This window comes from Melospiza georgiana, chromosome 16, assembly GCF_028018845.1.
Source record: "Melospiza georgiana isolate bMelGeo1 chromosome 16, bMelGeo1.pri, whole genome shotgun sequence".
Lineage (NCBI taxonomy): Eukaryota > Metazoa > Chordata > Aves > Passeriformes > Passerellidae > Melospiza > Melospiza georgiana.
Genome location: NC_080445.1, coordinates 11,108,147 through 11,396,504, shown reverse-complemented (window position 1 = coordinate 11,396,504; position 288,358 = coordinate 11,108,147). Strand labels below are relative to the sequence as shown.

Below are 288,358 nucleotides of genomic sequence, written 5' to 3'. Positions count from 1 at the left end.
GCTCCCAGCTCCTCCTAAGGGAGCTCAGCCTTGTGCCTGTCTCAGCCATTCCCCAGCTCCTTCCCCAGGTGCAGCATTGGTGATGGCTCTGGTCCAACAAGGGTTGAACCATCAGCTGAGCTGATCCCAGCTCCTGCTGGGATGTGCAGAGTGTGGAGCAGGGGAACCACTGCACCCCACTGCCACCCAGGTCAGACCTTCCCCTGCACAGATCTGGACAATTCTGTGTCCCCTCTGGAGCAGGAAAATCCTCTGTGCCACAGCAACACTGGCACCACCTTGGCTGATGCTGCAGACCATGGATTGAACTCTGGAAGGCTCCAGTTCATGGTCTTGGCCAAAATGATTGTCACCACATCTGAATCACAACTCCCCAGGTCACTCCCCAGGACCCTCTGCACCCAACTTCTGCTCAGCTGAAGGGGCTGTTACAGCTGAAAAAAAAATACTTTGAGTAGCATCTCCATTGGTATTCAAAACAAAGATATGCATGTAGTTTGTTGTAGCTAAAGATTTTTATTATTAAAAATATTTTCTGCTTACCGCTTTCCATTCTCAAGGTGTTCATTTATGGACAGGCCATTATGGACTATATTTAGCAGTAAAAGTGAATTTGGAAAAAATTACATTTTAAAGTAAAATGTGGTGAAATTTATTACCTGGAGAAACATTTATATAGCTATAGATCGACAGGTAAAAGAGATTGTAACATCTCAGGGCACACTTGTGTGTGTGAAAAGATATGCATGAGTCTAAAGAGACAGTGTGAATAATACAGACATAGCTATATGCAGAAATCCAAGCAGTAAAGACATCCAGGCTGGAAACAATGCATATATTTTTGCCTGTGCTTACATTGTATTTGGAAAGGATCGTTCTAAAAAAAGAGACAAGCCAGGAGCCACAGGTGCACGTGTAGGTGCATGTCTGCACACAGCAGGGGTGGCAAATTGACTCAGCCACCAAGGAAAAACTCCTCACATGTTTAATGCCAAGGGGTTTTCATTGCCCTTTGTTGAAGGCATCTTTTTCTGGTTATAAAATTACAAAATGGGGACAGTGATTGTCCTGTTAACACTCTGCAACCTGTGCAGGTGCCAGTGACAGAGATGTTCTGTAAGAGCTGGATTCAGACACTGGGTATGTTTGCAGATCTTAAGCCCCTCTAAAATTCTACCTTTAAAGCAAGCAGATTTCTCAGAAAATGAGCACTTAGCTAAATAAATAAATAATGCTTTCTAAACTGTTGCTGTTTTTCCAGCAAATTCCCCATTTCTTTCTGAGGACATAAGTCCTTAGAGCTTGGACTTCTTTGCAGTTCTACCAGCAGACTCCCAAGCAATCCCACTGGAGCTTTGGGCACACTGGGGAATGTCTGAGGGTGCCCAGATGAGATGTTTGTGCTCCATTTCCCCACCTGTGAGAGCCCTAAAAACAGGAAAATGTAATGGAATGCCTGTCTCAGAGCTTACTGTCGGTTACTTAGATGGGGAAGAAAGCACAAGGAACTCCATGCCTTGTATGATGCCCCAATAAACTATCAATTAAAGATAATAATATATAAGAATAATAATAAAAGAAACATATAAATCCATATTAGCAGCAGAAATAGTCACATTTTACCACACTTAAATCCAGCTTAGTCCAGCTTGCCATAGCAGATGTCCAAATCTCAAGGAGCTTTAGGGAATGTTGGGTTCTAGAAGGCCAGGTCTCTTTTAGATCTGGACATCATAACTCAGCTCCAGCTAGTGCCTGGGGTATGAATAATTCATTAGTATTTCTCAGTTTGGAACTAAACTTCTCAGAGAATTTAGTAAGTGTGAATGTTGCTGCAGTAAACATATGCCGATTATTTTTTTAGAAGCTAGAAAATGAGGTTACTCCCAAAAAAGTGGGTAAAATAATTAAAATGTAAATTGAAATAAATTATTCACACTACTAAATTTAAATAAATGACTCGAACACCTAAACTCAATTAAGGCAGTGGCATGTTGTTAGTTAGAATACTCAGTATTGTACAGCAGATGTACAAAGCCAAGAACTGGCACCAAAAAAGTGTTCAGTGTGCATGAATGTTTTATAGGTAACTGAGTGTATACCCTAAGGGCCTTGAATATTACATTAAATTATACATTTCTAATAAAGCAAATATAAATGAATATGGAAGAAAAGTCAACTTTCAGCTCAAAAGCCCAAATACTTCTTTCAAGTGAGAGCTTTACCATTGCATAACAGTTGCAATATTATCTTGTTTAATAGCTTAAACACTGTTGTCAGCTAAATAACTGTGTGTATGCACGACAAGGCATAAGTGCCATTGGCAACTGTTGTGTAGTGTTATGGAAACCATTCTAAAATAAGACCACATTTACTGTCACTTAAAACTCTTTTAAAATTTTAATAGAAATAACATATTCAGCAAAACAGACTTATTAATTTGCTGTAACTCTTCCTGGTTTGGGTTTTTTTTTTTCCTTTTATGGCTCACTTGCAATCACAAAAGGAAGCTGCTGTCAAAGCTTAGCTGTAAGGATGGAATATTCCTGGCTCTACAACAAGCTCCTAGTGTCAGGAGCAGGACTGAGGGGGAGGAACCTGGCAAGAAATCAGTATATTTTCTTTGCCATGGTTTTATAAAGTACAGAATCACATGGTGAAAGTTCATGTATATGTACTATTTAAGCCTAGAGCCTAAGCTCCAAAATAGAAAGGATTTTTTTTTTTGGCTGAAGAGGGGGAAGAGCAGCTATAGAGAAGCTTTGTTAATATTTTTGACATATTTGGATGCTCAGCCTGACTCCACACTTTAAGTGGGCTGGGATGTTCCTGTTGAGCAGAGTGAGCAGAGAAGGACCCCACATCACACAGAGGGGAGCACAGAGCTGGGCATGCCGTGACTCAGAGGCAGTTCTGGGGACCACTGAGCCACAACCAGGGCCCAAGAGACCTGTGTTCCATCAGCCTAGGAACCACTGAACTGCTGCCAGGGGTCAGGAGACCTGTATTCCATCAGCCCAGGGGTCAGGAGACCTGTGTTCCATCAGCTCAGGGGTCAGGAGACCTGTGTTCCTTCAGCCCAGGGGTCAGGGGACCTGTCTTCCTTCAGCCCAGGGGTCAGGAGACCTGTGTTCCCTCAGCTCAGGGACCACTGAACTGCTGCCAGGGGCCAAGAGACCTGTGTTCCATCAGCCCAGGGACCACTGAGCCACTGCCAGGGGCCAGACGACCTGTGTTCCTTCAGCCCAAGGACTACTGAGCCACTGCCAGAGGTCAGGAGACCTGTGCTCCTTCAGCCCAGGGGTCAGGAGGCCTGTGCTCCTTCAGCCCAGGGGTCAGGAGACCTGTGTTCCTTCAGCCCAGAGGTCAGGGGACCTGTGTTCCTTCAGCCCAGCAGGGCTGGGAGGGATGGGTGTGTGACCCCAGGGGTGACAGGACTCAGTGTCCCACAGCGAAGGGACTGGGCAGCCCCTCAGAGTGTTTGTCTTGCTGCTGTGGACACACAAATAAATCCAAGCATTTCCAGAGACAGAGGAGATGATGCACTGGGAAAGAGCTGCTGAAAGATTTTTTCTCTCTCTCTAATCAGTTAAGATGTAAGCCAGTTTGGTCCTTGCAAAGCAACAGAACAGATATTGAACTCAGCCCTAATTGGGTCTGTTAACCACCTAACGAAGCCACTGCACATTAACCAGCTTCAATTACAGCAGCAATGAGTGCAAGGCAGGAAAACAACGAGGGGATGTTTTAGTCCAGGGTCCCAGACTGAACAGGGGTTTGTTCAGTCATTATATTGGGCCATAAGGAGAGGGGAGAATGTGGAACATCAGCTCTTTCTCTCCCTCAAAAGAGCAAGAGCCCAAACTGGCTCACCACAGATACAAATCCCTAAAGCAGGTTGTGCTCTTGGCCAGCAGCTGAGTGAATAGTTGCAAAGAAACATGCAACATTCAGCCTTCTAGAAAGCCAAGCTCTGATCCTTTATCTCCACCATAAGCACAGACTGGAAGCCAGCCCAGTGCAGAATTCTGAGGAGATCTTTCCCTTGACAGCAGGCAACCTTGGGGTAGAACCCATGTGTGGAGAATGATTCCTTCCCAAGCCCTACATCCCCCATCAGACGGGTGATCAGAGGAGAGTTAATGTTCTTTGCCTTGGCAGAGGACACCTCACAGCTGCCTGTCCTCATTTCAGGGACTGCCAGGGAACCCTGCCATGGGGAAAGGAGGAGGGAGGGGGAATTTGTGCCTGGGCCCAGCTGGAGTGATTTGCCATATCCCACAGGGAGCTATAAAACTCCTCTGGTGAGGCTGGCATTTCTCCTGGTTTAACTCTGCAGCCAGGTCTTTCCCAGAGGAAAGATGAGGAACCTTTCCCAGAAAGGAATACTTCAGTGCTAGGAGTGAATGAATCAGTTTTATGTGTAATTTTTGCCTAGCTTTGATGTGGTCTTGAATAAAGGGGAAATACCTACACCAAGTACCAATCTTGGCTTCATTATTGATATATGAGTGGTAATAATTCAACTAATATTGCAATATGCAAGGAAAATGAAGTTTGAACCAGCACAGAATACAGTGGTGCCTTAAGAAAGTTGGCTTTTTAAAGCCAAAAAGCATTATGAGCATGATCAACTGGAAGAAGGAAATAAGGCAGAAAATATGAGAGCTTTGTAAGAGCAACTTAAGGATATCTTATTTTAACAGGAGAAAGAAGGCTGTATCTGTGTCAAAACACAACAGAATAAACTCAGCATAATAAATCAAAAACCTCTGCAGTAGAAAGTGAATGCAGCCATAAAAGTAAGTCTTACCAATAAGGACAAAAAAGACAAATGAGATAGTAAAAGAGGATAGATAATTGACAACAAAAACAAAAATGTGTCATTGAGAACATTAATAAGGGAACAGTTTTTGCAAAACATTTCTGGAGTGGAAAAAAAACCCACTTGAAAGAGACCGATGGGTCTGTTCACAAACAGAAACAACAGATACTTCTTTTTTATTTAGCAACAATGCAAAAAAAATCAATAAAGATGTCTATTCTGTATTTGCAAGAAAGGATGAAGTATTTGTTAGATGATGATGGTAATATACTTTCTATTCCTACTGTAACTAAAGACGATATTAATCAACAGCTACTGTAGTTAGACATACTTAAATCAGAAGTTCTGGGTAATTTGCATTGAGAAATTTTAACACAGCTGGCTGCAAAGCTTTTTTGGCAGGTAATGTTCATTTTTCAGTAACTCATGGACAGGAAAGATTTCCAGAAAACTTTGAAAATGCTAGTTCCTTGTTTGTTCATTAAAAAGTATGGGCAAGGTGGCTGAGACAAGAGAGCCTGACAGGCTGAGTTCAGTATGGGACAACAAAGGAAAAGCTCATATTTAATTCAATTAACAGAGACTAGAAGGTGCATGCTACTGATAATGCTGATCAAGGATGGAAAACATATCTGCTCAAGGTAATCTTAGAGAGATTATTAGCCTAGTTCACTTAGGAAGAGCATTTAACAAATACACCAAGGCTTCAGGAAAACATTGCTATACAGCTGACAAAATAAAACCGTGGACTTGGGAAGTTTAAAAGAAAATAAATCAATAGGTGTACTAAAGGTCAAACAGAATAGAAAGGCACATAATAACTTGGCTGTAGAGTAAATAACTGGAAAGGTAAAAGCCACCAGAAAGCAGAAACCTGTGCTGAACAAGGAAATCTGTGGTAGAACCAAAATTGCTTCAACTTTAGGCAACTGAAATTTCGTATGTTCCAGACATATATTTCTGACTGCTAACAATGGTGCTTCCTAAGTAGAGGAACAATTCCATGAAGGTTGTGATAGTTTTCCTCACTAACAATCTTTATATCAGAGGTGGATATTTTTCCCATCTCAGGCTATAGTCCCATTATCACTCCTGGAAGGAAATAAAGCAGACAAAATGTTCCAAGCCCAGCAGTTTGCCCCTGTGGCTCTTGATGCTCTGCAGGGTTACAACATGTATATTCCACTGGGAGATCCTCACCTCTCCTCACTTGCTTTTCTTCTAAATGCTTTTTTTACAGCATGTGGCAATGACTCTTGCAACAGTATCCTGAAAAGTTTATTTATAATGTACTAAAAGATGCAGTCTTTGCAGCTGAACCAAATTTACAATAGCATCATTTTGGGTGATGAAACTGTGCTCCAAGTTTTGTGACTGATGCTGTACTTGGCTTGGGTTTTTTATTTGAACTCAAGTAGAACAATCTTGTTTGGCATTAAAGAACAGTGGAAGCAGAAGTGACTAATTTGATTCCTCCTGACCAGCCCCTAGAAATTAATATTCTTCAGTGCTGGGGATACAAATTTCAGCCAGCCATACAAAATCTAACCTCTTTCCTGGGTGCTTTTCCCTGCCTCAGTCTGACTCCTAAGAGGGAAACGGATGCTGAGCATGTGAGCTTTAGGGACAAGTCAGCTGACCTTTAATGATCCTGTAAGTCCTTCCCTTGCTCTCCATCAATAGCATGCTTATTGATCACAGAGCTGGCTGGTACTGAATTCCTCTGGAGAAATTCAGTATCAGAAAGGCTAAGAAAAATCTTTAAAGTGCATTGCTTAATTCTCTGGTCTGTTGTCATCAAAACTGAACATCTGAAACTGCACTTTGCCACCCAAAATGGACTCTCTTCCCTCAACCCCCTTGGTATTGCTGCTTTGGCTTCCAAAGTAAAATCTTCCCTTCTGCTTAAACCTCCTTGTAGGCAGGTGATTCAGCATGACTTCCCAAACTCACATCACTGTTTGGGAGCTGGGATGCATCAGTTCTTCAGGGAATCTCACCTGAGAGTTATCTATGAATTATGTCATCTGAGAAGGCTCCAAAGGAAATATTACTGCTGTGATGATTTGCATCTGTATAAGCTTCCCATGAAGACAGCTGCCAAATAAAAGAAATAAAGAATAATTAGGGATGAGAATTATCTCTAATTTTTCCCTCCAATTACTTGTCCATCTGCATGCATATCAGGTGTAATATCACACCATTATTGCAGAAGTCTTGGCTGGCACTCCCAAAATAGTTTACAGGCCCTCTGGCAGTAATCACTGTCTTAGGAACAGGCTGAGAAGCAGTCACAAATTAAATTGAAAGCCCCCTGACCCTGACCTATCATACCAGGGCCCTCCACATCATTTTTCCGTATTATTACTACAAAGAGACAATCACCAAACACCCTCACATGGCAGTGAAGGATGGTGAAAACCTGGAGAGCTGATTCCCAAGCAGTTCCACCACTCCATGGTCTTAGGAGTCTTCTCCAGCCTAAATGAGCCTGTGATCCTATTCTATGATGGTTTGCACTCTCATATTCCCTATAGATTTTGAGTATTCAGAGTAAGAGCCCATTTCTGCAGTAGACACTCCATGTGCAGTCCCTGCTCCACCCCATATCCCATATGCTGCATTATGTCAAACCCTGTGTTCAGAGCATGTACAATGAAATTTGCCTCTTCCACTAATGCCTAAACTCCATTGCCTGCTGATGGATGGGCACAGTGCATCACTGGAGTGATGAGGATCTGATGGGATATTGCCATCATTTATTACTGGAATATTATCACTGGCATATTATTGCAATGTATCACCAGAGCAGCAGCCAGCAGGGATGGAGCTGCACCAGAGCCTTGTATGTTTTATTAATTCCTAAGTGATAGCTGTAGGATGAGGATGACACAGAATCAGCATATACCCTGCTTTCCTCTCATTCAGATCCTTCCAACATGAACTAGAAGATTTTGTTTGCTACTTTCCAGCTGTGAATCATTTCCTTGCTGAAGTTTTAGATTGAGACCTTTATTCTGGAAGTTTTGTTAGCAATTATGAAATAACAAGGACCAAAAGAAAATGGAAATCTGATCTTGTCTGTCTTGTTTTATCATCATCTCTATCATATATTTTAGAATTATTTTGTGGCACTATTAAAGTTTCATATTACCCAAGGTATTATACAAAGACTTAGAAAATGGACATTTCATTAAGATATAATGTCTATTTACAATGACTTTTTTTTGTTGTTGCATTTGCATGAGCATTTAAAAATTCAGTATCTCATTTGCTGCCAAAAATAACATACAAAACCCAGTATATTCCTGCCACTCAGTTACTCAAATTGGCAAAATGACATCAGATATTTAAATATTTTGATGAAACCTGAGGGTTCCTTCTCCCATCAATGTTAATTCTGCCTGTCTCACCGTGCTTTGCACAAAGCAGGAGTGTGCTTATATTACAGTGCCTCTTCCACAGTCATTGCCTGGAGGAATTCTGAAAGCTCTCCTGCAAATGTCCCCTGGATTTATTTCATTGTACTACCAGAAAATAACATTTGCTGCAAGCTTTATATAGAGCAACTTCTGCAAAGTGATGCCAGTGTCAGGCTGTCTGATTCAGTCAGGACTCTGTTTTACTTTGTGATAAGGCTCCTATCTGCATCCCACTAGGATCAGACAGAGATATTGGATAACTACAGCTGGTGCTTGCTACTCACTGGAGGATTGCATTCATCATATCTCTGCTACTTCTGGCCATTATCTATCAGTACATAAATATCTTCATCTTACTTAGCATCACACGTTTTTAGGCTAAAAATGTCTCTCTGATAGAGCCCTTCAAATTCCCCTTATTTTTCCTCCATCCCTAATCTATTGCGGTAGAACACGAGGGATGAAATGTAGAGCTGCATATTTTTTAAAAACGCTGATCTAGTTTCAAGTTTCTGCCCTGGGTGAGGCAGTCCCCCTTGGCCAGGGTTGTTCAGACACAGAGGGGCAGGACCAGACAGCCCTGGAGAGGAGCCCCCTGTGTGCTTGAACAGCTGTGATCCCCAATTAGAGATAACCCAGAGCAGCACAGCCCCTTCTCTGGAGTTAGCTTTGGGTAAAGCTGGTGCTGTGATGTACCCCAGCCCCAGAAGATCCTGAGGAGCAGAGCAAACTGTGAAAGGGGTGAGCAGTGGTAGGTGAGGAGCCAGGGGCACACAGACTCTCTGGAGAGATGCTGAGGAGCACTTTGGTAGGAAGGAGGTCACACTGGTGTCACCAGCTCCCTCAGAGCCCCTCTCAGGGCTGGCCATGGTCACTGAAAAGACAGGGCAGGGTAATGGTGAAGTGAAATGTCACAGGTTATACCTGCCTGTCTGAAATCAATTTTTGAACAAAGACTGCACAGGGAGGTTTTGTAATCCTCCCTTTGTGTCTCCCAAGAAATGGTTAATGCTCATGTAGCAACATGCAGATCAGGAGGTTAATCACAGAATGTGCAGTGATAAAAGTGAACAAAACAGCAACATCTGTTCCAAATGACAGCTTCTCATTAATCTGCACATCCACTGCGAAAAATATGGATTACACTCAGCAGGAACTCTACCTAGATTAGTAGTTTGGAAGCCCAAGTCCCCTTGCCTATTGTCAGCTAGATTGCCCCTTGCTGAACACTGTGGCTTTCCCAGGACTGACTGCAATAATAATGGACATTCATTTAATCACATTGCCTGACACATTGCAGGGAATTCAGTAAAAACTGGTGGAAGGGACACAGAACTAGTGAAGATTTGATGTTTTGCTCTTCTTTTTGCATATGATGGCTGGATGAAAGTGTTTAAGCTCAGCCTTGATGTCATTGTCTGACCAGCAGTAGCTGTTCTCTTCCAACACAGTGTGACTTCTGCCATCACAAGAAAACATCTGCAGGATGGCACAAGTTTTGGCATCCCTTCAGAAGGGTATTTAAAACCTTTTGTCTTCTTTCCCCTCAAGAACTCAGTGCAAGACTAATAAATGATGGGTTGGGAATTGAAGGAAGGTCCTGAAGCAAGTCTGATTAGAACTAGGGAAAAAAAACCCCTAAACCCACGCAGCACAATTTGTACACTGCTACCACCTAGTGAATTACAAGGAAACAAAATCTTCCTCTGAACTAAGATGAGCCAAAGCTAAGGGTGTGAACCTTCATCCCTGAGGTCACTGGGATTTTTACCATTGACTTTACTTGGAACAATACTTAATGGGACAGGCCATATTAAACATCAAGCATTTGAACTTCAAGGGCAATTACAGAGAGTACCAGAGAGTTTTACATGTATTTGTGAGCTAGATAATTGCCTTAATTTGTCCAGAATAACACTGAACCAAAAGCAGCATTAGCAATTATGGCTTTAACTCAGTGCAAATAGGTTGAACAGGATGAAAATACCCATTTGAAGAGTGGAAAAAAGGGGAGTTTTTCATGGGTACTGCATTTTATTTTTCAAATTAGGTTAAACATTAAGAAAGAAGTTTACACAGCAGCTCTGGAAACCTCAGTTCTGCAGTGGTGCAAAGAATTCCTCCAGAGAGTTTGGCCAGCTTTCCTTCTTGCTCCCTGGTGCTTCCCCAGAGCAGGAAGGAACCAGTCACTCCCACTCAGTCTTTAGTTCTGATTTAGTGGGCATTTTTCTCAGTTAGATTGGCACGTGGTAACTCATCTCCCCAGTCAGTCACACTGAAATGTCAGTGCTAACATCCAGTGCTATTAAAATCCACACTGATTTTGACACTTCCTCCTGCAGAGTCAGCATTTTATTTACCCCAAGGCATACTTTCACTTGCAATGTGAATCACAGTACAAAGTGTCAGGATTAAATGATTCATACCTTATTTGCAGCACTTGATCCTTTCTTCCCTGTGCCATGCCAAGAGAAATCCCTTCCAAACTGCTCTGCAGGATGGACCTGAAACCAGCTGACTGGTGCCACTGCTCTGCTGCCCTGGGACTGCCTGGAGATGCTCAGTGTAACCATGGCACATGGAAAAGAGGGGCAGAAGAGGCTTTTCAGCACTTCTGGAGATGCAGGTATCAATGTCACTGTGATTCCTCTTACCTCTCTGTAATCATAGCTAGGAAGGATGCGAGGACTTTGATTAGCTAATATTAATAATACAAATGCTTTTCTGTGCTTTAATCACTTTCACAATATTTATCATTGTTAGCCTCATGTCATAGTTCAGCAAAGATCTGAAGTGTATTCTTAACTCAAAGCACCACTGTTTTACCCTTTATTTCTCAGGTTTAAAATGAGGAACTTTATTTGAGGCTGAGCCTAGAATCAGACCTCACAACAGCCCTACTTTTCTCCCAGTTCTGCTGTGTTTATTTGGAGCTCAGATATGTTCAAAAGAGAATGTTTGTAGCAGAGTAGAACACCCAATTAATTACCTCTCTCTTTTTTTATTTGCAATGGAAATAAAATGGAAAATGCTCATGTTAAAGTCAGTTGCAAAAGAGCTGTGTGGAACCTTCTGCAATGCAGTTTTTTGTCACAAAAAGAAAATTAACCTTGCAGTAATTAAACCTTCCACAGGTTTACTATTTTAGAAAGTTTACAATTTATGTATCATAAAAATCATCCTTTAGAGGAAGAAAAGAATTTTAACATTTTATCAGCGTTAGTCTCAATTTGAAAATAGCTTCTTAAATGGTGTCTATTAGAGAACATGATGTTGAAAATAAAATCAAACCCTTTGATTTTTTTTTCCTAATTTTTCTGTAATATAAGTTTCATAATATAGGGGGTGCCCTCAAAAACCTAATTCTGATATCTTAAAATTTCAGGGGAAACTGCAGTGTGTACAATCCTCCTTGCATCATCCTCCGAGCTTCCTTTAAAAATCCTCTGCTTTAAGCATCCCTTTCAAACCTGTTAAACACCTTCCCAGTGGCTGATGTGCCATTTCACAGCAGCCCTGCCTCACTGGCTGCCTCCCCCTGAACCTCCTGCAGTGCCTCACCCAGATTCATTTCAACTTGTACTTTGTGTTGCTACATAAAGCATTTTTTTTTTTCTTTCTTCAGGGCAAATGGATGGGATCTGTAAAGCAAGTGATTTTGAAATGCATTTTAACTTTCAGATCAGCCTTTGAGAAATTAATTTCCACTTAGTTTTTGGAGTCATTCCAACTCATCCTCATGAGTGAAATATGGGCATCAGAAGGTGGAACAGAAAATACAAAGCTAATGATCTGGTTCATGTTAGTTAGTTCTCTCTTAATCCTTTGAAAGATTGCATTTCCCGTCTCTGGAATTTCCTCTCACCGACGGTTTTTAAAAGAAACAAGACAATATTTGCCATGCATTATATATCAAGATTAACTCGAGAAGCGAAGATGATCTATTCACCATCCCTCTAAGCCTCTCATAATTAGGTCTACCAGCTTTCAAGGACAGCACTGTCAGAGCTTTAAGAATAAGAATTCCCACTGAAATTTAAAATGTCTCACAGAGTAAAGGTTGGAAAGGACAAAAGGGACCTAACCCTCACCCCTTATCCACCCTGACTGAGCTGTGAGTACCCAAGGGCTGCAGACCTGCAGTCACCCTGCTCCTCCCCAGGCAGCCTTGGGCCACAGAATTTTCATTTCTGCTCAGCCCCATAGCAGGGACCACAGTTCCAGTCCGACCCACTGCAAGCCCCCAAGTGTTGTAGGCTTTCCCATTTCTTGTAAACCTGCATTACCTTCAGCTGAGCTACCCACAGTGTTTCTGCTAGAGGAACCCTCAGGAGGGGAGGTGGGAGTCCATGCTCAGCCTTCCAGCAGTGCCTGGTGTCACTCTGTGCAAGGTGGGGAGCTGACTCCAGCAGTACCTGGGGACATCTCTGCATTCCTGCCCCGGCAGGAGCAGGTGACACAGCACACTGTGGTTTGGTGGCCCCAGCCACACCTGTCCTGCAGAAGGGTTTCCTGCAATTCCTAGAGAGGATGGGAGCTTTCCATCCCTCAGGGGAGTTTTCCTGACCAGTCCCCTCCTAAGGCCCACAGGTACAGCTGTGACACAGCCTGGACAGCCTGGCCTCTGGAACAGATGGGGGGTCCAGCCCACACTGGTCACTCTGTTTCCCCTGCAGCTGGCTCTCCCCAGCCCTGTGCCAACCCCAGCAGTGCACAGCAGAGCAGCCACCCTCCTGCTGTCTCCTCCAGGAGCAGCCACCCTCCTCCTGTCCCTCTCCAGGAGAAACCACCCTCCTCCTGATCTTCTCTGAGATCAGCCACCGTCCTCCTGTCCCTCTCCAGGAGCAGCCTCCCTCCCGCTGTCCACTCCAGGAGCAGCCCTGCTCCCTGGGCACACCTGCTGCTGCCTGCAGAAGGTCCAGTGCAAACCCCAGGTACAATTCCCAGGAAGTTTGAAGCAGCCCTGAAGGCAGGACAGAGTTGGTTTTGATTGGTATCATGGAAATATGTTTATTAGAAATGTATCTGGATGAGAAATGAGAATTAAAATTGTAGTGAGAGTCCTATGTATATCTATATTGTATTTGAATACATCTGTTAGTAATAGAAAAAAGGGGGAAATGTAGTGAGAGTCCCTACAAAATCTATGTGTTGGATAAGTGGGTCCTAGTTGCTCTAAATGAGCCACAGCTGTGAAGTCCTTAGTTGGGCAGCAGCTGTGGCTTGCAAAGATAACTGGGATAAAAGGGGGTGGGTCGAGAGCCCAGGAGGAGTCCCTGTGAAGCCATGAGGAACTGTGCAGCAGAGAGGAGCTGCATGGCAGAAAACCAGTTAGAAGGTATGGACTTTAAGAATATCATAACAAGACTATGGGACTCTAGAAATATGAAATACAATAAGATAGCAACAACATAAAATAGTATAAGGTATTTCTCCTTCTGTCCCCAAATGTCCTTTACTGTCTAGCCAGTTCTACCATCAGAGGTACAAAAATAATGTAGGAATGGAAGTTGCAGCAGTATTGCTGATATGCAAATATAATAACCAACATTTGTTGATGTTGTGAAATGAGCAGTGGATTTAAAGAGATAGCAGGTTCTTCTGTTTACTTACAAATATGTTTGCAGGGAGAGGGGGATATTTGCATGAAGCCATCTCAGACATCATATTTTTACTGTCACATTTACAGTCCTGCAGAACATTTTTAAACTATCCTCTTAAAGAAATAGCATCCTATCACAGTCAGCTGAAAAAAGGTAAATTTGGAGAGACAGTCTATTCAATTTTGTTCCAATAGAATTGCAAGCACTTTGCTTTTGTCTACTATTATTGTAAATGTTGGGCTGCAAAATTCAGTTCAGCTCCCAGTTCTGGTAATCAGAAGCTGCAAGGAAAATGCATTTGTTCCTTTCCAAACAGTAAGGAAGGTTTGAGTTTTTAAGTGAATGAAGTTTCCTGGAAACAGCAAATTTCAGTGTTCATTACTGGAGATCAAGATTTAGCATGGAGAGGCTTTTGTAATTTCTCTCTAAAAAGGTAGCTTGTTTAGAATTTTAGAATTTCTCATCTCTTTCCCCCTCCTCCCCACAGAAGATACAGCTGGTAGGGGTCTAAGACTATAAAATAAGGCATTAAATCAGAGAGCCTGTGTTTGCCCTACTTCCTTCACTTTTTTACATTCAATTCCACACTTAATAGGAGGGAAGACAAAAGAAGGAGACATTTTCAATGCTCAGCCCCGAATAACATCCCTCTGGGATTACCTGCAGCTCAATACATCATTCAAAAGCAAAGATTAAAAGTAATAGTCACGTTAATATCATTTCACAATCCACAAACATAAATCCTCATTTGTTATTCATGAGCTTATCACACACACCTCTTAAGGAGCAAAATATTGCAGCATGTGCAGAAAACAGGAGCACAAAGTAAACAGTGAAGGGGAGGCAGACAACTTTATAGCTCATTTAAGGTAAAGATATTGCAGGTGTGTTTGCTAACAGAGTAGAAGTGTCTCTGCCTGGCTTTGATGATGCATCTTGCAGAAGCATTTACTGTTTTCCTAATCATGACTTAATCAGACCCTGAGGTGCCCACATCCTAAGAGTGTTGTTTTGAAGTGATGGATGCCTGTGGGATGAGGGGGTGGAGGGCAGCAGTGCCCTGCACATCCCCCTCCTGTGGGGTGACAGAGCCGGGAGTGTCACAGGATGCAATGAATGAGATGGACTCACCCCCTTGCTGCAGGAAACCCACCCTGACCCCCCAGGATATTTCTGCACAGGAATGAGCTGCTGGCCTGGGCACAGAGTGCTCAGAGCACACTGCTCCTGCACACAGGGCTGCTCCAGAGGCCACAAGAATCACCCACAGGCACCCCCATGGGTGCTCCCTGCCTAAACACCCCATCAGAGGCTGCTGCAAATTCAGAGCTGAATTTTATTTCACAAGTGAGCTCCTCCAGGGGCTAACCCATCCCTCACTGCCCACCCTGTGACCCCCTGAGCCCTGAGGGGTTCAAGGCAAAGCCACGGGGTGTGTGGGTGACACACAGAGCCTGCCATGGGGTCTGTGGGTGACACACACAGCCTGCCATGGCTCTGCAGCCATCCAGCCTTGAACCCCAGCCAGGAAACACGTGCACAGTCCTTCTGATGGTGGTTACTGTAGAAACAGAGAGGAAACTTTCACCAGTGTTTCTCTCTTATTTCCCAATAAATAGCAGCATCTCCCCTAGAAACTATATCGATCTCTAGTTGTTCAAATAACTACTATTACAGAAGTAGATGAACTCTCCCCTGATAGACCTGTCAGACTCCCTGCTGATGAGAAGCCTTCCATGCAATCCATATCCACAATTGCTTTGGAAGTCGACAACTGATGTTCCCTCCCTTTTCCCCCTCCAGCTATATCCCTGTAGCTTTCTTCTGTTTCAACCTCCCATGCTTTTTTAAGCTGATACTTGTTTTGAGAAACTGCTGGAGTTGTGACAGAAACTTCTGAGCTCTCCCAGTAATTGGCCTGCCTGTGTGCAAGGGAGGGGTTGAGAATGACAGTGCAAGGGAAGAGAGCCTTGAAAACTTCTTGTCTTGGGAAGCTCCTGCCATGAATCAGGTGGCGTTGCACCAGCTTGCCTTGCACCTTCAGTGGTCTGTGCAATGAGTATTTCCTCTCAATGTCTTCTCACATATTCATAGATACATGGTTTGATTTTACACATTAAACCTACTTTGTCCATGTCTTTTATTTCTATAACTATTGCAAACCTTTTCCTCTGGCTCAGAGGAAAATGTACAACTTGTTCAGCTGGAACAGTTGCAAGTTTGCTGATGAAGACTCAAACACCAAGAGTTCAAGCAGAATCTCATTATTACCTGGAACTACTGAGAAACCTAACACTCATCATGTGTTAAAACATTTTGTTGTACAAGGCTTAAGGAAAAATGAGCAGAGGCTGTATCCTCAGGCTGCCAGGTTGCCCTGGCTGTGCTGGAGCAGCTCTGCTCTGTGAGCACAGACTCTGGCCTGCAGCAGCCCTGTCCCAGGTGAAGACAATCTGCATTCCTCCTAAAAATAATTAATTGAAAGCTGTTTGGTAGCTTTCCTGACAGATGGGTAACACAGTCCACTGCCTGATTTTCTGATGCTCATGAAGTGACCTGACTGAGCCAGCAAAGTTCTTAATCCTTCACCACCTCAGCACTCAGGGAGTGACTGAGGCATCCAGCTTCACAAGTGTTCTTGTTTTGTTAACTCTTGAGTGGGAGAGACAGAAAAGAAGTTCTGCTTATGCTCTTCTTTTTTTCTGACACAGGGGATGAAGGAGCACCCTCCTGAGCACCTGTAATGGCACAGTCTGAGGGTGGCTGAGCTAGAGCTGCCAGGTTTGCTGTGCATCTGCCCTGATGTTGCTCAGGGGGACAAGGAAAGCTGCTGGACAGCATCACCTCAGCTGCCCAGCAGCTCCCACCACACTGAGCTATCAGCATCCTGAGCCTTCCCACAGAAACTGCTGCAAGTGAGGTAACTGGAAAAATGAGTGTATTCATCTGTCACCTATGTGTGCAGGTAACAAAATCCTTGGGAAGTGGAGAAGCTGTAGGAGGAAAGGTGAGAGAAACTGTCCCTAGAGACACACCTTGATGCTGTTACCCCTGTGGCTGCCCTCAAATGGTGCAGAAGGCTGGGTGTGTGCTGGAAATCTATTAGCTTGCAAAAGAGGGGGATACATTGATTATCCAGTTTCAAACATCTCTGTATGGAGTTGGGCAAATGGGAGGTCATAACCATACTATGACAATAAATTTCAAATTCCTCAGGTGTGAGCCACCTGCAGACAAGCTCCCCACTTAAATGTCACTTAGCAAAGCTTTTGGCACTGGTGTTTTCCTAAGTGCATTTCCCTATTCGTCTTCCAGATAATTTCATTATCTGCCTGAGTGGGGCTGATAAAAAGGCTTATGTAAAGGTTCCTCCTAGCAAGACACATCCCAGTTTGAAGCTGACTATTCCAGACCTTTTCAGGATTAAAACCAAGTGCTCACTCCCAAATTTTCCTTCTTCAACATAACAGGCATCCCTTTTCCACATTTCCATTTTTAAATGTAAAGAATATTGCTGCCAGTCAGACGTTGCAGCCTGTCCCTCTCTTACTTTAAGAATGAACAACTTTAGTGTAGAAATTACTGCTTGCAGACACCAGAAAGGATCAGCAGATACCTCTCCAAGTTTTTTTGGTTTTGTTTAAAGTGACATCTGCTTGAAAATTTTCAAGTGTCTGGAAAATTACAATAGGTCTCCTGGGAATGGATTAATAGGCTGCAGACATGCTAGGCAAAGCTAAATGCTGAATAAAATACCTCACCTAGCACTGCAGTTCATCAGCTGGGCTCCCATACCTGCAATAAACCTCTCCCATCTGTGCCTGCCCATGCAGCTTTCAACCTTCTCCAAGGAGGGAGCTCCAGTCACAGTAAGGTCAACCCTGGCACAAATTCTTTGATATTATAAAGTACTCAACCCATTTAGCAGAAAAATGGTTATTGTGTCTCTCAAAAGTAGAATAAGCAGGCAAGGATTAAGTTTTTTAGTTACTCAAGAAAGTAGAGCTCCAAAGCCTGTGGGTGTTAATGCACTCTGGTTTTGCCAAAAGGCTTCCAAAGTGTCCAGGCTGTAATCTCAAAAATGCTGTCTCTATATTTGGTACTTGATTACTGAGTGGAGATGGGGAACAAGCTCTGAAAAGCAAGACAAGCTGTAGGAGTAAAGGTGAGAGAAACTGTCCCTACAGACATACCTAAATTAATAGACAAAAAACCAAAGCTCAGGCCAGAGCTGCAGGAAAGAGCAGGACTTTTTTTCCTTCTGATTAGTAACAACAATTAAAATAATTACCCAGTTAAAACGTTGTGCATTCTACAGTGACCACAACAGAGTAGCTTGGTAACCCTGCCCAACACTGATGGTTTGTAATACTCTGCCACTCCTTGGAGAATATCAGGGATTTTTGCTGCTGGTTGAGATGCTTGGTCTGGCAATTGAGATAACTGAGATATGGCCATCAGAGCAGTCAATGTGCATGCACAGGGAGCACAGGGAAGCTGAGCTGAGCCACCTCATGCAGCCCAAACCCATAAAGAAAAGGAGAGGACTTTTCCTGTAATTTTGGAAAGAGTATTTGGAGAGTATTTTTCAGTGCATCCATCCCCACATCAACAGAATTCTGACATTAGCTCCACTGAGCCTACTCACATCCTTATATTTAAAATCTGTATATAAGTACTTTTCTAGACTAAGCACTACAGTGCACATTCCATGTCAAATTAAACCTTTACTACATGATTTACTGCTCTATTTTTTGCCCATTAAAAAAAAAATCCTTTCAACTCTCATGTCTTTTTATGTTTTTATATATCTATCTTGCAAGATTCTTTGTGATGCCCATATAAAATGCTTCATATGAGTGAGATTTCAACCTGACAGGCAAATTCTTTACTCAATCCTCATCTGCATCACTGGTCCGCTTTAAAAGCCATTTTCAGCCTCCTCTTTTGTCAGGTACCTCTAAAGAGTGATGCCACATGGACATGAGTGCACAGATCATGAGGCAGGAGCCACCAAGTGACACTGTGAGAAGTCAGCAAGGAAGGGAAGGGATGGGAAAGGAAAAGGAAAATGAGAAAGGAAAAGGGAAAAGGAAATTGGAAAAGAAAATTGGAAATGAAAATGGGAAAGGGAAAAGGAAATGGGAAAGGGAAAAGGAAATGGGAAAGGGAAAGGGAAACTGAGGGAAAATTAAGATGCTTGAAGAAGACAAAAAACACTGGATTTTATGTGTGAATCTTAGTGGAAATAAGAGACAGGTAGAGAGAAGTATTTTTGGTAAATTCATCAGTTATTTGATGATGGCCATCACACAGGTCATGCATAAGTGCATGTATATATAATACATAACTTTTAGTTTGCCATTATTGATTGAAATCCTTTCGGTTTGATGAATGGGTGCATTGTGCAGTGACCAGTGAAACCAGCCTTGATGAGTCATTGGCAAGATTTTCCCAAGTTTTTGAAGGCATTCTGTCCTGTGGGCTAAAAGTCAGAAATGTCCTTCCGGTGTGTCTGACTGAGCTCAGTTTTTGACTGTGACAAGTCAAGCCCAGGTATTACTTCAAGTCTGTCAGTTCCTCCCACCTCTCGAAATCCCTCTACACCTATCGGGATATCCACATGGAGGATCAAGGGATGGAAAGTCTCCCAGGGTTCATTTGAACTTGCAATGCAGCTCTTTCATGTTAATTTTCCTTTTCCCTTTCCTTCACCTCGATTCACTCTGACGCCTTGCCACAATGTTGTCAGTCTCAGAGAAAACAACAAGCCAAAGCAGATGTGCTGAACACATGGTCACCAACAGGAGCAGTTCCCAAGCAAAGTTAGCATGTGAAATCATTCCAAAAGAGGGATGTCTCATCCAAAAAATAATCTACATCTGCTCCTGTTGTTTGGTGGATTGGAAAAATACCCAAACAACTTCCATGTGTAAGTTTACAGTTTGAATTTACCCAGTGCTCTTACATTAGAAGGGTTATGATTTTAGGCAGTCTGATACCATTAGAATGGGTATCTCTTTTGTTGATTAACAGATATATTTCTAGTACTTTTTTAATACATGGTATCATATTGTAAAGGTCCCTTATGTTTTGGTGCCACAGAGGTGATGAAGGATAAGACCATAATTCTGTAGAAATTCTAAGAAAAAGAAATCTGATAAAAAATTATCATTCTTTGAAAGAAAGATGTGGTTTCTCAATTAAAAAATCAAAAAGGGGCTACTTTACTTCTAATGTTTCTTTATTCGTTTCCTTTGTCCTGTAGAATTTAGGTAACACAGGACTGGCAGTGACCTGATCCAAAGACAATGTACAGAACGCCAACTGGACATTTTACTGCTGCTTCTCTTCTGTTTGAGAAATATGAGTAAACACCTGGAGACCAAGATACATCTGGCAAGCTCTAAAGACAAGCTCAGCCTGCCAAGGAGAGAGCACAGGGTGCCAAGGTCTGGCTTGGGTGTGAAGATGAGGAGGGCACTTCCCATCCAAATCCTGACCTTTCAGCAGAAGGTTTGTGCTGGGTGAGTCCATTCTCCCTGATAAGGGCCACCACTGCCCTGCAATATAAATAAAACAGAAAAACAAATCACAGTTAAAGAAATGTAACAGCAAAATCCATGCCTGTGTTTGGGAGGAGTGGCCAGGAAACTGAGACAGTCAAAGCATGGAGCCTCTGAGTCACTGAGAACTTGTCCAAGTTGAACACACCGCCCTGAGAGACTTGCTCTGCTTTGATTACCCACACATTCACACTGAGTACGTTCCACCTGTTAACATAAAGAACAAAGCACTTCCACCAAGAGCATTTGGTAAATAAATGACTTGGAAAATATTATTAAGCTCAAAACCAACATTTTACCATGTTTGATTTGCCACCAGATGCTGTGGGATCTGAAGATACAGGGAGAATAAAAAAATGTCAAACAATGGCAATGAAAGACTGAAATACAAGAAAAAAAAAAGTTTTTGTTAAATTACAGTCAGAAATGAATGCAAAGCTCTTATTCTACCCTGGACTGTGTCATGTACAACAAATATTGCCTTTTAATGGAAGGTACAGGTCCCTGGCAGTCTTTGCCATATACCTTACAGAGGGTATTGTGTCTCACTCAAAAAGAAGATAATATATGAAATTGACACAATTTTCTGTAGTGCATTACCCCACATGCTGGGACACATCGATGTACAGATCAGTGGCAAGGAGGCAGTTTCTCCTGTTGAAGGCAGGTAATAAGCCTTCAAAGTGTTTTTTACTGAGAAGATGGATGTCAGTAAGAGCAGCTGGAGCTAATGCCAGCTAAACTTGCATCTTTTTACCCTTTCCCTTTCCTTGAGGAGGAGGGACTGTTAGTATGAGCCAGCAGCAACATTCCCCTTAAATGCCCTCTTTCAGTCTTACAGGGTCCTTCCTTCTACTCATAAACATTTTCAGCCTCCCTTTGAGAGTGACAAGTGTGTGTGATTCTTGGAAAATTTGGTTAAAAACTTGAATAACCTGCAAAGGACTGTGGCTAAAAATGAGCAGTGGCCATTGCAAGGATACAGTCAGAGCTGGTTGAGTGTTCCCAGATCATCCTGCTTGGGATCTTTTCATCCTAAACACAATGGGGTGAGCAATGAGTTCACAATGGGGTGAACACCCCCCTCACAGTCCAGAGAAAACCCTTGGAAAGGCCATGTCCAGCTGATGTGCTGCAGCTGGGGAGGGAGATTCCATTATCCAACACCTCTGCTGCTCCTCAAAGGCACTCTGCCTTCTCCAGCAGGGAAGTGTTAGTGTTGGACAACTCAGCCTCAGTATCACTGAACCCTTTCACAGCTCTTAGCCTAAATCTGGGCCCCAAACTCAGCTATAGCTCTAGGCACCAACAGCAAATTGAGCAAAATCCACCAAATAGCTTCAAACTGAAACATGTACTAAGGTGGTTTTTTTTTTATTTTAAGCTGATATTCTGCTTTACAGGATCATACCAGAGAGCAGCAAAAGCTCTGCCTAGGAGCATGGGCTTCCCAGCCAGCTCAGCTGGCTGCAGAGACCAACACCAGCTACTGTGCCAGTTTATTCTCTTAAATTTTATCTCTTTTTATTATATTTAATCTGAAAGTTACTCCAAATCAAACCACTGACAGGGAGATGAGGCACAGTGGATGTGTGCTAAGCAAACCTATGTTATGCTCAAACCAAGACCGTCACTGGAGTCCTTGCTGGTTTCCAGGTCATGGATGCTGCACCAGCATCCAGGTCCCCAGCAGAGATGACACCAAGGAATAATATTTCTCCAAGTTCTAAAGTTTTCCAGTGACTTGGGAAAGAGAATTTTTTTCCCTCCCCCTTTTGCTTTAAAGCAAGTGCAGGACGAGGTTATATGACTACTTGGAATCAATGCAGGTTCTTAATGATGCATGAAATGAAATATTGCTGTCCAGTGCACAGTGAATATTCAGAGTTCTGCTCTATGATAGATACATCCTGTGCTGCTCTGACAGGGCAGAAACACCCCCACAGCAGCTGCAGCCCAGCCTGGATTTTGTGTCAGATGAGTTGCCATCTTCTGCTGCTACTCTCTCTTCTCCAGCTCATACATCTGGCAGCCAGTTCAGTTCCTTTAGCCAAGGGGTAAATAGAAAGTATTTCCCATATTGTGGTTTCTGCCCAGGGAAACAACACAAAAAAAGTCATGGACCTTACAGAATTTCTAAACAATCTGGGAGATCTGAAATTCTGGCCTGATTTTCTGTAGATGGTAGTCCAGCTATTTGCCCTTTTAAAAATAGTGCTAACATGGCCTGATGAAGCTGGACTGAGATGACTTAAAGCACTGCTCAGTCAGGGCAAACACATCTGTAGCTCAAATACTGAGTTTCTGAGAGCTTTTCACATCAGAAAGGAGAAGCAGTATGGAAAAGATTAAGTACTTACAACTCTTGTGGAAATGAATTTGTATGAGGCAAAATAATTAAATAAACAAATGAGGAGAGAAAGGTGTAGATTTCCCTTCAGCAGAGCCCCATCTCCAGTGTAATTTCCTCCTCCTTAAAAGAGTGGACACAAGCAGTCAGGAGAAGAAGCTTTTCAAGACCTAATACCAAAAAATCAGCCCACTTATCTGATGCAGGTTGCTGCATTGTTTTAGATTTGTGACCTGTGCATGGCCAGGTGGCTCTGACACTCTGCAGTCAAATCCTAAAATGAAGGCAGGGAGCTCAGAGGGAATCCACACAAATTTCAGAAAGAGGAGTTATTGCCCTTTTCCCTGGGGTGGAACCAGGCAGAATGGGGCAAGTACAGCAGAAATCTCTGCCTGCACACCTTTGCCTTTATTTGTGGGCATCATCTGCTCAGGGCAGCCAGAGCCAGACCTGGGAGGAGCAGGGCGGGTCAGGCAGGGCACAGAGCACTGGCAGTGCTGCCTCCAGATCTCCTTCCCAAAGCAGCAGCCCTGCTCCAGCTGATAAACCCTTTGAACAGTGATGGCACAGCACCTAAGCAACAGGAGAACCCATCCTGGTGCCTTTCATGTTTAATGGTACACACAGATTTCCATACTCCTCCTGTTTCTGTTGATAAATAATCTGGATGTTCCTTCTTGTTGCTTTTATCCAGACACAAAGGACAGTGCAAGCTACCTGCTGTGCCTCATCTTTTCTCCTGATCAGCTCTATTTAAAATGAAAATCCAGCCAGCAAAAGGACACCAAGGGCTGCTTGTTCAGTATTCCCTCTGTGCTCAGATGATTACACCAGGGAAGAAAAAAGAGGGACAACAAAATGAAACAGTAGGAAGCCTGGATACAACAGTAGGAGAGAAGAAACCTTTTATCCCCCAACTACTGCAGAAAGTCAGAAGAGGATCTGTTAGTGAACTGCAATCTTTTCTCTCCTGTCCCTTGTCCAGGGAGGACTGTAGTTTTACTACCTCATTTTCAAGTATTTCAGCCAGTCTATGCTAATTTTCCACGCCTTCCTGCCCACCCCCATCAAGTCTTGTTCCTACCTACCTGATTTCAGCTTTATCTTCATCTCTTAAAGCAGCTTGAATCACCATTCCAGACCCACCAGATTTATGGTTAAAATTAAAGCTCTGGCAAGCTTCTGTCACTATGTTGCCCATTAGCGTGGTACAATATAATGTAATTAATGTTTTTATGTTTAAGGAAGAGGAGGCACATATGTTCCTCAGCTGCTGAAGAACAGATTTATAGGTAACACATCTGAGGCAGTGCCCATGTTTAGATGTGAGCCTGACAGACCACTAATCATTCTCTAAAGGCTGTGCACCACTGCCCTGCTTCCCTGGATTTGCAAGCAGGACTGTGCTGGGATGCCATAGTGAGATGATAGATTTCAGGTGACACAAGGGGAGGAAGCAAAGCATCAGTAAATGTTTCAGCATATCTATCTCTCCATAAGCAGATGTTCTTGCTTAACACGTACCATTAAGCTGGAGCACACCGTGTGCCTTCTTAAAGAGAAACCCAGCCTGCTCAGGGCAGGGCTTGAAAAGCTCTTCTACCCAGCCAGCCTCTCTTCTGGCCTCAGAAATTCAAGGAAATTTCCTTTGCATGGAAGAGGGGAAGCTGTCCCACTCACAGCCACCCAAGAGGACTGAGCTGATCCTAGGGAGAGCCTTCCCATCCCTTGTTGCCATTTTGGCTTCACTCAGCTGAGGGGCACAGGAGCTGGAACGGTGATGGGTGGCACCATGGTCCCTCCAGGAAGGCAGGGCACACAGATGGGGCTAACCAACCCCCCAGCTGCCTCAGCAGATGTTCCAGGTGACCACCAGAGCACTGCCACATGCCTTTGGGAGGGGTGGGGGGGGTGTTAAACCACCACCAGTCCTCACAGCATTTCTCAGACCTGCACTGACCTGACCAAGGTGAGGCTCAGACACTGTCACACCCTTTTCCTCAACAGGGAATAGAATGGAAAAGTTCATAGCTCAACATGAAGGAGGGAGATCCCTTCCCAGCTGCCTTCACAGGCAAAAAAGTCTTTGCTTGGGGAAGATTAATCTAATTTATTGCCAAGTAAAAATAGAGCAGGATTGTGAGAAATGAAGAAAAACTAACACACGCACCCCCATAACCCCCTTCCTCACTGACCTCACCCTCACCCCTTAATCCAGGACCCCTCTAACTGCTGTCCCCCGGTGGCAGCAGCTCTCTGGCCACAAACACACAACTGTCCCAGGTATTGTCCTGGGGAAGGCTGTGAGAAGAGCAGAGAAAAGAATGAGAAACAATTCTTGTCTTGCCTTGCTGCCCCTGTGCTTGTGAACATGGAGATTTGTTTACCAAAGGGTGGTTTCCTTATTGGCCATTGGTGATGGTGTTTAGATTGGTGGACCAAGTAGGTCTACCTGTAACAACTAGGACATAAAAGAGCAATGGGTTTCTTAATAATGATATCACAGAGTCACAGATTAGTGAGGTTGGAAGAGACCTCTAAGATCATCGAGTCCAACCTATGCCCTAGCACCTCAACTAGCCAATAGCACCAAGTGCCACGTTCAGTCTTTTATTAAACACATCCAGAGATGGTGATTCTACCACCTCCCTGGGAAGGGCATTCCAGTACTTTATTATTCTTTCAGTGAAAATTTTCTTATATATAATAAAGAGATTGATCAGCCTTCTGTGAATCATGGAGGCAATGCTAATTCTCACCCAGCTGCAGTGCCCTCCCCCTGCCCTGCTTGGCTCTGCTGTGCCCCAGGAGGGCTCCCTGGGCACTGCTGGCCCTGGCTGGGCTGGACATGTGTGGGACCCAGGGGTCAGCATGAACAAAGTGTGGAGCTTCCAGCTCATTTTCAGCAGTCAAGCCTTCCTTTAGATTTTTGGTGTTTTATGAACTCCAGTAACAGGAGTTGGTAATGTGGAACTTCCTTTTCCTTCCAGCTCTGTTCCTGGGGGATAGGGTATGGATCCAAGGCTCCAGCCCACTGTCCTGGACATCAGAGCAAGGAATTCCTCTTCTTTTGAAAAGTGCAAGACTAAGCTCCCCTTTAGGGATTTAATTAGCATGAAAAATGTGAGTTTTCTCCTATACTTATGGCTGGGGGCTGCTTATGCATTTTGGTGAGTCATGCTCTACTTCCAAGCACAGGCTCTCTTTCAGAGCCCACTGTACTCAATCTACTGACTTACTGGCATTAAGAAAAAATAACGCAGTTTAAGAAAATCTTTGCATAAAACAGATCTTTTAACCTATACTAAAGCCCATTCTGGGCACTCTCATTCAGAATTAAAGTGGTTTTAATTCAAGTTAGTGTTTGAGTTAAATCTAAATTAAATTTGAATTTAAATCATTAAATCTGTGCAGGGATTTAATGCAGTTTACATAATCAATTTTAGGTTCATACCCTTCATTAATTTGGATGACTATCATCCAGTCTTTGCTTACTTAAAAATAGTTCTAATGCATTTATTAGTATTATACTCCTCAAACTGGGTTATTCTTGAAGAAACAGGGAGTTTGAGCTTTCTTTGAAGTTTCACAAAATGAGAGTATCTTGCTGAAGAAAGTCATTTTGTTCTCACGCATATTAAGGGCAGGGAGGGCTTTTAATTCCACTCAAAGAGCTTCTGTGTTGTCACAGCCAGTAAAGCAGGCACGAGGAGCAGGGCTCTTCCCTCATTAGCAGCAGCAGAGCTGTGCTGCACCCACAGGGGACATCCCCAGCCCAAGGACCAGACACCAGCGTGCACCAGGGTGGGCAAACAGCACATCTGCCAGCTCCTGCAGACCAAAATGATGGGGTGTGTGTGGGCACTGGGGATCCACAGCACATCTGCCAGCTCCTGCAGCCCCCCCAGACCAGAATGAGGGGGTGTGTGCACACTAGGGATCCTCTCTGCCACAGTTTGGGATGCATTTGAGTTGTGATTTCACCCCGGCCAGCAGCAAAGAACCACCTTGCCCCTCCCTGACTGCCCCAGCAGCAGGAAGGGAGGAGTAAAATGAAAAAGCTCCTGGGTAGAGGTAAATCAAAGCCATGTGTGCCAGCAAAGTGAGATAAGCAGTTGGTTCCCCATCTCACATGGGCAGGCAGGTGTTCAGCCACCCAGGAAAGCAGGGCTGTGTCCCAGGTTTGGGAGGACAAACAGCATCCCCCCAAATGTCTCCCCTTCCCCTTCTTGTTGCCCAGGTCTGCACACTGAGCATTCCACACAGTCTGGAATTACCCCTGTGTGCCCCCCAAGCTCTTGTGCACCCTCAGCCTCCCCCCAGGGCTGGGGTGAGAGGCAGAACAGACCTGGATGCTGTGTGAGCCCTGCTCAGCAGGAACAAAAACATCTCTGCAGCATCAATTCTGCTTTCTGGGCAGGTCCAATACTGTGAGGAAAACCAACTCTAGCCCAGCCAAAGCCAGCACATTTTGCAAAATGCAGCCGCTGGTGTATGGCTCCTGCTTTTTGCCCTTCTCCATGCAGTGCCAGCCATTTGTGGCTGGACTCCCACCTGTCACCAGGTTTCAGAGGAATGCAGAATGGATTTGTTTTACAGTATCAGAACCAGCTGCTCACAACAACAGCTTTTTCTCTCCCAAGGTCTGGTAATCATTTCAGGAGACAAGCAGAGAAGAGGATATCTCAGCTGACACCGGAGAGCACAAATGTTGACACAAATATGGATCTGAATTTCCTGACAGGAGTTGATTGTGTTGCTTTAGAAGGTTTAACAGACATGCCACTCAGCAGACAAGGCCCTGTTAATGCTTCACTTTAAGGATTTGTATGATCTTTGGGGCTGTCAGCTCTGGGAATTGCAGTGCTTTAGAGCCATTGCAGCAATCTCCCTGTGTGTTACACCTGCTAGAGCACAATGCTTCCCTCTCAGCCTGGGCTCTGCTAATCTGGAATCCCGTGGCATCTACATGCTAGAGTGCTGCTAAATCTTTTCCAAGCTTTCCCTGATTTACAGCAGCTCATTTTCACTGAGGCCAAGTGCCCCTGACACCAACCAGGTGTGTGCAAATGCAGCAGGTGTGTCATTGTCACAGAGGATGTGCCTGTGCACAGCCTCTCCACTCCATCTCCAATTGCTCCTGCTTCAGAGCCTATCACTAGAAATCTATTAACCTGCTCTGTGCTGTTTCTAATTATCTGTTGACTGGGGAAATCTAGTTTCAAACACTTTCAGCATTGGAATGTTTCAGTATAGTGAGTTTTGTCCTGCCATAAATTTTTTTTTCATGAATTTGCAAATAGCCCCCTCAAATTAGAATTTGGGGCAACTGGAACATTTGGATGAAGTCTGGAATGCTCCTAAGAGAACTGAACTGCTCTGTTGTACTTGCAAGCTGCATTTCTATGTTGCTTGCTTCTGGGGATCTGAATTTTCATGGGAATGCACTGAAAATTATTAAAAATTAAACTTTGTATCTGCTCTATGTACTCAGCATTAATGTTGTCTTTCATTGTCTTCTAATAGCGATAATGAGGTGTTGGGTATGTCTTGTAGCACTCCTGGGAGGGTTTTATGCACAAGATAAATACTAAATACTAAATGCTGTATACATGAAACTAAACTTTGTTGAGATAAAGCCTCTGTTGCTTTCATTTTTATAATGCTGGCTTTCACCTTCTTCTTCCAGACCCACAAAACTCTCTTAGAATTTCCCTTTATCAGCTGTTTCTTATTCCTTCTATGTCCAAGGTTCTGTTTATCTTAGGCCTTTCCTTCTGCACCAGTGCCATCCTCACCATGGAATGAGAGGCAAGCTCTCCTCACAGTGAGTACAGCAGCATTTTAAGTGCCAAACAGTGAGAGCTGTGCAAACTCATTAAGCCTGGACAAGCATCTTCTTCCACTGCAGCCCTCCTGGTCAGTGGTGCTCTTCACTGGGGACAAAAAATGGAAATTGGGTTGTAGGTAATAATAATAATTACAATGATGTTGATGATGATGAAAATAAAAATAGGATACAGAAGAAGAAGATGTAGAAGAAGGTAGGCCAATAATGATGGTATCTGCAAATTTTCAGCATTTCTGGACACCTAGTGGTTTTGTTAGCCTAACTTCTGGCCTCCAGTTTAGAATTCCTGGCTGTTACATGGCAATCTGAATGCCTCACATGTACCTGCAGAGGCACAGTGTCACAAAATGCTCCACTCTGAGTGGTATTCAGTTCTTCTGTCAGGAGGGTGGGCATAGGGAAGCCAACTGAACACTTAATGTTTAGTGAAGCTGGGAGAAATGCTCCAAGAATACTGGTGTCTTACATGCCTAGTTTAGAAAATTTTGCTGTAATTCCTAGATGTTTTTAAATGGGTAATGTATTCCTACTTTTAGGGTCTACAATACTCTAGCCAACACTAGGTGCAGCAGTCAAGTACAATAAAAAGGCACCCTGGAGCTCCAGGAAAGCATCAGCTCCATCTGATCTGCAGCTCTTGACTACAGGGGTACACGGGTACAAATCTCAACCTTCAACAACAGAAAAATGAAAAAAGTGATGATAAAAATAAAGCTGCAACAATAATTGTCTGAGGTGACTTGTAAAAATGGGCCTTCAGCATTCAAACCCCCCGTGATAGAGCACAAGGGTTGCTGGGGTTCTATTTATTTAGCATTATTGCTGCAGCTATTGTAACATGGAAGTCTGGAGCTGAGTGACCACCTGCTGTTCCTGTTGATGCTCAATTTGCAAACAGTCAAGTACCATTTGGTTTGTGCCAGCTTGCTGCATTACTTCAGCCATAAAATATATTGTGTAACCTAACAGCAGCTTTTTAACTAAAAATAGGTGTTCTGCTTATATCCAGTAGAAAACTGGTATTTAATGATTACAATACAATGTATTCAGATTCTTTCATCTGCTTCAAGCTGTAAGAACAGCTTTTTTAGCTGCAACAAATGGGGCAAACCTCCTTAAAGAAAAATTTAGTAACAGCAGTAAGCTGAGAGACAAGACAATTGGCCAAATTTACTGCTGCCACAGCACTGCAAAGGCTGTCTGTGTGACCTTGGGCAAGCCTTCACATGTGGCTTTAGGAAGGTTAAGGATTTAAAACTCGTCCTGAAGTTACTAGCAGGCTCCAGGTCTAAGCACCTATGGAAATCAGAGCCTTTAATCTTCACCATTTGTCATTCTGATACCACAAAAGGCTAAAAGGGATCTTTTGCTTTGTCCTCGGAGAGCCAGACCAGGCCCCCGCTCACAGGGTCCAGTCTGAATTCCAGGGGTTTTATTTTTCTTATTATGACAGATTGCCTGTCCAGAAAGAGGTGAGGAAGTGCAGTTACCTGAGAAAGGAACTGTGATCCTCTGTTTACAGGGAGCAGCTGACAGCCAGAGCTCCTGGGAGCTGCTATTATATCACATTATGGCTTTGGGCAGGAGGCTTTACCTCTGTCTTTCATCCAACCCACCTGCAACACTTCCATCCCTGAGTGTGGTGATACTTCATGGTTATTTATGAAAAGCTCAGGGATGGCTGGGGATTTAGCCACCCCAAAATTAAACCACAATCACTGGCAGGGAAGGTGCAGAGGAAGGGATCTGTGTCAGGGCAGGCAGAAAAGCTGCTCAGCCAGGTTCCTGTGGCCACTGCCTGGGCACAGAAGGTGTTAAATGCAGCAGCAGAGACCTTCCACATTCATTAACAGCCCCTCTGTGTGGTGATAGCAAAGGCAAACCCTGCCACCATTTTGCTGATGCTCAGCATTTGATACACATAATAAATTCCATGTGAACGTTGTTGCCATGCATCCATCCCAGAACTCAGCCCCTGGGGGGCTCAGTCATGCTGTTCTCCTGTGGCTGGGAATATCAATGCTCTGAAACAACCAGCTCCATCTTCCTGTGTCTCATCAGGAGGGCATGGAGAGCACAAAGGGGAGGGCAGCAATGGGGCCCTCAGAGTGAGGGCAGCAATGAGTGAGGGCAGGAATGGGACCCTCAGAGTGAGGGCAGCAATGAGTGAGGGCAGCAATGAGTGAGGGCAAGAATGAGTGAGGGCAAGAATGAGTGAGGGCAGGAATGGGACCCTCAGAGTGAGGGCAAGAATGAGTGAGGGCAGGAATGGGACCCTCAGAGTGAGGGCAGGAATGGGACTCTCAGAGTGAGGGCAGCAATGAGTGAGGGCAGCAATGGGGCCCTCAGAGTGAGGGCAGGAATGAGTGAGGGCAGAAATGGGGCCCTCAGAGTGAGGGCAGCAATGAGTGAGGGCAGCAATGAGTGAGGGCAGCAATGGGGCCCTCAGAGTGAGGGCAGCAATGAGTGAGGGCAGCAATGGGACCCTCAGAGTGAGGGCAGCAATGAGTGAGGGCAGGAATGGGACCCTAAGAGTGAGGGCAGCAATGAGTGAGGGCAGCAATGGGGCCCTCACTCCCCGCCTGGCCAGGGGAGAAGGTTCCTGACCTCATCATCAGTGCAATAAACCCCACGCAGGGGGCAGCCCTGGCACAGCCCTGAGCCACAGGCAGCCCCACACAATGAGAGACAGCCCATGCAACTTTGATCAGGATTGCTGGCTTGGTTCTGATGAGGAGGAGGAAGGAGGAGGCTGCGTGCCCAGGGCTGGCAGCACCAAGGCTGTGCTCACAGCACCCTCGTGTGCTCTCAGCTGAAAATGCTCTGTGGCACTGGGGGACTGCTGTGTCTTTCAGCAATGCTGGAACTTGTTGAAAAAACTAATTTAAATTAAATAGGACAGCCAGTACATATTAATTAAGTATCAATTGATTCTTAAAAGAGTACTTATTGAGGGTTCTCAAGTTGGGAAGGGATAAATCTGGTTGTCATGTAATTAATTCAGAATGACACAGGCAACAAATGCATATTACATATTTTTTTCCTCTGAACATTAACTTGTAAAGAATGTTTACATATTCAATTAACATTTAACAAGATAACCTTATACCACATTAATTAGCTATCTGCTAATTAAAAATGTACCAAAATTAATATAGACATTAGACAAGTCAACTGTATAACTGGTAATGCATAAGGGAAAATCAACATGAAATATCTGGAAAAGCTCTTTGAGAGAAAATGTGTGAGAATCTAGACCTATTATATCCCTTACAATGACTCTGGAAACCAGAGTAAGGAGTGGTGGAGTTTATTTTGCTTTATGTACATATTTAATGAAGTCCTTTCTGGCCACACCTCATCCCAGTGCTTTTGGGCTCAGGTTCTGAAGGTTTATGAAATTAGATTGGATGCTTCTCTTTTGTTTTGGAGGATCAAAAGCTGGGGATTTTGAGAGCTATGCAAAAGAGAGATAAAAAGAGTAAATACGAAGCTAAATAACAGTTTGACCCCTTCAGAGGATCACTGCTGCACACATCTGCCCAGCCCTGAGCTCACAGAAATGGATCCTCCATGCAGGCTGCAATAAACCAAATGCTCAATGAACAATAAAGGGAAAATGAGTGGTTGTCACCGTGTTCTAAAGGACAGAAACAGTCCTTACCCATTAAAATAAGACATTGGATAATACTCCTGCTTGTGCCTATTGCAATGATTTTAGCATCTGACCATGTGTTTGACACCTGTGAGGAATTATAGGAGGTCGTTCTCTGAGGCATTCTGTCTTGCCTTTACCAGTAATTGCAGCTAACTGGAAAATCAAGCCTGTTTCGATCCTAAAATGGGCTGTGGTACTCTGAAACAGTGTAAATTGGCCTGTTTTTAAATGAATTAACTCTGACAAGCAAAGCAGAACTACCAAAAAGAACAAATCGCCTCTCTTGCACATAACAGACCTCCTGCTTTCGAAGGCCCACATAGCAGCAGTTCAGCCTCCAGCCAGCACACAGATGAGAATAGATGCCTGTGTGGATATTTCAGTGTGCCAGAAACCTTTGAAAAATGTCTTAAACTCATCAGTTGAACAGTCAGCTGCATGGGATTTATTTCTGGGTGTGAATCTGCACACATGTATGTGTACTGACACACACATGATCTTTTGGCATGGTCACCCCTTTCCAAACTGTAGCACTGATTAAAGTGCTCTGAGATCCAACTGGTCCCTTTTAATGCAATTGTGAAGCCATTTACATTTAAACATTCCCATATTCGATTTTCATCTGAGTTGAATCATAATATGGATATAATTTAATCCCTTTTTGTAATAAATTTAAGACCTGTGTAGTTCAAAAGCTGATAAATTGTAATAGAAGTGAAGAAGAGCAAATGTGAAGCAAAGGGAGAGCTGGGATTTTATAAGGAAAGAATAACAATTAAACGCAGGCATGACAGTGAAAGGGAGTGGGGAAAGATGCCACAGAAAGTGAAAGCAACCAGGATGAGAACAGGACAGGAGGTGGAAGATGTGCACAAAAATAATGGGAAAAGCTGAAAATAGAAAGTGATTCTGCAGAGTTTGAGTGATCAGCAGAAAGACAAGGAGGACATGGGAGGGAAAGACAGATGTCATGTTCCTGTAATGGAACTGACTGTGCTAATACCCCTGTGGAGCCTCCCAGCACGCCCCTTGTAAATGAGATGTTTTCAGAAGCCTGAGAAGATTCAGGCAGAGCTGACAGCCTCTGTGGCCAGGAAAAAACCTCTGGGCAGAGGCTGTGGCCCCTCTCTGCTGCTTGCTGCTCCCCTGGATCTTACAGAAAGGCAGAGTGCTCCTCAAAGCCTGTCCTGAGCTATAGAGAGGGACCTGGGGAGAGCTCTGAGCATTCCCAGCACACGTGCCCTGCTGAGGAAGCCCCTCAGCCGCGCCCCTGCCATATTTTCAGCTGTGTTAATCAGCCAGTGACCAGCTTGGTTCCAGCTCAATGAAATCCAAGCAGCTGGCTTAAACAGCAGCGTCAGGCTGGAGAAATGCAAGCAGATGTTGGAAGTTACAGAGCAGTGCTGAGCCCAGGGAGGGAACAAAGGCTGCTAGTCAGCAGCTCTGAAAAGGAAGAGATGAATGCTGGCACTTGGGAGGCCTTGACTAACAGAAGCATCTTTCTCCAGAAGCAGCAGGGACCTGCAGGCTGAGCTGGGGCCAGAGCAGCACCAGCATTTCTGCAGGGCCAGGCATCACCTGCTGGTTTGACTTGAAGAGCTAAACCACAAACTGAAATGAGAAACAGCAGCCAGATGAAACCAAGGCAGCACATCAAGTATGAGGAGAAAGCAAAAGCTCAGTGATTCCATACAACAACAGACAAAGTGATTTCATAAAAGTGAAGGCATGATTGGGGAAATCCCGTCCTGGAGGCAGGTGGTGGAAAGGACATCCTTTTTAAGGTTCTGCTATGGTTTATGTGGCTGTCTGAGGTGAATACTGCAGTGGGTAATGCTAGAGCTCTAGCCAGAAAGAAACAATTTTTCATTTCTCTAATTGAGGAAGAGAAAAATATACAAAGTAGGCCTTGGCCTTTCCCTTGGTGAGCTGCTAAATCCTGATTATACATTTGTAAGTATTGCATATATTACATCAGTGATATTGATATTATTATATTATATCAATAGAGTTGGTGACTGTTATCTAGGACTGGTCCATAGGATGAGATTCTAGAGCTCAGAACTCCAAGAGCAAAATCATTTTTATTGAGAAGAAAGATGCAGATAAATAGCTTAATCTGAGGTCTCTTCAGGCCTTAGAAGGTTTTACCATCCTGTAAAACCAGGATGGTAAAACCAGTTTTGTAAGATCAGTTTTGTCCTTCACCAAACTCACTGCAAAATTCAGCTTTTAACTGGGTGGCAGCCTTCTCATGGACCTTTCAAGGCATACAATAGTTCAGTGGTCAGTAATGCAGGAATTAATCTAACAGATTTTTCCTTTCTAAAAGACTGCTTCAAAACCATGGGAATCAGTAAGTTCTCCTTTGTGGGCTTAAGCACCCATTTGGAAAACAGCAAGGAGGCAACAGGCATCTACACTGAATTCTTTTCCTAGGTCTGGGAGAGAAATATTGGTTTACATGGGGAAAAAGCTGTCATGGATATTGCAGTGGGGAAGAATGTTAGCTTTTGGAGGGTTGCTAAATGTTTTGTTCCAGCTGAGCCTGGTCTGAGAATTGTGATTATCTCAAAAAACTTCAGTGTTCTTTACAGCCTCTGAATTAAATTATTTCTATTTTCCTTGGGGTGTTCTTGTTCTGTGTATTTCAGTGTGAAACATGATCCTGGAACTTTTGGGTGTGTTATTATTCCAATAATTTCAGGCAGTGAACTGAGGTAACAAGATCATTTACCAGTCTTTTTTTTGCCTAAACACATGCTGCTTATTTGATTCTTGGTCTCTCTGGGTGCCACTTCCCCCATCTGAAGAAAAGAAATAATGATACTACTTACAGATGAGTCATCAAGAATAGTTATGCTCATGTTTGTAAAATTCTTTACAGACACTGAATGTCTTGGCTTATAAAACCCTTTCCTATTATTAGATGTTCAGCTATCCTTTTTTCCAGAAATATACATGAACATTTGAAAACAAAGAGGGAGAGCTGCTACTCATTTTTAAAACATAATGTATGTACATAATCTGCTGGATTCCTCATTTCTCAGCTGATTTATTCACTTTCTTATACTCCTACCAATCCCAAAAATGGCTCAGTGAGGGCTTTTCAATTGTATCTTTACGCAGGGGGAAATTTTAAATGAGACTGTCCCTGAAAACAAGGGGGCACGAAGTAGAGTGGAAAGACAGACAAATAATTATATTTTTCAATCCTAACTCATCAGCAATTGTCACCTATCAGGTGTTTTTAAATATGGAATAGCAGGGAGGAGCAGGCTGCTGGGGATTTTGGAAGTGTTATTACTGCTTTTATGCAAAGCTGTGTAAACAGAAGCAATCTAAGATTTCAGGTTAAATTATGCATGTTCCAGTGTTTTCCCCCAGAACTTACAGTAGGTGTGTGGTCTCTCACAGCTCACCACAGAGCAGGAGACTCCTGGCTGGAAGCGTGATAGCTGTGGTCCCAGAGGAGACAACAGTTCCTGCTATTTATTGTTACAGACTGCTGCATCACCACAGGGATTTGAGGACATTTAGCACAACACATGCACTCCATAAGCGAGTGAAATGCCCTTTTGCAAACACATCCTCCCCTCTCAGCTCTGCCTGCAGCGCTGACACTCCCAGCATTTCCTCCTCTGACACCTGTTCCAGGGGAGCAGGCAATCCCAGGGACCTGTCATTCCCTTCTCCTGCTGCCATCTCGCCTCCCAGGCTCCCAGGGGCCCTGTCACCCCTAATCACAGCTTTCTCTCTGATGGAAACCACAGGTGAAGGACCAGACAGGTTCCAGACTTGCCCACAGCAGAATTCTTTCACTTTATTCCCTGGGAAAAGGATGGGGGAAAGTGGGGTGAAAATGCAGATGTGCTGCAATAGACAGCTACACCGAAAGCAAGTGAGCATGAGTAACTCTCCTGCTGGATTTTCTTCCTCATTAATTCCTTTCTCCACGTGGAGCTCAGGTATGCTCACACTCCAGGCAAGAATCCTGGTGTCACAAGGGCTGGGCTGAATTAAATACTTGACTTTGCAAAGACTGAGAAATGGATTTTCATTCAAGCACCTCCAAACATCCACATGCCAGTTCCATTCAGGCCAACAACAGCAAAACTCTGATTTACCTTTGTGGAGCCTGAATTCCCATTAATTCCTCAGGTTCTCAGGCGCTCACCCTACATTGAAACTTTTCTTCCATGTAGGTGTCTCCACGGAAACAAAAACAAAGTCCAGAAGCAGTGTTAGGACAGTGCTGGCCAGATTCTATACATCCAATACATTAAATATTTGGCAAATATGGCTGTGCTGATGGTGCTTTTGTGGAACCTAGGCATCAATAATAATTCATTACTTCTAAATTAGGATGTAATCTAATGTACAGATTTTGGGACACTTACATGCCTCTGAGAAGATAAAATAAGATTTTGTAGAGACAAGGGTCAGTGAGATAAAGAATTCCCTCAAATTTGGCAGAGTGGAGCTTGGACTGGCTAGAAGTTCCATTAATCATTTTTCTTTCAAGTTCACAGTTTTGGCATCACTCAAAACTGAAATGTTTTACTTTGATCAGATGCATCATTCAGTGAAGGACTCTGCAGACACAGCAAACTTCACCCAATTGCTGTTCAAAGCAACATTCAGCCCAGGTCTGCTCAGGTTCAGGCCTCAGCCCCACAAAATGATTTGGGCTGGGAGATGAATATTGTTTTCAGGGTCCAACCTTACAGCAGGAAAAGCTAAGGCAGAGAGTGATACCCTTCTCTGAGTGTCACTCTAAACCATTTTTCCTGCTGTTACATAAAAAAATAAAATAAAAAGGAACTTTATGGAGAATATTTTGCCTAATTTAATAAAAACTGTAAGAAAATGCTCCCAGTTCAGGATTATGTGAGTTTACTGAAACTCCACTGTTTGTGAACGACTTGGTAAAGGCTCCTGTTACCTTCAGTGGCCTTTGGATCTGCTAAGTGAGGCAGCATAAATAGATCAGTATTTGGAGGAAGGTTTAACTGTGCACCATCAATTTCATAGCACCTTTAAACCAATATTTACAATAGCTAGCATCAAGTGATTCACTACTTAAAAGGCTCCCAACCACACTATTGACAAACTTGCAATTTGCCTTCCATTTCCAAACTCTGGATGGGTATTTTTGGCACCCCTCCCTCCCCTTTTCTTTTTAAATATATATTGACACTTAACTTTTTCAGCACAGAATGTATATTGACGGAGCCATCAAGACAGCAAACACATTAAACATAAAACAACAAGAAAATAAATAATACAAAGCTGGACCTACAAGCATGCATGCTGAAGAGCTTTAGGTAACCGGGTGTGCAGAGAGACCCTCAAGCTTCCATTTGGGCTTTTATAGCAAACAAAACAAAAATAAATCTTGCAATTATACAAACAACAACAATGCATGGTGTCAGGTAAAGAGCAGACTTGGCTTCTCTGGCTCCAGCCATCCAGGAGGTTGTTAACCACACAAAGAACTTGGAGCTGCTCAGAGCTACCTGCTAAAAACTTCACCAGCAAAGCTTCTGCAAAGATTCTTATCCTGTAAAATGAGGTGTTCCTGGTTTAAATGGTGATTCTCCACTCAGCCAATGGACAAGGCAAAACACAGCTCTTTGCTTGCCCAGAGTGGACCTGCAGTCAGCCAGGCTTGGGAACCAGAGGGCATCAGGACTTCATTATGCAGCATCTGGGGCTCGCCAAGGCCTCGCTTTCTTTGCCAAGAGAGGAGAATCTGGCCTGTGGATTTTGGATTTTGTTTGATTTCTTTCATGTGTTATTTGTGGGAGAGAAAACATCTGCAGGTCAGGAGCACCTGGGGCAGTGCAGAGCAGGGATCACCCTGATGGTGCTGGGAGGGGACAGCAGAACCCCTGACAGGTCAGGACACCTCCCTGGGCAGCACAGGAGGAGCACACACGCAGAACAAAACACATGCAGACAAAGGTTTTCTCACAATGCTTGGAGAAGGATGGACATTTTCAACCCTCTGCCTTCATTTCTGGACTTTGATTTGCTTCTGTGTCTTTTCAATCCTTCACTCAGCTCGGCAATCTCGAGGCAACAGTTTTGAGTGCCAAGCTGTGTGTGTTTTCTCCTCTACAGATCATCCCTGTCTCAGTAGGATGCAGTGTTACAGCCCAGCCATTTGCTTCAGGAAAGGGTTTCCTTCCCTCTGGCAGTATGATCTCCTCTCATGTTTGTGGATCTGGGCTTATGAAATAAACATTGGTTTCGTAACCTCAGAAAGAAAACTCCTTGTTCTTGTGCTGCATGAGGAATTCTGGCCTGATTTTAGGCCTCTCAGAGGATTAAGATTATGGCTGGAGGTTGCAGGGTATTTTCTTTTGGGAATTTTCTTCATTTCTTTCACACAGGATCTGTCACCATCATATTTTCTGAAAAATCTCTTTGCCCAGTACTTTGCTCCAAGGAAGCTGAGAATCTTCACAGAAAAATGAAAGCAATAATTATCTGATTTGCTTCTGTTTTGCTGCTTTGGAATGTGTTTGGACATTGTTTATCAACAGGTGGTTGTTTCATTGGTTTTGTGTGAATTGTTTTGAATTAATGGCTAATTGGGGCCAAGCTGTATCAGACTCTGGAGAGAGCCACGAGTTTTTCGTTAGTATCTTTTAGCCTTCTGTCTGTATCCTTTCTGTATTCTTTAGTATAGTTTAGTATAATATTCTTTAATATAATATAGATCATAAAATAATAAATTAGCCTTCTAAGAACATGGAGTCAGATTCATCATTGCCTCCCTTTGTCAGGGGTCTGAAAATACAAGAAGGATCTACAGGTTGAACATGCAGAGGCTGAGCTTCTTCATACAGCCAGAGAGGTGCAGGTATTTCTGTGTCAGGATGGGAATTGCCGGGGCTCAGCATTACAGAGTTGGCATCTGAGTCCTACTGCCTTTAGTGGGGCCCTAGGGAAGGAGAGCAGAATGCTTTTCTCAGATTTTATCTCTTCTACAGGCTGGAGATGCGGGAAAGCATCTGTGAAATAACTGTAATCACCACAAATCAGGGCAGCAATATCAGGAAAAACACAGTGGCCTGGGAGTCATCCTGCACCACACAAACCTGGCAGGAGCAGGGCTGCTCCACACTGGAACGTGTCCCTCAGCTGGGGGGCTGGAACTGGAGGTGGATGAGTAAACCTGGCTTGAGAATGTGCACACAGCGCCTGGTGTCACCTGCAGATGGAGTGTGGCCTCCTCCTCGCAACCCCAGGCCCATGGAATGCCAGCCAGGGGATGAAATGCCCTGCCAGCAGCGCCCAGCCAGGCTGCAGCAGGAGGATCTGGTCAGAGCAGCAGGCACTGGGGGGTTGGAAGCACAGTAGGAAGAGGGATGGGGAACTCTTGCTTATAGAGTACTGAGTGCCACAGAAAGTCTGCACTTGATAAATAATTTTCAGACAATGTGGGAATTGCTGAAAACTTGGCAAAGAGTTGTGAAGAAGTGGAAATATGTCAGTACTTTTAGTGGCAGGTACAGGAAGGGGATGCTCTGTGCTACACAGCTTTTGTGACCTGACATAGCTGATGGAGTGTTGTGTTTCTAGAAAAACACCTTTCAACCTCCTGGCTCTACAGGAATGCCAAACTTGCAAGGTCTTCATTTCTAAAATCACGACATAACACTCCAAAATCTCTCCTTTTCCTGGAAGGAATAAATGCTCTAAATCTGAGAAGAACATGATGTTGCTCTTGCAGTTTGATTTGAGCACCTCGTGCTTCTGGTCTCAGCCCCCACAGTAGCACCAAGAGCAGGGCATGGTGTCATTGCTGCAGGACCTGGCCATCAGGAGGTTCCATGCCCTGCCACATTTCTCATGAAGAGCTGGCAATTCCCACAGGATCTGTGATCCCTGCCTAATAACCACTCTCTTTTTATACATTTAAGGGAAAAAGATGGATGGGTTTTTCCGCACAGGCAAAGGAAAAAGGGAAAGAGCAGCATGTATGGATGGCCTCTGGTCTGGGGGACAAAAACTCCCCCTTTTTTCATCCCTTGGCTTGCAGCACATTTTCTCCCCTTGACTGAAAAGGCAAACAGACTCTCCCAGTCCTGCTCCCAGGCTCTTTGGGCTCTCTTGTGTGGAACAACAGTGACGTGCAGTGGCTGCTCGGGCACAGCACAGCAGAGCAGGGCTGGGAGTGCTGCAATCCATCACTGGGGCTGCATCTCTGGGAAATGACATTCCCACAGAACAGCTACCAGGAAGCTGGGCTCCCCACGCCATGCTAACAGCTCACAAATGAGTTTGGTGAAATGCCAAGTTATGATTATGTGTGTTGCAAACCCCATTTTGAGCACTAATTTATACCGTGTGCTCCTCTCTCATGTAACAGTTCTATTTAGAGGGTAATCACGTTTTAACCTAATTTCCAAATTAGTAGAAAATATTTGTATTGACTTGCAGTATATGTATGGGTTGCAGCTGACAGTGTGGGCTGAATTCTCGACATAGAATGAAAGAAAAGCTGATGAAAAATATTCAGTCTCTAAATGAGCCATGGTGGGGGTTAGTAAAGTCAGTTATTCAGCTCAAGGCAGTTGAGTAGGAACACTGCCATTAGAGAGGGTGAAGCACAGAAATGGATTCTGTTAGTCCTGTGTCAAAAAGACAGTAGACAGGTAAGATTTTGGGGTAGCATGTGTCATTTTGGAGAGACATGCTGCTTTCTAAAAGTCTTTAGTGTTTTCATGCTTGTCATGTCACCTTGTTTCCAAAGGAATGTGCAGTTACAGGGGGATTTACTGTGTGTGAGGTTTGCTCTCTGTGGGGTTATTCTCTGGACTCCTTGGGGCACTGCTCCTCCAGGCAAACCCAAGAGGACAGGGTTAATCACAGGGCTTTGAAAAGACTGAGGCTTTCCTGTATCCAATTCAATTCTCTTTCCAAATGGGTGAGTAAATGGTTCATCAGGCTTTGGAGATAAAATGGCAGAGGCAGCTTTAGAAGGAGTGGGTGTGGGAGTTACTAGTCCAATAAAGAATGTGGAATTGCTCAGGGAAGGATTGATGGGCTCTGGATGATGTGTAGGAAGAGGCCCTTGAATTTAGAGAGAGCAGTTTGAATTATAAGACAAATAGCCCAGTTGTTATGGTGACAGAGGGTCCCCATGCACTGCCACCATTGCCAAGGAGGAGGGAAAGGACTTTCTGGTGAGCAGGAATGCAGGAAAGTGAGCCCCAGAGATTCTGAAGGACAGTTCTGTGTCCAGGAGAGGCTTGGAAGCAGGAGAGTGGTTTTCCTACTGGATAGCTGTATGGGAAGAGGACTTTTTTCTCATTTATATTGCTGATTTTCCTGCCTAGGCACACAGAGACCCCTGAGGGGGAATAACAAATCCTGTTTTCGGGGAAGCCAGCCCAGCAGAGCTCCCTGCACAGGCTTAGTCCTGTGTCTCTACACACTACTGTGACAAACAAGAGGTCCTAAAGACTGCACTGTCCCCTTTTTGTTAGTCAGCCCATCCAGCAAAGGCGTGGATCAGCTGGATTAGTGACAGCACCTTCCACTGACAGGTTCACTTATGTAGAACTTCTCCATTTTGTCAGAAGTGCCTTGGAACTAATAAAGGTCTTGTTATCCATGAATTTTGCCACAGATAAGGAGATACAGCTGCCAAGTGCCAGGCCTGGAAGGTACTGTTCATAAAAACAGAAAGACAGACAACTCAAAAGACTTTTTATCCACTCAAAAGACTTTTTATTACAAGTCCTAAAAACTTTTTTCCATCTACGAATGTTGCTTGACAGATATAAAATTCTTTTTTATGGTGGGTGTTTTTGTTTGGCTTTTTGGTGGGATTTTTTTGCATAATTAAATGTTTCACTGTGTGATACTACTCAAGTGGGAACTGTGGCAATAAAGGGTTTATGATGCCAAAGGATTTTCACAGCACTGATGCAGTCAGTTCCAAAAGGCTGTGAAAATAGAGACTCCTCCACAGTGCAATTTGGTTCAGCCTCTCTGTATGCTGCAAGCATTACAGAGAACATTAGCTTATAAATATTTGAGGGGGCCAGGTTAGATGGAGAAATATGTTGGCCCCATCAGCAGCCAGATGTGTTGTCCAGAAGCACAAGCCATTAGCAAATGCTCTTCAGCTCTTGGCACAGAGATTCCTCTCCACACCTAGGGAGCATTACACTGAGAGGATCCCAGCCTTCCATGACAAGTGTTGGCTTTGTCCTTGGCAAAAATGAAAATGGCAACATTATGAGCCAAAAGATCTTCAGGGAGCTGCCTCCCATCCCTTCAACCCCAACCAAGGTGTCTTTCAGCTGTCTTTGAAATGAGGCAAACAAGCAGATTATCACCAAAGTGCTTCTTTTTGATACTTCACTGCTCATCATCTCTGGTCTGCTCCAAATGAAATATTAACCCAATAGCTTAAACCATTGTGTGAACAGGACCAGGCTGAGAGATGCTGTGCTGAATAAATGCATTTCAACATCCAAGAGTGATGGGAGGTGGCTTGGGAGCATAAATGCATTTGATTGTGGCAGCTTGGCTGATAAGCTGTAACTCATTAGCTGATGGAAGCTTGCCCTCCTAAAGCCTCACATCCCTTTATCTCTGGCAATTTTACAAGTGCTAACTTCAGTGCCTGGTCCCCAGTGTTGATGGAACCTGAAGGGTTCCTGTAAGATCACAAGGATGGCTTTCCTTCACCAGTAGGCTGAGAAACCTGGTCACACAGAACAAGAGATTTGAGTCTGCCAGTGCCACTGCAGTTACAATGGGGTATGGCACAGCTCCCTCCTCCTTTCCCTCTAATCCTGCAGATCCAAACCAGCTGCTGTTCATCGGCCTGGGACCTCAGCCCAGGGATGAAGGAATTACCCCCAAATAATCCTCATCCAGCATGTAAGTCTAGCAAGTCAAGGCTGCACTACAGCTAAGGATTTTTTTTTTTTTTCAGGAGATGCTGTATTGGTCATTGGGCTTGTGAGAATTACAGCTGTGTCTGAAGAGACTGTGCAGAGATTTATTCATAGCTCTGGCGTGGATAATGCTGCCACAGTTACTGGGAAAGGAAGACTGAATCTCATAAATGTGAGAGGCTAGATTTGGTCTCTCCTGCTTTGACAGTTGTTGCATAGTTTCAAAATTCAGTAATTTTGGGAGTTTATTCAGTCAAAATTCAGTCATACTGGGAGCACAGCTTCCTGACTTTCTTAAAAAGATAATTATGGAGAGAGGTTAAAAATTAAGAGCCACAATAAAATGTTGCACATTGTTTCATCCAGAACTTCTCTTAGATTGTCTGAACCAATCCTGAAGTCAGGTTCAATTGTTCAATTCTTAGACAGTCTGTCATATCATGGAAATAAGCCATTATATAAAACTACTTTTTTTTTTTTATTATTGTTTGCATCCTCAGATATTCAATTTGATTAGCTCCAGCTATTAATTTCAACATTTATGCCACAAATGTATTTAAAAACTGTTCTGGTTGATCTAAATCAAAGCATAACCATCATTGGCATGGCTATATCTCCTAAGAACAGCATAGTAACCTTTAAGAAAGTTTTGTGTTTATTTTGTTTTTAAAGATGATCAGCATATTTTTCAACATCTGACATTTTAACTCCAGATGGCAAGGAGTAACTTTAATCCAGGAGCAAGGCTGTAGTGAGCATGACAGCTTCCCCTGCTCTTCCAACCATACAAAAATTAGCACAGAATTACAGAATAGGCTGGAGAAGACCTTGAAGATCTTGAAGACTTTCACCAACCCATGGGCTTGTCTGGCTGTCCTGCAAGTGCTGCAGGCACAGGAATGAGCGGGTTCTTCCCAAAGAGAGCCAAGTTCTCAGAGCAGCCATGAGATGTCAGCACAGACCACTGCTTCTGTGCAAACCTCTCCAAGAAGAAAAGGTCTCGGCTGAGAGCATCCGCGGTGATTAGTGCCAGTACAAAATGGGATTGAACCCTCAGGATAAACGGAGAGCATCCAAACTTGGCCATGACAGGGACAGGGCTGCTGCAAACACTGCCAAGAAGGGAGGGCAAAGTTTGAGGGCTTCAGTAGGGTTAGAGCTGATGTGTAAAGCGCAGGAAGCTACTGCAGCAAAACAGCACTACAATGCTTTGGTAACAGGAAAAAGTGTAATTTTTGCAATTTAAGTAGAATGGCAATCCAGTAATTAAAGACCCATTACCTAAGCCAGGGATAACTCAAACTCTGGGCAGAACCTGGCCTTCAAAGTAGTTTTACCTGACATTTAAGAACACCTGGCCAAATTCCTGCATGCTCATAATTTCTGTGCTAACAGCTGTGCCCACTTAGAAGCAGCAGGGAATCTCTCTGAGCATGGTTATCAACTCTGGGGAGAGTTTGCCTCTCTAACACAGAGCATTTACTCTAATATTTTTCATTCTGGCAATTAAATCTGTTAATATGGAAATGACAGTTAGGAGGCATGGGGACATGGGGGGTTTTTATTGATATATCTTGGCTAACTAGGCACTGCTTCACTGCAAGGAATTTACAAAAGGAACCAGAGAAAAGGACATCTTTATTTATGAAGCAGGCTCAGATTCCTTCAGGTTTTGTTTTTCCACTTTAAATAGTTGAGACCATTGAATTTCATTTGAAAAAAGAGGCAAGGCCAGCAGCTCCAGGACAGACCCACCTCTGGCTGGGTCAGGGCAGGGCAGCACCTCTGGGATGGCAGATTTGGGATGGGGGAAGAGCAGCTGGGCAAGGACAAATTGCAGCTGAGAGAGGAGTGAGAGCTGAGGGAGGAGCAGCTCTGCGGAGCCCAGGGCAGGGCAGGAGGGGCTCAGGGACAGAGCTGGGATTGCACAGGGGCAGCTCTGCAGAGTCCAGGGCAGGGCAGGGGCTCAGGGACAGAGCTGGGATTGCACAGGAGCAGCTCTGCAGAGCCCAGGGCAGGGCAGGAGGGGCTCAGGGACAGAGCTGGGATTGCACAGGAGCAGCTCTGCAGAGCCCAGGGCAGGGCAGGAGGGGCTCAGGGACAGAGCTGGGATTGCACAGGAGCAGCTCTGCAGAGCCCAGGGCAGGCAGGAGGGGCTCAGGGACAGAGCTGGGATTGCACAGGAGCAGCTCTGCAGAGCCCAGGGCAGGCAGGAGGGGCCCAGGGACAGAGCTGGGATTCCCTGGCTATGCCCAGGGAGCAGCTCTGGGAGGCAGAGATGCACCAGGAGCTGTGGAGGAGCCCACACTGGAGAGGGGGCATGGCCAGAGGGGCTGGGATCTGCTGGGCAGCCCAGGCTGGAGCAGGGTCCTGGGAGCACCCACAGAGAGAGGAGCCCAGGCTGGAGCAGGGTCCTGGCAGCACCCACAGAGAGAGGAGCCCAGGCTGGAGAAGGTCCTGGCAGGACCACAGAGAGAGGAGCCCAGGCTGGAGCAGGTCCTGGGAGCACCCACAGAGAGAGGAGCCCAGGCTGGAGAAGGTCCTGGCAGGGTTTGTGACCCAGCTGGAGCAGGATGTTCCTGAAGGACTGCAGCCTCTGGAAGGGCCTCACCCTGGAGCAGTTTGGGAAGAACTCCAGCCCAGGGGAAGAACATTGGAGGAGTTCATGAAAGTGTGGGTCCTTTGGGAGGGCCCCCGTGCTGGAACGGGGCAGAGTGGGAGGAATCCACTCCCTGAGGAGGAAGATGCTTCACAAGCAATGTGTGATGAGCAGACTGAAACCCCATTCTTTGTCCCACTGTGCCATTCAGGAGACAGAGAATTGCGTAAAGTTAAGCCTGGAAAGATGGGAGGGGCGATTAGAAGGTGTTTTTAAGATTTGAGCTTATTTCTCATTCTCCTACCCTGACTGCTAATAAATTAAACTAATTTCCTCAAGCTGAGTCTGTTTTGCCCATGACAGTAATTGGCAAGTGACCTCTCCCTGCCCTTTTCCTGTGCCAAACTCAGCAGATTTTGTGTCCCCTGTCCAGCTGAGGAGGGTGTGACTGTGACAGGCCCCTGCCATCCCCACAGGAGCTATTGGCTGTGGATAACAAATCCCTGGGGCTCCTTTGGCTGCAGCTGTGCCCAAAGCAGTGCTGTCCCCCTGGCCATCAGAGGTGGGGACACAAAGGTGCTCTGTGGGGACAGCACAGACACACACTGAATCCTTGTGGTGTCATTCATCAGCATGGCCTCTAAACATCCTGTATATTTCCACATTTTTCACATTCAAGGATTCTTCTGTCCTCCCCTGTCCTTTTCTGCCACCCCTCAAGAAGTGGAAGGAGTGCCTGGGGCAGGGCAGGAGCTGTGGGCACTCTGACAGTGCTGCTCTGCTCTGCACATCTGTTTTTCTTCACTTTTGATGTGGCAAATTACCAATGAGTTTGCAATTCACCACAGAGCAATGGGAGCAGCCTCTGTCCTCATCTCAGTAAAGTATTTTGGGGAAAACACAGCAAAGGACATGGTATTAAATAAACATTAATTTAAGCAAGAGGAAGAAGCTGATAAGGTCATTTCTTTCAAATTACATAAAGTCCTTTCTAGAATGTTTCCTCTTCCCAGTATAATTTTTCAAAATGTTCAATGCTAATTTGACTATTCCAAACCATCTTTTGTTCTTTGTGTTCAGAAGGAATTTCAGAGAAATTCAGGGGTTATGCAAACGTTCAGCAGCAGAAGATACTCTTTATTAGCATTGTGCCAGATATTGCAGGAAGCCAGAATGAGAAATTTAGGAGAGGCATGGAAATGAGAATTGCTCTAATTCAATAAGAGATTCATTGGCTTGCTAATTAGATTTGATCACTTGAGTATTTTATATTGTAGCTGTGTAAATGTCTTTTAAATACCTATCACATCTGACACAGGAACTTCAAAAGCATTATAAAAACAGTAGAATAAATCTGTAGAAAAAGGTAAAGAAAAATAAATATCTTAGCTCTTTCATGTCTCAGCAAATAATTCCCACTCTGAGATGTCATTTTATTTAATTTTACAACACTCAAAACCACTTTAAAATAACATCTGTAATAAATATTCAAAAAATAACTCAGATGATATTTTACTGTTACAGCTTGCAGTAATGTCTGAGTAACATCATACAAATTGCATTATAAATAATTTCACCAGCACCAAAACAGAGAATTACATTTTACATATTTCACTTATACACATGGAATTTTTACTACAAAGGATTTTTTTTTTTCTTACACTTCTTATAGAGCTGATTTGGTATGCTTTAACTTGTAAAATGACTCAATTACATGGTCCCAACATAAGGCAACATGGAAAATACCTGAAACCAATGTGGGAGCAGCTAAGATTACAAAATTGTACTAGTTAGTCACAGAATTTCTACTGCTCAGTCTATTGAGGAATTTGAGCCTTATTTAATTCTGATAACAAGCAAGATCTGACAAGTAAGGTCTTAGCCCAAGATTCAGAAACTCTGGTTTCATGTGACCTTGGACAAGTTTCCTGGCTCAGTTTTCCATTCACAACATGGCATTAAAATGCTTTCTTCAATCTCCAAAGTCTGTCAGCTCTCAGAAGCTCCCTGCCACTATTTTTTTCATAAAAGAAATCGTACTTTGGGACTAAGATTAGAGCTGAGCTTGGTCAGACTGGATGTGCAATCTTAAACACAGGACACACTGATAAAATTGTTCTGGTGTTTAACAGAGGTAGGTGAATGATGCCCTTTGTGCTGCTGGAGAATGTACAAGGGACTTGCCCAGTGACAGAGGGTGCCTGACAGCTCCTGAGTCACAGTCCTGAGCTGCAGAGTGCTGAGGGCCTCCAGAAATGCATGATCCAACAGAAAGGTAGTGGAGCTGTTATCACATTCAAGCCCCTGTTCAGCACAGCAGTCAGGGGGAAATTCCTTCAGTAACTTCAGTGGGCACTGAAGAGGAAAAACTGGATTGCTTGGCACCCAAAATGGAATTCATGTGTCCTGCATGTACAGTTTACTCAGCAGTTTCAGCACAAGATAAGCATTCTAGCATAAAGCACGTGCACGAGCTTCATGAAAAAGAAGCATCATCAAAACTGCAAAGTAAAAACTGGAAAATACATCAGATACATCTCCTGCATTGCAGAGCTGAAAAAGCTGAAGGAGAGAAGTATGTAGGCTGATCATTGAGAGATTGGGGCTGTCCCCAGCAGTTCATTAGAACATCTGGAAAACAGCTGTATCTTCCTCTTGCAGTGCACTCACCACTGCACTGCTCTTGAGAGCTTCAGCATCACAGCCACTACTATCTGCTGGAGTGCAGGATTATGGAATGGTTTGGGCTGGAAAAGAGGTGAAATATCAGTTCCAACCACCAGGACCCTGCCCAAAGTCCCTTTCCAGCTCTCCTTGAGCCTCTTTAGGTGTTGGGAAGGGCTTTAAGGTCTCCCCAAAGCCTTTTCTTCTTCTCCAGGCTGAGCAGCCCCAGCTCTCTCAGTCCATCTCCAGAGCAGAGGGGCTGAGTCCTCTGAGAATCTCCATGGTCTCACTCCAACAGGTCCCTGTCCTAAGAGCTCTCAGGAGAAACCAAAATCTGGCCTGCAAGGTCACTCTGCTGAGACAGCAGAAAAGAGAAAGGAAAGCAAGAGATCTGCCTTGTTCTAAGCAACAAATGGAGATGTCTGATGAGCTGCCAGCTGAAATTATTCTGGAAATACAAACACTGCAATGCACTCTCTTCTAAGGACACAAGGATTTCCTAATTGACAACACCTGGAATGTTTTACTGATTTACCAGAGTCTTTGTGGTTTACAGCCACCTGTGAGGAAAAAGGCTTACAGCAGCTGACAAGACACTTAGCCTTGCACTCTTATTGCCCCTGGTGACCAGATGGACCAAATAATCTGAATTTTCAGGCTCTGCAGGGCTCTGTGGCAAAGGCACCTGTTGCTCACAGAGCCTGCTCCCGCTGCCGTTTCAGACCCACCACTCTTGCTGCCAGCAGGAACACGGCCCCAGTGAGCACTTCTGCCACAAAGGAGATCCAGACCAGAGCCAGGGACCAGCCAAACCTGATGTCGATTTCCACCAGGAGATCCTTGCTCCTCAGCAGGCAAACAGCTTCTTGGAAGGCAGCAGCTGAGTATGCAATATAGACACTGATCCCTGTCAGGGTAACGAGAGCTGAAAGGAGAAACATGCTCAGCTACTTAGCAGCCACTGAGGAAATCAAAAACAATCAATTGGATATGTCCTGGGGCCTCTTTGCCACTCCTTCCTATTCTAGCCAGGCCAGATTTACAGATTATCTTTGAAATCTAGCTGAGGTTGGTTTCTTGGGAATTGAGGGCGAGAGGGAAGTAAAGGCAGGGTTATCTGTGTCCACTGAGAAATATGTGTTCTCACTGTTAAAGACTGAACCACAGCATCTGGCAGCAAGCCTCCCTCAATAAACATGTATTTTACAGATACCTAATGCATGTGCAGCTCTGCTTTCAGAACTGGATTGTAATGCTGCCTGATTCCTCATGGCTGAGCACCATGGACAGTTGTCTCCCCGTGTGCAAGAAAGCCCACAGAGACCCAGATTCTTGCATTTCAGGTCACTGAATTGAGGCTGTTCCCTGACTATTGTCAGTTTTGAGTGTTTAATGTAAATTTGTTGGTCTCCACTATCACATCCCACCAAGTGTTGTGCTGCCATGTCTACCCATCACTGCCGAACACCTGAGTCAAAAACATCTCTGGGACAGACTAAAGATAAATTAAAAAGGGTACTCAAACAAGGAGCCAGATGTTTTCAGAATGAAAAGACTGTTTAAAAGGTGGCAAATGTAGGGAATGGCACATCTGGAACAGGTACCTGAGCCTGGCATTCCTGTCAGTCAAAGGACAGGTAGTGATGGAAATCACACTTTGCTGGATCAGCAGCAGAGAAGATGCAGTGACAAGGCCCTGGATAAAAGGACTGCAGCCCAGGGAAAGTAAATACTGAAACACTTTCAGGACAAAATAGTGGATTTGATTCAAGAGAGAAAATTTTGCTATAAAATTACAGTAAGTCCTGATGAGCTGCCTTTTTGCCAGAAATATATGTTTGATTAGAGGCAAACCAAGACAGAAGAGTGTTGGGTTATCCATCAGTCCAAATTCATACTCATATTCCTGATTTTAACCATCATCTGATGCCTGTACCTTATTCTAATCCTCTGCAAGGAGAGGGGGAAAATTGCATCATACCTTTTGTCAGCAGAAATGGAAAAGACTGATTTGTTGACATTTTCAACAAGGTGCACTGCATTCTGTGCAAATTCCCTTGGGAAAAAAAAAAAAAAAAAAAAGGAAACCTATTGATGTCCTGACATGTGGAACATATCAGTTCTGAGGGTTTAAAAAACTCCACATTTTTGGAATGGCATCTCCAAATATCTCTTTCTGCTGAGACAGAACTACCTAACTAACACTCAATTTGGTGAATTTGAGTGTCCTACACACCTGTTCTGTGCAGGCAGAGCAGGATGGGGGGCTGGTCCCAGCCAAAGGCCGTCCCAGAGTCTGTCCATGTTCTCCTGGGACACTGCAGCAGAATCTCCTCCTCAGGCACCCTCTCCTGGCACTGCCTCTGTGTTTCCTTTCCCTCTTTGCAGCCCAAACAGCTCAGAAAGGGCCCTGCTCCACTCCCCAGGGGGATAATCTTGCTTGGCACTTCACAGCCTTTCATCTTTCACTGAATATCTGGAGCAGTTTTCCACCAGCCTTTTCACTCAATACAGCTTTCTGCTGTTCTGAAATTAGAACTTGCTCTTCTTTTTAAGAGACAATCACAATGGGGCATGGTTGGTCTGTGTTAGAGCATTTCAGACTAAAAAGCTCAGTCAAGGCTTTGAGACAGCAGCATTTGCTTCCAGCAATCTCTTAGCATTTTCTTCTTAAAAATAGAACTGTATGAGCAGTTGATAAGAGCCAATTCTGAGGATCCCCTTTTCTGTTGGGAAAAATCTCTGGTTTAAATTACATTATGAAACAGCACTGAAAATCTGCTTGCAACAGAAGATGCAGATTTAAACAGAGTTTTCCTACTTTGACAGAATGTTTTTTGGTTTTTTAATTCATAAATTGCTTTCTAAAACACAATGGGTTTGGATACAGCGGGAGAAAAAAAAATAAAAAGAAATGTAAAAGCATTTTAGTAGTTCAACTTGAAATGTTACACTCAAACTAAAATAACTTCTGGGGGTTTCCTTTTGTGACCCACAGTTTGGGGACACCACTCTAGATCAAAACTAGCAGTGAGGCTAAGCCAGGAATGCCTAAAAAGTCCCTTTTCAGGAACTCAATGCAAATACCTTTTTAAAAACATCCGTTTTCTTAACGGCTGCAAAATCTGTGCAACCCTAAGATTTAGTAATTCCACAGTCACTTTTCCATCACCCCATTAGCCTGCCTGTAAAGGATTTGTGCCCCATGCTGAGAAGTTATTGAACCTTTGGTGTTAATGGGCACAGCACACATGGATTGTTCAAAGGGTGACTCACTCCCCAAGGAAGGATATTTGCCTTTCCTCTGTAGCTCCATTCCAGAGCCAGGACCCCAGCAGACACCAGGGGAATGAACACCAGCATTATTCTGGAAGCAAATTCTTGCTTTCATTCCCTGGGAAACAAAGTGATGTTTCCCAGATACCACCTCTTGTTATCTTAAAGAGTTAGGCCAGGAGTTGGATTTAGTACCTCCAAAAAGGAAAAGCAGTCCAGTCATTAGGAGCAGCAGGTAGGCCCTGGCAAGAATACTGATGAATCCAGTCATTCCTCCAAAAATCATCAGTATCAGGCTGAGGGGCATCAGGATGACAAATGTTCCGTGCATGTCTGGAGAAAAAGGAAGAATGTTAATATTGTAATATTGTATTATGGTGCCAGTGGGTGCACCAATAATCATTAAGTGCAGAGCCCCTGATCAGGATCAAAGCCTCATTCTGTGCTGCACAAACAAGAAATTGGACAAGGCCTTGGTTTTCAGTGTAAATCAGCAGGAGAAACATATGGTATGGAGGAAAAGGTGACAGGCAGAACAAACCCTCACAGGGTCACAGCCTGTGCTTCAAACAGAGACCACAGATACAGAGGATTTGTCTACACAGATCCATATGAGCAATCAAACTGTCCTCAGCTCTGGAGCCAGCTGATATCAGGTGATGCACCCAGGTAGGCACTGGCAACCCTAATGGAAAGCAGCCCTGTTATGTGAAAAACACTGTTCTGTGTGGGAGGTGAGATCCAGCCATGCTTTGATTAAAGCTTTCTCTCCTGTCACGTGTCCTCTGCTGCACTGATGTAGCAGATTGTTGACCTTTTCCTTTGTTGCAGCTGACCATCAACTAGAGGGAAATTTTCCCATCCATCTCTGATTCTGTCTGTCAGTTTTCTACAGCAGCTTCACTAAGTGCATTAACCTATCCTGCTTGCTTCCTCCCATGCTAAATGTTCTACATTAGTCTTTCTTGATCCCTATAACATTTTAATAGCTGGGTAAACAGAGGGTTGCTATGTATTTTTTCATATCACCCTGGTTTTTTCCATCATAAACCATTATTGTGTCATTGTTCCCTCTGGTGTAATCTATCCACAATATTCAACCCAACCTTAGTTTAGCATAATAACCAAAAAAAAGTAATTCCAGTACCGTTTGTTGGTAAAGTACAGAGTATCTGAGAGTAAAGTGCAGAGTATCTGGGAAAAGAAAATGAAAAATCCATATTCTGACAATGTCTAGGCTTCATTGTCTCATTTAATTTTACAGAGGAGCAATACACCATTAGCTTAGGAAAAGGAATCACTTAGGAGCTCACAGCTGGTGTGTGATCAGAGGATCAATTATTTCAAGTCACTGTGGCTGCCCATGGAATTGGAGCTGCTGCATCTGCCCCTGCCTAAGGATCCAGCTCATCCTCTACAGCAGCTTCACAAAGATCAGGCACAACTGTGTGCATGTCTCTGTTCAGCTCCAGAAGCCTGGAAGGTTAGAAAGGGTCTGCATGGCATCCAGGCAGACACTGCTGGTGTTTGTACTTGAGTAGAATGTGCCTTCCAGACATTGTTTTGTGTAGCACAGAACATGCTAACAAAAAAACAAAACCAAAAAAAAAAGTGGCAAACGACAAAGGTCGTTTTGGGAGGTGACAATTTTTGGGGTTTTTTTCCTGCTTCTGGTATTACATTTTCATATTCAGTGCCACATATGCTGACATCAGGACCAGCTGATGCTCAGAAATCATGAATTCAACATTGAAAAGAGCATTTTCTCTCCGATTCTAAAGCTGAGGACAATCCCTGGGCCTTCCTTCAGCAAAACTGGCCATGGCTGCTGTTCCTGCCCAACAAACATCTAAAACAATTCTCAGTGCTAACAGCCAGATCAGTCTTCAGCTCACTGGGAACAAAGCAGCATGTCAGAACTGCCTGCAAACCTTAGCTGGACTCCAAATGAGAAATAGCCATGGAACTCAGAGAAATAGCCATGGAACTTAGAGAAATAGCCATGGAACTTAGAAAAATAGCAATGGAACTTAGCTCAGGAGTTTCTTGTGGCTAGAGGTGGTTGGGGATGTGATGAGACAGAGTGTGACAGAACACAGATTGGGCACCCAAGTCAGTTCTCCCATTCCAGAGAGGCAGCAGCAACAGGAGTGTGCTCTTCAGCCACATCTGAGCTTGCTGGGGGTTATGAGGTCTCATTTCTGATCACCATTCTGACATCCATGTGTCACCTTAGCTTTGGTCTTGCGGTAAAAGGTGAAAAAGCATTCGGAGGATGCAATTAACATTTGGAAAGTATGGATGTCAGAGTGGTGCAAGTCTGTCCTCAGAGCTGGCCTTGCTGAGAGAGAACAAAAATAACCAAAAGTTCATGGCTGGCTCTCTGCCTTGTGATGTCCCTCACCAGCCCAAGCCCCTGCTAACAAACTCCACCTCAGGACAGCAGCACTAATTTGCCATTTCTTTGACTTTTCTTGTCATGGTGTGATTCCAGCTGCTGCAATCTGAGCCAGGACACATGTGGGTGAGGAAAACACACTCTGAATGGAACTTTGTGAAGGAAAGGAAAAGGAAAACCTTTTTCCTTGGGAGCTTCCTAGATTACATTGATCATCTGTGGCTGTTGCAATATCAGAATAACTCTGATTTTTGTGCCCTCTTCAGTGAAAATATAGGGTTTAGGGATACTCAGCTGAAACCCACAAGCCTCACTGTGACAGAGTGACAGAGCCTTATTTTTCCTACCCACAGCTGGGATCACACTCCTCATTAATCACTGGCAGCTCTTTAGAAATCAAATATTTAGTGAACTCTATTTGCTTAAATAGTACTTTTGTAATCTCCAGTGTTCTAGTTCAATATCTAATACTCATTTGTACTATGAAATCTGAAACTGCCTGGGAAACTTATTCTAAAATGCTGCCATGGAAACCACTCAGGAATCTGAATTCATGCCATCTGGCATATGATATTATGCCATTATATCCCTTGATTAGAGGAACAGAATTAGTTTATAGAAGAAAATGACTTAAAATATCTTTACTGTGTTTCTGTCTTCAATAATCATCTGTGAAAGAAGTTAAAACATTCATTTTGCAGTCATTTTAGTGGGTTTTTAGTTTCTGTTGAAATACACTTTGATGCATTATGTATTAAACATATAACTGTCTTCATATTGATGAAATTGCTCTAGTATTGGGAAAAAAAACCCACCCTAAGCATTTTACACAAGAAGAGGCATGTGCACTTTCTTGTAAAACAGAATTCAGTTTCCCACGTCTATTTCTCAACACCTGAGGCCCCTGTTAGCCCAACATGGAAGATCCAATTGTTTAATCTTGGAAATACTGAAACAAACTCATAAACTTTTAAAAAACATTCTCTTTTTTTGAAGCAAAAAAGAATCAAATTGCTTAATTGTGGTTAGTGAAGTTTTACATTAGCCAGCCAAGGCTCTTTTACTAGAGCTCTGGCCAAATATCTGCAAGAATGACATCTGCAGTGTGTGTCCAGAACTGAGAATTTGGCAGGCATCTCTAAATTACCACCCAACACAGTTGTTGAGGAGTTTTTTGTGAGAGAAATCTGTGGAATGAAATAGAAACACTGAGAGGGTCAGAAGTAACCAAGTGCAAGCCCAGCAGTTTTGTTAATCATCTCCTGTTAACATCCTGCAGCTTAATTGCTTCAGACTAACTTTGGATTTGTTTGCACAACTTATAATAGCAAATAGTGCCTAGAAATCTGTAATATCACCTCATCAGAAATACTCCAAATGGCAGTGGCTCAGAAGAGCTTAATTAAGGGCCTGTTCGTGTTACCCAGCAGTAACTAAAGAGCCAGTTAGAAGGACAAAAGCCTCCAGCTGAAACAGACTCATGGAAGTTGCTAAAAACAAAGGGGCTGCTCCAGAAGGACTTGGCAAAGCCAGGAATAAAAAGTGCACAGAGAAAGCCTGACCTGCTTGCTAGGAAAAACGCAAGGAAACAACTTAGGAAACCAATGAACAACTGAAAGAACTTGTCTGTGGCTAAATGAGTCTTCTTGGCTTGGGCCACAGGGGCAGGAAGGCCTGGATCCCCTCCTGCTCAACAGAGAGAAGGTGATGGAGGAGGATTGCTCACAGAGTGAGGGGTCTCCAGGATGATTAGCCAGGCTCTGGTCTGTGTGTTTCATGTTTTGGCTTCCTGCTTTTCTCAAAAAATCTCTGAGCTGAACGGGAAGACCAATTGCAGGCAGCAGAAATAAAATGCTGCTAGAGCTGGAGCAGGTGGCACTGACAAAACCTGCAGGAGCAGGAATGGGTGGAATGATGGATGTGAGCAATGCACCATGGCTCACATTCTGCTGCTGGGGTACCAATGAATCTGAAAATGAGAATATTCATCAGAACTTGTCGCCTGCTAGGCCTCAGCTGCAGTTATCTCAGATCTCTGTATATATTTACTGTTATAGCTGCAGTAAGTACTGAAGCAGATGTCCTCTGGCCCCTCTCTGAAGGAACAGTGCACTGTTGCTCAGAAACAGGTACACACCTACCAGACCAATTAAACCAGAATTTCTGTGTGCATCATCTGGGTCTCATTTCACTTGGCCTCTGAAATGGCTCTTGCTCCATCCCCAGCTGTTTCCTTCTGGTAGCTTAAAACCAAAAAAAAAATTTGCAAAGAACTGTAAATCCCTCAGGAAAAAAGCCACAGTGGCCAAAGAATAGAGCATTCTTTCCAACATTATAAACTGCAACTCAGTAAATCTGGAGCAGGGTGAAGTGTGAAAGCAGCTGGTGCATGACTGTTACAGGGTCCACATGCTGTGAGGAAATCCAGACAAGTTTATCTCTACTATTAAACCCATTTTGTTGAGGAAGAAACCAAGGCAGCTGTTCCATTAAAACAACCGAGGTATCAGAGCTGCCCCTGCTGCAAAGATCATTTCCCTGCAGGAAGCACGAACCTGAGTGCAGCCTCGTGCTTCCAGTTACATTCATGTCTAAAACAGAAAAAATAAAAATACTCTGGGGAGAACACTTTAGGCAGTTGTGCATGAGCAGCTGCACGCTCCTGCCTTGATTTTAGAACAGAAAAACAATATGAGTGGAAACCACATTCATTAAATACTCATTTCTGGATGGGTCAGGAATAGAGGACAGTACTAAAAATGGACCTGTAAAAGGAAATCAATCACTGGCCATGTTGTTCAAATCTCTGATAAAAAATCAGGATTGCCAGAGGCTTAATCTTACCTTGTAGGTGCCTAATGCAGATGGTTTGTGTGTCACACAGACAGTAAGAAAGAACAGCTGTTCCTCTCACATTATTTTTTATAACTCCAGCCCCAGCTCTGCAGTGCTGGTGGGACTCTGCAGCAGCTCCAGTGCAAAGCTGAGATTCAAGATAAATTTTCTGTCTTTGAATAGAACTACTTAAAATATTTTTCATTTTGCAAGGGTTACACTGGTGCTGCCTTCAGCTAAATCTGTACTGGCATTTATTTATTATTAACAACATAGACTTTGGTAAATGGAAAATATTTATATGACAAAAATGTCTAAGAGCAACTTTTCACCAATGTAACAACTTGAGGTTTCTTGCTTGGGTTTTTCTTTTCTTTTAAGAAATTATTTTTGAAAGCTCAAACTCTTGGGGATGAGGTTTCAGCTGATTAAGCAGTGCCATTCCTTCTACTCTGTGTGTGATCCTCAGCATGTAGATCTGATTTTGGATGTTACATTTCTGCTACTGGAAAATGCAGCTCGATGCAGCTGCCTTTGAAGCAGTGACATCCTTATTTTGTCATTTAGAGAGAGATAGATTCAACCCTCCATGAAAAATGTTGCTCTTGCTCCTTTGTCTGCCATGGCTGGCACAGGAGACCACACGGCAAGGCAAAATAACAGAGGTGTCTTTGCTGACAAATTTTTTTGCGACTATCTTTAATCCTAGTAGTCACCAAGACACTCTAATAACTGCCTAAATTACAGAAAGTGATAGTTTCATCTTATTCCTGTTTGGGCCAGAGGAAAGTGCACATCTCCAGTGAAAAAGGATTTTATTAATGCAGAACTTTCAGAAAAGTTAGCAGTAGGCAGTCAAGTGGTATTTTTCTTTAGGCAGTGGCTGATGTTTTAAACAAACAACCAGGCCATGGTGTAATCTGTAATAGGGAAATATTTATCCATTGTGGGTTTGAGGGGAGGGAGGGTATACACTGCATGTTTAGCTGGGGGGAGTGGTAAGAGGATAAAGGGAAGGCTAATGAAGAGGAGAGAGTGTTTGTGTGCAATCCATCAGAGGAGCAGCTCAAGGGCACTCCTGTGATGTGAAAATACACCACAGTCCCAGGCTCAGCCAGCCCTGGGTTGATTGCCTGGGAAATATTGCTGCTGCCACAGGGGTTTAACTCATGCACCCAATTATTTTAATTTGCCAGGAGCTCAATTTGAAGTACACAATGAGCCTAAAAGGAATCTGCTGGGATGAATAGGGGAGATATTGGAAATGTGGAGGAAGGGACCATGGAGGCTTTTCATTCTCTAATGAAGGGTTTGTCTTCTGGCAGTGGCCAGCACTTCTGTTCCCACTTAGGCCCAGCTCTTTGCACTCACATACAGACTTTCTCCAATCTCTTTGCACTTGTGTCATGCCAGGAAGAGCATTCAGACTCTGGAGAGTGAGGGATGTGACCAATGGGTGGTTTAAGTGCCTACTTTAGGAGACAGTCCTTTAAAGTCTTTTTAGGAATAATCAGAAGGAAACAGGTTTGATGTTGCCAGAGCTCATGAAATTCAGTGCCAATCAAACAGTGAGAAATATGAGTGTACAGCTAGATGAATGATAGTAATCCCATGTGACTGTGCCTCACAGACACCTTCACAGGCACACAGAGAGAAAAATGTCATTTTTGTGAAGTGACCAATTAAAGCTGTGCAATTAGCTTGTTTGCCACATATTGGAGCTGATGAAGAAACTGCTGTAACTACACTGCAATCCATGATCACAGGATTTCCCTCCAAAATTCCTGTTAAAATGTGTTGTAGATAAAGATGCTTTGCCATGATCTGCCTAAATATGATTCAGTGGCCACAGTCAGAAACATTTAAGAGAGAAGAGTGAAGCTGATGTAGAAGGTACTATCTCAGGACCTGATGAATCTAGATGTCTAGAAATATCTGTATTTCATAGAAGAAAGAAACACTGACATGGTCCTTTCTATGTTCAGCTGCTATTGCTGAGGATCTGTAGCCTCACCACACTGAAACTGCATTGAAGCTGAGCAAAAAAAATAAAAAGGTAACTCAGTAGGGTGTTCCAATCAAACCTAGCAGGTTCTTTCAATTGAAGTATCTTTGATTTCTTCTCTCATCACTTTTAGGCAGACTATGCCTGTTTATAATAAAATATGCAAGTGTCTTTGCAGTCCAGAAGTGTTTTTCCAAGAGCATAAAAATAGTACTTGATGTGAAAGCGAGAGAAAAAAATTCTCCAAGGCCCCAAAGAGTCTGTAAACATCATCATTAATACAATTTTTATTCATATCCACTATTTTCTTACACTTCATGACTCACCAAGAGCCATCCTTTGTTTCCAAGCCAACGTCATTTGTATAACCAAAAGAGCACTGCTTTTTGGGTTTGTTTTGCTATTTAACTGAAGAGCTGCAACCTCTCACCTGAGAAAAAATAACCCTTTGCAAATAGGCACACAGCTTTTGAAAAGCAAATGGTTTCATCCTGAAATGTTGGACCAACATAACAGTGGAGGTGCTGACACTTAAAACATGATCAGGGAGGCTCAGTTAATGCTGACCCCTCACAGGCTCGAGTGATCCAGCAATCAGTGCCCTGATTTCAGAGCCATTGAGCAACTACAGCCCTCTGCTTTGGGCATGGAAGATTAAAAAATTGGCCCTTCCTATTTGAGAGCACAGAGAGACATGCTGGGCTGCAAGTCCTGGCCCTGCTGATGTGTTTAAATGCTGGGCTGTCAGTCCTGGCCCTGCTGATGTGTTTAAATGCTGGGCTGTCCCTCCTGACCCAGCTGATATGTTTAAATGCTGGGCTGTCAGTCCTGACCCTGCTGATGTGTTTAAATGCTGGGCTGTCACTCCTGACCCTGCTGATGTGTTTAAATGCTGGGCTATAAGTTCTGACCCTGCTGCTGTGTTTATTTGGCTGCTTCAGGATCTCACTGGGTTCTGACCTTCCCAGGCCAGCTGTGACACAGCCCCAGCATCTCCTCTGGGTGCTGCACCTGCAGATGCTGCTCCAAGAAACTTAAAATTTAAAAATCCTTTAAGCCCCTCTGGAAGCCAGGGAATGGCTGGTTTTGAGGACAAGAGTTGCATTTTAAGAAACAAAATACAAATGGATGTATTCTGCAGAGTCAGGGAGTGAGTAAATAAAATAATTGTAATTAGCAAGCCCATACAGAAGGGTGTGTGAGGAAAGGATTGTGCCAAGTATATGATGCAAAGATGGTAAATCATCTTCTGTAAGTGTTTGAAAATGTTCAGTTTTGGCTTTTTGAAAACATTCTGGCATTGACAAATGAATCTAAAGAAAAAGAGGAAAATATATTAGAAGCCTAATGTTTTTGAACACGATGTTCTTCAAAGACTTTGAACATTGCTTTTGGTCATTGATTTATTTTCTTAAATTCTCCCATACCTAAGTCTTTCATCAGTGCCAGGAATCCCACTGAAATGCTAGAAAAGTAGCTATGTTAAAGATTAGCTTAAATGTGTTCTTAAGCATTTTCAGTGATCAGACTCCTTGGAGGTGATTGTGAACAATTTTGCCTTTTATTTTTAGCAATTGTGTACCTTCCTGTGCCATTCCAGTCAGAGGTTTAGCTCCTGTGGAAGAAATTAGCTGAACTTGTCACCAAATAGATGGTTATTTCAGCAGTAAACACACTTAAAGACCACAGACAGTGACAGATATTGTACAGAAGCAGAGTCAAAACACTTTCTCAGTGAATTCCCCTTCTGAATCAGAAAAGAGTCCTTGTAAGTGGCCAGGGAGGGAGGGAGGCATGGATGGAAATATAAAATAATATAAAAGCTACTCACACAAAAGCTGTCTGTGTGACTCGGTGATGTTCGCATTCTCGTGCCAGAAGGGGTTTATCAAAGGGTAACATTCACTCCTCACTAGTACAAAAAGGGGGGAAATTACACTATTACATCACTTTGCTGTATATATATTTGGTTTTTTGCATGTACATATAATCATTATAATACTAGTGCTCCTAACTCAGCCACTCCTAGGTGGGGAAGGAAATGAGAGGAGTTTTAGCATGCAGCATCAGCTGCTCCCATGGGGCCTGACCACTGGAGTCAACAGGGAAACATCTGCTCATTGCAACAGGGCTCAGTGCACAGCAAAGAGAGAATTCCTGCAACCTGCTCCTTCTCCCTGCTCCTCTGGAAACATCCTTTCTTGCCTATGGCAAACAGTACTTTCTCCTGGCTTTTTGGAGTGGAGTCAAAACCAAAAGTTAAATGCCTAGCAAATAAATTAACTACATGGGGAAAATCCTATATATTGATCTATAGGATTATAATAATTCTATAGGATGATACGTAATAATACTTCTATTTAAATTAACTGTATTGTTTATGTAAATAAACTAGATAGTGTTTATAATTTTTATTTGTTGCATTATTATTTATAATTTTAATGGCTTTAACCCAGAACTTTCGCCCCTTAATTTCCTGAGCCAAATGAAAAGACATCTCCTTCCTTCTAAATGGTTAACGTTTATTAGATTAGCTTGAATTAAAAGTTAATGTAAAATCAGGTTACAGTAGCAGAAAATTCGCTCTCCCCATGTCTTCCTGGGCAAGTGACACGGGAGGTACTGACGAAGCACTGCCCGCAGGTGCGGGGCACGGCCGGGGAGCGCCCGTCCTCGAACCAGGTAGAGCCGGAGCTCCGCCGGCAGCGGGCACTGCCCCGGGCCGGACCCTGCAGCCAGGCGAACACCGCATCCCCACCCCGCATCCTGCATCCCCATCCTGCATCCCCATCCCGCATCCTGCATCCCCATCCCGCATCCCCACCCCGCATCCCCACCCCGCATCCTGCATCCCCATCCTGCATCCTGCATCCCCACCCCGCATCCCCATCCCGCATCCCCATCCCACATCCCCACCCCGCATCCCCACCCCGCATCCCCATCCTGCATCCTGCATCCCCACCCCGCATCCCCATCCTGCATCCTGCATCCCCACCCCGCATCCCCATCCTGCATCCTGCATCCCCACCCTGCATCCCCATCCCACATCCCGCATACCCATCCCGCATCCCCACCCCGCATCCTGCATCCCCATCCTGCATCCCCATCCCGCATCCCCATCCTGCATCCTGCATCCTGCATCCCGCATCCTGCATCCCCATCCCGCATCCCCATCCCGCATCCTGCATCCCCATCCCGCATCCCCATCCCGTATCTTCATCCCACATCCCGCATCCCCACCCAACATCCCGCATCCTGCATCCCCATCCAGGCATCCCCATCCCGCATCCCCGCATCCTCATCCCACATCCCGCATCCCCATTCTGCATCCCCCTCCCGTATCCCCATCCCGCATCCCTACAGCCGGACCCCCGCAGGTGGACCCCGAACCGAGACCCTTGCAGCTGCCTCCCGGCAGCCTGATCCGCAGCCGGACAGACCCCGCATCCCCGCACGCAGAACCCACAGCGGGACAGACCCCGCATCCCGCACGCAGAACCCACAGCCGGACAGACCCCGCATCCCGCAGGCCGAGCCATGTGCGGAGCGCTGCGCTGCCCCGGTCCCGCTGCCCGCGCACTCACCGCGGCAGGTCCGCCAGAGCCCCGAGTGCGAGCTGAGCGCGTCCGTGCCGTTCTGGGACGCCTCCAGCTTGGAGGCATCGATGATGTACCAGAAGTCGGTGGCGATGGCCACCACGAGGAAGACGAAGCTCGAAAGTCCCACCAGGGCCACGAAGAGGGAGAGCGCGCCCAAGTTAACCCTCATGGTGCCGCCGCCGCCGCGCCCCGCCCGGCCCCGCGGCCGCGCAGGTAGCGCGCCCCGAGCCCCGCCCCGGCTGCTCCGCGCCCCGCGGGGTATTATAGTAGGATTATAATGGTTATATGTGCCGGGAGCGGACACCTCGAGGGAGGAACGGACACCCCGCGGGAGGAACGGGAACCCTGCGGGAGGAATGGGCTCCCTGCAGCGAACCGGGCACCCCGCGGGCGGAACGGGCACCCTGCGGGAGGAACGGGCACCCCTGGGCAGACCGGGCACCCTGCGGGCGGAATGGGCACCCTGCGGGAGGAACGGGCACCCCAAGGGCGGAACGGGCACCCCAAGGGCGGAACGGGCACCCCTGGGCAGAACGGGCACCCCGAGGATAGACCGGGCACCCCTGGGCAGAACGGGCACCCCTGGGCAGAACGGGCACCCCAAGGGCGGAACGGGCACCCCTGGGCAGAACGGGCACCCCTGGGCAGAACGGGCACCCCTGGGCAGAACGGGCACCCCAAGGGCGGAACGGGCACCCCTGGGCAGAACGGGCACCCCGCGAATGGATCGGGCACCCCTGGGCAGAACGGGCACCCCAAGGGCGGAACGGGCACCCCAAGGGCGGAACGGGCACCCCGCGGGAGGAACGGGCACCCCTGGGCAGAACGGGCACCCCAAGGGCGGAACGGGCACCCTGCGGGAGGAACGGGCACCCCTGGGCAGAACGGGCACCCCAAGGGCGGAACGGGCACCCCAAGGGCGGAACGGGCACCCCGAGGATAGACCGGGCACCCCGCGGGAGGAACGGGCACCCCTGGGCAGAACGGGCACCCCGCGGGAGGAACGGGCACCCCTGGGCAGAACGGGCACCCCTGGGCAGAACGGGCACCCCAAGGGCGGAACGGGCACCCCAAGGGCGGAACGGGCACCCCGAGGATAGACCGGGCACCCCGCGGGCGCCGCCGGCCCGGCCCGCACAGACCCCGCCGCCCCCTGTCGCCAGCCCCGGCCCCGGGCGGGCCCCGCAGGCGTGTGCGGAGCGAGCGATCGGGCAGCCAGCGCTGCTCACGGAGAGGGACAGAGTGACAAAACCACAGGCATGGGCATCCCCATCCCCATCCCCACGAGCTCCGGCAGCCTCGGGATGGGCTCACCTCGGAGGGGAGAAAGCTCCTGCATTCCAAATTCCCCTCCGTGTCTGTGAGGGGAGGAGGAAGCAGAGCCGAGGTTTGGGGAGCAGAAGCACAGTTTGTGTTCCTGCTTTCTGGCAACCTTTCTGGTACATTTACAAGAGATTCCCTCTTGTTCTGTGGCTTCCAGCTGCCGACCTCAAAAGGCCAGTTCTAACCTAATTTGAAACGGGGTCTGAGAGAAGCAGTAGAGTGGCATTTACTAGCTGGTGCAGTGATGTCTGTACCCTGCTCGGGATCATTTTCCTGTTAGAATGTCACCGATGGAGGAAAGGACACAAGCTCCCTCTCCAGAAACTATAGTTACTGAAGTGTTCATGTGTGAGCCCTAAAGCCACACTTCACCCAGCCTCGTGCTCATCCTCAGCCAGCTGAAATCTGTTGAGTAACAAAGTGTATTTCAGTAACAGAACCTTGTTTTCAAACCCACAGAGGATTTACTCTGGTGTTTTACTGTTTCTCTTCACTGGCATAAAGATACTGTGCAGGTAGGGTCAATGGGGCATCTTGTTTTTTTCCTTGTAATTCACTTCAGGCCTTCCAGGGAATTGCTAAGTAACTCTGAGTAATTAAAAAAGTCATTCTCATTTGTTTTCTGGCATGGACACTGGGCAGAATGTGTGACATCATTACCCATCCATGGCAACAAGCTATCGTGAACCAGTAGGGCTTCAGCAGTAGGATCAGTTAGAAGGAACATTTTCCTTGAGAGACAGTGTTTAAATAAACACAGTAATCATCAACACTACAGACCACATTTTGCTCTGCAAAACTACTGAAAGGTGTATATGCCGGGAATATAATAGTCTCTATATTTAGGAATACACTGTTAAGCAGCCACAGCATCATTCTGAGCTCTAGCCATCTATTTCTCACATCTCTAAGTTGCATCTGGAATCTGTGAAAATGCCTCTGTAGTTCCACAAGCCAGGCAGCTGCTACCTCCTTGTAATTGCAATGTTTGGGTGATACAAAGTTAATGAAGCAAAGTGAAATGTTTTGTTAGACTAACTAATGCATGAGACAAAATGAGCAGGCCTTGGGGCACCACTCTTAACTGGGGTCCCAAGCTTGTCTCTTTTTTTCCCAGCTATATTTGCAGAGTTGCTTGAAAGTTTAAACTAGCCCCACAAACACCATGTCTTAGAGGTTTTATCAGTTGTCTTCTCACAAATCTGAACCAGAGGCACTCATACACTTGAATCACCACTCCCCTGCAATGATCTGCCACTGTCATCTCCCAGTTAAATCCAAGGGAAAGAAAAGGGTATAGAACTGCAGGAACATTTAATCCAGTTGGGTACAAGCTGTTAATCAGGCATGAGATGCTTATCAGTCATGCTCTGTGTCTTGGAGAGGTTTTGTTCCAATCTTGGGGCCCACAAAGTTTGTACATGTGCTCATTTTTAGAAACATTATTAAATAATCTATTTTAGCCATCAGGATGTGTGGAGGTCCTTGTAGACTCTGCCCAGACTAACTTTACAGCAAACCTAAGTAAGAACCCACTAAGCCCAGGTCCTTTTTTGACCAGACTGATGGCAAACATATCAAGAGCAAATCAAATCTACATAAAGGCTTCATTTCCACATCACCATAATTTTTTTAGGCATTCATTCCCATGCTAGGGAACAAATAATTCCTGTAAAGTCAGAAAACCAAAAACACAGTTAACGAAACAATTTCATGTATTCATTGGGAGATGTTTATAATGAAAGGAAAAAGCCAGTAGTGCAAATTAGTTTCTTTAGAAACTCAGTTTCAATTTCCTGAGGTCTTTGAATGTTAAATTAGGATCTTTAGCATTAAAGATTTACATTTTTAATCTAGGCTTAGCTCTATGGAGAAGAAACACTTTGCTTTGCATAGACAAGGTGTTGACTGCATCTGCCAAAGTCAATCTGCTGCTCAGAATAACAAATTCAGAATATGCTCTCAAAGTTGCAGTCAATCATTAGTCCACAGAGTGTGATGCAGCAAAATTATCAGTCACTTCCAGCCTGAGAATGGCAAAGTTTGTGTAAGTAACTTTTACCCTCTCTGCTCTGCTTGCAGGGCTGCCTGAGTGCTGGAGGATTCAGAGGACATTGTGCTCTGGGAATCACCAGCTTTGCTTCCCAGGACTTTTCCTGGGTAAAATTCATCTCTAGGGCAGTTCCTTCTCAGCTGTTTTGAACCTGTGCTGTTCAGGTGCAGCAGAATCCCACTGAATTCCTCAACTTTCCCCAGTGTTTCTTAATTTCATAGCCTCTGCCCTGTCTGTATTTGTGAAAAGGTGACTGCATTACTAGAAGTAGATTGTTTGTAAACTGAAGAAAGGAGGGATTCCCACAATGTTTACCCACCTGACTGTAGGAAAGCCAGTCAGTGCAAGTGTACCAAAAACTATAATTAATCGCTGCCATGGCAACAAGCACAATCAACACACCTAATTTCATTCACAATCCTTTTCCAGGAAATATCACTTTTTTTCTCCTGTTTATGCTGTTGTTGTTATTGTTGTTGAATGAAGAATTAAATTCAAATGCAGTTTTACCATTCAGCCTTCCAGTAAAGCTAATGGGATTTTGGAGTTTATTGCTCTTTTAAACTTACCACAACTACTTCCCCTGTGGCTCAAAAGAGAAAAGCTGTTAGACAATATACATTATTACAATCTTCAGATTCACTGGCCTTGGAAATTAGTAACTATTGCTGGTTGATCTGAGGTTTGGCTATTCCTTCTCAGATTTAATATTTTCATCATGCACTTGTACACATCCAGTTTTGAAGAGTCATAACCTGCAATGAATTTTAAAAAAGACTGAGCAGTCACAGTTTATCTCTGATGAGAGACTACAAGACACAATGTCCTGACTCTTACTCATTATTACCTGATCTGCCAAAAAACCCCATGGAGTGTCAGCACATGACACTGAATTCAAAGGGGGATTGCAGAAGGGACATACCTGAAGCAACCAGCAGAGCCAGCTCTTTGGTACTTGATCAATGGGTGAAACTGGCCCAATTCATCACTTCAAACAAGCAATTAAACCTTGGTAAAGTTGTCTGGCACGTGAGGTAAATTTAAACAAATTCCTAAGTCGCATGGCTGTGAGGAAGACAGGAAATACAACTTAGGTGCATCCTTAAAAAAGAGGTGCATCTGGGGAAAGGGCTGCCGAAGCCCTCTTGTGCGTGGTACAGAAACTGCAGCTGCCTAAACAATTTTCATTATCACCCACATTATAACATCTGTAGCCACACATCTTCTGCAGCCACGAGATATTCCTGCCCTGCCCAAATATTGTGCATATGTGAAATGAGGTATCAGAATTTCTTAGAAAAGCAATTGCAGCAGCTCCATTTCTCACATAATGTACCTTTGTGTTTAAAAGTCCCCATGTAATGCATCTTTTAAGCTACTTCTCTAATTATACTAAACCTGTGTACCAGTAAGTGCCTCTTGTTGCAGACTGGTGAGATTTTGTGACAAATAAAATCTGCTTTGCCTGCTTAGTACTCCATAGCAGTGAGAACATGCCAGCAGAGAGAGACACTGCAGTAATAATTTATGTGGCAGTGTATCACCACGGGAAGTAAAATAATGTTCTGCTCTTTCACAGGAGACAGATAAAAGGAGGACAAATCTCCAAAGCATTTTTGTCAGATATTCATCCAATAAAATTCCCCACAGAAAGTGCAATGAGATAAGTGAATAGCTTCTGTGTTTTCATTTTATTGCCACTCAAAACTCTTGACTGTAAAAATAGGGAAAGATTATTTCATTATTTTAATAATTATTTTATTAATGCTTAGCCTTTGTTGAAGAAGGCAGATGATGAGAAGGAGACATCTAGAAATAGATACAGAATACAAATTACATTCCAAGGTTTTTTTAATCATTGACTAATATTTCCTACTACTCAAAAAAAAATACAAGAATCATCTTTAGCAATTGACATTAGCATCATATGACTAGAAATTAATATGTAAATGCCCACTTTTGAACAAAATCCTCCTGCTGAAAGATAAAACAACTTCAGCAGCCCCGGCAGACTGGCAGAGGAGATGAACTGGAACACAGATGGGAGTTTGGAGCACACCTCTGTCTGTGATTTTGCACAGAGGGCTGGTCAGCACGTCCAGCTGCTGAGGTGTCCTGTGCCCAAACACCACTGCACCCTGACTGACCACACAGCCCCAGGGCCAGACCAGCTGCCAGCTCTCACCGCAGATGAGCTCAGCTGGGAAATGACTGCCTAAGACACCACGGTCCAAAACATAGATACTAAAATCCGCTGGTCTAACTCCTAGGCGAATTTCTGCTGCTAAAGCCTCCCAAAGACTCTGGTTATGATGTTTCCACTCAGTGACTAACTCTGTCTTGTTTATTTCACCTGGTTTACACGTAATCAAAAACTCTTCAGAACCAAGCAACTAAACCCCCAATTCCCTAAACAAGTGAACAGCTGTTGCCCCAGCTAATTTTACAGTGGTACTGGAATTGACATTATCTGGACTAAGGCAGAAACGCCTATTTGCCTCCGCAGATGTTTTCCCACTTTGTTGTCAAGCCGTTTGTAGATTTTGCAAGGAACAGACGAACCGAGAGAGAGCAAGCGATGGCATTACAGACGAACCGAGACAGGGCAAGTGATGCTAGAAGCAATTAACAAAAGAACGCGAGTAGGAAACGCGTGTTGAATCTCCGAGCAAGTCCTGCGGATACTTCAGCGCAAGCCTGACCTGCGCGGCTGCCTTTGGCAGGCTTTGAGCGGGGTTTAGCGCCGGGTGATTCTCCAGCACCGGCGAGCCCCGGGCACCCGCGGGGGCCGCCGGGCAGCGGCGTCAGCGGAAGGAGCCGGAAGGAGCCACAGCGGCACGGAGCGGCGCGGAGCGGCGGAGAGGCGGGAGCCGAGCGGGGAGAAACGGAGAGGTGGGAGCTGTGAGGGGCAACGCGGGAGAGGTGGCATCTGAACGGGGAGAAAAGTGGGATCTGAGCGGGGGAAAAGCAGAGAGGTGGCATCTGAGCGGGGGAGAAGCGGAGAGGCGGGGCCGGAGAGGGGAGAAGCGGGGGAGGTGGGATCTGAGCGGGGAGGGACGGGATCCGAGCGGAGGAAAGCGGGACAGCCGCCGGGGGGACGCGGGACCTCAGCGGGGAGGAGCGGGATGGGCAGGTCCGGGATCCTATCGGGGGACGTGGGTCCTGCCGGGGAGAAGTGGGATAGGCGGGTGGGGACATGGGACAGGCGAGTCCCACCGTGGGGACAGTTGGGTGCCACCGTGGGAACCCGGGACAGGCGGATCGCACCGTGGGAACCCGGGACAGGTGGGTCACCACATCATGAGGCCCATGGCAGACGGGTTCCACGGTGGGGACGCGGGACAGGCGGGTCCTGCCATGGGGCCAGGCGGGTCACACCGTGAGGACAGGCGGGTGCCACCGTGGGGCCAGGCAGGTCACACCATGACGATCCAGGACAGGCGGGTGCCACCGTGGGGACCCGAGACAGGCAGGTAACAAACACCGTGAGGACCCGGGACAGGGAGGTTCCACCGTGGGGCCAGGTGGGTCCCACCATGGGGCCAGGCGGGTGGCACCGTGAGGACCCGGGCCAGGCGGGTGGCACCGTGAGGACCCGGGCCAGGCGGGTCCCGCCCGTCCCCGCAGAGCCCCCGCACTCATCTCCCACAGCGCTGCGCTGGCTCCCGCCGGGACAGGACAGGCTTGGAGCTGGCAGAGTTAACACAAGTGCACAGCCACAGATACAGAGACACTTCTGAAGGCGGGAGTGTTGTGAATGTGGATAGGTACGGTGGTCCGGCAGGGAGGGACTAAGTTATCACGGGTCTGGAGCATCTCTCTTAGGAGGAAAGGCTGAAATTGAGAAGACGTGACTGAGGAGGGCCTTTTTAATGTGTGTAAACATCAAAGGGAGGGCTCAGAGCACGGACCAGGGTCTGCTCCCTGGACCCAGCAATAGGGCAGGAAATGATGCCCAGGAAGCTCCATCTGAACGTGAGAAAGAACTTCCCTGTGTAGGGACCGAGCCCTGGGACAGATTGCCCACAGAGAGTGTGGAGTGTCCCTCACTGGAGACACTCCAGAACTATCTGGAGACGATCCCGTGCTCCAGAATGACCTGCCTGAGCAGGGAGGTGGGACCAGATGAGCCACTGTGGTCCCTTCCAGCCTGAGCCACTCAGTGATCTTGTTCGAGCACAACTGGATAGTAGCAAATTTAGTATAATCGTTCAAGATGGTAACGCCAACACAGGAAGGGGCCTTATTCCCTTTGAAAACCTTGATTAGGCATTGTAATTCTCTGCAGTCATGGTAACGTTTAGTTTTTTTCAGGGCAAGTTGTTTGTAACACAAGCAAATTAGCAGCTCTTCCTAAAATACACAGTGGCTGCCACTGAACTACTCACAGTTATATATTAGAGGATTCTGTAAAAGAGAGCCTTGGAGCATTGCTACTTTATTGAACAGTGCCATCTGACTTTTATCTTCTGAAATAGTGCTGGAGCAATGTTCAGGCAGTGTCAGGCTACCACTAAAAGCTGCCTGTGTTTGGTTTTAGGTTGAATATCCTGATGAGGAACTTGTTGTCTCGGAGCGTGGTGGAGCTTGCACGATCCCACCTTCGCAGAAACGATGTCCTGAGTTTCCCTTGGTGAGCAAAACTGTTGCTGGACCCCTGTAAATGGAAGAGAATGGAATCCCTTTGTGGCAGCACTGCATGAGGGCTGTCTGAGCACTGCAGATGCTGCTCTCACCAGCACCCCATGGCAGATTTAGCAGAGGAGGAGATGGATAACCCCACGTTCAGGAGTGACACTGTGCTGTCTGATGTCCACCTGCACTGCCCAAGCAAAAGGCACCTCATGGTACGACTGAATGCAGTTGGACAGCCAGGTATGGGTGCTGTGTTTTAACTGTACTCAGATCTCTGGAAGGCTCAATCCTCCTCCAAGTGGTTGATATTAATAGTTACATATTTTATTCCAGCTATAAGCAGAATCACCTCCTACTCAGTCTTTAGAAAGAGGGCTAGCTGTGTTATCCTCATGAAATTAACTCCAGAAATGAAAACGTGTAAACAGCTTGTCTTAAAAATTAAACTTTAAATTGCTTTTTGAGAAAAAGTAACCCAATTTACTCACTTATAAGTTTAATTTAATGGTTCATTGAGCAATATTGTCAATATAGCACTTTGGGAGTCATGATTTAAAATAAGGTTGTGATGTTTCTTATACACAAACAAAAGATGAGAACCCAGGGGTCTTAAATAGTGTAACTTAAGTTTTAAATACAAACCATCAGTAATTAATTTATCAAGTTTAATTAAATGTTTATGTGATGATTTACCATCTATTCCAGGGAAGCATAACAGCTTTCTTTGGGCTATGTGGTGGGGTTTTTTTGTTTAGATTTTTTTTTCTGTTGGCAGAGTTGACTTTCTTTTGGGGGGGGGAGTGTTTGCTTCAAAAAAATGTCATCAAGAAAACTCAACACAGCAATGGCTTTAACTGACATAGAATTTGAAGAGTCAGGCTGTAGAGGAAATGAGTTGGCAAATGCCCCTGGCTGATTGCCAGCTTGTAGGTTGCCATAAGGTTGTCAAGGGAACTGACCTTGAAGCTGCTGGCAAAATGTTCTGTACAAAAGTCCTGCTGTGACAGAAGTGTTAATTGTTTTTTCAAACCCAGCTGTGACATCAAAAGAGTAACTCTTACAGCTGTTCTGGTGTATGACAATGTGAAAAATTATCAAAGTAGTCCTGACAAGGAAATGAATAATAATTTTGACCCTATTCAGGTCAAAACCCAGGTAATTAATGCTGTGGTGGATCTTCATGTTGTTTGATGTGTGTAGCTGTGACTGTGCTTGGTGCAAAGAACCTTTCAGCAGAAGGAAGTGACAGTGTGTTCTGCCTTCTTCAATGAGCTCTTTGTGGGAAATTCTTCTGGTTATTGAGACAAGAATTGCATGCTAGTATTACAGCCTTTAGTGCCATAACAATCTACCAGGGCCGCTGTGCTGTGTTTTGGGGAAGTTTGTGGGGATTTAGTCTTTTCCCCTTTGAGTCAGTTTGCCTTTCCACTTTTTGAATGCTGTGGAAATGCAGAGGATCAGAATGGACTTGGAGAACAAAGCATTTCATTCACTGATGGCATGTCTATTCCAATTAGTTTCATTTGGTCATCATGCAAGCAGTGGAGGCTTCAAAAATTTGTCATGCTAGGACAGGCATTGAAGATTTTATTAGATCCAGCTAAAAATGGTCTCACTAGAGAGAAACCTCTGTCAGATTTCAGTAGGCCACCTTGGAACATCTTGCCTGCTAAAGAAACTGGAATAGATTTCCATAAATTGTGAAATTGTTGAGGCAGTGGTGGCAAGCACTTTATTTCTTCCCTTTTGTTGGGAATGAACATAGATGGAAGGACTATGGAATGTCTGTTCTTCCTTATGTGTGGTACTCAGGCAGTACAGATTCCTTAATTAAAATTGCAAGGCCCATGTTTTAATAACTTAAAATTTTAATAGAAGCTATGTCACTGAGTGATTGTTGTAAAAGATTTTTAATTAATTGGTCATTAAGAATAGCTTCAGTCGTTTAATCTCTTTGAATAATCAGTTTGAACACTGGAAAAAATTACAGAAGTGTCAGCTTTGCCTCCTGTGCACTTATTTCTGTTCTTATATACTGAGCCAATTTCAAGGCTTGAAGTTGCTTGAATTCCTAAAGACTTTGCAAGCAACAAACAAAAATTCAACTTGCATTTTACTAGAACATTTTTCTTTCTTACAAGATAGGAATCTTAACCAAAATAAACTAATTCTAACTTATATTAATTCTGCTTTCAACTTAATTTGAACTTCTGTGAACAGAACTTTTGGAGGATGTAAGAAAGCATCTCCTCTGCCAAGAGTTAAAATAAATATTACTAAATTACTAAATATTACTAAATCAGACTAATAGTTAAAATAAATATTACTGAATTACTGCCAATAGTTAAAATAAATATTACTAAATCAGATGGACATGCCCATTGTGGCTGTGCAAATGCTGAGTCAGCCAAGGACTGTGAAAGTGCTTTGCTAATTTCTGCTGACAGAATTTAATAACAGAAGTATTTCTTCATAGCAAATAAAGCTGTATTTCAAGTTACCTATTTCATTATTTACTCTATAGATTTCTAATTCATGTAATGCATGCCAGAATCTCATGCATGTGGAAGGTTCTGCCTCATCTGGTGTTTAACCTTTCCCCCCACACTGTGTTCTTACAGTGTTCCTGTCATATTTCAAACTCCTTTGGAGCACAGAAGATTTGGCATCTGGGAAACACGTGAGAGAAATTACCACAGGAAGAGAACAGCAGAGCAGAAGTGGAGATGAGCTGTGTGACAAGGACAGGAGTAACGTGAAAGAAAAAGGAGAATTAAATCGTGAAGGAGTGGAAGCTCTGCTGGATGATGATGGAGACTTGGAAGTGGTCAGAAGGCCTCGAGGTGCCTCTGATTTGCAAGCAGAGGATCTTTTGAGGGATATAGTGTGCCCTGTAATTCTGATGAAAGGGAAGGAAGATGCTTTTGAAGATGAAGAGCAGGAGTGCACTTGCAGTGATGTTGTTAAAATAGGTAACTAACAAGGTTTCAGTCAGGGAGAAATGTGGCAGATACATTTCAGTAAAACAAAAGAAAAATGGGTTTTCTTTAGGGATGGAACAGCAGTTTGTTAAGTGAAAGAAAATATTGATCACAATATTTTGATACTGCCACAATACTGTTATACTGCAAATAAAAATTTACCTTTTTTCTCTGGAGAGGGTTTGGGCAGTTGTATACCACAGGAAGCTCAGTGCTCCTTAGAGTGGGTGTTTGGCATTATCCAACATTATTGTATAGAATAAAGAGCGTTTAGTTCTATATTTAAAAGGGAAGCATAGCCTTAGTTCCAAACTTGCCACTGTGGAACTTGATTTGAACAATTTTGAGGTAATTATTTTCTGTTCTCTCTCCTTTCCACAGAGCACACTATGGCAACCCCCTTGGAAGACGTTGGTAAACAGGTCCGTGTTCTGCCTTGTAGTGTCTTGATTTTCATGGAATGTGCTTCAGAGCTGGTTCAGTTTTAAGTGCCTCCCTTGTCCCCAGGTCTGGCGTGCTGCCTTCCTTCTGGCTGATCACATTCTCTTTCAAAGGGACACCTTCAGGGGCTGCTCTGTGCTGGAGCTGGGAGGTGGCACTGGAATTACCAGCATTATCATGGCAACAGTTGCCAAGAGAGTTTATTGCACAGGTAAGGCAGTTTTTTCAGTTAAATATTTTCATGAGACTTGCCAAAGCAGTGCTTTCATCCTGGTATTTTCAGACTCATCTGTTCAGTTATAGTTAATCATTTTTATTAGTGCATATCAATTTGTGTTATTTACTGAAAAATAACAGGAACTTTCTCAAGGGGCTGAGAAAGCTCAAGAGTTTAAAAGCAAGATATGTTGCAATGATAGTGTGTCCAGATTAAAATAGGTAGTGTAGGAGTCTATCTTCTTTCTTCAAGGGTTGCTCAGAGCTTAGAACTGAAAGACAAAAGGAAGAAGGATACTATGGGAGCAGTTATCAGTGGATAGAGTTGCTCTGAATTTTTCTTAATCTCATGGGCTTGAGAGAAACTTTGAGTATTAATCTGAGAGGCATACATGGCTCATACAAAATATTGTTGTTTTTAATATCAACAAAATATTCTTGTTTTTAATATCATTATCACTTCTTTTCCAGATGTTGGTGATGATCTCCTGGCCATGTGTGAGCAAAATGTTGCATTAAACAAGCACTTGATGCAGCCAGGAGGTAGGTGCTGTGTGGTCAGATTTTGACTCTCTGCTTTAGCCCAGGTGCTGTGTGAAAGGCCATTTGTGACTGATGTGATCTTTCTTCACCCCCAGGAGGAGAAATTAAAGTGAAAGAACTGGATTGGCTGAAAGATGAGTTCTGCACTGGTAGGTGCTTATAATGGCTCCTTTTAGACTGGGCTTGGTGTTTGGTGTTGCATGTTCAAAAGCCTCTCTTGGGCCTCAAAGAAAATTCTGATTAATGACAATATTTGATACTGCCAGTTGAAAGGGTTTTAAGTTTATTAGACTTTCAAGTAAAGATTCTTTTAATGAAGAATAATTTTTTTAAAGCATGATAAAATAGGAAGATTAATCAAAACTTATATAAGGGTATATCTGGGGTTTTGTTTAAAGGTGTGCTTTCATTAATGTATTTAAAGCTGTGATCTTGCTACAGGACTGTGAATTCTGAAGTGAAAGAAAACTTTTGCTTGCCAGTCAGCCTTGGGAGGGTTGGACATAACTCAGAGGAAGCAGAGGACTGGGGGAACTTGAGAAAATGAGCAGGGAAGGTTTTGATTTCCCTTGAGTGGTGTGCTCTGTTTATGGAGTAGCAGCTGCCCACAGGAGCTAAGGAGTTCCTTTTCTCCAGTCATTTGAGACATTTAATCATAAACACCAAAGCCATATTCTTTCTTCCAGATCCTGAAACTCCTTATAGCTGGTCTGAAGAAGAGATTGCTGATTTGCTTGATCACTGTTCTGTGATCATGGCAGCTGATGGTAGGGAAATATAAACAGTAATCTTTTCGATCAAACACTCAAGCATTATGAGTAATAATTTAAATGTACCTAGTTTGCTTTTAAAATCTAATAGGTCAGATCCTTACCTAATTTGACAAAGCCCTGCCTTAAGTGTTCCTGTCTGTATTTTTCTTTTCTTTTATTTACATTCTGAATTAGCAATTATGAGAACAGATGTTGCAGGCTGTAGCTCTTCCTTTTCTTTGGTGTGTTTCAAAGGAGATCTGGTTATAATGGTAAATTAATTGTAGCCTGGTGGGGGGTTTTGTAAGGAAAGAGGCTCTCTACTCTCTGATATCCTGGGTTTGTAGTAAGATTATTTCCAGGCTGAGAGAATTCTTTTCAAATCTTGTCAATTGTCTGGTAAATTATTCCCATTCTGATGAGAGAAAGCTTAAAGAAAGCCATAAATAGCAGCAGTGAATATTCTTACAGGGTCAGTTGTTGCCATTAAAAATGTACTTTGCACTTAGATAAAAGAGTGACTTGTTTGATTTGAGTAATCAAACTAAGACCTGCTGTTTCATAATGGACACTTCAGTAAATTATATCCTTAATTATACATATTATCCTAATCTTGTTTTTTACAGTGTTCTATGATGATGATCTGACAGATGCCTTGTTCAGAACTCTGTATAGAATCACACACAACTTGAGAAATTCTTGCACAGTTTACTTAGCACTGGAAAAGAGGTGAGTGTTATCAAGAACTTAATATAAAAAGCACTAAAACTTTGTATGTTTTAATCAAAGTTTGGCTTCTGATTTTCATTGTATCAGATGATCACAGGCTGCAGTATATGCTCAGAATAAGCTCTTTTTTTTTCTACATGCTTAATTTTTATCAGTTCAGGATTTGAGTTTAACAGAAGTTTGCCTTTTGTTGTCCTACCTTTGCCTCACCTGAGATGCCCTCTGTGCAAATAAGGACAAATAGGTGGCTAGATTGATACAATGCCTGATAACATTTGCTGTCTATTTTTGAGGTCACAAAATGGAATCAAGTGGTTTAGAATGAGGGTATTTATTTCTTAGCTTGAGCAACTCTAGAACAGTTTCTCTTGTTTGCTTTCAAGGAATCAATGAACATTTTTAAGTAATTGTGTCTTGCAGTCCATTCATAAGCTGATGCACAAATAGGCTTTGCTTAAATCTCTAGACATGTGCAAGTAATAACTCTTCCTGTGGTTTGCTGCCAGGTGTTTGTCCAGGAAGCCAAGCCAATGATTCTGTTGTGGCAAAGTGCCCTAAAATCAATGGGAAAGTTCATCCAAGAGTTATTGTGTACTGGTGCTGACATAACATCTTCTCTGCTTTTCAGGAATGGGGAGTGTACATTTTTTTGGCTGCTGAAGGGAGTTAATTATGCTGAGAAGATTCATTTTTTTCATTAGCTGAGGGAAGTTCCACACCTATTTAAGATGCCAGTATAGGAGAGATGTTCTAAATGAAATACTCTTTTGCCAGGCTGAACTTCACTTTAAGACATATGGATATCACATGTGAAGCCTACAGTCACTTTAGAAATACTCTAAATGATCTGGAGAACCTCCAAGATGGAAAAATGAAATATACAGTAGAGCACATTAAGCCTGATTTCTGCCAGTTCCTTGTTTATGAACGGATTGAGCAGTTGGTAAGTGGCATTCATGAAAATAAATGTAATGTGTCAGGCTAATCATCTCAAATTAGTTATCAGCTGTTTATGGAACATGAAGGAAGAGCAGAAGAGTAAACATTATCTTTTATTTCCACTTAGTTTTTTTTATTTAAACTGATCCTTGTTTGTGCTTACATAATCTGTACTAGATTGACATGTCCCGGTTTTGGCTGGGACAGAATTGATTTTCTATCACCAGCAGTAGGGTGGCTGAGATTGCACTCAGTTCCTCAAAGGAGAGAAACCTTTCCTTTGTAAAATGCCATTTTTGTGATTGAACTGGAAAATGGGACCAATATCTCTTCTCATTTATTTTCTTGGAGGAGAGCTTTCATTTCACACTTTCAGTAATTCCTTTCCCAGTTCAGAGTTCAGGACATAATGTTCTAATATCTATAAAGAAGTCAATTAGCTGTAAACTTCTGTTTTTGAGAAACATGTCAGATATATTATTTCTGGTTATCTAATTACCTCTCAAGCACTTATGGTTCTCTTTCTCCATTTTTTCCCAAATTATCTGCTCTTAGGAATATTATGCAGGGTAACAGCTAACAGACTTCTAGAACAATCCAATCTAATGAATCTTTTCAGAGAAGATGCAAATTTTGCACTGGATTGCAAATCTGGTACCAAGAAATTATGTTATTTTTGTGAACATACTGTGTGTACACATGGCGAGGTGACAGGAGCCACTTCATGTGATTGATTTATTTTACTTAATGCTGATACCTTCAGGCATAAAACACGTGTAAAACTTGTTTAAAAGTTTAAAAGTATACAAAAGTAACCTGGTTTATAGATAAATGTGTAAACTCATTCCCTGGCTGCTTTGAGGAGGGCTGCTGACCCTTGAAATCTCTGCATTTTTAAAATGCCAATGTTTTTATTTATCATTAAATCTATTGCCACAATTCAGAGATGTCATGGTGAAGAGTGTGTGATAGTCTGCTTAATTATCCTCTGTGGAGCAGACAAAGCATATATTAATATATTCTAAAGAAATGAAGTGATTAAGGATTTTTCATCCTTGTTGTCTGTAGGATTGAGAAGGGAGTTTGTGTTTATATAAGCCATGCATTTGTGAGACTTTGATTCCTCAGTAAATTATTTCTTCAGCTGTTTTTTTACCAGCATTATTGAAACCATTTGTCAACACAGGCTAAGAAAAATAGCAGGATTATCAGTCAAAACACATAGGATTAGCAGGATTATCAATCAACATCATGCAGATCAGTGAATCACAGAATCACAGAACATTCTGTCATCCACAAGGACAATGGAATCCAACTCTTAAATGAATGGCCTCATACAGGGATCCAACCCACAACCTTGGCATTATTAGCACCATGCTCTGACCAACTGAGCTAATTTCAAACTATTTTAAAACAAACTGCTTTTTACTAAACACACATTTTTAAAAATCATGCTACAGGAATGAAGCAATCAGCTATAGTGGTCTGTTTCAAATAATTGTTCCAGGAAATTACAGACATGGATTTGGTATCCATCCATTTGATAGATGGATACTATCTATAGATGGAGGTATAGGGTATGTCTTAAAACTTGTCTTACAGTGAGCATGTGGAATTTTTTCATAATTCCAACCTACTGATGTGAGAAAATACCTGTATGTGTTTTTTCTGCTCGTGCAGGAATTGTGGAAGATCATGGCTGAACACCTAACGTGACAGGCCCATGAGGAAAGAGAAGATCTTTACCTAAGGAGAAGGGCTGTTTTGGTGTTGTGTTAAGATAAGGATTTTCATCCCAAGAAAAGCCTCTTGCTGGTGGAATTGTGTTCTCAGAAAGTATTGCAATGCAGTTTTGCTTTACTTATTTGGTTTTGGCACTTTGTTTCTTGGACTTGTGCAGTTGGAAGTGGTTTCTTTGATGTTTCCAAGTACCTGCTGGATGCCAGGCAGTGGCAGTGACAGGGTGACTTGCTCTTTGGGTTGATGACTTCACTTCTAGAGTTTGGCAAAGAAGTATTTAACCTTTTCCATGTGGCTGATTTGCAGATGTCCTGCATTTCCCTTTTCAGTTTACACAACATGGACACTGTTCTCAGTCTTATCCCAGTTCCAAATACAAATACACATTATTTGTATTTATGGACACTTGTGAAACAATGTTCTGGACAAGACTCGTTTGTCATGAAAGAACTTTTCTTTAAGAAATCTGCTTATGAAACTTGGCCCTTAATTCTGAGTTTGTCCTAAATAAATCACTCTAGTTTAGGGCCACTGTCTGACTTGAAAGGAAACAAGATGCATTTTGTTTGAGCCTCTCAAAATACTCCACAGAGGTTTTGGAGTACAAGAGGTCAACCCTATATTGTCCTGCAGGAATTTTAAGCTATTCTGTCCTGGGCAGGTTGAGGATGAGAAGGTACCACATGAAGGGAGATGTTACAACTCCTGAAATATTTGGAATTCTGTCCTCAGCATATACAAGTGAGGCTGGGGGTAGGGAAGTGGCCAAGAATGTCTTGCCCAAATGAAAGTGGGCCTCCAATATCTTTCTTTTGGATTAAAATAAACATATTTATTGAAGCTCTCCTGTGTTATTGATGAATCTAAAAATCTGCTTGCACTTTTATAAATGTTATGTGCTCTGCTGTGTTTATATCACTTTGCCATGGGAATCCTTGTGCCCACTGCTTTCCTCAGCACCAGGAGGATGTCAGTGATGGAGCTGTTCCAGCCTGGGACTTGTGGGAGTGTGAAAGATGTTCATTAGAAGCATCTGAGGGACTTCTTGAAAGCCTGTTTTACATTTGGTGTAGGTCAGTTATTGTATAATCTGCTTGTGTGTCTTTAATGGGATGAAAGGTTATTAGATGATGATGGCCATTCCCTGTGAGTACAAAGTAAAAATTACATTATGTTAGCACATATCTGCCTAGATTAATACAAAAATTCTCTCTCAGAGCCCTCATTTGAACTTCAAAGATGAAAAACTGTATTTTAATCCAAAAATTCCCAAACTAATGTTTGTTGGTTTGTTATGTAATGTTACTAACTTTGGTAGATTCAACTACTTTTGAATGTAGCTGCTTATTTCAATAGTGATTTTTTGGAGGGCTGTACAAGAATGTACAAGGCTGATGTGAAATAGTGTGAGCAGTTACAGAATCCTGTGGTTTTTCTCACACAGGATTTCTCAAAGTCTTTGGAATTATCAACAGAAATTCACCTGCAAGCCTTCATTTCTGTGAAGGAAGAGAAAGTAAGCACTTAATTTTAAACCTATGAATATTTCTACTCAGCTGGGCAGATTTAAGTTTTCATTTGGAAAACTGACTTTTGCTAAATAAAGTCCTCAGGCAGTTGGGAGCATTTCTGGACCTGGTTGGAAAATCCAGCAGTCATCCAGATGGATCATTTTCTGGAGAGAGGAGCATAGAGGAGGTGAAGGGGAACCTATGGAGCCCTCAAAGGGAGTAGTGTCTTCTTGGGAAAAATCTTCTTGGGAAGTCTGGCAATGGATAGACACATGATCTTCCAGGAGGAATCTGGTTTGAAACAAATGATTTTCACTTTTGTCACTGCCATATGGTGCAACAACAAATGCCTTTTCTCAGTCTCCACCCATCTCCTGTTTTTATCTCTTAAGAGAAACAAAGTTAACACAATTATAGAAATTGGTCAGGAGAAGAACTTGAACTTATATGGGACACCCAAGTAAGCATTGCAAACTAATTGCATTTATTTCTTTCAAATCTTTATTGATGTGAGACTTGGAGAGTCGCTTTGCTGTGAATGTCTGTGTGTCATTTTGCAGTAGAAAAAAGCTGAAGACACTCCCTTGATGGGATAGATTCTGTATATTTATCATTGTTGGGTGTTCTCAAGTGTAGGTGGCTATTTGTGGGCCATCCTGGTAGCTCCATCTGCTGTACAACACTTTGAGTCAAAACATTTTACAGTTTGTTCAACACCCTGCTCCTTTCTAGTTTGACAATGTTGTATTTTGGAGTAACAGTTTAGGTGGCATGCGTGGTTCTGCACTTCTCACCTAGACCTGCACAGTGGAAATAATCCTGAAATGAAGGTGGTGTTTAATTGCCTGCTTTTTGGCAGCAGCTTTGCCTCCAGCAGTTTGGGGTTTTCAGGAAATATTCTAGGAAAAAGTGGATGTACTTTTTGTGTGTTGTGGTAGGAACTTCTCATTCCTCAGAAGGTGAGGACTTAAATTGCATCTCAAAGTTTTATAGCAGGAAACTATCATGAGATTGTTCATTAACTCAACTGTTTGTGGACTTCTACATCCACCACTAGTGCCAGTTTTTTTCCCTTTTCACCAGAGAATTAAGAGCTATGCCCCTGGCTGTTGCATTTCTGAGTTTTGTTTTGTTTGCTTTGGTTTTTTTTGTTCTGGTAGACAACATGTTAAAACTTGGAGAAATAATTTTGTCTGAGATTTCTACTTACTGAGCTTATTTTATGTTCTAGTTTTATATTTTTCCTTTTTCATGGTGTTGGTTATAGCAATTTTGCAATTCCCAGAAAAACTAATTGTAAGTGTAGTTTTCCATTGGATCAATGAGACATAATCCATCTACTCCTGTGATCAGCCAGGGCCACCAGTGGGGATCTGTTGCTGGGGGTATAAAGGAAGAGCAGAGCAGCTGTTTTGATAGCAGTGGATATCTGGGTTCACACTGGACTTATGTGTAACTGTGCTCCCAATGTGGCAGTGCAGGGTGTGTTAGCAAAGCTGATTTTCCTCAGTCCTGTGCCTGAAACCACATTACCCAGTCAGACTGGCACGAGTGTGACAGCCAAAGGCTGCTGGTGGTTTTAAAGACAGTTACTGGTGCTGAGTGCTGGGTACAGGAAACTGAAGTGTGCTTCTGAAAAGTGGGTGCTGCATTCCTGTCTGCTTGTTATGGCATGGCAAGGAAAGCTGCCTGTCTCATAAGCCTGCAGTGATTTTTCAATCTGCAAGTAAATTGAGAATTATTCACTTAGTGAATAGCTAAATAACTCGTCTTTAAAATGCAGTTCACCTCCTGAGTGTGATCATGGCATTTGTAAGCTGAGCACTTTGGAGGTTCAAGTGAAGTAGGATTTGAAAATGAGCTCCTTCTTGCTGCCAGGCTGCCGTGCTGTGACACAGGTCGAGAGGTTTGTGCTCTTTTACAGACTCATCTTGACCCTGACCTTCTGTGTGTCCTTTGCATCTGTGCTGGAAGTTGATGCATTAACAGAATAAAGCTTCCTCTTGAGAAATGTCTGCCTCCTCATGGTGCCAGCAGTGCAGTCAGCTGTGTCAGTACAGCACATTGCCTCAGAGAAAGTTTCCCCCAGCAGATGGCACATGGAATTTCTTTAATACCAGCACCTAAAGGCAGTAACAAAATATCTACATATATATATGTGTGTATGTGTGTTTATTTACACATTGCCCAGGCCAGCCCCACTGGTGTGAGCAAAAAAGATGCAAAGGAATATCCCTAGCTTGTGAGCAAGCTGAGTGTATTCTCTAAGCTTTTTGAGCAAATATTCAAATGGGATACTTATCAGATAGTAAGATATGCAAAATGTTAATAATAATTAGAAGTAACATAATTTCCGCCTGAAAGTTAAATAAAAATGCATATAATAAATTAGGCAAGAAAGTTGACAGGGAATTAGACAAGATAGCAGTAAACTTTACTTTTTTCATGCTCTGTTCTTGTTCTATGGGATACCAGTAGCAGGTTTACATTGTAGCATGATCAGAAGGGGCACCAAGAAATTATCTGAAATTATCTGTTCTGTATGCCTCTCAAAGCAGAATCGTATTAATCTGAGAATCTTGCTAAGTGTTTGTTATCAAAGGCTCTCATCACAGATATCCTGTAATCTGTTCTAGTGCTTCCTTGTCCTTTATGATACAAATAGCTGACTGCCATCTGAATGGCTCAACTGCCGCCTCTCTTGTGATTTTGGGCCATTAAATCTTTCTTACTGGAACAGACTGACAGACATGAGGGTTCTGGGCAGGGTAAGTGGAAATGAGGAGGCATAGATGGCTGGTGTGTGCAGGGACAGAAGGATCCTGTAACAGCCTCTGCAAATTGATGGTGCTGCAGCACAAAAGAACAGCTCTGGCCTCTCAGAGCCTGCAGCGTTCCTGCCTCGCTTGTGCCGTCTCCACCTCTCCTCTCTGGTGGCCTTCAGCTGCTCTGCCACAATTGCTGCTCCAGTATTCTCCCCGGAGCCTCCCACGGCGGTCATTGAGGGGTGAGTATGACAGCTCCCATGTCTTGTGTGCATCCCTTATGAGCGCTTCCCTTTTACCCTCCTGAGTGCGTCCCTTATGAGTCCCAGCTCTGACAAGTCACCTGGACAGGGAGAGGGTCCCCGTGTGCTGCTCACAGGAGAGGGACGGAGGTGACATTTCTCTTATTGGCCTTTTGTAGCCAGGTCTTGGGCTTTGAAGAAAACCAAGGCTGTGAATGAGACATGCATTCTGTAAGATAAGAGTCCAGGTAGGGTTCGACATGCTTGCCGTAGGTTATATTGTGGATAAGATACATAATAATATTTATTACTGGGCTGGAGCTTCAGGGGCAGCATTGTGCCTAATGGTGTAGCAGAGCCAAGCAGCAACTGAGCAGAAGAGCTCGGTATGGGATTTGGGCTGCTTCAGTCCACTACTGTCCACAACAAAAACGTGTTTTGTCTAGGTCAGTCTTAAATGCTGGTGAAGATTTGGGTTTTAACTTCAGAGTTTCACATAACACTAAGTTTAATTTGAATTTCTAATCACAGATAGAAGACCAAAAGACTTTCTCAGTTGCTGCCTTCGCTAAATTAAGTATGTCCCAAGTAGCAATAAGGAAAGGACAGTGGATCTTCGTGGAGCTGTAACAGTGCAGGCACAGATTCCCACCGCGGTCAGCTAAGAGGCTCCGCTGCGCTTCTCGCGGGTGCGCGATGGATGGAGGAACCAGGCTCCGCTGCACGGCGGCTCCCGGAGCAGGGGGCGCGGGCAGGCGTAGCGGGGGAGGCGGCGAGGAAGAGGAAGGAGGGCGGGCAGGGAGAGGAAGGAGGGCGGGCAGCCTGGCCGAGGGACGCGGCCGCTCCGAGCCCCGCCGCCCCGGCCCCGCCATCCCTGAGGGTCCGGCCGGCCCCGCCCCTCCCGACGGGGGCGAGCCCCGGCCGCGCTCTCCCATTGGCCGCGGCGGGCGCGGGGCCGCGGGCGGCGGCGCTGATTGGCTGCGGCGCGCGGGGCGGGCGGGGCGCGGCAGGGCCGGTAGGACGCGGCCGGCCCAGCGCAGCGTACCCAGCGCAGCCCGGCGCGGCCGCCGCAGGACCCGCGCAGCCTGAACAGCCCGCACCTCCCGGTGAGCGCCCGAGCCCCGCGGGGCCGCGGACGGGCCGCTGCCTTCACCGCCCGCCGCTGCCTTCACCTCCCGCCGCTCCCGCCCGGCAGCGGGACTCCCTGCGGGGCCCCTCTCCATCCCCGCGGGCGGCGGTGCTCGCGTTGCCGGGGCAGCCGCGCGTCCCCCGCCGCTCCCCGGTGCCCTTCCGCCGGCTCCCCGGCCCGGCGCACCCTGCGGACAACGGGCCGCCATCGCGGGGCATCCGCTGGCGGGCGGGGGTCGCGGGGCCGGTGCCGTGCTGCCCGCTCGGGGGCCCTGCCCTGCCCTGCCCTGCCCTGCCGGACCCGGGTGGATCCCGGTGCGCTCCCCGTGGGGAGCCGAGGGGCCGGGACGGTCCGTGGCTCCCCGCGCGTTCGGCCGCGGCGGGCGGCAGCGTTGGGATGCTCCGTGCCCCGGCAGCGGCGCCCGCGGCGGGCGGGGGGGCCCGGCACGGACCCGCGGCGGGGAAGGGGGAAAGGGAAGCGGAGGGCACCGAAGAGAGCGGCCGCGTACCGGGGGGAGAACGGCGGTGCCTTTGCGGGGAGGGCGCCCTGGCACAGGTGCTGCAGGCAGCTGAGTAATGGTGTTGGTGGAGGCCTGGTGCTGCACTTAGCTGGGGTTCAGCCGGGCTTTTCAGTTTCCTGTTTTCTATCTGGTGCTGGCGATGCAAAACCCAAGCAGGAGCCAAACCTCACGCTTCGGTTCGATACATCCTTAGCATCACTTCCCTTGCAGTGCTTAAAGTGGCGCGGGGCTCTTCAGCCAGAGCTTTGCCCCTGCCTGGCTTGTGCCTCTGTGGTTCTCCATCTCTGTTTATTTCATGAGGAAATGAAATACAAAGGAAACTGAACTACAGTGGGAGGTTTCCAGGTAATTTTGTAATCAGTAATGAAGGTTCAGGCTTACAAATACTGGATTTTGCCCTACAGTTCAAAGGCACAGTTGATGGATATGGGCTCTTAAAAGGGTCTTTGCTCTTACAGTTTGAAATAAGAAATTTGGTAAAGGTTGAAAGCCAACTGGTATAAAAGGAGGGTAGTAGTATGGTTACCTTCTGGAAGCTCTGCAGTAAGTAAATTACCTATTGAATCCTGTTATAATCGGGTTATTCTGTTATAAATTGAATTAGTAATTTTGCAGTGCTTGCTGCACTGGTTTTTTGTTGTAATTGTCTTTTCTGTAGTGTCAGTATTGGGCAAATTCTGTCTGGGGGCAGTTTGTCTTCTCTGACTGGAGTTACAAATGCAGACTTGGAGGTCAGTGTTTCAAATGCAGGATCACAGCTCACCATACTGAAGCACAGTGTATGCAAAGAAGTGTAACATCTGGATTTTGTAGTGTTTCTCATCTGTAGTGTTTAAAGCACTCATCAAACATCACTGGTCTGGCTGTATAGATGGGAAAGCTGTTATTTTATATTGTAATTTTTATTACATGCTGGGTAGCCTTGTGGACTGGGAATCAGTGCTCAGGTCTTCTGTGCCTGCAGTGTGTGTGTGGCTTGTCCTGGACACCCCGAGTGCAGAGGACAGTGATTCAGAGATCTGCAGATAAATGAGGACCTGAGTCAGTGCATGTGTGGTGCTATCAGACAAGCTCACCTCTTGCAAATTTCGTGTGGGAAAATGTGATAAAACTGTTTTATTAGTCTTTCATTAGGCCTGTAGTCTTCTGAGGGATGACAGCCTCAGAGGCGTGCTGTACAGTGAGGTGTCTTGTGCATCCAAACACAAAGTAAAGTCAAATAAGTGGATAAAATTGGATATTTATACCCAGAGGCAGTAAGCAGGCACAGCATGCAAATAAACACCAAGCAAATCAGTAGGTGTCCTGCTGGCAGCTGTGCTGTCATTGGCAAAGGAGAACATCCTGATCCGGATTTTTTCAGAAGCAGGGAGGAATTCAGATTCTTGCCTTCCATGTCTGTGTTCATTCCAGCCATCTCTTGGGGGTCAAACCAGCAGCTTGGGGTTCTCAGGTGGTTTCCCTTGCCCTGTCTGCGTGGTCTGATGGTTAGCAGCCAAGTCTGAGAGCAGTTTATGCAGTGCCTTCCTTGCCCCCGGGCACGCTGGGCAGCAGCCCAGCTCTGTCTCTCTGCCTGTGTGGGCAGGTGCAGCTGCACAGGCACCACTCCTGCCCTGGCAGTGCAGAGCCTCCCTCTGGGGCTGTGTTTTGAGGGTTGGGCCTCAATTGAAACAGCTCAGATCTTGTCATGATGTACCTGTGCTGCTGCTTAGCCTTGTAATTTCAGGAATTGTTAGAATTCACAGGATTAGAGTTCACAGCTCTAAGGCAAATTGGATCTGGTTCTTGGCTTACAAGCTCTGTTTCATGGATTCTAGGATTGAGAGTCCATTCCAGAAACACTGCTAAATTTTTTGTGTGTTTCAATTACAAGTTAAATTCCTTTCTTACCCAAATGAAAGCAGCTTGTGGAAGTGTCTCAGGAGAGAAGGCTGTTGAGTGGCAGCGTGTGTAGGTGCTGTATGAACAGGGTGGCACTCACTGCTGTATCTGTTGTAAAGATACAACTGGATTGCATCTTTACATCTTGCTGGATTGGCTGTATACCAAAAACTTTAAATCTAATGGGGACTCTGAACTTGGATGAATCTCCTTTGCTTTTGGCTTTGCCTTTGTCAGAAGGAGCAGGGAGGAGAACAGATTTTGAGTAATTCTCACATTTCACGTAAGACCTTTCTCATTATTGTCTTCAAATACATTTTTGTTCCTCCTTGTAAGTTGCACCTTGTCCATCTGTGTGCACCAATTTTGTTCAAGCAGGCTTTTCCAGTAGTGCCTGTTCTTCTTTTGCTGTTCTTTTTAAGCTCTTAAGAGTTTTTCAGGCATAGTGATAAGTCTGAATCAAACAGTGAGGTATCTTATGTCAATTGGAAGAATAAGGACCACGAAAGAGCTGGGTTCCATCAGAAGGAAAGCAGCTGGTGCTGGTGTGTAGGGAGCTGTGAAAGTACAGGTAAGTAATGCAAAAATGACACACCAGGAGCAGTGAAGCTTAAAGACCAAGAATCCACTACACAGATAATTATCACTGTGGGCCCATTGCCTGTGGAAGGGTGGATGTGCTTTAAAAGTTATGTAACAGATTTATCTTTCCAGAGGCTGAAAACACCCTATTCTTCTTAGAGATGGATCTGCTTTCAAATTTTTCTTTATGTATAGAAGAGGTTGCCTTAGGGGTCAGAGCTGCCACCAACTAAAAGTAGATAATTCTTCCAGCCACTGTTTTGTGGCTTGAAAACCACCTCTGTCCCCTCTTAGTTTTCTGAATGTTGTGATCATGGTCCTGTTGCCTGAAATGACAGCTATGGCCCAGGAAAACAGAGAAAGTGATGTTTTCATAGCCATATGGTGTTTGTGCAAAAAATAACAGTATTCTGGGGGTTTTCCAAAGCAAGCAAAGTGTCTAAACCAGAGAATATTGTTATAAACTATTTCTGTGGCTTTCTGATCTGTGGGAGTAAGGTTCTCTAGTGTATCCTTGTATGAGATTGTTTGTCTTTTCTTTCACAAATTATTTGACTCTTCATTTTCCACATTTAGCCAGTACTAGAAATGCAGCAGAAGAATGAGGTAGGAACCTTGCTTAAGTGTTGCAGCTCTTGGCTGCGTGGAAGAAGCAGCTTGTATCTCTTGCTGCCCAGTGGAGGTACATCTACTTGCAGCAGGGAGAATATTTTTGGAGGGTATGATTTTTCTTGTTGGAAAGAAATCCCACTTTTTGCAGCATGGAGTTTAGTTGGCTTTTCCTAGTTTGTGCATTTGGAGTATTTTGAATTTTGTGTGTGACGGCTTCTACAGCCATAAATTCTGTTGTGGAAATGGATGCATGTCCTAGCAAGGGCTGGACAGTCATGGAATGATTTTGTGGCTCCAGCAAGGAGCTGATCTCATGAAGTGCCTTTGTGAAGGGTGAGGGTTGGGCACCTGCAGTGTCCAGCACACAGGTCTGCCCTAGTGATGCACTCAACTTTTATAAAATAAAAGCTGTGCTGTCCTGTTTGATGTGAGAAAGCACCAAAGTCACTCAGCTAAAAGTACTGCCTTTAGTAAGTGAATGATGTCAGCTTGAAGAAATGTGAACTTTGTTTTTCACACTTAATTCCCCTGTGCAATGTCTTCTGCCATTATTTCAGTGAACCTCTCCCAGTTTTTATGCAGGAGATAAAGAATTTGTGTAATAAGTGCTTGTGTTGTACCAAACTCCTGCTTGGGGCTCTGGCTGAAAGGCAGTGTGCTGTAGAATTTCTCTGGCAAGGTGTAAGGCACTTTGAAGGCAGTAAAGCTTCAGACTTGGTGAGTTTCCCATTTACATTTTGTAATTTTCCTGAAATGCAGTTGGCATTGGCAGGGAGTGTTTACCTTCTTGTGACTCTTGGGAAACCTGGCAGTTTAAACACTGACATCTAGTTCTGCTGGTGTTCCTGGGGGATGTTCTGCAAAAAGTCAGCATGTCTCAAATACACTCCAGGTGACAGAATGAAGTGCCAAACTTACTGGTTTAGCTGTGTAGCTGTAATTCTGGGAGTAGAAAAGACTTCTAAACCTATCTTCAGCTTTCCCTTATCTCAAACACTTAAAAATAGACCTTACTCCAGCAGGAATTTCCCTTGCTGTCTCCAAACAAAGTTCACTTTTAATTTTACAAAAGAAAATACATTGCTTTGCAGCTGTTCTGCCTATATATAATTTTGTTTTACTTAGAAAATTTTTAGCCATGGCATCAAAATGCCTGAAGTTTGAAACCTGGTGAGTTCAAGTACCTTGAAAATTGTCTGGATAACAGAGAAATTGGGCAATGCTGACCTGGCACCTGCTGGAATACAGTGATCCAATTTAACCCTGGCCTGCTTGGGTTGTGCCAATGTGCCTTTTCCAGGGTGTGGGCAGCTGGTGGAACCCAGACTGTTGTGGGAGTGCATCCCTGGGATGTCCTCCCAGGCAGAATCTGTTCCTTTTCTCAGGAGGGGGCTGCTGTTGTGGGAGAGGCCTGTTACATGCCTCCTTTGGCTTCTGGTGCATTTGTATTCTGTGCTGGCTCCCTCGGGGTGCCTTTGCTGGGTCAGTGGGGAGCTTTGGGTTCAGGTTCCTGTGTCAGTGTGCTCTCTGTTCCTCACAGACCGTCACTGTGCTGGCTCTATGGGCCGTGTTTGGGACCATGGGTAATCCTGGAATTGGGATCAGAGCTTCTCTCATGCATTTCCTTTCATCCCTTCTGCCATCTGCACGTCAGGAACGCCACATTTCCTCTCCTTCCAGCCTGCCCACAGTGTCAGTGCTCTCTCCATTTCCACTGCTCTTCCAGCCCTTGCGTTTACGGTGTCTCAGACCTGTTTTAAGAGCTCTTAGCCCTACCTGTCAGCTCTAAAAACAGATGCTTCTGCCTAGAGGACCATTATATCTCTGCAGGAGGCATGGCAGAGCATGCACTGTCCTGCTGGGGCAAGGAGCTCTGTGTGCAGAGGGAAGCTGGCAGGGATGGGCTGAGCTGAGGGGAGCAGTGGGAGAGGTGTTGCCCTGCCTGTGGTACAGTGGACAGCTCAGCCTGGATACACAGCCTGCCTGTGGGTGGAATAGTTACAGGAATCATGGAAAAATGTTACCCAAGAGTGTGGATTGCCAGCATGAGGTTTTCTTACTAGTTGTTTGTTGGGGTATTTGTTTTGTTCAGGGCTTTTTTTTTTCCCCCTCCCCTTGTAACCTTGGTTTCATCACTGGTTTCTCACAGAACAGAACAGAGAGAAGACACATAAATTAGTGATGATGTTTTTGTGGTGTCCTATTTCTGATGTTTGGCTCAATTTTAAAGCATCCAGATTCCATCAGTAAGCCTTGCACAGGGCAGCAAGTTCCTCATAGAAATTTCTAACCCAGTGCTGGCTGATTTCATGGTGGCTTTGTTGGCTGTACTCTCAATAAAAATCACCCCTTCCTCTTTCCTCCCAGCAAATGAACAACCCTACAGACTTTTTTCACAGATACCACCTCCTGCCCTTCCAGGCCTTTCCCTTTCTGAATGAGGTCGTGCAGGAATACAGGCTGCAGAAGCCACTGAGGAAAACAGGAAATGAAAATTAGTTAGCTGGGAAAGGAAAGAATAATATCCCTCATTTGTATTTGTAACTCATCAAGCTCAATTTTGATTAAAGACTTTGAACATCACCACAGCATGCCAATTTTGGTTTCCTCTTTTAGTGAAGGATGAAATGCGGAGGCTTTTGGCAGCTTCTCTTGACAACAAACACAACTGAAATCAGCTCACATGTTTAAATTGGTCTGGCACTACTACAGAAGTGGGCATAAGTAACATAAATACAATGAAAATTAAGTATTTTAAATAAACTTGGTGTAACCTGATAGCAGTGATATTTTCTGTTTGTATTATGTTTCCTCTCAGTTTGTCTGTCAGGTTCCTTCTCAAATAATGGGAGCCAGCCATCTTGTTCTTCTCTGTTTAATCTCTTTCCACATCTCTCAGGAATTACACTTTTTTTTGCAAGGTTCTTGCTTCATATTGATGTTGTGATGTTCACAAAAAATAATTAGGACACTGGGAGCAAGATGGAGATAGTAAGTTTGTACTGAAGCATTATTAACAGCTCTCACTGTATATATCTGATTATATAAATGATTGCCTCAGTGGGAATTAGAGAACATGACAGGTAAAAAAGCTGTTACAAACCAAACCAAACTGCTCTGGAAAGATTTCAGGCATAAGATCTTTATGGCAACAGGCCAGAGGGTAATCCTGCCACGGGGGACTGTGGCCAGGCTGAAAGCCATGACTTCTGCATCCTTAAGAGCTGCATCTCATCAGGCAAAACTGAGCACACTGAGACTCCTGTGGCAGGTGTGAGAGATGGGATTTACCTGTATGGACTGAGCTGTGGGTGTGAGATTTGCCTTTATATAGACTGAACTGTGGGTATGAGGGATGGGATTTACCTGTAGGAATTCAGCTGCAGGTCTGAGGGATGGGATTTACCTGTATGGACTGAGCTGTGGGTGTGAGGGATGGGATTTACCTGTATGGAACATGCTGCAGGTGTGAGGGATGGGATTTACCTGTATGGAACATGCTGCAGGTGTGAGAGATGGGATTTACCTGTATGGACTGAGCTGTGGGTGTGAGGGATGGGATTTACGTTTATATGGACTGAGCTGTGAGTGTGAGGGATGGGATTTACCTGTATGAGCTCAGCTCCAGGTGTGAGGGATGGGATTTACCTGTATGGAACATGCTGTGGATGTGAGGGATGGGATTTATGTTTATATGGACTGAGCTGTGGGTGTGAGGGATGGGATTTACCTGTATGGACTGAGCTTAGGTGGGAGGGATGGGATTTACCTGTATGGACTGAGCTGCCATTCCCTATCATGTTCTCCCCTGTCAGCTCCAGTATAAAGCAAGCCCTGTTTTTTGCTCCACAGTTATTGCTGCAATGCAGCTTCCTGGAGAGAGAAATAGGATTACACAATCAGAGTGTGCTGGTGGAGGTAGGAAAGCAGAGGATGAGCTGGGCTCGGATGAACTCCACACTCCTTGTTTGCAGGGTGGTTTTTCCAGGTAATGGATCTACAGGGGAGCAGATCTTTGTTTGTTCTGTGGTTTGGGCACTGGGTGTTGGAAGGGGCTGCTGGAATATGAGATGCTTCTGCCTTGGCTGTTGTGAGCAGCAGCTGAAGCAAAGCACAGAGAGAGCTGGTTTGTGTTACAAGGGGAGGGAGCAGAGGCAAGTGGAGACAATGACAAGCAGTGCAAGGGGCTGGATTCATGTTATAGGGCCTTTACTGATTGCAGCAATCTGTGCATTGCAGTAACTATCACTGACAAATCTTGTGCTTTTCTTCTTATAATAATGAAATTCAAATGTCATTTCCTTTTAGCAGTAACGGGAGACTGCTTGCCTAATTTATCATGAGTATTTTTTTTTCCCTTTGGCCAAGAAGGTGATTAGAAAACACCTCTTGCTTCTGATACAGGCTGTAGGATTCCTGCTATTCATTTATCCATAAAAATTGGACCATTACCTGATTGTGTATCAGTTTAGATTTCGTTGTTTTGCTTCCCTGTAGATTTTGGTGTAGTAAGATTTGGTTCAATCAAAATGAATTTTAGGACAGACTATGGCCATGGGTGCCATGGGTAGGTGATGCTTCAACAGGGAGTCAGCTGTGGCGGCTCCTCAGGGTGGACTTCTTTTTCCTCACACTGCTTGGTTGTTTCCTTTAGCTGGCTTGCTCTGAGCTGAACTTGTGACTCCACTGGACACCAGAAGGGTTTGCTGATTTTTCTTCCTCAATTAGGAATCTCCCTGGTGTGGATGGGAGACTGAGTAATGGGAGTAGGAAAGCTAGCTCAAAGTGAGGCTCTTCAGAAAAGAAGCTCAGAAGGTGCTACTACTCTGCAAACCCAAGGCTGGTTGCATCATTTTGGGATGCAACACTTGCATAAAGTATCCTTTTTATCCCAAAAAATATGCAGAGAAAATGAGTTTCCAGAGTGATGTGATAAATGTTAGCAAATGGCTCGCAGCTTCTTTTGTTGTTCCAAATGGGAAAGAGAAGAGAAAGGAACTGTTTGTTATATCTGGTCAAAATCCACATGCAGCCTTGCATAACTGATCCTCTGCTCGGCCTGGTGGAGCAAGATTAGCAGGCTTGCAGCCACATTCCTCTCATCTCTTGGGAAACTGCAGCCTCTGGATATCGGTGATTTATTGTCACTGGTTAACAGCAGAGGGGGAGAAGAGGCAGCTTGAGATGATGCTGACACTGACAAAGCATGTGATGTATCTTCTGTGAAGAATTACCTGATTACTGATAAATCCTGCAGTTGCATCCATTTGGTGAAACCCTGATTTTATGAAGGAGAAGGGAAATTTGGTGTTGTTCTTTTCCTGACCTTCTGTGACAGTGCCCTCTTGAGAGAGGTTAAGTACCAGTGAGGGCAGCACTCTGAAGGGAACCTCCCTGTCCCATTGTGCTAATGATGCCCTTATTTTTTAAGCGATCCTTAGGAAGATAAACATCTCCCACAAAAAGTTTTTGTTAAATAAATAAACAAGCTGTTCAACCTAACTACTATTCCATACTGATTGTACTCCTGATTTGATTTGTTATCCTGGATTTTCCCACTGTACATGCAGCCTCTCTTAACATCACAGTAATACAAGGCATCCTTCATTCTTGATTCTGGGTCGCTCTTCTCTTACCCCAGCAAGTAAACTGGACTTGCTTGAGCTGTATTAAAATTTCTATAAAGATTTGTCCAAATCTTTATGGAAGTTTTCCCAAAACTGATTAACTTTTAAACTACCTGAATGTGGTACATAAAATGTCCACTTGGATGTGCCAGGCTGAAGAGCAGAGCCCAGTTTCTTGTGTGTGTCAGTGCTACCATGAGAGCTGAGGGTGCAGTAGAGATATACCTTGATGAGCCTTCACCAGTGAGTTGAGCCATTAGCACACTTAGTAAGCTCCAATTTATCTCCTCAAATTCCTTTGCAGGTATTTAGTACCTGTGTGATAATGCAGCAGATTCATTAGTTTGGTTAAACAGGCAATATATAAGGAGTGAATAAGCACAGTTCATGCAACGGCCTTGTGGATTTTTCCCTAGTGGGTAACTTTCAGGTTTTGATCACCAGAGACTCTTCCAGTTCCCAGTTTTTCTACCTTGCCTTTAATTCAGCAGAGTTCTTTGGCTCATTCCCAACTCTAGTTTTTGTGAATGGGCCCAGAGAAGTAAAAGGGACCACTAGAGAAACATGTATCTTGCTGAATCAGATTGGCACTAGTTTCTTTCTCCATCTGGAGCCCAAAAATAACATTCTAAACATACTAGGGAATTTAGTAACAGAGTGTTTTTAACACTGTGTACTTATCTGTGTTTCCTGAACTGTTTTGAAAACTCCCCAACTGCTGTTCCTTTTTACCTATTGCCTGAATAAACAGGAAATAACAGGACTTCTGAATAGTAAAATTTCATAGTAATTGTGCTTAATTCCTATGTTCCTTTCCTTCTGAATGTGAAGTTGTCAGGTTTAATGGGAATGAAAGCAGCTGACACCTGAAGAACAGAGGGGTGATCCCCCTGTGCCTGGGTCAGTGGTATTACAGCAGTTACTGATTAGTGAGGAGTGCAGGGGCAGGTCAGCTGTGCCCTGCACACATGCAACCTCTGACTCTTTCAAGCTCAACATCTGCCCACCAAATGAAATCCCTGCAGTTAGTGGTATTGATTGTGCTGAATTCCACTCTGTTCATGAGCCTTTTAACTTCTTTCACAAAAGAAATGCTGCCTCTGTGCACTTCCTACCCTACTGGATGTGCTAGGGTAGGAAGCAGCCTTCTGGTCAGCCACAGGCTGGAAAGCTGCAGTGTGCTGGCTTTCTCACAAAGCTCAGCAATCCCAGTTGTCCTTTTTATTTTGATTTGCCCTTCATGGTAATCCTCTTCGGCCAAATACGATCCTTATCCTACTGCAAATGGTTAGCTCAGATTTTTGTAATTAACTTGGTGTCACCATTAATGTAGTCTTACTTTGTTTCCTTCCAACTGTACTGAAATACATTTTGATATATTTTAAGGTGAACCTAGTGATTACTGCTCACAGTACCTAAAAGTTGATCTGACCCTCCTGTTTGTGCTACATTCCTTCTCCAAACACAGCAGCCCTTAGGAGAGGCATTGCTTTCCCTCTCCATGCAGGTTGGGGGTCCTGAGACCCTGCTGCTGAGCCTTATGCACCTCTGTTTTTTGAAGGAGGACTAAGACTTGGTGCCGAGTATCCTGCATGCTTTGCTTTCTGCATTGTGATACTGATGTGTTTTGTCCCCATTTCTTGCAGATGTGTGTGACATTTAGGATTTTGACATCTTGTCTCTACCCTGCAGCTGCTGTTTCTGAGCGCTGAATTCTCCTCAAGTACTGTAGCTGTGTTGTTTGAAATGCTTTGTTTTGCTTAACAAAGTGTAACACTAGATGCTTTCTAGGGTGTGAGGCAGGGGTTAAGGAGGGCTGTAGAGTTGCTTCTGGAGGAATTTGCCATCATTTGCAGTGAAATGGGCTGGTAACATAGTAAACATTCCAATATTTTCCATAAAAACAAAACATCTTTGATACTAACCATGTGCTTTTATTTGGTGTTGTGGACCAGCCTGGCCAGAATCTGATCCCTGTTTTGCCTTGTATCATCATTGTGTATTTCAGAAGGATGTTTGTAGCATTGATACAGAGAAATATACTAACAGTTGGTTCTGCTGAAGCTGGAGATTACTTTCTAGCAGTGAAGGATTGTGTACTGAGTGAATCTTCCTTTGACAACTGCAAATCAGAGCAGAACATGAACTTAGTGCATGTGGTTGGCCACATCCTTTCCAATAACAGACTGTTTAAACAGATTTCTTTACCAATGTTCTCTTGATTAAATCAAATGCAAATCCACAGGGTTTTCATTACAGCTCCCACTTTTGTGAACTGCACATTTTTACTACATCTTAAATAAATTTTTAATAGTTATAGTTGTGTCAAACCAAGTTTTTTGCCCTGCAACAGGACTTAAATAGTCACTGTCATCCTCTTTGTGCATGCAGCCTGCCAGGCAGGGTAATTGTGGGTATGGAGGATGAAAGCAGCCATACAGAGCAACAAGAATTCAGGCTTTACTCAGGAAGTGGCAGTTTGGTGTTAAGGCATTGGATGCAAGGGTTAAAGCTAAAGAAATCCACTACAAATAAAAGTCTACAAGGGAGCTGTTGTCTCTCTGCAGGGTGGGTTTCCAAGCAGTTGGACACAACGTGACTCAGCATGAAGGGGCTCAGTGCTGACTGGAGTCTCTACATGATGGTGCCATATAACTTGTTAGCACTTTGCAGCACCAAGTTCTTCTAGTTCAGCATCATTTTGGTTAATGAGTTCAGCCTCACATCATCCAAGGCAGCACTCAGCAGAGGCACAAGAACCTCAGTCTCCCTTAGGAGCTGTAATCCTGATTATTACTAGCAATAAATCACTGACACAATGAATTGCTCTTGAATTCAGTGTTTTATACGTGGTGAGTCCAAGCACCCATAGCTTTTCTCAGTCCTTGCCCCTCTGCTTTGTGATGGTTAATGCTTTACCTGCATTAACCATCTGTCTGAATAGGATTGTGGCACTTTCTGTGGTAGATTATCTGGCTAACAGGTTCAGTTTAGAGCCACCAGTTTGTTCTAATGACTGGTAACCAGTACAGACCAGTTTAAATGTGTTGTTTACAGTCTGTGTGTGTAATTAATAACAGGTTTTGAATTATGAAGAAGGTGAGGAGTGAGGTTCAGTTTTTACTTTGGAGCAAATCAACTGCTTGTTATGGGACCTGTCTTACAAATAACTGCAGTCAGGGCTCCTTTCTTGGCAGCTGCTCACAGTACTCACATGAGATCCCAGACTACAGTCTCCAGCAAAGGAGAAGGCAACCAGAACAGGATTAACCACGCTAGATTCTCTTCCTTGTTGGTGTTAGTGGCATTTTGATTGGCAGTTTGTCTGGATGCTGATCAATTGTCCATTTTGTGTAAAGAAGCTCTGGAAAGCAACATGGTGACTTTAAATCTTCTACTCCCCCATGGGTGTAAATGGGTTGTGTGGATGCTGTTGTTGGTCTGTAAATGGCCTGGGTCAGGTAATGTGTTACAATGGAGACACTGCAGAGTGTGTCTGCTCTGCCTGCACGGCTTTGTCCCTCACTGCCCCTGTGTTGACCATCACTGACTGTCCCTCATTGCCCTGTGTTAGCACAGTGACCATCACTGCCTGTCCCTCACTGTTCCTGTGTTAGCACAGTGACCATCACTGACTGTCCCTCATTGCCCTGTGTTAGCACAGTGACCATCACTGCCTGTCCCTCACTGTTCCTGTGTTAGCACAGTGACCATCACTGACTGTCCCTCACTGCCCCTGTGTTAGCACAGTGACCATCACTGCCTGTCCCTCACTGCTCCTGTGTTAGCACAGTGACCATCACTGCCTTTGTCCCTCACTGTTCCTGTGTTAGCACAGTGACCATCACTGACTGTCCCTCACTGCTCCTGTGTTAGCACAGTGACCATCACTGCCTTTGTCCCTCACTGTTCCTGTGTTAGCACAGTGACCATCACTGACTGTCCCTCACTGCCCTGTGTTAGCACAGTGACCATCACTGACTGTCCCTCACTGCCCCTGTGTTAGCACAGTGACCATCACTGCCTGTCCCTCACTACTCCTATGTTAGCACAGTGACCATCACTGCCTGTCCCTCACTGCTCCTGTGTTAGCACAGTGACCATCACTGCCTGTCCCTCACTGCCCCTGTGTTAGCACAGTGACCTTCACTGACTGTCCCTCACTGTTCCTGTGTTAGCACAGTGACCATCACACCACCCACTCCAGCCAAGCCAATGCTGCTGCTGTGGCTGCTCTGAGAGAAGGGGACAGGGAAGGTGATGCTGCAGGAGCAGCACAAACTGGAGTCATGCAGTTTCCAGGACCTTATCTGCCTCCTGTAAGCATTGCATCTTCCATCTTTGTCCCTTGCTGCTGATATCTGTCCTTGCTCTGCTGCCTCAGGCCCTGCCTTGCACCCAGCTCTGCTCGTGCTGAACCAGCAGCACAAGTCTGGGGCTTGCTCTGGCTGGTCCCTCATCTCCCCCCTTGCAGACTGGGTGCAGCCCCTCAGTCAGGACCCTGAGCTGAGGAAGCATCCTGCCCAAGGCTTGCATCCCACAGCTGGATGTGGGATGGTACAGAGCCTAAGGCAGGAGCCCCAGCTGGGGTCCCATGCCTGGCTCCCTGCTGCACTGCAGCCCTGCCTGTTGGGGGGCACGAGCTCCCCCTCCTCTGCTCTGATCACTGAAGTGGGTAAGTCACCACCTCGCTTGTAATAATTACAGATTTCCTCTGTGATTTTTCACTTGTCTGTTGCCACAGCAACTGTGCAGTGGCTCGGCCGAATCGCTGTCACAGGGATTTAAATCTGAAGCGGCTCAGCCTCTCTGCGTTCTGGCACATCCTCCCTCTTGCCCCCAGCACCATGGCAACCTGGCCATGGTAGCCCAGCCTGGCCATGCCACCCTGTGCTGCTTTTCCCTGCATCCCTGTGCCCGAAGGGAGGCTGCTGGTGTTCTGTGGGTATCCATGTCCCCCCATTCCCGTCAGGAGCAGCGTGCAGCGGGCGGTGCTGCTGGGATGCTGCTGCCTGCCGTGCTGCCTGCGCACCACCCGGAGGGAATGAGCCAAACCAAGGTTATTTTGTGACACTCCTGTGCCTGGGTGTCACCCTCAGGAGATCTGCAAACCAGAGTCAAAATAAGGGATTTGGGGACAAAACCTGTTCTTCAACTTCCACAGTTGTTGGAAACTATGGAGCCATTTCAAACCTTTACACAGTCTGGCTCTGCCTCTCGGAATTTGTTTTCATAAAGCTGCCAAGGAGGCTTTCGGATGGACTCAGACACCCACAGTCCAGAGCCAGACGCTCTCAGGTTTGAGACGAGTCGTGTGCTCCCCTCTGCTGGCTTTGGCTGAGCACAGGCTGTAGCTGCCAGGAGCTGGTGCCATTAGCCTTGGTTAAGTGGGGCATCCCCCCAGCTGAGCTGCAGGGCTGCAGCACGGGGCTCCTCCGGGTGATGCCTGTCCCTGCTGCGCTGGAGGAGCTGGCAACGATGGCATTCCTCACCAGCACAACCAGCAGCAGCCTGCACTGAAGGCAGGCAGGCAGTGAAGCAGGAGCAGCACTTCCGAGCCAGGAGCTGGCTGTGGGCAGCTTGGAGAGCTGGAGTTTGGATCCGAGCCCTGTAAGTGCCTCTGCCGTGTGCCTGCGGGCGAGGGGTGGGCACAGAGTCTGCCCTGCTGCACCCTCTGTGCCCGGGGGGAGCGTGGGGATTGGGTCTGGGCAGGTGTGGGTGTGGGTGTTGTGCAGGGATAGCTGCTCCTGCTTTGCTTTCTGGACCCTTTATACAAGAAATCTCCTGCGTGGCTCTGCTGTTCGTGTCCTCAGCTGGAATGGGGGTCACCTTGAGAAACCACAGCTCTCGCCCCCGCTTGAGATGTTTCCCTTGGTTTGGTGCAGGCTGGCTCCAAATGAGCTGTTTTATGCCTTATGGCACAGGAAAATAAATTGTGCTTTTATTTGGTGCTGTTAATCTATTTTCCTGATCTCTGAGGAGGCAGCAGTAAGATGCTAGGAGTGAAATCTTGCAAGGAATATAACTGAATTTCTTTGGAAATACCACTTGAGGGTATTTTGCAGTACTTTAATTTTTTCAAAACTACAAAATGCTTGTGGAGCAACTAAACTGATAAACACGACTGTGCCATAATTTGTTTAATCCGTTGTGAGCTGGGCTGTTTTGGTCTGGGAAATGTGTGGAAATGAATAGGCATGGTTTGGATATGTTGTTGTCATCTGCATTTAAAATAATGGATTTAAAATATGCTTAAAAGGATGTTTAATATAGGCTTGAAGAGATGTTTCTATATGTACCTCACTAGTAAAGTTCACTAAAATATCAATGTGCAGGTTTTTTCAGGGAAAACTGTAAAGAAATTCCTAAAAGAAATTAGAATTTTTTTAGCTAATGTAAGTTTTCTTGTACTTGTTTTTTATCAGCATTTATGTACCATTATACCATTTGTGTAGGTACTGTTGGCTTTGTATCTGGAACTTGCCCCATTTCTAGCAGATGCTTTTTCAGTTCCAGTTTTTGTTTTCCTGAGACAATGCACTTTCACAGGGAAGGTATAGGCATGTCTCATCCCACCTTAGCTGTGCCAACAGTTCTTGGATCAAAAATGAGCTGCTCAGAAGTTTAGTGGGTCACCTGGATCCTAGTGTGATCCTAGCCATAATCACAACATTCCTGCCTTGTTCATTGGTTTAGGGACCAGGAGAGTTTCCTTGGCCCAATATTTTTTGGAGAGAGGGTAAACAGAGACAAGGGCAGAAAGATTTTTTTTATTTTAAGAAAAAAGAAAATCATATATTCATATCCAGCCACCAAGCCCTGCTTAGAGGGCCCCTGACGAGGAGAAATTGGACACATGAGTGTTGTGAGACTTTAGACTCCAAATGAGTTTTAAAACTTGATGGAAGGGCTGAAGCTGTTCTGGCTTTGCTGCTGGTTCAGCCCTGTCCTGAGTGCAGGTGCCATGGAGCAGGTAGGGATTGTCATGTCCTGCTGGATACTGGACAGTAATTTCAAGCTGTAGGTGTGAGGTTTTCATCTTGTGCAGTGCAGCTTGGTTTGTGCTTTTGCTGCAGTGCTCACAGCAGACTGACTTGAATGCCAGCTGCATGTGGAGGGAGAGAAGAGCTGTGCAAAAGCCCCAGTTTATTATGCTTTTGTGTGCAATATTAGCTGTTTTGTCAGGTCTTGAAGGACAAAACCAGTGTCTCCATTTCTGTTCTTCTGTGGCCTCGTGGGACTGTCCAACGCTGTTGGTGTCAATAATAAATAGGCAACCCTGAATAACCAACACTTGAGCTTTACTTGTAACTATGACAACTGTGTCCTTGACAACTTAAGTACAATCATGGAGTTTTCAATTGCATCCTGTTCTACACAAAGCCATTAAGATTATTAGAGGCATAAACAGCCTGTCAGCTTGTGAAGTGGTTTTTGGCAAAATCCGTGTGGTGGATACACATTTCCATGTGCAGGTCTGTTACTGGTGCTCCTGGTGGGAATTCCTGGGTGAGCTCTGCAGGGACAGGCTCTCCAGGCCTTGGGGACAGCCTCACTTGGCTCTTTTTTGGCTGCTGCCCATGAAACTGGGCCATGTAAGTGTTGAGCTTCAAAGTGCTCAGGGCTCTTTCTGGCTGGGTCCTGCAGACCTGGCCCACCTCTTTCAGAGTGTCCATCTCTGTCCTGACCCTGCTGTGTGAGCTCCATGTTGTGGGGTGCTTGTAACCACCTTCACTTTTGGAGTACAAGGCTGTGGCCTTTGGTTGACCAAGATGGGGGATGAGCAGCTCCTTTTTCTTTGCTGTGCCCTCTCATGAGGATGCTGCCTCTGTATTGTTCCTCTCAAAGATGAGGGTTCCAGTTCTATTTTGTGCTGGGTTTGTATAGATATTTAATGAAAAAATCTAATGTCAGCCTTTTATGAGCACCAGATGTAAATTTTCTTGCAAACTCCTCTTAACAGGATATTTCAATTCTATTCTATTCCCTTTAAGATAACTTTGGCCTAGCTCTGACTGAATTTCTAAATTCATGGTGTTACTCTTACAAACTTCTCCTGCAAATGCTGCTGTAAGCTTATCCAAATTTGTTTCAGTGTTATACTTTGGGATAAAACCCCAGCAGAAGTAAAAGGACCTGTTGTATTTCATTGTGTGCGCTCAGGCTTTGATGAATGCTTAATCTATACTGAACTCTTAACTCTGCTCCTGGGAGCAAGTGAACTGCAGTTAAATACACCACCATGCTGCCAGGCCTCTTTATTTACATTGTTTACTACATTTAAGGGGCTAAAGCAGCAAGTCAGGATTTCTGACATCACCCTGTGCTCTGTCGCAGACTGGTGAACTCCTCCAGTTGTTTGCTGCTTTGATCTGCTGCATGAGGTCTCCCCAAAGCAGGGTGGGGCTGTGCCATTTTCAAACAGCAAGTGCTGTGTTCTTTGGATCATTTTATGCATGATGACATTGCATTACCTGATTCTTCCTCAGATGCAGACTAAGGAAGGACATGATTATGTTTAAGAGATGGCAGCCTTCACTCTCTTCTTGCCCCTACTTATATTTGTTTGTGTGATTGTGGGGCTGTTCCAGACTCAGATCTCCTTGAGCTGTTCACAGAAGTAAAATACCTGAGCTAAATCACCTGTGTCAGTAACGATGCTTGTTCATGAGCACTACAAACCAGGAGATCTGCGCCCCTTAAACAAGTCCAGGATGGACCTGGGTCCTGCCTGACTTTTCAACATTGTCCTTTTTTGTGACAGCTGACTTGGTTCCTCAGTTTGCAGTTCCTCTGCTGTTAAAAGGCAGAAAGAGCAGTGTCAAAGCATGCTGAGCTGTGAAATAAAGAGCCTTGGAGGGGCTCCCTCCTTGCAGCCTGTCTGTGCCAGCTCACCTGGGGGTGCCAGGGCAGGCTGGCTGTGGGAAGGGAGGGGTGGCACTGGGGCACAGTGCAGGTGCTGCCCTGAGCTCTGAGAGGGCTCTGCAGCCTCTGCACCCCCCAGCAGCCCCTGTGCAGCTCACAGTGTGTGAGCCTACTGCTGGGTTCACATCCAGGTGGATCCAAGCAAACGGGACTAAGAGAATGGTTAGAGATGCTTGAAATGTCACCATTAGCACTTAGCATGACTGTACCCTTGCTGTGCAGCCGAGAAGAGTCAAGCAAAGGAAAACAGTAAAAAAAGGAATGGATTTGCATTTGGAATCCTCCCTGCTCCCAAATCCAGTTTTTGGAAGCCTTGTGAAGTAATTGCCCAATGCAGCTTGTGCTGCTGTTTCTAAACCACTTAATTGTTCCTGGTTAAATGGATTTGGAGCAGCTGAGGGCCAGATGAATGTGCCCCCATGAATTTCAAACAGATTTCTGTGTCTTTGGCAGAGTTGCAAGAAAGAGATGCAAATGTGCAGAGCTGACTTCTCCTCCCATCCTGCTGGGTCTCAGTTCTGCCTTTACCTGTGCCCCTCCCCAGAGGATGTTTGCCAGGGCAGGTTCTGTGAGCTGCAGCCTGGCACTCCATGTCATGCTGCATTAGCTTCTCTGCTAGGCAGTGAGATTGCTGCACGGACTCCCATTTTCTCTCTCGTATCAGGATCAAGCCCCCTCTTTCTAAAACTTTTTCCAAGGTTTCCCCCCCCAGGAAACACAAGGTCGTTCACTTATGGAAACAATACTTCTTTCTGTGTTCCCAGCAGGCTGCTGCTGTGGAATGACTGCTGTTCTCTCTAGTAACTAGTTTTATCTGTCAGAAATAATCTCTTGGTACAGAAATTTAGCAGCTGCTGTTTAAAAAAATACATCTAATTTCACAGCATGCATTAAAAAATCCACATATCCTTATGTTTCATGTGTGTGATAAACCAGACTGAGCTTTCTCTTTGAAAATGAAAATAATTTTTCTTACCAGAAGAATGTGGCTGCGACTTAAACACATGCAGTGGCAAACACAGTTTATATAATGCAGAATTACAGACAAAATTATGCAAATTCATTTGGAAAATTAAGGTACTGAGATTCACTTCAGAATAGCAGTTCTGTGGAGTCATCTGCACTGATGGCCTGCTCCAGTTCAGACAGCTGCCAGTGGAGGAAAAACGTTTAAGGAAGACTTACGAATCTTTTTCTGGAAGGGTGTCGCATCTTTGTATTCTGACGGTCCTTCCCATCCCCTTTCCTGTCAGCTATCTGGAATTGGTGGCAGTGTTTTGGCTGGATTTGGGGATTTGTGTGGCTGCAGTGGCTGTGGAGCAGCAGGGTGATGGAGCGTGCCGTCGCTGCGGCTGGGACACGTGCAGGAGCTGATTCTGCTGGATTGCAACCTCTGCTGCTGCTGCTTGCAGTGCTGGATCAGCCTGGGCCACTGGGAGTCGATCAGGAGATGGGTTATGGAGGCAGAATTCAGTTAGTTATTGTGATAACCAAATAATGTGTGCTTAGACTGAGATCCCAATCACATCAGCTGTGAGAGCCAGTGTGCATAATGGAGATGGAAAAGGCGCTGGGTTTAGTTATAGTCACATGTGGTGTTATGTGATTTATTCTGACTCTGGACTAGAAAATGGTAAAACTTTTTATGTAAGAACTGTCAAGGAAAATTAGGGCTAAGCTACTTTATTTTTAAGCCTCATGCAGTATTTTTTTTTTACAAAGCCAATATCATTCCCAGTTATATTTTTCAGCCTCTAATGAATACTGCAGTTTAGGTATTAAAGGATTTGAGATAAACAGTAAATATAATTAGAAATAAATAGCATTCTGGAAGCAGAGGTGTAGTTCACCAAGGGAAGGAAGAAGGGAAACCTGGTAGAGCTGTGGAAGGTGTGTTTGATTTGTAGGTGAAGAGGCATCTCATCCTTGTGCAGAAGGAAAGTTGGGCAGCTGGCAACAAAACCCCCGTGGGACATCACTGAAGGGTATGAGAACAAGCAGTGAACCTTGGTGGGTTCTTAAGTATGTTTGCACTGTCCTTTTGTGAGTTCCTGTGCTCACCTTTTAACAGCTTCCTAAAGACTAAAAAAGTAACACTTTGTAGAGCAGCTTATGGAGGGAATTGGAGATTGGAGTAATATAGAAGCAGATAAACAGCTCTGAGCAGAGGACATCCATCGAGGTGCTGGGCATTTTCTTGTCATTTGGTTTTTGTTAGAGGGTGGTCATGAGATAAGAAATCCATGGTGTTGGGATATTTCTTCACACATTGATTATGCTGAAGTTAGCACAAGTAAAGAACGAAGCTGAGGAAGAAAACATAATGAATTAATTAAACTAATCTTGTCTTATAAGTGAAGTTTCTCTTTACTGAAAACAAAATTAACTAGTTCCTTCTGCAGTTGTGACCCAAAGCCTTAGGAAGGCAATCTTGCTTTTCCAGTGTGTGCACAAGTGTTGTGCAAGTGTTTGTTCATCTTGGCACATTGCAAACTACCTTGAATTTTAATTTGAACTAAGTGAAACCGAGTGCTGTGTCAATTGTCTGGGGAGGCACAGGGAATTGGTTTTGTTCCTGACTCTTAATAGATCTGTGAATTTATAAATCTCTGTAGGCAAGAAATTTTTTATTTTCTTTTATATATTTTGAAAAAGCCCACATGTGAAGGAGAACAAATAGTGTTTCACGTAAAGACAATAGAGAAATTGAATTTCTGATATTTTAATTCTGTGTATGAGATATTACTGTCATGGTAGCAATAGCTCACTACTTCCCTGCTTCTGGTCATGAACATCTGCTGGCATGTTTTATTGATGGCATAGGACTGATGGAAGCTGTGAACTGTGTTCTCTTTCTGCTGGAAGACCAGCTCTACTCTGAGTGTATTTGTTAAATATAATTTTTTCCAGGTTTATGGATAATAGTGACATTTTGTCACTTGGACTGCAAGCCTCGGTCCACTGCTGCTCCATGGTCTGCATCCAACAAGGTGCAAATGCCAGGCAAAGGGCTCCAGTGTCCTACACTGAACAAGGGGCCATGCTGATAAGTGTGAAGTTTGAATTTAACCTGTGTCCTGGATAATAATTCAATGACCTGTTTTACCTATTCCTGACTTGCAGCCCAGCTTTCTGCACAAGTGATCCATAGTGAAAGGGAGGCATGTTATCTGTCATGCTGCTTGACTTTCCAAGGTCATTTTTATGTAACCAGCTGAGGTAGAACCATGGAATGGCTGAGCTTGGGAGGGAGCTGAGGGTCTGGTCCAGCCCTCTGCCCAAGCAGTAACACCTAAAGCAATCTGCTCTGGACCATTTGGGTTGTGGGTATCCCCAGGCATGGTGATTCCATGCTCTCTCTGGGAAACCTGCTGGGAGTTTTCCTGTGCTTAGGTGGAGCTCAGAGTATTTTAGTTTGTGCCCATTGCCTCTTATCCCATCACTGGACATCTCTGAGAAGCCCTGACTCCTTCTTTCCCATCAAGTATTTATTACTCATTGATGGGATGCAACCTGAGCCTTCAGGCTGGACAATCTCAGCTCTCACATTCTCTCTTCACAGAGGTGTAATTAATGGCTAAAAGGCTGTTTTTTCAGAGGATTTATTTTCTTTTATTTCCTAGTGCTTGTCCTCCTCTCTTTTGTATTTGATGAAGTTTTTCTCATAAACTTAGATCAAATCAAAAATGACAGCTTTGGCTTGACTGGAAACTTTTTTTTTAAAGTTCAACACAGGCTATATATACAGAGAAAGTAGAGAGGAAGAGCAAGGGCAAATAGGTACTGACCTTTACCTGCTGGCCCTGCTGAAGCTGGAACATTCATTTAGCCTAGAAGTCATTTACCTTAGCAAGACCAAGCCAAGAATCAGATGTTGGGCTCAATCCTGAGACTGCTCTGAACATCAGCATTAATCCATCAAACCCTGCTCTTGGTGCCTTTGGATGGGAATTAATGAAAGGGGGAGTTGGACAGCACAGTAATAGTGGCTGCATCTATAGGGACATGAATAAGTGATTTTCTTTTCCTTTTTTTTATTTTCCCAGAACATCAACCAGAAAGAAGTCTCTCAAGATTGAGTCTTTTTCAGTAAAGATAAAATGGCGTCAATGTTGCTTAGTCGACAGCTTACCTGTTGCCTGCAGCAAAACTCCAGACTGCTGGTATTTGGTAAGTGTTTCCTTGCATTTTCCTGCTTTGTACTTGGTGTTTCCTTGCATTTTCCTGCTTTGTTCTTGGTAAGTGTTTCCTTGTATTTTCCTGCTTTGTACTTGGTAAGTGTTTCCTTGTATTTTCCTGCTTTGTACTTGGTGTTAACTTTACTCCGGTGGACAGAATTCCAATTTGAACATTTCTGGGGTTTGTCCTGTGGTGTTGAGTCTTTCAGACCTTGAGGAATATGATGTTCGGTGTCTTAGATAATGATGCAGTTGTAGCCTAAAGTGGACCACAGTTGTAGTCCAAAGTATATCTGATTTTTTTGTATCAATGTATCAAGTTAATAATTTTCCCTGTAAAGATGCTAACTGAAGTAAAGCTCTTCAGCCCTTGGAACTCTGCTTTTACTCTCTGGCACTTCGTGGTGCAGAGATTAGACAATCATCCATCAAATAAGACAATCATCCATCCATCAAAAGAGCTGGGTTTTCTCTTTGTGCTGTGTAGCACAACCTTGCCCATCTTCCCTTGTGAAGAGGTTTTGTGTGATTGGCATGAAGGTTGGGACCCTCACTGGGGTTTCTGCCTCTAGTGAGCTCTAGTGTGAAATAAAAACCTGCCACACAGCTCAAACCACTTTCTCCTAAGTGAATGGCAAGTTTTGCCTTAACCCTGGCTTGAAATTTACCGTGTGTATATTAAACCTGCAGTCTCTGTGAAATAGATAAAAAACCTAAATTCCTGTTGGCTGTGTTGGACAAAGCAGTGTGGAGTCTTATGAACATCCATTCCATGTACTGTTACACTGAGTACAGTGTGGCTGAATGGGGTTTTGTGTGACTGAGTAAATCTCAGTGTTTCTCCTGTCCTTCCACCCTTCTGCAGTGCCACTGTGCTCCTTCTGCCACTGCCAGGATAAACCAAGCACTCCCTTCCATTTGCTCAGAAACTTCAGCATCATTGATTTCCCTTTAAATAATACACTTCAGGGAGCAACTGACCTTTGACTAAAGAGCACCTAGTCAGGTCTTATAACTATTAGAAGATATTAGGTCAGTGCTTCAGTGCAGGATGTGTGTGTGTGTTCCTGGGAGTGACTCACTGATTATCCACACTGGACAAGAGCAGGGATTGTTGGGTCCATGGTGGGCAGTGGAAAGTGCTGGCAGTCCTTGAGCTAATCTGTCACCCTCAGCATCACTTAATGCTCCCTGTCCCTCCCAGTGTCTGTACAATTCCTGCTGCTTCCCAAGCCCAGAGGTGCAGGTGGGCAGTGGAGGGCAGGTGCCCAAACTCCTCCTCCTCTCTCACCATCAGTGGGGGAGTGTAGATCCCCATAAGAAAGGAAGGCAGCTCTGGGCTCCGTTAATCCATCCTTGCTTCCAGGAAACTTCCAAGGCTGCTAAAATACTGAAGCAAATAATAGAGAGCCCTGGGTGCAGGCTGTGTAAGGGCCCTGTGGCCTTTGGGTGTGAGTGAGCAGAGGTCAGGAATGGTGGAGCAAGAGGAGAGCCCCTGACAGGAGGAGCTGTGCCCCTGCAGCCCCACAGAGCAGGCAGGAGGCTCTGGTGGCTGTGGCCAAAGCTGGAGCTCCAGGCCATTTCCCTGAGCCCCAGCTCAGGTTGCATGCTGCTGGGCTCTGTGGCTTTTAGGGAAATGCTCAGGGTGACATCCACGAGCTCTCTGCTCCAGAGTGCTCTCCTCCAAGGTATTTTTGAGCACTCCAGTTCAGAGCTTTACAGGCTAAAAAAGAGACTGTACATTACTCCCACAGAAATCCTGCAGTGCCATTTGGGCTGGTACATTTATTTTTTTTTTTGTGGATAATGAAATGACAGTGTTGCCAAGGGAGGTGGAGGTGGAGAGGAGGGAATAGATTGCCTCTTGGTAGGTCTTTGTGTCTGTAGGCTGTCATTTTTCAGTTGTATTGTGCATTAAGCAAACCTTCCTGTTCATCTTGAATCTACAATAAATTTATTTACACAAAGAGATTTTTTTCACCCTTGACTATTACTCTAGTTGGAAAATCTTTGTTACTTAACCGCTGCACACTGTTCTCCTTATTCATACAATGTTAAACCCTGGCAAGCAAACTAGGAATGGAAAATGGAAATCATTTATCAAAATGCAAAAGCTAAGCAAAGCACATGACAATATGTAATAAATGATAAGCAATAGCCAACTTCAATCTTACCCAAAAATGTGAAGCCTGTAAGTATCATGCCCTTCCTTGAAAATAAGCCCTTAATCAGGTATGCTTTTGTTTTCCTTCTGTTTGATCTGCCTGATCGTTTGCCCTCAAAGACAAGGTTCACTAGAATGTGAAGGGTGGCAGAATGACAATAGAGTGAGTAACTAACCTAATCCTCCTCTTACAAAGCCTCTGCATTGCAATCTCTGGAATCAGCCAGGCAGGGCCAGCAGAGGCAGCTGATGGAGAAATGAGGGTGTATCTTGGTGTTACCATCTTACCTGAAGTGAGTTCTGTTGCTGGTGTGCTGCAGGCTGATCACAGCTGGCACTGTGCATGTCAGTGGTTATTCCCTTTGTGCCAGCCCTGGTTTTGCCAGCTGGGCACTGCAGCAGCAAAGCTGTTCTGGCTCCCTGCTTTGGGGGCAGGTGGTTGTTGCTGGTAGGGCACTACCATAGCTATGAGGACAGGCTGGCACTCCAGAGATGTGATTCACTTTCCTGCTGATTACCCAAAGGGCTTGAATTTGTCTTTGAATCCTGCACCGAAAGCATGGCAGAAGGTCAGGCTGCTGCCTGAAGGTAGCATCAGTTTGCATTAGTGCCTGCCCATGCCCTTCTAGGCTGCTGATCTGTTCTGCAGCTTCTGCAGCCTCCCCAGGCAATTTGCTTATTGCTGGACTGACCTTACCTTTAAAACTTTTTTTCTAATATTTAGCCTAAGTTTCACAACAGGAAAAAATCAAATCCTTGCTGTTTGTCCTGCCCTCAGAGGACCTGGAGGCTGGAATGTTTATTTTTTCTTTGTAGCAGCCTTTTACATGTTTGATAACTACTGTCTCCCCCAAGACCTCACACTTTTCTCTCTGCTGAATTCTGTTTGAGTCTCTCCTTGTAGGTCCAATTTTTCTCCTCCAGAGTCTGTGCCCTTCCAGTGCAGTGCAGTAGCACTTGTTGAGGCTGTACCTCACCTGACTCAGCCTGTTTCCTGTCTCTCTGGAGAGGATAATAATGTTTAGCACCTGGGTCCACTGCAGTAAAGTCTGAGAGATGTTCATACTAGTTATTGACTTGTTCCCATCACAGTTACCACAGAGAGGCTGGAAAGCCATGAGAATGATTTATTCTCAGTCACACTTTTGTCTCCAGTATTGATCCTTGCTAAGACATTTTACTTTTTTAATTTGGTTTGTACATTAAGAGCATCCCTAAGGAAATCACAGAGAACAGGCTGGATTTGTGTGAGGGATGTGTGGCAGAAGCAGAGAACAATCCCCTTCTTGGGATTGTAGAGGTCAGCTTGAGGTCAGCTTCAGCTGGAGCCCTGGAAACTGGGGTGCAACCTCTCCTGCTGGACTGAGGGACGTTTACTCTTCTGTCTGATCAAACACTTCCACAAAAAGCTGAGCTATATAAGAACAATCACATAAAACCTGTTGTTGTAAGCAGGCTCTGGTGCAAGGCAGAGTCCAAGCTGGGACTGCTGTTCTCAGTTCCTTTGGTGAGTGTGATGCTCCTATCAAGTGTTCTGTGCCACAAAGAGAGGCTGTATCAGTGCTGGCTGATTCCCCACCTGGCTGCTCCTTGTGCCTGGTTGTTCACCTCCAGAGGTGCCCTGGTGAGCTCTGTAGCTGGTGAATTGTTGGAAGAGAGAGGATGTTACAACTGGTTCAGATCACAAGAACTACAAAGAGCAGTGGTTGGATGGACCTGTAACTCTCCTGAGGAGCTGGTTTGGGATTGTGCTGGGATGGAGAAAGGGAACTTCTCTTGTTCTTTCTTCCAGGAGTTTCCACTTTATGGCCTGCGTGGTACTAGTTTTTTCTTCATCTTTGGAGAATCCAAAGTGTGCATGTGGGAGTGCTGAAACACAGACAATCTCATGTGGAAGAGCTTCTGATCTTGCAGCATAAGCACTCTGTAAATAGCAATCTCACTTTTCACAATGTTATGCAATAGTGGTGTTCATTTCCCAAACATCTCTAGCTAGCCTGGCCTTTTGCCATTCCCTTTCGAGATCTGTTAGTAACAGATTCTACTTGTAACACATAAAGAGGACTCAGAGGAAATCACAGTCCTCCTACTTTTGGCTGTCAGCGCCTCCATGCTCTAAAAATCCTGTCTGGAAGGTGCTTTGATTGGCACTGTGGAGGGGAAGTCTGAGGGCATTGCCTGTCTGCAGTGCCCAGGGCAGCAGTGGTGTGGCACAGGGCATGTGCTCCCTGGGCACTGCAGAGCTTCCCCTTGCAGCCCTTCACAGCCAGACACTTGTGTCTGAGACCTCTGCTTATGCCAGCATGGCCTTTCATTCCTCTTCTTCTCCTTTTCCTTGTAATTGTTCATTTTCTTCATTACACCCATGTCCTTTCAGTGCCTCCAATGGAGTTTCTCCCAGCTAATATCCAGTTGTACACTCAGGGGCTGTGTTAATGGGAGTGTTATTTTTGGTCAAACACATGAGAGGCTCAAGCTCTTTCTATCCCTGCCTTGATTGCAGCTCTGTTATCAGAGATCAGCTCTCAGCACAGACCTGCCAGCAGTGGTGCTTTGTGACTCCCAGCATCCCCAAATTAGCAGGGTGCACTTATATTAATTATGTTGCTATAGCAATGTGGCACTTTGTTAAAATTGCTGACTGGGACCCCTGGAGAGCAAGGGGGGCAGCGTGGGGAAGCAGAGTTGGGAAATGAGCTTTGCTGCCTGCTAGCAAGTGATAACATCCTGTTGGATGAAAAGGAAGGATGTGATAATTTGCTGATGTTATTCAAGTGTTCAGAAAGATGATGTGTGATGAGAACTTTGAGAAGTCTGCAAGAAAAGTAGAATTTAACTTATTATGCCCACCTTCTTTAAGTGGGATGGGTAGAAAATTCTGTGCAAATTGTTCAGCCTGTGTGCTCTCTGAATGAGGTTCATTAACCTATGCTTGTGTTTTTACTTTTGCCATGGTAAAAAAGAGACTGCTTTGTTTACCAGGGATTAAAGGGTGCTGTTCTTGGTCATGTCAGCTAAATGTAATTTAAGAGCTTTGGTAATGCTTCTTTAGAGAAGGACACTTGGTCAGAGCCCATTAGCTCTACACACTTGGAGCATGAGAGCTGAGGTTATGTCATTTGCTCCTGTTCTTAAGATAATATAACACAAAATCCCCTTTTTCTAAGGCAGTTTGTTCACATGTCATCAGAAAATCAAGGGATTACCTTTTATTACAAAGTTAATGCTGTTAGTTCACTGAAGGATGAGAATCCCACCAGGGATTCTCAGTTCTTGAAAATACCTTGCTTGGTCATAGTGACAATCTCAGTTTTTACCTGTCCTATCTCTGCTGTCTTTTTGGGAGGCAAAAACCCAGTCCTGGCCTGCAAATGTCTAAAACTCCCAAATATCCAGTTGGAGTAGCCTGAATTACATTGTGTCTTGTATCTTCAGGGTTTCTGTTGCAGGGTAAGTTGATATTCAAAAGTCAAACAGTAAAAATTTGGGCTGAGTTGCAAAGCTCATTGAGTACCTTCAAGATAGAAATGCCAGCTGAGCAGAGCCTGCTGCAGTTTCCCAGGGGATGAAGCACTACAGTGAGTGACCTGATTTATTTGCATTTTCTTGCACCATCAGGAGACTGTGGGGCTGATGCTGGGGCTGGGGGGAAGCAAGGGAGACAGAGCATGGCCTGAAATCCTCCTCCAGGCTAAACAAAGCAGGTATTGATGCAGCCATCCATCACCCTGTCCAAGTGCCTGGAAAAGCCTTTACAGGAGAGCAGCCATGTCCCAGAGCTGTGCTGTGAGCAGGGAGAGGCAGCACCGTGTCCTGCTGTTCCTGGGGCATGCAGAACAAAGCCTCGCAGGGGATGTGGAGAGAGGGGAGCCAGAAAGCCATGAGTGCCCAGGCAGGGCTCTGACCTCCTCTGTGCCTTTGGAGAGTGGCCTGAGCTCCTGTTTGGCTGCAGAGCAAGGGCAGTGGTGAGGCTGGAAATGAGGAAATGGGCTGTGAGAGGGAGCAGGGCTGGGGCCATCCCCTGTGCTCTGAAAACTGCTGAAGTAGTTCTCAGCTACTCCAAACTGCTGGCCTTCTTTGCCTTTGTCACCACAAGGCTTTGGACACGTCCCTGAGCACCAAGGGAGCGTTGGGCTGCAAAAGTCTTGGGCCATATGGCAGTAAGAGAGGTTGTGTCTGTGCTGTTCAAGTGCCCTGAGCCTGGAGAGCTCCTTGTGTGTCAGTGCTGTGGCTGGCACAGCCTGGGTGTGCCCCCAGCATCCCCTGGCTGTGCCAATGGAGTCACCTTTGATCTTTTATTTGCAGTAGCTTTCCTCCCCTCAGTGGAGCAGTTGCCATGCAGTCTCCAATTTACATGAATGTTAAACAGAATGACACAAAAATGGTGTTGCTGTAACAAAACCTATTAATAGCTTTGCAGAGAGGCACTGACGCATCTGAATTAAAGCTGGGGAGAATAATCATCTTTGCAGACTAAGTTTTCCCAAGATGAGCAGTGACTTTAAGTACTCCAAAATGCTTTCAAAGGCGGTGATTTTCCAAATAGTTTCTTGAAATCAGGCTTGCTTGAGACATCCCAGCTTGGGCTGAAACAAGCTGAGGCAAATGTCTCGAGTCACTGTTGGAAATTTCAGCTGAATGGCTGTGCTCAGAGCACTGCTGAGCAGTATCACAGGATACCTTCTGTTTTCCTTGATAAATATTTGGTTTATTTAACAACTGTTACTTCCAAACACAAAACGTTTTCAGCACATTGCTGGAACAGAGCTCTGGCAGTGAGAGGTGGGTATGGATGGCAGTGGTGCTGCCAGGGTTTCTGGTGGCAGTGCTGCACCCCAGGGATTTCCATGTGTTTGACTGCTGGCCTGGCTGCCCAGGCATCTCCCTCCCTGCCCCTGTGCCAAACTGGGCTGCAGTTTATTGGTTTAGCACCTGGCAGCATGGCCCTGGCACAGCAGGGTGTGGTGAGTGGTACCTTCAGACCCTGCTGCTCCAAGTGCCCCGGGCAAGAGCTGGTGTTGCCTGACTTGCCATGCTCAGCCTGGATCTGAGATGCAGCTGGTGACAAGGGGAGCTGAGGATCTTCATTTTAGGGCATTCAGATTGCACCAGCTAAAAATTGCCTACCACAGATATTATAAAAGTTATGCCCTCTTCTTTCAGGTCTGATTGTGATTCCCCCAAGTTAAGAGTATTAAGATCAGTTTGTTGTTGATACCATGCTGGAAAGAGGCTTGCAGATGCTCCATGACAAAAATGTAATTGCCAAGAATGTTGCTTTAGTTCAATATGTAACCAGAGCAAGCTCATACTCTCTGCTGGTCACCTTGGTGTAGAGCTTTGGAGCCTGTACTTCCTTTTTTTGCAAATGTACAATCCCCATATTATCCCATAATCCCCTTAATGGAATATGTACATATTTGGAATACATGCTTACCAGAACTGTCTCTGTCATAGGAAGTTTGCCTAAACTCTTTAAAACTTTAAAACAATTATTTCAGAAAGGGAAGCAGAGTGTGTTATTGGTAAAGCACAGCAGATTTTTGCCTTTTATTTTCATTAAGGTGTCAATTTTATTACGCTTCCCTACACATGTGGATAAAAACCAGCAAGATCAGAAGGAAAACTGGTGCTGACTGGGACTCAGATTTCAGAGCTGCACTGCAGGATGCTGGTTTATGTCAGACAAGGCCATTTACCTTTCTGAGACAAATCTTTCCCAAAGAGTGTTCTTTGGGCTATTGAAAAGCATCATACTGGATTTTTCTTGTGGACTCCATCAGGCTTTTTGGTTATTACTGGTAGTTGACCATCTCTGTGTAGGAGTGGGGAATTTATGGCAAAAGCTTGCACAGGGCATAATGGAGAGACTCAACAAAAGAGATGGAAAAAGATGTGCTCTCAATCCTCCTGTGCTTTGCCTCTGTTTCTCTAGGGTTGCCTTGTGATTTCCCTTGGGATTTTTTGGTTTGTTGTTTGTTTTAAGCCACCTCACTGATATTGGTTTTATTTTGAGTGGTCAAAAATGAGATACATAGTTCACTTCAGACAGCTCAATGTAATTGGTCTCATCTGTCAAGTGTTTTCAGTCACGCAAGGTATGGATGTATCTTCTAAAAGGAGAGCACAGAAAATATGGTCTGTACTCAGGTTTTCGTTATTTCTTACAGGACACAGGTATATCAGTCAAGCTGCAGCTAAAATTGATGTGGATTTTGACTATGATGGACCTCTGATGAAGACAGAAGTTCCTGGACCACGATCTAGAGTAAGTTTCCAAAGTAGAGTAACTTGGTTTTTTTATCTTTAGCTGTGTCTCACTTGCTAGAAAACAGATTCATTTCAAACCTTAAATCTGATATGAAAAAATATAATTCCATAAGTCTTTGCCCATTTTTATCAGGAGCTTGAGAATGAAAAGCTCATTAATAAAATGCCCCTCTCTGAGAGGCAGATCTGAATCTCAACTGCCAAGTTCCCATATAATAATAATAATTCCCATAGAATAATTCAAAGCAAAAGAGCGTCATTTTAATAAAACACCTGATCATGCTTGGTCACTTGTGGTCCTGCTGAAATAGAAGCTTTTCATTATGTGAAATAATGCTTTGGTTTTGAAATGAAGCAAGAGTTTGAATTTGCTGGATGTTGTTTTACTCTGGCAGAGTCAGCATTTGTGCATTGTGGTGGGTTTTGGTTTTTGTGAGGTTTTTGTGTTGTTTTTAATAAAAAGGAGCTGTCTTTCTAGAACCAATGTACCAGTATCCCTTCTGTGTGACTCTGGCTTCTCTTATTTTCTGATTTCTCTCTTGTTTTCTCAGTTCAGTTGGTCAATATAGAAGAGGCAGCTTTCCCTTTTTGGAGATTTACAGTTAAACTGTGTTTGCAGCCCGTTTAGCTCTGCATGCCACAGGTCATAGTTTTGACTGTAATATTTGCAAGATGCACCATGAAAGTTCCTGTGGCAGGTAGAGTTGCCTGGTAAGCACACAGGACTACAAAGTTTGCATAAGATTTATGGGATCATAAAAAAGAAATAAACATTCTCCATCAGTATTTGCTGATTACACACCTGAGACTGTGACATTTGTTTTTGTGCAGGAATTAATGAAGAAGCTGAATGGCATTCAGGTAATTTGTCATGTTTTCTGTGTTTTGGGGAGTGTTAACACTTGGATTTCAGAACTTGTTTTAAAATCCTGGTTTGTATGTTTGTGCCACAAAGAAAGGTGAGACACTGACTCCAGTTTTCCACACTGAGTACATTTTGTGTGGTTTATATATGCATTTGAATGAAATCTTTTGTAGTATATTGTGAATACTGCAGAATCATTTTGCTAGCATCAGGGATTTTTCTTTCAACATGTATATGTTTAAGCTATGTGTGTCTAAAGAAAAACTTCAGAATTGTTAGAGTGGCCAATGAAAGTAAGGTATATTATGGCTTGAGTTTAAAAATATGTCAGCCTAGTACATATTGCCTTCCTAAGATGAGCAATTTCTCCATGTCTGTGCTTCATTTCTGTAGAAAAAGTAAAGACTTGCCCTTTTAACAGTCATTATAAAAATAGCTGTACAGTTATTCCCATGCTGTGAATACAATATGCCTTTTTATCCTAGCATTAGATATTTTTATCAGATTTGGCTGTATAACCATTAGTTGCACCTTCCTACATACTACCACTTTTGAAAGCACTCATTGTTTTTTTTCCTGAAGAATGCAGAGGCTGTGCACTTCTTTTGCAATTACGAAGAGAGCCGAGGGAATTACCTCGTAGATGTAGATGGCAATCGTATGTTGGATCTCTACTCTCAGATTTCTTCCGTCCCAATAGGTAGGAGGCACTTCTACCAAAATGTTTTGTTTTGTCCTCAACCTGTTTTGTCATGTCATTTTCTTATTTTAGGCGCCACCAGGGAAGTTGGTTGATTAATTTTAAAAAACAGAAGTGACATAATGAACACCTTGTTGTGATCGGGGACAGCTCACTTCTGTGTACTGTGTAGTGGTGGGTTTGAATAGTTGGAGGAACTACAAATTCTATACTTAAAGCTCTCTTAAAGTGCATAGTGGTGCCAGGAAGAGATCTAGTATTAATCTCAATTTGAATGTGCAAGTTCCACAATTCAGGTTGTCTTTGCTGGCTTGGATCTGTGACTTCATGACTCTGTAATAGTATATTACTGTTTTAAACATTAATAAGCATAATGTGGACATTTTAAACATGAAATTATATGCTTTAGTTAACATTTCTATCTCAAAACAAGTAGGAAAAAAACCAAAGGAGTGAGCCATGTGGGCTGCAGCAGGATGAAACAAGGCCAGCACTGAGCTGTGGTGCTGACTGAAAGCAAAGGTGGCAGCTCATTTGTCTGGGGGAGCAGGCACAGGGCCTGGCAAGTGCCTGGGAGAGTCAGCTGATTGCTTTGTGAAGCCTTGCAAGCAGAAGCAAGGCAGAAATGTGAGCCCCAGCTGCAAGGCATGCACGTTTCAGTAGGAGTTCACTTCAGTCCACTTTGTTTGCTCCTCATCCATGGCTCCTCTCAGCTGCTTAAAAATACACTCCTGCAGAAGTGCTGGGGTAATTTAAAAGGTAGATCTTGTGCTATGTATAGAAACTGTGATGACTCAAAATCATCCCTACAGGCCTCCTTTCCTGGGAAACAGAATTTGATGATGTTCAGGTTGTTACCAAACTTCAGGCATCTGAGACCTTGTGACTGCTGTGGGTGTTCACTTAGCCCAGCCTTCTTTGCAGGCAGTGTTGTTGTCCTGCAGCACTCAGTGAAACCATTCCAGAGCCCTGCAATGTCTGTACCTTGTTTCCCCCAACAGAAATTCTCACTGCTTTGTATCTTTCAGGCTGCACTGAGATAATTTGGCCTCCGCTCATGAGGAAATAGGGGTGAGATACAGGAGCACGAGGCTTGGATGCCAGTGAGCTTGGATTTTGGGTTCTGGGAAAGGAGATGCATTTACATGGCTTCTCATTCTTCACACAGAAATTGATTTTGAGAAACAAATCTCAGTCATGTAGTCAAATGCACACTCCAAAGTATGAAAGTCAGTGCATATTCCAAAAGCATGAAATTGTACAGACAGTGCACTGGGGCTTTCTGACCTTCTGGAGCTGGATGGTGCAGGCACACCTCTTTTAAGAGTTTTGTGTATAAAATATTGAAGTATTAAGGAGGGGATATTTTCCTAATGAGCAAAAATGGGCGGGGGCTCTGCAGTTTGCTTTCTCTGGTAGGTTGGAAGTGGTGAATAGAACAAGACTCCAGTGCTGTGACTGACCTCCTAAGCCATGTAGTTCCTCCTCCTCATGAGGCAATGCCCTCCCAAGGACAAGCTGGGTTTTATCCCAGGGAACTCATTCCTTAGTCCCAAAGGAGCTACAGTGCAGTGCTTCTTGCACCTCCTCAGATAATGGCTCTGGGAGTGCAGCAACAAGGAGTAAATGGAAATTCCACACTTACAGGCTGACCTCAGCCCAACACACAACATTAATTTATATATTTCAGTTGTACTGAGTGACAAGATTATCTGAAGCTGCCCAGGTTACTAATAATGTCCCTCTTGGTGACAGAGGTAGGGCCTGAATTGGGAGAGCAAAACAAGATCACAAGGTGCTTGTTAGTCATCTGTGCTTATCTCTCTGCAAGTAAATCCAATAAAACCTTTCATGAATCTTTCAGGACTCCCCAAGATTTAATAATGATCTGTTACACTAGAATATATTTATCAGCAGAGGTTGAGAACTAATAAGTGCCTGTGTGGAGAGATAAGAAATAAAGTATAAAATACCTCTAGGCAAAGATGCTCTGGGCTGTCTCTTGCTGAAAAACAAAGATTGAAATAGTTTCTTACCACACTTTTATGGGCAGTTGTAGCACAGCTGTCCTTTCATCCTGCATCTATTCTGTCTAATAGAGTTAGAAACCCCATGGAGCCAAATGCAAGAAGGATGTTATTGACATGTTTGCCGGCAAACACCCTGGAATAGCAAATGAAACAATGTGTTTTTCAGTGCTGGGAAGGTCTGTTTTGTTTGGGGAGATGCAGAGAGGTGCAGTTTGGTATTATTGACAGCAGCCTGCTGCTCAGTTCAAAGGATTCTTTGGGCTTTCTCCATCTCATTATTTGAGCAGGCTCTAGTTGTTTTTCCTTTTGCAGACAGGCACATTCATGAGCCTGGAGGACATGTACGTTCCTGTCACACTGATCCAGACACCCAGCAAGAGAGATGGAGCAGGTGCCCTTCCTTAGAGCCAGCTCTGGGAGCAGATTTGTAGCCCTGCCAAGCCCTGTGCTGCTCATGGCACTGCAAGGAGTTGGTGCCTGTGTGCCATGCCAGCCTGGAGCTCTTTGCCTTGTCCACCACAGTTATAGAATGGTTATTCAAGCATTTACTTCTTGCTGGTGTCTGTTGCTGCCTGTGAGCCCACAAGGCAGCTCAGCCCTGTCACACAGCCCCTGTCACAGCAGCTGGGCATGCAGGGTGCTCCCCTCCTTCCCCGGGCCCCTCTTGACACCAGCCAGGGGCTCTGTACAAATCACAGACGGGACGGGGCTGCTGGGAACGTGCCTTGAGCTGTTTGATTTTCCAGCATCAGTCTCATTACATGGTTATGACAATGGGGAGATGCCAGCAGCTCACATCCCAGGCAGCAGACCAAGGATTTAATGTTACAACTTACTTTATAAGTTTTTTGACCAATCACACAAAGCAAAAGCACACTGACAGTAGTTCTATCCAATCACCATAAGCACACATACCTTTGATTAAACAATGCTTGCTTAATTTGGATACAATACCTGCTTGTGAGCCTTAAAACACAATGCACAGAGCTCCATTAGTAAGCTTCAACCTTCCTAATATCTTGCTAGATAAACTTTTCTGTAGCTCAGAGAGTTATTCTAGACAAGCGTTAATACGCGGACCATTGTTCTATTTGTCCTTGCTTTTCTACAGTTTAAATAATTTTTTTGCTGACCAATCTGGTGGCTACTGATAAGCTAAGCTAATCACAGTTCTACTGCCTCTGGGGCCTGCCTTTTGCAGCTTTCCCAAAAGCCCCTAATTTTGGGGATTCCCACACCTCTGAGGAGGCACAAGGATGAGGGGGTGCTAGGAGAACACCAGACCCTTGGCCTGAAGAGAATGGGAGAGAGATTCTGTGTGGGTGCAAAAGGGTAAATGAGGAGCAAATGAGAGGTTTGTGTTGTGTAGGAGAGTGGTATCTCTGATACAATGGCATCCACGTATGGGAACACCAGCAACAGTTCTTAGAGCAACGCCAGAGCTGATCCTTGATCTTCCTGAACAGCAGGAGCTGTGCTTTGGAGGTTTCTAAAACACTTGATTTGCTCTCAGAGGGGCTCTCAGTGGCACCCCCAGGTGCAGTTCTCAAGGACACAGCTCTCAATGTGTCATTCCCTCTTCCCATGACAGCAGATGCCATGGAGATTTAGTTGTTCTGTGTCCCAAATAGCCAGTATTATTATCTTCATAATAATTTTAACAGATTTATCAGCATGACATGCTGCTAAAACAATATGGATATTCTTTTGTTTTCAGCTAATATATTCAAAACTGCATTTATAATTGTTTTGTTAACACAGTCTCCTAATGCTCCGTTGCTCAAACAGGATAATCAGGGCTGTTGTCATTCCACTGGAATGGGGATTCAGAAGCACAAAAAGCTTTTGTAACAAAATTACCATTGTCTGACTTCTTGAGCAGTAGGGAAGATGAGGTTTCCAACTGTTTCTACAAGGAAATTTAAAAGATAATGTTAATCTCTGGTGTTGGTGTTTCATACATTAGAGATCAGGCTTAAAATGAAATCTCTGGCCTCCTTCAAAGATTATTTTTCTTAACAGCAGATAAATTGGTTTTGCCTGTAAGCAAGCAAGTTATCCTTTAGACTATCAATGGGTATAAATTAAGCACTGAAGCTGTCTTAGTTTCTTAGTAAGGATAAACTGTTGCATCATTTTTGCATCAAGCAAAATTTTGTCACAGTAAGGAAATGAGTGTGCCACAGCTCCCAGCAGCAGTGCTGGGCTGTGCCCTGCACCCAGACAGGCTGCTGAGGGACAAAGAGCCCAGGGGTTTGTCCTGCTTCAAAAGAAGTCCCATTATTAGCAGTTAAAAATATACAAGTTACACATAAACAGTCAAGCATGAAGTTATGGTTATTCTCTAGATTATGCTTTGCATTACTTCATTGAAACCAGATAAAAAAGAACTGCTTTCTTTCTTTGTTCTTTTTAATTAGGTTACAGCCATCCCTCTCTGATAAAGCTTTTACAGCAGCCCCAGAACCTGGTAAGTGAATTAGAACATGAAGGACGTGAAGGAGTTCTCTCTCTCCTTGTTGTGGGCTTTCTCTTTTTTCCTCAGACTGATAGTGAATGCTAATGATTCCATTAATGTATGATAGGATCTGCTTGCTGTATGTCTCATTAGATGAAAAGAGCTTTGTGGTGTTTAAGAAAACACCAAAACCTCTGGGAAGTTTTACAAAAAGTAAACATTTGGGTGATGCAAGCACTTGATATATTTGCAGCTGCATTTAAATCCTAATTCAAACTTCCTGTCTCAAGTTAACCATTTTAATAATGTTTTCTGAAGATTTATTTGAGCCTGAAAGCAAGCCCAAAACCTTGAGAGAGAATATAATATCTTGGACATGGTGCCCTACATCTGGAATGCTGTGGGAAGTTTAAGGATTTTTCTGAAGCTGGGGATAGTGACTGATTCCCATCTCCTAAGTGCACTCCAGCAGGGCAAAGAAATGCAGATATTTGAGCTCCCTGAGCTGATTTCCTTTATGGAGTACTCATGTCTTCAGGTGAGAAATTCTGCCTTTCCCAGGACTAAAATACCTCCAGTTAAAAAAACCAAAACCAAAAAACCAACCAAAAAAAAAGAAAAAAAGAAAAAAAAGAAAAAAAAAACATCAACAAGAAACCCCCCCCCCCCCCAAAAAAAAAAAAAAAAAAAACCAAACAAACAAAAAAAACCAGGACTAGAAATGCTGGAGTTATCAAAGGCAGATCTCGATATTTTGGAAGGTCTAATATTTATGAATATTATTAACTCTTCATTAACTTTATTAACTCTTTATTAACTTAATCATCTTTATTAACTCATAAAGATGATTTCTGAGAATAATATCTTCACTGTAATGCTGCAGTAGGCAAAGCCAGATTTAAAAAATGAACAAACAAAAATCCCCAAACCAATTAAAAAATCAAAAAGCCCATTTGCTGGAGGCAGTTGCTGATTTGCCCACTGGGGAAGGGCAGGTGGCACTGAAGGAGCTCCTCCAAAGTCCCACACAAGTGGCACAATTTCCAATAGTGTTATCAAAGGGGTTGGTGTTTTCCTGGAAGAACTTTTGATTTGGTTTGTGTGTAATGCTCCACATGCCCTCTCTGCAGCCAGCTATAAACACAGAATGTGCATCTGTTTATTTGAGCCCACGGCAGCTTGATGTCAATGTGCTATTTTTCTCAGTTCTGGCTATCTCATTAACTACAAAAGAAAAATACTCTTTACTGCTTAATGGCAAATGTTGTCAATTGACTGTGACAACCCATAATCAAATTCACAACAAATTTGGGCTCTTCTCTTTTCTGCTTGATATGAACATTTACTTCTGAACTGAGATAAAAAGTCAAGTGTGATTTCTCATAGCTACTAAACTAAAGCTTTGTGTTAGCCTGTCATTAACATCCTTGCTTAGGTTTTCTTTTGAGCTTGAGTCTGTTGAAACAGTGTTTTGGAAGTAAGACATTGAAACAATTTACAAAGTCCAAGCACATGCAGTGTTCTGTCTTGTGTGATACTTGTTTTTCCCTAGGAATCCTGATGAAATGTCCTTGCAGGTGACCCTTACACCCCTTGGAATGAATATTTGTGCTGAGGAGAAGGACTGAAGGATGCTGATAAATGTGCAAGCTTGAGCTGCACTGAAAATATGAGTGTTTGTGGGGAGGCTGTGTGTCCCCTCTGGAGACTCATTGAGGCTTAACTTATCAAAGCTCAGCCTTTAATTTCAGCCATTACTTGTTCAACAAGAAAAACAACAAACAAAAGAAAAGGGCAAATAAAGCTGCTTGGCAGTTGGCAAATTTATTGAGCTTGTCCTTCTCTGAGAAAATTTAATTTAAAATAAAGAGTAGCATGGTATGAATCAAATAAGATTACCCACAAAGACCAAGAGCAGCAATGAATCAATTTTAATCCATTACATAATTTAAATTAATTGCATAAATGTGACATTCATCTCCATTAGTGGACTGGGGAGGCTGAGGGGCTTTTTGCAGAGCTGCTCCTTAGAAACCCCTGTGTGGGCTGCAGGCTGCTGTTCCCTGTCACCAAAATTACCTTTCCCAAAGGTGGGAATCCTGATGTGGCCAGTCCACAGCACCACTGACATTGAAAGGGACCAGTGTGGTGTCTTGTTCAACCTCCTGCTCCAAGATGGGTGGCTGTGAGATGGGACCAGGGTGCTCAGGGTTTTATCTGGGACCTTGAACACCTCCAAAAGAGCAGCCTGTTTCACTGCTTCACTGCCAAACCTTTTCCCTATGCCCAAATCAGTACTTCTTATGCTTTGATTCATGCCCATGGCTTCTCATCTTCCACTGGAGAGCCTGGAGCCTGGCTCCACCTTGCCAGGCTTCCAAAATGGTCTGTCTTGAAGCTCAGTAAGGATGAAAGTGCTGCTGTCCTAACTGAATTCAGCTACTAAAACTGAAAGCAAGTCATAAAGATTTTAAAGCATATCTCCTGTGTATAAGGAGAATGGAGATTGAGCAGCTAAAATGGCAATATTGAAGAGGAAATGTCAGTGTGAGTTAGCATGCACCTTTCCTAAGGTGTCCTGCAAGAATAAAGTAGTGAGGATTGGACAGAAAAACATATGCTAAGGCAGGAATAGTAATCTCTAACTTAAAACCACTTGTGCCATGGTACAGATTTCTGCCTGGCATTTATGATTAGAATAAAATGGAACTGCTTTGATATCAACATATTTTCCATGTGATAGTAAGACCTAACAATCCTCTTCCTTTGTCTTTTTAGAGCACTTTTATCAACAGACCTGCCCTAGGGATTTTACCTCCAGAGAACTTTACAGAAAAACTGAAGGAGTCTTTGCTATCAGTAAGTTTGAGATATCTGACTGATCACTATTATTATCACCACTGTTGTTATCATTTTGCACTATACTTGTGCTCAGTATTTCAAGAGTAATTTTCTGTCTTTGCTGACAGGTGGCTCCTAAGGGCTTGTCACAAGTGATAACCATGTCTTGTGGATCCTGCTCTAATGAGAATGCCTTTAAAGCAATATTCATGTGGTACAGAGTAAGTAAAACATTCAGGTATTTTTGTAGGTTTAGATGCAGAAATGAGTACTTATTCATAATCAGAATTGTTATTGCAAAACAAAGTGAGGCTTGGAGGTTGTCTTGCTCCTGATGTTATGTTCAATCTAGTGTAAAATCTTTATTAAAACCTCTTTGTCTAAGCTTTTACTTTATATTGACACAACTTTAGAAGTTATAAAGTAAAGGAAATAAATAAAGTTTTCATTGTAGTTAGCATGTGAAAGCCGTAGTCAGGCTTGAATTTAGTCTTGAATACCAGCATTCCTGGTTTGTGAATGCCTTGGTTACAACTACAGGAACACTCATGTTGAGTTGTTTGGGTTTTTTTGCAGAACAAGGAGAGGGGCCATAATAATGTCACAAAAGAAGAACTGGAATCCTGCATGATTAACCAGGTAACATTAGTTCTTTAGCACACCTACAATGTACCACTGGTTTGGGCTTGGAAGGGAAGATTGGGAGGAAAAGTTTGGTTTGCTACATGTGAAGTGAAATCTGGGCTTTGTACATTTAGGAAATGGTGAAATACAGAATACAGACTGCTCCCCACAAAGATCAGGGAGCCATCAGGAATGCATGGGGGTGCAGCACAGGGGAGCCCCAGCCTCTCTGAGCCCCCAGGCCACCCCCAGGCACAGCCACCCCACAATCATGTGCTCCTAATTTGTGTCCAAAGGGGGGACTGTGCTGAAGGCTCAGCCTTGCCTGAGCTCAGCTGTGCCACAGCATCCACCCCCAGGATTCACCAAGGTTAACCCAGGGTTAACATGGTTACCCCAGGTGCCACAGCATCCACCCCCAGGATTCACCCATGTTAGCCCAGGGTTAACATGGTTACCCCAGGTGCCACAGCATCCACCCCAAGGATTCACCCATGTTAACATGGTTACCCCAGGTGCCAGAGCATCCACCCCAAGGATTCACCCATGTTAGCCCCGGGTTTGGGACCTGGGGCAGGGCTGGGGTCGCCAGTGTGCTTGCTAAGGGAGGGAGGCTGTAACAATCTGTGGTGCCTGAAGGCAGGGGAGCTCAGGGGGCACTGGGGGATGTTTTATCCTGGCTGACCCCTCTGTGTGCTCTGCTTGCAGCCCCCTGGCTGCCCTGACTATGCCATGCTCTCCTTCATGGGCGGCTTCCACGGCAGGACCCTGGGTAAGTGTCCCTTGTTCCCCTCAGCTCACTGTGCTTGTCCTTACACACACAGCACCACTGGGGAGGCTGGAGGTTCATTTGAGGTTTGCCTTGGAAGCCCCACCAGCACTGGAAGGGTTGAGTGACAGTAGGAATTGATTTTGTGGTTTTTAAAAAATTCTTTTCAGACAGGCTCTTATTTTCATTCTGAATGTGCAGTTTCCTGTCTGTACTCATGAAAATCTAACTCCTGGGCTAAAATCACCACAAACATGCTGTCACTCACTTTTACTGGTTTATATCAGCTCAGTACCTGTTCTAGGCATGTTACCTGAGAGTGCTGTAACTGTGAGCTTTGCATCTTTGGAGGGGTGAAACCCACCTTTGGAGGGGTGAAACCCACCTTGTCTGAGCAGCCTGTTCAGACTGACAGAGGTTCTCCTGCTCTTCTGGAGCACAGTGCATGTGGAATCTGATGCTCAAGGTCTAGAGCAATCCATTTAAGCCTGACTAAATCCAATTACCCAGTATTTCAGAAGACAGTAAAAACACAGAGCAGTTAAGAGAATTCTACAGTCAGGCCATTTCATCCCTTGGTGGCTTTTTTCTTGTATTGGTCCTAGATGGGTATTATTTTAATTTTTCCCTCTCTGGGCTTAGGTTGCTTAGCTACAACTCACTCTAAAGCAATTCACAAACTGGACATTCCCTCACTGGACTGGCCTATTGCTCCATTTCCAAGGCTAAAGTATCCCCTGGAAGACTTTGTGAAAGAGAATCAACAGGAAGAAGCCCGTTGTTTAGAGGAGGTAAAAAATTCCCTGGCAGCTTTCTGTTGTTTTTGATTTGAAATAATGAATAGTGTTGGTAGGATTAGTGCTTTTCACTAAAAGAATGTTTTCAGGGATTGGAACAGCCTGTGATTGGAGCAGCATTCACTGTTGTTTACAGTCAGACCTTTCTCCCAGCCAGCTCACTGGGGATTCAGGGCTGCAAGAGTGACACCAAAGTGAAATTTCACCCTCAGAACTTGGTTGTGTCACAGTGAACTCACCTGCCAGCTCTTGCCAAAGGGTCATGGGCTGAGAGAGAGCACAGTGTGGGTAACTCTGGATAACCCTCTCTGCAGAGAGCACCTCTAAGAGTATTTCAGCCTTTCCAGCTTCTCCATGGCAGCTTCTGGCATAAAGCTCTGATTGTGCAGGGATGGACCTGTGAGTCCACTTAGCCAGACCTGCCTCACTTCAGAGAGCACAGCACAGCACATGCCCTCCCTGGGCTGCCCCAGGGTAGCTTTGGTGGGAGAAGTGCAGTGCTGGATGCCATTATTTTACAAACAAACACACCAAAAAGCCAAACATTTTCTTAGCAGGTCTGTGCTGGGCTTACTGCCCCCCTTTGGAAAGCATTGCTTTGCACAGACTGCAGGGGCTGTGGCCCTGAGGGCTGTGAGAGGGATTTCAGGCACAAACAGACCATTAATTGCACTAGGAGGTTAATGAGAATTATCTGTCAGCCCCTTACAACAACAGGATTTTTTGCACTATTTGATTAATTTTAATATATCTGAAGTGGGTGACTGGAAAAAATGAATTTTCCAATTTGCCTTTTCTAATGCATGAGCACAGTTTTAGTTTCTGACACAAAATCTATCCCATATCATTAGGTGCAATGACAGCAGTGGCACAGTGAGCTGCAGTGGTGCTCAGCACACTGCCAGCTGAACCTGGCTGGAGCTTCCACAGCACTGCAGATAAATGTGCAGCTAGTTACAGTGTGATCAGGACATGGTTTAAACCATTCAGGAACAAGAAGGCAGTGGTAAATGCTGGAGGAACCACTTGTTAATCCTTTGTGCCACCTTTATAGCCAGGAATGTCCATGCAAAGTTGAAATTCTGATGAGATTTAATCTAGCTGGGAAGAAATGTACAAATGTTCTGGAAGGAGGATGTACATTCATAAGTGTTTGATTTGCAGGTGGAAGACCTGATTGTAAAGTACAGGAAAAAGAAGAAGATTGTGGCTGGAATCATTGTGGAACCAATACAGTCAGAGGGTGGGGACAATCATGCTTCAGATGACTTCTTCAGAAAGCTAAGAGATATTGCCAGGAAGGTAATAAAACATTTCTCTGGGCACTCAGGGGTAGCTAAAACATGCACCCACACATTGTGGGTGTCTGCAGAGGCTTTGCCCTGCCCCAGGCTCTTGGAGGGTTTCACAGCCCTCCTTAGCATCAGTCAGGGTAGGGATGTACCACACACCAGCAATCCCTGCTCTCTTCCATTTCATTCACACCTAATGCTTTCCTCAGTCCAATAAATAATCTTCTAATTTTAAAGTGAGAGAGAAATTACTCTGATTCATTAGCTATGAATTCTGCAGGTGTGCTCTTTAAATGATCATGCTTGTTGGTTGAGGAGGTTCAGTTTCTGAAGAAACAAGTTGTGAAAAGTATAAAATTTTAATTACATGGTTTTAATTGGAAAAAAACCCTAAAACTCATCTTGAAACAAGCCATAGTGCTGATGTTCCAATAAAACAATGAAAAGGACAGATATCTTGATATTTGGAATGTAAAGTTACTTATTTAGAAGCTATGACCCTCAGTAATACTTACTCCAAGCTTTTTTTCACCCTCAAAACACTGTGTGCTGAAGAGATGCTGCCAAAAGTACTTACCCATTGTTTTTAAATACAGAATTATTATATAGCTTGTTCTTCCTGTCACAAAGTTTGGACAAAATAGTCCTTCACATAAAAACCCCACATTGCCAGCTCACCAGTAGCTCTTTCAGCAGAGTTGTCTGAAAATGCAGCTTTTCATGCCCCCCAAAAAATGACCAGCTCATGCTGCTGCTACTGCCTCTGTGCCACATAATGCCCAACTCTGGGTACAGAGACTTCATATTGCCAACAAACAAAGCCCCTACAAATGACACTCAAGGGCTTTGAAAAGCCACCTCTGCTCCTCCCAGATGTTTTCAGGTATCCTCTAGAAATGCTCAAGACTACATAAAAACATGTACTTGATGACTATGGGTAGAAAACAAATTTCTAGTTTCCAAGTTTCTAGAATTCACCTTCCTGAAAAAAGAGCTGAATTTTTGTGAAATCTGACACGAGTGGCATTAGTGGAGTGGTTGAGGAGGGCAGTGAAGGGAGAGGAAGGAGGGATGTAGCCTTGGCTGGTGTTGCTCACCAAGGGAGGTGTTTGTGGTTTGGGAAGGGGGGCTCACACTCCCTGCTCCTTGTGTTGATGTGCTCACCAAGGGAGGTGTTTGTGGTTTGGGAAGGGGGCTCACACTCCCTGCTCCTCTCGTGTGTCTCTGCAGCATGGCTGTGCTTTCCTGGTGGATGAGGTGCAGACAGGAGGCGGCTGCACAGGAAAGTTCTGGGCACACGAGCACTGGGGCCTGGATGACCCAGCTGATGTGGTGACATTCAGTAAGAAGATGATGACAGGAGGATTTTTCCACAAAGAGGAGTTCAGGCCAAATGCTGTAAGATTTTTAATGAAACTTGGACTCTGTGCTAATTGGTGACCCCCTGAGGAGTGACTATGACATCCATGGAAGGGACAAGGTTTTCTCCAGGAGTGCAGGTTCAGCTGGATGAGGCTGCTGTTTGCTCACACAACAGTTATCATCACCTCTTCACTTTTATTCCAGTTGTTGTCAGTTACCAAGGTCATAAAGCTGATGGGGGGGAGAGGAAAACTGGGTTAAGCCTAATGGAATAAACCTTCAATACAAAATCCAACCACAAACTGACACCTTCTCCTGTAGGGCAACTTGGGAATTTCAGAGCTTGTATGTCAGCATTAGAGATTCTGTCAGCAAAATTTCTTCTTTGCACTAATGACTTTTTAGATGTAATAAATTAAAAGTCAAATAAAGGGGAAGAGCATAAAGCTTGATGTAAAGTCTGTACAGATGATGCTGATTTCCTGTCATCTGTAGCTGTGTTCCAGTGAGACATCAGAGTAGCAAGGCAGAGTGCACTAAATGAGAAGCATGAAGTGATCACCCTGTGTTTCAGCTCAGCAATGGGATCTTCCTTTACAACACAAAAAAGGGTGGTTGGTGAGATTAGTGCATGCCTTTTCATACACCATGTTTACACTGCTAGTGTGATGCCTTTTCTTAATTTATAGTGATTTGCCTTCTAACATGTTCCACAACTCTTTTCCCACTCTTTCCCCAGCCCTACCGGATTTTTAACACCTGGCTTGGAGATCCATCCAAGAACCTTATGCTTGCTGAAGTCATTAAGGTTATTAAAACAGAAGACCTTCTAAACAATGCAACCCATGCTGGGAAAGCACTGCTGACTGGGCTGCTGGATTTGCAGGTAAACATCTGGAAGGATTGTGGATAAGAAGGAGAAATTTGGTGCTGAAGTAGGATCTGACCTCATCTAGTTTAAACATTTGGGCTGAGGAGCTAGAGCTGGGGTCTGGACCATTATAGCAACTTCAACACAGGCCTGAATAACTGTGTCCCATTTGAAATTGAAGTAAACTTTCTTTTACTGACTTAAAAATGCTGGGTTTGTATAGCTTAATCCAAAATAAAGGGTGATCCCCAAAATATCTGAAGGTATGTACTGCAGCTAATTAAATTACTTTGCTAGAAGTAATGTAAGCAGCTGGTATTTCCTTGTCTTAAAGTTCTTTTCAAAGGAAGGTCCTTTCATATTTTGTTCCAATTTTGCTGGGCTGTTGAAATAAGAAAATTCTATCTTTCCCTCCCTTGTTTAAGGGAAATTCCTTTACAGCTTCTACTGTGGAGCTCTACAGACAGGCATTTAGAGATAGGCTTGCAGGTGCTCAGCTCCCAAAGGCATTTTGCATAAAATAATCCCACATACAGTCTCTGCTCTCTCCACACCTGTACACATAGCAGGCAGGAGAACAGAGAATATTGTAATCTCATACTTTGGAGGGCAGGAATACAACTAGTCCTATCCAAGAGATTGTTCTTCCAAAAGATGAGGGCTGTGACTGAGAATAAGTGATGCAGATACTCCTGGCAAGCGTCTCAGTGCAGGGTAAGAATGAGCTGGTTTCCAGCCCCAGTGCAGATGGTTTATGCTCAGGTTTTCCTGGAGTCCACTGTAGATGTAAATAAGGTGTGTTATGCTCGTTCCAAAGAATACTTTACTTGGCCCAGCTCATGGCTCAGACTCACTCTCCCTCCCTGCTTTGTGTGGGGCTCTGCAGGCTGAGCAGAGCACCACGTGAGCCGTGCTCCACTCCAGCAGAGCGAGGAGGCAGCAGGGTTTCCACCTGGCACAGCCAGCCCTGCCACCAGGTGCCCTCTGTTGCAGCACCTGCCATGTGCTTGTCTCTCCTCCCCCTGCAGGCTCGTTACCCCCATCTCATCAGCAGAGTGAGAGGAAGAGGAACATTCTGTTCGTTTGACACTCCAGATGATGCAACTAGAAACAAGTTAATTACAATAGCCAGAAACAAAGGTAAGAAACTGTGTGTGTGTGGATGAGCTTCATGTGTAGCATTCACATGTGAAGGTAATGCTTCACGTTTTCCTTTTCATATCCTGCATGAGTATTTCAGTATCAGAGGACAGTAGGGAAATGACAAGGGTGAATTTAGACTTTCTGGGAATGATGTCAGAGGCAGAGCAGTCTGTTGCATGGTGTGTACATTTACCAGCCTCTGCAGGTCTGAGGTTACTGGAAAAGATCTGTGTATGGGATGAGATTTTGTGACAACAGTTTCAGAGTCCTCTGCAGTGGTTTTAGGTGCCCATGGACATGGCTTACTTCTAGAAACAGGAAAGTTAGATGAAAGTCAATGTCAATCAGGAAAACACAGGGGAGAAGAATGATGAGTTTTATAAATACATAATTTCTATACCTAGGAACACCTAATGATTAAATACAAGTGCCTAAAATGGGCACAGATCTACAGTGGCATCCCTCTTTTCCCACAGAACTGTTAACAGCTGCAGACAGGCCCAGGTATGCAGAGGGGAACCTTGGGATCCACACCTAACACTCTCTTTAAGTGTGTGGGCCCTGTGTTTGCTGCTGTTTTTGCTGTTACTCCTGTCTGTTGAAAAAAGCAGGCAGGGTGCATCTAAACTGTGGTGAAACCAAACTTTTATAGTGTAAAAGACCATTTTTTGTTCTTAGAAACTAAGCCAGCAGGGAGAGAAGGCAAGTGGTTTGTTTCATGGTAAACCGAGGTTCTGCTTTGAGGCAGGGTAAGCTCAGCTTAGTAGTATGGGTTCCCATTGAAACATTTCTAAAATTTATTTTGGGCTAAAAAGTGCATTTAAAACACTGCAGGGAGAGGTTTGCAAGCACCAAGACATTTTAACTTCTTGTCATTAAAAACAAATTAGTTTAAAAACCATTGCAAAGAAACTTCCTGTGTCTTGTTGTGGCACCAGGACACTTGACCAGGAGAGTACTGCAGCTCTGAAACCTCAGATGCTGTGTGAGCTCTGTGCTGGATGGACTCTTTCCACTGCTGTCAGGATTAGTCCCAATACTCCAAGTGTTTTATAGAACAGCCCCAGGCACCCACAGTGTTCTTCTAAGCTGCTGTGAAGCTTGAGGCCATTCACACCACAATGTGCTGTATCATGGTGTGGCTAGCAGGATTTGGGGAGCTTCTGTTGGCCCTCCACAATGAGGGTATCCCCATTCACTGACCTGAATTCTTCTGGATACTTGGCAAAGATGGAAATTAGTAGAGGACCTATTGTGTTCTCATTTCAGGGGTTGTCCTGGGAGGCTGTGGAGACAGATCCATCCGTTTTCGTCCCACGCTGATCTTCAAGGACCACCATGCACACCTCTTCCTGAACATCTTCAGTGACATCTTAGCAAACTTCAAGTAAAAAGCAGTTCCCTTGCACTGAACAGCTGATTATGAAATTAGTTTGCATTAATTCATGTCTTCTCTACTTACAAGATAAGTGTAAAGTCATAAACTGAGGTTTGTGTTCTGTCTGTGATCCTGCCCAAGGCAAGCTGCTCCATGCACACGCGCCCCAGGCAGAGCATTGGCACTGGTCACCAGCAGGTCCATGCAGCTGTCCCTCACTGTGCATCCCCAGAACCTCCCTCTTCTGGCCTGGGCCATGCTGACTGCAGAGTCCTCCTACAGCCATGTCCCTGACTCTGCCCTGTCTGAGCAGGACCTGGAACACTCTGTTTCCACGGGTGACCCTGGTAGATTTGCATCCAGAAGCAGCAAAGCGTGGCCAAACACTCAGAGCCACACTCCTGCCACACAGAGTGCCCTTCTCTAATGGCAGCTGGGATCAAATCAGTGTTCAAGGAAAGCTCTGCTTTCCACCACTGCCAAGCACAGTATTTTACAGAATAATTTCCAGCTTTATTCCCTCGAGTACAGGCATCTGCCACACCAGCTGCATCAGGGCAGCTCTGCCCAGCCTGCACTCGCTGCTTCAGGGGCACTGGTGCCCTCAGCCACACCTGGCACTGAAGCCCTTGTCCTTCTGTCCTCGTCACACGGGATGGGTTTTAAAACTTTTGACTTCTCTTACAAGCAGACTTGTACAGAGAAAAATCTACCCTGAGGTATGTAATCTGACAGAGCTTAAAGAACCATGCAAAGCACATTCTTCCACTTCTGCCAGCAGTCTAGAATGATTCCAGATTATTTTACCCTTTGCCCAGAACACACAATAGCCATTAATTTATCTATTATAACTTCTACACGAATACTTGAGGTATTTTGTAAAACTAAGCAGAAATGCCATTATCTGGTATCAGAGCCACTACAGTGAAGGCCTAGTCCTGCCTGCACATTTATAATGCAAAGTAATTCTATTTTTGTTCTAATAGTATATTCTAAGTCATGGATATTTCAGAGATCTTCTAGAAAGCCACAGGATCAAAAAATGTGTCAACAGTTCATTGATTTTTCTTCAGAGAATTGTTTTGGATGTCTCTTTACTGTTTGCTGAAGGCTGACTTGAACTAGATCTGGTGCCTTTCTTTTTCTTTTTCTTGGTCAGCATCTGGATTTTGTTTACTAATTTTAACTTTTTGTTGTGCACCAAAAAACAGGGACCACAATGGACTTTTACAGTTGCCCTTTCAGGACCTGACCACAATTTTTAAGTGCATAATAAGAAACAGAGAAGTTAAAAGATTTACATGTTTAATACAACTACCAAAATGTGAAAAGGTTCCTTACCTGCTTTGAGAAGTATTAATCATTGTTTTCCCATTTTAAAGTACTGGTATTGGGAAACTCAAGCACAGTCACTTCTGCCAGCTTAAACCCAGTGGGGTTTCTGTAAACCTCTGCAGAAAGCAGAATTCTGGTGCCAGCTGGGCAGAACCTGAGCAGGTTTTTGAACAGAGGTTGTAGAAATCTGGGGGAAGGACTGGTAAAAATTGGTGTTCAACAAAACTTCATTGTCATCGCTGTCCTCGTAAGCGTGTTATCAGCAAAGGAAAGTCAAACCAGGAACTGGATTTGACAGCATTTGGGGAATTAGTTTGTTCAACATATCAGTGCAGTAGTTTTAGTGAATGTCTCTAGCAAGTCTTGTACTTTTACAGAAGCAAAGGTCCAGTAATTTGAAGTCTTACCACATCTTCACTTTTATTATGACTACTCTAGGTGTTTTTATAATTTTTACTGACACTCAGTAACTGTATAATTGTGTACAACATGTTGATGAAATCGTTAGAGAATACCATAGAAAGCACTGCAGCTCAAGCATATAAAGTTAATATTGTTTACAGCATACTGTAGACAGTGCCAAATAAATGTTTAAACAAATACTTAAGTACACTTCATGGTGTAACTAGTAACTGTACACAGATTCATAACAAATGGCATCAATCATGTGTAATCAATATTCTTAAATAAAATATTTATAATTGAACTTCTCCAGGGCTTTTCATTTTACACCCAATACATGTCTGAACTGAGCCACTAGTGCATATTAAAGACATTCTGATGAAGATAAACCTCAAAAAAATGCAGTACACCTGTACAGCCCAATGTATTTTGTTGTCATGGTGTTTACACCAATATTTGGATTTCTTCTGATATTGCTGTTCTACACTGTCAGCCAAAATTTTAAACTCACAGAACTCCATTAGGAAAAGTTAAACATGAGAAATAGTAATTCAGGGTTACCCTTTGCTCTTAAATGGCAATTTTACTTCACTGATCCTTTGCTGATCTGCCAAGAAACAGAGGTTTCATTTCACATGAGGAAAAAATAAAGAAAGAACACTCCAGATTATTGGTGAGAGTCAGTTTATTTGCCAGTTTCACATTAAGCTAGAACTAGGAGGGGTGTAAGGAGTTATCTTGCTTCTGACAATTCAAAACATGTGTTACACATTATAGGTGATATATTTGGTTCTTTCTTGGGTTTAAATTCCTCATTTCTACTGAGGTTTTGGAAAAGGAGAACTCATACCAATATCATGGAATAAGACCACAGTCCTTCATGGAGACAGGTGCTGCTTTTCCCATTCCAATGAAGAATGGCAATTCCTGTAAGAGGCTCCTGAAATACTGTCTCAGCCTTGAACTTAACAGCTGAGCTGCCAGTGTCTCTTTTGCCCAGCTCCACTCCCATCCTGGAGGACCCTCCTGAGGCCAGGACAGCCCACACACCTTCCCATTCCCTCAATTGCACTGATACATGAGCACGTCCCTCTCTGACATTCAGCAGTGCCCATCATATGGACGTACCAGACCAGCTTTAATTTCCAGAGGCTTCCCAGCCAACCTGAAATGACCTAAAAGAAACACTGAGGTTGAACCTTTAATCCAGTGGGCAGTGCCTTACCACTGTGACTTTTTACACTGGGTGCACTTACAGCAGGCTTTGCACAGGAAATGGACAGGGATGTGTAGTTTGGTGAACTACTTTAACCTCATGGAATAATAAGCACAATGGACATGGAACATGGAAAGTCATTAGAAATGAGCTGCTGTGTCACACAAATGCTCCAAATATTTGAGTAAATTTCTGTCTGTCTACAATCTGGCCATACTTAATTGTAAAATACAAAGTATCTGTACTGTTATACCGCTTGAACTGGTGAAGGAGCTCGTCCTTGCTATCTCCAACTTCATCCAAAGTCACCACTGTCTCTATGGGACAGTAAATGTCATTACGTCTTCCCCAAAATGTCAAGTGGGCCACTCTGACAGTTTGTCCAGTTTCACTCAAGTAGATAAATCCAATAACTCTTCTGAAAAAGTAGCTCATACCATACAGCATTGCCCCAGCAAAGACAGCGATGCCAGTTGTGTAGAGGAGGATATTCTGGGACACCTGGCCCTGCAGGTAGAGGTAGCAGATGGGAGGCAGCATGATCATGGAGGTGGCAGTCTGCAGCAGCTTCAGTCTCGACAGGATCCTGCAGTATTTTATCCCTGGGAACCTGTAGACCAGTTTGAACTCTTCTGTCCTGCCACGCACAGCCTTCTGCTGGACCACAGCAGCAGGGGCCAAGTGGGACAGGCACACGGACGGCTCTCGGGGTCTCCTGAGGTAACTCCTGGCACCGTGAGCTCGCTGGATTTGTGACTGCAAACACTGCCACGAACCAGCAATCCAGGGCAGGCGAGCAGCTTCCCTTCTCCATGGCCTTGTCCAGAGCTCCTTCTGCAGCGATCTCCCAAAAGGTGCTGCTGTGCAGGCTGCAGTCCTGCCCGTGCAGAGCCAAGCCTGTAAGGTAACATTCCCACAGGTCATCGTTTGAGTCCTCTTTAAAACCCACCAGCGAGCTCAGAGTTGCTCCCTCGGGCTCCTACAGACAATAAAGCACAATCCCCGGGTCACTGTAACCTTAATCCAGTGTTCTGACGGAAAACTGGTATTTGTGCTCGCATCCCTCCCTGCAGAACAAGAGGGAAAACTGTGCTAACACAGCTGATATCAGTGAGCTCAGTGACCGACACTGGCACACCCCTGCCTCTCGCTGGCTGAGCAACATCCCAGCAAAGCTGCTGGAATCGCCGACCCGCTAAATAACCACTTATACAGCAGTTTTAGGGAAACAGAGAAGAAAAGTGGACTAAGCACGGTAAAGGGGAGGAGAGCGCGATCAGGCCGAAGGAAGGAGCGGACGCTGGGAAGGCGCAAAGGCAGCAAGGGAAGTTCCGCGCTGCCCCCGCCACGCTGTGGGACACGTGGCGTGCAAAGACCCGTCACCGAGCGGCCCGCGACAGGGAAGGAAAAAGGGATGGAAAAAGGGAAAGGCAAAGAGACGGGGAAAGGGGAGAAGGAGGGGAAGGAGGAACAACCCGCGCCGACAGCCCCGGCCCTCACCGCCGCCATGGCCCCGCCGCCTCTCCGCGCCTGCCCCGCCCCGCCCCGCGCGCGGCCCGCCGGGAGGGGCGGCCCCGCGGAGCAGCCATGGCGGCGCCGCCCTCAGCGCTCTGCCTGTTCGACGTGGATGGCACCCTCACGGCGCCGCGCCAGGCGAGTGCGGGACGGGGCTGCGGGAGCGGGGCGGGTGGCACACCGCGGGGCGGATGGCACACCGCGGGGGCACGGCTGTGCCGTGTGCCGCGGGATCCGTGAGCGCACTTCATTCATTTAACGCTGCTTAAGGACCGCACGGGCTGCTTGTTGCGGAATGGAGGCGCTGGCCTCTGGCAAATCTGACGGCTCTGTTTTGGACCGTAGAAAATCTCGGAGGAGATGGCGGCGTTCATGCAGCGTCTGCGGCAGAAGATGAAGGTGGGGGTGGTGGGCGGCTCGGACCTGGCCAAGATCCGCGAGCAGCTGGGCGAGGACGGTAAGGGCGATCCCGCTGGGGCGATCCCGCTGGGGCCATCCGCTCCGGGACAGTCCCGCTGGGGCGATCCCGCCGAGGCGATCCCTCTGGGGCGATCCGCAGTGAGGTGACCCCCCTGGGGCCATCCGCGCTCCGGGCCCCGGGCAGCCGCCAAGGGCACGTGGAGGTTGAGCCCCGTCCGCCCCCTTCTTCCCTTGCTTGTAATTGTCTTCCTGAGAGTGCTGTGCTGCACTCAGGCTGTGGGGAGTGCAACCCGGCTTTTGGAAATCGCAGCCTGTTTGCACTGTTGTTGCTAATGGTGGAATCCTGCCTTGGGAGAGCTTTGTCACCCTGCTGTGTACAGTGCGGTCCTGTATGTCACATACACGTGTGGGCTGCTCAGCTGCCAAGCACATCCCTGAGGACCTGGATTTGTTCACTGTGGGGTTATGTACCTCTGGATTCTTGCCTTAGTCCTTTATTCTTAATGGTCTTTACTTAATTGATGCCGCTGACAGCCTCCTGTAGTGCCCAGGCAGCTCAGAGTTTGTTTGCCTTCCAAGTGGTCTCAGTGAACCATATCATCTTGTGTGGTGCTGAGACTCACAGCTCCCAGACGTCTGCTGAAGATTAGTGACACTGAGGAAACAAACCTAAAAGGGCATTATCTGACTTTCTTTCAAGCCAGGCCATGTGGCAGGTGTTTGGTCATTCCTTCACATTTAATACAAAGAGTTATATGCCTCTAAGTAAAACCACAGGTAGGTAAAACAATTGATTTCACATGATTTGAGGTGTGTGCTAATCATAGTGCGAAATGGGACTAGCATTAATCTTGTGCTTGATGCTATGCTGCTGAAATTCTCGTGCTTTAGGAACTAATCTTTGCTGTATTTTAAGCTGTTTAACATTTAAGACAATTCTGCATTAAGCATTGATGGGAAATGATGAGTTACTGTGTTTTTGCTTGTTTGCAGTGATTGAGAAATATGACTATGTGTTCTCAGAAAATGGCCTGGTAGCATACAAAGATGGGAAGTTCCTGAGCAAGCAGGTAAGTGTGAAATTTCCAACAGTGAGAAAAAGAAATTTTCTAAACAAGATTTTGATTTATTTGTACAGTATAGTCCTCTGTAATCACCCTTTCAAAGATCAAAGTTGTTGCTGCTTTCATATGTTAGTCCTGTTAATGGATCATTCATTTGGCATGTAATGTTTAACATAAATAATGGAGAGCAAACACTTAAAGAGATCCTGGCTGAATTTGCTGCCCTGACCAGTGGTTCCAGTTTACTGCAGGAACAAGCTCCATTTCTTTGTGCTTTGCTATAGAACAGCACATGCAGACATGTGGAGACATTAAAACCCTTTTTGTTTAGGGCTGCTGCCTGTGGCACAGTTTCCTTCTGAAGCAGGTACAACTAGGAGTCATTAAATGATAGTTTGGTGTTATAAAGTGAATAAAAATGAGAACCTTTAGCTAGTACCATGTGAGCATCAGCTGATGTTACTGATTGAAGGCATGTTTGTTTCTCTGTGGTATTAACCATGCCTGATTACCCAATGTCTGTGTTTTCCATGTGACTTGCTTTTAGAATCTCAGATTCTGGACCCTTGGTTGAATGGTGTTTGTTTTGTTAGAGCATTCAGGGCCACCTGGGCGAGGACATCCTTCAAGATGTCATCAACTACTGCCTGGGCTACCTTGCAAAGATCAGACTGCCAAAGAAGAGGTATGTGCACACAGACATCTCAGTTCTCCATGGGGGATATAAAGCTCAGCAAAAAAAAAGAGTAATTTCTGCTTGGGGAGCAGCACTGTGTGTGTCAAACAGAGCTCTGGCCCTGCATACAAAGACAAGGCCCCAGCTGGAGCACAGGGATTGAAATACTGATCAGCACTTTGTGTCAGAGGGAAGGAGATTGAGTTTTGAAGGAGGAGAGTTCCCTTGCCATGTTTGGAATTCAGAGATGAGGAGTGCAGCCAGAGCAGCTCTGTGTGTGAGGTGCAGCTGTGCAGACACTGAAATGTGCTGGGTGAGGCAGGGCAGGACACTGCCCACATTGCTGGGAATTCTGCAGCTTCACCCCACACTGACAGCCTGGCCTGTCAGGCTCTGGGCTCTATGGGATGCTCCAGTCACACTTGTTAAACCAAATGGTGCTTTTAAAAGCCAGTAAGGATGATGATGAGCTTGCCAGATCCAAAGTGCTAAAGGCTTACTGGTGCCAGAGGTACCTGCATGTAGTGAGACAGCTGATTCCCACTGCCTTTAGAATTAAATGGAAATTTATTGTGATATTTAGTGCTTTGAGCAGTTTTCTCATCTGTTTTCTGTCTTGTGATCAATTCCCTTGCAGAGGCACTTTCATTGAGTTCAGAAATGGGATGTTAAATGTGTCCCCCATTGGAAGAAACTGCAGCCAGGAAGAACGACTTGAGTTCTATGAATTTGATAAAGTGAGTTACAACTCTTGAAAAATCCCCAGCTCTCCTGGAGGAGGTAGTTGTGGCCAGGTTATGATTTTTTTAAAACTTTCATCGTTTGTGCAATTCTATTTTTTTTTCCTTTTAATCCTTTCCATGTGGTTTAACTAATTTGTTCATTCAGGAAATAAACAATATGGGGTTCTTTGTTAGAATAGCAAGGATTACTTGCAGAAGGGTGGGTTTGGCTCATGTTTTTAATCCAATAGCCAGAGTACTGAACATCCTGCTTCTGGGGTTTCTAAAAAAAACCTGTCCTACCTAAAGCCATACTTTTTTGTTGTCCTCTATAGTGTAACCAGCCTGGGTCCATTCAAATGAAGAAAACCATTCTTTTTTAGAGGTGGTTTTGGGTTATCTTTTCAGTGGTAAATCAACACAGTTACAGCATGTAACTGTTGTTTGGTTTTGTTTTCTTTCTTCCTTAACAGAAGGAGCATATAAGAGAGAAATTTGTAGCTGATCTACAAAGAGAATTTGCAGGCAAAGGCCTCACATTTTCAATAGGTAATACTTTAAAAGAATGTCATTTAAAACATCAATTAATTTAAATTTCATTTAAGTCATTCTCTCTTATGGCTGTGACATCCCATCTCATTTGTGTGACAGGTCTCTCTGGGGGTGGTTGCAGGCAAGACTGAGCCTCTTTTTCCTCTCAGCCTTTTATTGGGACATTTTAATTGAAATCCATCAACAAAGAGAACTTCATTTCTTGTCATCAGTTCATTGTCCTTTAATGTCAGTTGTGTGACTGATTCTGCTCATTCTGGAGCATATTAGATGCTTTGGATTAGTCAGAGTTGTTTCTGTGAATCAGTTTTGATCAGAGCTACTCCCTCAGTGCTGTTCCAGTTGCCCTTGGTTCTTCTGTTATACGTGCCCTGTGTGGGAGGAAGGAAAGAATCCAAAAGCAAGTGCAAGCTTAAGGAAAAAAATAAAATTAGGGGGAATTAAAAGTATGGCTGGCATTAGTGCTGAAGCACTAAGGCAAAAGTGAACTGCAGTGCAGCTCTCTCTCCTTTATGTTGTAAATACCTTATGTAAGATATTTTTATTTGTTGTAAATATACCTGCTTCAGCTGGGAATCATGCTCTTGGGTACTGGAGAAGGCCAAGGGCTCAGAACTGGAACAGCTGCTGAAAGGGCTGATTTTTTCCCTTTCCTACTCTGAAAGCCTTAGCAAGTCTTTTGCCTATGATTTTATGCTGTGCATATATCAGTGGCTGTGTTCATGTGTCCTTTCTATCTAAAAGTAAAGAGATTAAATGTAATTCTTTTAAAAGGTTCATTTGGATAGCAGTGAGTGTTTGGGAACATGCTCAGACTTTGCTTGATAAATAATCTCTGAATCACAGCTCTAATAACTGATACCCTATAAAACACCTTCTGTACTTGCAGGACTTAACTCCAGAGTCTCACAACATTTCTTGTCTTCTGCAAAGCTCCCTCTGCCTAAAATCTTACCCAGTTTAGGGTTTTTTTTCACTTTGTCTCCCTTCAGAAACATTGTTAAAATGTAACAAGTCTTGGTTCCTCTCTCTCCTAGGAGGGCAGATCAGCATCGATGTGTTCCCAGAGGGCTGGGATAAAAGGTACTGCTTAGGAATTGTTGCCAAGGATGGATACAAGACTATTTATTTCTTTGGAGACAAGACCATGCCAGTGAGTACATTAATTTGACAGACTCATTTGAGAGCAGCTGTAATTAAACCTCAAGGAGTGCAGGTTCTAACCCTGTAACCTTAATCCTGACAAGAGCTGAAGTCAGGGCACAAATGTGTCCATGTTTGCCTGGCTGCAGATGGGAAGTTTTCCTTGTTTCCTGAGCTGAACACAGGGTTCTTGCCTTAACAGAGGTTGTTTTAAAATTGAGCTTGTGTAATTCTGTTAAACACCTAGGTGACATAACTGTGTGAAACTGATTGTCCTGCTTGGTCAGTGTAGATTGGTTTTTGTTGGCTGGTTTTTACTAAACATATTTATTTCCTCTCTCATTTAACACTGTGCCTTTGCTCAGTGCTCTGTCTCCACCCTGGGGAACTGAGCAGAGTCCCTTGTCCCTCATTGTGGGGCAGAGCTCTGCAGGGCAATTCAGAGGCTTTTAAAAATCAGAGACCTGACAAGAGCTTGTGAGGGCACTGGCAAGCACAAGGACTTGCTTGAAATTAAAGCTGTCTGAATTTGGCCAAAGGACACTGTCAGCCTGTTTTATAAGAAAAGGCTTGGTTTGATAAGAACTCACAGTTACAAAACTCTGAAATTACACAGGACTTTATACATTTAAGAAAATAAGGTTTATAAGAGAAAGACAAGCTTGAAATTAAAGGTTTTTTCCCCTGACATCAGCTGCAAAAGTAATCACCTGTCCCTGTGGCACAGAGCTCACAGACAGTTCATTTCAGACCCTCTAAGTGGCAGTGCAGCACTTCCAGAGATTGAAGTACTGAGAGCTGATGCTGACCTGTGGGAGCAGTGTGGCAAACAGAAATTTGGGAATGAAGCTCTGGATGGATTTTGGGGATCTGTGCTCATCCAGGGCAGTGCTGTTGCTCACTGAGCCTAATCACTGCAGGCCCTTGGAAAAAGTCCATTTTTCCCTGTTTCCTTTCATGTGTCCTTATTTGTGACTGTGCTTGATGTTAAATAAAATTAAATCATCTTCTGCTTCCAGGGAGGGAATGACTATGAAATTTTCACAGACTCCAGAACAGAAGGCCACAGTGTCACATCCCCGGAGGATACAAGAAGAATCTGTGAAGAGCTATTTTTTAAATAAAAGACTTCAGAATTCACACTTTGAGGACAGTTAAAACAGCAAAATAACTTGAAAGATCATCTTCATTCTGGATTGTTTTTATGTAATTGGCCATGAATAGCAGGTGCTTTGCAGGTCAGCCATTACTAAAGGGAAATGTTTACTTGAAGACCCCTTGCTGCCTGGGGGAACACAGCAGAGCTCATTCAGCACCATCCTTTCAATTTCCAATCACATAAATTGTTTTCTTTTTGCTTGGTTGTGGGGTTGGGTTATATTTTGGGTTGGTTTTTAAGATATCTGTAAACTTAACTAATTAATTACAATTTAGGGAGGGAAGGGGAGGCATAATCTGCCTCTAGTTGATTCCTGGTCTTAAAATTGGCCTGCAAGGCTTAATCCCTAGTTTTTTTTATGTTGAGGCAGCTTTTTAAAAGATGCAGTTGATTTTTTTAAATATTTACCTTGTGCTGTATGAATTAACATGAATTATAAGACAGTTTCTTGTCTAAAACTGGAAGATGAATGAAAGGGAAAGGTTTTATTTCTTCCTGGGTTTGGGAAGATGGCACTGGACCAGAAGTCCCTGACTGCCATCCCTAGGAGTGCTGGAGCAGCTGGTGCCAAAGTTCCCTCCTCAGGATGGATGTGGTGCCAAGGCACAACTCAGGTCATGCTACCTACACTCTGTGCAGACCAAATCTAAAAAAATATTTGTAAAAATTAATTAAAATAACTTCACCTCATTATCAAAATATATTTCTGCCACTTTCTGATCATTTTCTGAGATTCCTGGTTAAGGCATTAAGGGTAGATTGAGATTTTTCATACTACAAAAATGACCTAAACTATGTTTCTGTTAAAATTCAAGTCAATGTCTGACATTCTGTGTAACTGTTAATTACTGTTAATTACTTCTCTCAGCTAGTATTAGGAAAGTAATCTTGAGTATAAACGGTTTGATTTAGTAAAGGAGAATAAAATCTGATTTTATCATTAAAATATCCTGTTTTATCATTATGGAAAATAAAATACTTGAAGCAGACCTGTTGCATGCTGCCTGTCTGTACCAAAAACTTAATAATTTCAATTTTTCTAGTTCCAAGTTCGTGGGATACTTGCACAGTAAAAAAAGCAGAGAATAGAATCTTGGTACCACCCAAAATCCCCAAAAGGGCTTACAAAACCAGAGGGGGAGTGCAATGCACCTCATTCACCAAAACTGTTTGATCTTCCCTAACTAATTCCTGTGTTAATGGGAGCTCACTTAGGACTAGGAGCATCCCTAGTCTAGGAATGTTGTTTAAGAGCTGCTGCTTGGATTGTTTTCAGCCCCAAACACATTTCTGGCTGCTCTGTCCTGGGAGCCTCCTCTGACAGGTGCTGGCCTTGTTATTCCCTAATTGCTCTGGTAAGTGCAGTCAGTGGCTGGGAAAACATTTCCTTAAATAAAACTGAAGTCACCACACAGTGGTGCCTGTGCAGGCACCTGCATTTTCCTCTTTAAAGCTGATCCTCCTCAGCATCAGCTACCCAGGGAGCAGACTGGAAACACATGGAAGCACTGAAATGGTTGCATTTATTGTAAAGAAAGCAGGGGGTGATATTCCAACAAGCTGCACAGTGATAAACCCACCACTACCAAGGCTTATGGGTCATAAAAACAGAACCAAACCCAAACCCCAGCACACCACAGTGTAACAGGCACAGCTAAGGGAAAACAGCCAGCACAGCAGCTCTGACCCCACATCACAGCTGGGCACAGATCAGCTGCTGTGAAAGGCTCAGGACAGCTCCTGACAGCCAGCACCTCTTGGTGAAGCTCCAAATGCACAACTGAAGCTACACTGTTTCATACAACTAACAAGAGTTCTGCCTTTTTTTGTTTGCTTTTATTTGCAAAGTCAATAAAAATCCACTGTTAGGAAAATAACAGAGAAAATTTCTTCATTTGAAAGAAAAAAATATATATGGAAGGCAAATAGGAACAAAACCAATTTAGTAGCACTACAACTACACAAAAGTCTGGGGAAGGGGGGCCCTATCACATCCTACCAAGGGAGTTTGCCAGGGAAACAGATGCAGAATTACTTCACCAAGACAGCTGAGAACTGTCAGTGTTTAACACACCTGCTGTGCAGCAGTGCAGGTGCCCTGCCTGCCCCTGGCACACCATGCCAGTCAGCTGCATGCAGTCTGGAAGGCAAATATTCAGCCTGGTCAAAATTCAGACACCCTCTGAGGCTGTGAAGTATCCACTACTCTACGGTTTTCTACCACTTACCTTGGAGCAAATTTAAATTTGGGATGGATTCTTTTTTTTAATACTGGCCTATAAAATCTGTTGCTAATCAACCATCAAGGCACCTAAATAAAGTCACAAACAACCCCAGCTTTACCAGTACAACACAGTTTCCACACCATTTGCAGGGGTGCACCTGATGGACACTGGAGCACAACCCCCTGATGGAGATCTTCCACCCTGTGGCAGCTGCTCTGTTTGTGAACTTCCTTCCATGAGGAAAACAAGTCAGCAATGAACACCTCTGTGTGTCAGCCAGGGCATTCAGGCACTAAATCAGCAATAAAGGTGCTGCAGCCCTGGAGAGCAGCCCAGGGAGCTCAGGGCTCAGACCTGCACCAGCAGAGCTCTCCTTGAAACCTCTCCCCCCTTCCCCTGGGCATTTCCTGGAATCAGTTCACAAGACAAAAGAAAACCCAAACCTCCCCTCTTCCACCAAGCACACAAACTAGGTCTCTTTAAATACATTTCTTGTAAACACATTACGCTAGATTTTTTTCATTAGCATTTGAATTGCCTTTTTTTTTTTTTTTTAAATCAGGCCAGCTGTAAAAAATGGTAATTTTGGCCTGCATCTGCTTTATTGACAATGCAGTATTTCCTCACACACAGAATTCTTCAGGCAGGTCCTGCAGCCAGGTGCTGAGCAGAGCCCACCTGGCAGCAGCCACGCTCCAGGGGACGCCTCAGGAGCTGATGACGTGCCCTGACCAGGTCTCGTGCTTGGTGCCAGGGGCCAGGTGGGTGATCACCACCTCCACTGCCTGCAGCTTCTCGTTCTTGGGAGGGATGGTGCACATCTTGTAGGTGACCTCGTCGCCTGCCACGGGAACGTACTCGCCTTCAATGCTGTGGAGGGAAGCTCCAAGTTAGTCAGGAGTCACAGAAACACTCGTTCTCTTCTGCAGCTGACTGAATTTTTTATCATAATTGTTAGCTTAGATGCTCAAAGTACTTCAGGGATTTTATAGAGCCTGTCATCTGTCAAAGTCTGAGGCTGATTTTGGTTGTCTCGCAGTGAAATCCTATGAAAAATCAACCAACCACAAGAAGTACAAAATAAAACCCAATAAAACCCACAAAAATTCCCACTCTAATCTGCCTTAAAGAATACTCAGGTGAGCCCAGGCTTGGACTGAGAGCTGTGCACCAACACCTCACTTGCAGCAGCACTAGAGGGCAGGGCTGCCAAAGGCTGCCACTTACTTCGAGGATATGGTTTTTAAACTAAAGAAAATTGATCTCTTTTTGGTTGGTTTTCCTCCTCACTTAAGCTTTTGAAGATTCATTTTGGGATTTTTTTTCATTTTTTCTTAAAAAGAACTGTACCATGTAATGGCAAGATTTTCCCTTTAGGTTACTCCACCATCAGACAGTTTGAGGTATTAAATACAAAAGGAGCCCAGGTGAGATATGGTATCAAATATTTCAGAATTACTTGCTATGAGAAAAGAGAATGTTGTCATCTTATTGCAGGGGTTCCATACTGCTGCCTCCTTATCACAACAGTTCCATACCTTCTGGGTGTTTCTCATGGGCAACTCCTCTGAGCACTGACTCTTTCTCCTTCCTAAAGCAGCCACTGACTCCAGTTCCCTTCTCACCCAGCCACCCCACTCTTTTATAGCACTCTGCTTCTCATTGCTTACAGCTGTGGCCTGGTAAAGTCAGGCCTGTTCCTGATCTTTGATAATTGGCCCAGCTGCAACTCCTTAGGGGTGAGATTCCTTTCTACACTACCTTTATTTTCTTATATTCTATCCCACTACAAGAGAGCTCTGCTATCCTGATGTGTGAGCCTGCACAAGCACCCACCCAGCACTCAGGGACATTTCCAGGAGGCTCCTCCTGGCCTCAGCTCCCCCAGAGTGATGCTGCAAGACCTGCACTGTGCATTTGCTACTGCACATGAGCCTGGGTTTGGAATCAGTGGGAGATGCCAAAAGAGCTCCACCTTCTGTTCAGAACAAGGTGCTGATGACACAGAGAGCTGCAAACAGCCCTCCTCACCTCCACCCTGTGTTTGAGATCACAGCTTTGTAATAAAAATCCCAGCATGTGCCACTGAGCACTGGCAGAGATTCCTCCGTCCTGCCTTGCCATGAGGCTCTGACAGTACAGAAGATGCCACTTCACCTTTCTTTAAATGTACCCACACCTACAGGCCCAGCTTCCTTCCCCTGCCCTGACATTTCTCAGTGAAGGTTTTCAGTGTTTCTCAGCAGTATCTGTATTTGGGAACAGATCAACACTAATAGTAAATTCTACTGGATGCCTAATTGGTGACACCTGCTTGTGAACTCCTGAAGTCCAGATTTGGGTCCAGGAAAGAAAAAATAAGTGGTCTAGGTCAGGAGTTTGTAGTGCACCACTGAGTTTGGTATTTGCCTTCTCTGAGAGCACACTGGGAGCATGCTCACCCCACCCAGGAATTTTACCCCATGTTTTGCTAATAGCAGAAATCTCAGATTTTAGCAGCGTCCTTTATATGCACTCTCATTAATCTTAGGGATTTTCTATTGCAGGAAAGGCTGGCGGGACTGATAGGAGGCAAACACGCTGGTCCCTGCTGGGAGTTCTAACCTCACATCAGAGTTTGCTTCTCCCCACAGTTCTGCAAAACTTCTCCAGCTTTGCCTCTCCCAGCCCTTCCCCTTTTGAGGGCTCCTGTGAGAGCCCTGCCCTGCAGCTCAGCTCAGGCTGTGGTGAGCCAGAGCAGCCCAGACAGGACAGGGTGACCAGGCAAGTACAAGGGAAGCTGAAAATGACCCCTACATCAAGACTTCTCCCATGGGAAAGTCAAAAGAAAAGTCATTGTTTGCTAGCTGATTGTATCAACGTGATATTGAAAATGCTGCTGTATCTAAATATGAATCTAAAACCTGCTATGAGGAGTTAAAGGCACTCCCAAGGCCTGGGGTTTGAAATGTTTGAGGGAATAAAGTCTTTCAGAGTTTATTTCCCTGGAAATGCCTCTACTCCAGAGCTGCGCCTGACTGTGGCAATCAGACCCAGGAGGGAATATCCTGAGCTGAACCCTTCAGAGCACTGCCTGGGAAAATGGGAGCAAATTGAAGGCAGAAGAAATATTTACACCAAAAATGAAGATAAAACCTCCTTCATCAGACCTGACAGCCCCTTCCAACCCACACAGGCTGATCCAGCTGACCTTTATTTACTTCCAGAGTCCGCAGGCCACCCTGTCAGCCCAGCCCAGGATCACTGGACAGGCTCTCACATCTGACCTTTGCTGTGCTCTCCAGTCACTGCCTCCATCTGTGCCCCATTTCACCCAGTTCCAACAGGTTTAAGATCCTTTCAGGTGTGGAGGGATTGCACACCCAACCCTACTGTCCTTCCAGGAGCAGAAACTAATCTACCTTTTCTAGTGCCACAGACCCAGAAGGTTACCCTGACCTTGAAACAGCAGTTTTGCAGTGAGGATGTACTGGAACCTGACGAGGGAACATAAAAGCCCCAACAAGAGACACAGGAAAGGGTTGAAAGAGTCAAACCAGAAGTGAAAATAAAAATGGTATATAAAAAAAAAAAAAAATCACCTTTCCTACTTAAACCTCTTGAATCTCGAGGAGGATCAAAGGAACCTTGATCCTTTGTGGCAAAAAAAAAAAAAAAAAAAAAGAAAAAAAAAAAAGGAGAAAAAAAATCTTGCTATAAAGCTGCAACCACTAAAACTGAACCAGATCTCTCCTTGGTGCTCCAGGCAGCACTGCAGAGCCCCAGGCCCTGAGGGAGCAGGAACTTGTCACCACTGCACAGCCACCCCCAAACGGATGCCCTGCCCAGGAAGGAATCTCAGGTTTGGCTGAAACACCTTTTTTTTAAACAAACAGGAACCTTACATGCTTTTTAAAACCTCTGTAAAACAGGATAAGCCATGGTTAGTGAAATAAACGTTTGAAATCTGCAAAAGTGGGTAAATATGGTTAATGCAAAAGGAAGGTGGATTCTTGCAGGGCTGAGCATTATGCTGACAGCATCAGATCCTTTCTTGGTCCCACTGCTTATCCAAGCTGACACTACAGGTGACTGGGGCTTGTGATAAAACCTCGTTCAACCCCAGGACAGCTTCATCTGATCCCTGCTTTGCTGTCTTTCCTCACTTGTTGAGGTGACCCTACCCCTCCTTTGCATAGCTGTGTATAAAGGTTGTGGCCACACAAACATCTCCAATTTCATTCTCTGCTTTTGCCCTTCAAACCTTCCTCCCACAGATCAGATATTCTTTTTTCTCCTGCAGGTTTGTGATCCCTAGTTATTTTTGGTGCCCAACAAACATGAGTTCATTAACTCGCTGCCCCCAGGGCACAGGAAAAGCAAGAGGACAAAGGTCTGCAGGCTGAGCAGAGCTGAGGGTGAGCAGTGTCCCCTGGGCAGTGTTTGCCACCAAAAGCTGCTGCTGGGACAGACACAGAGCCACTCCAGCCCTGGAGCCACCACATGTGATGCTTGGAAGGAGAAACACACCACACCCAAACTTGTGGAGGGATGCAGAAAGGACAATCTGACGGCACTCAGAGGGGGTGACACGGGGGCACTGCAGGCAGAGCCCCGCACAGAGCTGGGGGAGATCCTCCAGCAGGAAGCAAACCTCCAGCACTGGGCAGGAAATGAGCTGGAAAAGATCACAGAGAGTAAACAGAGCTCTTGGAACAGACTCAGCCTACAACAGCCATTCTGTAAACAATGTAAGTTGCCTGGAAAATTTGGTAAAGGAAGTTAAACATGGACCTTTCTGATGTTACATGTTGATTAAATAATTTTAGATCTGTATTTTTTACTTTCACCTTCCATATATATTAAATATTGATCTAGAGGAATGTGGAGGTTTCCACTGCTGTTTGAGCTATTGGAGTGCACTTTCAATTCAAAATAATGAATATCTACATACCCAGGAATCTTAAGACACTTCAGCAACTTCAAATTCAAGCTAAAAATAGGAAATGCTTCCCTGATGTCAGAGTCAGAGAGACACAATAGAGTGAGTTTTAGATTATCCAGCACCTCCCATTTCCCAGCTCAGTGCCAGTCTGGTATGGTGGAGCATTTTATCCTGCACTATTTTTAGGGAACTGGGAGGTTATTAGGAAACTACCTAAATAAGGAATGTTCTAGTTCTTCCTCCCCACAGCTGCTATTCATATTCCAGGGCTCTAGTTAAACCTCTTGGGACAAAGCCAAAGTCACGTGGAAACATTTAGGAACAAGAGTTTTCAGTGAATTCTGACCTTGCTGGTCACCAAGCCTGCCATGGGTGACACCATGAGCACCTCCATGGGCTCTGTTACCTCCTGGGCTTCTTAAAGTTTCTTGACATTTCCTCAAGAAACCTGAAGTGTTTTTAACAGCATGATACACCAGAGTAATGAACCGCTGTGAGTTACTAATCCCAAATGCCCTCCCATGCATTCCCTGTGCAAGCAGCACAAAGCCAGCAGTGACTCAGGGAGCTGCAGGGCTGCCTGTCCCCACCAGCCACACCAGGGACTGGGACAGGTGAGTGTAAAGGGGCTCAGCCTGAAGGATCCCAGCTGTTAATATCTAAGGTGTCTCCTCCAGGATCCCCTGAGCTGTAGCAGAGACACTTCCCAGCTGCCCTTTGCACATCCTGTGCCCAGTTCTCCCCTGGCCATGGTGTCTGAATCCCCATCCAGGGATAGCTATGGCTCCAAATCTGCCAATTCCAGCCCAGACAGCACAGACACCCTGTGAGGAAGGAACAGGAGAGAACTTTGCAGGGATGCCTCTGTGGGCTCAGCCACAGACAGACAGCTGCTCCTGCACACAGCCAGCCTGGATCCTGCCACAATCCCACCCAACACAGTTTGGGTCATGGAGGGGCAGGTTCTGGGGAGACTTCACTGCAATAATGACCACAGCATTATTATCACAACCTGACTCTCATGCATGCAACACTGCAAAGGGAGTTTTCTGACCCAGCTGTGGATGTGCAGAACCCTTAGGGAAAAGATTTTCCATGTTCTATTCATTTCCAAACCCCTCTCGAGAAAGATCTGGAATTCTGCTGCCTCTCCTCCCTGCCCCAGATAATTTACCTATTTCAGACACTTCACCCTGCAGCAAAGCATCAGAAGGGGAGCCCATCAGGAAGGATGTGTGCTGCCCAAAGCATGGAAGTCATCCAGGATTTTGGAGGCAATCAGAAAACTGAGATTTGGCTTCCCAGCACCCCCAGAGTAGTTGGCTGCAGTCAGCAGAAACTGTTTTGCTGGTAGTTCACAGAAAAGCCAGAGAGGCCAGAGAAGATTGTTCCCTCAGCTCAGATTCAGCTCTCAGATCATTTAGAATTACCAGATAATTTTAAATTCCAGCCCACATCGTTCCACTCCAGCAGAGGAGCAGCACCACAGAGGAGCCAGGAGATGTGGCACTAGTGCTGTGCACCAAACAGTGATCTGGCAGGAAATCAGAGGGAAGGAAGGAGCATGAAAAGATGATCTCTCCATGGACACAGCGGCTCAGAGCTGGGCTCTCCCTGCAGGAAGGTGCAGCTGGCAGAACACCTCCAGCAGAGCCAGCAGCTGGAGTGCACCAGCAGAACGGGACACCCCCAGCTGGGAGCCCAGAGCCCTCGGGTGCTCAGCCCTGCTGAGTTACAGACACTGGAGGCAAACCTGAGATCACACCACGGTGGAGAAGTGAAGCACAGCAACGGGCCCAGGATGTCCCTGGGGGAAGCACAGCCTCAGTCCTGCAGAGCCATCACTGCCCAGGGGTCAGGAGCCCAGCCTGAAGGACAGCCTGAAGGCCTCTCTGCAATGCAGCATTTTCCCCTTCAGAGCCAAGTGCTGGCAAACTGCAGAAAACCCACAAGCACTGCATGGTTTTTTCTTTTTCATTAAATATGCTGCTTTGGCAAAACAAAATCTTTTAAAACACCAAGAGCGTGGTCATTCATCCATCACTGCTCTCTGATGAGCCACCTCCTTGCCTTGCCCTTGCAGGTACACAGGCTTCAGGCCAAATCCCAGATAAATGCAGAAGCCTGGGGCACAAAGCATCTCCAGCATGTGCCCACTCCCAGATGCTCAGGGGAAGCAGAAGGGTGGGTGCAGTGCTCTGATGCACAACACTTGGTCTGCTCCCCCAGGCTCCCCATGTCCCCCACCCCTCAGCAGCCCCGTGGGAAGGGAAGCTGGTGTGAGCCTGTCTGAAACACCAACAGCCAGCACTGCAGGGATTGCTGTCTGCCCTCGGGGAACACCCCACAGCTGCAGGTGGGATGGGGCACCAGAGGCACTGTGTGTGCTGACAGCCACAGCAGGGAGCATCTGGGAGAGCTGAATTACTCCTGGGAGGGAACAGGAGCCAAGGAGGTGCCACGCAGGAGGAAAAGCTCTCACTGGTGCTGTAACACCAGCACACAGGAGGAAAAGCTCTCACTGGTGCTGTAACACCAGCATCAGTTCGGTGACAGTGGAAATGGAAGCACTGACAGTACATGTTGCCATTAAAAATGTAATTATGGGCTTTTTAAAAATTTCACTCCAGGCAAATGAATTCGCCTTTGCTGCCTGCTTTCCAGAGATGTTATCTGAATTACTATCTCAGCAACTCCTCTGCCTCCATGCTTGCCTGCTAGGGGTTTATATTCACTACAGCAAGCACATTTTGTGTTTGTTCTAGAGAGGGGTGAAGTATGAATCTGAGAAAAACAAAACCTCATCACACCAAAGAGCCATGACATTTCCCTAGCACAACTATTTATACCAGGTTGAGAACTGTCTGCAGCAAGCACAAGGATGCAGGGCTCACTTGTACCCAATCAGTTAAAAAAGAGAAGTGGCTCCACACAAGTGTTATCAAACACAAAAACAAATCATCTCTGCAGCCTTCAGAGCCACTCATTGAATCAAAGCCAGCAGACAAAAAGCCCCTTCCAAAGCCTGTGCTGCCATGCAGGCTGACCCTGGCAGGCTGCAGGACTGGGCAGGGAGCAGCTGCTGAGGTGCAGCACAGCCCAGGGCAGGTCCTGCAGCTGGGGAGGGACAACCCCAAGCACCAGCACAGGCTGGGCTCACCCTCTGGATGGCAGCTCTGCAGAGAGGGACCTGGGCGTGCTGCTGGGTGACAAGTGACCATGACGTGCCCTGGGGGCCAGGAGAGCCAGGGGGAGCCTGGGGTGCCCTGGGGGAGTGTGGCCAGCAGGGCAGGGAGGTGACCCTGCCCTCTGCCCAGCCCACTGAGGCACAGCTGCAGGGCTGTGTGCCCTAAACTCTGCTCAGCCCCACGGAGGCACAGCTGCAGGGCTGTGTCCCTGCCCTCTGTCCAGCCCCACTGAGGCACAGCTGCAGGGCTGTGTGCCTTATCCCCTGCCCAGCCCCACTGAGGCACAGCTGCAGGGCTGTGTGCCCTAAACTCTGCCCAGCCCCACTGAGGCACAGCTGCAGGGCTGTGCCAGCTCTGAGCTCCTCAAGGAGCCACCAGAGAGGTTCCACAGAGGCCACAGAGATGGTGAGGGTCTGCAGCATCCCCTGAGAGGAGAAACTGCAGGTGCTGGGCCAGTTCAGTTTGGAGGAGGCAGGACTGAGAGGGGATCTCATCAGATGGAATTATCTCAAAGGCTGTTGCCAAGAGGATGGGGCCAGGCTCTTTCCAGTGGTGCCCAGCAACAGGACAAGGAGCAATGGCCATGAACTGAACACCACAAGTTCCACCTCATCGTGAGGAAGAAATTCTTTATGTCAAGGGTGACTGGATCTGCAAGGGAGAGGATGAACTCTCCCTGTCTGGGGACATTCCAAACCCACCTGGATGCATTCCTGTAACCTGCTCTAGCTCACCCTGCCTTGCCAGAGCCATTAGATACTCTCCACAGCTTCCTTCCAACCCTAACAATTCTGTGATCCCATATTTCTACCCACATCTCACAAGTACAACTCAATATAGCAGCTTTGGTGCAAGATCCACTCATAAAACATGTCCACAGTCCTGAACAGATACACAGAAAATTTTGCAGACATGAAGTGAAGCTTTCCAATGTCACAAACATTTGACTTTATTTCTGGGCTAATGCTCACTTATAGAGAGGAAATGCCAATCCAAGTGTCGTTATTATCTTACAAAAAATAAAGAAACTTACAGGGAACAGACATCCCATCCTATGGAAGACATTTTCACTAAAGTATAACTTCAGAGCTCCTCAAAGCTTAGAGGAGAAAATAATTTAATTCCTCAAATTAAAAGTTTATGTTGAAAATCATAATAATCTGCATGTCAGGCAGCTGGTGCCTGTGCTTAAAGCCGTCACTAATCATCACAGCTTAGTGATGAGCACAGAGGAACAGTCTATCTTGGTGAATCCAGACTGGCATAACCATTTCATCCAAGCTCCTGAAATCCCAGATTTTGGGAAGAATTTGGGAGGAACAATCTGCTTTCATTTCATGAGAAGATGCCTGTACCACACTGAGACAGTGAACAGGCTAACATCTCCCTCACATTCAGACTTAACTGAATAAATAGATGGAAAAGAATCACTTGATAGACATGAGGAGGATCTCAAAACTCTGTGCAAACCAGAGCCACTGGAGTCCCCTGAGCCACAGGCCTGGTTACAGAATGCTGCCACAAAAAGCAATTCCAGTTAATAAAGAGCAATCTATCAAATTCACTGTGAAATAAACTGAAATGAAAGGCATTACTAATTTGTCCTTCCAGTGTTGCCTTGCATCAGAATTAAGACAGTGACACCATCACCCTCCAGCACTAAAAGCTGTTTCCAGCAACTCAAATATACTCTGAGTAATTAAAGAACACAATGTGCTGAAACCTTCAGTACTTCAATAATAGCACTTTTCCCTAACAGGTTGAGGCAGAAACATCAGCTATTTTTGAACTGAAGCTCTGAGACAGTACCTACATGTGAAACATTTCAAACAGGGGCCCATTCCTGCTACAATAGAAAATGCTGTTGACTTCAAGAGAGCAGAATTGACCTAGAGAAGCTGTAAAAACACAAAACACTTCAGTCCTACAAAATCTATATGAACTAAGATGCTTCTGAAAGAGCAAGGAGAAGAGCCTTTGAGCACACAGTTTCTGCCAGAAGAAGGGCATGGTTTGCCTGCTGTGAGATGGGAGGAGAAGTGGAGGTCCATGGTGAAAGCCAAGTCAGTAAACACCACAAAGGGCTCAGAGCCTGTTTGGGGCAGGGGGAGATCACCAGGGAGGGAGAGGACCCTCAGCACTGGGACTGCCAACCATGGGGTGGGCAAAGCCTCTGCCAGAAAGGCACAGGTGCCACAGGAGTGGGTGGGGAACAGGAGGTGCCCTGCAGCCTTCTCCTGCAGGGACAGCACAGCACATGGAGCCTGCTCCCGGTGTGAAATGGACTGAAATGGCACAGCTGAGAGCAGAGAGAGCCAGGCTGGGCTGTGGCTGGGCTGTGTCTGAGGGCCCAGAGCCTCCCACCCTGCCCACAGAGCGCCTCTGCCCCTCTGAGCCCTGCCCTGCTCAGCCTCTCCACACAGGGTGGTGCAAGGATGGAGGAGCAGAGAACCTCCAGTGTCAGCCAAACAAACACTGCAAACACCTCCACAAGTGAGGCTGGCCATAAACTTTTACAACCTTTTGTAAATGTTGTAAAGGTTTAGGAGGGAGGGAGTGGGTGGCAGGCAGGGGAGGGTGGCACAGCTCTCCAGTTACTCCAGTACAGTTTATTATTGATGGCTCTCAGAGCAGTGTGAGAGCAGATGGGATCAATACACCAACAGCACAGCCCACCAGAGGGGACTCCTGTCACAGGGGCCTCGCACAGAGCACCAAAAATCACATAAAAACTGCACAAAGCTATTTTTGTAATGTCACTTGGGACCTCAGCATTGGAGACATATGGGAGTCTTAAACAGGGAAACAGAAAAACATCTCTGGAGTTGCTACTGAGTGGAGGGGAATTGAGGGCAGACACACCTTGTGCACCCAGAATCACATACAAGACAAAGATGTGTTGGGCCATAGGACAGGAACCTGAAAGAGCAGTTCACATTTTGTACAGACAAACAAAACAGCAACCCCAATCAAAAAGTCATCCCCGGGGTTTTAAAAGGAATAATTTCACATAACTGAAGAAAATTTTACTGAACTAGTTGGAAGAGAAAATGTACAAGGAAAAAAAAAAAGCAGGACTGAAAATAGACAGTTCTTTAAAAGGAATTCATTAAAGGCTGAAAATTCATGTTTCTGCAAGAAGGCTGTTGTAACTAAACCCCTGCTGATCAGTAACTGTATAGGTCAGACTACATGTTCACAGTTAAATTTTTTAAATTGTGACATAGGAAATGCTATTTTTAAGTTATTCAGGAAATGAGGAGAAATAGTGCATTTGCATTAGACAAAAGAGAAAGGAGATATTAAAAATGTCACTTCCTTGGGTTGAACACAAGTCAGACCACTGAACCTATCTGCACCCATGAGCCCTACAAAGCTTTGGGTTGTCAATGCCCATGGTGCAGCAACACTCCAGAAACCTGGAGGAAAGCCAAGTGCTCCTTCTCCAAGGACATGTGCTGCACACACAGCCAGGAAAGACAGCTGGGGCAATGGGAGCGGGTTTGGTGAGGTTTGGTTGACTTACCACTGGATAACCACCCTGAACAACAGATAAGGATTATACAGCTTCAGTACTGTGAGCAATAGGTAAAATAAAACTGGTGGTAGAGGAGGTTACAGGAGGATAAACATCAGTCTTAACACACACACCCTCAGAGACCAACAGCCCCTGGTCAACATCCCAGCCTAGGAACAAATATTAAAATTGCCCATTAAACCTTGCAGATTAGCCAGGCCATAAACACCAAGGGCAGAGTGTGGGGTGTGCTGGGGCGTGCTGGGCAGGCAGGGCTGTCCCAGGGAATGTCCCAGGGATGTGCTGGGCATTGCTGGGCAGGCAGGGCTGTCCCAGGGATGTGCTGGGCATTGCTGGGCAGGCAGGGCTGTCCCAGGGATGTGCTGGGCATTGCTGGGCAGGCAGGGCTGTCCCAGGAGATGTCCCAGGGATGTGCTGGGCAGGCAGGGCTGTCCCAGGGGATGTGCTGGGCATTGCTGGGCAGGCAGGGCTGTCCCAGGGGATGTGCTGGGCATTGCTGGGCAGGCAGGGCTGTCCCAGGGGATGTGCTGGGCAGGCAGGGCTGTCCCAGGGAATGTGCTGGGCATTGCTGGGTAGGCAGGGCTGTCCCAGGGAATGTCCCAGGGAATGTGCTGGGCAGGCAGGGCTGTCCCAGGGAATGTGCTGCCCTGCAGCCAAGCCAAGACTCTCACATCCAGGAATCAGGAATGCAGCCACGGCTGGGAATGCCAGGCTGGATCTGCACCAAACTTTGACACTGCAGAGGATGCTGAGGTCACAGCAGGTAAGCAACTCTGCAAAGACTGGGGATAAAGGGCTAATGCGATTATGGGATGTACAGAGAGAGAAACAGAGCAGAACTGGAGGAGATTTTATCTCCTTACACTGTAACTGTGTGTGCAGTGTATAGTCTTAACATTATGCTTAAATTCTTCAGTCTCTTTTCTAAGCATGCTGCAAAGACTGGCTTAGACTGGAGAAAAATTCTCAGCAAGGGACTTAAAAAGCTTTATCTGCTTAGTTTATCAAAAGGTAAATTCAGAGGGGGTGGTTCAGTGTGTTCAGAACAAAAAGGGTTCAAGCACTAATGAACTCTTTAACAGAGAAAGCTTCAGCTATAAATTGCTCACAACCTAAGGTAGATAAATTCAAGGAAGTAATAAAGTGTGACTTTTCTCAACAGTAAAGGCAATTAACCTTTAGTTTAATAATGGTACAAGCAGTGCAAAGTAAAAGTAGTGAATTTTCAGTGTTATAAATCTTTACATTAAAACTAGATACTGCATGAAATATTTGCTTCAGGTGAATGCAAGTTTCTGGGTCTGGGCAAAACTCATAGCTTATTCTAAGAGATTTAAGGATCATCTTCTAGTTTTTAACTCAACAGATTTATAATAATAACACCAGGAAAAGAACTGCATAATCTATTGCTGCCAGTAACATCTGCATAACCCTTCTTTGCTGGAATGAGGAAGACAGATTATAAACCAGATTGTGCCTGAAATGTTGAGAGCAGTTGGTAATGAAGGCAAAGCAGAGCTGCAGCTCCCCTTGGGCATATATTGCATTTGCAGGGAACCCCTGACGAGGGGGAGAGAGAAATGATGCATCTGACTCCATCTTATCAGAAGGCTAATTAATTACTTTATTATACTGTATTATTCTATACTATATTACATTACATCTAAACTGAATCTGCCAAGCACTCAACTCTGCACACTCTGCCCAGAATCTCGTGACTGTCAGCCCACAGTCCTCACAAACACACACACACACACACACACACACCTGGCCCTGACAGGCCAAGGAAACAAAACCCCATCACTCTGGGTAAACAATCTCCATATTGCATTCTGCTTTGGCACAAACACAGGCACAGCAAATGAGATAAGAATATTCTTGGGAAGAGCTGTGCCTGGCTTTTCTCTGTGCAGGGCAGTGTGGGGCTGGAGGCAGACAGGCAGAACTCACTCTGAGATGTGCACGAAGATGTCGGGCCCTCCGTCGGCGGGCGTGATGAAGCCGTGGCCCTTGGAGCGGCAGAAGCACTTGCAGACCCCTTTGTAGATGGGCCCCTCCGAGGCTCTCACCGTGCTGCAGGAGGAAGCACAAAGAGCAGCTCAGGGCTGGGCACACTGAGCAAAGGCACAGTGGCCAAGCTCTCCCTCCCTCCCTCCCTGTGAGCTCTGCAGCAGCGCTCGGCTCTCACTGCCACACACGGCACTGCCGGGGCCTTTGGAAGGGACACTCAGATGAAGATGATGTTTGCCAGCACTATAATGCATCAACTGCCATCTTGAATTGAACTGCTCCATCACTGGATGAAGTTTTCCTCCGGACAACATACTAAATGTGAGAATCTTCCACTTCCAGACACCATCCTGCCTTTGCTGCCTGCTTTCCAGAGATGTTATCTGAATTACTATCTCAGCAACTCCTCTGCCTCCATGCTTGCCTGCTAGGGGTTTATATTCACTACAGCAAGCATATTTTGTGTTTGTTCTAGAGAAGGGTGAAATGAAGTATGAATCTGAGAAAAACAAAACCTCATCACACCAAAGAGCCATGATATTTCCCCAGCACAACTATTTATACCAGGTTGAGAACTGTCTGCAGCAAGCACAAGGATGCAGGGCTCCCTTGTACCCAATCAGTTAAAGAAGAGAAGTGGCTCCACACAAGTGTTATCAAACACCAAAACAAATAATCTCTGCTAAATGTATGAATCTTCTACCTTTGATGGGTTTGGGAGTACCCGTGTCCACCTAAGTGCTGTGCTTTCACAGATTTCACAGGAAGTGTGAAGCCCAGCTGCAGTGCAAGCAGCCAGACTCATGCCTGAACTCCTCCTCCACTCCCATGGGACCTGTATTTTAAATGAGACACATTGGCAGAACCTGCAATCTGCAACAGTGCCATCAAAAAAAATGACTTGTCCTGAAAACTGTGTGGTTAAATCCTTTTCAGCATCAAATACAGTGATCCAGGGTTTGCATCCAGGGATCCAAACCACTCAAACACTTCCATTAATGAAAACCAACTGGTTTTCTCTGAGCATTGCTAGGTCAGAACCTTCTTCATGCCAGGAATATCCAGTAGGTTCCATGTTAGAAGAGGATTTTGGTGCAATTCTTCAAACACAATGACAGTGCAGCCATTTGTTTATGTGCATCATGGCAACTTGGACATCATTGTCCCAAATGTTTAAATTTTACTGAAGTCTAAATGAATTTGTTTTTAAAAAATGGTAACAGCTTTGTTCCTTAAATCAAACTAACAATAAAGAAATGCAGTTGAAAGTGCTAAAGAAAGAAATCTCCATTAAATCACTTCATTTCCAGTTCTATAAAACTGTCAACACACCTGACCTCATAAGTGCTTGTTACACAGAAAAGCACTCACTGTCCTAAACAAGCTATTAAAGTTCAATTGCATCTTTCAAAGAAATAAGGCACTGTGGGGGATGAGGCCCCCCACTCTCAGTGACCCAAAATTAAATAATCCCACTGAATAATAAGCCACTGCCTGTCATATTCGTCTCTTTATACAACTGCTCACCTAGAGCTCTTGTTGAAAAAGGACACACACACAAAAAATTCAGAGCTATTTTGGTTTTCAGGGCAAACAAATACAGCAAGATTCTTACACTAATTAATGATTAAAGAACTGGGGAAGCCAAATAACAAATTCTTTCTTTTTGTAAGAAGCAAACTAAGATTAACAGCTGAGAAGATTTACAAAGAGTTCATTATTAACACAGCACTGAAGCAAGCTAGCTTGGACTTGCTTTTCAAGGGCAACCCCAATTATTAAGTCAATTATGTTCCTTTTAGCAATCTGCTTCCATCAGGAAGTTCAGGGCATTTGAAAGCTTTTGGAACTGACAAAATATAAACTTTTCTTCTGCTTCTCTTCTTTTTTTGCCTCATTTTGAATTCAGAAGTAATAATATGAAGCATCAGTGAGACTTATTATTTAAATCCTCATGGATAACTCTGGAAGAAAAGAGCTGGATAAGACTGCAAGAAGCAAAAGGGGAAAAGCACACAAACCAGAGTGAGTGGCCCAAAACAGGCTGGCTGTGGGGCTGAGATCTTATTGCTACAGCTTTCATTCAGCACTGCCAGACCTTCCTCACACAGAAATAAAAGGCTGTGGCAGAAGCCTCACATAGCACCCAGATTCAAAGGAGAGATGAACAAAGGAGCCCACATGGCCTTCCTCAGGTCAGCTCCTCACTGGGAGGCCCCTGACAGGCACTGGGAATTCTTTGCAATGGCCAAACCTGGCCACACTATCCTCAGCTGTTGCACTGTGGAGGGTTTCCCTCTGGACAGGGCTCACAGGAGCCTGCACAGCACCACTGGGCCCCGGGAAAGACCAGGGAAAGCCAGCTCTGCTGAAAGATCACTAATAAAAGCAACAAATATTACCTTGCTTCATGGGAAAACCTCATACAAAAAACCTTAAAGAAAGAGATATGGGGTGACACCCTGATAACTCACATTCTTTAACAGGTCTATCTGAGGAATCTTAAGATGAAGGCATGAAAGCTGAATATGAAAAGGAAACAAGGAAATAATAAATAATTCCACTGAATAATAAGCCACTTTCCTCTGAAAAGTGATGGAGCATCCGTAAAGTGTAACTTTGATGACATTAGCACAGGTGTCAGGAGTAAAAACCCAAAACTTCCAGTGAGGTTTGGTCCAGTGCCTCAGGGGCAGTGAGAAGGGAGACCATGCCAAAAAAAAATCAGGATCTGAGAAGGAAGCACCAACACAAGCTGGTCCTGGAAGCCACAACCCAATGTCAGAAGTGAAGCAAAGCTTTAGACAACAAACTGTTTTGAGGGCTCTTGGTGTATTTTCCCCTCCCTGTAAAACTTTTGTCTCAAAGAGCCAAGAGACTTTGAACACCCTTTACTAAAACAGAGCATTGAAAAACTATAGGATATTTGGACTTAAAGTCCAAAAGCATCAGAACTTCTTGGAGAAGAGTATCACAAAGCATCTTCAGACACCAGGCCCCCTCCAGGGGCTGCTGGCTGTGCCTTACTGTTGAGTAAGAAATTAAACAGATTATTAGAAGGTTGGTTTGCAGAACAGTAGTTTCAATATGAAAATTCTCTTCTTTTATAGATAGGTTTGACATATTCTACTTGATTGGTTAATTAATAAAAGCATTTTTCTTCTCTTTTTTTATAGATAGTTAAAGGAATATTGCAATTCTTTTATGGAGAGATGTGAAAATTCTCTTCTTTTATAGATAGGCTTGACATTGGTTGGTTCTTTTATAGATAGTTAAAAGAATATTGTAATTCTCTTATAGATAGATATGAAAATTCTCTTATAGATAGGTTTGACATTGGTTGGTTCTTTTATAGATAGTTAAAAGAATGTTGCAATTCTCTTCTCTTATAGATGGATATGAAAATTCTCTTCTTTTATAAATAAGTTTGATATAGGTTGGTTCTTTTATAGATAAAAGAATGTTGCAATTCTCTTATTTTGTAGATAGGTTTGATATTGGTTGGTTCTTTTATAGATAGGTTTGACATTGGCTGGTTCTTTCATAGATAGTCAAAAGAATATTGCAATTCTTTTATAGATAGATATGAAAATTCTCTTATTTTACAGATAGGTTTGATATAGGTTGGTTCTTTTATAGATAATTAAAAGAATGTTGCAATTCTCTTATTTTATAGATAGGTTTGACATTGGTTGGTTCTTTTTTAGATAGTTAAAAGAATGTTGCAATTCTTTTATAGATAAATATGAAAATTCCCTTTTTTTATAAATAGGTTTGACATTGATTGGTTAATTAATAAAATTTAGAAAAGTATTATTTAATACTTTTGTATTAATTAATTTGTATTAATTAAAAAGTCTTAATTGATAAAATTAATATTTGATTGGTTAACTAATAAAAACATTTTGTTTCATTTATTCTGAGCCTGCCACAACCTCCCAGCAGCTAGGAAGCCAACAGCCCACACCTTCATTAAACCTCCAGCAAGCTCAGGCGTGCTTGCAAACAGTTTTTGAGAAGAACAGAAAAACAGAGCAGGAGAACACCACTTGTAGGCCGTTTACACCAATAAGTTATCACTGTTATAACTCCACAATGAATTCCCCCAGACGCGCGGTGAGAAGAGGCATTTCCCGCTGGCGGCTCCCGCAGGGCGGTACTCACGCCGAGAAGGTCCGCGTGCGGCGGGTGGGCAGCGGGCTGGGGATGAGGCAGCCCCGCAGCGGGGACGGGGAGCGCTCCCGCGGCCGCCGGCTCTCGGGCAGGTGCAGCGAGCTGGGCGGCGCAGGGCCGGGGCACGGCGGCGAGGAGGAGGAGGAGGAGGAGCTGGGCTCCGCAGACATTCCTGAGGCCGGAGCAGAGCCTGGAGAGACGAGAGATCTGATTTAGCCCCAGACGGGAATTGTCATAAATGCCACAGATGCTTGCGATGCGGATTTTGTAAGAGCGTGACTCACTTCCTGCAGACGTACACACGGACACGGCTCCACCAGCTCTGCTCTGTATCAGCGAGCTGGTGTTTTGTAAAGTTTATTTCTTTTGAAATGTCACGGTTTTGTCAGCTGTAGTAGGAAGCTCCTCTGCAAACAGATTACTCCACAACCAACGTGTTTGCTCACTCGTGCCTTACTCACAGGCTCTGAGCCCCAGTTCCTGCTCTTGGTGTGCCCCACACACCTCCCACACTGATGGGCTTTGACCACAGAGGAGTTGCACACAAACACACACCACAAGAAAGAAGCCCTTGAAGAAGAAATGCTGAGATAAAGCTGCACCTCCAGTGCTGCAGGTTGGTTTTGCTGTGTGATCACCATGATAACTTCATTGCTGCTGCTGCTGCTCACTTATTAACACAGCTCTGTCAGCTCATAACACCTCCAGCCTGACTGTGAGAAGAGAATCAGAGGAGAGCTCCTTAATTCCCCTCAGACTGAGGCAGGCAGCTGATTTCCTGTGCCTGGGAAGGAGCACAGCAAAGCCGGGAGGCAGTGCCAGCCCTGAGGAGCTGACCCCTCCTGCCTGGGAGACCTGGCAGACCCAGCAATCCCCTTTGGGAGCTCTGAGCCTGCCACAACCTCCCAGCAGATGGGAAGCCAACAGTCCACACCTTCATTCAGACCTCCAGCAGGCTCAGGTGTGCTCTTGCTCAGGTCCCACAGCCCATGCCCTTCTCAGCACGCCAACAGCAACACATCCCATCACACAACAGGCAGAACTCCCAGAATCCATGCAAGGAGCAGGGTCAGAAACAGCAGCACTTCCACACACACAAATGCATGGCTCACAGCAGCAGTGGCAGAAATAAGAGGAAATAACCAGCACTGCTCTGATATTACTATGCAAGTCCCCAGCCACACTGAAAGGGGAAGATGATTTGCAAAAATAACAAATAACTCACTACAGTTTTACTTAAGAAGTCTAAAAATATCTGGTTATCTGGATGAGTTAGCAAAAAATGTGGCGATCTGAGTCAAGAAAATATCACGAAGGCAAGAAAAGCTGCCTTTAAGACCAATAGTTTAATTGAGCTGAAATCTCTCATATCCATTATGCACCCTCCTCTTGACACCCACACTCCCCAGCCCATGAATTATGGAGTGGATCCTTGACATGACATTTGAGAGATGCAGCCTTCTTGTCAATGACAAATCCATATTATTTCTTCCTGAAAATAAAGACTAAAATTAAAAAGGCTTCTTAAGAATGAAGTCACCAGGGAACAAAGGCTTTTGTCTTTAATTGCTCAGGGTGCTCAGAAGATAGAAGTGAATAGTCAGTCATACTCCCTTCTCTACCAGCTTGAGCTTTCCTCACTGTTCTCAAGAACAACTCAGCTAAGAACAAAACCTCAGCTTTAGGGATGGAATTTCAAATATGGATGGTATCTGTCACCCATGAGCTAATGCCCTGCCCAGTGTCACAGCACAGACCAAGATGATAACACCAAAGGCTCAGGATTTTCCAAACTTCCTCCTCCTCAAAATAGACCTGCTGTGCTTGCTGGTACAGAGGAAGTCTCAATTTTCTAAAGCCCTCTCCTCTGGACACCTTGCTTTCAAGGAATGTGCTTGACAGGGCAGGACCATAGCCCTAGTAAGTCACAGGAAAAATAACAGCAAACAATTAAAACCTTATTCTGATAACTCAGCACACATGGGCTGAGTGAAAACACAGCTTTTAGAATCACATGCTTTCTCTCCTCATCTAAATATAAACCAGCTTGTCAGGTGACAAGCAAAATGCAGAGTATTCACCCATGTACTGCAGTACAGCCACAGAGTGCTGCCTGTCCCCTTCCTCAAACAAGGCTAGAGAGGGAGAATTTTCTGTCCTTTCTTCAAAACACAGACAAACCACAAAAATATTCACAAATAAAGAAGACTAAATGGAGTTAGAAGTGTGCTACCATATGTTATTGTTCCCATTTGTACTATTTTGGTGCCCTCTGCTCCGCACACATAAAATAAACCAGCGGTGTAGAACATTCAGTGCAGTGTCACTGTACAAATGTCCTTTTTGTTCTCTGCCCACAGTAAAGGTGGGTGAATAGCCTCAACTCTCATCACTTCCATTGCAGGAGCCCTGCATTGTGCTCAGAGCTGGGTGAGACCTGACCCAAAACCACACAGCTGAAGGCAGAGAGCAGCAGCCACACTTGGCTTCACCGCCACCACAACCTGTGGGGACATGGGGGATGCAGAGCCATGCTGCAGCTCAATCTCTACAGGCAGGATGGTGCATCCCTGCCCAGGAGAGTGCACTGACTCATCCCTCTGCCCCTGGGCTTCTCTGCCAGCTGTACAAACCAGGCACAGTGAGAAGGATGGGAGCCTGACCGACCGAGCTGAACCGTGTGTGTACTGCAGGATGGCAGCAGCTCCCATCTCTATGGCAGAGGATCAGCTCATCTGGACCTTCACAAAGACAAAGGTGCAGCTGGGCTCTTTCAGTTGGTGCTGGTGTGGCTACTTGTTGACGTTGTTCATGCAGGATTAGCTCATTTCCCTTGGCAGCCCTCCTGCAGGAGCACAGACACACTCTCCCCACTCGCAGGCGCAGCTGGAGGCCGGGCAGTGTTGACACAGGAAGCCTACAGCAAAAACTCAAAACAAAACAAAACCCACACCCCAGCCCTCCCAGCCGCCTCCTCACAAATGCTTTGCCTTCCTAAGGCAGTTACCAGCAGTCTGCAGAGATGTTTCCCAGATGTTATCCTGGGCTCTGAACTGACTCCCTGTAAATCAAGGATCACCCCTGGAACTCGGATGGCAGCCCTTCCTCAGCACCCACAAGTTCCTTCCTCTCTTTTTGACTCTTTTTGACTCTGTGACTAGCTGAACAAACTTTCCTGCAGCTCTCAGAAGCCCCCTGCATCTCCTAACCCACATCCATCAGGTAGAAACCAGGGAAACCCTCTGGTTTTCCTCCAGCCCAGCCAGCACTCTCCCCTTGGCCATGGCAAGGACATCACCCCACAAAGCCCAGCAGCAGTGCAGGCACCCCGAGCTGCCAGGAGCACCCATCCCCCTGTGCCAGCGCTGCAGAAAGGGCAGCAGTGAGATCCCAGCCAGGCCAGGGAGCAGGGACAGCGCAGCCAGCAGCTCTCCTCTGCTTGAGCCAGCAAAACGTGTGCCTGCAGGGATTTACAGAGTGAATGCAGCATGACGTAGGGTGGTGATGTTTTCAGGCTCTTTAGGAAACTCCAGCCACGTGCCACATTACCCTGAAATCGCCCCATATTTCAACATGCATCATTTATCTTTCTTCAAAGTGATTTTAAACAAATATTTATGTTTAGGAACACACTGAACTGGAATATAAATAAAATTAATTACAGTAGCGTCCTGGCAAAAGTAGACTAATTTAACATTTCAAAGCAAAAATATTTTTTAACATACCTTTTTTAGAAAAATTGGCCAATGTGTGCAGAAAGAGACCCCAAAATGCCATCTACAACAAGTGACCTACAAAGCACCTGTAACAAGTGAGCTACAAAGAGCACAATACATGCAGGAGAAATTTATGAAATTCTCCATGAAAAATAAATTTAAAAAGTGATAAGGTTGGGGGTATATAAATGTCACCATAATTTCTCTATACATCTATACATCCTATGTCTCTTAAAGTGTGCCCCATACCTCTAGGAATACCCTAAAAATAGCAGGTTTGGGGAAGTTATCCATTCTGACCAGCACAACACTACCGCGGAAATCTTATCTCACTTATCTGAGAAATCTTGTCTCACTACCACAGAAATCTTATCTCAGAGCCCTTTGTGGCACTGGGACCCCGTGCACACAAGGATCCCAGCACTGCCCCTGCACCTCAGGGTGAAGCACTTACAAAACACAAACAGTTACGAAACAGCTTCCAGAGCTTCCCCTTGCAGCTCAGTCTGCATGACTAACTTTCCACAATTAATACTGGTATTTCAATTAGCACTGAAACTCAGAGGAGTTGCAACATGCATGTGACATGTCACAGAGGATTATGGTACAGGCATGATGCTCTTGGAGGCTGCAGAGTGCCCACACACTGGAGTGATTTGTCACTTAATGGAGACCAGGACATGTCCAGTAAAAGCCTAATTATAAGGTAAGCAAAATACGTCAAGGAAAATTCTTATAGCTTGTTTGGGTGTACAAATTAATTTGGATTGAAACAGGGTTTAGTTTATAAACAGCAGCAGCTATTTCCAAGCAATCTCAGCACTGAACACTTTGTGCCCAGATGCTGGGGGTGCCCTTCTGCTCCTGCAGTGAGCAGTGTCTGTGTCTGAAGGAAAACCTGCTCGGGCAGCACAAACCCACCCTGCACAGCAGTGATCACAGAGAGGGATGGGGAGGAACCCAGTCATCAGCAGCCTATACAGCACACTGACAGAGATGAGGACTGCCTGCAGTCCCATGCTTTCCACTGTTCATCAAAGCTCAAAGGAAAAAAAAGGTTTAGGTGAAGGAACTGGATGGTTAGTCAGAATAAGTACATGTTTCAACTGGTTTAGGATTATACTGAAGAATATATGGTGATACCCTGTGGCTCATTTCATCAAAAATACAGAGGAATCAGGATTTTCTCTCACTGGAAATCCAGTATTGATAATGCACAAACTTGTTGCTCCAAGCTGAGCAGAGCTAGCCAGGGTCCTCCACTGGAGTGAGCACAGGAGGCTGTCACAGATGCACTGTCAGCTGCCAGGGGACAGAGTGTGCACAATCCCACGGCAAGGACCAGCTTCCATCCTGCCCCTCGTAAAAAGGTACTTCAGAGGGAGCAGAACAGTGGTAAGGCAACTTCCTCAGGACGTGGCACAGAGCTGTACCAAGGCCAGCACACCTTCCCTCACACTCTCTCACAGGAGAAGCCCAAGCCCTCAGTTTGCCTATAAAATCTCACTTATCCAGCCCCTTCTGTTTAAAGAACAGATTGCAGGAGGTGGAAAGCCCTCCCCAGCTCATGGTGAGCCTGGACAAGCAGTGACAGATTCCAGACAAGCATCCTCCTCTGGGAGCTCTTGCAGGCAAGGATGAAGATGGTGGTTGAAGATGATGATGATGGTGGTAATTAGGTGCAAGTGTTGCCCAGTGACTTAATTTGCTGTGCACCTGTAGTATTGGCTGATGTAATCAAATATTTAAATGACAGCAGAAAAGGGGTGGGGGGGTTCTCCCCTGGGCAGGACACCACAGCCTGTCACCAAGCAGGCAGGTAACAGTGCCCTGTGGGATGGGCTGGCACAGCCATCCCTGTGCCCACAGCACACCCAGGGGCACTGAGCTAGCAGCAGCCTGGGGTGAGATGCCCAGCATCCCGCCTGGCTTTTGGTCTGCCAGCTGCCTGCTGGGTGAGCTGCCAGGCTCCAGCCCTGGCTTTCCTGTGGCAGCAGGGACACCCTGTCACTGCAGTGCCCCAAAGCCACTGCCAGCAGGGACACCCTGTCACTGCAGTGCCCAGCTGCTCCCAAAGCCACTGCCAGCAGGGACACCCTCTCACAGCAGTGCCCAGCTGCTCCCAAAGCCACTGCCAGCTGGGACACCCTGTCACTGCAGTGCCCAGCTGCTCCCAATGCCACTGCCAGCTGGGACACCCTGCCACTGCAGTGCCCCAAAGCCACTGCCAGCAGGGACACCCTGTCACTGCAGTGCCCAGCTGCTCCCAAAGTCACTGCCAGAACCCAGAGCAGAAGCACAGACACCAGCTCCCACAGCCCAGCCCCAACCCAGGTGCTCCTTCCCTGAAGCCAAGGGCACCAGAGGTCACCCCCAGGAGCCAGTGTTGGTGCCCCCAGTCTCCACAGAGCTGTGATAAGGGTACAGGGCAGTGTGAAGGGAGATCCCAAAGCACCCTGGGGAACATCAGGATGACTTTACTTGATCCAGCACTGGCTGCCCAGGTCAGAGTTAAACACAAGGTGAGTGCAGTGTGGTGCTTATCTCAACACCTTTCCTGCATCCTCATTTAAAGAAATGGCAAACTAAGAGTTGCATAGTGGTATTCAATAACCTCCTAGGAGAATTTTCAGGCCCTTCCTGAGCTCATATAATCTTTTAACCTCTGCAGTATCCTGTGGCAGGAAATCTCACAGCTTAACTGTCTATGAAAAAAGGGCCTCCACTCCTTTTAGTGGACTATGAGGAGAGGCCCTTTTTACAGGGAAATTAAGAAAGAACAGTGAGACCAAAAGGTAACAGCAAATTAGAAAAGGAATATGTAAAGAAACAAATGAGAAAAAGTATTAGCTTGGAGGAGCACACAAGAAAGGGTGTACAGACTTATTCAGAAATCAAACCTTAAATTTTCTAGCAGAAGTGACATAAAGAGGGTAGAGAGCAAGAATAGTTACAAGCTATTTCTGGTGATTTTGCACCCCTCCCCTGTCGCAGACATTTTTCCACAGAAATCCTTTCTTTCAGATTTCTGCATTTTCTGGGAAGCTGAGGGCCCCCAGAAAGAGAATGTAAACAATTGTTATCAGCTGCTGTGGAATGCAATGGGATAATGGGATGCACCTTGATTGGCTCATGTTCTATGTTTATAATTAACGGCCAATCACGGGTGCAAGCTAGGGACTGAGTCCTTGGACACAACTTTGTTATAGATTCTTTCTTTCTATTCTTAGCCTAGCTTGAGCAGCTCTGCAAATCTCTCTCTTTATTCTATTTAGTATAGTCATAATGTATTATATGTCATATATCAATAAATCCAGCCTTCTGATCTAGAAACAAGATTCACTGTCTCTCTCTCACCAGCAGCGACCCACTCAGGACGCTGCAATACCTCCCCTTTAAATTTCCGAGCACAAATTAAAAACTCTGTGCCTTTTTAAAACAAAACACTCCCCACTTTGTCACTTGAATGGCTGCCATGGCTCTTTCTTAGACAATAAACCCCACTAGAATTAAATATTTCTGAAGATTTAGCTTTGTCAACAAGTTGGCTGGTTTGGGCCAGAAAGCAGATATTATCTATTCAATGTTTTGTGGTCCCCAGCACAGAACCATTGTGCTGGTCACTCCAAGTTCCTGCTGCCTTCATCACTCCTCCATCAGCCAGGGCTGGGAACTCTGCTCTGGGATAGCAGAGACAACACTTCATATATCTCATCCTAAACTTGTTAACATGCTCAGTCACAGTGAGCTGATGTGTTTCCCAAACAAAACACAGTATATGGCTAAAAAGGGAATTTTCTGTCCCTTCCAGTGGTTGCTTCCCTGCATTGAAACCCAGCTCCCCCTTCAGTGTTTTTGCAAGTCTGAAGATTTCCCTCTGCCATTGCTTCCATGCTGGAGCATCCTCCGTGAATTTATTCCAGGATTTATTTCATATTGGCAGAAAATATTTATACCAGAACATGAAAATCTCTCATGTGTCTTGTGTCTAAGCATCTTAAAACTCATCTACAAGGCAAATGGGTTATGCAGTGTCATACTATTATAAAGAAGTTATACATATGTAAATCCCTAGGCACTTTTGAAAAGTTCTCCCTTTTTCAGCCTCCTCTGACATCACAAAACTTCAGGCATAATTGTGGTTAAGTTTGCTCATGTGCAACTTTGAGCCTTTTAAGGCTCCTGAAATCCCCTGAAATATTTATGTGGCTCAAGTGTTACTCAGAACAATTAGTTCACTGTGTTTCCTCCCTAATCAACATTTTCAATAGGGGAAAACAGTTCACATTACAGAGATCTATAACCATGGAAATTTATGAGGCATACGTGTATTGGCAAGGAAAAATACAAATCCTCTGAGGATATTTCATCTGCCAGCATTGCAGCAAGCTGCAGTTGGCAGGGTACAGAGTCAGAAACCACTCAAAACCAGCCTGATCCTCACACCAGCTCTGTGAGGCACCCAGAGACCCCAGATGCCCTTCTGGACCGGCCAGGCTCTAATTTCTGGTTCTCCCAATGCACAGACCACGTCCGAGTCTCACTGCCTGACACTTTCTATGCGTATTTTTAAGCATCCCAGGCTAATAACTTAGGTCTGTTTCAAAAAGATCACTCAGAAATCAATTAAACAAAATGTTTGTGATGGAGATAGAAATATAAACCTACATCAACATCAAGTAATGGCCGAAAGATATAAAATTGACTGAAACGCTTTAAAAAACAGAAAATGCTCTGCATCTGATGGGATGATAGACCTAAAATTTAATGGAGAAGCTTATAGAAGGATGGATGGGATGGAAAGATAGATAGATAGATAGATAGATAGATAGATAGATAGATAGATAGATAGATAGATAGATAGATAGATAGATAGATAGATAGATAGATAGATAGATAGATGTTTAAAGTTCACAGGCCCACTTAACAACTGCATTTCTGGTTTTTCTTCCCTCCATTACAACCCTCAACACAATTTCCAGTGTATCTCACCCTGCTGTACCCAAGTTTGTGCTTGTGACCCCAAGACCCCTCTCAGTGTCCTCATGCTCCAGCAGGAGGCAAGTGCTCCATCAACACTGTAAAACTAATGGTTACCTCTTAACTCTCAGCTAAAACTGCCTTAATATGTTTAACTGAAGTCTATAGGATAAGAATTACATAAACATACACAATTCACAGGTCTGGTTTTTCTTACATAACCAAATAACTTGTGGAACAGAGAATATGTAAGCTAACATAGACAACCAAACTCCTTGGCTGAACAGAAGATGCTGCATTTTGCCTCACAGAGCTGCTCAGTGCTGGCAGCACACCTATCCCCACTGCCAGCTGCTGCTTCACAGAACTCTGTGTGATGTGCTGCACTGACAGGCAGCCCCTCCACGTGCAGTCAGACCTGTGGGCATCCAGAGCACACCCCACAGCTCACAGCCTCCAGAGCTGCTCCAGGGACACCAGCCATCCCAATAAACACCCCAAACCCTCTGGCTGCTACACACCCTCCATCACATCCTCTCATATGGCATCTGGCAAAGCACCACTGATGATGCAGTTTGGAGTTGTAGGGAAAAAATTCTTTTTAAGTCTCAAACATGCTTACAGTACCCCTAGTCCAGCCAGCAGGCAACACATGGGGAAATGGGCCTGTGGGGAGTGTGATTGCCCTCCCTGATTATCCTGTGTGCACAAACCAGTCTTTCTGGCTCAGCACATCCAGCCTGTGCTCTCAGCAATGGCAGAAGGAGTCACACTGTGCTGCAGTGGCTGCAAAACCGCAGAGCCAGCACGGGCACGTGTGCGGGGCTGCATTTGGTGCCTATTACACACAACAAAACTATTCACTGCCCTGTGAGTTCCAGAGCCACGGCCCAGTGCTGTGCTGGGCAGGACAGAGCTGTCCAGAACCACAGGCACTGCTGTTGTGCTGTTTGTGGCTGCTCTGTTAGTGCTCAAAAGCCAACACAGACCACAGCAAAGGAAAGGGGGGGTCACTGTCATATCTGCTGAAAAATCCCTCACCACGATTTCTTCTCCTGGGAAGATGAGAAGCCTCAGAGAAAAAACAATATTATCTCACTTGCTTCTCCTTCTTTTGCTGCTTTGGAATGTGGCTGGAGATTGTTTACCAACAGGTGCATGTTTGATTGGTTTCATGTGAATTGTTTTTAATTAATGACCAATCTCCATCAGCTCTGTCAGACTCTGAAGAGTCAGTTACAAGTTTTTTATTATCATTCTTGTTAAGCCTTCTGTCTGTATCCTTTCTCTACTCTTTAGTATAGTTTTAGTATAGCATTCTTTAATATAATATCATAAAATAATAAATTAGCCTTCTAAGAACACGGAGTCAGATTCATCAATTCCTCCTTCATCCTGGGGACCCAGCAACACAAAGGGGCAATTCAAGCTTTTCAGGCAAGGTAAAAATCAAGTGTTATAGTCGACAAAAAGCAGGCAAATCTTGAGGCATGTACATTCTTCAGGTATAAAACTAAACCTCCATGTAGAAGCAGATGTTTAATAGGAAATTATACCAAAGTTTTGTGTTAAAGCAATCATTACCCCAAAAAACTGCATCTACTTCAATCACAGGGGGAATGGGACACACAAGCAGAGCAAACACTGCACACAGGAGCAGCAGTGAATGCCTTTATGGATTGTTTTGATTCAATTTACCTGTTTAGCCACACGCTAATAGCTACATGACCTTACAAAACTGGGCCAGAGCCACCACCAAGGGAGATGTGAGATCAGTAAAGAAACAAAGACAGGGATATATTTAACAGTGCCTTTGTTATTTTTATCCAGAGCAATGCTTTGTGTGAAACCCAGTGTTACAAGCTAAGGATCCTCAGGGTCTGCCTGCCTCAGGAACAAGCCCCAAGTCCAGAACAAGCCATGTCATGGTACTGCATGCACGTCTCGTGGGTTCACCCTGGTCCTGGTGGCCAGGAGAGCCCAGACTGCACAGCTCCACATCATGGGGTACCAGACAGGGCTCCTCCTCAGGATCCGTGCCAGGGAACAGGCAATGCAGCCACTAAATGTTCAAGAACAAATTTGATTAAAATCCCAGACCCCAGCTGTACCAGTCTAGTGAGTGTCCAGCAAAACCACTTTTGTCCCCATGGGGCTGTGGAAAGTGCTGAGACAGCTCTGCACTAACTTTGTCTCTAATTTCATTCCTCTGGGATGTTTTTCAGGTGAGGTCTGTCTATCTGAAAAGCCTGAGGGATGGAAGGGAAGGTGAGCTTGTGAAAAATGGGCAGTGCAGACAGCAGCATGGTGACATTGTGATGCTGAGATGCTGCTGGCAGTGCCTGGGCAGCAGCTCTGCCAGATTCAGCCTGGACTGGGTTCCAGCAGTGAGTTCCTGTCCTGAAATCCCTGCTGCCATGGGTAAATGACTGCAGTGGATCACACATCCCCAGGGACAGAGACCATGTGTGTCTAAGGCTGGTACAGGGAGAAAAGAAAAAAATCAATGTGAAAAAATAATGTATCAGAAAACAGTGGAACTGCACAAATATTTAAGTACCTCAAGATACTTCTACTCCTGGTGTCCTAAACATTGGTGAGAATAATTTCTAGGACTGACACAGTTCCCAGGGTAGGGAAAAATCATCCTTCTGCATAGAAAAAAAAAGAGAACATGTTTATTCAGAAACTGAGACCTGTGTAAGATTCAAACACGCTTTCTGGAACACCGTATAGCAGAAAATCAATATTCACTCTATTTACTGTCTCCCCTACCTGTAAAATGAAGAGCCCACTACTTTAATAGTTTGAAACAACTTTAAGAACTCCTCCTACCAGTCTCCATCACAAAGAGACTCCAAGAAAAGGCTATCACCATGTTTCATAATTGTCATTGCTAGATGTCCTTCAAAAATTGGAGAATATAAAGTCAGTCTCCACAGCTGAGTAAATTTTGCCTTTCCTGGCTGAGATCAGCAGAGCTTCTGTTCTGGACCTGCCACTGCACAGAAAGGCACTGCCTTGATGAGCTGGGTGAGAAGATCCAAACCATGTATTTAATGTGTATTTACACTCCAGCAACAGGCATAAATTTTGTAAACAGGAAATTCTTTGACGTTGCTTTCTGTCAGTTTCATTTACTCTTTTAAGAAATTGACAAGTTGAAATCACGCCCAAGACTTACTTTTATCAAATGACTGATGTAACTGAAAACAAATGCCTTTGACCAGCCTTCTGAAGTCATATCATGAAGGGAAAGGCAGCAGACAAGAAGCACTGAGAAGGCAGGAGCTCAAAAACAATATAGTCCATTTTGCCAGAGGGCCTCCATCAGCGTGACTGGCTGTGCAATGTAAACAAACCAAACATTAAACCAGGACTGACATAAAAAGAAAATTCCTCCCCCACTGGACAGGCAAGATTAAATGTTTATTTCCTGGACACAGGCTAGTCTTTGTCTGGTCATTTTCTTAAATAGCAAATGGCAAAGAATTTGAAAGCTTGGGAAAAGCAGCACTCCTGGAAAACAGAGTTGTGCCTGGAGGAACACCCCATGGCAGAGGGGTCATCATGCCTCCCACTCTGCCCAAAACCAGCTCTGGGAAGACATGGTGGACATCAGATGCTGAATGGGCTGCAAACCTCCTGCAAACAGCCAACTGATAAACAGTCCTTTGGAAGCAGAGTTCCCACTCCAGTTGCCAGCAATTTCATGTTTTAGTTTTGCTGTTAGTCACCAAGATCTGCAGTTGCAGCAGGCAGCTGCAGCCTGTCCTCCATGGGATGAGTACACCATGGCTGATGTGACAAGTGGCTGAGCAGGACAGACCCTTTGCTAGAGGCTCTGCCAGCGTGCTGTGGGAGCTCTCCCCACACTGGCCACGCTCCTCTGGAGCCTCCTGGCTGCAGCCCCATCAGTGAGTGCCCCATCCAGCCTGGCTTCAGCTCCCAGGCAGTCCCCAGCACTTTGGCACACAAGCTCCCACCTGGATAACAGCAGCACACAATTTGCTTCCCTCCTCGGGACCAGCCTTAACTCTTAGTGCTCTGTCACTTCCCCAGTCATGTGCTGCTCATGAGACATGGCACAGGACCAGCAAGGTTTAATATTCCAGAGGAAATACCAGGTCAAGGTTCTCTGTTTCCCTTGGTCCCGCACAAAGCGCTCTGTGATCAGATCAGGCATGGAGCCATCGGGGTAGGGAACACGTGGTGCACACAGGCCTGCTTGCTTTTTCCAGAGAGAGGTAATAGAGCCCTCCCTCGCAGTTCACAATCCCCTGGGGATTTAACTGCAGGTTGTTTGGTTCTCTCTGTGCCTTCACCCCTCGGCTATCTGATCACTGGGAGGCTGCAGCTCAAGCCCAGGTTTATCTTCCCAGATCCCAGTGCTGGGCAAGAAATGTGGTCACAGACACCAATTATTGCCCAAACAGCTGGGCAAGAACCCAAAGGCCAAATTCACAATTGCTGTCCTTGAAACAGCCCTATTTAAACATCTGTTGAGACCTTGACCCTATCACCAGCTCCTCCCTGCAGAAATACACAATTCAAGGTGAGCAGAGCCTAACACTCGCACCATGGGTCAAAAATTTAATTTCCATTTTCTTTAGACTTCTATTCAGTTTCCAAACTGCATTAATAATGCAAGAGCTTCAACGTGAGAGGCACTACACCCAAGACAATCGTTATTTTTTAAAGATTGGATAGGTTACTTTGTTATATATATATTTATCTATCTATATTTTAAATCGACCCAAAGAAAAAAAGCTGCTGTGCAAACCAATGGCAAATAAAGAACGAGCAAAGCCCTGGAATGCATCAGTAGGACTGTAGCACTGAGGAACCACAGGGATGCAGCTGATTTCAGCGAGGCAGGAGGGGTTTGCAGGCTGCTGAAGCCTGTCCATTAGAGCAGGCTCAGGCTCCCGGGCAGCACCCACGCCCCACCTACCCCGGGGCACTGCAGCCAAGCCTGGGCAGATGCGATCTGACTCACATGGGATTGCACAGCTTCCCGGGGGGGGGGCAAACACACCACTTTAGTGTGCTCCACATGCCCCAGAAATGACAGAAACGAAAGCTGAGTGTCTCCCTGCACAGTGCAGAGACAAAGAGAGCGTCAGTTTGGTTCCTCTCCCAGCTGCCACCGAGGCGTGCACGATGCTCCGAGGTGTCACCTCCTGTCAGAGGGGATCCCATCTCTGCATCCTCCGTACCTTAGCCTTTTTCTCAGCCACTAGCTGAGGGAGGGAAACCAAGATCACGGCAGAAAGTGATCTTGCTCTGCTTGTTTACAAAAGCCAGGAGGCATCTGTTTATTCTTGGGAAAGGGAGGCTGTGGGGAGCGATGGCGAACACAGCGCCGGCTGCTCGCTGGGCTCTGCAGGCCAACGTGGGCTCCAGCAGGACAGCCGCAGGCACACACGGCCAGAGAAGGGGATCAGACCACGGACAGACCCTGGGAGCTGCCTGGCCTGCTGAGGATGGCTCAGCCAGACCCTGGGAGCTGCTGAGGGTGGCTCAGCCAGACCCTGGAGCTCTCTGGCCTGCTCAGGGTGGCTCAGACAGACCCTGCCCAGCTGAGAGTGGCTCAGACAGACCCTGGGAGAGCAGCCTGCCCAGCTGAGGGTGGCTTGGACAGGCCCTGGGAGCTGCTGAGGGTGGCTCAGACAGACCCTTGAGCCCCCTGGCCAGCTGACAGGCCCTGGGAGCTGCCTGGCCCACTCAGGATGGCTCAGACAGAGCCTGGGAGCTGCTGAGAGTGGCTCAGACAGGCCTTGGGAGCTCTCCCTGCCCAGCTGAGGGTGGCTCAGTCAGGCCCTGGAGCTCTCTGGCCCACTCAGGATGGCTCAGACAGGCCCTGGGACTCTCCCTGCCCAGCTGAGGCCTCTCCAGCCGCGCTCAAGAGCCCCCGCAGCCCTGGGAGTGGAAAGCCGGGAGCTGCAATCACTGCGGGAGGGGAGGAAATAAAGATCACTGATCCCACATGGGAGTTGCCTCAGAAACGAGGAAAAGACACAGCGAGAGGAGGAAGCAGAACAATTGTCTCTGCCCTGCTCTGACAGGAAAGGCAAAGCAGTTAGTCAGATGAATGCTTTCTGTTTTTCATTCTATCTGGACAGTGCTGGGGACTGATGCATCATGTAAACCCAAATCACCTCTCTGCAGCTCTCCTTTCTTTACAGTGCTTCAGCTAGCATTTTTGTTTGGTTTTCCATAACAACCTGTTGCAAAAAGCAGGATTTCAGTTTTTAAAACTGTTGTGCAGAAAGAAAAACAAACATTTCATTCCCTTTTTTTTTTTCCTCTTCAAAGACTGCCACCCCCGTGCTGTGCACAATGTTGTTCCCAGCCTACTGGCCCCAGGAGGTGGCAGCTTCCACCCCAGGATGGGATGTGATCCCCACTCATCCTTCCCCTTGATGTTAATGGGCTTTACACTTTGCAAGCTGAATTCTTCTCCTTAGTCTCTGCCAGAAACCTTCCAGACGAGGAAAAGATTAATCAACAACTCTCACCACCAACATCCAGAATATTTATCAACCTAGACTTGAACAGTTAAGATACCAATAAATTTTGCCAATGCTGATCCCCATCAGTCCTTTCCCAAGTTTCAAGCAGTTACTATCAATCCCTGCCAACTCTACTCCATGCCCAGTGATTCAAAAACCATTCCTCACAGAAACTTGAGATAAAAATAAACAAAAAGATGCAATAAACAACTTCAGCTTTCCCCCTGAAACACCCCAGCCACAATAAGAGACTCCAAATCCTTCTGCACCCCACAGCCCACTCAGGGTGAAATGGAAGCAGGGGAAGGATTTATTTACTTCTGCCACTGTCAGGCTTGACACCAAGAACAACCTTGGCACAGCCTGCTGGTTCTATCACCTGGAAAGAGCCCCACACACCACATTTCCTCCCAGGAACCACATTTGGTGTGGTGCACAAACAGGGCCTGGCAGTTTAATGTAAGAGAGCTCTACTGAAGCAGATACCTTCATGTTCATGGTGGGTTTCATTCTAGAGCTGGATATAAAACCTGGATTCACCCTAAGGACAGCACTACCCAGAAAGCCACAGTGGTAAGAGACAGAAGGCAGCATTACCTGGCCTTATCTGGTTAATTTCAAATTAGTTTCAGGTAAGCATTTCTGTGCTTACATGCACATAAAGGAGAGGATGGTGCTGGTCAAAACATTTACAGCCCTGGGCACAGCGGAGGCAGAAGCTCAGGGCAGTGCAGGGTAGCTGCAGCCAGCAGCAGGTGCCCAGGACAGGGGGGACAGGGCAGCATCACAACCATGCCCTGGGTCACCTCACACATGGGTGTCACAGCACACACGGGCCGTGGGACGAGCTCCTGCCTCAGCTCTGCCCCTGCAAGGGGCCACCTGGGAAAAACATGCTTTCTCTCCTTTACACCCCCACGTAGAAAGTGAAAATAAACCCATTGTCAGAGAACAGGCTCATCTTTCCTACTGTTCCTTTGGCACACACAACTTTTTTTTCCTGTAAACACCCAAAGCCTTCATATGAGTTGGGGCCTTTTTTTAACTTTTTTGTTGCATGTTAGTTAAATCTCTTTAGATTTAATGAGATACTAAGAGGTATTTGTGAAAGCCCAAGCCCTCTGCAGCTACACTAACAGGCCTTGCTATCGTCCATTATTAATAATCAACAGAAGGAAAGAAATTATGTTTGCCAAACATAAGATAATAGTCAGAAAGTAAAGGTTAAGAACAGCAGTGAAAAAAACCCTTTCAACCTCACAAAAATTACAACTAGGAGACTCACGTCAAAGCAGCCTAAAAGTTTTCTGAGACTCTCTAAGAAATCAAATCTAGCACCACAAAAGATTTTGCAAACATTTCTCAGAAGTAGCTCGACAGATCCAGCAAAAACAGAATCAGAAAAGAGCTCCAAATCCCCTCCTTGGAAGCCAAATTCAGAGGCACAGATCCAAAAATCAGCCTCGGAGGCTTCTCTGCAAGAGCAAGAAGTGACACGCACACACATCCAACGTGCCAAGGGAGCACGATTAAAGGGTTGCTTCCCGATTTTTTTGTTTTCCCCGTTCCCCTGAGCAGAAGCGCTGACTGTAAGAGCGGGCAGTTCACGCTACAGCCCCAGAGTGTTTAGCGAGGCTCCGAGTTGTGCAGTGCCCCTGTGAGCAGCCAGCGCTGGCTCCTTTCTCTCCCCAGGGCTGGTTTAGCGCTCTTTGTCTCGCTCGTCATCTCCAGAACGAGCCATCCTCCGAGTAACAACATCACACCGCCGGTCCAAAGCGCAACAAGACAGCCAAAGTGCTAAAAAACCGCAACAAACAAACAAACCAAAACAAAGGAAACTGGCGCTGATCTCTGAGGCGAAATCAATCCACGGCTCCGGAGGAGGAGAGAGCGGCACCGACACCTCCCGGGCGCTCCCCGAGCCCGCTCCCCCCGGCCCGGCCCCCCAAACCCCCGAGGGATGCTCGGTCCGAGCCCCCGGGACAGACCCCGCTCACCTGGGCCGGGCTGGGCTGGCAGGACGGGCTGGCGGCGGCCCCGCTGCCCGGGCTGTGTCGGGCGGGCCCGGTCGCTGTGCCGGGAGGGCAGGGCCGGGCAGGGCCGGGCCGGGCCAGCCCCGCTCCGCCCCGCTCCGCCCCGCTCCGCACGGGGACACCTGGCCCGGCCAACAGCGCCGCAACTTGTCCGGGATGCTGCGGGCACGACAGTAACACACAGCAGCCGAGTGGAAACGGTGCGAAGGGAAGGATGGAAGGGCTGAGTGGAACCAGCGGAGTTCCAGATGGATAATCCTGCCTGGTGAACCCTCCCCAGTGGTGCGGGGGGGATGAGGAGCGCGGCTGTGCTGTGCGCTGTGCCGAGACAGCACACGGTGTGTGCTCTGTGCTGGCATCGTTTGGGTGTGCTTGGCATCTCCTGCATGAGCAGAGCTGTCACACAGAGCCTGCAGCAGGACAGCTGATGGCACAGCCCAGGGCAGCAGTGACAGCAGGCTCCCAGTTAATGGTCACAGACTTTACTGTCACAGACTTTACTGGGAGCACAAAATCCCCCAGAGACCTTGGGACAAACTGTGCTGTCTTCATCCAGCATCCAGCTTCAGCAATGCTTTCATTTGTGCATTATTTCCCTAGCTGATAATAACCCACAGTATTTTAAAAGATGGTTTTACAAAGAGAGCTTAGAAAGTGAATCCATTCTAGTTCTTTTCCACTTGTAGATACCAGACAAAGCATGCCCTCATATCATTACAAAGGTAAGACTATGGATACAGAAGTATACACTCTTGTTGCTGGCCTTAATCACACAAGAAACAGCACAAAACAATTTGTGATAAAACTACTACTACTGCACACAAATCTTAGCAGGGTTTTTTTTTTTTTTCATGAGGAAAAGCAAACAGAAGACCCATAACAGAGTGTGTTTGGCCTGAGACAGGGCATCTAGAAAAGGCCTCATAAAATGCAGCAACCAGCTTCCTATGTCAACCACATGGTTCCCTTCCAAAGTACTTTACTTCTCCATGCCATTCTGTTCCACACAAGATCTTACCTCTTTCTAAGGTACAGTTACAGGACTGATGACTACTTTTGCTTAAAATATTAATTAAAGCTACAATTAAATATTTATTCCTGGCAATCTTTTCTCCTTTGTTTTGTGTGCCAAAACTGCTTTTTCCAAGGTGGAGGAGGATGAATGCACTGCATGAGCAAGCACCGTTCAGAGCAGTCCCCCAGCCACACAATCTGGGTCTGCAGCTGTGCTTTCCTCGAAGGTTCAGCACTCCTGAGTCATCCCCCTTGCTTCCCTCTCTCCCTCTGCTTCCCAGGCAGAGACACAGAGCCCATGGGAGTTCTATGGCAATGGATGCCCACAGCCTCAGGCTGGTTTGAGGGACCCTCCTGTGGGTGTGAGTGCAGTGTACCCCCAGCTAGGAAATGGGAATTTGCCTACCTCTTTTTTTCTCCAACAACTGCTGGAGACAGGAGGTTCCAGCTTCCCCCAAACTCCAACTTGTCTCCCTGCCCTTCTCCTTTCTCCCAGCACAATTACTGACCATCAGTTAATCATTTCCAGCCCTCGTTCCTACCTTGCTCCTCCTGTCCCTGGTGTGGGGGGCCGGCAGCAGGGCAGCTCCTTCCCAGGATGCAGGCAGGGCTGGGAATGTTCCCCAGAGCCAGTGCTGCTGGGCTGGGCCAGCAAGGAGCACCTCACAGCTGGGAGGAGGGCAGGAGGAGGGCCAGAGCTGCAGGACTCACCTGCCTCTCTCCTCCCTGCTCACTCAGACACAGCTCTGGGCTGTTGCAGGGACTGAGCACTTCCTTCAACAGTCCTGACAGGGAAAAAAAAAACAGAGGATTTCTTGATAGCATAGCATCATTATACCCCTTTTCATTCATTTAAAGCATTCAAAGTGCAATTACTTACACAATTTGAGTCAAGGAAATGAGTGTGTAGGGGGAAGATGTATCAGGTAATGTGATTCATTAGTAATGGTGGGTGATACATGTCCCTGTGCTGCTGCAAGGATGAGGAGGCTTCAATAACTCTTAAATAATTAGATGGGTACTGCTTGTCAACACAGGGCAAATATTGCCCACCTCTATTGAAAAGGCATGAATTGGTCTAGGATTTCTCCACACATCACAAAGGCAATCCTGATTTCCAGTTGGGCTTCAGAACTATTTAATCCAAGAGCTATGGTTGGCACAAGCACAGAGAGTGTAGGCTGGATATGAATGAACTGTGCCTGGAAATTAGGAACAGGCTCTTAAAGATTAGAGCAATAAGACTGTAATAGAGAATAATAGGAGGAAAAGTACCCTTAACTCCTTGAATATGTGGCATGTTAAGTATGCTCCAGTCCAGATTGCTCTATTGCACTTCATGCTCTCATGTCCAGTCCCCGTGCTGGCTGGAACCCACATTGTGCCAGCCCCAAGAGTGGGATCTGCCTTTCACTTAAGGCTGTTTACTACATAATGGGATACACTCATTCTGTTTTACCAGATCCATTTTTTCCTATCAGGCATCTGACAAGTTATTGTGTGCTCTCACTATCTTAATCATCTGTAATTCTGAATCATGCTTCAGATGAGCTCTGATCAGTTTGCAAAGCGTAGGAACGGAGGATGTCTCTGCTGTTCTCAGATAAATCATAGCAGCAGGACCCAGGGAAAAATACTCACAAAGACACAAATCATTCTCTGTGGTTAGGGTTAAAATTCAATTCACATTAACAAAAGGTAGAAATAACCTTGCAAATAGTTTACAGAGATTTGAAATAATAAAAACGAAGACCCAGATTGCCATATAGTCATCAATAACAGAATGTACTGAGAGTAGCACTAACACAACCTTCTCAAAAGGAATTTAACAAACATCTTTCCACCTTTCCCTCAGGGGAGGATTTAGCCCCCACACTTAGTTATCAAACCCAGAGCACTCCTAATAATAGGGTGAGGAATTAGTTCCTGAGCCCCAGAGCCAAGCCTGGGACACAATGTCATGGACAAGGAGTAGGTCAGCTCCAGGTTGTAATCACCTCCCATTTTGTCATCCTGGAAGGTGTAGCAAAACCCTACCAAACAGGTATTACTCAACCCCTAATCTGGCCAGCTGGCTATTTCATTTGCCTAGTGAAACACTGACAGCTGGCACAAACTTGCCTTGAGCAGGGATATCTTCTTATGTTCCTTTTTCTTTTTCTTACACTAAAACAGTTCCAGGTTCTTTATCAGGAAACAAGGGGCTCCACACCAGTGCAGAAGTCATCAGTGAGCAGGTTGGCAGGTGGCACAACTCACCCAGTCGCTGCAGATTATTTTTTCTCTTTGCTATCTTTTTTTCAGGTTCCCCTCAGTCTAAAGAAGAATTATGTTTATCATGAGCAGAGGAATCTTTTGATGCTTCACATCAGTCAGAAGCTACAGAGCTACCAAAGATTTTAAGGTCAGTCAGGCTCTCTGTTGGTCCTGGTACAGTCACCTAACATTCAGCTCTCAAATCTGATTTTTCAGATCGTTTGTCTTCACAGTCAAAAGGATAAGTCTTTTACTTCAGGAAAAATAACACCTATGGATTGTGCTGAAGTGGAAGCACAGAAAATCTGAGCTTTTCAGCAAGGTGAGCTCCAGGGAAATTGGGATGTTTTAAGACCACATCTTGTCTTTTTGGTGGTTTTACTTCTCATGCAAACGGCTTCCTTAAAATAACCCAAACCCATTCCAGTAGAAAAACATGGCCTTAAAGAAGAACTCTTTCTGTAATTTGCTTTTTATTTTGTTAATATTGACTGCCTGACACAAAATACTGTCCCCTGCTCCCTGCTCTTCAGCTGCCATCTTCCACCCTTACTCTCAGTGGTTATCCCCAGCTGCCTCACTGTGCAGACTGACATCCCTCAGCCTCTGGCCTTCCTGAAATATTCTCCTGTGCTTCCATCCCCCTCCAGCTCAGCACTGCACCCACCCTCAGAGCTGTTTGCCATGAACTCAGCACCACGTGCCAAGCCCTTCCTTTCCATTCTTCACTGACACCCCAGGGTTTGCATGGGGCAGGCTGAGTGTGCTCCCTGTGCACAGCACTGAATCAGGCAGCTGCTTTTTGGAGTGCAAAATGTAAAAGCAGCTCCTCAACAAACACATTGCTCTGGCCTTCATACGAGTTTCCAAATGTGAACTGAAGCAAAGATCAAACTGACTCATATTTAACTAGTTCTGACAGTTGTCATGATCCAAAGATGGCAGCAAGTCAGACTGCTGAGCCACTCTGACAAAATTGCACATATATATCATGTTGTGTTATCTGCAGTCATTTAAATACGTTTGTTTCACCACACACTGGATGATAATATTCATAATTCACAATGATGAAGAACAATGATAATGATCACATAATTTGTAAGGAAGAAGAGAAGAGAAGAGAAGAGAAGAGAAGAGAAGAGAAGAGAAGAGAAGAGAAGAGAAGAGAAGAGAAGAGAAGAGAAGAGAAGAGAAGAGAAGAGAAGAGAAGAGAAGAGAAGAGAAGAGAAGAGAAGAGAAGAGAAGAGAAGAGAAGAGAAGAGAAGAGAAGAGAAGAGAAGAGAAGAGAAGAGAAGGGCAGCTATGCTCTGTCCAAATGAACATACAGGAAAATCTTTGTGGTGAAAAAGAGCCTACAAACAATCCTCTCCCACACTGTGGGTTGGGTTGTTGTTGTGATCTGCCTTGAGAGACGGCAATTACCTGTGGAGAGTTACCTGGGGCAATTTCCACATTTCTTTTTCCCTCACTACCTGTCCATCCTCAGATTATGCACTGTTCTCCTCCTTTCCCAGTCTGTCTATGCTGTTTAGATCCCAAATTGCCCACAGAGGCCACATCTGCACTTAAATATCATATGCATTCCGTATCCTGCAAAGAGCTCTATTCATTATCAATAGGCATTCTGTCATAGCTGTGATTAAACTGATAGAAATATCTTTTCCTCCCTTTTGGTGAAAGACTGACTCTTATTAGCAATAAGAATTAACTGGACAAATAGATTCTTCCAAAACACTTGAAAATGCAATGCACTACACAGCAAGAAAAAAAACTATCAAGAACTGGAATATTTTTTTCCTGAGAAAAGGCTTAGCTAAAAATCCCCATGGTGCTAGAACTATCAAGTGAATGAAAACAGAGATGGAAAATAATACGATGGCGAGAGAGCAGTACCAGGCTCCAATGTCCCAGCATCCAGAAGATTCTGGGCTCTCTTGTTTCCAGAAGTTTGGAGCAGAAACCACAGTCACAGTCCATGTAACAAGATGCTATTTCCTGTGTTAGTGATCAGTGTGATATATGGGTTAGAATATTTGTGTTTGTTTAATTTTGGGCAATGATCCCATCAGCATTTTCACTCCCACACCAGGGAGGGAGAGATGCATTTTCCCAGCTACATTTTTTAATGTATGGTTACTTGTTTCAATCTACAAGACACAATTAAAGGCACAGTCTCTGTCTTCTTTTTCCCTTAAAAAACACAGAATATTAAATCTCACATACAAATTACCTCAAGCCTTCTGAAAACTGACAACAGCAACTTAGATTTGGCAAAACAAGGGTGTTTTCACAGGCTGGCAAGCCTGCCCTCTTGAAAGCCTACCAGGTTTAAATATTTAATGATCAGTCTTAGCATTCATTGTCCTAATCAATTCTTTTTTTAGATACAAGTCTGTAGAGTCTCAGAAAGTGCAATCAGGCTGAGCTGGAGACCTGTAGAGGCTTCTCACACCAAGCAGCCAATGGCTACACTTGCCAGGAAAAGAGATGGGGAGGCAGAGCTCTGCCCTGCTCCATTAGAGGCACACTGAAGCCACAAAAGGGCAGATTGCCTTGAGATAAATTGGCTTTGACAAAGCCTTTTCAGAATATCCTTCATGTTCGTGGCATTTTTTTTACTTAGAGTTAAATGAAATGGAAATTTTTACAATGTTGAAATAAGGCAGATTCTTTCTTGGAAGGTGGTGGACAGATGTAAGGCCCTCAGGTGCAGAGGAACTGTGCAGAGGGTGCACATGAGCACTGACATGGGCTGGGTTCAGCCAGGCACTGGGGCACACCATTTGTTCCAGAATCCCATGGAGCACACGTGGGGCTCATGGAATGTAAGAAATAAAACTGACAAATAGTCAGAAAAGAGTGTCTGAAGTGATCTCTTGAAAAGAACTGAGAAACTTTCAGCCATTTGCTCCTCCTCCTCTGATTGGGGTTCCCAACCCTCCTTCCCTTCAGGAGCCAAATATTTACCCAATTCTTTTCTGCAGAACAATAGCCAGAGGGGGATTGGTGCTTTCCCCATTTTTAGTGTCCTGACCCATCCCAATGAATGTGAGAACCTCCAGCAAGGGCAGCTCCTAGGGAAGAGAAGACTGCTGGAGTCTCTCAGCTGGTCTCTGTTGGCCCAAATGTATAAATCATCTCAGGGGGGCTTGGGTTCTGGACTCTTTTCATCCAGAAGATTCCTCTCAGCAGTAGATGATCCTGTAATCCCTTCACCAATGGATTAATAAACCTTGGACTGTTCTTAGCAAAAAGAGCTGCACTGACTGAGAGCTTCAGGACTGAAGACCACACAGATCCCCAAGAGATTCACGTTCCAGAAGTAGACTCAGATCAATTCAGACAGAAGAACAGACTAAACCCCACTCCCTCCACAACTCCAGTGAAGTGCTAAGCTTTATGACATCTTACATTGCAGAGAATAGTTCCTAGGAAATTATTTTGCTCTACCTGAAGCAAATGAAGCAAACTGAACAGTGCTCCCTGCCCTGGTGTTTGTCTTACAGCCCCATGGACAGAAGCTGAGCTGTGAGAGTTCATTAGCACAGCCTTCCTTTGGGCCCAGGGTTACACCCTGCATTTGATGCTTAGATTATGATGCACCATGAATACTCATATCTAAATAACAGAAATCAAAATTGGTTTGAAAGAGATTTAATGAGAATTCTGGTTGGCAGGAGAAGGGGCATGATGTATGCAAGGATAAAAACCTCTCCTTACAGAGCAGCAGGATTGATCTGGTTTGCTAAAGCCACCCAATAAACAGTGGGGCTGTTGTTTTTTTAACTGCAGCTTGTCCTTAAGAAAGAAGCTTGTTTATGCTTTCCACAATGTTCACAGGTTCTTTTTATGGCACTTCATATTTCTCTACTGCACAACTTGAATAGAGATTAGGAGAAAATGTGGCTGTGCTTTATTTCAAAGGGCTGCACAATGACAATTGCACAGTCCTTTGGGTGAGGTCCAGGACAGCCACAACTGATGGCATCTTACAAACTGATGGACAGGATGAGCTGATAAAGGTAAATATGTTTAAATATGATTGTAACATTCTCAGAGGGTACTTTTCTAGATCAGATGAGTGGTAACAAAATAATCATTAGTGTATTGGGTTGGAAATACAAGGGATTATTTTCAGTCATTCTCTTGCAGAGCTGCACTTCTCCATTTAAACTGCTGCTGCATTCCACCTCAGAGGAAACCCTCCAAACATATAAAGAGGGTCCCAATACAACCAACCATTTAATCCTGTAAATCAATATATAGTTGAATGCACAGAAACTGCACAGAGTGGGTAGAGATGTATCACTCTGTATTTTATATTGACAGAAACATTCACGTGTGGTACAGGCAAACATAAACAACCCTTGATGCAAGGAGTTCAATGTACTTTCTGCAAGTCTCTGTGCAAGGAAAGACCAAATGCTGACAAAGAAACTGACAATTAAGAAAATGAATAGAAATTGTTCATCTAATTTTGAATCTTCCTCAGGAGCTCAAACACCAGAAAAAGCTGCTCAAAAATGCGTGTGTGCGTGTGTGTGGAGGGAGTCAAGGACAGGTCAAAACCTCTGCACAAATTCGATGGAGCAAGGGAGTAAATGTATTAAGTCAACAAGTAAATAAGATTTAAAATCTCCAGGCAGCGCTGTGTCCATTAGACGGATGAGTATTGAGGCTCCCTGCAGCCACTGTGGGGAAGGATCTGGAACAAGGGTGCTGCAGCTCCTGCAGGGAACCCCTCAGTGCTCACTCCATCCCTCTGTGTCCCTGTGACCTGGTTTGTGCAGCCTCCAGAACCTTCTGCAGCACAGAGGGTGGTGAGTTATCCCCAGCCCTGGCCATGGCTCTGGAGATGTCACACACACACACTTCCCACACTGACCCTGCTCCCATCACCAGAGGAAATGCTTCCCAGCCCTTTTGTTTCAGATAAAACAAACAGGAAATACTCAGATACCTTGCTCCCAGTCCTTTGCCATCCCCTTCACTGCTTCCTGCCTCTCTCTGTTTTGGGAGAGAAGTGTTTAAGAAAATTCCTTCTTCCACAGTTCAGGTTTCTCTTGAGCCTTCAGTGTCTCCTGGGGTTCTCCCTCCTCCTGCCCTCAGGGTGGGGAAAGGGCAGGAGCAAAAGGAGGATGAAACCAGGAGGGCTCACAACATGTGCTTTTAGTTTTAGCCTTTCCTTCCTTTCAGCTGAGGGCTGTTCTCACAGCACGGAGAAATTGTTCACAAAAATTCCCTCTGTAGTGACTGGCTGGGATCCTTTGGCAGTGGGAACTGGCCATGCAGGGAGAGGCATCACTGTATTTTCTTTTTAACTCTTAAAACTGACAGTTCCAGGTGTTTGATTTCATCAGTTATTTTAGCAGAGTCAACCACTGGCTCTATATTCTTAAAAAAAAAACAAAACAAAAACAACCAAAGAACTTAATGCAGCCCAACAATTGTTATTTTCAGAAAATTCTGAAGCATTAATGCAACACTAAAAAAATTAATTCCTCTTTGTATGGTAAATACAAAAATAGAAGGAATTTATATTTGCATCACACTAGGGTGTGAAGCAGGGGAAGATTGGAAACATAAGAGAAGTGTTTGCACAAAGATGACAGCTTAAAGTGGTTGTCCTTTCTGCTTGTGATGAGCTTCAGTTGTGCAGAAACGTCCCATCTTTGTTGGTTTTTTAGGGAATATTGAAAATTATTTTATTTTGCCAACACCGTGGCAGTTGACAAGGAGAAAGCCAAAATAAGAGTGGTCTGATCAGGGATTTTTATATCTACTCTCTTTCCATCAGCCATATTTCCTCAAGATGCAACAAGCCATTGGAAAACACCAAAATTCCTAGAGACCTTGTTTGAATTAAATTATATCTTTAAGAAGAAATCAATATAACACTTCCTACTACTTCATCAGGTCAGTTTGCACCTCATCCTTCTCTCCAGATTTGCAGCTGCAGAGCTCTGTGTGTGACCTCTAATTATCTTTTGACCCCAGGAAAGATTTCACAGTCAGCCTGTAGAAAGTCACTGTTGTACAGTGTTTTTTAGGAACAATAACCCCAATACATGCCCAGTTTTATATGGGTTAGTGACAGCTTTGGGATGTGTCTCACACCCTTTAACCTTTGGGAAAACAGAGCACACATGAGGCAGAAGCTCTTACCAGCTCTGATTTTTTCAGTATGATATTAAATCAATATTTGGTTCAATTAAACATTCAGATGATGCCATGACTACCTCCAGTTTCTGCTGAAGTAAGGAGCAGTAAATAGGAACAAACAGGAATCAACATCCCAGATCATACACACTAAAGAAGAGGGCTCCTGTTCTTTAGGGTTTCTGCAGGTATAAGCTATATCCAGTATTGCAGCACTGCTCTTTATTTCTGTTTACAATTTTCTCCTGTAGCCTTGTGCTTTTCCATTCATCCTCCACCTGCACTCTCAAATTCTGGACCAATGCACAAGAATTTGCTGCATAAAGGTTGATTTTATTAATCATAAATTTTTGTACGTGGTGCAATACTTAACCTAGACACATAAATGTTTCAGTGGACGTGAGAGGAATAAAATCTCCTGGCTGACTTGGAAAGAACTGCTCACAAAATTAATTCTGTGAACAATGAGGTGATTCCCCATTCTGAGGTTAAATCTGCTGCAATTCCACCAATGCTATCTCTCTACTGTAATGGCAACCTCAGCAATAGGTTTAGACTGTTGTTGTTGTTGTTGTTGTTGTTGTTGTTATTATTATTATTATTATTATTATTATTATTATTATTATTATTATTGTTGTTGTTGTTATTGTTATTATATTATGAATGTCTTAAATGCTGCATCATGGCAGAGATGCTTTATGCCAAATACAATGATCCATTTAGTGCAACCTGTATTTTCCAGTTCAGTCCATGTTTTGTTTTGGGCTGATTCAGAGTGAAATTGCTTTCAATTTTTCACTTCAGCCAGGCAATGGAAGAAGCAGCCCTGCAGCCTCACCACTGTGCTGCCACCAGGTACCCAATTGTTCAGGGATGACTTGCTTTTCTTTTGAAAAAATTGGTCAGCCCCAGATCTCCCTTTAGTCCGAGACATTCACAATCTATGCATGTGAAAAGAAAATAAACAAACAAACAGAACCAAAACCCAAACAAACAAACATCAAAAACGATAACAACCAAAATAAAACAAAGCAAACAAACAAACAAACAAAAAAACCAAAGTAAAACCAAACCAAATCATATATTATTCATATCTTCAAGTTCCTCATGATGTATTCAGGTGCTTTCATAACAAAGGAAAATGTGCTGATAAAACAGACTTGAAAATAAAGAGAGGTAATCTTGTTGAAGTTCAAATACCACAGCAACATCTGACACTCCCTGCTCATGGGTTGCAGCATTTACTCTGAATTTTCCATAATTTGGTGAAGGTAAGCATCTGCATGCCAGCTTTTTGAGCATCAGGAGAGCCCAGGATCAGGATCTGAGCAGCAGCCTGCTGAACACACAGGACTCCCATCCCATCCCATCCCAGGCCACAGCCTGCTGCAGTTTTTCCATCTTCTCAAGCTACACACATTTCTCAGCTCTTTAAACCCTCTGCTGTCTCTCAGGCATAAAATCTGGGGGCAGCCTTGTTTGGCACAGAGGGGAAAAGTGTCAGAGGAAAAAGCACAGAAGCAATGGCCTTTGGACAAAGCAGCTTCACAGCTTTGATGTTTCCTCTCTCTCCTTTTCCCTAATTATCTCCATGGCTGCTCTCTGCACAGAACCCAAAAAATGCTCTTGCATTGGAGCAATCCTGGTATTATTTTGGGCTTCTCATCTTACCATGTGTGTCCAGTCCACACCAGTGTTTTACAGCCTGTGGTCTGCAGGGATAATATGGACTATGTCTTAATGGGGGTGTTGGAATAGGGACTATTTGAGATACTATGCACTATTTCCTATGGTAACACAGAAAACTACACTATTATCAGTTATTCCAAATCCACTGTCCCAGAGCCAAAAACTCAGCTATTTCCCAGTCACAGAAACCAGGAAGCTGCCAAGCCAGGATGTCTCCATTTCTGCCAATGCTGACACAATTGTCAGGTCTTTAGGAGTCAGCATCACCCTAACAGGCAAATATTTACCCTGCAACTGTTGTTCCAAAAATTTAAAGCTCAAAGGCAGGCAGTGGATTTTATTTTAAACAATGTGCCTGTCTTGTGGCTCCATTCCTGACTGAGAAATTGCTTGTATTGTTTTCCCTCAAGGGCCTCACTTACAGTAAACACAATTAGAGCTAAAGATATTATCTATTATAAATCATCATTAGAAACTGCCTGTTGCTTTTAGCTTTGCTTTGGGTGTAGTCTGCTCTAGACACAAGCCATCCCTCAGTGATTAGGATGCTGCAGCTCCACATCTTAAAATCCTTCTTAACTTTAAGGGCTGGGCAGCCTTAAATGCTGCAGACTCTAAGTCACAGGATGATGATTTTACTCAAAAAATGCTGCAAAAGGTTTTTAAAGCTGGTTATGAATTCAAGCTGGAAAGGCTCTGCTACTGCTGCCTGGAGCAGCAAGCTGGCTAAGGAAGGGGAACAGGGTACAGAGTTCCCAGGAATGTGGAAAACCATCTTGGCACTGTCCTTGTGCATCAGCTTTGGTTTTATGTGAGTGACTGATGAGTGACTCTGTCAGGAGTGTGAGAGGCTTAAATCAATATTTCCTGCCTTTGTCCTGGAAGTGCCTTCATTCCCAGAGGATGCCACTGGGCAGGGTACTGATAACCAACCCTTCTAGATCTGCTGGGAGGGACAGGATTTTTCACACTTTTTGGTTTCAGTAATTTCTCTGCAGAAAGCACATCAGAGCCAGGCACAGGCCAGGGATGCTCCAGCCAGCAGATCCTGGTACAGCCCCTCCCCAGGAGACGCTGAGAGCCCAAACCTGAGCCCCCTGGCTCCGTGCTGCCCAGGGAGCAGCCAGGAGTGTTTCAGAGCACAGCAGGAATCCACAGCTCGGGCAGAATGTGACTGCTCAGCCCCTGCAAAAGCATTGATGAGGCAACTCTGGGTCTTTCTCTGTCATTTGGGTTTTGTCAACAATGCTGATTAAAGCTGTTACAACAATCCAGAGACTTGCAAAGGCAGATGGGAAAGTGTCACAGCTGACAGACAAAAATGGAAAAATAATGGTATTTCTGAGCTTCTTAATGCACTGGTCTGTCCGATTGCTCCAGGAAACTCTGAGCCCTTTTACAGATAGCAGCACTCAACCAACAGCGCAGCAAGAGAAACACTCAATTTCCTCTGCAGAAAAATTTCTGTATTTCACAGCATTAATCAATTAATCAGTGATTTGACCATTTTCTGAGAAATAAAATGAAATGGATGCTGGGAGAAAAGGGGTCAAGGAAAAAGACTAGGTTCAGCCATGAAAGGTTTTATCTTTTAATTTCTTGCATAATGTCATTGCTGCTAATTGATGAAGGCACCATGAAACAGATGAGTTATAATAAATTTCTCTGACCAGTAATTTTGCAAGAGTTAATGAGAGACAGAGCAGTGCAAAGCATATCCAGAGGTACATAATCTAACTCACTCTTGTTTAATTATTATTTTTTCAGAAGAAACACTTCCCCTCCAAGCAGGGCTGCTCAAGAGAAGCACACTGTGCTCAAATTAATCTGCTCTCTGACCTGTCACTTGCATGAGTTCCTCATGCTCTGAAAGTGAAATCATTTGGTTAGGAGCACCAGTGTGTCTCTTGATCCTTCAGTACATAATCACTGGGCATCTTGCCTGGCAAAATATCTGAGAAGCAAATACAGCAGCTCATGTGCAGCACTGAAATCCTCCTGAAACCAGTGTCCAGTGAAATCCAGCTGGGCCAGGTCAGAGTTTTGTGCTGAAGGAGTTCTCCGTTTCTTCTCTTTCAGCCTAACATACTCAAAACCACTTAAAATCTAAAAGTGGCATTACAGAGCTTCAGACACTTCAAAACTAAGCTGAACTCACAACTGAAGCACTCAGGTACCCTGTGCTGGCACAAAGTCATCATCTCTCTCCCACAGTGCCTCCTGACAGCACTCACACAAATTAGCTTTGGATGGGCTCTGCTGCAGTTATCTCCACCTTCCTGGGTCAGGATTTTAAGGACCTTCCACAAGAACAACCCAAGGAGTTTAGAGCACAATAACTCTTTCTTTGACATATTCTTTTGCCTTATTCTTTTTTCTTTCTGTGCACACAGCTCACACACACAGCCAGGAGAATCCCCAGTTCCTGCACTTTTTGGATTACCCAGCCTGGTCTGTGCCTGACTTCTGGTCCTTGGGGGTGTTAATTATTTTGCTGTCCCCAAATACAGGGATGTTCCATGGCTCACCCAGCAGCTGGAGCAGCTCCCATCCAAGTGCAGGACAGCAGCAGCCCAGCCAGCTGGTACCACAAGAGTAAACAGGGGCAGAGTTTGTCTATTCAGGCCAGAAAATAAAGCTGGATCAGTGTGGTTTTCACTTGCCCACAGTGATCACAGCTACCAACACCTGCTGGGTACCTGGCTGCTTTTTCACAGGGCTTGCAGAATAAGGACTGCATTAAAAAAAATGGAATTTCAGCAGTTTTTTGAGACTGAAACCTGAAATATCAGAAAATGGCTTTAAACTGAGCAAAAGCGACTTGTAAATGAGAAGGGACATACCCCAGCATAAAGATGGGTTTCACAGCCTGACAGGAGAGCATTAGGCAAATTCTACAGTACAGTAAGTACCTTAACAACCATCCTGCTTACAGCTGATTTCAGGATAATTCCCTCCCTGATCTCCTGGACTACTTGTGCACACCTTTAACTCTCTACAAGTCCCTATTGACATAGTTTCAAGACAGATAAATACAGAATGATAAACATTTGGACATTGCTGGACAAGTTTCAGATAATTGTTCCAGCCACAAGACTAACTTCCTGCTCTATCTTTGTTTCCATCAGGAAAAGCACTGCACATAAGTACAGGGGATCGTTTTAATTAATAAGGTCTTGCTACCTCAGCTGCTGCTCAAGGCCCAACAACAGGGTCATTCAGATAGGAGAGGACACCTGGAGCAAGTCCAAAAATAACTTTAAAGGCACCTAAACTGTGAGGAAGGGATTATGGAGTACTGCAGGTTCTGGCCCCAACTTCAGCTACAGAAGAAAATCCCATTATCCTTTCCCCACACAGATCTTTGAATGGCCTACTTTGAACTCAGTGATGGAAAGGATTCATTGCTTTTAAGCTGTAATCCTCATGTAAGAGATGAGATACTGGGCAACAGACCTGTGAATGACCATTGATAGGCAATACCATTTCTTGTTTTATTTCTGATGGAATAGATGATAAAAGATCTAAGTAGATGGCTCTGAGTTCTTCATTACTTCTGTTTGGTTTTGTAATTCAGTAATTTTGTTAACTATCCTGTAAAACTACTTGGAAGCAGATATTTTGGGGTATCAAATACGAATATATTCTCACCTGAGGCTTCTGGAAGCAAGAATCAGACAGGGCAGAGGTGTCCTGGCTCTGTCAGTGCCGCAGTCCCGAGCTTGGAGCTCTGCAGGCTGCAGAGGGCAGCAGCCTCTCAGCAACCCCAGCAGGGTGAGCTGCACCCGGGACAAACCGGGACAAACCGGGACAAACAGGAGCTGCCCTGTGTGCTCCTGGGCTGGGATCCACTCCTGCACACCAACTGCTGGGCTGGCTGCACAATTCCAGCCACAGCTTTCCATCTTAACACAATTTGCTAATGGAACACTCTTGTGCATTTTAGTTTTTGATTTTATGACATCACTTGCTGCATATCACAGTCACAATCTCAACAACTGAAGTTGCAAATAGGTAAATTTGCCTGTAACTTGTGTAAATTATTCTTTGACCAGCACGATCTTCATCAAGACACAGAAGGCACGCAGGAAAGCTGCTTTGTCCTTTGTGCAAGTCAGAGCACAGGGAATGCTGCCCTCCCTAAGTGGAACCTCTTTTCTGGCGGATTCTTTGTTAAGTGCTCTAGGAGTTCAATCAAGGGAAAGAGGCAAGAAAAGACACGATTGTGAACTATAAAAGAGGAACATATGTTCTCTTATAAAATGTCATTCTTTACCTACCAGGCATGTGAAGCAATCTTCCAAGAAAATCTCAGCGTAGAAATTCCAAGAACACTTTGCATTTCCAGGGATTGACTGCCTGGGATTTGTATGGCAGTAACTCAGCCATTAACCTGCCACAACTGCCAGCAGCTGTGCTGAGCTCTCTCCATCCTTTCTCTCACAGGAACCATGCTCTAACCAGCTGCTCCTTTCAAATGAGGAAATTGAAGGAAGGTCCAGGTGTTCAAGATTTAAATTTAATTTTCTTGGAAAGAAAAAAAAAGCATAATTTTCAGATAATTCTGTTTGCTTCCAGAAGCTGACACAGAATATTGCAGGTTGGGAGTGAACTATGAGGATCATCAAATCCAGCTCTCTGCTCTCCACAGGACTACCTAAAATTAAACTCAGGACTCACAGACCTAAAAAACCAAACCAAACCAAGAAAAGTCCATCTAAGCTCATAAACTATGGATGCTCAAAATTAAAAAAAAAAAATTAAAATTAAAGTCAGCACAGTCATATCCTTGCCTGTTTAAACTGTGTTCAATCTCCTTTCCACGTTGTCCACTTGTATAATTAAAATAAAGCAGAGTTCTAGGGACAGCTGGAATCCTGAGATCCTTATTCCTGTGGTGCACCAAAGTGTGCAATGGACAATAATTCAGGCCTCTGACCACACACTGTTTCTTACATCAGAAACATCCCAGACTTGCAAGCCAGCTCTGCTGATCAGCTCCTTCCAGCATCCCAGGCCTCACCACTGGAGTTAATTAGCTGGATGTGGATAAGGAACTTCCCAAATGACCCTGAGGGTTAAGGGCCCACTGGTCTTCCTTCCCAGACCAGCATGATGGTCCTGAAGGTGCTTTTGTCATGTGCATCATGTGGGTGGCAATCCTATTCATTCCCATTGTCAGGAAAATCTGAAATCCCTTTAGTTCAAGCAGAAAATGTGACACCTCTTGGACATGCCAGGCACAGCCCCGCTGTATAATCAGCACTGTCAGCACCACCGTCACCTCAGCAGAGCAGGCTTTGTTCTCCCTGCATGAAATTTCACCCCTATTTTTTTTTTCCACTCTGTGAGTCTAATCCTTCATGGTTCTGGCTCTAGCAGTTGCTAAGGTGTGATAATAACAGGACGTGCAATTCCAGGCTGTGGCAGGGTGTCTGTGGGGTTTCACGCTCTGCTCCATCCCTCCAGGGCTCCGAGGGCTCAGCAGTGACCCCGCAGCTCCCCCTGCAGCTCTGCCTGCCCTGCCCACACCAAACTGCTCCAGGCTGAAAGCACAAGGATTTCTGTCTGTATTTGCAGAAAATTAGAATTTGTTATGAGTGCAAGAGCTTCTCACCTAACAGAATAGTCTCCACAGTCTCCACCATTAACAGCCATGGTGGTCAAAAACAGCAAAAATTTTTTAAAATGAATTCATTTTGAAATGTTCTCTGACTTTTCTCATGTATTGTTTCAAAAGTTTTCAAATACCAAGCTAGGGTTGTGGATTTTTTTCAAAATCCAAATTAAAAATAAGAAAAAAAAAACTTTTCAAAAAAGTATACCTTGCAACCAAGAGGGACATTCACTCATTTTCCTTTGATTCAATGATTAATTTTGAGTTGAACTGTTAAATGTTTTCTGCCTCACATAATCAATGAGTAAGACTACATGGATGTATAGCCAGCTTTCTGACACCAAGCTCAGAGCTTTTAAAACTGTTGTTTTAAAAGGAACAAGAAGAAAAGGGAAAACCCATGATTGTTGTGCTGTTAATAAAACTGGCCAATGGCTGAGGTCTCAGATCAGATGAGTTGCTGAGGGTACAGTGATTTTTCAGATTCCTGCATGATGTGCTGCTGGTGCTCTTTTTACATCTGATTTCAGTCAGCAAATTACCAGAAGAAACCAGTGTCCAATTTGTCATGCTGGAGATAATTTTTCATGTGGAAAGCATTGCACAGCAGTGGTTTCTGCTTTAAGCTCTGTGCCACGTGTCACCCAAATATTTACTTTGCACATTAAAGTGACTCATCTCTAGATCTTATCAGAGAAGAATGGTGTTTCATATCTGAGTCACTCTTACCCTTCTTGTGTAATCAGTGTTCCAAGAAAATGCTGCATTCAGATCCTGAGCAGGACAGGTGAGCTCCAGCCAGGGGGAGCTGGGTTCACCTGTACTGAATTGGCATTTTACCTGGGACAGGAATTCTGCCTCCCTGCACTGTATTTATGGCAGACAATAGCAGGGATGCTCACAGACACTGAATTTCTTGAATTACAAAACACAGCTCCAGATCCCACCGGCTGCACACAGATAGCTGCTGGTGTAAGCAGGGGGGAATTGCACAAGGGCTCTGCTTTCTGTAACTGGAAAAATGCTTCTGATCTTTCTCCAAACTTTATTAGCCAAGGACCTGTACCCATTGCTAGTCTTCCAGTAGCAGAGAAGCCATATCAGAACATGAGTTATCTGTAATTATCTCAATTCAACTTTATTTTTGTCACGCTTTAACACAAGATGCAGTCAGCTGGGCTAGACCTGAGCATAAAACAGCAAGAAATCTCACTTCAAAGAACTTATGAACTATTTAATGGGGTCAAAGAGAGAATGAAATTTCAGTTTCACCCACCTACAAGTCAGGAGCACAGCATGAGCCACTTGTCTGAGGCCCCCCTAAAGTCAATGGAGAGCCACAGAATCTCCTTTGTGCCCCATTGCACAGGTGGGTGACCAGGCCCTGTCCTCACTGCTCTGATGGGTGCCCTGTCCTGCCCTGGGCCAGGTTCAAACCTCCCAGGGCAGCTTCCCCCACCTGGGTCGGGCAGGGTTTGATATCCAGCAGTGTCTGCAGCAATCCCCGGGTGAGAATTGACAATTGACAGTCCTTATCTCACACCAAGATCCTTCTGATCTCAACTCCACGGTTACAACATCCACAGTCAGAAATAAGGCGACCAACTTCATGCAGGGGAAAAAACCCCAAAAATCTTGAATCCAGTATTCCCATCCTATGAGAAACTGTAGGCAAAAATGGGAAAGAAGCCACCAATAATGGTGAACAGCTCCTAGATGCAGCAAGTGTTTTTTTTTTTTTTTTTTTAACAAGGATAGGAAAAGCAGTCATCACTTGATGGACTAATTTATAATGATTATTGCACCCTGGTTTGTCCTTGATAGCACACATGATATTCAGGGGGCTGATAGCATCTCTCCCCTCCCAAGCCTCACACTGTTTCTCCTAGAGCAAGCACTGTAATCAGGGTTGGGAAACAAAGCCGGTGACAGACGTGTAAACCAAAGTTCAAAACCCCCAACTTCCTCCACAGGCTGGGGCATCACTGGCAGAGGGACAAAGGCAGCTTGGCAGGAGGCAGGAGGATCTCTGCACCCTCTTTGCACCCCTCCAGCTCAGCTGCACCAAAGGCTGGAGGGGACACAGCACCCAGTGCCAGCAGGAGCAGGCACAGAGCTGGCACTGCCTGTCACAGACATCTTTTATGAAAAATCCTTTCTTTATGATTTCTCCTCCTGAGAAGCTGAGAGGCCTCGGGAACAAAATGTAAACAATGGTTATCTGCTGCTGTGGAATGCAACAGGTGCATCTGGGATTGGTCTCATGTGGTTGTTTCTAATTAATGGCCAACCACAGTCAGCTGGCTCGGACAGAAAGTCTGAGCCACAAATCTTTGTTATCATTCTTTCCTATTCTATTCGTAGCTGACCTTCTGAGGAAATCCTTTCTTCTATTCTTTTAGTATAGTTTTAATGTAATATATATCATAAAATAATAAATCAAGCCCTCTGAAACATGGAGTCAGATCCTCATCTCTTCCCTCATCCTGGGACCCCTCTGAACACCACCACACCTGCCCCCTGCACCAAGGCTGGAAGGGACAGAGCAGCCAGTGCCACCAGGAGCAGGCACAGAGCTGGCACTGCCCCCTGCCCCCTGCACTGAGCCCTGGGAGCTGCAGCCAGGGCAGGGCCTTGCCCAGGTGCCAGCTGGGCAGCACTGAGGGAATGAAAGCAGCACACTGAGGGAATCAAAGCTGCTGGAAATATTTAAGCACTTAAACCAACCTACCTCACAGCCAGAATTTCTTGTGCATGAGTACTTCTGGATGCACTCGTGGTTTCATCATTTCTTCTCCTCTGTTGTTCAAGGACAAGGAAAGACACCCATCCCCTAAAATATGGCCCCTTTCCCCACACTGATTTCCTGTTATATAAATATATAAAAGGACTCTTCTGAAATCCATTTTTTTTCTACAGATATTACTGTTTTGACACTTCTTTTTTTTTTTTTCTTCCAGTGTTTTCCCTAGACCTCAAAGCACCTCTTTAAGAAATTGCAGTATAAACATGCAGTGACTTTTCTAAGAAAATATTGTCAAAATAAAGCCTCTCCACAAAGTGTTTGAATTTCAACAAAGCAGCATCTTAACATTTCTATTGAAATTGATTTATTACAATCAGTCTATTATTTTTCTTTACATGAAGTCAACACAGAGGAGTCAATATCACATGAGAAACTTGTGAAAGAGCAAAGATTTGAAAGGCAGAAATGGGATCAGCCACAGTGACTGTCAGCAATCCTTTCATATTCTTGGTTTAGCCTGGAGATGTGACTCTTGGGAGGTGAGTCTGCAGCTGCTGATGATGTGTGCTGTGCACTGAGTGCTGAGCCTCCTCTTTGGCAGTGAAACAAATCTGAGTAAGAGCTCTGTACCTGTCCTTCATGTCTGGGGAGAGGCAGGTGATGTGCTGTCACCATCAACAGCATCCAAACCCACCAAAACATCACAACAACAACAAAAAATCTGTTTCCAGAGTGTCCAAGTTGAGGCGACAAAAGGGATATGAAAACTTGGAGCGCACAGCAGTTCCCTCCCTCTTCCTGTTCCCATGGCAGTTTCCCAAAATTCTGTTTTGCTAATTATTGTGCAATCCTGACTTTCCAAGCTCAGGGGCTCCCTGCACTGCTGCAGCCCTTTCTCAAACAAGATTTTGGCCAGGAGCTGAGCCAGCAGCACGTTCTGTGCTGGAGATGTGAGTCTGCCAGACAACCCAGGGCATCCTGCTCCATCCTTGTGGGGAGCTCTGGGGGTGGATTCCCAGCTGTGGAGGAAGACCTTTGTGCAAAACAGGTTTGCAGGAGGTTCAGATGAATAAAAACAATTCTGACTGAGAGGGCCACAGGGCCACTGTTAGACTTAGAGGTGCCAGATGTGTGGCATCTGAGGGAGATGGTTTTGTCTCTATTTCTCACTTTTCCAATATATTTTAATTGGTAATAAATTCAATTATTTGAATTGTCAAGTCTGCTTTGCCTGGGATGGTGATTGTTATGTGATTTCATCTCACCTGAAGATCATTTCCATCCTATTTTCACTGTTGAAGAGAACAAGAGCATCTGGGTGGGCATCCTGGTACCCACCACAAACCATCTATTTAACAAAAATCCAGTTCAGCCACAGACCTGGTTACCAAGAAGATTCCAGCTAAAATATCAATATTTGCCAGCTTGTCCAGAGATCCTTGCTGATCTAAGCACACTCAATTGGTCAGAAATTTAAAGTGGTCGCTGATCTCAATAATAAAATATCAGAGCCCCAGATCCACCTGTACCTGTGGTTTTTCATCCTTATTTTCTCATAGAGAAGCACACATTTGGGTGGGACACACACTTTTCTCTCCATTCCCTCAAGTTATTTCTGCGCTGCTTGTCATCACTCCCATTAGCTTTCAGCTTAGCACAAAGGAAAATTTCTGGGATATTGGGAAAAAAAACAAACCAACCAAAACATCCTCTGGTGGAAGCCAGTCCCACAGCATTCCTGGTGTGACAGAGCAGGTGTGAGCAGAGGCTGGGGCAGTGACAAACCGGGCTAATTACAGCCTGTGAGGGCTGAGTGCCACGGGTGTCACAGCAGAGCGGGGCCGTGTCCCTGCCCTGCCGCTGCGGCTCTGTCCCCACGCACAGACATGGCTGCAGCGAGCACATCCTGAGGCTGTTCCTCCTCTCCCACATCTGCCAGAGCTACGGAAAGGTAGGAGCTGCCAGATGGGCTGGGATGGTGCTGTGTTTGCTCCTGGGGAGGCAGAGAGGGCAGGGACGGGGCTGGGGCAGACGCTGAGATGGGCAGTGGGGCGCCTCTGGCTCTCCCCTGTCAGTGTTCACTTCTGATTAAATTGGCAAGCTCCGAGAATCTGCAGTCTCTTGTTCCTAAAATATGGAGGCAAATATTCTCAAGATATTGTCTCTTTCTCCTAGAACAGAGCAGAGATGGAAGGGAAGAAAAGGATCTTTCTGAGAAGGTGGAAATGAGCAGTAATAGGGATAGAAATTCAAACTAATGCACCATAGGAAAGGTCTTAGCTCACACGTAAAAGCAGGGCACACACACCTGCTTGATTGAAGTGGATTCATTCATAATAACTGTGTGAGAGTTGCTAAACCAGCTCCAGATGCTGTAGGACACATTGCTTGAGCTGCTCTATCAGCTTTCATTTGAAGGACAAGTTATGGACATTATTTTTGAAAGGGTGCAAATGAAATGCTGGCTACCCATGAGTCAATGCTCTTGGTGAGGGAATGTTCATCTATGAAGGAATTAAATTAAAAATTGGCAAACATCAATTTTTAAGGTAATGATTAAGTGCTGGAAACAAGTGTGTAAGGCTGCCCTCAATTTGGAAAGCTAAAAGGCAACATGAAAGACAAAATTGTGCTCATAGAAGACCAAGGCTGAATCTAAACTCAGCATTTCCCAGCTTCTGTTGGTCCAGCTTTAAGGCATAACCAAATGTGACCGTGTCACAGCAGAATTGATGTAGTGTCTCCCCAAAACAGCATTTCTGTCCACAACAGAGCTAAGGAAAACCAAGATTAATTAACTGTTAAACGTCACTGTGGCAGAACAGGAACTGAGCCCATTTTTTTTTCCCCCAGTCCAGGTTAATGCACAAACCACTGGACAATACTTCCCTTTAGTGGTTATTATTTTATTTTTGGAATGGTAATTAGGGAGGGACCAGTTCTAATGCAATCCCAGAGCTCAGCTGTGCTCACCCTTCACAGCAAGTGCCCTTTAAATGTGAATAAATCTGGTCATCTCAAGGGAACAAGGGATTATACTTCAAACAGTAAACTAAGGAACAAGGTTTAATAGACAAACTTGGTTTGCATCAAAGGTTAGCACAGGAAGCAGTGATGGATCTTATTCAGTATTTTAATTAATAACCTTGGCAGAAATATAGGAGTGGCTAATAAAATGTATGACTTGAGAAACAAATTATTGAAGCAGAAAATCTATTACACAGAATAAGAAAAGTCAGAGACCTGCTGTGGCAGTATTTGTGTGCCTTATAATGCAACAAAGCAGCCCGCTTAAAAAACTACCCCAAATTTCAGCTGCAAGCTGGGAGTTCATTAGTGCAGAATGACATTGGAGGAGAAAGACCTGCTGCTGGTTAATGACAACTTAAATACAAACCACCAGCATGAGGTGGCTGGGAAAAGGAAATAAGGGCTGCTGGATTGTTCTGCAGACAACTTTTCCATTAAACACAAGATGACATTCATGCCATTCCATGGGCTGAGGACAGAGGTCACTGCCCATTCAGGGACAAGGAGGATGAATTCACTGTACAGAAATGAAAAGGATCAAACCTTGCTCAGTCCTGAGAAGGGACAGGAATGTTCTCTGGGCTGGCTCAGAGGAGAAGGTTTTCTCTAAAAGCACGATGCTGGCACAACAGCACACAGCAAGAAACTACTGTTAATAATTCCAGACTGGAAGGTTTGGGAAAGTTTACAGTGGTTTGAATTGCTTTAAGGTGAGAGCAACAGGAGCAGTAAATGTGCTGAATGACAGACCAGGGCTCCCTTCAGGAGGGACTAACCTAACACAAACATCTGATGTGGGGCAGGACTGGAAAGCCAGGCAGTGCCTGGGAGTGCACACAGCAGGGAGGGAGCCAGGGCAGTGAACAGACAAGCAAAGGGAAGCAGGTGAAGGGTCTGCACCAGGAGATTTGGTGCATATTCAGCCAGGCCCCCTCAGCTGCATCCTCTCCATTTGAAGGGGCTGGTAACCTGATTCAGGCTTAAAAGCCAGAATAACTGTGATGTTAAAAAAATTAATTTCATGAGTAAAGAATGGGGAATTCAGAGTGTTCTTCATCTCCTTGAAAAGCTTGTCTACTCCAGATATAATGAATGCTTTCCAAAGTCCAGATTCTCATTTGCTGCCAGCAGTCCTCTCTTTTAGCTTCTATTTAAGAATGAGAATAGGCAAATACCTGAGTCTTGCTCCCCAGTTATGTTTGTCTGTATTAGAGCTGGAGCTATTCCTTTTTGAACATCTGAAAGCCCTCAGCACATTGTGAAGGTTACCTGAAATGACCAACTCTGGACTAAAGAGAAAAGATCTCTCCACTGAGGAATTCAGTGTTTCATTGCTGGCCAAAAACTGGAATTAACTGCTTCAATCAGGTGAAACAGGCTCTTGATATTGTTCAAGCCCTGGATGTAATTGCATGCCAGCAATGGCATTTTATGGTCACTCTTCAAAATATCAGAAATTTAAATTGCCTCATAAACACAGCTGGAAGGGCTAAATGCCCAGGAAAATTAGTGATGGCAGGAGAACCAGAACACATTTAGCAAACTGAGAGCCTTTGAGCCAGTGTCCTGGAAGCCAACAGGCCTCTGGAGAAAACTACTATTCCTCCACATGTCCATGAAATGTGGAGATCATTTACTATAATATTTTCATGCTAATCTTCCAAAATACCAAACTTTTGAATGTAGCACCCTATATTCTTCAAACACACGAATCTTGAAGTTGCCTCCCAAATTCCATGTTCCCTTTTTTCTGTCTCTGAGCACTGAACAGCAAATCCCACACTGACAGCAGATGAAGCTGGAATGGAGATCAAACCCTTCTTACAAAGTCACTGCAGGCCGAGATGCCATCCTTGAGAGCCAGGTATGACCCTGGAAGGAGTATTAGTGCTGCAGAGAGCTCTGGTTTCCAAATGAAACCCCTTTCCAAGCAGAGATGAGTTTGAATGAGCCCCAACTGTGGGGTTATTGAGCCAGCAGGGGCAATCAGGAGGGAAGTGCAGAGCGGGGCTGTGCCCTGGAATTTCACAGCTCATCAGCCTCGCCTGCCTGCACCAGGCTGCTCCTCACACCCAAACACAGATCCTGGAGCAAGTCAGAGGAAAATGATGGAAACTGCCTGCCCACCCTCCCTGGGGGTCTCTCCTTCCTGAACAGAGAGAGATCGGTGCTTGCTTGCACTGAGCTGGCTCTTTGTGCTCATCCCTCAGGGTGTGAGTTACTTCTTGTTTTAAATACTGATTCCCACATGACTTAAAGTCTTTATTTTCCAGTGCAAACCCGTTTATACCAATGTGTAGACGAGATTAAATCTTGAGAGAACACAGAGAACTGTTTTGGTGTCCCTGGACTGTGCAGTTCTGCCTGCAAATCAAGCAGTTTGCAGGAGCTGGAGTCGATCTGTCGGACAAACCCGGGCCCACGCCAGGGGCTGCTCTGCCCTTGCTCTGTTTGCTCGGGGTGGCTGCAGAGAGGGCAGCTCACATCATCCTGGGCTGCTCACTGTGACCTCCTGGCTGTCACTGCAGACAAGCTTACAGGGCATTTTCCTGCTCTTCAGCAACTGCTGCCTGGTATTTCTCCTTAGGAGTTTTCCTCCAGGGCTACTCACATTGTTCTCTCCTATATCTCCCTCTCCAACACCTGAAAAAGAGGGGAATCCCTTGCTCTAATTTAGGCAACAACAGCTGCAAGTTTGGGGGTCACAGCCCTGAAGGGCTCTCGGGCACTTTGTACAGGGCTGGGACCAGGAGCTGAGAGTGAGCCGAATTAAAGGCTCTGCAGAGCTGCATAAACAACCCTAAAAATGCCTTTCCTGACCTCTGGACGCTCAGCATTCATGCCCAGAGGGTACCGAGCCCCTGGTGCTGCCCCCCAGCCCCAGCAGCTCCTCCCTCCCAGCTCACACAGAGCTGCTGCTGCAGGTGGAACAAGGCACAGAGAGGAGAGAATTCAGGGCTTTATCACAGACCACAGCCCCTGTGCTCGGCAGCTCCAATAGATCCAACAAACCCGGCATCCCAAATACATCAAACACAAACCCGGCATCCCAAATACATCCAACACAAACCCGGCATCCCAAATACATCCAACACAAACCCGGCATCCCAAATACATCCAACACAAACCCGGCATCCCACACCATTCCCCGCTCTGCTGCTGACTCGTGTCCTGCCCATTCCCCCGGTGATGTTATCCCATCCCTCGGGTGGAGCCGGGATTACTCAGCGTGTAGGAGCCTCGACAAGTTCTCGCCGTGTTAGCCATCATCGCCCCCTCCTGCCCCTGCCCGGGCTCACGGGCACTGGGCGCAATTCAGAAGCTCTTCCCTCTTTTTCCTGTTTCGCAGCGAGAGGAATTCTGCAGAAGTGTCACCCAAATGGACACCACCCAGCGTTTAGTGCACCAAGATGGGAATAAGACAAAAGCTTGGAGACTCCCTGTAATTTTCCCCACTAATCCCTGTCCCAGCGGAGCAGCTCTTGGCCAACGCCGGATAATGTCACATCATCCATCACAGCACTTCTGAGCCACAGTCACTGCTGACAAACTGTTTATGCTCCCTTGCTTCTCACAGCTTCATCCTACCCAGATTCTCTTGACTCACCTTTTTTCTTCTTGGTGGGATCCTCAGGAAGCTTCATCAATGGCCTGTTAACACCTCTGCCATTCCCAATCCTCTGGTTTAGCTCCTTTATAACAACTACAGTGAAATGTACCTTTCTCTAGCCATCCTCTCCAATCCATGTATTTGCAATTTCCTTTGGTATCTTTGGCCTTAACGTGGCCAATGCTGTACTTCTGATTGTTTTCTCCACATCATCCTACCTATTCCCTCAATGATTCATTCTGCTACCATTTTTCATATCACCTGCCTTTCATCCAGATTTGTGAAAATCACGGCACATCTTCCCTGGTGATATTGTCAAATCCCTTTTTATATTTTTCTCCCTGAGGGGCTGATGCTTTAACTCAGCACTGCTGATCCTCCCTGTTTTGTCCTCTCCCTCCAACACCCCTTGCAAACAGACCTGTTGGGACATCCTGCCTTGCCCAGCAATTCCTCTGCTCCTTTTACCCCACACATTTGGGCAGTTTATGCATCTGTGCTCCTTTTTTCCCCCAAAACTTCCCTTTTCCCCCAAAACACTCTCTGACCTGTGCAACAAGGCTGTCCCTTTTTTCTGCAAAGGACTCTTCCAGTAAATGTTAGTAAGAAATCAACCAGTTAATACTGCTCGAAGGGGCAGCTAGGAATAATTATCACCTTTCCACTGGCAGGGATACAAACACACATCTCTATCCCCGTCCTCTTCCTCCCACCCGCCTTTATCGCGAGGATCAGCCCCTGCCAACACCTGCAAAACACACATTTTGTGGTTTCACCCTGCTCAGAGCCTCAGGCGGCGCAGTCACCCGTAATGAGGATGTTTCCCAACAAAAGCCTGTCACCTACCGATGAGACAATAGTTTCACAGGACAAAACCGGTCACGATAACAACGCTGATAAGTTTGCACAACAACCCGAAGAAAGACGGGTCCGAATTGCCGCTGATTGCACTGACTTAATCACAAGGGAAGGTTTTTCACAGGGGCTCCAAGTGTGCTCTGCCCTTTTTTTGATTACTTGGGGAAAAAAAATAGCTTCTTTTCTGCACAGGAAACTCTTTCAGTCCCGAGTTTGCACAGTGTTTTCTGTGGGAACATCTTTAGCTTCCCAGCACAAAGAAATACTGGTATTTCTTTTATTAAGATGGTATTTTCTACCCTCCACCTTCCTTATAATGAAGTGCGACAGGAACTGACTGCTCTCCACCCTAAAAAAAAAAAAAAAACAAAACAGTGTGAAAACTGCTAATTTCCCTCTGAGCACCACCAGAGTGTGAAAAGCAGGAGCCACAGAAGCACTGGCTAACCCAGGGCAGGGAGAGCCAGGCAGGGAAGGTTTTATTTTGCCCTTCTCTCACAGGTGAGGGCAGGGAAGGTTTTATTTTGCCCTTCTCCCACAGGTGAGCATAGGGAAGGTTTTATTTTGCCCCTCTCTCACAGGTGAGCACAGGGAAGGTTTTATTTTCCCCTCTCCCGCAGGTGAGCACAGGGAAGGTTTTATTTTCCCCTCTCCCACAGGTGAGCGCAGGGAAGGTTTTATTTTGCCCCTCTCCCCCAGGTGAGCACAGGGAAGGTTTTATTTTGCCCCTCTCCCACAGGTGAGCGCAGGGAAGGTTTTATTTTCCCCTCTCCCGCAGGTGAGCACAGGGATGGTTTTATTTTGCCCGTGTCTCACAGGTGAGCGCAGGGAAGGTTTTATCTTCCCCTCTCCCGCAGGTGAGCGCAGCGATGGCGGCGGAGAAGCAGCGGCCGCAGGTGCCCATGGTGATGTACGAGCCGCACCCCGAGCGGTTCCCGGAGCCCTCGGCGCCGCCGCTGGGCCAGGACGGTGAGCGGGGCCAGGAGGGGATCCCGGGGGCTCCCCGGGGTTGGGTTCCAGTGTTGTCATTACATTGCAAGAGTTCGATTGTCATTACACTGCAAAGGCTCCATATTGCTAGAATTTCATACCTCCGTGATGTTTCTCGCAGGCAGCTCCTCTAGGCACTGACTCTTCCTCATCCTCACAGCAGCAACTGACTCCAGTTCCTCCTCAAACAACCAATCCACTCTTTTATAACACTCTTCTTATTGCCTACAGCTGTGGCCTGTTAATATCAGGCCTGCTCCTAATCTTTAATAATTGGTTCAGCTGCAACTCTTTGGGGGGATAAGATCACATTCTATACCACTTTCATTTACTCATCCTATATCCCCCTACATTCCAGCTCATCACCGAGCACATCTGGGGCCCAGCCTTGCCAGGGTGTGATGGGTTTAGAAAGCGTCTGTTCCAGTGTATAAACCCCAGGGTGGGATAGGATCTCCTAATAGAGACATCACTAAAATGTTCCTGTGCCTTTAAAGTTCAAAATTCTCACCATCCACAGCTCCAACTAATGGCAATAATTTTTAGTTAATAATTTTTAGTTAAAAAATATATACTTAATAATTTAGTTTAGTTAATAGTTTTTAGTTAATAATTTTTAGTTTAGTTAATAATTTTTTTTAAAACCACGTGTTTTATTGCAGCTGTGTTGCTACAATAATGTCATATTCCTAACGTGCAAGTGTTCAGCCAGCAAACTCTGTACGGGGATGGGCTGTGTCCTGCTTAAATTGTTATCTAGTTTTAGAGTTCTGCCTTTTTTCTGCAGTCGCTGCTGGCCAAGCTGCCCTGCCCAGGCTCCTACAGGGATGCAGTGATGACAATTCAGCTCCAGGGCTGCAGGAGGTGCCAGGAGCTGCTGCTCTCCTGGGTGGGCTTTTCCTTCTGAACCCAGGCACTGCCCTCACACCCACACAAGCACCTCAACACTCCCCATCCTCAGTGATTGTACCTCTGTTACCTTCTGCTGCTGAGGAAATTGCCATTTACTGGACAGGGCTGGAGAAAAAATCCCAATGGGAGGTCAGGCAGTAACTAATAATGCTGGATGTGTCACCCGTGGGCCTCTAAACCTGGCGCATTTTCAGACATTTCGCTCTGATCAGCTCTCTCTGTAAATATTTTTGTCCTCAAAGATCTCTCTGGCCTTTTCCTAAGCTCAGCAGAGCTTTCAGGAGGCTCTGGAGAAGGAATCTCTCACTCGGAGCCACTCAGGCAAGGCACAGGCAGTGCCCACACCCGGCACTGAGCTGCAGATCCTCCTCTAACACACAGCCAGTGGGAGCTCGCCTGTACTAAGAACATTCCTTTTCTAAATCAGAAGGAAATTATTTAGTTTTTAATTGTTTTACCATTTCCCCCCTACAAATAACATCCCCTAAAAAATCAAACAGAAAACTCCTCAAAACCAAAAACTAAAGACCAGCCCACCACCACCAAACCCAAACACCATTGCAAATCTCTACCACTTCTGGCAAGCCATTCAAGAAAATATTGATAACATTTTTTTCACCTTTGCCACTATATTTTATCCTACTCTTGAAAATCCTGGTTTTATATTCCATTTGTATCCCTGTGGGCTCATTCATTCCCTGGTTGCAGCCACATCCTTTGTGAGGAGTTTGAGCACAGGCTGGACTCAGGGCTGCTCTGCCTGGGGTGGGAGTTTCTCCAATGCTGCCCAGGCTTGACCAACCAAGATTTCTCCTAGGGACTGTCCTCCTGCCCCAGAGCAGCCCTGGATGGGACAGGAGGACAGTCCCAGGATGTGTTTGGTACCGCATCCATCCACGCCAGCTGGCTGTAAAGCTTTTTACATGGATTTATTTTGAATGTATTCATGAATGTAATTTTTTTTTATACAGTCATTTATTTCACCTCAGGTAGGCTGATTGCATTCTTTAATTTGAAAGATTAGCAAAAGAACTGAAAAAGCTTGAGGTGTCTTAGTCACCAGCTTCCCTTCTCTCAAAGCAAAAGGAAAAAGATATTTTAACTTTTTTTTTTTCTTTCTGGAACAGAGTGTGATGAAATATCTTTGTTGAAAGCTGATGAAGTTTGAACTAGTGAAAAGGCTCTAAATACTAAATAGTAAGGGTTGTTACCACTGAAGGTAGAAGTGCTGTGGGTCCTTTATCTGTGGAGTCCTTAAATTAAGATTGAGTATCATGACAGTGTTATGCTGGAACGATGGAGTTGCCGCCTTTCCTAAGAAATGATTTGGTTTTTCAGCTTATACAAAAGTGAGGCCAGCCAGTCACTGCAGCTCTTTGGCTTTGAGACCCCCTGAATCAGTTCTGTGGCTGCTTCTCCCTGTGCTGGGTTTGGCACTCCCTGCAGGCCCCTCCTGTCTCACTCCATGGGTTTTTGGGAGCCAGAAGCTGTTGTTCCTTACAGATTTTCCCCTGTTTCTCTTTGCACAGGGGGCTATGAGTATCCCTCTCCCCCACCCTACTCGTACCGAGAGACCACCATCGTGGAGGAGCCGGGTAAGCCCGGGGTGTGCAGGGCAGCAGGAGGGAAATGGGCTGGGTTTGAACATCCACACACAGGGCGGGACTTTGCTGACCCCATCGCAACCTCATAAGCTGGAAAATTTCCACAGAAATGTCACAAGGATAAACTAAGGATAATAATACAAGGAACTTAAACTTGATTGTCCAGCATTAGCCAATCTACACAAGTAACCATTTAAAAAAAACCCCAAAACCAAACCAAACCAAAAAGGCCAGAAGCCAGAGCTTTCAGAACAAATAATTTTAAGGCCAATGTTCCTGTTCTAGTCACCTTTATGAAGTGGAGAAGCTCAAAGGATTTGCTGAGGAAAGGCTTTGAAGAACAGTCAGTAACACCTCATACAGGAGCAAAGGAGACATACATTTTTAAATATCCTTAAAACCAGAAGGCACTTGGAACTCAGATATGCTCTATCCTATCTATCTAACAGATACCTTCCCACTCCTCACATTTTGCCTCAGGCTACAGTGTGAAGTTGTACCCTAAACATGTTTTAGGATCCTTAAATTGGTATTTTTTTACTGGAAACATTTCTGAAAAAATATCCTTCATGTATCTACAAGGGGTGTGCCCCTCAGGGAGTATGACAGTCAAGTCTAGACTGCAAAAACATGAGCTGGAGACTGAGAACAGCACCAGTAGCTGTAGCTACAAACACCTACAGCTGTTTGGTAGGTGTAAGAGTAACTGCTTTGATGAATTTCTCATCACTACTGAAAAGCTGATCCAGAAAGTTCCCCAACCTCCTTCAAATCTCTTCTACAGGGAGAACAAGGATTTTCATATCATTGTAAATATCAGAAGATAAACCCTCAGTGTCAGAGTACATCCACGGAGGGTGGTGGGGACACACAGAATCAGCACAGTGGCTCTTAGGAATACACCTGAAATCAACAATATTATCACAGATGCCACATTAAGAACCCACATTCTCTGAATTTAGGCTTTTAAACTTGCAAAATATTTCCTGTGCTTCTAATTTGGCTGCTTCTCCTCTCCTCCTGAACTCAGTTTATTTGGTGTCCCAGCCTCCCATCATCGTGGCAGGGATCTTCTCCAGCCAACCAACATCCACAATCTGTCCTTCGTGCCGCCAGCACATCACCACCCAGGTCACCTACAGACTGGGCAAGCTGTCCTACCTCCTGTGCACCAGCCTGTGCATGGTTGGGTAAGTTTTCATGGGCACTGTGCAGATTCAGCACAGCAGAAGGTTAAAAATGAGTAATTAAAAATCAAAGTTCTAGTTAGTGCCTATGCAGACAATTTGCCCTTCTCCACTTGATGAGAAGCCATCCTGTCCTTTCTAGATACAGTCATCATGGCTACAGGGGATGCAAACTTGCTAAATTTATCCCAGTATGTTTCACTTTTCATAAGACAAGCAGAAATTAGTACAACACTGTCTCCTTCCCAACTGTAATTTAGAATCAGGCTCAGGAACAGACTCATGCATGAGACGTCAGAAGCAAAGATAAATTTTTTGGAAGATACTTTAAACATTAATAGGCTTGGGAAAGAGGTGGATTCACACAGTGGAAAGGCAGACAGAACAAGGCAGGGGGGAATCACAGCTGTGGCCAGCAGGAAAGGGAAGGCAGAAATCATTCTGTGCATGTCCATCTCCCCTTTGGCTCCAGGTGCTGCTTCGGATGCTGCTTCGTCCCTCTCTTCATCAAGCTCTTCAAGGATGCAGATCATTACTGCCCATACTGCCAATTTCACATTTACAGATACAAAAGACTATAGAAACAAACTTTGTGCAACCAGATGCTGTAAAGCCTCTATTTCCCAATGGCATAAGATGCTGCACATAAAACTACTGCTAGGAAACTCCCAGGACTATGCTTATGTTCTGCAGCTCCCTTGCTGGTGAACCCACCTGGTAAACTCCAGTTTAGCACCACATGGACTGGCTATAAAACAAAAAACACTCCAAGACTAATTTGCACTATCATTTAATTTATGCTCTATTTGATTTGCTGCCCTGTGCTGTGAAGTTTCCAGCTGGTGATTTTCAGCTCCTCTCAAATCCCCCACCCAGCTGGGACACAGACTCCTCTGGACCTCTCAGCCCACCACTACCCAAGGTTTGGACATGGATGTTTCAGAGAAGCTCTTACCTTCTCTGCACTGGAACTGACTGGCTGGGATTTCATTTCTCTCTGCTCTTCTCCCTGCAGGGCTGTGGGTGGTACAGTGTGGCTGATTATTTATTAACAAAACACTAAGTTATGAGACTGTCTTTAGTCTGTTATGTATGAGGTAAGAAAATAAACCTGTTATTGTTCACAATGCTGGCAAATCTGCTGTGTGCATTGCTGCCATGCCCTGTTTCACCCAGAGCAGAGATGCAGGTCACTGGGACACCCCCTTTACATTAACAAGCTACAATGCAAAAGGCACTTTGTGTGCAAACACACAAAGAAGAAAAAGCAGCAAACAAAGTCTGAAAAAAGTCACCACAACACAAGGCCTTTATTTTACCTCTCAGCCCTCTCACTGCAGTGCATCATCTCCCAAAGCAGGACTTATTAGACTTCACCTTCACACAGAATTCAGTCACTTACCTTGTGCAATCAAATATCTGCAATTACAATGCCCAGGAGGTGCCCAGACCCTTCTCAACACTGACAGCAGCAGCAGCTGCTGCAGCTTATTGCTGGCTGGAAAAATAAGCAGAGGAAGAGAAGACACTCGTGCATTTCCATGCTATAGCATCATCAGTGCTTTCACACTGGCACATGTGAGGGCAGGGGGGATGCGGGGCAGCAGCACCGAGGCTGCTCCCCAACCCTGCTCTGGGCACCGGGGCTGCACTACGGGCACTTAAAGAGTTGAGAGAGATCCTTATCCAAACTGTGCAGGTGTGCGACCAGTGTCCCTGTCCCTGTGCTGTGATCAGTGTGGTGTGACCAGTGTCCCTGTCCCTGGGCAGTGATCAGTGTGATGTGACCAGTGTCCCTGTCCCTGGGCAGTGATCAGCGTGATGTGACCAGTGTCCCTGGGCAGTGATCATTGTGGTGTGACCAGTGTCCCTGTCCCTTGACCAGTGTCCCTGTCCCTGTCCCGTGTCCCTGTCGGGTCACTCACTGACCAGCCACAGTCCCGGGGCACCGCCCGCCACTGCCCCCTGCCGGGCACGGGGCGCACTGCGCGCTCCGCCCGCGGGGCACCGGGACAGGGACACCGGGACAGGGACACGGACACGGGGAAAGGGTCAGGGACAGGGACACCGGGACAGGGACACCGAGTCAGGTCAGAGTCCCCAGCAGCTCCTCCGGCAGCTGGCACAGCGCCACAGCAAAGGCGAGTCCTGGCTGTTGGACACTGGGCTTGAAGGCAGCATCAGGAACGAGCCTCAGGAACAGCTCTGCCCACCAGCCCTGCGACCCTCAAATTGCCAGCTGTGCACCTCAAATTGCCCCTACTGAGCTGATCCCAGTTCAGTTAACCTAGGCTGGGCATATGCACGATTTTTACTTCAACACCTGCACCACTGCAGCCTTGGGACCACAGAAACTCGTCTTCAAACAGTAAGATGCGAAAAACCATAAAAAATACATGTAAAAACTGTTAAACACCCATTTTCCCAGGCCTTCATGAAAGCCAGAGCCAACCCTGCACAGCCCCCCCAACACCCAGTCATTCCCAGATCAGCTGCCCCAGCTTTCCCTCCTCTGTACCAAGGTCAGGGACCCAACCTGCTGTGACCTCATGGAACACAAACCCTCAAGGATGGAAGGCACACAGATGGCAGCACAACAGGTTTTACCAATTCACACATTTGTTTTAGGATGTTAAGATTTTTCTCTATTTTAAAATGTGGCTGTGAAACCACAAGTGTTGCTGTTAATTAGTGGTAAATAATGCACCAAGTCAGTGGCATTAACCAGGAAAGGTGCAAAACCCAAATCCACATGAATATACACACAGCAAAGAAATTATAGAAATATATGATTTGAGATATGCAAGAGGTATTTAACAGAATAGTCAGGACATTTTTACACCACTATTTATAAGTAGAATAGTTTTACACAACTATTTAATAAAAAATAAAGCTTCCAACCATAGAAAATTTAATTTCCTGCTGTGCTTGGTATACAGCTAACTTCAACATCACCTGGGACAGAAATTAAATAGAACACAGATTTGGATCCAGATTAGGACATATTACATGTGAACATTTCCCCTTTTTTCTGACCCAGAGACCAGGCAGGTTTAACAGCCAACAATAAATGACACTTGCTGCTCTCACATCAAACAGTGACACTGCACCTCAGTGTTTCAGGAAAAGCAAGGGCTCAAAATGTGGAAGCTGAGGTACAAGTCAGAATTTACCTTCTTGTAGAGGGACAGAATGTAAGTAAATAAAGGTAGTATAGAAAGTAATCTTATCCTCTATAGAGTTGCAGCTGGGTTAATTATTAAACATTAGAAGCAGGCCTGACTTTAATAGGCCAGTAACCAATAAGAAGAGTGCTAGAAAAGAGTGGATTGGTTGGTTGAGGGGACTGGAGTCAGTGGCTGCTGTGAGGACAAAGAAGAGTCAGTGCTCTGAGGAGCTGCCTGTGAGAACCATCACGGAGGCACGAAACTCCAGCAATATGGAACCTCTGCAATATAATGACAATAGAATTCTTGCAATGTAATGACAACACCTTCTGGCCAGCACACCTTACATTATTAATGCCATTCCTAACACACAATTTAGGCAAAGTTTGTAAACTTTATCTACTCGATCTAACCAAAATCTCCCTGAGTTCTGAGCGACCCAAGAGCTGTAACTCCCACTCCTCTCCAAAATGAAGAGCCGAGACACAGAGCAGAGTTTACCCCGGGCTATTTTATTTACAATATGTACAGTTCCTACAGAAAACGACTGCTCACAGAGGATTTCACACAGCAACCCCCCGGCGTGGCTCCGATGGGCGCTGCCGCCTGCAGCCAGCGCAGCCCCGCGCTCCGACCGCCGGGAAGGGTGGGGACGCTGGCACGGGGACACCGCTGGCACGGGGATGCTGCTGCTGGCACGGGGACACCGCTGCTGGCACGGGTGGGGATGCTGGAGGAGCCAGAGGGCAGCAGCTGAGGTAGATCCGGGAAGCGGGAGGCACTCACTCTGCTCGTCCTGCCCGGGTGGCTGTGCCAGCCTGTGCCAGCCTGGGCGGCTGAAGGGGCTGGGGCTGGCTGGCACTCTCTGGTCAGCAACTCTCAGTGCTGTGATCAGCTCAGATTTCACAGAATGCTTTGGACTCCTTCAGGATAAAAGGCACTAAGTAAATCTACAGGAACCACACTGTTTTGGTAGGGAGAATTCGGATGGGCTGTTAAAACGTTGCTCTGATGCTGTGTACAGGAGATTACATCCTTATTGCTTAACACTTATATTACCATTACCTTAATTTAATGCATTCACTGTGTATTATCCAATAATTCCAAAATTTAAATAAAGAAATGGAAAGCATGGCAATTTTGAAGAATGTATTCTTGTAATTTTTTTAATGAACTACACAAACATACTGCACCTGAGAAATCCTCCTGTCCTCCTCTTCATAAGTGTTTCCACATTTCAGTAACAAGTTACTTGTGCTCCAAAACATTTTTTTTTTTTAGAAAATCCTTCAGTAATTGAAAACTGCATATGGAATGCCTCAAAGTATGGACATCACCAAAGTAGTGTGGGAATAGCACACATACTGAAGCACATGAAAACCAGTCATCTAAAACCCAAAAGGCACCCAAAATCTACTGTTAGTGGCTTTTTCTTCTGAAATAGGAAGGATTGTGTTTCTTAAAATAGTCCCTAAAACCTGCCACCATCCCATAAATGAATGTGAAAACCTAGTGACATTCAGATACAAGCTCAATTTCATATCAATCTCAACAACACTAAATATAATTAGGGCTTACTACTGCTGACCAGAGGCTCTGATTCACAGGAACAGTTTGGAAACAAATCCTGACATGTACTGAAAGCCTGTAGAGACAATCCAAGTACCAGTAAAAACAGCCCTGGGATGGTGCAGTTGCCACCAGCCTGTGGAAATGCAAAGCAAAGGAAAGCTTTCTCACTTAAGGCATGCCTGATAAGCACTTCCCTCTATGCTAACCTACACACACAGACAGCAAAACAAAAGTAAACAACTAGTTTGCCTTGACTGAAAATAAGAGACAGTTAAAAGCACTGCAAGATACAAACTAAAAAGAGAATCAAACATTCCTAGAACTTGCACCTTCTATTTTGGTTTGAATACAGGGAACACATTACAGAGGGAATCTATTACTCTATGAAGAGACCTTACCTTTAGAGACTCCAGATTTCACTTTACACCATTTATAATATTAGACTTGAGAATCTGGACCACAAAATTTTTTACAGGCAGGCAGAGTCCAGTCTACCACAAAGACTCTACTACAAGCTTTACAAACAAACTAGTAAAATAATTTTTCCATTTGTCTTTTTTTTGTACATGGCTCCTTTCCTGGAAAACCTTTTATTTGTTAAGCTCAAATGTGACTAGTTAGGATGTAAAAAAACCAAACCCCACAAAAACCTCCAAACCCCAAAACTATTAAACAGAAACCCCCACAAAGTTCCCCCAAAACAATGAATGAGGATTATACAATTGTCAACACTTAAGGAAAAAGAAAACCACACCTTTAGCAAAATCTCATGAATGAAAACGTTTCCTAAAACTCTATTTCCAAGGAGAGGAGAAATCTTCTTCAATGTCCATGTCATCACTCATCAAAAAAAATTTTATAGAAAATTTTATTCAACATACAACATTTTCCAGCAAAAAAAGGCAATATACAGGAAGAGGAGTTGTACACTGCGGCTACAGAAACAAAATAAAATACTGGAAAAGAATGTAAAATTAAGTGTGAATTGCTGATTCTATCTTTACTGCACTCAAAACTAGACACGCGGCTGGCATTAGCTCCAAAGAAAAGGAAGCAGTCTGGGGGCTGAAATAAAACTACACACAATGAATATCAACATCAGTGAAATTCACTTGCAGACTCACCCAATAAAATTAACCTCCAAGTGTTAAATTGTACATGTTCATTCATTAAATATACAATTGCTTTTTTCGGTTTTTTTCTTCTTTTTTCGTTTTTTTTCCTCCTTTTTTATACAAAGTCAACAGCTTACTAAACACTAGTGAGCATGCCCTCTGTGCTAAAAGGCTAGTTCTTGTGTTTTCCCCATCTCTTCCCATGGTAACTAAATTAATGATATTTATAATCTTTTCACTTGCTTTTGCCAACTTTTGAGTGTCATTCTATTTGCCAGGAGTGGCATAATCAATTGCAACAGTATTTCTCAGTGGTTGGAAATTTCATAAAAAGACCCAAATATCTCTTTTTAGGACTCGGGGCATCCACTTGGTAAAACGGGATGCAAAGTATTGACTAAATTAAATGAAAACTAGTTTATTAAAAAAGATTCTATGAAGCTGGAGGAGACAAAAATCCCGAATAAGTGCCAACAATGTACACAATAAAGTAGAGATTGCTATTTATTGATGATGTGAGTTTTTCTTTTGCATTTACAAATGCACAAAAATGTCATTTAAAGTATAACTGAAGGAAATAAATCTGATGTGAGTCTAAACATAAGACTTACTAGCTGCAGTGATGGTGAACACCACATGGGAAGGGCAGCCAGTCAGCTTATGCCATCTATAAACGTACTACAGACAAATAATTTTGCCAATGTCAACTGTTCTACTAAACTCTTCCCTCATTATGCTGACAATTGCCTTGCATTACGTTTACCATAAAATAACTCTCATTGGCATCCAAGCTTTTATAAAAACACCTTCATTTTGCTCAAAAAGGGCAGTCAATAGATACAGAGAAGCCAAACTGAACAGCCTCAACAAAATAAAATTAACATCAGCAGCAAATCCTCTTGCTGAAGACTTCAGATATAGTGCACGTGTACCAAAGTCCTACAGTTGTTAAAAAGGTGCACACACACACTTATTTTTGTCCCTTGCCTTGACAATCTGGTTAAGTAAGTCAGTTATGGATTTTAATAGCTTTTTCAAGGTAAGTGTAGCGACTTCTCTTTGGGGCTTTATTGAAATGGTCAAGCCCTAGCCATGGCCTTGGATGAGACATGTTGCCTAGAAAAGAAAAGAGAAAAAATAAATGAAGTTTAAAGAATAAATTGGAAAAATGTTTCCATTACACAGCCTAGTGCTCTGTGCCCTGCCCACAGTGTGCTGGGAATCAGAAAGGGCAGAGCAGCCCCATAGCCAGAGGGGCAGGGTTTTCCTTCCAGCAGCACATTCACAGCTCCTTCTGCAGCAGGTCCCTGCTTTTTGTCTTCTTCAGTCACCTACAGGACTTTACAGCAGTGAAGGCTGTGCTAAAGCAAGATAACCATGTTATGGCCAGAGGCACATCACAGTACCAGCTCTCACCAAAGTGCTGAGCCTGTTTCACACAGGGAGGATCTGCCACTGAAACATGACAACCAGCAGTATTTACCATAATCTCTGCTATCCCTATCACCTACTTTAACTGGGAATATCAGTTTAATTCATGTAAAATGTAAATAATGCTAATTAAGAAATCATGAAACTGATGCCCCTCTTTATTTTCTAAGAAAAAACCTTAGTCACTTAGATTGCAAAGAAAATACACAGATTTTTTTTCATTTGTTCAACCCAATATTATTTATTCTACTGCTAATTTTAATGAAAAACCACAGTCCAAATGGGAGAAATTCTCTTTTAAGATGTTCTCAATGCAGAGCATCCAATGTTCTTTGAAGTGAAATGATAAAGGCAGAAACTAAAGAGACCCCCAGCAAGGAAAGTACATTCTACATTCAAAGCCATCAGCTGCAACCACTAAAGCATAAAACATGTGACCTTGTTGGTTGCCTGCATCTGCATTTTGTGATATATTTTCTTCAATCAAAATTATTTTGGTTTTTTTTTTTTCTTGTTTGACATAATGGTCAATATCAAATTAAAAGCGAACTGGCAGTCTTAGTGAGAGAATTTGAATGTTTCTGAAGAAAGAAATGAGATCCTACATGGTTGGTCATGTAGCTATAGTGATGTACCTTGGCAACAGCAGAGGGACACTACTGACATCAGCTGTGCCAATCAAACTGTGCAATGCCCCAGCTTTGGTTCCATCACTCCAGTATGTGCTAAAATTTGGCATTTGTAGAAATTATTTCTATCGAAGTATATTCTATCACAGGGGTGAATTCCATGAACTCTCAAATTAAAACCTTTTGCTCTCACATTCCCTATAACTCCTACAAACAGTTCAAGTTCTCCCTTCTCCACATTCTGTGCCTTTGACGTGGTCACCTGGTTGGTTTTTCAAGCTGTTTTGGCACCACTGGCTCTGCCTTGCTCACCAAGCCCAGCAGTTCATTGCAGACTATTGCCTTTCCCTCCCTGCCCAAGGGAGATGACTCCCAGAATAAAATCAGGACTCTGCCTGGATCTGTCTGTGGAGAAATGCCCACCTCCAAGCTGACCATCCAGAGACCCTCCACCAGTAGGGCCCAGAGGTGACTGTGACACACTCCTGGGCTCTGGGGTCACTTGTGCACTCACAGCTCTGGCAAGCCAAAGCCTGCCTGTGCTACCCACACAACAAAAGGATTGTTTGCTAGGCTCCTGCAAGTAATAACACAGGTCTAACTCTCTGCAGGTTTTGAAATAAATGGACAGTTACAGGAATTCTTTACAGTTGTTACATCAATCCAGAGCACAGCTGGGAAAAACTGCAGAAAGCTTGATCCTAGCAAAACCTACCAATAAAAATTAGCATTCCTAATTGTTAGAAAAATAGAACTGCAGAGAGTCAGTGCAACTCACAGAGAGGAACACTCAGCTAAGCTGGAAAAAGAAATCCCAGTGAATTCAAGGATTTCAATGGATCCCTGACTGTGGAGGCAAAGTGCCATTCCCAAACAGAATTCTCCAAAGAGGAAAAGGAGAGATTTGGATTTAGAAGCACTGCTGCAGGTGGCCCAGAGGAGCTGCAGCTGTCCCAGCCCTGGAAGTGTCCAAGGCCAGGTTTGATGGGGCCCTGAGTGACTGGTCTGGTGGGTGGCACCCATGGCAGCAGGGTGGAATGGGATGATCTTTAAGGCACCTCCCAGCCCAACCCATGCTATGGCTATGAAAACACTCCTGTGGTGGAACTCCTGGAGGATTAACCTGGTTTCTCCCATGTGTAAATGTCTAAGAAAACAAAGGTTTAAATGTCAGTCAAGTAAACAAGGTAGCAGCCCATCCAGAGACAAATTTAGAATGGAGCTGAATTTGTACCTTGGTGACTCATTTCTTATGGAAAAAAAATTTAAACAGCATCTAATTGACATATTTAATGTTCTTGTTAGAATCTTCAGATTCATTGAGGATATGAAGAATAAACAAGAATCAAATATGCAAGGGGGTAGTTGGACAATAAAGACAAGGTGCAACTGATGATGTAAAGTGTGTTATACTGACACTGGACCCATTTGGTCATTCACATGCAATCTTTTCACTCAAAAGGAAACAGATTATTTATCTATATGTCTATAAAATACATTTTCTTGGACTAACACATTCATATAACACTGCTCAGTGTGCACATTGGTGTCAATAAATACTTGCTTGGTCACTACATCTAATGTATGTCATGCAGAAAGAACAAACTCTCTGTATCCTGAGTTAAGGATGAACACATCATAACAACTGGCAGGGCAACTTCAGCAGGCCAAAAGAAAAGTGAGGTTGTCTAACAAACTTACCAGGTTGGGACTCAAAATCTTTCAAGTTCACTTCATACTCATCTTCGTTGAGATACTGGTGTCGGCCCATCATTACAATGGCAAATTTAAACTATGCAAAGAAAAAAAAAATCAAAATACAAGTGGTAGGATATGACACTAAAATTAAGTCTTCAAGCCTAAGTTCACAGTCTGACTTTCAGCTGGTTATAAGTAGAAAACTTGTAACTTCAACTTATAACTTTCAACTTCAGGAATTGAAGAAGGCCAATTCTGGTTAAAACCCTCATCAACAACCTGGATAATGGGACAAAATAAATGCTCAGGAAATCATGAACCCATATCCTGGAATACTGTGTCCAGGTTCAAGCCCTCCAGGGAAAAAGACAGGGCAATACACTGCAGCAAGTGCAGCAACAGTCCAGTGAGGCTGTGAGAGGACTGGGGGGAACCTGGCATTCAGGAACCTCTGGGAAATGGGTTCTGCTCAGCCCAGAGAAGAAAAGGCTGACAGGGTATCTACAGTTTTCCACCACCTGAAGGATGGTGCACAGGAGCAGGCTCTTCTCAAAAATCTGCACAGACGTGACCTCCACAAGTTGCAAAATGAAACATTCTGATTATGTGCAAGGAAAGCAAAAACTTCCCAGTGATAGTGGAAATACTCTAAAACACAGTGTCCAGAACAGGGCAGAATTCCCACCCTTGGGAGTTTGCAAAATGCAACTAAAAAGCCCTGCACAACCTGACTGAGTCACGTTCTGCTCTGAACAGGAATGTGATGTGGGGGTGGCCTCTAAAGGTCCCACACCAGCTACACTTTTCTGGGTTACTTTGTTTTGCAGAATATCTCTCTTGATGCAGTACAGAAATACTGATCCTACCCATTCTAACTAAATAGTCCTAGAAAAAGCATTACTTCAGTCAAGCACCTGTTCTATCACACAAAATCAACACTTATCCCAAGTCTGGGGTGTTCCAACCTACTACAATAAACTCATTTAGGGTTTACAGTCAGCAATAAAAACTCTCCTAATTTGAAATTACCTTCTCAAATTCTTTTTCTTGTATGTCCAGCATTGTCTGAATTCGCTTCATAACCTCTCTGAAGTGTTCACCCTAATAATTACAAGAAGATTTTTAATGTCAAAAAAATATAGGAAAAAGAAAGGAAGCTGTTAGTATTTCCTGCTTTAAGCCTCATTGAAATAGATTGCCTCAATGTTATTTACAAAATTAGACAAGTGTCAACATCATTCTCTACAATATGGAACAACAGCAGGCAACTTGCTCAACATTCAGGAACTTTAAGTCTTATTGATTTATCATTATGCAAACTGCCCCATAAATTGCTCAGGCACTGCCACTGATATGTGCAAGTCAGGTTAAATATCAAAATCAGAAAATTAGCAGCAAAATAGGAATTTGTAAAAAGATCCCATATTCTTGCTAAGCTTGTTGCTACTTTGTGTAGTATGTTTGTGCTCCCTATGTAAAGTGCCCAAAAAAGTGCCAGATACTCTCAGCTTAAAGATGAATAAAATATATTAACTGTCATAACAAGGAAATGCAGAACAAATGGTTTTCACCAAAAATCACCAAACAAGTGTTACTCTTTGATCAAAAAAAAGGAAATTAGTAAAATTATAATTTTAGAAGTAGAGAAATATAGACACATTTCTTGTTCCCAAATTTTTAAAGTAGGTAGTTTTCATACAAAGTATCATATATGAACCAGAAAAAGCTTAGAAGGAAATCACTAACTGCTCCCAGAAATACACTTTGATATTAAGAGAATCAGGGTGACATTCAGCTGGAGCAGCACCACAGGAAAAACTTGAGAATTTAAATTAAGCTTTCAAAATTAGCTTTTGTTCTTGTACCAACTTTCAGCCCTAGAAGATAAAGCACATCAAATTACAGAAGGGATGAAATGCAAAGTCATCTCAGAGAGTGATGGAGAAAGCAACTCCATTTTCCATAATCTTGTCTCAGTGAGAGCAACCATGGCAGGGCCATTTTTGCCAACAACTCTGCACTGCAGATACTCAAGTGCTGCTGGAAATAGGGTTCTGGTTTGTTGGGGGGCTCTGCAGGGGGCAGGGGATGGCAGCTGCTGCCAAGTGACAGCTTTCATGGTGTTCACAGGCTCACTGAACAACCTGGGTATGCAAAAGGAACTGAGCTGGGAAATGGCTGAACCATAAAAAGGCACAGATAGGGCAGAACCTTTGTATTTTCCTACTCACTTCATACATTAATGCATTTCTTCAACAGTATTTATAGAAAACATCATCAGTATAATCCCACAGGAGAAAAAGGAAGGTATACTGCACCTGGTGTATCCTCAGCAAGAATGGAATTCCAAATGTTCCAAAAACCTCTTTGTGGAAATGTGCCACTGTGATTAGCATCTCATTTTCTTTATCTATATCTACCTGGTCCAGAGGAATTTCCTAGATCCAGACAGAGAATTGTGACTCCAATCAGTAAACTTCCACAAAAAGAAACGAATGCTTTGAAGTTATTTTTCTAGTTATTAAGCATTATTGATGTACTGTTACTGATTCCAAACAATTCTATTCAAAAACAATTAAAAGAGCCATGTTGTTTGACAGAGTCTTTTACCAGAGTCCCTCATCCCTGGCATGACAGCACTTCAGCTTCCCCTACTCAGGAAATATTCTCCTGGCTTCCCTGAATGGCTTTTTTGACAAGAAATCTTCTATCAGTGCAGAACTAGCTGACAGTAACACAGGCCTCTTGCCAGCTCCTCATTACAGTTTACACTGGAAACTTTTTTTTTCCATTTCTGATCTTTGAAGCAAGTTAGTAGATCTAAATGATGAGATGTTTAAAAAAAAAAGATCACACGTTAAGTATCATATTTGCTTCAAGAACCTCAAGTGTAACAGAAAAGGAAACAAAACTTTCTAGAATATTACAGTACAAAAGTGAGTTCTAAGTATAAACACTTCTATCATGAACTCTGAAACAAACCTTGGAATTACTGCCAAGACATTCAATGTCCTTTGGACAGGCTCTTGCAAAGTCTTCAGTATTGTTATAAAATCATTTATAAAAATGAAATAATGAAACCATTGTAGGGAAACAGATGGAACAAAGGACGATCTTTTTTAAAGCATTATCTTAAAAAATACATATAATATTATAATGTAATCTTAATACAAAATCCCAGTATTTGGAGGTCAGCACCCAGAAAATTACCAGTTGAAAGTTTTCTCTCTTCAAATCAGGTTTTAAAGTTCTCTAAGACAAGCACAACTTACCTCTATTCGAAACGTTCGACTTGTTGCAGGCGACAAACACTCCAACAGCTCATCCTCCTGATGGACACCAATTATTTTGTAACTTACAATTTCTAGCAGCCTTAAAGATAAACAGAAAAGGCATTTTTAATAAGTGAATTTAAATAATTCAATGCAACATTTCTTTCTCAAATTTTTAAAGAGATTGGTGTAGAATGTACACTGATGCTGCTATTGTATTTATAAAATTCTAAATTCAATCTTTAGTAAAAATTAAGCATTAAAATTATTTCTGGCTCATGGCAAAAAGCCAGGATGTGCCATTACAAAATATAGGTTTCTAGTGGAGATTATTTTATATATCCTCTTTAAATGACCTCACTTTTAACTCCTGTAACTCCTGAGAAGTGAATAGCATGAAATGCTTGGATTTGAAACAATTAAGTCATGACTAACAAATGCAATTGATGAAACTCAAAAACACAAAACAAAAAACTGTGTAAAAATTATTTTTATAGCTAAGAAGAACTCTTAACAGTGGCAATCTGGAAGATTTTAACACAATATTACATTTAATCTGTTAATAATGGTATCTATAGTATTTTAAATTCTACAGATACTTTGCTGCATAACGTTTACATGGTGACATAGAAGAAATGAGTCTTCCACCTTTACCTTAATTTCCCTGAACCTTTTTCAGAGAGTTCTACAACTTTTTTACATTCTTCTAACAGGTCCCGCACACACCCATGCTTATCTGGATATACTGTTATTTCCTGTGGAATTTGAAACACAAAAATCATTAGAAAATCTGAGAAAGTAAACAACCACATTAAATCACAGAACACAGCAGACTGTTCTCCCTAACCACTCATCTTGAAAAGATAACTGAAGTCAACACCTATGTCATCTTCAACATTTTTGTTAAGAGATCTGATTTTTTTTTTTACATTTTTTGTGCTCTTTGGGGTTTTTTTTTGCTGTTGGTTTGTTAGGTTTTTTTTACATCATGTACAACTTTGTTCTAATTCTGTACTCCTCAGAGGTAGACCCATAACCACAGCCATTCTAGCTCTGACACAGAAATGACAGCAAGTGTGTAATGACTTCACTCACCTCTTCCCTAAACTGGCTATTTAGCCATATGCACTTAAAACTTCTTCTGTTTTCAAAATCAGTTATCTTCATTTTGAGCTAAAGAAATAAAAGAAAAACACTTTAGGCACACTTTGAATAGGCCAGAATTATTTTTATAACTCACCCCAACAAAAAGAGAGGACTCTTACCTGTTGATAGTAGAGTTTTTTCGGTTGCCTAGGCTTGAAGAACTGCAGAAGATCTCTTAAAGTACCTTCATAATTATGTCTAAGAGGATTACCAGGGCCATCCCTATAACTACAGAAAGAAAGAAAACATGTTCTTAAAATCCATCTCTTCAAAATCCATTACTGCTCAGTAAATTGAAGCACCAAGAACATTTTTATTTCTGTCTTCCAATTTCACATAATTGCTAACACAGCCTAAGCAGCACAACACACAGAACTTTAGTGATTTTTAAACACAGCTAGGCTGTGGGAACAGAAAACCATTCAGGGTGTGTGTTAACTCTCCTGGATGTTTACAAGCTCACTGATGTCAGTGCTGCAGGCTGCAGACCTACATTCCTCTGAAATTACTGGCATAGCAGCACATGCTCTAGATTGTGAAAGGTTAATTTGTGGAGCCATATGACACAGCAAATTCCACAGTGACCACAGCCCTGCAAACTACAAAGAGCTACTCAAAGTCTCACTGATGATGAAGGGAGATAGCCTCAGGTAACTAAAGAGCATTTACACTTGCATGAATACAGAAAGCTCTAAGTCTATGTGCATTATTCCTGAAGCACATACACAGAGCTATAATACTCCACTTTCTGCTCTAGTTTTATACAGATTCAAGTCTAGTTTTACACAAACATATGTAAAACCACCACTTTAACCACAAATATCCCTTTGAGCACCTGAGAACTTCTTAGATTGTTGTCATCTTCATAAAACCTCATTTGCAGACTTTGAGGGAGGAGGGGAGAATTCAGTGAAGTACCTCCTGCATTTAAACTTGTAAAATCAGCAAAAATACTGCTTTTATGTGCATTTGTTTCTGCTCTCCTCCATTCTAGAAATCCGCATTCACTGAAACAGCACTTGAATTAGCTTAGCAATTTATTCTACAGCATCAGGCTTTGAAGTAATTAATGATTTTTAAAATGACATTTACTAGAACTCTTCTAAAACATGCAATTCTTTGAGGCTCTAGAGACAGACATTGCAATACTTCAACTGTCACAGCAACCTGCTGTGCTTGCCAGAAAGGTAACATCTTACTGGTACAGAATTAGTTAATGACCTGGAAAAGGCTAAGTTTTGAGGAGCAGCTTAGACACAGAATACTAAGGAATTTGTTTTACTTACCCTTGGGACTTGAAAAATTGTAATAGCATTGGATCCGTGTTAAGTCTCTGAGCGACTGTCTTTGCAACCTGAAAATAAATTTTGGTAAGTTCTGAATTGTTTCACACAGTTATGACATTGCTCTACATCATACAGTCATTATTTCATGAGACTATAATTTCCCTGACAGAGCAGAATGGTCTACAAAGAAAGAATCCAATTATCAAATAACTCATTATTAATAAAACTGAGGGGTTTATAGTATTTTTTCCCACAAGCCTTAGTGGCTTCCTTAAAATTTTTCATTTAAAATGAAATCTACACAATGCAAAAATGTACACAGACAGTTTAAGAACTTTTCTAAAAGTATGTATAATGAGTTAGTGCAAAAGTTACTTTCCAAACAAAGAAACAAAAGAGAAACAGGAGACATGCCTGAAAGTAATTCATCCTATTGGATAAAGTAACAACAAAGCCTGGGTCATTGGGGATGGTTTTGTCACAGAAAATGACATCCACACGGTGATAGAGGTCTCTGAAGTATTCCTTAGCTGTGGGGAGCTCGCTGTTATCGTTTTCTGGGTCATCCCTACAAGAGCAAACAAATGGTGATACCATTACACATCACATTGTTACACACACAGGCAGTTGGGGCTTTAAGAACATGTTCTACAGTGAGTCAGCAGCAGTGGAGAGATACAGAGATGAAGTTTGGAAACCTGCAAGAGCCACCAGTGGCACACAGTAGGACTGGTGCAGTCAGCAGTGACCCAGAGCCTGCCCTGGCTGTGTGCTGCAGCCCCTGCCTGCTCTGCTGGGCTCCTGGGGGTTCACAGCAGCACTGCAGCAGGAGCTGGCCCTCCCTCCCACCCTGCCACATCCCTGTGTGTCTGTACTAATGCTGCACAGCTTTCCCTGAGCCCCTGTATCGGTCACTTTGCACAGAGGACACATGGACGGCATTCCCTGGCACACAGAGGCAGAGCAGTGGGCACAGGGGCTGGTTTGGGTCACTCCTGACTGGTACCCCAACTTCTCTGCAGAGAAATAGCACCAGGGTACAAGCTGTGCACTTACCCAGGAGTCAGCAGCCAGCCAAGGGTGCATAACACCAACTGGGTCAACTGGGACTGCGAGTTCCAAGGCATGACATGAGAAATACATTCATCTCACATAATCTGGGGTAAGAGTGCTGAAGATAGACTAGCTGGCTTCCACCCACTGTCAGCCCATGGAGAGAAACAGAGCAACACAGTTGGGTGTGACCATCAGGAGTGAGAGCATAGAAATGCTGATTTATAGCCCTGCCAAGCTTATGAAAGATCCCTTCATTGGACACAAGATGCAGGAGCTCCCCTTTTGCCTTGGAGAAATCTCTGGCTGAAGCACCAGTACACCTACGAGCAGCACGTGCTCAGGCAAACTGGGAGCATCTCACCACTGCAGACCAGTAAGGACCTGACTGTGAGCACAAGGGAGAGGCAAAAAGGGGAAGCAGTTCAGTGTAGTTCTGGGCTGAAAGAGCTCCAAGAGCCTTGTCCAGTGGCCATAGTATCTGAAATGCTGGAGGTCTCTTCTGTGTCTGTGTTACAGTGGCTCCAGTACAAAGCTGCACAAATCAGATGCACTGCTGAACACACTCTGGTAATAGTATGAGCTACTTTAGGTTATTGGTTTTCTGAACTAGGAGGACACCTTTTCCTTAAGTAATGTGGCACATGATACTCAAATAGCACTGATATTTGCTCATTTCCCCTTTGAATAAACAAATGAGAACTGCAGAGAACACATCTACTATTGGAATGTAATACTTAGCTCTTGATGAAAGAGCTTAAAGGAAGTTCAGCTTTCAAAAACCAGGTGATAAGATTGCAATAAGGTGCCCCCTTAAAATACCTACTTCTGAAACACTATGATGTCACCATCCATGAGTTCATCGAGAGCTTTATCAAGAGATACATCATAGTCTTGAATCCTTTCTGTTAAATTGGGTTTAACTTCCTACAACAAAAACCAAAAATTATTGATCACAAAATAAAAGACATAAATAAAGGTCACAAATAAGTCACAATAGTGAAGAAATCATCAGCTAAGGTAACCTGTACATTCTTTCAACTGAAACAAATGGATAGATATGTATCTATTCAAATCCAATGAATGTATTATTAAATATCTATATGCATATTACATATTTATGCTTGCAGGCTGACCTCTGGGCTGACGCAGGGATAAAAGCACCTGTGTAAACAAACTGGAAAGGCACTGTAACCTTGGCCTGCCCAGAGCAAGGAGTACAGCTTTGCTTTTTAGGACAGCACTGTGTGTGCTGCCCTGGCACCACCAGGGAGAGCAGCAGGACTGCTACCAGAAATTGCAGCAAAAACCAAATTCCTTGTTCTCACTCTAGCAAGGACTTGGCCTTGGCAAGATCTGCATCATCAGCACTCAATAAATGTAGCAGTTTTGAAGAGTCACTGCTTGTGTATTTGGGCAGAAACAGCCTAGCAGATTTTGTTTCCTGATTTTGGCTTGGGGAAGGAAGGAGAAGCAACATTTTCTCAACTTCACTAAGGTGGGAACTGAAAACACAATGGCCAATAATTAAAGCAGCATCAGCTCCTCTAACTCAGCAACACAGGTTTAGCACAACAAAGCTGCTCATATAGGACCCTCATGGAGATTTTTTTTTGGGTTGAAAGCTTTACACTTTTTTCTGTTTAATATAAAATCTGTTTTGAATTTAACTCTCTGCTGCTACTCTTTTGCAGCACTGTAGACTTCAAAGTTACAGACTACAGTGCTGATAATTTATAAATTACTATTGTTATGAGCAACTTTTTTAAATTTTTTTTTTCTTTATAGCATGCAAAAGACAAAAAAGTTACAAAAAGTTTATCAATCCAAACCTCATAGAGGATAAGGTTAGTTTCTTGTGGAAATCCTGCTCTCTCACACATAACTGGAAGCAAGTCACCTGTTGGAGAAAAAAGAAGGAATGTGAAATGTGTTGCACTTATTGCTAGTTAGACCAACCACAGAAAGGAGAAAATCCCTTTCTTTACCCTGGGTAGATGGTTCTACAATGCCTAAGAAAGAACCTTCCTTAAGTTTCCCTTGCTGACATTCAACCAGACACACATTTATAGTTCCTTTCCACTTCATCTGAGCCACAAAAATATGTGCAAGTTCATTGAAAATCCAAGAGATTAAATAGCACTGCTCCTTCCTCAGAAAAAAGGTTTAATAACTTTAAAAAGAAAAAGACAGCTAAAACACAGAATTAAAAAATATGTATAAGTTAACAAATGAGACATTCAAAACAAAAAACTAAAATATTTTTAGTCAGTGGGTATTTGCTGAACTCCTTAAATGGACCTATATGAAAATCAAGGCTCACATGTAATTCAGGCTGAGCAGCTGCTCAGGCTGCCATAGTGAAAGGTTAAAGAAGTTATATGAAAAGCTATTGGGAGGGAAATATCACATCCCAAAGCTTTACAACAGGTCTGAAACAGCTGTAACACCTGGTGAGTGCAGCAACAATTAACTGTCCACCTGTGGGGTTTTCAGGCTCAGACCTGCAGAAAATCTCACTGACCCCACATGGGGAAGAAAACTCTCAAGTGCTGGGTGAAATAAGGATTTGCTTCTGTGGTGTACCTTTGGTTTCAGAGATGGAATTATTATTATTAAAGGAAAAGTATGTGTCAATCTACTTGAAAAACTTCAATGATCACAATGAAATTGAAATTCAGAACTCACGTATTTTACAGGATATAGGGGTGTAGATATGTCCACAATAATTCAAACTCCGAGTTTTCGGATCATACATCTTCAAAAACAACATTACATCATCTACAAAGTAAAAAACAAGATTTAATTTTAAGTAAGGCTTGGGGAGGGGGAAGGAGATCACCTAGATGTTTTTATTTACACAGTAACAAATATGCCCTCAAAATATATAGAGAAATTTATTCAGTGAGTCTAAAAACATGCAAAGCATGCCTTCCACTTCAAGAGAAATGAAGGAAAAACTGCATGAGAAAACTAATTTCAGCACTGTAGTGGTTTGATGGATACATCAATGACACTGTTGAAAAAAAGGAGTGCCCAGTGTTTTTGGAGATATACCCAAAATGAAAGCATTTTGTATTTTAGAAATGTTTAGCCCGCATGCTTACGATCTTTATCAAATTTGGGTAATGTTGCTCCAGTAGCAGCCATCTCTGGATCTACTGTTTCCAAAAATATTGTCCATGGATTCTCATTGTCACTGAGCTCAATCATCTATGTAAAAAGAGAGAAGAAAAAAAGTCTCTGAAGAACCTAATACAACCTGGTATCAGCATTTTAATCAGATACAAGAACTTTATGACATTGGACAAATGGGAGAGGTGTTTTTTTAAGTTGTGTTAAAGGAAGTTCATGAAATTTATTAAGACAAACAAATATGAATATAAAACCACCAAAAACTTTGATGAAGCAGTTTTTACTTAAAATGAGCCCACTTTATCTTTCACAAGTTTACCTACAGCTATGTTTATAATGGCAAGGACATGACTTAATTTTAAAACAAAAGGAAGGTGAAACCATTCTGTGGTATTTAGACACATTTTACATTTTAAGCAATAGAATTCCTTAAATCCAGAGGGTTTGCCCCTTTTGTCAAAGGGACATTTCTGTTTTAATCTAACATAAGAAATCATGGTTACACCTTTTTTTCCACAGCAGAAAAATCATGCACCAACCACATTTCTGCTTCCTATCCAAATTAATCCACTAAACACCAAGTCTTCCCTAAGTATCAAACTTCACCAGATACAATGAAATTAATTTCAAACCAAAAGCCTGAAAAACCTTATGTCTCAAAGTTAGGTATTCTTCAAGAGAACCAAGAATAACAGGAGATGTTAGAAGTAATATAATCTGTCAGTGACTGCTTACCGTTTTATTGCCATCTGCTTCATTATCTAACATTGCAGGTCTTTTTGTTCCATTACTTCTAGCTTGCATTGGCCATAATCTGATTTGATCCTGGGGAAATCCCTAAAAAATAAAAATTGCGATATGAAACTAAATGAAAACAAGAGAAAAATAGGCTAAGATGTTTTCACGAAACTCAAATAGATCTTGTGTGTTAAAGAGTTCTAAATTATGATTGCTGTCAATATGTGGAGAAGGTAAGAGCTAGAACACAACCATAATGTAACAAAATAAATACATGCAGGTATTCAGCTGCAGAAAACTCACCATTGTTTGAGAGAGGTTTTGAACAAATTCTGTAAGTGTGGAGTTTTTTAATACTTTGAAAACAGTGTATTTCACTTTTTCTTCATCATACATATCATTGCCTTGGTGACCACAGAACTGATCCTCTGCCACTATCTGAAAAATGACATTTAAAGGTTACTTTTCAGATTAGCCCAGGTAATACCTTCTCAGGATGCTTTACTATGCAACCACACTGGCCCTCTGGCACAGTGCTAACACAATTCATGTTCTCAGGAAGCAAATTTGCAAGTACACAGATTACAATGAAATTAAACAATCGTGATTGATAATCTCATCAGTGCAAGTAATTAAAATATATTAATTCTTACAAATCCTGAGCAATTAAAAACCAGTTGTGCTTAGATCCCAAGTCTTGGAACGTGCTCTAACAATCTTGGCACTTGGAGAAAATAAAAAGGCTACATAATTCTGTGACTGAATGCAAGGAGGCCACTGAACCCTCTCCCTGTATTTCCCACAGCTCCCCTGCACTCTCTGGTAACAGAAGCACAAACAGTGCAATGCTGCCAGTGTCCCACTGCAAACTCAGTGCAAATGCAGGGCAGAACAAGCTGGACTTCACCAGAATCTCTGCTTATCAACACCAGAGAGAACAGGCAAGGAAACATGGAGGCACATGGAAAATGGGTTCTATTTCCCTGTGCCAGATGGGCTCTGGAAAGAGCCATAAACAGGGTTCCTTAAGGCAATTCATAACAATCTTGTCCATCTGGCTTTTCCAAAAAGATAATTGCAAATATAAGCACTCTCTCCTCCTGCTTCTACTTGATGAGCTCCGTTTGGCAACAGTCCAGACCTGCAGCCTATGGCTAGATACATTCTAATTTTAGAAAATAATTCCTGAAGGAGATAAAAGTGCAGTGGGCAGGGCAGCCATTTGAAATAACTTGGTCCTTTTCCCTTTCACCTGAACCTACTATTTTTACTCACAAGCACAATAAATTCTAAAGAAAACAGAAATGTTTATAACATACTGTACTGTGTGTTTTATTACAATTCGTTGCATATGTAAATATACCTAAAAGTAGTAAAATTATAATTTCTCTTCAAACACTACTTCAGAAGAAAAATTAAAAAAAAAGGAAAAAAAAAGAAAATCAAGGTTTGCCTCCAGGGTGGCTCAATAGCCTAAATTTTCATGGTAAAGGAACTGTAACTTAATCTGTTTCAAAAGCTGACCTGCACTTGCATATAGAGGTGAGCTTCCTGCCTCTCCTTCCTCTTCTGAGCTTCTATCCTCTTCTCTTCTTGTAGCCTTTCTACAAGTTGTTGAGGAATATCATGGTCGGTTACAGGCTGCAAAACTTCACCTATAAAGCAGATTTTATGATGTTATTTCAAGATTTACATCAAACAGTTTCTTCTTCATACATGCTTGACTTCCCTCTGATTTGAAGTCAAAACCAACTTTCTTCATCTTTCACTTAAAAACAAGGTTTGATATCATCATGCTTTGGCAAAAGAAGCACTTCTACGACAAACCAAAGTGCACTACTCCCATGAAATATGTATCACAGACTTATGAATGAAATATTCAGTTCAGAATTAAAAAAATATTTTCCACCACTCCCTTTTTAAAGCATATATGTATCTACACGTTTACAATCAATTTGATTTAATTCCATTAATCAAAAAATCAGTAAATCAAAGCCAACTCCGATGAAGGGGAGAGAATGATGCATCTGACTCCACCATCAGAAGGCTAATTAATTACTTTATTATACTATATTATATACATTTCATCTAAACTGAAACTGCAAAGCACTCACACTGCACACAACTGCTCACACTGCACTGAATCTCGTGACTGTCACCTGACAGTCGTCACACACACACATTTGGCCCTGATAGGCCAAGGAAACAAAACATCCTCACTTTGGATAGACAATCTCCATATTGCATTCTACTTTGGCACAGCACAGGCACAGCAAGTGATAAGAATTGTGTTTTTCCTTTCTCTGAGGTTCAGAGAATGCGAATCTCAGAAATCATTGTGCCTTGCTTTCCTCTGTGAAACGTGGCAACATTCCATTACCCAAGTCAGTTCACTAAGTCTTGCATCCTATAAAGCACCAAGGTTGAAGCACTTTGCAGGTGCTTTACTGAGCTAAAGGTGACCCACAGCAGCACACACTCTCCAGAAGCAAGAGAGCGGCAGGTCGATCCCGCGGGATCGCTACATTCCCACTGTAAATAAGGCAGCCCTGTGGTGCAGGAACACAGCCAACAATTCAGAGGTAAATCAGCCCTGCCTGCCAGTGCCCTTTGAGCACAGGGAGGACACGTACTGAGCTTGGACTCCCTGATGTAGACCAGCATGTAGGCGTTGGTGCAGTGCCGAACGGACAGGTCGTCGTCGTGGCCGCCGTAGTTGTGCTCGATCGCCTCCTCCTTCGTGCACCTCGACACAACGTCGTCATCGAATTTACACCACTAGGGAGGCAGTTTGACAGAAAGGTGATTTTACACGTAAAAACATGCTCCTGAATGATAAATTAATCCTATTTCTGGCATGTCTTTCAGCTCTTTGAAGTAACTAAAATTACCTTCGAGCGGCGTGACTTTTAAAAGGAAATCTAGTTCAGTATAATTTGTGCTGCCTGCTACTTGTGCTCAGCATAAGGAAGTCCATAAATACTAAACCTTTACTGAACATTTTACAGTGAGTACCAAAAGCACAATAATTATTCCAAGAAGCTTTTCTTAAGACTTCAAATATCTAATATTTCTGAAAGAAACATAAAATCTACTTTATCTGTTGTAAAATGAAATAAAAAGCAGAGATGCACAAGACAACCAGTAATTCTTTGTACATCAAGAGCAACATGCATCAAATTTCAAATTAAAACAATAAAGCCAATTAAGAATCAATTACAAATAGTAATAAATTCACAGTAAAATCTGACTTCTACTCTTACTGTGAACAATCATGTACACACAAAACCAGTCACCTCAAGGGAAGAGGCACCTGACCTATAAATGTCTGATCCAATCAAGTCACCTAAACCTGGAACAGTGGGACATACACAAACATGCTGAACTTCTGAGTCACAGAAACAATGGAAATACTCATATTTGCTTTAGCAAAGTTAGCCTCAAAAAAATGCTGGATAAAATCTGATTGCAGAACTTCAACACATACACACACAAGAGAAGGGATTCCCTCAGCTAAAAAGTCTTTTGTCAAAAGCTAAGTGTGTATGAACTCTTCTTTTAGGGAAAGAAAATTCTGAAAATTTGCCCATTATAAAAACTGCAAGCATGCATTTACAACACACAAATCCTTTTAGATGCTTTTCAATACTCACTTTGCCATCGCCCTTTGGATTTAAGTAAACAACATAATGTCCACCATGGTTGTCTCCACTGTGTACTAGAACTGCATGGAGAATGTAATTTGCAGGATCTTTAGGATCTGTTTTTTGCAAAAATTCATCTAGTGGCAACTGTTCAGGAAATTCAAACCTAGTTTCAAAAAGAATGGAGACAATTGTATTTTTAGTTAAGATAGACACACATTTTTAGGCACTATTATGGAACACTATGTGTACTCTTAAAGCAAAGAATAAAAACTGAACATGTTACTGTTACAATGCCACTTCTAACCAGGACATGCTGCATACAGTGGCAGAATTTATACTGTTTAAAAATGGAATAAAAATAAACTTTTCAAGCAGCTCAGGAAAGCATGCCCACAGTAACAAGGGCAAGAGCACTTCAACTGAATTAGAGCTGCTTTGGATTCACTGCATCAAGGCAAAAGCTTTAAAATCTGTTATTTTCTAGCAGACAAATGCAGCTTCCCTAGCAGAGGTACCAATGGACTGAAGCATTACTCAGAAATATCTCACCTTGGTGAGAATGAGATAATTGCAATAAACATTTAGTTTACAACCAACCCTGTATCTTCTCGAGAAATTATCAGCCTCTGCTTACAGTGAGTGGGCAAATGGCTCTCCCTCCATCCATGGAAACAGATGGAGGGCAAGCAGGTAACTCCTTACTCATCCTGCTCACTCTGGTGGCAGCCTAGCCACACACTGCACAAAGGAGCTACACAAGCCATTAAAACATGCAGGCACCTGTTCATGGTCAAAACAATCACTGTGGATTACTAAACATTCAATTTGTCATTCTGAACTTCAAAGTTCAACCCGTGCACCTTTAGGGGACCTCCACTGTGTGTGACTGCACATGCCTGCCTCAGAGCTTAGGCAAAACCAGGATTTTGGGAAGCTATTTTTTGCTATAATACATTCACAGATCTAAATTCTCAAAACAAAACCCAACCCACACACTAAACCAACCAACCCACTTACCTATCATTTATCTTGATGTTTTGGTCAGTCTGAGGATCATACATAAACCTCATGAGCTGTAGGTGTAATACTGGTGGCAGTGTTAGGAACTTCACACCTTTCTCTGCCTCCTAGACATTTTAAAGGAAACAGAGGGTTGAAATTGCAGGGTTTTTAGCAACTCAAAATATTGTTTGTTGCAGACACTCTTCATATGGACTTTTACAGACATGACAACACAACGTGCCCCAGAATGATTCAAAATTTGGGTGCAATTTGAGTATCCTAATGCTGCACCAACCTCTCATGAGCTACTCCAGTAACACAAAAACTCAAATTAAATTAAATTTAGGCCACTCATACAAGGATATGTGGACACCTCAGTGTATTAAGAGCAAGTTACCTGCATAAATAAAATCAGGAGAATATGGAGGCAAAAGCCCATTTTTGATTAAATAAGAATTTCATTGCATCCTGCCAACAAGGATTTGGCTACTGTGCTATACCTTCCTAAGAACAGCTAAAGAATATATAGAACATTACTGACAAAACCTGGTATGTCAAAGCTGCAGAAATAAGCTTCAGTAAAACATTATTTACAAAGGACTTCAGCTTACTCCAGTGGTGCAGCAAAGTGCAACTGAAGAGCTCAGAAACATGTGCACACACATAAATGTTTCATTTCCATGGGTTCACTTGGTGTTCTTGCTGAGAATACAAACATGAGCTCTCCAAAGTTACTTTTAGAGCTATGCTGCTTTTTTACTTGACACATGGAAAAACAGACTACTCATAGAGGAACAACTTCTCAGTTTTGAGATTGGTGGAAAAGCAAACCATTCTAGCAACTGGAAGACTTGGACCTATAAAAATCACTACAAATTAAACTGCTATAAAATCTGAGCTCCATTTTAAGAAACCTAACACCAAATAAGAGGAGCTATAAAAAAAGCTTGTCTAAGACGAAACATCACCAAAATCAGTTGATAAAATCTAGAATGGGTTTTGCAAGATTGTTATTTTATCAAAGATAAAGAAATAAGATTTAAAACCAGGTTTAAAAAAACAATACCTGCAAGCCATGTTCTCCTGCATCATACTTGTTATCACCATCCAACTGCTCCACTGCAACGTAGTCAATGAAGGACTCAAAAACTGAAAGAAAAAAGATTGGGAAAAAATGTAAGTTTACTCTTGCCTGCACAATATTAATCAAATTAAATATTAGGATAGAGGAGTTTGTGTTTGAGTACTTCTGTCCTTACTTGAAGTATAATTTTATATTGTTTAAGAATATCAAGAAATGCACCATATTGCAGAGGCATATCTAAGAATACCAGCAGATTTTAAAATCACACAGCTACAGCTGTCTGCCACACCTTCTCAACTTCACAAGCATCAAGCCAATGTCTCTGTTTGCTGGACTCTTACACATCCTTTCCCATGCCCAGTTGCTCAGTAAAGAGATGACAAGGGACCCCTGTGATGAGTAGTTAAGTCTTTTTTTGTCTTACTACTATGGCCAGGTCTAAATAAGAATCTATTTTATCCAAATTCATCATTATATGTAAATTATAACTACTGTGACAATACCACTGTGATCACCATGGTACAGTCTTATGACACCAGAAAACTCCTGAAGTTCTTAGAGTTTCATGAAAAGATACCAGTGAGAGAATGAGGGAGAAAGAAGCAGGGAAAGGAAATGGAATAAGGAAAAAAAAGAAATGTAATGCAGGCAGAAACATACTCTGCATTGAAAATGTTTTCTATAAGTTGTCCTAAAGCACAGATTTCCAACCACTGTGCACTAACAAATCCATTTGAAAATAACAGGCATTGAATTTGTCCAACATGCTGAAGTACAGGATGGGTGCATGTCACAATGTATCACTTACTGTTTTTCTTTCCCTTTATACTTAGCTGGATGTCATAATAATCTTCTATTCGTTCAGACCGATAGTCCACGTGCTTGCATTGGATATAAGACTGCAAACAAAACCAAAACAACACCAAAGTTCAGTTTTATAAAAATAACGAGAGCTAATATAAATTATTTTTGAGAAAGGTATAAAATACATACCACCATCTTCCCTCTGAACAATTTAGGGATAGTGCCTTCTACACATGTGCCTTTCATTTTATTTTCCACATTATCAAGCAGCTGAAAGAAAAATCAGTTTTCACACAAGATAAACTTGCAGTTTTAAAATTTATTCATCACACACACATGACTACTTAACTGATTAGATGCTAAGTCACTTTGAGAGAAATGAAATGTTAGTCTCTTTGTACTGGCATCTCCTTTCTAGTTCTTTAAATCCTCCTCCTTCCCCTAAACTGAGGGCTACTCCAGCTACTCCACTCCAAGTCTGGAAACCCCCACAGATGTAACAATGCATTTCATCTTCAAAACTGTACTTCTCTCCATGGCTATAAAAGTACCACTAGCACATGTTCCAGCAACTTTCAAGCTTCACTACTCTTTAAAAATTCCTCACCCACAAAAGGCCACAAGCAATCCCATTCTTAAAGAGAAACCAAGGCAAAAACTCTTGCCTTGAGTTAAATTAATCGGAACCACTATTACTCTGATAGTTCCTATACTATATATATTTACACACACAGAATATCAAGAGAAATTTATACATCACAGACCAGCAAGAAATAGTATAAACATACCACTCGACATAATTCCTGGACATCATGTTGCATGAAGCTGTCTAAAGTTTCCCACCTTTGTAAGGCAAATAAATAAAAAATTACTAATTAAGGAAAAAACACCTGAAAAGACATTTTTTGATTTCTTTGCAGATCAACACTGTAATACACAGCAAGCTGTACAGACTGAGATTTAGGACTGGCTGATGCACAGGCTCTCCAGCTGTGTAGGAAGAAGGGGCAGGGAACTTGAGGGAGATTTTGGCAGCTGTTCTGAGCCCACCCCACTTCTCCTGTGTGAGACTGGGGCAAGGACAGCAAAGGCTCTGAGTGAGGAGGCCACAGCCAGGCTGTTGCCTTTCCAGCCTCAGTTCATGCCAAAAAACTCTTAAATAAAGGCTTGGGGGCAATTCAATGCCATCAGTTTCCACAGCAGGTTTCCAGCTGCTTCTCTTCTGAGGGCCCTTCAGGTGCAGTCAAGTGGTGTTCAGGGATTATTTCAGCACAGGAAAGGAAGCAAATGGATTTATAGGAAAGACTGGCTCCTTTGTGCTCATCTAAACAGTTAATCTTGGGCATGCAGTAACTGCAAGGAGGCATTCAGCTTTCTGAGCTGTCCATGTGCAAACAGGGTGTGAAAGCAGGGGTGAGGGCAGCAGGATCTAAATGCCTCACGGCCAGCATGGCACACTGCAGTGAGGGTATTCAGCACTCCTGCCTTCAATAAAACAAGAAGCACAAAGTGTTTCTAGGTTCAGCATTAAATACACATGTGAGAATGTAATTTCAACTCAAGAAAGCTTTTTAAGTTCTAAGTCTCTGACAACTTTTTTTGCAGCAGTCACCACTCCCAGCTGTATAAAGTGAACTGTGCTGACTGTAGGCTCCAGGTTCAGTGTGATGCTCCACCCTGGCCCTGGAAGCAGCAGCAGGGTGATCAGGAGCAGTGCTGACTTTATCCTCCCTCCCACTCTCTTCTCACTGACTCACCCCCACTGTCACATGGCAGCAAACTAATCTCCCAAGTGTGCCAACAACTGTGTGGGGTCCACATTAAACAAGCTGAATCAAGTGGCCGGTCAGATAATCAAGAATAGAAAATAATGCCCTGACTCTCTAGACTTCAAACACTAGCCAGCTCATAGGACAAACCAAAGAAAAAGGTCATACACTAAAATTAGGATAAAGAAGGGCTCCTTCAGACATGGCATCATTTCTACTTAAAGAAGTCAAACCTAGAAATTCACAACACTCAGTAAAAAGTAATACCCTAATAATACCTGAGCACCCAGGGCTCACAAGGCCAAAATCCCCTCTTTGATTCAATGATGATGGAAGAGGGAAACCTGAATCTCCAAACACATTCTAAAATTCTTTTCCAAGAACAAAAGCAGGCACGAACACATTTTTAAAACCCTGCTGTTGGATACAAAATTAAGCACCTACAACACTCTTGGGAAAGGCCTCTTCGAGCTACTGACTATGACACAGTTGGGATCTTAACTGGAGATGAAATATTTACTCTATCACCAAGTAACAGGACAGTAGGAGCACTGATACACCAAATATACAATTTGCTAGTAGGAAGAGGGTATGGCCAGATAGACAACACTGAGGCTACTGATTTCCTTTTAAGATTCCCCTAAAGGGGAAGAGTCAAGGTTGCCAAGACACAAGGTTGTAAAGAGGTTGTTTTAGGAAAGAGCACAACTACAGGTTGAAGCAGCAGATGCAAGATGAACAACTGTATGAAAAAGATGATACAATGTGTACTTTGAAATAAGATATGTTCCTAATGTGTTTTGAAATAAAACAGGGCTTGTCAGTATTACTACAAGACTAGCCTATAAATACAGTGAGACAAAGTAACACAAAATGAAGTATTTCAGAATGGATTTTAATTAAATCCTACTCCGCACTTACAAGACATGCAAAGAGAAGACTTGTAAAGGTTATAATAATGTAAATCTTTCTGTCCTAACTTGTGTCTTCAGTATGTTGTAGGAACATGTTACAGCAGCCATCAATGTTCAATGGACATGCAAATAACTGTTATTGCACTAATTCTAAAACAGATTCCATTTTAAAAGACATTAACAATACATGAACTGCAATGTTTCAATGACTATTTTCTTTAAATTTTACTTAAGTCAAACGCATCACACAACGTTCAGGTAAATGATAACCCTGCTTTTAACAGCTCTGTTTCTGTACCATTCCCCTTCCCAAAAAATCTGACTTTGGATCAACTGTCTTTAATACTGGCTACAAATAAAATCCTATGCAAGTAGACTACAGAAAGTTAACAATTAACACCATGTTACATTAACACTTCTCTGCACCTCTCTAAAAGTAACCTTATTAAAATATTATCTTTTTAAAGAAAAGCTTTATGAAGCCCAAGTTCAATAAACAGTCGAGGTTTCTGAAACTTACCCAAATGATTTTGTTAGCTTTTTAGTTCCAACTGGTTTGTCACTATGTTGCAGCTCATAAAACACTCTTTGCAATGCTAAAGGAACACTTTTGGATGAATCATCTCCTTCTGTGGGCATCATGTACACAGCCTGAAAAAGCATTTAGTTCAATTAGTATCAGAAAAGTTTATTGCTCATCCTGTTTAATGCATTCTTTCCTCTTCAGTGACTTCCTTCATAGAACTCAATTTAATCAACACTTCAAAAAAGTCTGAAAAAAATCTTGTACTGTAGTGCAAAAACATTAATTGTCTGGAACAACTCTTCCTAGAGCACAGTGGTTAGAAAAATGTGAACAACAGATTCCATTCACAGTTATTTTAGATAAGTAGCTCCCTTATTCCAGCCTAGAACAGCAAATGCACTAAAGCATTTAACACCTTCAAATACCTTCTCATGCCCAGTATGTCTCTGCAATCATCACAGTAGGACCAGATATAGTAGTCAATACCACAGACTTGAAAATAACTGGTTTTATGAAAAAGCAACCACGTGAAACCATAAAGGGCAACAAGTGAACAAAACCAGAAATGGTCCACATGGAGAAAGATGTCAGAGGAAGCTCTGAGAGTTCCTGATTCATTCATTCATTCCTACTTAACGTCATCACTGTAAAGCAAATAAACAGCTTAACAATTCAATTCACTGATTATACTGACCTGGGAAGGATTGGGAACAAAGAAATTACACAAATAAACCAAACAGGGATTAGCAGAGTTCAACAGTCACCGAGATGAGATTTACTTTTTAAAAAGTGTACAGCAATACATCTAGGGGAAAGGAAGAGCAAACAAAAGGGAGATGTTCATTTGAGAAGTGTAAATATAAAAAGGAACAGACAGCCCTGGAAGGAGATTAGGCAACAAATGAAACTAAAAAAGCCTCCAATATTAAGCAGCATATGAGAAAATAACCTGTTAAAACCAGAGAATTTCTGCCTGTGAAACACCAGGGAATGATCCATTTCTGAGAGTGAAGCGCTGAAGTGGACCAGGGTGCATTTAAGATTTTTTATTTAATTTTCAGAAGTTACCAGTCAATAGAGATGATCTAAAACAGAATCATGAACACAAGTAACTTCCAAATTTTATTCCTCCTCAGTTGCAAGTCACACTTTAGTAGTACTTACACATATTAAGAGGAAGCCTTAATAAAAATTTGAAATTTATCAACTTCCTTGCTCCACTTTGAGATTTGCTCAAACTTCTTTTATAAATTTTATAAATTGAAGAAAATTGCATCTTCAGTTTTATCACTGGCAACAGGTTTTAACTGTTGAAACTCAATAAACCTTCAACTTTTGTAATGTGTTAAGCACTGCTTCGAGAGTTTCTAGTGATGCAGTCTGGAAGAGAACTCTGTAGGTTCTGGTATCTGTCTCTGCCTACAGGTGCCAAGTTCAGACTGGGGTCCAGTTGCTCAGGATCAGACCCAGTTAAATTCTGAGCATCCCCAGGAATGGAGATCTCACCACCTCTCCATACATCCCAATGTACAGCTGGACTACCCTGATGATAATTTCCTTCCTAAAATCAGAACATTCAATCTCAGAACAATTCAAATAAAGCTAATAAAGTAAATAATTTCCAATTGATTTATTTTTATCATCCAAATGCAGAATCCCAGTTAACCAGGTTGATCTGGGAAAACCTCAAATATCACTAGATAGAGTTATACCTTCAATTTCACAAGCAAAAGTTATTTTTTGCTTTAAAATATCAACACCGGAACAAGTCAGCACCTTGAAGAGTCAACTTTAAACCTCTTCCTGTACCTGGTTTATGAGCCTTTTTAAGGGTAGGTGTCACTTGCTAATGGTAGGAACAAAACTAGTTGAATGATCAAGCCTCAGATCTTCCAAAACTCTATCATCAGTCTCTATTAACCTTTTTGAACATCTTATAAATGCTTTTTAAAAATCAAATATATAGATACTTGCTATGTTAAACAAATAGAAACAAAGTGTGAAAATCAAGTCATGAAAAAATGCAAATATAGTCAGTGTTGATACATTCAAAAAATAAATACTAATATGCTAACCTACAGCAGGCTAAAAATCAATCTTGTGATTGACTCTTCCTTCAAAAATGCATAAACTGGAGTTCAGAATACCTTGATAATTAATCAAAATCAAATCCTTTGCTTTAGTTCCCAATTTTTAAAATGTTTTTCTCATATACCATCTGGACAATTAATTCCCTTCCTATATCTCTCAAGTAAAACTCAAACAGTAATTTACAACTTACTTATAATTACTACATTCCAGTTGTCATTGAATAAAAACACCAGTTTTACTTCTATGGAAATTCTACATGTGTTATGACAAAGCAGACATTTAACGCAGCCTTTCTTGGCTCTTCATTCTGTTTCTGTATTTAGGTAATATTGGAGCTCATTTCTCTAAGTTTAAGTGTTTCTCCACACTAGCATTTTTTAAATATTATCCTCTTCAAAGCTTTTTTTGCCTTATCCTTCCAGATTCTGAAAGCTTGACCTCATGATAAAGGAGTGAGGCATTCTGATCCATGTAAAATAGCAGGGTGTCTCATTTAACACCTGAGAAGTTCCCTCAGGAAATGAACATTAAAGAGGGATAGGAACATGTACAGGCATATTGAGAGATATGAGAAAAATTTTAGATATTTATATAATAATAGAATGCTACAGGTAACTTTGAACACATTGCTTAAAATCAGGAATTACTGAAAGAAGGGAAATAAATACTGTGCATGGAATTTCAAGGTTAGGTAAAATATATTGGATAACTTGAAAAGAGCCAGATCAGGGTGAAATGGACCAACACTTATTATTTTAATGTATTTATACAGACATTCTGTAACGTTCTTATGAGTTGTAGGGACTTTTACAAGGGAACCAGCAGAAAGTTCCAAAATGCACTGAATGCAGCCACAGGCACCAAAGGGACACCTCAGGTATCAGAGCCCAGGGTGACACCTGGACCCTCTGGGAAGCCACCCCTGCCCCTACTGGAATAAGCACACATTTATCACTCCCAAACAACAAATAGCAATGTGCTCTAATGTCAAAGCTCCTTTCTTTGTTCCCTGCCACTGAAGCCACCTCTTGTTGCTTAAGAGGGAGGTCTCATTTCCAACCAGAGCCTCCCATGTGCCATGGGGAAGCAGAGCAGAGAAGAAAGGAGCTCTCCATCATCCTCACCCACGCTTCCCCAGGGCCTGACTTGCCACAGGGATGTGCCTGCCTTTGCTATTGTTCATTGCTTCCCCAGCTCTGCTCCTGACAGCAGCTCCTCTGTGAACAAAGCTCAAGTAACAGCAACAGAAATCATTGTTTCTTCCAAGGAAGGAGGATTCACTGAAATTATGGAAATGGTGAAAAGCAAACCAAGGGTACTGCAGGTTTTGTTTTATTTTACCTTGGTTTAAGAAGAACAAGTTTGAACAAAGTGAAAACAAAATTGTAAAAAATACTTTTTTCAGACAAGGAAGCAATTGATTCTTCCTTATCTGTACCAATGGAGATAAGTGCTAAAGCTGTCTAAAACTGCCACTGTTTTTTTTTTTCGTCTGTTCTGTTTGAGGGGGTCTGAAAATCTGAGGAATGAGCAAGGAATTGAATATTCCAGCTGATGTCCAGGAACACTTCCATAAAAGAAGCTGCAGCTACCAACTCTATAAATTAGGTTTTCTCACATGGTCACTACCCAGATATTAAGAGATGCTGAAAGTTGCTTTTATTTTGGGGCTGGGGAAGAAGTGCAGGAAATGCCTGGTAAGATCAGTTCAGTTGAAACCAATATGTATTATAAAAAGAATTCCTTCTTCACTCTTTCATGGTACATACTGATTTAGTGGGTACAAGACAGTCTTGAAACTACTCAACTGCATTAGATGGAGCTATTACAAAAACACTTTTTTTTCCTCTCAAGAGCAAAGTGAGTTATCCAAAAGAGTAAAATGCACAAACATTGAGTGCTGAGCAAAAAGAACAGGCACTATAATGAGTGATAAACTGAATGAGTAAATTATACCTCCTGCAAAAAAGGAACAGGTGCATCATGTAAAACAAGTCAAGTATTTATCTGATGTCCATGGCATTAGGAAGATCTCAGTTACATTCTATTGGAGTTTGAAGTGTTATTTTTCTTTTGCAGTGCTTCAGAGTAAACAGCATTACAAAGAGAAAGAAGAAATGCCAACTGGGGCACCTACCATAGGGATATAAAAAGTAAGATGGTGGGAAATTACAAACAGTGGAAAGCAGGTACATCAAAAAGGGAAAAGAAAGCTTAACTGAACTGCAACTAGTCTACATAAGAGAAAGTCCAAGTTAGAGCAGTTCATTTTCACTAAGAGACAGACAGTAAGTGCAGAAATGCACAGATGGATGAATTAGGATCAATAGGAAGCTCCAGTACACTGAATAGTGCCACGTTGTTTTTATCTCCAAGTACATTCCCTCTTCTAAATAGCCACCTCCAATATCCAGTCACCACTTCTGTTTTTAATCCCAGTAAGGGTCCTGCACAATTTTAAAGTTATACATTATCTAGTGTATTTTATCCTGGCTTTAGATGAGGTATTTATTAAAAAGGTATTTAAAGAAGTTCTTTGCAGCAAAGAAATAACACCTACAGTAAACAAAAAAATATTACTAAAGTAAATATAAAATTATGTTGTTTGAACTACTGAAAATGTAATGTTTTGCATCACTACAGAATGGCAACCATAATAACAAAAAAATTCTGCTGCATATTAGCAATTTCAAGATGGAGCAAATGTGCATCTTTGTGCATTGTTTATGGGCTGAGACGTCATAATTCCCTATTTTAAGTATTTCAGAAAAGAGAAATTGTTTCATCTTTTATCTTCAAGGTTAAACTGCTTTCCCTGCCCCCAGCAATTCCTAGCAATATTACCATATAATACAGAATACAGAAACACCCCCTAAGCTCAGGTGCTCTTCTTCAGGTGCTCTGCCTGCTTCCACAGAAGACAAAAGCTTGTGTTCCACAAACTACAAAAGGAAGCTTCCTGTACTCTGCCTGCAGTAAGACATGCATCACCATGTAAGTCACAACTCTCTGAAAGGATAAAGGAGGCAAAAGGATCACACAGGTCTGTTTTGAAGCATTCAGAAATGCTAATTAAAACAGCCAATGTTATAATCTCATGTTCTTTCATGTACTGCTTACCTTTCGTAGCTGATTTGTGAAAAATAAAGTCTGTAACAAACTGTTCATGTAACAAGTTGCTCCCTGGTTCTTTAAGCCAACATATCCTGTGTGCTTCTTTGAATCCCACCTAGAAAATAGTTTGTGGTTAAAAACAAGGAAGTTCTGTATTCCAACAATAAAGAGTGTTTGTTCTAAGGTAGCTGCTGGTAGGTATCAGCTACTCTCCACTGCTACTGAAGGTTCAAACTCCACTCCACTGCTGCCTGCCAGTAACAACAGGCTTTGCAGTTAGATGCTTAGTGATTTTACTACCTTTTTTTTTTTTAATATGTTCTATATGGCAGAAAAATGATGTCCTGTGAGGGTGTCCTGGAGCTCAGAGCTGTACTTTTAAGGGCAAGTCTGCACCTCTGTACAACCCCATTGTTTATAAGTGCCATAAAGGAGAACAACTGACATGAAGCAGTTTTACAACAACTGTAAACCAAGGCAGGTTACACAGCACTTGGCTGCACCTGAAACCCCATCAGTTCCCACACCACAAATGCTCAGGCCACAACTGCAGAGGTGTTCAATCACAAACCAACTCACACAGAAGCTGAGCTCCACAGCATTTCACTGAGTAATGCAAACAGAAATTTAAGCTATACAAAATCTCTGTGACTATGAAAAAATTGCCATGTGAGAATTCATCAACTAGTTGTGACAAAGTGAGAATGTCTGATGATGTCTGATGGGAGCTACAAATGACAATATCACAGAATACTTGAATGATCACAAGCAACATAAAAATATTAGAATTATATAGAATATAAGAATTTGTAACACTGCTTTGTTTTTAATCAAAGACACTTACGCTACTCCATGTGGAGCATCTGCTTGAACATAGACTTCAAAAGTAACTTTGTCCTCTTCTATAAAGCCTTTTTCAGGATCAGTAACTTCCTGTAAAACACCAATGACACAGGAACATGAAAAGTGGAACATGCAACATGGCTGCAGTAAAGCATCCTGTTAGACACCACTTTCTAATTTCCAAGCCTGAGTTATCAGTAGTAATAAACTGAAGAAGAAAAACTGAAGAACACCAAAGCAGTTGTTTTACAGTTTACTAGATTTTAATTCTTTTTTTAGTGTCTCAATGCAGAAAACTTGTTCCTGCCTTTTAAGATTTTGTAGTAGTATTTTGGTTGTCAATGATGTAAGAGTTGGTAATCAAATGTTCTGCTTCTTCTGGACAATATTCCAAAACCTTTGCAAATGCTTAAAAAGCTCTCACAATTCAAGAGAAACCTCAGTAGTACAATCAGGGCATTAAACATACATGTACATATACAGAAAGAACACAAGGAAATGCAAGCAAATTAATGCTGCTTCAGAATGTCAGTGACTATCACCTAGTGATAACAAAACACAATCAGCCAGGCATAAAACAGTAATGAGGGAATATTTAAATTACAACATAAGTAAAAGCACTCTTAAAAAATCAAGTTAACAGAGTAAGAAACTGAAAATAAATCTACAGCAATGATAGAAAAAAACCAACAGCTTGGGGAAAAATCCCTTTGCTATCAGCATGTCAGTATGCAGGAGGACAGGTACAAAACTGCTCCTACCTAGCAATAGATTAATAGATGTCCAATTACTTACACTCCAGGCCATGAAGTTAGAAAAGCCCCAGTCATTCTCCTTGTGAAAGAACAAGTGACTAATACGACGACTGAATGATTTTTCATCATCCTTGTAGTTTATTATCTTGAGAACTGCTTGTGCATGACAGGACCATGACCTATAAATACAGAAGAAACACTTGAAACTCTTTCAAAACCAAGCTTTTTATAGCAAGTTACATAACTTTTTTTTGTTAGAAATTTTTGGTTCATTACTTTCACACATCTGATTTTTTTTCCTTATTAGATGTTAATTGTTATTGAGGGCATGAACCTCTGGGGCTTTCTGAAGCCACATTATGAAGCTGGAATGGAGATTTTCTTATGGCAACAGTGTTGACAAGAAAGTGTGTCAGTGGTTTGCAGGTTGTTTAAGAAGCTGAGGGCTCCCCCAGGTGAGTTAGGTCTGATCTGCCTCACTGCACAGGGATGGGCAGCTCCAAGTGCTCTTGGTGTCTACAGACAGGGAGGTCTCAGCCTTTGGGAAGCAAAGGATGAGGAGCTTCTACCCTCCCTCCCACGAGATAAACTCCCCAACACTAATTGTCCCAGCAGCACTTCTTCATGACCACTGTGTTCAAAACCACCACTTGTGCAAGGCAATCAGTGTGGACACAGCTCAGACCAGGTCCTGTCACTGCCTCATGCACTGGCACTGCTTGCTCAGCTCCACCAGCTGCACCTTGGTTGGTAGTTCTGAAGATCACCCTTTTCTGTAAATGCTTGGATGTGAATCACATGGCCTGTGACTTGTTAATACACTTGTAACTTTTTCTTTACATTCTGCCCTGAACACTCACCTCTAAATTCTAAAAATGATGAAGAAGTGGAATTTATTATTCTGAGTAAACAACAAGCTTTGTGAGGTTCAGTGCCAGAATGGAGTTACCCTATTGGAAATGACACCTGACAGGTCTGCACTCTCCCTGGATAAGCTACAGGAATGCTCCAGAAATTTGTAGTTATATTTTTAAATTTTTCTGTTATTTCCAAAAGTGGTCAAAGTTAGTCAATGTTGATCAGCATGTAGGACCCCAAGAACACACACATGTTCAGACCTTTCTGGATGAGTGATGGACTCCACTTAAGGAGAGCACTCATGCCCTGCTCTGCCTGCACTGGTAGCAGTTACCTGCTCACACGCTTCACAGGGCAGCATTTATAGCTTGGCATGGATAGAGAAACTCCATTTTCATTTGAAATAAACTCAGAACTCTTTCCATGCCAAGAAAACTGTCAGTCAAGGGCTTCTCCTTCAGCAAGCATAGATCTAAATTCTACCACAAACTTCTAGTCACACAAGCTGACTTTAGCTCACCCTGAAGAGGGGATTATTCTTATGCTTTGAGATTCAGAAAGGTGGGGGGTAAAGGGCACTCAAACCCTTGCAATTCTTTCCTCTGACAGAAAGCAAGGGTTTGTTTGTATCTCTTGCAATAGATTAACCAGTATCAAGGGAGGAGCTGTACAATAATTAAAAGGCTCTTACGTGGAATCAGACTCAGCATTGCACTGAAGGAAGAATCCTACACTCTTCTGGTGAGGTCTGTCGGGGTAGAGCCGAGGCATCACCATGATCTTCCACGGCAAATTGCGAACGAAGCACGGCGGGCTGAGCACTGACTCACTCAACCTGTTGAAGCGTTCCACTGTAAACTGAAACGTGGCTTCTGATCGCCAGCTGGTATCTGTAACACACACACAGCATGGCTTCAAACACCTCACCTTCCTCACTCCAAAATGACCAACATCATGGAACATGAGCATGTTTCACATAGTGGAATATTGGCAGCAACAAAAAAATCCCCATCCCACAGGACTTAATTAATGACATCTCAATTTTTTCATTTTGAAAAACACTGCAACTCCATTCAGGCAAAGACACATTCCTTTTGTACACTATTTCCTCCAATGCTTCTTTGGATTTGTTACCACTCTAGCTTCTTTTAAAGCAGCAGGTGCAGCAAGACAGAGACATCAAATGCTCTACAACTAAATCACAGCCCACTCTAACTCTTCTTGTTGTGTAGCATCTCCACAGCCCAGTTTAAGTCACTTCTCTGTGTGAACCCATATGCACAATGGAGTTTCACAATCTGTTCAAATGCCCATGTTGATATCATGTCACCATTTAGTTGCTTTTGGCTTGCAATGGTAGATTTAAAACAGATGAATGCCAGAGGATGGTTGTTGGAGTTCTGTAAAATCGTATCAGTTTGCTGAAAATCAGCTCAAGAGTAGGGTCCTGTTTTCTTTGTGCTATGCAAAGACTTTGGAGATTTTTAGTGGTCTAGCACTAAGTTAAATGAGACTATTTTTTTTTCGAAGAGCTTATTTTGACACACACAAATAAAGTAATTTTGCCTTCTTCCCACATACCCAGTTCTTCACCTACCACAATCTGTTCTGCTTCTGTAGTACACAGCTATAACAGGGTGCTGGAGACTGTGACAGATTCAGCAAGGCACAAGGCCAGGCTCTCTTTACTGTGACACGCCTCATATTGCACTCAGAGAAAAAACCTGCAACTTATCCCAACAACTTGACAGGCCAGGGATGCACAAGACACTGCCAGGGATGCACAAGACACTGCCATGGTTCCAGTCTGACACTGGTGTAACAGGGAATCCTGGCTCTAAGGAGGTTGTATGAGCACACCCATGGTCACCCTGCTGCTCTCACTGCACCCATGGGGGGTGCACAACCAAAGATGTGTCACACATGCAGTGGCACTGAAATCAAACAGCACTGAGGGACAACACCACCGAGGTAGAAGTCAGAGTGTGAGCTGTGACAAGGCACAGAGTACAGCAAATGTGTCCCTGCCATACAGGGACAGCAGAGATTTACTCAGCTTGGCACAGCACCAGACACAGCACTGAATCATTTTTCCAAAACACAGGTGAGTCCTGATTGCTACCTTAATTTAAAAATGGAACACTCTTGATTACAACATGCAACAGGGTAAAGATTATACATTTCATACAGAAAATTACCAAGTTTTAGCCACAACTGCTAGGGAGCTAGGACAGATTTCATTCTTCTCCCTTGTGAAGCAGTTTTCGAGCAGTTGTCCTGCTCCTGAACTGCAACACAGAATATTTTTTGTGTATGGTCTGACAGCCCCAAGCACTCCAATTATCTCTTGGAGGTACTACAGCCCAAATCTGCTTCCTGTCCCCTCCACTCCTGCAAAGACCTTGGTGTTGCCCTGCGCTGTCAGCTTCCTCAGTAACATGAGAGTTCAAAGGATTACTTTCTCCTTTTTCCCTGTCTGGAAGTGCAGCTAACTACAGTCTGTCACCTACTTATAAAATGCTCTCTTCCCAGTTTCACTACTCACTGCCCGTTGACAGAGTGAAGAGCTGATCCTCTACACCCAAGAACCCGACAGGCTGCAGACAGAGGAGCTCTAACTTGATCTGCAGCCAGCATGAAACAAATCTGTAACACACTGATTTTAAAATCAGTCTTGTATCACACGTGTATCTCAAACCAACTTGAGGCCACCTCCCTACTCACAATCATGGTATCAGTGCTTCTGGGCTCAGCCTGAGCTTCCAAAAAACGAGCCAAGTTTGCTTTCTGCCTCCTTTGATGCAGCTTTCAAAGCACTTCAGCACAAGGATGCAGCAGTGCTGCTACAGTGTCAGCTAAAAAATGCAGCCCACGCAGCATCTGCAGATGCTTCAGAGGAAGTTTGCCTGTATTTCTTGGTTTCTTTTCAGAAAAGCCGGTGCATGAGAGCTCACCAGGGAATGGGAACTCTTCTCTGTAAAATATTTGAACAAGCAGTAGTAACTGCTCCATAAAAATGCAGTCTTGTAACACAGGTCAACCCTAAAATAGAAGTTTCTTTAAAAATAACAACATTCCTTTCCTGTCAGTAAGCCTATTTTTTCTTAGGAACTATAATGGATTAAAGGATGAATTTTATTAGAAAAAGAAGTTTACATAGCAAACATGAAAATTACACCAATAGATAAAGCCTTTTTTGCCATCATGAACATGTCCTCCAGATGCCAGTTAAAGACTGCAACTGGCAGGAGGATAATTTAGTAGTGACTGGCAAGTGAGACTTTTATAAATCCCAGAACTACAAACTGAACACAAAGTCAAAAGGATTGATCCAGCTGACAATACTTGGACAAATTACATGCAATGGACTGTCTTTGCTACATGGGAAACATTTTTTCATTGATGTGATGAATGTCACATTCAGCATCTTCACAGAGGAAAGATCCTTCAAATCAGAGATCCAAACACTGAACAGGATCCATTTTAAGGCTGAAACACATATTTAAATGTTGATACTTTGGGGAAAAGCAGATTTCTTTATTCTCTTAGTAAATGTTGCTACCTTGAAAGTGCACTGGAGTTATTAAAATATTCTGAACCTGAATTATTAATGGAGATACTGGCTGAATATTCTATGAATATTTTAATAATGATCCAAATACAGCATGCAATACCAGCATATGGCTAAGACTGATGCTTCTGAAAGCCTTCTTGCCTCTGCAATTCTTCACAGAAATGAGACTTCAGGAGGTAATGGCAAAGCTCTGAGTTTATGTTCAGCTAGGGACCTTCTGTTTGAACTTTAACTTCTAAGAGAATTTACTCTATGTGTTGCTTTGAATACTCATGCACTTGCAAACAAGTTTTGATCAGAGCCTTGTTTTTAATATTTTTTACTTTATTTGCAGAGGCTGCTAGTCCAGCTTTTAAAGTCTGGTTCATTTAAGTCCTTCTCCTTACAAAGCACAGCACAGTCCTTCAGTTGTTTTTTTTTTAATTGCTAAGACTTCCCACAGAGCAGCAACAGGTACTGGTCACAGCCTTGAGAGAACACAGCCTTATCTGAAAGTCCTGCTGCAGGTGCACTGCTGCTCCCATTCCCTGTGCCTCACAATGCCTGCAGCCTGTTGCCTAGCAAAGGGGATGAGAGCTGCACTTTTTTTTCCCCCAATCTTATCAGTCATTTCTTTATGTGCTAAGCTGGAAGAACAAAACCAGCTCAAAAGTTTCTTGAACTCAGAAAATCACCAGAAAGCCGATTTTTATGATCCAGCTGGAAGCATCAACCTTTCATCTTACTGTTCACCTCTCTCACAGGAACCATTAAACTCATTAATTTCACTGAAGAGGTATCTAAATTCTCCTCATCCATTCTGTATCAGCTCAGATTGATGCCCCTTGAAAGGAAAACTGCATATTTATCAGAGAAGCCCATATCTCCCATTTTCCCTGTCTTTGTAATCTCTGAGCTGTCCATTACCCATGCACATCATACTGCAAACCAGGTTAGCAAGAGCACAAACAGCAAGAGAACAATTGCACTGATGTGTAAATAATGCAACAGCAAGCAATTAATCTGATTTACAAGACTTGGAAAAGAGGCACCATCCACTTACATGATGTAAGTCTTCAGGAATGTTTTTGCAACTCTAACATTTTGCAATAACACTTTTCTCTATCTGTGTCAATGCACAGCTGTAGCAGCACCAACATGTAGCCAGACACTCCTTATTCAAATATAATGAGGAACTATTAAGAGTATTGCTTAATAATGACACTTGAAGCCTGAAGGGTGTCCCACTGCAGAGTGGGCCCAAGCTCCTGACCATGCTGAAGTCCATAAAGGCATGAGAAGCTCCCACAAACGTTCTGTCAAATGCCTTCAGATACTTTTTCTCCCTAGTGCAGCACCTTTAATACCCAGTTCTGAGAGTCAAAGAGTTGGGAATTGATACAAACAGGTTCACAGCAATTATCTGGCTAATGGGTCAATGTTATTCTGAATGAAGAGGTGAATATCTGATTGCTCGCCCTCAGCTATTTCTGCAGTTTAAGTCCCTATTTTGGCTAATTTGTGCAAGTATATACAGACCAACTAGTGGATTTTTCTAATTCACCAATGTGTTATGCACTGGTTGTATCAACAGCAAACATTACCAGGCTTTCTACATATAAACATCCCTACCAAGAACAGAGCTCAAACAGATCTGTTCTAGCCAGTTGGTGTCAACCCATGTAGCCTTCCCTTGTCACCCTCTAAATACCAGGGCCTGACAGACATTTAACATCTTTTATAACAGCTTTTGATAAGAACAGACTCTGAGCAATAAATCAAAACCCTCTGAATGAGATTAGGTAACCCCACAAATAAAATTCACAGGCTAAGCAGTTTACATTTTTCTTTAATTGCAAGACTCTGGTCATAGAAAACTTTATCTCTGCCAATGATACAGAGGTGATTCAAGCATGAGATGCTTTTGTTCTGAATTTAAATCCTATTCTCTTCATGGAACATTACTATTTTCTATAGTATTCTATATTCTTGAACACATTAAAATAAGCACTGTTTTGACCTTTAACCTCAAAGTCTGATTTTTCTGAAAAAAAATCACTCAATATTTTTGCACAAATTGAACTAAATGTTTTAGCCTAGTCCTAAATGTACTCTCACAAGACAGCACAAAATATTGAACAAACCCCACTCATATGATGTTTCCCTTCTCCCAACTCAATTTTATTTCATTCTTCAAAATGAGCAGTCCCTGCCCATATCCCTTCCTAAGAAAAGAAATATCACTGCACATTTTCCTTACTAAACATAACAGATTTAGAAACTTGTTACCTTTCTTTGAATATACCCAGTTATAATTATTTGATCCTCTGCAACAAACTGTACATCCTTATTTTCATTTAATGGACCAAGAAAAAGACTTCAAAAACACGTCCCTTTTATTAACAGGACATTAATATATAATTTTTCTTTTGCTTTTGCAAGTAAAATTAGGTGTCAGAACTGAAAACAAAAGATGTTCATCAACAGAATAGTTACCACTGACTTACCACACAAAGACAAAACCAGATCACAGCTGCCACCTGACAAGAGAGCAGGACAGATAAGGATTCTAAACACCCTGAAGGAATTGCATAACTGATAAAATTACTATTCAGCAAAGCCCAGCTGCAGCACCTTTAAAGGGCTGCATCACAAAACATAACAATGGACAGTAGCACTTTCAGCAATTTTTAAGTGAGTACCTAGAAAGGGTACAAGAAAAAAATCCCAATCCTTCAGAAGTCTAATCTTATTGTACAGCTATGTCAAAAGGATGCCTAGACAGAAAACCAGCAGCCATGACTACAGAGGGATTCATTTTTTTAATGAGCTGCAGATCACAGGACACAGGTAAGAGATGAACTACTTTCTCTCAAAATCACAAAACTAAAGAAGCCAAACAAACCATGTGTTCATCAAATATTTACTTACCATCTTCCATGTCTTCCTCAGTGTTGTTATGTCCGTCAGCCATTGCTACATTCCCATTAATGACAGGATTTTGAGTAATTCTTGGAGGATCATCTGTATCTCCAGCTAAGACAGAAAAAAAGTATGTAAAAATTAAACACATAATTAATAATTAGAAGTTAACTTTTTTGTCTCAGGTAGTGTTTATGAGACAGATGAATAGCATACACTTGCACAGAACAGTATTTATTTAAGTTATTGCTCAAAAGTTGTACTGGTATGTGTCTTTAAAAAATCCCCATATAGGTGAATATTTATGGATGAAGAAAAAAGTCCACATTAATGTGGAATACAGACACAAAGAACATAAACCAACTTTTAAGTTTCCAGATTGCCTTGCAATCAGTATCTCATAATCAAGTCTCATTAAATAAGAACTTTTTATTTACTTTCTCTTGCATTCTTAGAATGCAAAAAATTTTTACATGAGTTCAAGTTTCTAACAGCAGACTTTCTAAACTGACAAGTTACTTTAAGACTTCTTCATTGTTACTGTTCTTGTAAGAAAAAAACTGAACCTCTAATCAGATATAATGGTAAGATTTAAATCTTACTTGGAGAAAATTGGAAAGGAAATAATTTAGGATTAAGGAACATTTTAGACATAACATTTTCCAGTTTCTAGCCGTCACTGCCATTAAGTTTTGCTCCAGTGACCATTACATATGTAAATGCCACTAAACCAAGAGATGTGAGACAACTTGATGAACTGGAACCACACTATTTCCAAGTTGCATTGTCGTGATTGAACAAGCACCTTCCTGATTCCTCCAACAACTGAACAACATCTCCCTCCACTGCTTCCACACCAAAAGCCAGTGGACAGTTTCAGCATGACTCCAGAAAAGTGGGTATGTTCTTGGATAAACTAAACTGGCTTGTATCATCAAACTGTAAAACCTATAAGCCCTTGCAACCATCTCAAGGACAAGCACTACTTAAAAGACACTCTAATTTAAAAGCTCTGATGAGTTTCTCATAGCTGTACAAGTCATGCTATTAACTTATATATTCCACTACCCCTCAAAAACCTCAAGGTCACTGATTTGTGTAACCAGGAGCAGTTTTATACCCAAAAGCTCCACACGATATCAGTCAGCAACACGAATTACTGACCATGTGCACTGCTGGGGATGCAGGGAACCAGTGCCAGAGGATGGAAACCATTCCCAAGGGACACGGCACGATCCCAGCCCCAGCACAGCAGCCCGGCCGTGCCCTTGCCTGTCAGCACCCTGGACAGAGCCGGCCCCACCAGCGGCCCTGCCGAGCTCCGGGCGGCTCCGGCTGCTCACGGGCACGCAGGGATGGGATGGGAAGGGATGGGATGGATGCCCACGGGCTGGGGTGCCCGGCTGTTTGCAAGAACTGCCAGCTAGCCCGGACACTGCCTTCTACCAGACAGCGGCTGAGAGTCTCCTGGGCAAAAGAGACAAACAAGTGTTGTACACAAGCACACCAGGAATCGCTGTGTGATCGTCTCCAAGTCTTTGAAAAGCCAGCGAGCTCCCAGCAAAGGCAGGATAAGGCACGGGAGAAGTGCAGCAGGAGCTCCGGAGCGCTCCCTCTCCTCAGAGCACACCCCGCTTCTGCAGCCTCATTCCAATTCACAGCACACACGGAGATACTTTCACACCCAGCACTTCTATAGTGATTGTTTACTCTCGCAGTAAATCCGCACAAGTAGTAACCTCTGCCCTCAGCACGACAGAAACAGCTCAGGTTAGAGACTTACTCCTGGATTAGGGCTACACTGGATCACAACTTAATGCTCACCCACGGCTTCGGGACACTATTAGGGTGCAGCAGATCTCACTGAGGTACCAGCAAAAGGTGAGCTGTGAAACACACACTGCAGCACTAACACATGCACTTTCCTAAATTCTCAGCTTTAGAACAAAAGCAAAATCAAGCATGATTTGAAGTTTTGACTGTAAGAAAAAGGTGTGCAGAAGATTGGCTCAGGTGTGGCAGAGCCTCAGAGGCCCCCTCAGCAGCAATTGGCACTGGCAACGCTGCAGCAGAACAGCAAGGTAAAGATTTACTACAACAAAATTATGGCGCGACACGTTTGAACTCCTGCAACTTAAGAGCAGGAAAAATGACAAAAATCAAGAGTGAGAAGGAAAGATCTCCAATTTCATTTCAACATCCTGCCTTCCCCCCTGCTTTTTGAACCTTTTAACAGCACGTGCTAGTCTAAACAGAAAGCCATCCTCTGGGTCACTGCATTCTAGAAGCATACAGCATGTTCTCAAAATGCAACAATTGTTTACACTAAATTAATACTAACTTTTTTAAAAATTATTTTTCTTCCTAAAGTTATCATCAGGGCAACTTAGTATCTGGAAACAAACTGAAGAAAACCCCTTAGGAATAGTTCTGTTCTTCACTAAAAGCATATCCAATATTATCTTTAAACAGGGAATTTAAATATTGACATCATGTTTCACGGGGAAGAACTGATCTTAATTAAGAAAATAAAAAGCTTTATATGACATACTGCTCTACATTCTCTGAAAGTATGAGGAGTTAGAGATCACAGCAACAGCAATCAACTTAAACAGAGACAGCTTCTGAGATACTGTTTAGTGATAAGACAAATGAGCCATGATGAATGCCCCTGCTGCTTCTTCTGACATAGATGGACACAAAGTTTGTGATACAGCTTTCAGACATGGAAACCAGATAACACCAATCAATGTTTCTGGCTACTGTGAACAAAGGAAATATTTTAACTACTAATAAAAGTCAACTAATCCTTTACACAAACAAAACACAGCCCCTCTTCAACAGATGTACTAGCAAGCAGTATAACAAAATACATTTTCTAGTAGAGCATTGAAAACCTGTAATTTGTGTTTTTCTCTCCTGTCTTTAAGAGCTCATAGGAAAGAAGTGTAAAATCATACTAAGGTTTAATTAAGAAACATGTTTTCCTTTGCCTCAAGCAGAGGCAATGCCAAAGACTTATTCAAATTATACATTACAGGATTAAGAAAAAGAAAAAATACCTGTCCACACTGGCCAGGAAAACCTTCCTACCAAACATACTACTTAATACACTGCTGTCTTTAATGCAGCTTAAACCAGTGTGTCAACATCACTCCACTCAGGTCATCTGTCCATTCCCACACCAGAATACCCAGTTTTAATGATAGCCCTGAATAAATTTGAGATGCAGTCCACAAATCAACCAGAAGTTAACATAAACCACATCAATTAAGGAAGTATCACAACAAAGTGACTTTAGGAATAGGAAATGTTTTTAACTCTTTAAATATATTACTGCAGTATTCAATGAATACAGCTTTCAATAGCAAAATTGTAGACACTAAAAACTGGTTTGTAAGCATTTATTTTTCACCTCCTGAAAATGCAACACATAAACCTCTGTAGATATACTTTTGTTACAAAAAGGAATGCACGGCAACATGATAAATAGTGTTGACAATTTCTTCTGAAACATTTACCATCACATATCTTTTTCTCTCTGCCCGTGGCACTGTGTTACAAATGAAAAATACACCTTGAAGAGTTTACAGGGATCTCTGAGTTTGGAGGCTAAGACAACTTCCAAGAAGAGACATTTCAGATATTGATGAGTTTGTACACAAAAAAGAGCTTTCACTTAGTTACTGAAATACCATGAATACTGAAATAAGTCTAAATACTGAGATGTTTAATAAGTTCTAAACACTGGAACAAAACTGGAGCGTGACACCACAGTCTGGGAAGCTGATAAGAAATGTCAGTCATCTTACACAAACAAATTATTGGATTATATATAAGTGACTCTGCAGGTGCACACTTCTCATCCCCCATTGAGTAAGTCTGTCACTGAAGTGCTGAGATGAAAGCCTGAAAGCAAAATGGTTGTGGCAATTGCTGCAGGGGAAAGAGGGAGAGAGAAGGGAAAAACTGAACTATAAACTTGCCCTATAATGACAGACCCTACAGGAAGTATATATATGAAAAAAAAAATCTGCTTGCTATGGACTATGAGATCAGTATTATCATATTCAAGTACTCACAGTATTAAGCAATCAGAATTAAAAGAGCATTACTGATTTTTAAAAAAACTCTTGTATTCAAAAAAAAAAAAGCTTTTCTGGCGGATTCAGCTTAATAATATGGACTCAAGTGTCACAGCAAGACACATTGCTCTGTTGTTCTACTGTTCACAACAATTCAAATCTACAAGGAAGGAATCTCAGTTTGCCATGTTTTTTTCCTACTGACGAGAAAGGGGAAAAAAATTTTGTCGAGTTCATGTGGCTTCTGGCATAACTTAAATGCAGCTCTAGGAGAGGAGCAGAGCAGAGTGCTCTGTCCCCAAGCTGCAGGACACATTGCTCAGCACAAACACGTGTTTGCAGTCACGTGTGGCCAAAAGCTACAGAATGACTGCACAAGCACAGCGATTCCACTACAGCAGGAACTGCCTCTGTTGAACCACGATCACAGCGAGCTGTAACTTCACTAAGCTCTCAGTCATGACTCACAGCACTGCCATAGTCAAAGTCTGAAAGCTTATCCATAATGTTTGTCATTAGCTTTGGGAGCTGGCAGCCACAGAGGAGAAACTGAAGCAGTCTCGGCAGCAGGTTATGAAACATTTGTTTCCTTTTGAGGTTACGGAGACCACAGCGGAGGAGTGATGGTGATACTAAACCCTTGGTTACAGTTATCACACACATCCGCCTCACGCTGGAAATCGCCGGGACCCGGGGCTTTTACAGCCCCTGCACAGCTCTCCAGGCAGCAGCGCCACTGCAACCCCAAAACGAGCAGGGAGCTGCACCAAGGGCAGCATCAGCAGCCTGAAGGGAGTCAGTCATTCACTGCTGCCAGCAGCTTGGAGAATACCATGAACTTTCACATCCTGGGTCTTGCTTTTAGTGGGGGAAAGCAGAAAACAACACAACTTTCTCCTCTTCTGCTGGACTAAATGGACATTCCAGAAACAAAGCTTTCATTAAAGTTTTAAAAGGGCATTTTTCTGTTTAAATACAACACTATATGCAGATATGATAAGGGGGGGTGCGTGAATTCCAGTGGATGAATGAACCTGCAGTAAACACCGGGAAAAGAACTTACTGAGCAAAAATATCAAGTGGCAGGAGATAAGAATAAAGTCAAAGAATGCAAATGAGCAAAACCCATGCTGTAGCTGTCAACCTACATCAAGATCAAGGACATCCACTGCATGCTCCACACACAGCCCAGGTCTAGCTTTGCATCTCAGTGTCAGGACCCAAAGCTGTCACACCCCCTCAGGGCAGCCCAGCAGAGCCATGGCCCTCTGCACTCACTAGAGAACATCTATTGAGGAACAAACCATAATATCTTCAAAAATTTTAACAATTATTACTTTAAAATGTAGCAGTATTTTAAATAAATCAATATCTAAAGGTTTGTTTCAGTTCTTAGTTTAAAATACCAGCCTGACATGGATGATAGCACACAAATTAAAAAAAAATTTAGAAATCATAATGAATAAACATTCTGTGATTTCAAGTGCTATAATAAATATCACCTCTTCAATCACCAAATTGATCCTTGCTATTGTAGCTATTGGGCAGCATATCAAAATACATCATTGAGAAATTTCTAAAGCAAGCAGTAAATGCCACACTTTCCAAAGCAGTTACCAAACTGTAGTGGTGCAAAAAGGACACTCAAGAGATTCAGAAAGCAAGAAAATTGCTTCTTCAAAGCAAACAAGAAAGTTTTAAAAATATGAAAAAGATGATGAACAAATACCTGCCTTGAGTACCTCACTACCTTCTCCTGGCTGCCTTGAGCTGGCAGCAACAATGCCAACAGGTGACTTCAGCACTCTGGACACAGCCTGCCCAGGCCATGCTGTAAGGGCTGCAGCACTCCTGTGGAATTGGTCTCCATGTGGCTGGAACAGCTCACAGGAAAACTTCTGGGCTCCAGCAGTTTGCTTCTCCCAGAGTCTGGAAACCACTGCTCTAAAAGCCAGATGAATAGAGTGGCTCCCAGAAGGGCAGGGTTTAAAAAGAACAATCAAAAACCAAACAAACAAAAAACCAAATAGCCAGGCCAAAAAATAAAACCAAAACAACCACACATACCAAAATAAGCCAAACAAGCTCCCAACTCCATGATCTGAATGGAATTCATTTACAGCAGTCAATCTTTGAACTACTAGAAATGTTCTGTGCAAAAATTTCTCCTCACTTGCTCTGAAAGAACTCAGCTTTTCCAAAGTAAGAGAAACTATTTGGCCTCTAATCCCTACCTGCAGTTAGAATACAAACACCACTTATTGCACAAAGGGACTCAAGAGAAAAGGAATTAAATGAAAAGCATTCCACAGTTTCATCTTTATAAGACAGTCCTAGGTTGCTATAATGAAAAATCTGAAGAGGAATCGAGCAAATTCTGTACTGTGGCTGCCTTTCAAAAGGCATCCAAAAATAAAGCAATTTACCTGAAACATTTCAAATGTATCAAACAGTAACAGAGACTGAGATTAGTCTGGCCAGAAGAATGGGAGGAGGGAAAAAGAAAGTACAGAAACCCCCATGATCCTACGGATCAAGATGTAGATAACTGCTGTCATGGGTGTTTCCATTACTTGTAAATATTATTTATCATTTGTCTTAATTAAAAGTTAATTCTCCCATTAGCAAAGCTGTGGAAAATTTGCTTTGGTTTCATTTATTATTTTTCTTTTTTAATGGCTCTTTACTTGATCCAGTCAAAAGGTGTAGCTAGGAATGTATGTACCTTAACAAGAAAGTTATGAAGGACAATGACCAAGTCTTAAGGGGAAAAAGCTTCTAGAGAAGTATCAGGAGGCAGAGCCAAGCTTACAGACTAAGGGAAAGAGGTATTAGGGGCATAGGAAGCAAGAGGACTTCCAGGTAGAGAAATAAGGTTTAAAGATCTTCAATCCTTTCAAAATTTGCTCTATTACATTTAGAAAGAAAGGAGAAAAGACATTTATTTACTAAAGAGCAAGCAGTCAACATTATACCTTAAAAAAAAAAAACAAACCAAAACAAAAATGAAGCAGTATTATACGGAAGTCTCTTGCTCTCTAATTGTCATCTGAAACAAGTAATTATTGCATTATTGACTGGGAATTGCAAGTCTCCCACAGAAGATGATGTTACACAAGACAGCAAATGAAGAACTGGGATGGGACAGCTTCCTGGAAGCAGACTCATCTCTGCCATGCCCACAGAATATGTAGCAATGACTAGACAGACAGTAACAACACTGCAGCCACCATTTATTATTACACTGATCAATCATTGTGCTGCTGCTGCCTTGCATTCCCAGCACTGGGTCTGCCTGGCCAAAGAGGACATTCTGACAAAGCACAGGATGGTCAGACTGGTTTCTAACTGTCCCAATGTATCTAATGGATGGGAACAAAACTGTATTAATAGAGTACATGATTATTCTATTCTTAGATAAAACAAAGCAGTTACATTCTAAGAAGCCCCTGAACACCATGCATGAACAATACCAGTCTGTAAGGTAAATAGTATCAGAAGCTTCATCCCACTGATACAGTTATCTTCATGGGAAAATAAATGGGAGGTACAATGTAACTTTGTGGACAGAAAAATAGCTGAGAACAAATAGCCTATGAGAATGTGCTCTATAACTAAGCAGTTTGCTGCAGCAACCTATTTATCTGCTGATCTTCAAAGACAGGAGCAGTCTGATGGCACTTTACAAAACAAAACTCTTAAAATCCTTAAAATTGTGATTAACTTGCTACTGACACATTAAAAGCATTTAAGGTATTATCAATACAACTCCTCAGTGGACTTTAGGCTGCCATTGAAGAAGTCACCCCAAAAATTTACTGATACCAAGAGTGACTAAATTACCTGCTTTCAGCAGTTTAACCCTTTGCTTTATGAATAATTCAGTGTCAGATGAAAGACTGCATGAACTGGAGTTCAGTTTGGACACTAACAACACACCCATAATTATCCAACAAAATTACAACTTGATGCTCTTGGTGAAGAGTGTGCATAGGCACCCTTCACATTTCAAGGGATCTTTCAAAAGCTTTTTAAGCTCCAGGTGCTTAATAACTGGGGTAGACAGCAGCACTGGCACGAGCTTTTCTTCAGTACAGTGAAATTATTTAACAGAAGATACCAACCTGCCTGTCTCATTATCCTGGCTTTATGCACTGTACAGTGTCACAACCTCTTGGCAATCATCAGGGCAAGAGAAGGCCTGCTGAAAAATCTTTCACAGTTCCTTTTCTTAGTCTGAAGAGCTTTTTTAGCTTAGGCTGTGCTTCTAGAAAACTATCAGATCAGGAAGAAAGGCAGGAAGACTGCTTCTGGTTACCCTGTAATACTCAAAAACCAGTAACTAGAACAGTTGACAAGATAAATTATTTTCCCCCATGATCAGGAAAGGCCGAAACATCAGAAGTGTCATGAGCTATTATGGCAGCAGCTCCTGGACTTGCACTACCTTCTCCTGGCTGTATCTAGAGCAGCAAGGCTACAGCAGCAGCTTCCCAACTCGTCAGGTCTTGTCTCTGCACATTCCAGAGATGGCAGTGTGATTACATCTCTGCTGCTGCTCGGGCACTCGGTCCCAACCTACAGAACACACCCTGAACAATGTGTTTTTCCAGGATCACACCCCTGCTCGTGTTTTACTGCTCTGCTAAGTTATAGCCTTCACTGCAACAACAGAGGCTGCCAGCTGTGGCATCACTAGAGAGGCTGCAAATCCACTCACAGAAAAAATGAAGTTCTGAAAGAGGGAAGAAAAGGATGCAGTCCAAGGGCCACAGAGTATTTACATTTGTGTGGCACTATACCCAGCATGCTACAGTGCTGTGGACATGTTCTTGGTGTGGTAAAGACAGATAATTAAAATGCAATTAAAATGGGTATATTTGAATAATAATATAAGCATGTTATGTAATTAGTGATTGTGCTCCCATTAGCACCTCCCTTGTGAAGTCCAGAAAAGCACACATCACCACCTGGACCAGCACAATTTTTATTACTCAGATATATAAACTTCTGTATCATTTTGGATGAGTGCAACCCACAGTCTCAGAGAGTCTTGGGGTACATCTATTTAATTAAATACAATAACTGAACACTCACCATATGCTTAAGCAGCAAAAAGGCTTTGCACGTTTACCAGTAGCACAAAACATTGCCTTACATGGGTATGATCACACACACCACTTGCCCAAACCAGCTCTGAAGGTACACTGCTTCTGCGCAGTAACTTTGCTACAGACTCAAAATATTATTCATCACAATTCAGATTCTGTAACTCTGTTGTGAGACCAGATTCATCCTTACAGCAAATGCTAATTGCACTGCTCACTCCTGAACTCAGTCTCAGAGCATGCTGAGTTTTGCTCACACTAGCAGTAGCACAGGAAGGCAGCTTGACTGTATTTTCCTAATAATGATGTGATTTTTAAACTGTTGAAACACTGTTGATCTTCCATGTTGGAGTTTAAAAGCAAAACTCCAACAAATTTCCTAGTACAGAACAACACTGGATAACAATATGGATTTGCAATGGAATTAATTTTATAGGCACTAGGAGCAAAAAATATAAATCACCTACTTTAGCTCCATCTTTTAATTTCTCTTTTAACAGAAAAGATCACTCCAAGCCACAGGAACTGTGCAATGTGCCCAAACCCCTCACATTTAGGGATCTAATACCTCCAGCACTTCTTCCTGTTATTTTCAGTAATGCTTTTAAAGGTCTTCCTTTATTACTGGAGATTTGCTAACACTGATCTTGTTTTCCCTCTTCTTCCTTATGCTCCCAGCTGTGCAGAGAAATGGATAGATACATAAGGTATTCCAGGCTCAAGGAATCTGACTCCATGGTTGCAGGTAGCTGGTAGTCCTAAACTAGGCTTTGCTGAGAAGAGGGAAAGGCAAATAAATCAGATTCAGGAAAATAACATTAAAAACTAAATAAAACTGTGAAGAAACAGGCAAGCACAGGTAATCATATTTCCTTCTCACCTGACAACACAAACAAGCTTAAATCCAGGCTTCTTTGCTGCATAGTAAAGGAGTCAGCATCAAATACACTCACAAGAAAGTATTCCTTTGAGGGTAACTATGGAACGTGTTTCAGAGGTGGCTGTTACAGCAAAGCAGCCTGAAATCCCAGGCCAAAGCATCTCCAAAGTTCATCAGTTAGGCCCATGGCTAATCCAGAAAAATGCAAGCACTGTGTCCCTGAGGACACAAGGACTGGTATCTCTTGCCATGCCATGGATGTGCACATTGCCCAGTTGGGATGCACAACTGGAAGATCTCAGTAGCACAGCACCTTTTATGTTTTCCTTGAGGTGGTGGCCTCTGCAACCAAGAGCCACTGCAGGCTGTCTTTAGCACAGTGCACTGAGTACTAGAGCAATCTGGAATGCAATATGGAAGCAGAAAGGTATTGTTTATACAAAAGAACTGTAAACCAAGACGGTCATGTGTGCTGGTTTGGCTTCTTCATGAGCAGAGGGGGATATGGGATTTTCTACTACTTATAATACACAAGGGAATTCATATTAAATTACCAGAATGCAAGTTTGAAGAGACAAAATCTGCTCTCCTGACTTTTAGCACATTTTTCCTCAGTTATCCAGGACCCTTCCTAGTCTACTCAGATAATAGCTCTAAACAGCCACTTGATACCTTGTACCATCTTTATTTTCCTTGCTGTAACTTCCTTACTTGCCCTACATCTTTTCAAGATGGAGGAGGGAAGCAAGCTGTTAACCAGGCTGCACTCAGTGCTCAAAATGCAGCAGCACAGTGAACTTACACAAAGCTTTTATTATTCCCAGTTCACTTCCAAAGGCAATGCAGTGAATGGAAGAAGATTCTATGAGGAGCAGTGAAAAGGTACAGAGGCAGGGTGGCCAGGCTCAGACACCCTCAGGGTGTGCACAGCAGAGAAGGAACTCCCCATCCCTCCCCTGCACTCACGGTTAACATCAGCCTCTGCCACTCACACACCTCTACACACCAGCTTAAACCATTTTTGCTCAGTCCAGGCTGGCAAATATTCAGGGTTTCCATAAGAAACTTTAGAACATTCATACAAAAAAACTATTACTGGCCTGAAGTATTAAAAACCCCAAAATTCTTGACTGAGAACAGTTTTGCAGAATCTATAAAACTTTGCTGTAGAAAAGCAATGCCTATTGCCAAAGTGTTTGGCACTTTTCATTCAGAACAAAGAGCAGGCCCAGAGAGAAGTCAGGCTTCTCCTCCACTTCAGGAAAAGCACTCCCAGCTGAGGAGGAGCCTGCAGGCAGCGTGGAGCTGGGAGCAGGATCAGCCCCACACCCAGGAGTGTTTCCCCCTGCTCTGAGCAGGGAACTGCTCCCAGCAGCTGAGCTCTGAAGAAGCACCTCGGCAGTGAAGTGCAGAGCTGAACCAATTAGTGTGGGGTGCCCGGTGCTGATAAATCCTAACCTCACATCAGGGTCGCTTTTACAAGTGTAGATTAACCGTGGGGAAAACGCCAACAACAATTAAACCATTCAAGGCTGAGGTTTGAGGTGGCTTTGTTAAGTCCTTTATGTGAGCTGATACACAAGCACACGTGCACAGCCTGGTAACACAGGAGCATTTACTGCTTCCTGCCAGCCTTACAGCGAGCACTGCTGACAAAATCATTCTTTTCCACTGAAATTCTGATTTCACTGTTTAGTAACAGATACATTTCAAGCATGACTTTAGGAGATTCCTACTACAAAAAAAATCTACACTTTAGGTTAATTTTAACGTTTGTTTTCGATGTAATTAACAAGAAGTAATTATGCTGTCATCTAAAATTAACAACTGCAAAATAAGCAAAACAAAAAATGTTTCTTTTTTCAAATGAGATGATCTAGAAAAGAAGTTGTTTCCTTGTTCTCTAAAACACAGATTTCAGAGCTCTATTCTTCACTAGTTTCCCAAATTGCTAAAAGCCATGTTTCCCAGGAGCTTTTGAGGTTGCTCCTTAAGCTCAATTTTCCAGCCTCGCCTGTTAGTGCTGTGCCACATCCTACAAAAGCTCCCTGACCAAAGAGGACAAACACAGAATGACTGTGCATGCAAGGGGTGCCCAGCTGGGATGGGAGATTTGTGGTGTCCCTGCCTTGAGCACAAAAAGGGCTCAGGGCTGGTGCCCCAGGGAGCAGAGACTGTGGGGTGGTTTACCCCATCCTGCTCCCATCTGGAAATCCCCTTCCCTCCATCTGTGTCCCCATTTTGACTGGAGTCTCCATGAAGATTTTTGGGGTCTAGACACTCCCAAGAAACCTCAACTATTAAACTTCTGGCCAGCCTTAATCTACTGAATTATCTGCCAGGTGGCTGCTTTCTTCTACTTTGTAGCATGAACACTAGCAATCATTAAAACAATTTTAGAAGCCTTAACAGAGCACTGATTCAAGAGTTTTCCTCAGTCTCTAACACAGAGCCATTAAATCCCAAAGCAGTTCACACTTTCTACAGCATTCGTTTTAACTAAGATTTAACCTTTAGTTTCCCTTTCCATTCTGACAGAAACCTTTCTACCCCCAAGTGTTAATGGAAGAAAATTATTACTTAGGCTCTAAGAAAGAGCTGATTATTGTTGTAAAATGTTCTGAAGATCAGCTTCACTTCACTGCTTTGAAGATGAAAGTTACTGTACTGAAAACATCCAAATGTTAGCAGACACCAAAATTAGCACTAAACAGTGTTAATTATTTAATACTGCCTACATGGAGAACAACTTTCTTCAAACAAATAACACAGCTGAAAAACTGTTTTCTATGGAATCTCGGGTGTCAGTCTCCACTATTTACCATGGAATTCTTAAAAGAATGCAGAACAGGAACTTTATAATCCTCAGTTAAGCACTCCACTGACAATTTTATCACTTTTTCTTTGTCAGCAATTTTAAGTCGCATTCTTTTCTTACTGAAAACAAAAGGAAACTTTTAAGTGACTGAGAAAGCTTTTCCTGTTTAACTATTCAGTGTTAAATAGCCAACCAGCTGTTCTGGTGCCAAACAGGCTGCCATGGGACCTGGAACCAAGTCCCTGCTTCCCCAGGCCTATTAGTTAAGCAATCACAATCAGGAATGAAGTTACACTCTGTATTCTAGAGAAAACAGCACACAGACCCAGCCATACACAGATTTTGAGGCTAACTTGCTTTTCCAAATCCTAACACAAACACACTGAAATCCACGAGGCAAAGAAACTGCTGTGCACTCCACAGGCACATGAGCTGTGAACAGCCAAATTCACATCTCCAAACCTGAGCAACTGGTAATACAAACAAGAAAAAAGAAAAACCTACTGATATACACTGGGACACCTCTAAACCAGCAATCTTTTAGAACCTCATCACAGACAGAGCTTCTTGAACCCTGTACCTCATACAGTAACATCTGCAGCTGCAAACTTCAAAACGACATGGTTTATGCAAACAACTATTTCAGAAACCGAAATTTGAGAGGTGCCTTCAAGAAGGAAGGCCTCACACCTATGTAAATTTATTTTAATTTCATTTTAAAGAGCAACTAAATGGCAGGAGTGGAGGGATAATGATGCTTCTGATGGAGTTTATTGTGTATGGTGTGGCTCTTGGATATTTCAGTGCTCACAGTAATGTCCTGATGTGTCATCATCCCAAATAATCATCCAAATTAGTTTTCCCTTGTAAAGGGAGACAAAACAAGTTGGTCAAAATTCTTCTCCTTTTTCTTTGGAAAACCGAGTTACTTCACATGTGGCAGCAATTATAATTAGCACATTTTTCATCAGAAATATATTCTGAAGAGGAAATTGTATTTCACTGCTCACATGTTTGTTGCATATTTACTTTCTTACTACATATTACATTTAGTTTTTGTTTCCTGAGCCAAATCCTCAGACAGTATTTCAATAGCTTTCTGGTCAACTATTCTTAGAACATAAAGGCAACAAAACAGACTTGAAAACACATTTTAGGACAGTTGGCTACTGCGTGTCACTCAGTGAATTACATCTTTCTTATGCTTTGTTTCCAGAAACACACTCCCGATCTCAATACTCTATTCTTCCTGGCAAATCTTCCCAAATACTTCTATTTTCACTCCACTGCTGGTGTCCCTCATCTGAAGCAAACTTTGAGGACTTCCAAAATTAATTGCTGCCTTCCTGCTTTGCCTCTGGCTAGAAGCTGGTATAAACACCATCACTGAACTGAACTGTATCTCAAATTCCTTATTCTACTGATGATGGATGATTCTTCCTGTGTCTCAGGACAACACAAAGTCCCTCAAGTGTACACCACACCCTGTATTTTTCTCCCTTAATAATGCAGTGTTTTGTGGTCTGTGTCATCATCAGCCACTACAACCTCACACACAGCTGGGATGGAAACCCTCACTCCTCACACTTCTGCTCCATTCACATTTCCTGCTACGACTGGCCCCACAAATGCTCTCACTATTTGGAGAGAGAGTATCTTTGGAGCATACAAAAGCAGATTGTTTTGGTCAGTCCTCCCCAGTACTGGATCCTCACTGCCCCTCTTTTTTCTGGACTACTTTTCCATGACTTTAAAACTGAACAGTTTCCCTTGAAGGGGTGTGAGCATGGGATAGTGCATGGCAGTGGATCACAGGGGAGAAGAGAAAAATAAACCCAAACACAGAGGTACACCACAAACTGCCTCGTATGTAATTCCTGGCACTTCCTTAGCTCCAGACCTTTTTCACCAAAAACATTCAATTAAGAAGCCATAAGGATGTTCCTTCTTTCAGAAGCAGAGAGGACTTGATTTAAGAGATCTTGCTGAAGAAATAGAATTTCATACCAAAAAAAAAAAAAAAAATCTGCAATTAATGTGCATTATTTGCAAGTTTTTCCACTGAAAAGTGACTAATTTTTTTTATTCAATAAACTAACTGAACTGAAGCAGAGAGCCCCAATTTAAATGCCATTAGAGTCAGGTCTGACCCAAACCTCAAATAAGCTCCAGATGTTACTGGTCAAAATCAGAATTAGAGCAGGATTTAAGAATTACTGAGACAGTAATAATTTAACTGCAACTGTTATCCCTTCCGGAGGGGGAAACTTCTCTGAAAGAAAGGAAGAGACACACTGTGCCTTTGCAATAAAGAATAAGAAGAGATATAAAAGACAATTTTAAAATAGGAGAAGATAAAATAGACAGGGACTGAAAAGAGAATGGTTACTTTAGTGGTTATTTTGCTGGAGGTTATCAGGGAGGAGAAGCTGCTCTCTGGGACTCAGCTCTCAGACCAGCAAAAGAACCCAACCAACCTTTTCAAAGAATATTCAGTTATTTTCCCTACAGAAGCCAGGTGGCTACAAGTGGCAGTGCTGTGTTTATCTGGGTGGTAACACAACACTGGCACACTTCAAACAGCTAAGCTACACAACAGGAAATTTATCTGTGCACATGTAACAGGAGAGTCCTTACCTGTTTGAGCTTGTGCACAAACCCCATCAGACACAACACAATTGTCTGGATTTTTACCTAGCAGAGGTACCTTCTCCCCACCATTGCATCCTTTGACTATAAAAATGTTAAAATAAACATACACTGTTCATTCATATGGCCATGCTCAGGTATTTTAATGTCCCTGTGGATGTTTTATTATTGATGCATTTTCAACAAGCTTTAAGATCAAAGAAACCCCACAAGACCAAAAAGAAACGCAGAGAAGGGAACAAGGTGAGTACATCTCTAGCTTACTTTGACAATCTGGGTAATAGATATTTCACTAAACATCTAGATGATCATCTGTGGGATGCTACAGATCTCTGGGATTTTATCAGAAAACTTGTATCAAGCTGTAGGATCTCCCCATCCTGCCCTCCTCAAGGCAGGGCCCTGGGATTTAAGGCACTTGCAGCTGAATTGCAGGAGAGAGGCAACGCACCCCAGCACCAGGCTGCACACACAGGAAAATGCCACATCCACTGCTGCTGGGCTGCACAATGCAAGATAAAAAGGTGCTCCTTCAGTGTTCAAAACACTGCAAATGCCACTCTCTCTTCTTTGAAAATTAAAATATTTACTTCAAAGTGCTGACAGAATAAATGACCCCAGAACAAAGAGAAACACCTTGCAATTAACTTAGAGGCATCTGGTTTTAACTTTTGCTATTGCCATCATACCTAACACATGCAAGTGTTCACAGCCAAAGAGGGGTTTATAACTGGGGCGGGGGGGAAGAGTATTTTCATTATTTTCTGCAAATCCTATTAGCAATCAACTCCATGAATTTCTCAAGCAAACAAAAAGGCTACAAATGTAAGGATTTCAATGCCAATAGTGCTTATTCCCTGCCTTAACACAACCCAGCACCCCTGAAGTCTGAGCACACCCCCAATCCCTGCAAGCTTCCTTCTCAGGCACAGCTCTGAACTCACCCTGCTCAGCTGTACAGGGAACTCCCACTTGAATGCTGAGCTCCAGCTACTGGGGAAGAGGAAAGATTATTCTGTATCTACCAATAAATGCATCATTTGCACACATGCAGACAAACTCAGACACTGGTCCCAAGGACCCCAACAAAATCCTGGCATCCCTCTGCAGCTGAGGGTAAGAACCAGCACGGAGTGACAAACTCCTGCTACACAACAGCACTGCATTAACTGCATGTTACAACTGCTCTTCCAGGGACAATTATGGTTTGTTTTTGTTTTAGAAAATGTTTGCTGGACTTGCAGAGTGTCCATGAGATTTTTGTTATCATTTTTAACAACTATGCAATCAGATTGGCTCAACAAGATACAGCTTTCACACTTTCTGTTCTGTAAGTGAGGACTAAATCAGAAACAGCAGTATTGGCATTATTTATAGAATTTAGGATTATTTTAGTATAACTGGCACTATTATTGTAATACTTGATTTACATAAATACTTTATCTGAGATCAAAGAAATGACCCTACATTTTATTTCATATGCTAATGTACTTGATCTGGCCAGAGCTTGAACAGGATCAGCAATCCAAGTGCCAGCAAAAGTTTCTCAATATCCAACAATCAGACTCTGTGCTTACACAGGTCCATAACCTTCATGATGCTTTATCCTCAGGGGGAAACAGAAAGGAAAGCAGGAGTTCTAGGGCATTAAGGGTTTTCAGTTTTTGAGTTTTGTTCAGAAATACAGAGAAGATGAGTGAAAACCTCAGCAGGTACATGATGCAAAGGGATGGCAGGTACATGATGTGCACACAGGAGCTGTTCCTGCCACTGCTGGCTCCTGCTATCTCACTGGGGCTCCATCAACTCTTTAAAATGGTAACATGCACTTCAAAATAGCTCCCACAACTTAACTCCAATCCTTGTATTTATCATCATCTCAAAGAGCTGGTAGAAGTCTGTGGAAAGGAGAAGGTATTTCTCACCACTACAAGTGGCATGTCTACAGCAATTCGTATTTTCTCCCAAATCTTACAACACAAAGTGATTAAGCAATCTGGGGAGGCCATAAATCAAATTATTCAGGTATATTCAGGTGCTGGACTCCCATTAACACAGGATCTTAAAATAGGTTTTGCTACTGCTGAAGATTACAGAGACAGTAGAAATTTCCTGCAGATCAAGGAGGCAGCTGCATACATTTAACCACTACAGGACTTACAGTTACAGATCTTGGTGAGTGAATCAACATGGGAAAGAAAAACACTGTGGTGAGGAAAGCATTCCAGCTCCCAGAAAATTCAAGGCCACTCAACACAGCCAAGAACACAGCTATCTTCAGCTATCTTATGAATATAAGCTGAACTTCTGAAGTGAACATATACCACTGCAAACTCCATGTGAGCTGAGTGCTGGCAGCACTCCCTGCCTGGCAGGCAGCTAACACACACCATCTTCTTTCTCAGGAAGGAGGAGCAGGAATCCCTGCAGCCTCTCCTCTGCTCTGCCCAAGGAGCAGCCAGCCCAGGCTGCAGCCATGAACAAGGCACCTCTTCCCAGCTGCCCCTCCTCCAGGTGCCCCCCTGAGCTGGAGCAGCAGGTGGGCACAGCTTTACTTTTGGAAACAGTTACACCTTTCCAAAGCTCCTCCTGCCAAGGCAGCCCCTTCCTGTACCTTTGGTGCCCCTCCCCAGGGAAGCACAGGGGCACAGAGCAGTGTCCTGTCACCCCAACACGTGCCCAGCTGGGACATGGCTCCCCGGGAAGGGAGTGCTGTCAGAACAGCACTGCTATGGGCTGCAGTGCATCCCCACTGCAGCAGTGAGTTACCAAATTAACAACCCCCCCAAATTTCTGAGCATGATGCAGAAACCAACCCACTACCAGCACTGGGCTTACAACACCAAGGGTTTAACTAGCTTCTCACAGAAGGCAACAGTCCATATTTAGGGTAGAAATCAACGATAATTGCTCAACAACTCCACTTACTTTAAAATTTCTTACTTCAGAAAACACAAATATCTATTTACAAAAGTGTGTGCTGCCAAAATCTTGAATACTTCTACTGTACACCCATCCTTTGATTTAATAAACTATGCCTCAGAGGTGGTTAATGTGCATTTCAAGGTATATTAAAAATGAGAGATCAAAAATCAGCATTAGCCCAGGTAATCTCTGCCAACATTTTGCTCCAGCCATGCTAACTAGACCCTGTCTAGCATTAAGCTCATCAGTTCTAAGCCATTTTTACCTTCTTAGGTCTAACCTGTGAATGTGATGCTAATAGCAATAGGCACACTTTCAGCTGAATTCAAAACGACAGAAATTTCACGCATCTTCTTCTGCAAACTTTCCAGATCAGGAAGCAGGTTAACTCTGAAACTCTCTGCTTCTAGCACACCTGTAAAAACCTTTATTATCCAACCATCTTCCAGAAATCAGTGTCTCCTGTTTAAATTAGTACCATTACACTGGCCAGAAACCTTGGCTGATCAAACAACTGCAATAAACACCAACTCCAGGTCTGAATGCAAGCTGGAAATTTTCATCCCACACAAAAAGACAACTTGGACAGGAGACTGAAACCCTCACAAATACATTTAGATCATTATTTAATTTAAATTATTATTTAAATTTATAATATTAATTGGGTAACTGTTTGACTTTTTAATGTGTACTTGAATCAGAAAATAGTAACCCACTTTATACAGGTGAAAAAACTGAAGACCCTTCAGATGTATCTCCAAGCTGGAAAATGCAAGAAACTATATTAAGTGACAAGGAATAGCCTTGTGGGAGGAAAAGAAAAAAGTAAGTAAAAGAAATGAAGACCTGAAGAAGCAGACCTGTAATAGGAACAGCTTCATCCCCAGAAGTGGTTTGCATCTGAACAACATTCAATTTTTATAATAGTAAAACCATGTGTGTGCACCAAGAGCTCTGAACACTTGGATTTTATACCTTTGGAACTTTGCTACAGCCCTGCAATGCATTTCCTGGGGGAGACAGGCCCAGGTGCCCAGTAAAGGGTCTTGGGTATGTTTTAAAAACAAATTCTAGAAGCCGTTAACAGCATAAGATTTTTCTTGTCCTGACCCACGTGTCTGTGGGGCCAAACAATAACACAGACCAGTGAATTGAGCTAGGTTAAAAATAAACACAAAATAAGGAAGTTATTTTAAATTCAGATATCTTCATTCATCTCCTTATGAGCAAGGAGGCAAAAGGGAAGCACAGAGTCAAAAACCCTGCTCTAGGAGACAACCTCTACTCTGTAGCAACGTTGAAGTGAATTAGCCACAACTCCTCCCCTGGCTCTCAGCAGCATGTAAAAGCCATCTGATACCATGAAGTCTGGTGCCCATCCCAAATCAAGGACCTTCTGTGCAGCTTGTGCTCAATTCTGGGTTAAGCTCCTCTTTCTTGCAGGCATTACTCTCAGCTGGACTGCTGCACAGCCACTGACAGTGCAGCAGCCAAGAGACTCCTTGGATGGGGGAGATGTTTGATGCCTCTGGCCCCACAGAGGTCAAGCACACACAGCTGCTAAGTGGGCTGCTGCTGGACTGATTTAAATAAAAGCCAGGTGACAATAATAATAATAATAATAATAATATTGAACAAAATGGGCCTTCAAGATGCAGTTTGTGTTGAATTCAGTGCTACTGGTACAACTTCAGCAGCAAAAGCAAGTGTTGATACATTTGGATAAGTAAGGCTCCCATGGCTCATGTTCAGATCTTGAGTAAGCTTTACTTCAAGCAATCACATTCTATTCTTGGAACTGACCTCAGTTTTGTTCTTCAAAGGTGGCATAAAGTATCTAAATTTTTATTCATCTTAATTATTAGTTGAAATACAGATTTACACAAACACTGCTGGGGTATGTATGATCTGAAAGACAACAAACAGATAAACATCCTGAGGAGAACCACTTGAGGCACGGGCTCTCACTGCACTCAGTTCATTCTAACTGCAGGATGCTCAAAGGTATTTTAGAATTAATTTGAATGTTTTCCTAATCCAGCAAGAGAGGTCACTGACCAATACAGCTGCAGTGTTTTTATCCCAAGTGGAAAAGCCTGAAGAGAGATGCTGAGCGTTGCACACACCTTTCTGCAGTGGCACAGCCCAGCCTGCCCCAGAGGCAGCTCAGCTCCTGCTCAGCTGCAGGGACTGACGAGCCCCTGGCTCTGAGTCCTGATCTCAGCCCAGCACAGGGGCCACAGCAGCCGTGGCTCACCAACAGGGCACTGACACAGGCACAACCAGATCCATTCTCGTGCAACTTTCTAATTACTCTCCCATTAATCTGTGCTATTATCAAAACCAAGAGGGTTTCCCCAGCAGAGCTGTGCTGATAAGCAAAGGAGCTGCAGAGCTTTCCCTCCTTCAGAGGGAAGCCACAAGAATCCTTTCCAGTCAGGACCACATCCTTCCCACACCATCCTCTCTCCAGCTTTGGGTAATACACTCCGGGGCACAGGTATGAGGTCAATGCATGAGCCTGATGAACAAAGTAAGTTGAAAAAACAAGACAAATCTGCTGAGGATAAGGAAATACTTTAAAATCAATATGGAACTGAAGCAGTATATTTGAAGGAAAAAACCAATTATTATAAAATTCTGTCGTCAAACTTTCAGAACTAACTACTTTTAAAGAAATTATTAGTCAGTTTTTAGTTCTGGCAGATTTAGGGTCGATTTTACTGTTGCTTATTTTTAATTCCTCAGCCATAAGGACACTTCCAGGAAGAAGGAGAAAAAAAAAAGAAAAAAACTCAACACCTAATCTTATGGTTACCTTTGTGGCATGACAGAAATACTACAAAGTGTTATTACAATATTACAATTAGTTTTCAAGGGCACTGGTTTTTTGATGCAGAGTGCAAGAAGTATTTGAAGCAGTCAGACTGAAATAGAGGAGGTGAAAGCCACACAGGAAGAATGAGGAGAGGAAAGCAGATGAAAACTGAAACACCACTACTCTAATTGCTATTAGCAGGGAGGGTTTTGCATGTGCCTTGTGATCCACTATTACATTAATATCACATACAGACACATTTCAGTTATCTCTGTGCTCAACTTCTAAAAGTTTCTCATGTTCTCTAGAATTAGGTTCACCCCTTAATATTATTAAGCAACTAACACTTAACCAGGTGAAAAATTCTCTAGAAGAGGTCAGTTCCTTGCTATTCCCAAGGGAGAAAGAAATCTAACTAATCCTTAGCTTGATTTAATGAACAATAAAAGGTTCACACAGACTCTGCTTAAGCAAATTTCCTTTTACAACAAGTACACCTCACACTGTCTCAGGACCTGAAGCCTGTATCCCCACACAGCAGCATGTGAGAGTCCAGTCAGCTCCATCTGTAACAAAAGCAAATTAATCATTTATCTAACTGAAGAATTAAGATACTCTCTGAAGGAAAACTTGTGCCTAAAAATTGTTACCCCACTGCAGTTACCAGAAATATCTGGTGACACTTCTGAGACATATTTCACAACTACTGAGCTGCAAAGAGGCAGCTGCATCAGGAGAATTGTCTGGATTTGGGAGCAGGAAGGGAGAATCCAAGTTCTGCCCCACCACCAAATGAAGTGATCTCTGGTCTTGAAAAATAACAAAGATGATGCAGAAATCACCATGGCCCTGTACCGGGATTCAGAATTCCACCTTGACTAAGACAATACGCATTTTTAGATGGGAGGAGAAGGAAAAAAATAATAAAAATAAATGTTCACTCCCCAAACAGCTCTTAATCTCTTCATTCTTTTCCAGCAATCACAGACTGTCAAGACTAAAAAATGCAACAGGTTATTGTGCAAAACCAGCATACTGCTGAAGGGCACAGTCATCCAGGGGGCTGAGGCAGCCTGGCAGGACCACATCCACAATGGTCCCTTGTCACAGGTGATGGGCAGAACAGCAATGAACAGAAACACAGATCCCAGGCACAGGTGGCCACCTTTACACCCCAATACCTGCACACTGGAATACAACATTGCTATAAACCAGCCTCTGCCATTGCCACAAGCATGTCCAGCACAGTGGGAGAACTGCAGAACATGGGCAAGTTCAAAGCACCTCCCCAGAATCCTCCTCCTCCTCTGCTGAGGGACGAAGGCTCAGCTGCACACAGGAGCAACAAGAGGGGGTGGCACAGCTGCCCCAGGGGCTGGACAGGGTGGCTTCCTCCCACAATGTGTTGGTTGTATATAGAGAAGTCTGTTTCTCTACTTAAAAATGTAATTTTTCCCTTCTTAAATGTTATATATTAAAATAAATAATATCATTTATTACCTTATCTACTAAAGAGAAATGTAGCATCTGTACATTTTTAATTCACTGTTTAGGCATTTTATGAAACCAGTTTACACCACTAATGTCAGATCTATTTATCAGAAAGAAAATTAACATCCAAAGTTGTATTTGGAGTTTAAAACCATCACCAAGTTGTAATGTGCTCTCACACTTTATCAAAATCTCTACCAAAGTTCTGTTGAACAATATCAGGAGTATCAGAAAACTCACTGAAATGCAAAGGGAGGAAAATCTCTGTTGTGGGAATACAGAACCATTCCTTTTTTAACCATGGTAGAAATTAATCCAATTGTTGTATTAGGGTAACATCACAATTAGAACCCTAAACCAGAACTGTCCTTAGACCTTTACCAAAGCACACATGCACAGCTGGAGATGCATTATTCTTAAAAACATCCTTACATTGCACCTTGTGAAATCAGCAGATGATCAAGATTAGAGCTCAGTGAACACCAATGATACTCCTACACATCCTTCACTATTTACACTGGGAAAAGGGAAATTATGAAAAATGACCTTAATAATTTTCACAGATTTCTGCATTTAAATCAAATTCTACTGGAATGCATTAAACTACTTAACACACAACATATAAAGCTGCAAGTTCTGTTTCCCAGCAATTTTATGTTTCATATCAAAGAGATGTGACTGTATTAAAAAAACTCATCACCTCTCCTAGGCTTCCAAATACTGCAGTACTGCTAAAAAAATAAACCTATTTTGAACTTTCTCCTCATACGACATCCCAGCTCACCATCCACATCATCCTCCTCTGGCTTGCACTGTGCTCTGGAGTGCCAGCTGAGGGGCTGGTTCTGCTGCAGAGGAGCTGATGGTGTTCAGGACACCTGGAAGACTGTCTAGACCCACTCACCAGCACATGTGCAGGAACAGGCTGAGGGAGCTGTGCTTTTCCTTCCCCAAGTTAAGTAGGATGCTCCTGGCACACTTTCTCTGAGTGGCATCACTCTGGAGCTCACTTTACAGCTGCAGTCAGGGAGAACTCAGGTTTGCAGACAGTGAACATCCTGTTCTCCTAAGACATTTGATGCTACAGAGCATGATGGTTTTGTTTAAATCTTCACTATTATATGGGTCAGGAATGACTTCTTTTGGTAATGTTTCAAACAGCTGCCAAACAGCAACTAAAAACACTAACTGAGCTATGCTGTATTGATTACAGCATGGAATTTAAATTTTCTCAAAATTTATCATTAATCTCGATATTCTTAACACATTTTGCCTAACAAATATGCCCATGCTGTTACATTGGGCAATCAAATTGTGATATTCTAGATTATATCAAGTCTAATATTAAACAGTTTTCAAATGTATTTTTAAGTTCTGAAGAGAATCCCCAAGATTCTTAGACACTACAGTAAGAGTAACACTGTCTTCCCCAAACTAGAAATAGTCAACACAGTATTTTCAAAATCTATCTACTAATTTCCAAAAACCTAATTTATTTCTAGTGGAGAAAATCTCAGCCTTCTAGAGAATCTAGGCAAATCAAAGTCAAAATAAGACACTATTTTCAAGCTGACCATTCTATATTTTGCTGGCAAGCCATACAAACCCTATTCCATGTTTCTAAACTTATAGAAATAGTTTTACTACGATCAGCAAGGCAAGATGAAAAATACATGGATTAGAAGAAATGTTAAAATAATGCAGTCTAAGCCAGCAACAATATGCACGGATTGTGCTACAGCCATTGCCACTGATTAGGTGCACTTTCACTCTTTTTGCTACTATATGAAATTAAAATGCTATCACCACTGCAGCAAAATACATTAGAGTGACCAATGGAAATGTTTCAGAAAACAACACTATATATTTAATAACCTGACAAATAAGATAGCCCATCTCCAGCCCCCCTTCTCCTTTCAGAACACTTTTTAATAACTGTTAACCTTGTTGCTGGTAGTGTCAAATCAGTGAGTAGCAGATTTTGAATATATTAATACACATATATATTTCAGGGGAAAAAGCATACTTGCTATGGATTACAAATAACTTGTATTGGAAGCCACCCAGTCTTTTACTCCTCCACAATCAACAGCCCTAAGCCCTACAGCCCCAAGATACAAAGTCAAACTTAAACAACTGATCTGAGGCACCTCAAAGCCCAAACTAAAGCAAACAATGCCCTATTTAAAATTTATTATCATTCAAGAAGAATTGAATGCTTCACAAGCTTTAAACCAGTTCATTTTCACCCTTACCCCAAATATCAGATGATGTCATGCAAGATGTACTGGCTGAACTGGTTTAACTGCTACAGGCTGGATGCACTGTTTAGATTTTCTTGTGATAAATTACTTTGCAGCAATGAAACTGATTCAGGTACTTTTAAACAACTATCTTCACCTGCTTTTTTAAAGTAGTTTGGGCTCTTATTGCTCCTCCTCACACAACTTGACAGCTTGCTACTTTACTTTGTTGAACTCCCCAGGAACAACAGGGAGCAGGAATTCAGTCAGCAGCACGAACAACTGGAGTGCTGTGAGGAAGCCTGAGATACACAGCTCATCCTGGGGAGTGTGGGATCTGCACTTCCCTCTGCAGCTTGCACACATTTTCCACTATTCCACTATTCCCACTTCTTCCCAGAGAGTTTACTAAATCTGACAACTTACTGAGAATCCACACTGGAGATTTCTGGAGGATGCACAGAAGGAACTCCAGACATAGCCTGCACTCTTCAGAAGCCACCAAGGCTGTTCTCCTGCTTGGCATGAAGTGGCTACTTGAGAATGATCCAATGCACATCTTCTCCCAAGGCCAAGCAAGCTGTTTCCAGAGCTACCAAACACGATCATTATTGCAATAAGAGCCCAGGCCTGGTTCTCTCCTCTAGGTATAACCCCAGAATTAACCTAATTTTGCTCATTGTCCACTGCATCAGCATTTTTATACTTCCTTGCTTGACCATAATCTCTTTCATGGAAAATGCTGGAGAGGGGAAGGGGCAGGAAGAACACATAAACAAGCAGATACCTACAGCTGTACAATGAAATTAGTCTGCATTTTCTCCTCTCAAACACACAGCCTCATTTTATCACCACCTGGCTAAAGGCAACATAGAACACAGCAAAGGAACACAGGGAAAAAGAGGGATACAAGTCTTCAGGAGGAGGGCATAGAAGCAAGAAGAAAAAGAAGTGAACACAGTATTATATATGCAAATGATATTAAATTGCCAGGAATTGAGAATACCAATGAGGACAAAATATGAGAGGGAAGCAAGCATTCAGAAGTCAGGCAAAAATAAGTCAAGTATTTGAGACCAGTATTCCACAGTGGGTCTGAAATCTAGCAAATTCTGTCAGTAATGAGCAAAACAGGAATGAGCAAGGAGCACAAACTTTCAGCTGCATGGAAACAGCAAAATAGTGTGATTTTAAAATTTTCACATACACACAGACACATTGGGTTTTTCCTGGGTTTTTTTTTTGTACAAATGTTGTATCATTTCACCTGCAATTCAAGTCTCAATTTTAATTGCCCAAACTAAGGGAAAACTTAAAAGATGGCATTGCCTGAGAGGCTGCAGAGCTGACACAAGGACAGAACACAAGTACACAGGCTGAACTACCAGTCACTGCACGTTCCCTGCCTGTGACACTGTGTAGCTAAGCCTGCACTGGCTACTTCAGGAAAGAAACATCCCTAATGAGAAACACACGTACCTATGGAACTATGGGCAGAGGCTGAACCTACAAAAAAACCAGATTCAAAATATAAACAAGGGAAACTTACAGTTATTAAGCTGCAAATGTGACTTTTCATGAAAGAACTCTATGCAACATGTAACTGTAGATTTGTATTAAGCAGAGTTCTTTGAAGCTCAGGCATTTGTGAAAAGATGTTACAGAGGAAGCATATATAAAGTATCAGACTTGGATTCAATTACACTTTATAGAGCAACTCACTAGCAACGCCAGAGCCCTAATTCTTTGCATGATAAAGCAAACTACACACCCTACTTACAGTACAGAAAAACTATTATTTATTTCTTCCACTAAATTTATTTAGCATACAAATAAACTCTTCAAAATTTCCACAGGATAATTTACTAATCAGCACCCCAAACTGTTAATTTATCTAACACCCAGGCACCAACGGCTCATGTGCACACTCCCACTCTGCCTGGGCCCAAAGGCAGCCAAGGCAGCCACAATCACATGTTCTTGTGCAGCAGGGAATAAATGAGGGGTGCACACAGAATGCAGGAGCAGTGACAGAATTTGGCCAGGTAACTGTTACCATCTGTGCCACCTGAAGCTGCCCTTCTTGTTCCTTCCTGCCCCAATGCCCTCACCACACTCACACAGCACTAAATGGGACTGCAAGGTGAACCCAATTAACAACCTGAACTGCATCTGAACCCCCACTTTCTGTTTGTGATAGTCCCAGGGAGGTTCAGTAGCCCAACTGCTGCTGTGTCACCTGAGGGGACAGCCAGAAGCAGCAAACACTGTGCTCTCCAAGTGTCCCCTCAGCTGCCTTCAGCTAGAGGGACACAACCCCTACTGAGCCCTGAAATTTAAAGTTTCTCTGTCCACACAGCACTGCTGCCAAGCCCCAGTAAGGCTAAAGCTGATTACTGACACCCACGGGTAGCAGTACTAAATGCACTGGGGTGACAGGTGACACACAGCACTGCAGGTGAGGCTGCAGCCATCCCCTGGTGCTGCTCACTGTGTTCCTGCCCTTACCGTGGCTGGCACTGCTGCTTTCCTCCCTCATGCAGAGATTAAGTTTCCTTTCTAAAGAGAATGTCTTCATCCCTTGTGAAGTCCAAAAGCCCTGTCCAGAAGTACTTTCACTTACACAGTGTCCATAAGGTCATCAAGGAAGAGTAAATTAGTCATAAGGGAAAGGGGAGAGGAAAAAATAGTGACATGAGAGCAAACACTCAAAATACCATATCTGATTCAACCCTGAAGAGTTGAATTCCACACTTCGATTACTGCATCTAAAATTGTTATTTCACTCTTTAAAAATTGTTCATCTAGTGTAGCTGTACACAGACTGAGCAAACCTTCAAGTAATTTCAAATCAAGATGCACAATTTTCCACTGTGCATTCTTCACATGCCTCCTAAATCTAATGTGATCACTCACTGAAGAATGGCATCCAATACTGCTCTGTGCATGTTAAAATTAAGCTAACTACATGTTATTAAGCATTTTCCTCACTGCTTGAAAACATCTCTAAAGAAAACACTAACACCCATATATTAAGATGACAAACATTGTTTTACACATTAAATTAATATATACCCATGATGTCAACTTTTAATAAAAGTTAGCAATAAGCTGATCTCTGCAGTCCAGTAAAATTAACATGTTTCTCTAAGAAAAATCAAGTATGGGAAAAAACCTCCACAGGCTAAACTTTTCTGGTTTTGTTTTTACATAAATGGACAGTTCTGTAAAGTCTCAAAAATTACCAAGTTTGTCATATCAGCTGGAATCAGCTGTGTGTGTTCTAATAGAGTACAAATAGATTTCTGAGACAATGATGTATTCTTAGTGTCACTATGCTGACATGTGCAGAGACTCTTTCCTCCAATGGTCCTCAGCATGATTTTCACAATCATCAGTGATTTCTGCATGTATTTTGGACTCCTGTATTCCCAGTGGCAGAGGGGGTGCAATCCAGAGAAGTTCAGGACACCCTTAAACTGCATAAAAATGTCCAGCATGTCACAGTGAGCCCAGAATGGCAGAGCATCCAGCCCGCAAAATTCAAAATAAACACAGTAAATACAGTCAATATTCTAAAGGACTTAAAAGGACACTGAGAAAATGCAGATTACTAATGACTGTCAAACAATCTGCTGGAAACTGTAACCCACAAGGCACTAATACTTGTATGTATACAAATAGGAGGTATATTTCAAATCAACTCCTTTTACTTATTTGTCCCATTGTATAGAAACATCACTTTGGAGATTTTACTAAAACAGAACTGAAGAGTAACTTAGATAGTAAATAAGTTCTAGCCATTATTTTATGAAATAGCTAGATTTTAGAAAGCCAGGTTTATGTAATGACCTTCTAAAATTGAAATGTAATCTCACAGTCACTGTGACAAACTTCCACTGAAGCACCTTCACTCCTCTCAATTTCAGTGGTTATTATTTAGCAGAAAGGTACACGTGCCAAGTCGATTGTCCCGTTTTCAGAAAAATATCTTATGCTAGTGGGTATTTATGTCAGGCTGAATGAGAATTGTCATCTTCACAGCCAGGCGTTCTAAACGAATATTTAGGGAGTTGGTGATTTTGACCTCCAAGTCAATCGGTACGAGTAGCTAGCTCACTGTGGCCGTCCTTCATTTGGGAACGAAACCCCGCCGTACGTTTGCCCGAAATAATGTTACAGCGCTGAATTCAGATGGAAGGTGTTGTTCAGAGCAGGGGAGGGCGTGCAAAAACAACACCACAACGCAAAAAAGAGAAAGAAAAAAATAAAAAAAAAAGGCCCCGCTAAAGGCACCACTGGAGACTACACCGGACGGGGGTAGGGAACATGCAAACGTAGTGCCTCCTTTATGGAACCAGCGCAACTGCATGACGGTGCAGGATGCGGGCCGCGGGCTGTGCAGGCGCTACACATGGCCAGCGCTGCCCGCCGCCCCGCGCAGGCCCGGCCGGCAGCGGGTTCTGTAAATAACCCTCGGAGGAGGGTTAATTAAAAATGGCGAGCAGCGTAGCTGCCTGCATACAATGAGCGGCCGGGCAGGGCAGGGCTGCAGCCCCCCGCCCGCCCCGCCGGGGAGCCCCGCGACAGCCGCGTCCCCTCGGCCCGCCCCAGGCAAAACCCTGCCCCGGAATCACGGCAACTACTTTGCCCGGACCCCCGTGCCCCCCCCGGCTCGCCCCACGCCCGGCGGGAGGCTCCGAGGGTCCGGGGGCGCGGGGCTCCTTTTGTAGCGGCGCTTCCCCCGCGGCCTCCCCCTGCCGCGGTGCGAATTCCTGCGGAGCCCCCCGGGCCGTCTCCCCCCCGGCCCCGCACCGCAACTTTGCCCGGCGTCCCCCCGCAGCCCCGCCGAGCAGCGCTCCCCGCGCCCCGGAGCTGCCGGGGCCAGCAGGAGCGGCCCGGGCAGAGCGTGTTTACCGCGGAGAGCGGCCCAGGAGCCCCGAGGGGACGCGGCGCTGGGGGAGCCCCGGGAGCGGGGCAGAGGGGCGAGGGGGAAACTCTCGGCGGAGTTGAGGGCGCGGGCCCTGGCCGGCTTTACCTTCCATCTCCATGTCCTCGGGCTCGCTCAGCTGCTGCTCCCCGGGCTTCTGGTGCTGCTGCTGCTGCTGATGGTGGTTCATGTCGGGCAGGGGCTGGGGCTCGGTGGCGGCGGCGGGCTGGGCCTTTCCCGCGGGGGGCTGCGGGCCTGTGTCGGGAGGGGAAGGGGCGGAGGAGCGGCGGGGCCTCGGCAGCGGCCGGGACTGGGCGCCCGGCTCGGGGGGCTGCGGCGGGGCTCCGGCGAGTAGGGAGCGGGGCGCCGGCGGAGGCAGCGAGACGCGCACGTATTTACTCGCTATTCGCCCAATCTCGGCGGCGGCACCCGGTCGGGGAAAAGGGGCTGGGAGGAGGGTCCGGCCGGGGGCGGCGGCTTCCCCGAGGGCCGGAGGGGAGGGGACCGAGAGGGGGGGACGGGAGACCCGGAGTCAGGGCCCGGCGGCGCCCGGCGCTTCCCCTTCCCCCGGCGAGGTGTCCGCGGCGCTGCGAAGTCGGGGAGGCGCCGCGGGGCCCCTGCCGTGCCCTCCCGCCCCCCCCGGCGCCCCGGCACCGCCGCTGGCCGACGCCCGGCTCGCCGCTCCCGGCCCGCGGGCCGCCCCCGTCGCCCGAGCCCCGGCGCGCTGCTGCCGCTCCGCCGCCGCCAGCGCTCTGTGCCTCAAAATGGCGGCTGCGGTAACGCCGTGAAATGTCACATCCGCATGAGGGGGAACAGCCCGCAGCCGGGGAGGGAGGGAGCGAGCGAGAGAGGGAGGGGAAAGCGCCGCGGCCGCCGCCACCGCCCCAGGAGGCCGGAGGGGCGGAGACAGGGGCCGGGCGCCGCTGCCGCCGCGGCCTCTCCGCAGGGCCGCCGCTGCCACCTGCGCGGGGAACGCTGCGGCCGCCGCTCTGCGCTGCCCGGCGGGCCCTGAGCTGCCGCTGCGGCGGGCCGAGACCCCGCTGCTCGCCCCGGCTCTGGCTGGCGGGGGCCGCGCCCCGTGCTCGCCGTGCGGGCCCGGGCGGGGAGCGGAGGGAGCCCCGCACGGCCGCGCACCGACACCGGCCGGCTCGCGCGGGACCGCGGGGCTCCGGCGGGGCCCGTGGGCTCGGTTGCCTCTTGCGCCCGGGCCCGCGGGTGTGTGGCTGTGCGGGGCTCATGGCGGACCCTGCCCCACGCCGGGCTGCGGCCGGGGCTGGCCGGGCAGGGGGCTCTGGGCCGGGGTGGGCCCGTCCCGTCCCCGGCGGGCACTCACTGCTTGTGCGGCATGGGCCGGCGGGTGAAGGACGGGTTTGTGTCGTGTGTGGGAAGGGAAAAATCTGCTGTGAACAAGACCTGCATGCCGCTGTTTTATCATGAGCCTTGCCGGAGGATGTAGTGGCTCCCAGGGAGAGACCTGTCTGTTTTCTCAGGATGGATGGAGAAGGCAGGAGTGCGGGTGAATCAATAATATCTGCTCGGTCCCGGCTGCGGTTAGAGCAATGAAGGAAGCAACTTCATTTCAGGATGAAGGTGTAGTTGGAAGGCTGTGCAGAGTTCCATTAAACAGTCCAGTGTTTACTTCAGCATCCTGAGAAACAGGCAGCAGGACAGGCTCCAAAGGGAAGGACACAGAACATGCAAAATTTGGCTTCCTGAAGGGACTGGAAATGTACCTAAGCAGACAGTGCTGGTCTGCCTACAAGTAGATAAATGAATTTTAAAAAATTATTTGGTTTTCTACTTTATAAAATGAGCAAAGCAAAACCAATCTGAGGGGAAAATTCAACACGTCTGGCTTCTCAGAAGCACAGGAGTCTAGAGGGGTGGGCAGGGGAGGAAAATAATTTCCAACTATGGTGTGTGAAACCCTGCCTTAAGAAGTAAATTCTAGGTCTAGAAAATGGAAAAAATAAACGAAGATGAGGATAGTAGTGGGAAGGTCAGGTTTTACAAGCACTTAATTTGATAGTTTGCTTCTCAAAAAGTTCATTCTGACTTTCCCTGTTCCTCTGAATTTTCAAAAGCTTTTTAAAGGAATATGAATTACAGATCTGGAAGTTATTTGTTGATACTGACCCAGGCAAAAAACATGACAAATCTGCCAAATCTGGGTTTACAGTGTGTCAGCTAAAGAGGGAGATTAGGACAGATGTTCAGACAGAGATTGATGCACGAATCTTTAGTCTCCTCATGTCCTAAACTTTGAATTCCCCACTGCCAGGCTTTCCCTATAATTACCTCCCAGAACAATTACTCTTTCCTAACAACTTCCATTCCAGTCTCCTAAATCACACACAGGTTTAAACTCATCCCTCCATCCTCCCTTCCAAGTGATCCCCAATACAGGATGAACCAGTATGTCACAACAGGAAGGTGGCTACAGGTTATTATCTGATTTTTCAGCCATGGACACTGGGCTTGTGGCAAGCGTGAGAATGAGTCCCTAAAATTAACTGCAGGCTGATGTTAACATGAGCCTTAAAAACATTATTTTGTATGCAAAAACTTCTCTGAGCTTCTGTTCATTCTAAGGTAGATAATTTTGCAAAATTGTTGAAATAATGTTCCAAAAGTCCTACTGT

General features: G+C 43.9%; 8 protein-coding genes across 10 annotated transcripts; 4 read left to right on the top strand and 4 right to left on the bottom strand.

Moving 5' to 3' along the window:
- Positions 1-47,143: 47,143 nt before the first annotated feature.
- On the bottom strand, positions 47,144-62,748 carry TMEM114 (transmembrane protein 114). Its single transcript, XM_058035604.1, has 4 exons — positions 62,565-62,748; positions 60,812-60,892; positions 51,938-52,075; positions 47,144-49,391 (listed from the first exon to the last, which is right to left on the bottom strand). Exons 1-4 carry the CDS (start codon positions 62,746-62,748, stop codon positions 49,159-49,161), a joined length of 636 nt encoding a protein of 211 aa, XP_057891587.1. The 3' UTR covers positions 47,144-49,158.
- Positions 62,749-68,786: 6,038 nt separating this feature from the next.
- On the top strand, positions 68,787-79,771 carry METTL22 (methyltransferase 22, Kin17 lysine). Its single transcript, XM_058035455.1, has 11 exons — positions 68,787-68,847; positions 70,496-70,830; positions 73,212-73,562; positions 73,953-73,993; positions 74,079-74,223; positions 74,700-74,771; positions 74,867-74,920; positions 75,458-75,538; positions 76,150-76,252; positions 77,027-77,195; positions 78,872-79,771. Exons 2-11 carry the CDS (start codon positions 70,701-70,703, stop codon positions 78,905-78,907), a joined length of 1,182 nt encoding a protein of 393 aa, XP_057891438.1. The 5' UTR covers positions 68,787-68,847; positions 70,496-70,700; the 3' UTR covers positions 78,908-79,771.
- Positions 79,772-84,475: 4,704 nt separating this feature from the next.
- Positions 84,476-134,508, top strand: ABAT (4-aminobutyrate aminotransferase). Of its 3 annotated transcripts, none has more exons than XM_058035375.1 (16): positions 84,476-84,555; positions 106,772-106,895; positions 115,238-115,335; positions 116,169-116,198; positions 116,785-116,902; positions 121,353-121,402; positions 124,169-124,249; positions 124,360-124,452; positions 124,808-124,870; positions 125,564-125,627; positions 126,267-126,415; positions 127,586-127,723; positions 128,944-129,111; positions 129,815-129,961; positions 130,975-131,086; positions 132,359-134,508. In XM_058035375.1, the coding sequence occupies exons 2-16, from the start codon at positions 106,826-106,828 to the stop codon at positions 132,478-132,480; spliced, it is 1,503 nt and encodes a 500-aa protein (XP_057891358.1). In that variant the 5' UTR covers positions 84,476-84,555; positions 106,772-106,825; the 3' UTR covers positions 132,481-134,508. The 3 variants fall into 3 exon arrangements, with proteins under 3 accessions (XP_057891358.1, XP_057891359.1, XP_057891357.1); XM_058035376.1 differs by lacking the exon at positions 84,476-84,555 and adding an exon at positions 92,095-92,161; XM_058035374.1 differs by lacking the exon at positions 84,476-84,555 and adding an exon at positions 98,668-99,410.
- Positions 134,509-134,874: 366 nt separating this feature from the next.
- On the bottom strand, positions 134,875-136,932 carry TMEM186 (transmembrane protein 186). Its single transcript, XM_058035377.1, has 2 exons — positions 136,921-136,932; positions 134,875-136,317 (listed from the first exon to the last, which is right to left on the bottom strand). Exons 1-2 carry the CDS (start codon positions 136,927-136,929, stop codon positions 135,580-135,582), a joined length of 747 nt encoding a protein of 248 aa, XP_057891360.1. The 5' UTR covers positions 136,930-136,932; the 3' UTR covers positions 134,875-135,579.
- Positions 136,933-137,140: 208 nt separating this feature from the next.
- On the top strand, positions 137,141-143,660 carry PMM2 (phosphomannomutase 2). The gene is made up of 7 exons (XM_058035497.1): positions 137,141-137,392; positions 138,349-138,425; positions 139,013-139,104; positions 139,733-139,832; positions 140,291-140,366; positions 141,407-141,522; positions 142,532-143,660. The coding sequence occupies exons 1-7, from the start codon at positions 137,296-137,298 to the stop codon at positions 142,634-142,636; spliced, it is 663 nt and encodes a 220-aa protein (XP_057891480.1). The 5' UTR covers positions 137,141-137,295; the 3' UTR covers positions 142,637-143,660.
- A 513-nt stretch (positions 143,661-144,173) lies between these two features.
- CARHSP1 (calcium regulated heat stable protein 1) lies at positions 144,174-180,020 on the bottom strand. Its single transcript, XM_058035581.1, has 4 exons — positions 179,938-180,020; positions 162,721-162,919; positions 158,497-158,619; positions 144,174-145,766 (listed from the first exon to the last, which is right to left on the bottom strand). Exons 2-4 carry the CDS (start codon positions 162,897-162,899, stop codon positions 145,604-145,606), a joined length of 465 nt encoding a protein of 154 aa, XP_057891564.1. The 5' UTR covers positions 162,900-162,919; positions 179,938-180,020; the 3' UTR covers positions 144,174-145,603.
- Positions 180,021-207,821: 27,801 nt separating this feature from the next.
- Positions 207,822-212,226, top strand: LITAFD (LITAF domain containing). The gene is made up of 4 exons (XM_058035947.1): positions 207,822-207,921; positions 210,384-210,449; positions 211,489-211,648; positions 212,118-212,226. The coding sequence occupies exons 1-4, from the start codon at positions 207,822-207,824 to the stop codon at positions 212,224-212,226; spliced, it is 435 nt and encodes a 144-aa protein (XP_057891930.1).
- Positions 212,227-217,234: 5,008 nt separating this feature from the next.
- Positions 217,235-286,302, bottom strand: USP7 (ubiquitin specific peptidase 7). Its single transcript, XM_058035316.1, has 31 exons — positions 285,825-286,302; positions 255,779-255,883; positions 249,986-250,184; positions 248,477-248,615; positions 247,683-247,771; positions 246,845-246,953; positions 241,628-241,758; positions 239,213-239,267; positions 238,614-238,694; positions 238,429-238,519; positions 237,603-237,685; positions 236,552-236,661; positions 235,541-235,697; positions 234,521-234,665; positions 233,412-233,542; positions 232,191-232,325; positions 231,885-231,986; positions 231,122-231,227; positions 230,703-230,795; positions 229,847-229,914; positions 228,841-228,941; positions 227,376-227,529; positions 226,962-227,029; positions 225,795-225,903; positions 225,625-225,702; positions 225,184-225,284; positions 224,530-224,629; positions 223,576-223,695; positions 222,287-222,358; positions 221,261-221,351; positions 217,235-218,615 (listed from the first exon to the last, which is right to left on the bottom strand). The coding sequence occupies exons 1-31, from the start codon at positions 285,904-285,906 to the stop codon at positions 218,509-218,511; spliced, it is 3,312 nt and encodes a 1,103-aa protein (XP_057891299.1). The 5' UTR covers positions 285,907-286,302; the 3' UTR covers positions 217,235-218,508.
- Between the last annotated feature and the right edge of the window lie 2,056 nt (positions 286,303-288,358).

Coding starts and splice junctions, on each gene's coding strand:
- TMEM114 (XM_058035604.1), bottom strand. CDS start 62,748: ATGAGGGTTAACTTGGGCGCGCTCTCCCTCTTCGTGGCCCTGGTGGGA. Junction 60,893..62,564: donor GCTCTGGCGGACCTGCCGCG/GTGAGTGCGCGG, acceptor TTTTTGTACTAG/TGAGGAGTGAATGTTACCCT. Junction 52,076..60,811: donor GTCACACAGACAGCTTTTGT/GTGAGTAGCTTT, acceptor CTTTTTCTCCAG/ACATGCACGGAACATTTGTC.
- METTL22 (XM_058035455.1), top strand. CDS start 70,701: ATGGCAGATTTAGCAGAGGAGGAGATGGATAACCCCACGTTCAGGAGT. Junction 73,563..73,952: donor CAGTGATGTTGTTAAAATAG/GTAACTAACAAG, acceptor TCCTTTCCACAG/AGCACACTATGGCAACCCCC. Junction 73,994..74,078: donor TGGAAGACGTTGGTAAACAG/GTCCGTGTTCTG, acceptor CCTTGTCCCCAG/GTCTGGCGTGCTGCCTTCCT.
- ABAT (XM_058035375.1), top strand. CDS start 106,826: ATGGCGTCAATGTTGCTTAGTCGACAGCTTACCTGTTGCCTGCAGCAA. Junction 124,250..124,359: donor TGAAGGAGTCTTTGCTATCA/GTAAGTTTGAGA, acceptor CTTTGCTGACAG/GTGGCTCCTAAGGGCTTGTC. Junction 131,087..132,358: donor TACAATAGCCAGAAACAAAG/GTAAGAAACTGT, acceptor TTCTCATTTCAG/GGGTTGTCCTGGGAGGCTGT.
- PMM2 (XM_058035497.1), top strand. CDS start 137,296: ATGGCGGCGTTCATGCAGCGTCTGCGGCAGAAGATGAAGGTGGGGGTG. Junction 138,426..139,012: donor GGAAGTTCCTGAGCAAGCAG/GTAAGTGTGAAA, acceptor TTGTTTTGTTAG/AGCATTCAGGGCCACCTGGG. Junction 140,367..141,406: donor AGGCCTCACATTTTCAATAG/GTAATACTTTAA, acceptor TCTCTCTCCTAG/GAGGGCAGATCAGCATCGAT.
- CARHSP1 (XM_058035581.1), bottom strand. CDS start 162,899: ATGTCTGCGGAGCCCAGCTCCTCCTCCTCCTCCTCCTCGCCGCCGTGC. Junction 158,620..162,720: donor CGCACGCGGACCTTCTCGGC/GTGAGTACCGCC, acceptor TTCCTCCTGCAG/CACGGTGAGAGCCTCGGAGG. Junction 145,767..158,496: donor ATCTTCGTGCACATCTCAGA/GTGAGTTCTGCC, acceptor TTCCCTCCACAG/CATTGAAGGCGAGTACGTTC.
- LITAFD (XM_058035947.1), top strand. CDS start 207,822: ATGGCGGCGGAGAAGCAGCGGCCGCAGGTGCCCATGGTGATGTACGAG. Junction 207,922..210,383: donor GCCGCCGCTGGGCCAGGACG/GTGAGCGGGGCC, acceptor CTCTTTGCACAG/GGGGCTATGAGTATCCCTCT. Junction 211,649..212,117: donor ACCAGCCTGTGCATGGTTGG/GTAAGTTTTCAT, acceptor CTTTGGCTCCAG/GTGCTGCTTCGGATGCTGCT.
- USP7 (XM_058035316.1), bottom strand. CDS start 285,906: ATGAACCACCATCAGCAGCAGCAGCAGCACCAGAAGCCCGGGGAGCAG. Junction 241,759..246,844: donor TCACAAATCAGCTACGAAAG/GTAAGCAGTACA, acceptor ATGCTTTTTCAG/GCTGTGTACATGATGCCCAC. Junction 233,543..234,520: donor CATCAGGGAGTCCAAGCTCA/GTACGTGTCCTC, acceptor TCTGCTTTATAG/GTGAAGTTTTGCAGCCTGTA.